A 276,304-nucleotide genomic window follows, 5' to 3' on the forward strand; every position below is an offset into this window, starting at 1 on the left:
CCAGCTTGATATGCTCCGCTGCGATGCCATCTTTGCCAGCTGGTTTGTTGTTCTTGAGCTGCTTGATAGCATTCTTAACATCATTTATTGTAGGTGGCGGTATGTCTCTCTCATCCACTGTGCTGAAAATGTCGTTCCTCCTGCCGTCTTGGCCCACAGGCTCTGTCTTGGGGTGTTCGTTGTAGTGCTGATTCTACCTGTCGATCACCTCACGTTCATCCGTCAAGATTCTCTATTATCTCGACACGTTTCGGCTCGCGACACAAAGCCTGCGAGGGATGCGTTCAGCGCGCACTTTTGAATGTTTATTTTCCATTTCATACTGGCTGACTTGTTTCCTTAAAGGTCGACTATGTATAAATTCAAAACAAGGGCAGCTCAACTATATTTTTTTTTTTTTTTGAACGAAAACACAAAAATCACATTTTGAAGGATTAAAGTTGTTTTATTCTGGGTACATTAAAATAAAAAATGTTTTTGGGTCTATTTTGACTGCGAAATACTATTGAGTTGTGCCTAGAATCCCTTAAAATAAACTGCTTCACAGTACACGTAAGTTACACTAAACTAAATATTGAATTGAATATAAAATTAGCTAATATTTAAGCTAAAGCACTTATTCATTTCGCATTGACTAGCTAACACCTTCTTCCTTCAATTGAGCACCCGCAGAAAATACCACAATGATTCAGTTATCGAAGATGAGATCACATTGACAACATAAATTACACATCATTGATATATACACGCCAATAACTATTACTGAAATAGGCGCATAAAATTCCATTGCCAGAATCATCTGCTGCCTCCACTGTTAGCCGCTTTGCGCAAGAATGACAATCTGTCTGCAGTACAGTTTCCACTATTTTCAGCGAACTTGGCTCGTTGAGCGTTGATTTCGTTCACAATATTAATCACAAACGGATGGATGAATTTTCCCTCAGTGGAATCGAAAAACTCCTGATGCTTTAGAGGACAATTGTCGCGTTTCTCATACTCAAATGCTTGCAGTACCATGTCGAGCCTGTCCAAATCCTTGACGAACTTAGCCTCATCGGTTTTGCCTTCTTCGTATTCCTGTGAGAAAAAAAACTTATTAACAGTTTTCGAAACTATGTGCAACACATTTATCTCATTTATCATATGCTCGACTAGAAGTATCAAACGTTAATAGTTCTAGAAACATTTAAGGCGTTAAGATAAGAAGCAGCTAGTACTAAAAATTTATTCAGCTTTAAAAAAAATATCACGATTCCCAAACTGCCGTGGAGCGTGCCAATGAACAAAAAGGACTCCATGAGAATTCCCAGAGTAATAAATTCACAATGAATGAATTATAGTGTTTGAAAAAACAATTCAGTGGCTGCAAATACCGCGAGGATAGCCCGTAGTACACCACAGAAAATCAAACAGATAGGTCAAATCGAAGCATAATGCGGAAACATTACAAGTGAATGAGAGAAATCGAAAGCGTTCCCAGAAAAGCGTCGTTTTTAGTTTCAGTAACGGAGATCAATGTTCAAGAAATCAGGAAAAAGTTAACCATAGTAGATTCTGCGAATAGTGCGCAAAGTGGTTCATTCTCGCCATCTGGAAAAAGATGGCTACAGAAACATAAACAGGCTTCTTCCGTTCTCTTGATTTTTGCTCAAATTTCTTTTTCTACTTGCCAAACCACTTGGAGAACTAGACTTTCACACACACAGAGTGAGTAATTATCCACATTTAGGCGTAGAGTATTTCAGTCGCAGAGTTCCTTTTCACTCTTAATCATCGCGTGTTAGGGGTAACCATTTGTTTGCTCTCTCAGTTTAAGAGGGAGTAGTTTTCGTTAGCTTCTTCTTTACTAGAAGAGAAGTTGGCCAAATATCAAAACATTTAGGTTCAAATTGAAGCCACATCCTAACCGTTTTCGAATTTATTATTATAGGACGATTCACAACTCACCATGGGTGCGTATTCTCCAGAGAGTTCGATTTTATACTGTTTTTGCCGCACCCCAGAGCTATGAGAACGGTAACGCAATGCTCAGTTGATCGCCGAGCAATTTATTCCACTTTTCTTGCGTGCTGATGAGCAATTTACAAGAGTTTCACTGGGTTTTTGCTCTGTCAAATTAGGAGCGTTTTTTCGTCAGAGAAACTATTACTCTGCGCTCTCTCTACAGCAGATGGTGTGATGCACATTGAATGTAAGCTCACAGTTGTTAAGAGGGAAGAAAACTGTTTTCTTGTTAAGATGAAGATGAGCAAAACAAAGCCTGAACATAAATAGAAAAACGAAAATCATATGAGAAGCACTACAAGAAGAAGGTTAAGTTTCTTGTCGGCGCAGAAAAAGGAAATCTGTTGAAATAAATTAAACAAAGCTTCAAACAGCACAAGCGAAACAAGCAAAGCAAAACAAAACAAAATCTATAAGCAAACGGCATCGAAAATAGCAATCCCTCGCGCAAAGTCAACAGGAAAAACCGGTACTATCGACGGAGAAGGATCAAGAATATCAGGAAGCAGGACCTGAACCAACCATCCAAGAAATTGCTCAGGGTGCCTCAGGTCTTGTTGGTTATGGCTATGCTGACCAATCGCACGGATTTTTCTCAACTACTAATTTTTTTTATCAAGCTCAAATGCACGTCCGTTTTTAATTGGGATCTAACGGCAGAAATTCAAACTTTTGATGAAAATGTTACAGTTTCCATGGGTTCCTTTCTAGTTTAAATGTTGACATTCGTTCAGTGCACGAACACAAAAAAAAACATGCAAGTACTGTCAAAAATGTTAGTCTGTTTTCTTTTTCGCGCACGAAAATCGAAAAAAAATTTAGCAGCTTTATTTCTAAGTCACCACTTGCGTTTTCAGGAGAAAAAACCGTTTTCGACCGTGAGGTGTTTGACATAAGTCCGGGTTTTATTAACTGACTACCCAATGAAGTTGAGTTTTGACAAAATGGTCTTATTTTTTTTATTAAGGAGTTGGTCCGTTTAGTTATGCCTCAGTATGGATCGGTGTTGCTAATAAGCGAATTTATCGAACTAATGGAGAGAGTGTATAGAACAATGGTTCCCAACGGTTTTGGTTTCGGGACCATTTTGGCAAGGCATTTCTAAAAGATCCCAAGAATTCCCAACACGAGGAGTGTCGACGACTATCAGAGATGCCAGATGTTTTTGAAAAATGTCTGCAACTGCTCGAAAAACCGGGAAAAAATTGCTTGAAATCAGAAAAAAAACTATCCGTGATTCGAAAAAATTTCGCTCACGCAGGCAAGTCTGCGAAAATCTGCACACATTTTGAGAAAGTCTACGTAAATATAAGGAGACTAGAAACTATTAAAAATCTGCAAGTATCTGCGAATTAATAAAAAACTGCACACGGACTCTAAAAATCTGCATTTTGCAGACAAATCTGCGCGGAAGCGACACATCGACTGGATCGGTTATTATTTTGAGTTGGTTAACATGCGTTGCATACGTTCAATGCATTTGTCCGTTTCCAACCGCCTTTCACGTCGCTGAATTCTATCCACCGCGTATTATTAACGCTCAATGGATCAATCGAATGTCGATGAAAAAAATGTAGACAAATCCCATTGCATTCAACTTTAATTCACAGAAGATTGTCAGAACTACTAAATCTTAATTGCACGGACGGAAACTGAATCCATGAATCTACTTTCGCTACATCAAAAATATATTATAATATTCAACCGATATGACAATCATCTCAAGTTTGAACATATTTTTGAATAATATCATCATCAAAACAAGAGACAGATGCGTACGCTGACTTGATTGAAACTATTGTGAGATATTTTTTTTGCACAAAAACGAAAACGAAGTAGACGAAAACAAAATTAAACTGTCATTGAGCTGGCGCCTCTCTTTCAGGTTAAAACTATGATTTAAAAACTGTTGATTGTTCGATTGGAACTTTTCAGTGACAGTCTGCCAAACTTTAACGCTAGGGCTTTAGTTAAAAAGACAATCAACGTCAATGGTCCAAACGATCGGGGGGCATATGAATGGAAAACATTAAAGGATTATGCTGCTCCTTGATGGTTTCGCGGTAAACTTTCTAGTTTGGAATCTAATAGCAACATAAACAGTAACAACATGAATAGAACTGTCTGTTTGACGATCAACTTGAAAATTTAAATCTTTTATGAAATTGTCGCGAATCAGTGTTAGCCTGCTCTTCATCGAAATTCCCTTTAACGTTTATTCACGTTTGAATTGAAATCCCAGTTAGCGAGCCGATTTCGATGACTGGGAAGTGCTCTTCGCCCAGTTAGCGAACAGTTACTGTATTAACTTTCATCAACGAATGCCAAATTCCACATAACGTAACATACGAATGTTGAACAACATTTTTACATTGACCGATGGTCTGAAGAGTTATTAGCCACGCATTTATGGTACACGTTCAGATTATAATCATAACACAGACATCAGTAAGGTAGACTAAATAATTGTAAGTGTAGTTCAATTGGCTAGCAATGTCAACCAGCTGGCATCGCATTCAAGTAAAATTCTTAAAACAAAGATGGTGCAGCAGAAAACCAACCGGCATGTTGAGAAGACTGCTTTTTCCATCGTTACTTACATTTAAACAGCCTACTTAGAATCAATTGCAAACAATAATTCTAGCAATTTTCTAATCTTACAAAAATCATGTTCAAAAATATTTTTGACCGTAATGTAAGCGTAAAGAATACAGGCACCAATAATCAGCCAACTATTAAACGTATTTTGAAGCAAAGAAATTGTTACCAAAATAAGCTATGTACTTTCTTGGTCGAATGGAAATAATCTACTCACATTAAACAGTTCAAGTAACTTGTCTTTACACGGCCCAAGTAAATCAGCAATTTCTGACATAGCAGAAAACTCTCGAAGTAATTTTTCTTCCCTTGAAATTCCACAGTACGGCGTTATGTCACCCACAATACTTTCGGCAAGGTCGTGTATCATTGCTGAAAATAAATTGCTTTATTATTGATTAAACAAGTAAAACAAGTCAGTTATGTATACCTAGTTCCATAACACGGATCCTGTCTAAGCCTACACTGCCATCCAGCAAAAATGACATCATCCCCATTCGGTACATATGCCCAGATATGCTTTCACAATCCTTAACATTTCGCAAAACCCATCCAGTTCGTTTGGTATGCTATGAGAATGAAGGAGTTTTTAGAATATTTTAGGTTACTATGAAAATTATCAGCATGATCAGATGACTGAATTACCAAACAGCTGTTCGTAACGTAGCCATATTGTGCATAACATAAAGATCATCCGATAGGTTACATAACAAATTATATTACTTTATATGGACTTCAACAGAACTATTTAAAATATTCTGATTCTATGATTGTACTTACCTTCAAATTACCAACTAGTTCCAAAAATTTTACGTAATCACTATATTTACTAGATTTATCATTTTTTTCAGCACTCATTTCGTTTACGATAGGTGCCACTCCGTTAACGTGCGTTTCACGAGACATCACTAGTTTCGATAATTTTGAGCAGATCTCAAACGACTGTCTTTTTAACTTGGTGGATAACCTATAAATAGAAAGCATTTTTATGCTCCGATTTTGGACACATGAAAATGTTTAGCATCACTCTGGCAACCTGACAACAAAAGCTGTCAAGCTTACCCCGCTCTCCATGCTCACGTGTTGATAAGTAGGTATATACAATAAGAGCTGTATGTATGTAAAACAAACCTTGTTCACTAGCTAACTTCTTATTACCACAATTTCCTTCAAAAACACTCTGCTGTGAACAATTGTGTCCCTTTAGTTTTTTTGCTTTCAAGCTACACTCGAACCACCCTTTCTCAGTATCGTGTAACACGAGAATAGTTTGACAACAAAAAATGACAACTGAGTGTAGGGTAGCTTGGGTAGCTTCATTTGTCTGTTCGTTTTTCAGCTGCAAATGCACCGCTACTCCGCCACACAAGTGCATAGACCTCAATGAGTATAAAAGAAAGGTGAGGAGAAAATTAACTAACACTTGCACGCGCCCCTCTGCTCAAAGATGATGCCAAATAGTGACGTAGCTATTTGTGTTTACCATTGAATTCGTCAAGTTGTTTATAGTTGAAGCATTTACTAATAGTAGAAAAATGCATTCTCCTCTTCACCTCTCTTTTATTCTTATTACATAAACCTTTTACACTGAAAAAAAATCACACGCTCATATACCAAATGCTCTTTACACATGAATACCAGTAAACCAACCCAATCGTTTTAACAGGTCGACCCATATCGATTTTTAATGGAATTCACGGTATTTTGACGTGTTTTGGCATTTGACGTGTTCTACCATTGAAATCTGAGTGTAAAAAGATTGATTTTGGTATGGATGACATGACAAACCGAAGTGTAAGCACAGAGAACAGACTAAACGGTCTGAAAGAAGTGAGTAAAATTTTGCGTGTGTACCATGAATTATCCTCCGAATAAAACCCCCCGTCATGCTGAATGGTAAAGTAAAGTGTGATGTCACTACCGTCGCTAAACAGCCTGTATTTTCATCAGTGTATGTACTTTTCACTCCCGTTGGTACTGACGGTAAAATATATTGGCTATGCCGTTCACTCCACAGCGACGATAGCGACATCACATCTTAGTTTACCACTCAGCATGACGAGAGGTGTAATTCGGAGAGTATATTTTTGCGCAATCTGATTTACACACTATTTATCTTTTGCTTGTTAGTCTGTTCTCTTTTGTGTAAGACACTAGATTTTGTGCTGTGAGGTGAAACGCAAGTGTATTCCACTTAGATATGAATTGTTTTATCTATTAGCACAGAAGTAAGTGGAATCCACTTGGCAGTGACGTGTCAATCTTTTATAGTTTACTTTACACCGTGTAAGTCGGATGAAAAATGAGGCAAATAAAGTATTGTCAAAATGCCTGCATTGATTGTGAAATTTTTATTTTATTTCGCTGACTTGAAAGTTAATTCATTCCCAAGCGGATTGCGTTATGTGTTTACGGATTGTCAAAATGCCTGCATTGATTGTGAAATTTTTATTTTATTTCGCTGACTTGAAAGTTAATTTATTCCTAAGCGGATTGCGTTATTTGTTTACGGATAGCACAGAGACAGATATCCAAACTAGAACAAAAAAATCCAGAAATCGCGTGTAAGATTTCAAATTCTTACTCGTTTGGAATGCTAACGACATCTTTCTGCAACTTGCGACTTTAACCACTTTAGTGATGGCAGCGCTGGATTATAGTCAAAGCTGCCAGACGCATGAAAATTCTCACAAATAGTTGAGTCGCTGTTTTTGCAACGGTATAACACTGTTTTGTGAGGTTTGTGTTTTTTTTTTCATATCAACAAGAAAACAAACAAATTTATTGCAAATATAAACTTAGATTGAATAAAATTGTCGATTATGTACAAATTACGACTGCTCAAAATTTCTACATTAAAAAACGGCAACGCTTCTTGTTGCAATAATATCGATAAGAGTTGGAAAACTATCGATTTTATTGAATAATTGACCACCAAATGTTCTTAGCGCCACCATACTGCGTATTGCGACATGCTAAAAAACCGTTGCGTCTTTTTGCACATGAATTAGCTTGGATGTCTGTTATCTGTGCGGATAGTATCTTAGGGGTCATTGACATACCACGTGCACAGCTTTGAGGAGGGGGGGGGGTTGCCTAATGTCCACGGTCTATAAATTTTTTTAGAATTTATATGGGCAGCTGTTCACGGAGGGGAGGGGGGGGGCGTCAAAATGAGTTAAAAATTTGTCCACGTGGTATGTGGATGGCCCCTTATACCCCGTTCACACTACAGCGCATATCATCTGATATCAGGCGATTTGTGCTATCGAGGCCATATCACAGAGAACAGACTAACAGGCGACGAACAAACGGTCTGAAAAAAGTGTGTAAAACTTTGCATGTGTGCCATGAATTATCCTCCAAATAAAACCTAAATGGTAAAGTAAAGTGTGATGTCGCTTCCGTCGCTAAACAGACTGTATTTTCATCAGTGTATGTACTTTTCACTCCCGTTGGTACTGAACTTAAAATATATTGGCTATGCCGTTCGCTCTACGGCGACGGTAGCGACATCACATCTTAGTTTACCACTCAGCATGACAAGGGGTGTAACTCGGAGAGTATATTTATGCGTGCGCAATCTGTTTTACACACTTTTTATCGTTTGCTTGTTATATCCCGTTCACACTACACCGCATATCACCTGATATCAGGCGATTCGTGCCTTCGAGGCCATATCACCATCCATATTACCTGATATCCCATGCAATCGAGCTGTCAACGGATATCACCTCGGCTACATACTATCGCGGATATCATGTTCGAAAACCAATAATAACCACATTTCAAGCAGTTGGCAACACTGCCAACAGACATTTGATGCAACCCTACAAATTTCGCACTTTTCGTTGCATGCGTGAAAAAAGGAAGGAAATATTTTTGCTATTTTCATCCCGCACATGTTGACAATTGCATATGAGATTTCACGTTGGTGCGAGCCAACTCGCTGACATCTCTATCCTAATCCCATTGCTCTTGTTGTCTTGTTTTAGCTCTGACATGTTTTTGTTTTCTTCTCTTTTCAATCACCAGAGCAAATGTCAAATCATGTCAGCTCACTCTAATGTGAACGCTTGAGGTGATATCCGATATCATCTGGCGATATCAGGTGATATCCGGCGTAGCCTGAACAAGGCATTAGATAGGGCTGCCATCCCCTTGATATTACCTGATATCCCATACAATCGAGCTGTCAACTGATATCACCTCGGCTACATGCTATCGCGGATATCATGTTCGAAAACCAATAATAACCACATTTCCAGCAGTTGGCAACACGGCCGAGCTTTGATCTGTTTTTGTTTTCTTCTCTTTTCAATTACCAAAGCAAATATCAAATCATATCAGCTCACTGAAGTGTGAACGCTCGAGGTGATATCCGATATCATCTGGCGATATCAGGTGATATCCGGCGTAGTCTGAACAAGGCATAAGGCTGTTCGCTCCTACGCAAACCAAAGATGCCAGATGTTTTTGAAAAATGTCTGCAACTGCTCGAAAAACGGGAAAAATCTGCATGAAATCTGAAAAAAAAACTATCCGTAATTCGAAAAAAAATTCGCTCACGCAGGAAAAAGTGATTGTGAGAAAATCTGGGCAAATATAAGAAGACTCCGACAAAAATTTGCAGAAACAATGGAAAATCTGCAAATTAATAACAATCTGCACATCTGGTATCCCTGGGAACGGGGGAGTTACAGATCTTTTGAACAATATTCTGTCAATCGTTGAATCAAATGTGGTAACCTTGCATGCAACTTTAATAGAATGTTGCTGTCAAAATCATCTGTGAAGCGAATCAGTGAAAAATCTGAAAAATACATTGAACCTGTCCGAATAGCAATACTCTCTGATAGTCCGTAAAGTGGCTCGCCATCTCGCCATAAAGGAGGAAGAGAGAGAGAAATACGTTTGTTGTGTTTTTTTTTTTTTTTAAACCATATCAGCTGTATATTAACAAAAACATTTGCTGCGCTTTAAATAGAAAGGTTCAACGGCAAACAGATGCTGAATATTTCAAGAAATTGTATCTGTATGAATATTACAAATATCCAATTAATAAGGTAAGTGAATAAAATAATTGTTTAGAATCCTTAACTAAGGAATTATGCTGTTGCGATATGCTAGATATGCTCATCGTTTAAATCATTATGAAGTGCTAAATTTGAATCCATCTTGCACATCGAAAGAAATTAGAGACGCATTCATCAGACTTTCTAAAGAGGTTGGTAGATTTGAAGCCTTCATCAAAAGGATGTCTTTAAAATATGTTGTTGTTTTTTTTCTAGTTACATCCAGACACTAAAACAAACACCAACAAACGCACGGTTAACGAAAAATCTTTTGTTCAATTACTGGATGCATATAAAGTACTAAGTAAACCAGAAGCAAGAGCCAGTTACGATCATGAGCTATTCTTGCAAGCCCGTGCTGCTGGACATCAGACACAATATCAGTAAGTGAAATGTTTTTTAATACAAAATTCTCCATCCTTCATTTCAATCAAGCGCGAGTTGATCAAAACTGCGATAGTGAGCTCCAATTTCAAATATGTGTTGTAACCTACAACATTTGTTATCAGATAATTTTTGATCTAAATGAAAAATGTAGAATCGAGAAGAATGTCAATCTGATATGCTTATTTACCTTTGAATTCTCAGTTTACGTATCTCATAAAGAATGGGCTCAACTTTGTAACTTCTACCTACATCGTTAAAAAAATTTGTCTTTTGCTAAAAGCCTAGACCCTTTCCGACCGAGCCCATATAATTGCGTAGGCAGAAGGTGACTTAATCAAAACCTCTCTTGCTTTTTGGACATCCTATTCATTGTTTTATTGCTCACAACGCTAGTGTCAACATCGCAGCTGCTACGAAAAATAAAACCGGAGCAAGCAAGAGTTTTTATATAGGACTTGATTCGATTTAGGTTTTGTTATCCATCATTTTCACCTACACAATTGTGTGGGCTCAGTCAAAACGGGTTAACGGAACGTGGCCAATTTTTTATGGCTAGCATGGCAAACACTACTGCCACTTTTGAGTTTGGTCCCCCAAAATTACGTTCCGCCTGGTATGGAGCCAGAAAATCGTAAACTTTACTTTTTTTCAGCGCACGTGCTTCATTAGCACATTATATTATATTCCAGTTGCATTGGCAAAAACCGCCAGAAGTATCCTTTTGTGTTATGTTATTTGTTAGTAGAAAGCTATGAATTTGATTTTTTAATAAACTTCACTTCACTCTAATAGTTGCTACAAACTAGACGTGTTTCTATCAGGTTATGTGCCCAGCAACGCTAGCTCCATAGTGACCTATATCTGCGTAGCAACTGAAGTAACAAGAGCGAAAATTTTTTTTTTTTCTTATTCGCTGTGAGAAGTTGAAGAAACTCAAGATAATTTTCAAAAATGTCGCTGAATGGAATTGAAGATGATGTTGGTAATAACAGAAATGCTAATCGAGGACAGGACAGAGGAAGGTCTGGTTCCAGGTTTTCTGCGGCGGGTGGAATTACGTTACCAGCGACGGAACGTCTTCGTGGACGGGAAAATTACACCTCGTGGGCGTTTGCAACCAAGATGCTCCTGATTCGAGAAGGAACTTGGGACGCTGTTACACGGGATGAAGACAATCCGGCGGATGGTAGTTCCCTTCGAGCACTTGCCACCATCTGCCTCAGCATCGAGCCAGTAAACTACAGTCTGGTTCAAAGTGCAGAAACGGCAAAAGTGGCATGGAAGAATTTGAAAAACGCATTCCAGGATGACGGGATGACCAGACGGATTGGTTTATTGCGAAAACTGACCAGTATCCGGCTGTCTGAATGCAGTTCTGTGGAGGAGTACGTAAGTCAGCTGATGTCGACCAGTCATAAGCTCTCTGAAGTTGGCTTCAAGGTCGACGATACGTGGTTGGCGAGTCTTCTTCTGATGGGCCTACCGGATATGTACGAGCCTATGATTATGGGCCTCGAGGCGTCTGGGATCAAGATTACCGCGGATGCAGTTAAGGCCAAAATCCTCCAGGACGTGAAGATGAGTAGTGTAACAAAGTCCAGTTCCGGTGACGGTGCATTCTACAGTCATCCTAAGACAAAGCAGAAAGAGAAAGCCGCAATAAAGTGCTTCAAATGTAAACGTTTGGGGCATTTTGCGTCGGAGTGTCAGAAGCGAGAGGCCAATGACAAAAAGGAGAAGAAATCATCAGGCAAGCATGCTGCATTCAGTGCCCGTGAAGCGTCGTCTGGCGCGAACGAGGAATGGATTTTTGACTCGGGGGCAACGTCTCACATGTGCCACAACAAGGCCATTTTGAATTGTGCCAAAGAGGTGGTGCAGCATATCAACGTAGCGAACAATGCGGAATCTTTGGTTGTTGTAGCAGATGTGCAAGGTTGTTCGTGCGATTTGATGATGGCTAATGTCCTATGCATTCCAGACTTAGCGCTCAATTTAATGTCGGTGAGCAAAATTTGTAACAGCGGATATCGTGTAGTCTTCATGAAGGGCGCTTGTGAAGTTCGATCGAAATTCAACGAACTAGTCGCTGTTGGCAGGGAGGAAGAAGGCCTCTACAAGTTGTGCTTGGCCAATCAGCAAGTTTCGTGTACGGCAAAGGAAACAGACGACATGGTTCTTTGGCACCGGCGAATGGGTCATCTGCACCAACAGAGCCTAAAGCAGCTACGTGAATTGGCTAGTGGCATTCGATTCCGGGATGCAGTCATTCCCACGTGTACTGTATGTCTACAAGGGAAGCAGAATCGTCAGCCATTTAAGAATAAGGGCACTAGAGCAAGTGAAATCCTTGAATTAGTGCATTCGGATTTATGTGGGCCGATGGAGAACGTATCGATAGGCGGAAGCAGATATTTTTTGACGTTCATCGACGATGCTAGTAGGAAGGTGTTTGTCTACTTCCTCAAGTCAAAGAAGCAGGTGCTGGACTGTTTTAAGGATTTCAAAGCTTATGCTGAGAATCAAACCGAAAAACATATCAAGCGACTACGGACGGACAACGGCTTAGAATACGTGAACCAAGAAATGGAACGGTTTTTGCGAAGTTCAGGAATTCATCACGAAATGACGGTTCCTTACAACCCGGAGCAAAACGGTCTCGCTGAGCGAATGAATCGAACCGTGGTTGAAAAAGCGCGATGCCTGCTATTCGATGCTAAGATGGACAAAGCTTTTTGGGCGGAAGCTGTTGCGACTGCTGTATTTTTGATCAACCGATCTCCGACGAAGGGGTTAACTGTGACTCCAGAAGAAGCATTCGGTGGCAAGCAACCAGATCTTTCTGAGCTGCGAGTATTTGGCGCAAAGGTAATGTGTCATGTGCCTAAAGTCAAAAGGCAGAAATGGGATGTAAAATCCGAATCAGGGATTTTTGTCGGATATGCGGTTCAAGCGAAAGGATTTCGAGTTTATGTTCCAAGGACCAAGAAGGTTATTGTAAGCCGAGATGTCGTTTTCCTGAGTGAGGTAGCAGAAACACCGATTCTGAACGAATCAGCCGAGTTGGTTAAGGATTGGATACAGTTAGAGAGCTGTGGTCCAGTCGATCAAAAAGTGATTAATCCTCCGTCCGATACACCAAACAGTAACAATCACGAAACCGACGATGAGTCGGATCTCGACAGCACGTATGGTGATACCGAATGTGAAACCGACTATGGCAGCGCAAACGATACTGTGGTAACGATGTCTTCTCCAGCACCAGCGCTCCCTCCGCAAAAAGAGGATCCACACAATGTGGTCAGGCGCAGTGGCAGGGAGCGCACACTTCCAGGCAAGTATACCGATTATGAGATGACTTGCAGTATTCTTCCTCAGAACATTCCGTGCCCACAGGAAATCGACGAACCCCAGTCATTCAAAGAGGCAATAGGCTGCGGCGACGGACAGTCGTGGCAGAAAGCGATGGTAGAAGAGTTCGAGTCCTTGAAGAGCAAGAAAACCTGGGAGCTAACTAAACTTCCTCCGGGACGAAAGGCGCTGAAATGCAAATGGGTTTACAAGTTGAAGACAAATGCCGACGGATCGGTGCAGCGCTATAAAGCTCGGCTTGTAATTAAGGGCTTCTCTCAGATAAAGGGTGTCGACTACAATGAGACGTATTCTCCAGTCTTCAGATATGCCAGTATTCGCTATCTGCTGGCCCTAGCTGCACGAATGAACCTTAGCATCTACCAAATGGATGCAGTGACGGCTTTTCTTCAGGGCAACTTGACAGACGAGGAAATTTATATGGAACAACCCGAAGGTTTTGTGGACAAAAAGGATTCCAAAAAGGTTTGTCGTTTACGAAAGGCGCTTTACAGTCTAAAGCAGGCCAGTCGGGTCTGGAATGCCAAGCTTGATGCGAAATTGCAGCGGATTGGCTTGAAACGCTCAAGTTTCGATCCGTGCGTGTATTACAAAGTCGGTGATGATGGCATTATTATTGTTGCTGTTTACGTTGACGATTTTCTGGTGTTCTCCAACCGGCCGAGATGGGTAGAATTCGTGAAAAGATGGCGAAGTTTCACATGAAGGATCTTGGGGAAGCGGAACAAATTTTGGGCATGCGGATCACACGTGCTGAAGATGCAGTAATGCTGGATCAACAGCGTTACATTGATGAACTACTCAAACGTTTTAAAATGATTGACTGCAACCCAGTGGCGACGCCCGTGGACGGCAATCAACGATTGTCGTTCCGTTCCGTGAATTAGTGGATGGCCTGCAGTTCCTGACACAGTGCACTCGTCCCGACATCGCTTATGCTGTAAACTCCGTGAGTAGCTTCAGCAGTAATCCGGGGGAAGCGCACTGGACGGCAGCAAAGAGAATCTTGCGTTATCTGAAAGGAACGAAGCTGATGAAACTGATGTGTGAGCCCCTAAAATTAATAAAATAAAATTAATTCATCTGTGACATACTAGACCGTAGGTTTGTCTAATTTGGAATATAGTTGAGTCTACTCGACTTCTTGAATAGAGCCCTATATCTGAGTCTTACCGGGGGTGTTAGCGTACATCCCAAGAATCGTTGCTTTAGGTGATTCATTTACCCATTCATATTGTAGAGAGTTGTTTCAGTATCCTATAAGCTAGATATGACTATTAAGGGGTTATTTTTTTCCTGTATGGACTTCCTCACTGCGACCAGAATCGTAGATCTATTGTGAGATATGCCCGGGTGTTTGCTGTATCCCGCACTTATATTATTAGCAATACCGCTATTGAGAAATGGCATGCTTATTATTATTGTTTATCAGTGCTTGTGTGTAATGTGATACTCTTCCTTTACACGCTTACTGTTCTACTATACCGATGCTCGTTCCTCTTGCCAAATATCACCAATTATAATTCCCTGGAGAAGTTTCGTCGTGCGTCCTTCTGGCCAGTTTTATTAATAAGAGGGACTTATGTTTTTGTTAAGAGGAAGTCACGCAAAGGTATTGTAGAATTCAGCGTAAAGGAAAGGTAACTGGTGGGGAGCCTGAGAATAAACCCATGTTTAAGTCCTTTCTGACATCGGATGGCCTGGTTCTACTAAGATTCGAACCCTCGACCATCCGCATGACGAAGCGGACTCTGTAACCTTGCGGCTAAGCAGCAGGGGTTATACAATACATATACCTTTTCGCACGAGAAAAATGAGAAATGTTGGTTTTTTATGGTGGTTTTCTTATACACAGAGCCGAATTTACGATTAGGGGGCCCGAGGTCCAGGCTTGAGAGGGGTTCCAAATAATGTATATATTTAGAACCCTTATTTATCTTTGAAAACATTTGTCAACCACAACATGTTTTATGAGGTTTCTTTGCTGAAAACATAGCAATTACAAATAGGGTTGGGACGAGATCGATAATATCGTTTTTATCGCATACATTTTATTGATACGATGTTCGGTATGTACCGCCGCAATAATATCGATTATCGATAATATAGGACGATTTCTCTAACGAAAGTATAAATCATAAACGTTTAAAAATGTCTGAAGTGTGTAGCTACTTCATGAAAACCATGTTAAAACTAGCACAACGTTTGCAGAATATAAAATCTGCCGTACAAACGTTCCTCGCAAAGGTAATATAACGAATTTCAAAGTTCATTTACAAAAATATCCAAACAAGGAAATAGCACTCGAATGTGCTGTACATAAAAATGAAAGTACGCATCTGTCTAGTTCGAGCAACATTAAAACTTAGGATTATATTTTCAAGGAATCTTGGACAGGTTGAACCTGTCGTATTGAAGTACATAGATCGGCGAAGCAGACTCGGCAAAAGTCACGCGTAAAGAGTCTGATCGGGTGTAAGTTTGTACCAGGAATGTAAATCCAAAAATGGTAATGTGGGTGTACACCGCAATAGTAAGGTATCGAATTTCTTACGCTTCGTTAGTATGGTGGCCAAAAACCAAGGAGACCACGGCAACGAGGAAGCTCGATAAACTTCAGTGGCTAGCTTGTATTGCCACTACCGGAGCAATGCGGAGTACACCTTTCAAAGCATCAGAAGCTAGTCTCCATCTACTCCCTTTGAATCTACACGTTCAACTAGAGGCCAAGAAAAGAGCACATAAGCTGATGATTTGATGGAACCTAGATCCAACTGCGACATCCCATACTCAGTGTATGAACCCTCTCGCTGGGGGTCGTAACAGGGGCGGGAGTGTACAGTCCTAGAACAAAAATATCAGTAGCTATGAGAAACTGGCCAACATTCTTCCAGACTGAAATAGCCGCCATTGTAGAATTTGCAAATATCTGCTCGAAAAGGAAGTATAAACACACCAAAATCTGCATTTTCTCGGACAGTCAAGCGGCACTTTCGGCCCTAAAAGCCTACAAGTGCATGCCTAGAATTGTCTGGGACTGCATTTGCCTTTTACAACAGATGAGTCAGTTGAATTCTGTAAATTTTTCCTGGATTCCTGGTCACTGCGGAATAGAGGGCAATGAAGTTGCAGATGAACCTTCATTGGTCCAGAACCGTTTTGTGGTATCTCAGACTGTGTCCTGAAGGCTGAGCCAAAGAAATTGGAACAACGAGAGATTGCAGCCAATTGAAAGGCAGTGAAATCTCAACCAATCAAAAAGATTTATAACACCAATCACAAAAATTTCTCAAAAGTTGCTGAGTCTCAATAAGAACGATCTCAGTATATTCACTAGCCTAATAACTGGTCACTGTCCGAGCAAACGTCATCATATTGGTTTCACCCAAGATGATATTTGTCGCTTCTGCAACAGAGAAAACGAAACCTCGGAACATTTGCTCTTCAATTGCTGAGCACTGATTAGACTCAGACTTCAGTACTTCAATAAGGGCTCCTTAGAACCCAAGGAAATCTGGTCTGCACTGCCAGTCAGGGTAACTAGTTTCATAAAACAAGTAATTCCCGATTGGCACCTATCTCGCTATAACTCACCGTCTATCAATTCCTCAATAAGTGGTAGACAAGCTTGAAGCGCAGTACAGCAAACCGGGGCATACCACAATAATTCAAATAAATGGACGCAGTGGTACGAAATTTGTAACGCAACAGTGAATTTTCGTAGCTTGAAATATCAATGTAAACACGATTCCTGTGGCAACAGTCTTCGCAGACTGTCTGTTCTTAACTATTTTTCTTACCATAATCAATCAAATCACAAATAATCATCAAAATACTGAATAAAGTAAAACTCCACTATAGGAACAATTTAAGTACCGCTGTTCCAGTAATAGTGGTAGTGCTCCAGCTAACATCCAGCTAACCTAACCTCAGGTTTTAACTCAGCAGATATAAACAAAATGTGGTACGCGAACTACTTTCGTGTGTAAATCTAACTCTGGTTCACACAATACAGTCCAGTTACCGTTATTCTTACATTTTGATATTCTAGGTAAGTTTTTATTTCACCTTACACCAGTGGTAGTTACCGCCGAAACGCAAGGATATATAACAGAGAAAAGAGATGAGAGAACAGCTGAAAGTTGATGAGATGCAGAAGGACAAACTTGAGCTTCTTCAAACTTCAAAGCTTTCCAAGCGCTAATGTGATACAGTACAATGATTATTTACTGATGATTTTCTCTGATTTGGACTATTTAAACAATTGTTACATGACCTGTTTGTTTTTTTTTTTATATTTTCATTATAATATTCGTATTTTTTGATTCATACAAGCGCTCGTAAAGTGTCTCTTGATTTGAAGAACAAAATTGAGCAGACACAAAGATCAAAAGTAGAGTGGGGTAAAACTACCGGAAAAGATCCTTCTAGCATTGCGAAGCATCATCTGGAGCAAAAGAACTAGTTTGTTTTTATCTCAAAACTTTTTCACTATTAAATTCAAAACGAATACTTATCACAGCTCATGCTAGACGATTGCCCACGGTGGAAGAAGATGTTTGGAATGCTACCTTAGAGTATAAAAACAACTAAATCGTTATTCATTTGCTGCAGCCTATGAAATAATCAACTTCCACTATTACTGGCACAGTTTCCACTATTATAGGAACATTGCCTCCATAACTGGAACATAAGATTGATAAACAATTATTCATTTTCCATACTTAATTTGTTAAAAACATATACAAACTGTAATTGCACATGACAGTTTATGATATTTTCTATAACACCAAAGAAAAATGGGTTTGATATTTGCGATATAAATATTGATATTTTCGTTTTTAAAAAACACTGGTGCTTAGACCCTCCATTACTGGATCATCTACCATATCTTTACCGATTGAAGGCTAGAAAAAGCAAAAGCCTTTACCAGCCTTCAACATAACCTAACAACTAGTTCAGGATATAGTCACGACTGTATGGGTTATCGTTAAACCATAACGACTATAATCCGTTTATGTTTATTGATTATACTAGTGCTTAGCTTTGCTTTTTATACATCAAAAATTGAAAATTATGCAAAGTGTCGAAAATATCGACTGCTAATATCGAACGTCGTTATATCACGAACCATACTTTCCACTAAAGTGATGCAGTACCATACCACACGAATGCTTTAATTGAAATTAATTTCGGTTCAATGGTTATCCAATTATCTGATGGCAACTGCCGATATCCTAGGAAACAGAGATTTTCCGTTACAGCCGATGCACACATCGACGGTAATTGAATAATGCTGCGCTTACGTTGGTCTATTTTTGTGTTCTTTTAGGTCATGGCAACCGGATACAACAAAATATCATGACGCTGATCCAAAGTCCTACTACGGAATTAAAGGAATCGAGAAAGTCAGTAATTGGAAGATTATGTTGATTTGTTTAATTTTTATGCTGATAGGTGTTTCCATACAAATGATTGCTATTAAGTAAAAGTTTCTGGTATAGTTGATGAATGTTATGATGATCATATTTTCGTTCATGCAGCAAATCCTTCACTTTTAACCGGGACCAATTAGATGAAATATCTCGAAAAAGTGCAGTCATGCATGCAGAAGTCCGTGCCGAAGCTGAAAGTCGCGGTAATGATGCCCAAATTGAGCGAATGAAAGCACAATTGAACAAAGAGACGCTGTGGTGAAAAAAATATATTTAGCTCCACTAGCAGCATGTAAATATGTGTATAATTAGAGAACTTGAAGAGACTTTTCTGTTCAGTAGCGAATGATGGTATTTTAAAATAAATTTCAAATTTATGAATGAAATTAGTTTTTAATGTTAATGTTCTCGTTTCTCGACATACGTCACAATTTCAACACGTTGTGAAATGTAACCCCCACTTAATTCATAATACATTTTTTATTTCCAAACTTATACAGAACACGTGACGGCCTCATTTATTAATATTCTAAATTCATTAGAACAGACTACCGAAGCCGTCATTCATCCTGAAATTTTACTCTACGGGTTTCTAACTTTTCAAGCACGGACATCATACAACTACAGAAGAGTAAATTCAAAAACTGCAAATGTAGGCTTTCTCGAACTGTCATCGTATTATACACCGTCATGTATCATCAAAAAGCAACGTAAGTGCGACTTGCTATAGCCCTTCAATATAAGGCAATTTATTTATTTCACAATTATTGTGCTTCTGATCAAAATGCTTACATAGAAAATATCTGCGACATATTTCGAATTATTTAGTACGTTTCATGACACATTGGTAAAATTATGATGACTTATTTTAAATGTGCTATCACAACAATTTTGACAATACAACGTATAGTTATAGTACTGCTTTTTTGATTTACTTTTTTAGCCTGTCACAAGATAATAATTGACGGTTATGAACTTGAGTGAATAAATGCTTAGCTACGGAATTAAAAAATATTTTTAGGGCATTAAATTTATAAATGCTTTTTGCGACTTCTTCCCACCGGCCTACCTATAGCCTAGTTCGCGCAAACTTCTTTAAGCTACTTGAATCAAGTTGCTGCGAGTTGGTTTGAATAAAATTCGAAAAAAAAAGATCACATGTGCATTACACCAAATTTGTGCTTCAAAAAGTAAAACAAAAAAAAATCATGTTTCTGCAGTTTTGGTGTGACATTCTAATGACAATGTACCAATGATAACAGTTATACATATATGAGTATGCAAAATGGACTAGCATTTTACTCAAACTTTTTCACCAGAATTCTAGCCGCTGTATGCGGTTCTTCTGGATCAAAGACCTGTTCTCCATTAACCAAGTAATCTCGGTACGGTAGCTTATAAACCTCCTGGAAGCCTATTTTCTCCATCACACGAGCTGAGAAATGACTACTACACAGAACATGCACTAATTTGATGTTTCTCTCTTTCACACATTGCATCGTTCGATCAGTAAGCTTGCCAGCAATCCCCAATCCACGATAGCGATTGTCTACTGACATTATTTTGATATCCAACATCCTATCGACGTCTTGGTATAAGTCAAAAATATTGAAATGATCGTCCACGTAGTCCATCAGAGCCATGATCAATCTGAACTTTGGATGCTCGCATCCATCGGCCAGTTTTTGTGGAGGTTCGTCTGTGACTGTCTGAAATAGAAAACACGACTTAAACCATTAGCAGTTTATAACATGTAAATAATGTCGGATTCATTTTTGCGGTGGTACTACATCGTTTCTACAGTTGGAAAACAAACGAAACTACACCCAGCTGTTTTTTTATATGGCATTTGACAACTTTTTAATTTTAATTGGTGCCAAACAACACGCTGAGTCTTCCGTGTGCTGCATAATAAGTATAATGTTGTTGTTGATCGAAACCGCAAAAAACGAATTCGACATAAGATCTTACCGGTCTGTTGACTACACCATTGATGTTTACTCCTACAATTTCGCCACGGGAATTTACCGCTTTGAATGAGCAATGCTCGTGAAGACATTTGATCGAATATTTTTCTAACTCCTTGCACTCTCCTAGGTTCACAAATGTATTGAGCGGTTCATCCTGTAGTGAAATTTTAAAGTTATTTATGAGCAAAAATAAAGATCATTTTATTCATAAGCAAAGATATTCGGTTGAAAAATTTAAATAAACCTATTTTTTATTTGTGAAAAGAAAGTGTTCTTCGTGTAGATTCCGGTTTGCATTTAGGTCTTTAGAGTAGAATATCCTGTCGTAAACAAATACAATGCCGTCGGATTTCACATTGAAGGTGCACACATTTATTGCTCGTTGCTCATTGATAAGGGCACTATGATGAAAATTCTAGGTGGTTGAAAACTTTTCTGGCTGTTTCATTAATAAAGTATTCTGTAGCGGTATCTCATAAGATTTGAAAAAGCTTTTTGTAATAAAAAACCCAAATTATTCACCTAGTGGTGAGACCCAGCCAATCCCATTTAAACTTATTATTTGTTCAAATAGATTTACACAATTTTCAGAAAAATATACACATCCTGATAATATTTCCTGGATTTATTTATCACTCTAAATAATAAATTTTTGGTTGCCAACAGTGAAACTATACCAAAAATTTTAAACATAACATTCAAACACATGTGTACATTAGAGTGCCAATGAGTTGTATGAAAAAAAATTGACCCTCGAATATCGTTTAGCGGTAGGGCTCAAAAGTTTCGTGTTTTCGAAAAAAGTCCCCAAAATTTCAGCTTGATCAAACATCGGGAACACATGCCTCAAAGCGGTCAAAGTTTCACGAGAAATATCGATGAAAAATGAACAGGTAGTAATACATGAAATTGTCGATAACTCGAAATTTTTTTTTCTAAAAAACCAACTTTCTGGGTCTTAGAAAATTGGGGCCAATGCACATACAAAGGCTGTCCAAGCAAAAAAGTGACGATAAATGCGACAATTTTGAGGTGCTGAACACGATTCTGGCATCCATTTTTGTTTTGGGGCCGTTCATAAAGCACGTGACCTAATGTTTAATGATTTTTGGCACTTTTCCCCTCTACTTGTTCATCAACGAACGCCACAAGCCACAGAACGTCCTCTTTACCGAAAAACATTACGTAGTTTTAGCGCGACCCCTCAAATCAACCAAATTTTGCAAAAAAAAATTTTTTCATGAAAATTAAAACAACATAGGTAATACAAACTAATTACAAATCAAAGCAATAATCATCTTCTTCTTCTTCATCATCATCTTCCTGTTTTTTTTTTCTTCTTTATAACTGTGATCAGATTCATTATCAGTATTCCCTGATTCAACAATTGTTTTCTTTAATAGATATATTATTTCATCTGGAATTTTTTTACGGTTACTTTCCACCTTTTCAAAATAAGTGTTAACTATTGGAAACAAGAAGATGATTGAATGTATCATGATTAGTATTTTCTAGACTATTTATGCGAGTAAAATGTTCACGGGCATTTTAATTATTGTTATTAACTTTAATTATTTGATTAAACTTCTCTTGAGCTTCTTCGGCCATTCTTTCTCCAGATAGTACATTTGCTTGATATTGCTGACCTGAAACATAAATTTTTATCTAAACTGATTACCTGGTAGTTTTCTACCATCCATTCAACTAGTACTAGTTCAATGGAAACATCCAATGAACTATAGTTTGACAACCTACATTAAATGTCAAATCCATCCGCCATTACCGCTCGTGGGAAGCTGGATTACTACCTGTGCTTTTTTTTCATCGACATTTTTCGTAAAACTTTGAGGCACATGATCACGATGTCCGCCTGAGCTGAAATGTTGCCTGATCCCTACCGCTAAACGATATTCGAAAAATCGATTTTCATTGGCAATCTAATGTACATATATTAACTTTGCATGTGTTAACATGAAATAAATATGTTTCAAATATATGACGCAATTTTTTTTTATTGTGGTATAATCGAAACGACACTGTACTCAATTTTTTTTCCTTGTAGAAGACCGAATCACTGCGACCCTTTTTTGATCTGTTGTGGTATGCTTCAACTTACTCTAAGTGCGTACGAGCGGGTACATCAGTATTCGACGAGTTGATGTCCTTGCTACATTGCACATTTATTCCAGTTGTGAAACGCACTTCGTATGAAGTTTATTACCTCACCGGGACTTTCCCTCTAAATTTCGGTAGGTTTTATGTGTCTCTTACCGAAGATACGCAAACTGCGTTTTATTAATACTCGACATTCGCGGAGTGAATGTTCTTAAGTTTTCATCATCAAGTTTGCCTATCTTCTTGAGATGAAATTTACTCGGATAGTGCCCTGTAATAAGACCTGTGAATGTCCTCAGGCGTTTCTTATTTAACTTGAGCAGCACGAGGCTCTTCTCGCGATTTGGTTCTTTAAATCTTTTCGATTGTCGTAATCCGCTTATGACATCCCAGTTTGCTTTGATGGTCGCTTTCTCCCATTCACCGAGTTCAGCTTTTAGAGCGCTCGGTGAGACTCCACAGAAAGGTTCTGGGCCAACAAAGTTAGTGGATGACCCTTGTCTGGCTAGTATGCCAGCCTTCTCGTTTCCTTCGATTCCACAATGACCAGGAACCCAGTACAAGTTAACTTGGTTTTTCATAGCTAACTGTCGGAGCCAGCGATGCCAACCTTTTTTCAAGAAAAACTGGAAGAATTCAAAATAAAAAACTGGAGAAAGCTGGATATAAAAGTTTGAAGCTTCTGCTGAAATTTGTTTGATTTTCGGTTCAAAAATGTTGCGTAAATAACAATTATATACATATATTGCACCGTATTCTTTCCTATAAACAAAAAGGGTGAAAGAGACAATGCATTGCTATTTTGATTTTGTACTGATGGAGATTATAGTCACCAGGTATAAAGTCCGGCGTACTCGAAATTTTGAAGATGCGACTGGAATTCGGTTTGAACCAGTAAACTGAAGGGCATGAATGCACGAAATATTGAAAAGACCATACATTTAAGGGGAATGAATTCAATAAATAAGGTGACGAATAGAATGCTGGATAAAACTGAAACTTTATTTTAAAACTGGAGATATTCAACCTTTAGCTGTTTCGCTGGCGTGCCCAAAAAAAACTGGAGATATCCAGGAAAAACTGGAGGGTTGGCAACGCTGGTCGGAGCGACAGGATGCATTCCCACACTAGTTTAGAGCTAAGGAGAGACAACTGGGTATAGATTTGCATCCACTTTGGGAACCACTCGCTGATTGGCTGAAATTGAAAACTCCGAGTGCGTCCAAATTTACCATCAGGCTTGTTGTTTTGATTTTGGCAATGTTGCTGGGTGGCATTTTCTTTTTGTTTTGTTTCATGGTGTGGTATTTACGGTTTCGCTCCTTATTGAATATTTGAAATATTCAAGTGAACATTCGAAATGAAGTGCAAAGCGTACAATTGCGGACGTAGTAAGAGGTCTCATCCGGATTATCACTTCTACCGGTTTCCAAAAGATCCAGATGTACGCAAGAATTGGATACGGCTTTGCGTGAAGCACGAAGGCGACATACCGTTGTTTAATGTGACTGCCGGAAGTAGATTGTGCAGTGTAAACTAAATTCTACTATTGATTCCGTTATGGATTAAATTTTGAAAATACCTACTTGCAGGCACATTTTCCATGCGGGAAGTATAATTTGGATGGGTCAATAAATGAACCATCATCATCGATGGATGACACATTCGATTGTGGGAATATTGAGAACAGAACCGACACAGATTCTACGGTAAAGCTGAGACGGAAAATCCTCTACCTGCGTGAGGAATGGTACAGGATGAAAAGGTAAATACTTAAGTAGGGATCCGTGCTTTATATTTCAAAAGTTCAAGATGTATGAAATTTAACTCTGTCGTAAATTCCTTAGTATTTTTTTCTATTTAATCGAAAAAAATATAGTATGCAGACGACACACTTTATATTTTATAACCGAGTACGCATTAAAACTTTAATTAATAACGGTATTCCCTTCGATCCGATACTTTAATCTGATCATCCGATAGTCTAGATGACTTTTCTACAAATATGGTGTACTTTTTTAGAAATATTAATCGTTGGAGAACAAAATATTTCAAACTGAAATCTGAGAAAGTAATGAAGCAACCAAAACAAAAACTTTTTCTAAGTGATCAAATAAAATTGCTCAATGGAGAAGTCAAAAATGTAAAGCAGTGGTCGAATGAAACGATTGTAGAGGGACTTAAGGTTCGCTTCGCTTGTGGAGGTGGCTACGAGAAGCTAATAGAAAAAGGTTTTCCTTATCCTTCCAGTAGGACACTTATGCGACATGTTGAGGGGATTCATTATGATACCGGTAAACTAACTTGTTCTTTGTGTTATTAGATCATTTAGGTAATCAAATTCAACAATTGTGATTTTCATAGGAATCCTGGAAGACATTTTTATATTGCTACAGAGCAAAGTAGCAACTATGACCGAGGATGATAGGGACTGCGGGATTGTGCTCGATGAAATGAGTACGGAGGAAGCACGCGTATACTGCCCAAGCAAGGATCAGGTAAACGGAACAACTACTCTTCCCCCGTCCGATTCGTTGGCTACCAAAGCAATAGTCTTCATGTTAGTAGGCATTGGTTCTTGGTGGAAACAAATAGTTGGTTACGACTTTACTGGTAATTCAATACCAGGTAGCGCATTGAAAGAACGTGTTATGGGTATAGTGGTTAAAGCAGAGGAAATTAATCTTAAGGTCCACTTCATAACTTCCGATTCTGGTGCAGAGAACCAGCGAATGTGGAAGGATTTCGGTATTGATTTTTCTCGCGGCAATGTAATGAACGACTTGTCCCTCGTGCATCCGTTGGATAGCTCACGTCGATGGGAGATTATCCCTGATGCAGTGCACGTTTTTATAAACTTAGTCCACGGATGGTTGAACAACGTTTACCTGACCTTACCGGAGTGGTATGTTGAGCTAAAGAAACCGGGACCACTCGAAGGAGCTTGTCAGTTATGAGCATGGCAACCAGTTGAAGATGGCATATACGCTAAAGGAAGCAGATGTTAATTTCGAAACAAAAATGTTATCTGTTGATAAGATGAAAGTATCAAACTCCACTAAATTTTGCAATTTAGATAACGCGAGTGCTCTTCGGTTTGCAGCCTTAGAGAAAAATAATCCTTCGCTACTAGCCACTGCAGCTTATCTGGAAGATATTACCCTTTGGTATGCAATAATGACCAACCGCTCTGAAGACTTATCGCTAAGATTGGATAACCCTGATTACTACAAAAATGTGTGTGATCATTTAAACCAAACTTCCCAGTTGATACATGACGTAAGAGTTGGGGCACTAGGTCATTGGAAACCGTGGAAATCAGCACTTACAATGTGCACACAAACTGTGCTAAGGCTAAGCGACCGTCTTTTGAAGAAAGGGCACAAAATAGTCTTAACAGCTAAGTTCATACAGGATTGCCTTGAAAGTGTGTTTTCGGTGGTCCGTTTCAAACAGCGTCGTCCGACATCATTACAATTTTCACAAATTCTGAAGATCATCACATTAACGCAGTATATGACAAAGGTCCCATCTTCCTATTACATGGACGATCAAGAGCATTTAGTTGGTTTGATGGATTTAATGAAGGTGCGTAGGAAGGAATTGCTGAAAGATAAATATACTAAGTCCAGTGAGATTCTACAACCACAGGAAGAAGACAACACCAGGTAAGATAAATTTAAAAAGGCTGAAAAATATGTTAGTTTTTCACTTTTTCAACAACAGGGTGCAATCGAAAACAAATTCTGAGGAGTAATATGTTACTATTTAGATTACGAATCTTTGATCGAAGAATCTGAAGAACTGTTGGATGCGCTCGAGCAAAACACGCTTTATCATGTTGCTGGTCACATATGTCGGAAAATGGCCACGCGTCCGCTTACATGCCAAAAATGTCTGAACCAACTGCTCCAGCCTCAATACCCCGAAAAGAATTCGTCTAATTTTGCTCGTCTTCGCGGGAGAAATTATAAAGGGTACTACACTATCTCAGAACGAATATTTGAATTTTTCAGAGTGATGGAGGTATTATTTCGAAGCTTCAAAGCTTCCTTTTCGAGTCAGGAAGATCAGGTACAGCAAAAAATTCTGAAGGAGATGGATCTTCTTCCAAGTCATTTATTTCACTGCGCGGAATTCAAAGATTTACTGGTGAAAAAATTTGTGCAATTCCGTTTGAAAACTGGCGAAGCGAAAAAAAAACGCAAGAAAAAATTTGACAGCAGAAGCATGCTGTACTGATTTTACTTGTTCGACATTCTTATGTTTTTAAATAATTTGTAAGTTACGCCAATTGTTTTTTTTTTCTTAAATATATATATATATATATATATATATATATATATATATATATATATATATATATATATTTATATATATATATATATATATATATATATATATATATATATATATATATATATATATATATATATATATATATATATATATATATATATATATATATATATATATATTTTTTTTTAAATTGTTATGCCTAAATTGAGAAAAAAAAACCTTTTTACCAACAGCAGGGCTGAAAGTGGTCAAACTGGTCAGAAAAAGTGACTTTAGTGACCAAAATTCCGAAAAAAGTGACTTCAAAGCTCGAAAAAAGTGACCAAAAAGTGACTAAAAAACTTGAAAAAAGTGACCAGGCTTTTTCCGATTGTCTTGCATGAATCGTTCAAAAGGGAACAGTTTTTTCCAAAACATAATGTGAGATTTTTCAAAAAAATAAAATAAATATTTGCATAACAGAACATTACGCTAAAATATGAAAAATGTTGATAAACCGATAAAGCAAAGAGCGGTGATGACAATTCAACAATTCAGGAGGCCTCTCAGTATAAAAAAGCAGAGATAAAAGACACTATAGAGCATTTCCAATTTAAAACAAAGAGAATCGAATCCAACTTGAAGCATAGAGGAAGAACCTGTTTTTGCTTTCCCAATTGAAAATTCAAAAAATATCGCATACTGTTTTATACTATTTCCGATGAGTTACTTATTGTTTTATTAGGAAAAATATTTTTTCCTTACCAATGAACACCTTCCAGATTTTCTAATGTTTTCTAAAGACCCTAACCCTGTAAAACATTGAATAGGGAAATTACAAAGCTAACACTTGCATAAACTTGCACATACAATCAATACTGTTTTTTTTCATCGGTCAAAAAATAAACCTTTGATCACTACCCAATCCAATTGAGCTGAAATTTTGCATCCAAAGGTGAGAACATGAAACTTTAAGCCCTACCGCTAAACGAAACTCAAAGGACTATATTTTTTCAGACATTCCATTGGCCCCAACTAAAAAATTCCCAGAAAGTCAATTTTTTAAAAAAACCTAATTTAATCCACCTAGTGGTGCAGAAACCTTTGTTCTACTAACTATAATTGTATACTTATTAAGGCCAGTAAATCACAAATCGTATAGCAACGTAAATCCAATTTCAATTATGAATAAAATGAATTCAAAAGATAATTTTCAGAAGGTGAACCAAAGACGATCTTTGAACTATAGCTTGACGTGGTTTTCGCAAATATTATGGATGTTATCACTGGAGTATATGAGTCTTATTTTTTCAATCGAGAACCAATTTTAAATGCTGGATAGAAGCAACATATTTTTTTTAAATAAACAGAAACAGTAAACAGTAAATAGTAATAGATAACAAAGATGCTGATTTCATTCTAGAACAGCAAATATGTATGTTAGTTCGAGGCAGTTCGAATTTTTTAATTCCCCATAATCCAGGTTTGAATACCACATTCGCATTATTTTCAGAAATCGCAGGACCTAGAATTATTAATCAGCATCAAGTCTTTTTCACGAATTGAAGCAAACTTCTACTAACCTCAGATCAGCATTACAAAGAAAAAAATAGAACCATTGACGAAAGTTGTCAATTCAATTCTATCTCAAATGCATAACCTGAAAATGAAGGTTTTCGCGACATTTGAGAGATTTGGATTTTCGGAGTGTAGACGAGAACATTATTCTTTTCGAAGGCCTAGGCTGTACGATAAAATCCGAAATAAAGACTTTATAAAACTTCCTGCGATAACGAGAAATGGAATAACATATTTGCACTTTGTCTTAAATTAGAAACCAATATTTATATCTTATATGAGCGTAGTGTATCATATCATAGGAATAAGTGACTTTCCACCTGCGCACACTAGTAAAAGTGTATAGCCATGTAAAGTTGCTTCAGTTTCATCCAAACTACAAATGATCGCATCTCGATGTTCACAATTTTTTAAATTCTTGGTCACGAGTTAAAAGTATATTTAGAACCTAATATTAAACATCAAATAAAAGTTCAACTGAAAAATTTTCCAGCTGTTCAATACGTAGCATTGCAAACAAAACAGCGATTTTTTTATGTTTTCTTCTTCTTCTTTTTATTTTTCGCAAATCTGGGTTCTACGTACAATTGATTATATATTTTAAAGAAAGTGTGGACGGAAGCTTCGCAAGCAAGAAAAGAAGCTAAGTAAGCATTGCAATTTGCTCTAAAATTAATTTATTTACACCAGTTAAAACGCACTACGAAAAGTGTAAAAATTATGCAAAGTTGTCGATGATTGTTGCTTTCCTTTGAGAAATAAATAGCGATACGAAAAAAGATGGATAGAGAAGAAGGAAAAGCATGGAGAGAGAGATAAATTATCCAGAAAGTAAAATATCCCATGTTTAAAATATACTTTGGTCAAAACTTTACAGTTCAAGCAACCAATAAAAAATCGCACCCAGTATGATTTTCAAAGAGCTCCGGGGCTTTCATTTGAGCATGCGAACATCAGAATCGGAATATGCGTACTGTAAAAAGGGTGATCTTTTTGTTATTTTTTTTTCGATTTTGATATACTACACATATAAACAACATATTTACACATGGCACACATTCACATACATACAGAAATTGTTCAGTTCGTCGATCTGAGTCGATTGGTATACAACACATGGCCCTCCGTGCCATTCATTTTGCCTTAAAAGTTAAATGTCTCATATAAAAAATACTCTTTGATCAATATTTTAAAATCTAAGCCACTAATCAAAAATCCACTCGGTAGCATTCTGGGGGAGAACAGTAGCTTTCGTTTGCGTATAAGATCATCAAAATCGGATATTGCGTTCTGTAAGAAAGGTGCGTTAGTTTTTTGCGGCACATACATACAGACAACATACATACACACACACACATACACACACACATACACACGAACAGACATTGCTCAGTTCGTCGAGCTGAGTCGAATGGTATATACGGTTCGGCCCTCCGGATCTTGGATCTATTTTGCGTTTTTGGACCGATTTTATATCCTTTGTTTAGTATAACAAAGGTAAAAAGGTAAAACGTGTGAAACATCGATTTAGTTTTAACAAACATGATGCATTTTAGAATAAAGAACGAGTCAATCTAAATAGTTAATCGAATCAGCTATTTGCAACTTGTACTTCCACCTTAAACTGTAGGTATTCTTCTGTCTTTATTTTGTAGATTTTTTGCCGACAAAAATGTAGTTATGATCATTGTTTATTATCCCGATCATAAAAGCTTAACGTTAAAAAAACAATATCTTGCTGATCGAACTCTGCAACTTGTCTATCAGAATTCAAAATCTGGTAGATTTCCTGTCAGAGCAGGTGTCAAGGTTCAGTCTGAGGTCCAGTCCTGTACAACATTTTTGCTACGATAAGCTCTCTTTATAGCCAATAAGTTAGCAATTAAGTTAACTGTAAGTTTACTTCCCTTTTTTGACAAGTAGGTTTAAATCCCTACGAATGATGAGTCCTAATTGCGAAAGCAAACAAATCCTAACAATCAAAATTACAAATTTTCTAACAGTGTTAGAAAGTTTTTAGTTTTAATTTTCAGTACAGATCATGTCGTGTCAACTAAATTTGTTCTCTGTTCGAGTATGGAGCGTGATTCTGTGACATTGACTTTGCTGCATTTCAGAGGCGTGGTTAAGGAAAGCGATCGCAAACTTTATTTATTTTCGAACTGCTGAATCGATCACCACTGAATCTTGTACATTAGAGCACTATAGTAGCTTGTGCTGAATGATCTTAATTTTCATCCATCTCATTAGAGTGCGCAAGGATCATTGACTCTGTTCTTTTTAAACATCCAGTTAGGATCACCGTGCCGATTCGTATACAAGGATACTCATACAAGAGGTGTATTTCTGTGATATTGATATTGCTGTTGAGCAACTACTAGCAACATAGGAAAATTTTAATATTTTTTCAATTGTCATTTTTGATTTGGTTGGAACTTTGCTCAGATGTTCCTAAAGGCTAAACATATCATTCTGTGGTATTATTTTTTTTTTAGTCACGACTAACTTTTGAAAAGGGCTTTTGTAAAATTGGTAAATGGTAATGGATGATTAAAAATATTTTGATAGCCAGAACGGTTTTGGCTAAGTTGTAGATAATATTTATTTCTTCAAAAAATTAAAAAAAAAAATACTGCAAATACGCCTCAATTAAAGTCGTGTCGCATTCCAAATGTAATTTTAAAGCTGTACGGAAAATGTTGACTGTTTACACTTGCTTAAAACATATTTTTGTAATTTTCAACCTAAAGGACCACCTCGGAGGAAAATGAGGGAATCGTTTCAAACAAATATCACACATTAATAACGTCTTACGACGATATAAGAAATGATTCTATGCTATTGACTTTAATATTTCAATTGAATTAAATAATGGTTCATTATGTACAATAAGTTAGCCATCACGATAAAATTTTAAATTTCTACAATTTTTTCCCCTTTTTCGACTAAAATTTGCCTTGCCCCCAATACGTTCTCAATTTTTGAAAAAAGAAGGTCAATTGCGTGAAATCAATGAGAATGTTTTTCATGAGTGTCATCTTCATAGCTGCCATCAGGGAGAATACTTAAACTGGTAAACACAGGTTTTGCTTAAAATAGAGATGAGATTCTAGCTTTTCAACCATTCCTTTGAATTTCGATGCTCCTAGCAAAGATAACTTTTTCAGAGATTTAAATAAGTTTTCCCGTAAGCAACGAACGTAGAAGCGACGAACCCAGCGAGAAATTACTCTGCGGCGTTTTGATGCACTTGTACATTTACTAGGGGCCTCAAAACTCTTAGGAACGACCAGAGGAGTGCCTAGAACAAAAAACTGGCCAAAATAAGAAAAAAGTTTTTTAAGCTTTTTGGTGCCGCTATATTTTTTCTGCAGCTTGAATAAATGCTTTACGAAATGCAATCATTTGATTCAGTTTTAACTATATTTACACATGCTGAGAGTGCTGTAAACATTGACAAATTCTCAAGTTTCTTTTCTGGAAATCGAATCATTAACAACTTGTGCCAGGCGTCAAAAAATGACATTTGATCAATATTTTGCAGTAAATGAATTCTCTATGTTCAATTCCAGTGAACCGGTTGATAGAAATTCCGGAACTAAAAATTATAACTACTCTTAGGAACTTTTCGGAATTAGTGATTTTTATGTACTTTCAAGCGTTTTCAATATGGAAAAAGATATCAAATTCCGTAGAATCCTATCATATAAACTTCGGGGGAATGAAAGTTCATATCATCACGAACATATTCTTGTTAATATCTAATCCGGCAACGTCCGGATTGACATTTGCGACCCGTTTGAAAAATGCTATTTTTAACAAATTTTGACGTTAAGAGCTTACGCGTACATGGGAAACAGAAAAAAATAAAATACCTGGGTATCTGCCTCATGCTCCAAACAGAGCTGAAAAACAATGATTAAATGAAATCAAATTTATTTTCGCTTCACAATCAAATGTTACCCAACATATTGCTAAATAGGAGCGAAAATAAGTTTGGCCAGGTTTTCACTCGAGTTACTTCTCTGTGGAACGGTTAAAAGTTATAATTTTTCATTTTTCCGGTTAAAGTTTAGAGAATTTTTTTTCGCTTCTGTCGACTAGTGTTATCAGTTACCAATTGTTAATTGAAAACGACCGTGCTTACTCTATTGATTTTGATGATGTTAATAAACAATTTGCTGTTGCTATGCCAAAACGTGTTAAAATCTGCTAAAACCATGAATTGGTATTAAACTAAATAAATGCTGTTATTCCCTTCCAGCTGGTCTTGAGATACGATGCTGGCCTAACAAGCCAGTCGTAGTAGATTCGAGTCCCGGTTCGGGTGAGAATGTTAGTTTCAGCAGGATCGTTTCGCTAGCCCTGAAATGGTCCTGTACACTAAAACAGCTGGCTGCGATGTCTATGTAAAATAAACAGAAGGTCGAGTTCCAATACGGAATGTAGCGCCAAGGCTTTGCTTTGCTTCAAATGCTGTTATTATTTCATTTGAAAACAATTACTGGCTACAAGATAATTGTACTGCAACCTTGCAGTTGACTTGAAAATTTTCCGCCCGGGTGTTACCCAGCGTTTTGCCACTGATTGACATGAATATCTCAGTAATTGCAATCAAATCCTCCATTTAAAATAAATTCACTCTCCAAGCTCGATAATTTTCTAAGTACAAAGTCGATTTATTTCAAAACCAAACATTACAGACGAAAACCGACTTTCCGAAGTAAAACAAATTCATGAGAGTGTCGGAATAGATTTTTTTATGCTAAATGCCTTGCATTAAAATAATAAAATCAATAAAATGTCTGAGTTTTACCTTTGTTATACTAAACAAAGGTTATAAAATCGGTCGAAAAACGCAAAATAGATCCAAGGTCTGGAGGGACGAATCGTATATACTATTCGACTCAGCTCGACGAACTGAGCAATGTCTGTTCGTGTGTGTGTGTGTGTGTGTGTGTGTGTGTGTGTGTGTGTGTGTGTGTGTATGTATGTATGTTGTCTGTATGTATGTGCCGCAAAAAACTAACGCATCTTTCTTACAGAACGCAATATCCGATTTTGATGATCTTATACGCAAACGAAAGCTACTGTTCTTCCCCAGAATGCTACCGAGTGAATTTTTGATTAGTGGCTTAGATTTTGAATTATTGATCAAAGAGTATTTTTTATTTTAGATATTTAACTTTCAAGTCAAAATGAATGGCATGGAGGGCCATGTATACCAATCGACTCAGATCGACGATTTGAACAATTTCTGTATGTATGTGGATGTGTGCCTGTATGTATAGATGTGTAAATATGTTGTTCATACGTGTGGTATATCAAAATCGAACAAAATAAAAAATAACAAAAAAAACACCCTTTTTACAGTACGCATCTTCCGATTTTGATGTTCGCATGCTCAAAAGAAAGCCCCGGAGCTCTTTGAAACTCAAACTGAATGCGATTTTTTATTGGTTGCTTGAACTGTAGAACTTTGACCAAAGTATATTTTAGACATGGGATATTTTACTTTCTGGATAATTATCTCTCTCTCTCCATGCTTTTCCTTCTTCTCTATCCCTCTTTTTTCGTATCGCTATTTATTTCTCAAAGGAAAGCAACAATCATCGACAACTTTGCATAATTTTTACACTTTTCGTAGTGCGTTTTAACTGGTGTAAATAAATTAATTTTAGAACAAATTGCAATGCTTACTTAGCTTCTTTTCTTGCTTGCGAAGCTTCCGTCCACACTTTCTTTAAAATATATAATCAATTGTACGTTGAACCCAGATTTGCGAAAAATAGGAAGCTTTTACAGCTTTCGGGGAGCATTGAAGCAAAACCTGATCCCACAGTGTGCAAATGTAACACAATTAGCGATGCAGATATTGCAGATGCAGAAAACATAAAAAAATCGCTGTTTTGTTTACAATGCTACGTTTTGTACAGCTGGAAAATTTTTCAGTTGAACTTTTATTTGATGTTTAATATTAGGTTCTAAATATACTTTTAACTCGTGACCAAGAATTTAAAAAATTGTGAACATCGAGATGCGATCATTTGAAGTTTGGATGAAACTGAAGCAACTTTACATGATAATCTTAAAACTTTACATGGCTATACACTTTTACTAGTGTGCGCAGGTAGAAAGTCACTTATTCCTATGATATGATACACTACGCTCATATAAGATATAAATATTGGTTTCTAATTTAAGACAAAGTGCAAATATGTTATTCCATTCCTCGTTATCGCAGGAAGTTTCATAAAGGTTTTATTTCTGATTTTATCGTACAGCCTAGGCCTTCGGAAAGAATAATGTTCTCGTCTACACTCCGAAAATCCACATCTCTCAAATGTCGCGAAAACCTTCATTTTCAGATTATGCATTTGAGATAGAATTGAATTGACAACTTTCGTCAATGGTTCTATTTTTTTCTTTGTAATGCTGATCTGAGGTTAGTAGAAGTTTGCTTCAATTCGTAAAAAAGACTTGATGCTGATTAATAATTCTAGGTCCTGCGATTTCTGAAAATAATGCGAATGTGGTATTCAAACCTGGATTATGGGAAATTAAAAAATAAGAACTGCCTCGAACTAACATACACATTACATATATTATAAAAGCGTATTATTCACTTCAATAATGATACTGCCAATAATATGAAGAGCGGAGTACAGAAAACACCTGGGCAATATCACAATAGATCAAAAGGTCTCTGGTCGCAGTGATGAGTCCACACAGAGGAAGAAAAAAAAATAAACATACATATTTGCTGTTCTAGTATGAAATCAGCATCTTTGTTATCTATTACTATTTACTGTTTACTGTTTCTGTTTATTTAAAAAAAATATGTTCGAGTGTGTTACATATACTCCAGTGATAACATCCATAATGTTTGCAAAAACCACGTCAAGCTATAGTTCAAAGATCGTCTTTGGTTCACCTTCTGAAAATTATCTTTTGAATTCGTTTTATTCATAACTGAAATTGGATTTACGTTGCTATACGATTTGTGATTTACTGGCCTACTGCCTATTATCGCATACCAGTCCCACGTGCATTCTTGTCGTTCTTATAAAAAGGTATGGTAAATATCTATCTCATTATATCATGTCGAAAATATGGGAATAAACCACGCTCAACAGTTGAAATAACTTAAGCACGAAAAATACCTTTACGTGCTGTTTTCTCAACTTGATGAAAATGAAGATGGGACTGATATGCGATTATAGGCAGCCTAATAAGTATACAATTATAGTTAGTATAACAAAGGTTTCTGCACCACTGGGTGAATTAATTTAGGTTTTATTCCATAAAAATGCACTGATTATGGTAATCGCACCCTTTTTTAATTTGTTTCAAAGCGAATTATTGTTTGTTTTTTTTTTTTCATTTCAGGCTAATTATAAATCGCTTAATAAATAAATCACGAAACTATTGAATCAAAATATACGACATTGCGATTCATTTGCAAAGCAAAATTAATGAAAAGACAAAATTCAGTAGTTTAGAAACAACGTGTCATTTTTATTTTGATGAAAAAAAAACACTTAAATTAGTATTATATGAAAAACTTATGTTTCTGATAACGACTTGGATATTTTAAAAATTAGTATTGTACGTGACGCATGGAGAAGCCTCAACGGTTTTGATTTCAGAGATATCATAGCATATAGTACGTTTTCACGCGAAACAGGTCGCTGACAAAACATTAGCATGAAAAACAAATTTTTGTACATTTCTGAAATTCATATTTGTTTATGCGAAATACTCTTAGTGAACACATTCTTAAACAGACTTGTTATTCTTCTCAATATGTGAAAAGAGCGAAGTTAAAATACAGCGCGCGCTTCTTTTCGAACATGAGTGCTGCATGTAGCAATTTTTTGTACTACACTTCTTTCTTCTACTTTGTGTTGTGCTTCTGCCACTCGTAGAAAGACACTAAAAATACTGCAGTGAGCTCTGTAGTGTAGCTATAGTGCGTAATGTTCTTTCATGTGAGAAATCTAATCTTAGTTTATTATCTCTCAGGAGAGAAAATTCAGATTATATCACGATGTTTTTGTAAGCTCCTCAGTTACACACGATTCGCTTCTCTCTTCAGGCAAGTGCGTGCGATTTGCTCACTAGTATGAGAGCAGTTGTTTTCACAGTGAAAGATATTCTCTTACACGCCAGTGATTCTCTCAGGAGAAACGACAAGCATGTCCTTGAGTGTAGCCGTTTAAAGATTTTCATGAAAACATTTCCTCTACTATATTTTTTTGTTGTCAGAGATCAAATTCTGTTATTCAAACTTTTGAAATCCTTCAGGTACAACAAGAAAACCTTGTAGAATGTAGTATGTAAAATGAAAAGCAGTTAATCAATTGTTTTCTCAAAACGACTACACTTAGGAATGAGAATTTCTGAATTAAATTACATCAATAATCGTTATTTTCAATCAAAACGTTCAAACATTGAACTTTAAAGAATTAATAAGATGTAAAAATTTGTTTTTCAAAATATTCCAAAATAGTTTTTCAAACCCGAAACTTGTACCCGTCGGGTTCGGGTTTGAAAATTTTCGAAAGTGTCGGGTTCGGGTCGGGCTCGGGTTTGAAAATTTTTGAAGGTGTCGGGTACGGGTCGGGTTCGGGTCTGGTTCGGGTTTGATGGAAAAAAAATTTTCGGGTTCGGGTCTGGTTCGGGTTTGATGGAAAAAAATTTTCGGGTTCGGGTTTGCAAATGTCGGGTTTAGGTCTGAAAACCCGAAACCCGGCTATATCAAGTGAGCATTTTTATAAGATAATGATGTCTAATTTCATGCAACTGTAAAAATCACCAACATTTCAATACCATTCGAGGCTCAAAGCTTCAGAGCAACCTCAAATTGGTACAAAAAATGGACCCAAAAAAATAATCTCGGTTCGGGTCGGGTTCGGGTTTCACAAAAATAAAATTTTTTGGTTCGGGTGTGATCGAAAAAAATTGTCGGGTTCGGGTTTGATCGAAAAAAAAATCTCGGGTTCGGGTCGGGTACGGGTTTGAAAAAAGCCAAACCCGACCATCTCTACTATTTAGTCCTTAATTTGTTTAATCGAAAAATACTTCAAATTAAAAATAGTTATAAATAGTAAAATAAATAGTGAAAATTGTTGATTCAAAAATCAAACAGTTTCTAACATGCATATATGAGTTCATGATTGATTTTTCACTAGAATAACGTTTATTGAAATCATTGGCAATATTCGTTCCCAAATTACAGATCGTACCGGGCTTGGAGCCGAACCGGAACGAAACCAAACGAACTACACCCTAAACGGACCGGAACAGAACAATAAACAATATCGTACGCTAGCCTGGAGGGCTAACGCGGTCTCGATCAACTAGATTATTAGTTGAGAAAATTCGTTATCGATATTGTTTTTGGCACATTTTGCCTGTTGTAGGATAAGTACAACGATACACCGTGCTCCAGTACTGAGTCGAGAAAATTTCCAGCTCGAAAAGATCCTCGACCTTATAGGGAATCGAACCCGACATCAAAACCATGTGGGAGAGCTAGCCGACCGACATCGCTAACCACAGAACCACGAGGACCAGGCTCGTTCCGATTTTCAATCAGACCGGACAAGACCAAGTTCCAGACCTAACTTTTCGTTCCAATATCGAGCACTTTAACACTATTATCATGAATTTCTCAGGAATTGCATTCAAATCCTCTTTTCTTTAGTGCCGGAAAGTCGGTTATTCCCAAAAAAAAAAATTTTTTTTTGAAAGAGAACAGATCTCGACGTATCATGCATATCTAAGATATTTGGCATCAAAAATTTCATTCAGAAAGCAGGGCTGATGAGGGCTGGTCAAGTTGGTAAAAAAGTGACTCTAGTGACTATTTTTCGGAAAAAAGTAACTTTAGTGACTTTTTGATGAAAAAAGTGACTTTTGAGTGACCAGCTTAAAAAAAGTGACCAAGTCACTAAAAAGTGACCAACTTGCAGCCCTGCAACAGTCGTCTGCATTCGTTTCGTTCTGATAGATATTTACACACTTATAATCAGCTTCTACGAAACCTTTAAGGTTCTTAGAGTTCATTTTTATTTCATGTTATTTGTTCACCGAACATAACAATATTTTGAAAATTTGCATTAAAAGCATTTAATTATATTCCGTGCGAATGGCATCACTGCGTAGCGTAACACGCTATCCAGAAAAAAGAACAACAGGGCTCAGGGATGTTCGAGAAGAAGAAAAGTAAGAAGCCAGTTGTCGCTCCTTAGAGTGGCAGAAAGGATAACTCAGGGCTTTAAGTGCTGCCTGACTATCACAGAAAATGCAAATATTTGCGTGTCGATATGTAGTCATATTTAGGTTGGACTCGATTATATATTATTCGATTAAATATCATTTTAGATTCTATTATTTATAACAGGTTTTTTTTTCTATTTCTATTATGACTTCCTTTTCACATCTTTTGAACCACGTGTTCAATCATGATAATCCATCAGTAAATTCTTAACTAGCCCGTTCATGTGATTTCGATATTGTTCAAATCAGTTGTGATACATTACAGACGAAGTTATTGTCCGATTACAGTTCGGTTACGTCCGATTACAGGTGTTATGAGGCAACTAGACCTTTCATTTGACACTGATTTTGTTGAAATCGGTTCAGCCATCTCTGAGAAAAGTGAGTGAGTTTAAGTAGTCTTTGGAATATGTTTCTTTTCATAGCACTACTTCGCATTTTCAAACATAACAGGCAAAGTAAAAGTCCGATTGCAAAAAAAATCAGTTTGGTCTTATGGGGTAACTAGACCTTCCATATGACACTGATTTTATAAAAATCTGTTCAGCCATCTCTGACAAACATGAGTGAGATTAAATAGTCTCCAGAACACGTTTCTTTCCATAAATTTTGAATCACATGTCCAATCTTTATAAAATTCAAAAGTTAAGGGTTTCTAGGTAACCCGTTTATTTAAAACCAATTTTGTTAAAATCGGGTGCGTAGTTTCTGAGATAATAAACTTTCGTGTTTTTCACATTTTGATAAATAACATACAAACCAAAAATTCGATTTCAATACATTTTATTAGGGTTTTATGGGGCAACTAGACCTTTCATTTGAGAATAATTTTATGAAAATCGGTGCAGCCATTTCTGAGAACATCGAGTGAGATAGAAAAGTTGCACATACACACATACAGAAAATGCTCAGCTCGTCGAACTGAGTCGAGTGATATATGCCATTCGGCCCTTTGGAGCACTTTTATACCTTCGGTTTTGCCAGCGATTGCTATACCTTTCTAGGAGAAAGGCAAAAGGAAACTCATAGAAATGCTAATTTTTACAAGGATTTGAATCTGGAAAACTAGAAATGTTGGATTAAATTAGATCGAGGTTGCATTAGACATAGATGGCATCAGGAAGTATATTTTATTTACATATAAACTAATTGAGCAAACTAAAAAAATTCACGTTAATTTTCAATATAAGAATGCGATTTGCACTATGGAAAAAAAAAATCTTGTACGAGTCATTACTGGGACAGTTTTGCACAGTTTTTCTTTAATTTACATTATTCGGTCAAGAAATGATCGAAAGCATAGATAGAATCAACATTTAATATTTTAAATGTTCAAGCTTCGCCAGGTTTTAATTAGCTAATGTTGAATGCGGTGAGCAGGTGTCTATTCATCCGTCTGCAAACCACTATATATTCCCATAGCGCACTCCTGGTCGGAATCTGTTTTCCCACCGAGATTTTCCATCAAAGCGTTAAATTTATTCCTGAGTTAATCTCTTCAGCATGCATAATTTGATGTATGTTCATGAATTATTCATTAAGCATCTCGTTTTCCATATCGTCTGGGAAAATCGTATAGATTTGACTCGAGCTATCTACACTACACACAGGTCGGTATATTATGTATATATTTGTGTAGGTATGTACATAGTTACAATTCTCTTTCTCCGATTCACACCACGTTCACATATCTAGCAAAGTCAGCAGCGTATTTACAAAACGGATAACGTGCACCACAGACCACAAGCCTGACAATCTAGGGCGGGAATTTCCTATTCCGAAGTTTGAAGTGAGGTAAAAACGATCTGAAGCATGAATTTCATACAGACTGGCTTCTATCTTACCTTGAAGAAAAACTTTTTGAGCAGTTTCAGCACATCTTCAGCATCGTCTTCTGTAATTAACTCAATCGAGATGTTCGTGTCAATCTCACTGGAATCGTCGCTAGGGATGGATTTGATTTTCTCCTCTACACTGCTATTGGGCGACGTCATTTTGGTTGTAATGCGGCCCAAAGGCGGTAATAGCTCCGACAGCTAAAGGGGAAAGAGATAAATCATGAGTTATACAGCTGTATCAATTTTCGAACCCATTGATTCACATTTCGCGTTATAAAAAATTCTGATATCGTAACAGTGCATGCAAATCCAAAGCTATACGATGAAATTATTCACTAAACACTTACAACATTTGAACATTTGAACAAGATAAACTAAGCGATCAATTCTAATGAAACCATATAAATAATTTATTACATGTTTTTCAAGCAGAAATATGTATGTCTCCTAAGAAAAAAAAAACAGAATTGATTCACCCAGTGGTGCAACCTACCTTAGTTATACCATCATATCAACCCATTTATCAGGTGACACTAGAAACGTATGCGCTACTATTGCGAAACAGAATGAATTACAGAATTTTTTATATAAAAAATGGTGCGAACGTGTTAAAAATGCCAAACATTTATGGCTTGTTCTCTTTTTGATATTTTTCTCGAACTCATAATACATAATCTATTTTAATTTAATATAAAAAATTTACCACTTTTAATCGTCAGTAGATACATACTATGGCCATTACTTCTAAACATCATCAGTCCTTATATGGACTACAGTAGAATTCAATAGAAACCTTGCCAATTCTCCATATTTAATTAAGTTCTACTAAGACGTTCAGTAAGAAGTCTATTTATAATTTATAGTTAGTATGAACTTCTGTATTCAGAGATCAAACTCAACATACACTAAAATCGAATTAATTTATTCTGAAATTTATTTCGAACAAAAGGCTTTATGCCAGGCAATTGGTATACAACACTTCGATTGGTATACAACACTTGGCCCTTAGAGCCATTAATTTTGCGTTAAATGTTAAATATCTCATATAAAAGAATACTCTTTGATCAATATCTTGAAATCTAAGTCGCTATTCAAAAATCCACTCGGTAGGAATCTGGGGGAGCGCAGCAGCCTTCATTTGAGCCCAAGAACATCAAAATCGGATATTGCGTTCTGTAAGTGGAGTGCGTTAGTATTTAACAACGATAAAACTAAATTTGCCTTTCGAAACTGTTGTTTTATAGAAACTAGTAATTCAATCGAAAATAAACCAATTTGTATTATAAAGTTCAATCAAAATACTCTGCCAATATAGAGAATATGCGCAATTGCAAATATTTTTATAAAAAAAATGTGGGTAATACAGACCAAATTTTTGGCGTTGGACTAACGTCTATCTGGAAGGTAGACGCCTGAATATGAAAATCCAATAAATCAACCATGGAAAAAGTGGTTTGAGCGCTTATATATCAGTCATTGCTTATCAGATCACCGAGGTTTTGGTATCAACCGAACAAAAATTTAAGGTTGAGTTTTTATAACAAAAACAACCAATTGATTGAGATAAACTATTGAAAAAATCGTAAATAACATGGATTGTCTAAATCATACCGAGCAACCAATTACTACCTTTCTACCCAGCACAGACGACACTAAAATATTAACCAATCTGACTTTGTAAACAATTTGTTGTTGGGGGGAAGGGGGGGGGGAGCCTGAGAAAAGTTTTCGTTTGAGGGAGCCTGGGAGTAAACTCATGCTCAAGTCCTTCTGATATCGAATGGCCTGATTCTACTAAGATTCGAACCTATGAACCACGCTTGTCAAAGCGGACTTTGTAACCTTGTGGTTACGAAGCTCCCCTGAAACTGGAAACTGGCTCGTACCGCAGCCAGTAGAGCGGTAGCTGGGCAGGCGACTGCTCAGCTGGTGCTCTACTAATTGTTATCGACTTATCGTCATTTAATGATAAACGAACTTAAAATTGATGAGAGCATTTGAAACCTTGGCTCACGATTTTTCTACCTGAAGGTCTACCACATTATCTTTGAATGGTAGCATGGTTTTGTGAAAAAAAAAACCGTCGCTTACGTTGCTTCGCTGATGCAATGCGCTAAGCTTTGGATAAGCGAAAACAAGTCGATGCAGTTTACGTCGACTTTGCTAAAGCGTTGGATAAGGTGCCTCACCTTTTGCTACTACAGAGAGTGGGATTCCAGGATTGGCTCACGCAGAGGATGTCGTCGTACCTTAACGAGCGCGATACATGAATAAAATAAATAGATATGATCAACTTACGATAAAAAATGGTTTATTTTACCTGCGTTCTTACTTCAAGTTCGCCTTACGCATCGTATACGTATTATCAAGGAAATTTATATCCCTGATAAAAACCATTCAATCTAAAATAACGGCTAGTAACACAATCATAGCCAGATTTAGGGTGGTCCAGGGGTGCCATCACTTCTCATGACTCAAGATTAGAGAATTTGTTATACCTAACATAACAGAAATTGAAATAAAACTAACACAATCTGTAACCTTCCTTTAATTTATATTCTTGTGTGACATATTCCTTTTTTGAAATTTTACAAGGTACCTGGCCTGCGGGCCTGCACAATCCTTAATCCGGCCATGAACACAATGCCAAATCAATGACGATTTTCTCGTGAAGGAAAAAAATGTAAGCAAGAATGTTAATTTCATACACATACTAAACGGTAATTTTTTGTATAATTTAATTTCCATTCCGTATTTTGAGCTTTGGCTACAGGAAACTGCGTTGTTATGACAAATAACTTTCGAACTCCTAACCTAATAAACTTGAAACGGAAACGGTTCAAAACGGATAATGAGGATTTGAGCTGCGAGAGCGTAGTAGACTGGACAACGCGGATGATGGTGATGCTTGCAGAAAATAGTACCATTGAGTGTGTGCTAGTAAGTCTTCCGGTGTGAGGAAGATATCGAGAAAATATGCATGTGCATTCCTTTATTGCTGGTAATAGTACCAAAAAAAAATTAAGACCAAAAAAACTTTATCGAAACTGGATTGCAATATGAAACTGATTAATAACGCTACTTGTGGCCTTGATGGAGAAATTTCGAATAAGAAGTAAGTTGCCCCGAACGAAAAGTAGACACTGTTAGCACAAGTGTTAACGGGTAACAACTAAAACTTGGATTTTGTTTTTCGAAGTTCTCAGACTCAACAATAAGCACGCTCAGAGAGAAATTGGAATTTGTAAATATATTTAAGTTTTTTTCCCTGAACAACCACCCGAACCCATTTGTGGCCGAAATACACAATACAACGTCAATCATAGGTGTATTTGAAAATATCCACGTATTTGATAATGCCACGTGTACGGGATATTTTTACCAAAAAAAAATGGAAATATGCCAGAAATTGGATTTGGAGTCATTGTCAGCTATATTTTAGATGAATTTGGAATCAATTGATTCGTGGCCTCTTGTTGAGAACCCTTTTTTGTTTTCTCTCGTTACTACTTTTAGTTTTTTTCAGGATAATTTGAAATCATTTATCATAAATTTTACTGTAACTTTTTGAAGCATCAGTATCATTCATGAATGAACCATTTTGAGCTAATTTTGGAATAAATTTTTGCTTTGCGCTTTTAGGCTGAATTTGAATAATTTTTTTTTTTTTATTTCTTCCTTCCCGATCAGAAAGACAAAACAAAAATGTAACAAAGGCTGTTAGTTTGTAATGTGAAAAACCTTTCAGCTTGTGTTTAAATTTTGATCTCGTCAGGTTTTAAAAAAACAGAAATCATAACAAAAAATATTCTACTAATATCAAACCCATATCAAACTTCGTTACTAACATATCAGCTTTCTAACAAAATTAGATAGCACATAGAACAGAATGATAACAACCATTGTTATAAACAACAGGTTTTGATAGAGACGAAAGAATTCTTAGATTTGTTTCAGAACAACTTCATTTCAGGATTTGGTATTATATCTCAATCAGATTCAATTTTGTTATCAAAAGCAAATGGGAAAATACAAAATCGTATCAAAATATGTTATTTGTATCTCCCGTTGAAAGAATTTTGTAATTCTTTAGTTATGCTCTTCTGATTAATTAATTTGAACCAAATTCAAGATCATTTTCTTAATTTTTTTTCTGGATTCTATTTTATTTTTTCAAGCCTTTCGAAGTATTTTCGGATGTTTTGAGCTACATTTATGACAGTTTTCATGCATTCTAAATTATTTTAATATACAGGTCGGACTCGATTAACCGGAGGCACGATCATCCGAACTCGATTATCAGTGGCTCGATTATGCGGAGAAAATGGCTCGATTTTCCGGAGTCATCTTACACAGTAAAAAAAATTTGCATTACTTTAAATGCAAATAAATAGAGCATTGGAAACCATGTAATATTCCGTGTGGCATTATATTCACATGCAATGTAATTGAATATATTGTGAATTTGCATGCATATTTATATTCGAAGTTTTAAGTTTATATCATTAACGTACAAATTTACATGATGTAAAACGATTCTGTATTGTGCATTATTAACGGTGTGAAATTGTATATGTTTTTCACTTTATGTACTAGAAACCGTTATGTGCTTTCATTTGTATTAATTGTAAATTAAATTTTTTGGTACTGTGTATTTTCGTCAATTTCATATTTTGTTTACATTTATGATGCTTGTATTTTATCGATTCTATCTACAAATGCCAAATTTGATGCAATATTTCTCGCTATATACTGCGTAGTTAATTCGATGCATAAAAAAAGGTGACACGGTTGATTCATCTCATTATGATCAAGTTTTTCACATTTGACAAACATCGACCTACAGTCGCTAGATAATTTGTATATTTTTTATTGGCATATAGAGTAATACCCCCGGGTATTTTGGCCAAGTTTTTTACTTAACCAAGGTTTTTACTTAAGTTTTTACTTAAGTTTTTACTTAAGTTTTTTACGTAAGTTTTTACTTAACAAGTGGCAAAAAGTTAGAGTAGTAGTTTAGGACATGACCAAAATATGTTTATCTCTGTTTAAATCGAACATATTTTGGCCATGCCAAGTTTTGACAGCTCTTTGTTTACAATCCGGCCGTTCGCATTGAACGGAGAAATAAGTGGACGGAACGAACGGAGAAGTAAGCAGTTTACAAGTAATTGTTTCTTAATTTATAGTCATCCTAGTATTATGGGCCAGTCTACATTTTGTATTGGTTTCTAACATATTTCAATAACTTTTGATAGTCAAATTTAGGTTGAGTGAACGTGAACAACGGTCTTCAAGCTTAAATGAGACTATTACAAGTTATTGACATACGTTAGAAACCAATACAAAGTGTATTGGCCCATAATACTGGTTGGCCTATAATACTGGGATGACTGTATTACATTTAATGATTTGAAACTGGCACTGCCTGCAAAACTGCTACAAACTCGATTTTTTTCATTTTCTGATGCCTAATATTGCGAAAGCCACTATTTCTACTCTAAAAAGAACGATGATGATCTAAAATATTATAAGTCTAAAATATTTCAACACACCGTTCTAAAAATAACTGTTCTCGATGAGTAAAGGAAAAAAATTAAATGAAAAATCTGCTCGATTATCCGAAGATCTCGGTTATCCGGGGTGAAACATTTTTCAAAACTTCGGATAATTGAGTCCGACCTGTAGTTTTTTCTTGAATTTGGTATTTTTTCTGGTTTCCATCCGTCCGTCCCACTGTTGACACGAGGTCTTCAAAAAACGATATTTTCGTGTCTAAATGATTTGAAAGTAGTGAAAATGAGAAAACCACTTTGGTTAGTCCATATTGGTGGACCCCTCGGGCATCAAGGTGTGAAACGGTTTTTAGAAAAATTGTATTTTCAGCAATTCTTGATCTTTTCAGGTCTATTTCTCTTAAATTCATCATTGAACAACTAGTCGTTGTAAAGAATAATGATAGTGTTTCCATTAGAAGTAGGAAAAAATTGGCCGCTATTTGGGATTTTATCAATTAAACATAATTTTGAGTAAGTTCGTAACCACCACTTTCAAATCTGTCATCACCATTGGAAAGCTGAGAAAAAAGGCTTTAAGATACATAAAAAATGGCTGAGCACCGAATTTACCTTACCATTTAGATCTCTTTTCGAAGTCGAGCTTCGAACCGTTCAACGCAAAACGCGCGGCTAATATCAAATAAAAGCAATATGCTGAGCCTGTGGTGTGTCTCTGTGAAACGTAATAATTGTTTAATTGTTCAATGGTTGCCACTGCCTGTATGCGTGAGTGAGGACTTTTACTATGGGTCTGTTCACAAATTACGTAAAGTAAAAAAGCGTATATTTGACCCCTTTTCACATCGTTCACATAGTTTATTTCTACACCAAAATAGAACAGCTTCACACACCTTCTCTCCCCCTTGAGAGCTACGTAATTTGTGAGCAACCTCTTCGACGACTTTTTGCTTAACAAAGTTAAGTTCCCTGTACGGAGTATAGTTTTCGCACGTTTAGGAATTGTACAAATTATTGTCAGGTGTTTTTATTGCTATTATTACACACTGTTGAAAATCATGAAATTCAATAAACTACAAACAACAAATGTAGGAAATGTATACCAAGGTATAGTATGAACCAAGTATATCCTGAGAAATATGAAGAGAATTTGCTTACTATTACTAGCCAACTTATAAAAGGCCATTCAAAAATAACGGTACGTGAGTGCATTTACTTCCCGTAGACTATCAAGCTTTTTACACATCATAATGGCGGCCGCTATAATGCGTGTTCGTAATACAAGAACATCTCTGCCTACGTCAGATTTGGGATTTCTGAAAAATTGGCAACACAAATGTTGAAAGATATATTTTTCTTTTGATAGAATATATGAAGACTCCAAACTGACGTAGGCAGAGTTGCCAAACGGTGGGTAATTTATTACGAACTTTGCATTATAGCGAACGTCATTATTGCGCGTAAAAAGCTTGATAGACTGTCTAGACTTTATGTTTTGAATGGGACAGTACCTTTTTTGACTATTGTTTTTTTTACCATTTTTTGGAAACTCCTCTAAAAATTTTCAAAATGAAATTTTGCATTAAAAATTTTCTTAATTGGAAGGCTAGTTTCTAAGCTGCCAGAAATTTCTCAATATTAATCAGTAAATTTTATGCCTTCCTGGTAGTACCGCGCCACTGGAAAGGACCTTCTCAAATACGAACGGTATGTGGCCTACTACGTGAAATTTCGTCAAATGCTAAGTATTGTACGGAATGAGACAGGTTTATCAAAGCAATAATTAATTGTTTGTATGCTTCGGCTAATATTTTTTTTTAAATAATAACATTCCCATGTGTCCCGTTTTCGAACCCATTTGTCCCGTTTCTCCATTTGAAATCTCATTTATCTTCAAAACAACGTGCTGGTTGTAAGGAGTTCACTGATAAAATTAGGAGAAATAGATCATCAAAAAGATCAAGAATTGTTCAAAATACAACTTTTCTATAAACCGTTTGACCCCTTAGTGCCCGACTGTTCCATCAATATGATATAACCAAAGGGTTGTCCTTTTTTTTCATTCCTTTTAGTCATTTAAACACAAAAAGAACTTTTTTGAAAGACCTCATGGAGACCTCATACTAATTTGAGGTCAATTTTTTAGATATTTTTTTGCCTTTCTCTTAGAAAGGTATAGCAATTACTGGCAAAACCGAAGATATAAAAGTGCTCCAAAGGGTCGAATGTCTTATATCACTAGACTCGGTTCGACGAGCTGATCATTTTCTGTATGTGTGTGTACAACTTTTCAATCTCACTCGATTTTCTCAGAGATGGCTGAACCGATGTTCGTGATATTTTTCTCAAATGAAAAGTCTATCGGATTTTTAGTTTGTATGTGCTATCGGATTTTTAGTTTGTATGTTATTTATTAAAATGAGAAAATCATAAAAATTCATTATCACAGAAACTACACAACCGATTTTGACGTAGGACTACGTCTATCTGGAAGTAAGGTACCTGAATTTGAAAATCTAGTAAACCAACCAGGGAAAACTAGGAAAAATTGGTCAGGTTTTGAGCGCTTATATTTCAGTCATTTATAATCAGGTTATCGAGGTTCTGGCATCAATCGATCAGAAATTCTTTTACGGTTAAAGTTATGTAACAAAAACAATTTATTGTTTGAAATACACTATTGAAAAATTGGTAAATAACATCGATTATCTGAATCATACCGAGCAGCCAATCATTACCTTTCTTCCCAAGCACAGCCGACACTAACGGATACAACCGATCTGACTTTGTAAACGATTTGTATTTGTTGTTGTTGTTTTACTCGAGGTCACTTTATGTTTCCGATGCTTTTTTACTTTCCTTGCCAGTCCCTATTTTTCTTAACTCCTCCCTCTTTCCAACTACTTGACGAAACCTTAATACATGAGGTACCATTTGAAAATTTCACCCCATCATTTACATTCCAAAACCGTACCAGTGACATACGGACGCTAGGTGCTAGCCGTTGAAAGGAGGAAGGGCAAAATAGTACTGGTCATCTCGCGCCAGGTTTCACCCGTGATGCTGGTGGCTGTTAGTAGTACATGATTACTGCAAAACTACTAAAATGGCTGGGATTCTGGCCGAAATAACCAGAGAACAAGAATCATCGGCAACTGGCACCTTTTGGTGCCTCAAAGGGTTATAATTAAAGTGGCTAGTTGAATTTTCTCTTTTACAAAAGGGGGAAAGCCTTGTAAATAAGCATTTTTTTAGTGTTCATTTTTCGACAGCGGCCGGTGCAGTGAATCGTTCTGGTCTCAAATACCGAATAGGTTCGTATTTGCTGTTTACTGAGAAAGGGAGAACCTACCGAATTCGCTAATTCAAATGTTTGGCCTGCCATTACAAGCTACGAAGGAATGCTTGAAATTCGAATATCTGCGAAGTGGAGATGCCAATGAAAATAGGGTTTCATTCATATATTTTATTTATATTAGTTATTGTTCAAGGCGTTCTAATGTCTCAGCAAATAAAAATTCACTGTTAGATAAAACATATAGAAAAATACCGTATTCCTACGTCATGCGGTTGTGTCTTTGATAACACCCAGAATATGTTTTAAATGAACAGTCTACCCAAAAAACCCCGAACTTTTGACTTTTATAAAGATTGGACTTGTGGTTCGAAAGTTATGGAAAGAAACGTGTTTTGAAGACTATTTAATCTTACTCATGTTTCTCAGAGATGGCTGGACCGATTTTCATAAAATCAGTGTCATATAAAAGGGCTACCCCATTAAACCCTATTGATTTTTTTTGCAATTGGACTGTTACTTTTCCTGTTATGTTTAAAAAGGTGAAATCCAGCTATGAAAAGAAACATATTCCGAAGACTACTTAAACTCACTCACTTTTCTCAGAGATGGCTGAACCGATTTCTCCAAAATTAGTGTCAAATGAAAGGTATAGCTGCCTCATAACACTCTATAGAATTTTACTGTAATCGGACTGTAACTTCGTCTGTAATGTATCAATATGTGAAAACAACGAAACTTCATTATCTCAGAAACTACACAACCGATTTGAACAATATTGATATCAAAGGAACGGTAGTTAGGGGTTAACTGATGAATTTTATAACGATTGAACACGTGGTTCAGAAGTTGTGAAAGACAGTCATGTTTGAAATAGAAAAAAAACTCCTATAAATAATCGAATCTATAATAATATTTAGTCGAATGATATGTCATAGAGAAAATAATAAATACACTAACATCTAAAGAATAAAACCTACTTATGGATCGACGTACAGGCAATGCTAGTCCAGCTTCTACTCGTGAAAACCTGGTGGCAAACATACCACGAAGATTGAATGTGGTTTTACGAAACAAAGGACAAGCCACGAAATATTGAAAGTGACTTTTGCAACGTGAAAGGTCACTTTGCTAACGATATGTAGAGAAATAAAGCTAATTTGGATTGTTTTTTATATATATTTCAATAGTGTATTTATTTTTTTTTTTCACCACTTTAAAAACACTAACTCACTTTCGGACTAAACTTAGATCTTTCGGTGCAAGTCGGAACGTTTTAAGGAAATTTTATAATTCCTTTTAAGTTTCAATTTTTTCTTACCTCCGATACGTTTTTAGATTTTCTTCCCTCAACATGTTCTTGGTCACTTAAAGTTATATTCCAGATTACTTTTTTTTGGCTTTTTCTGGTTTTTTGGGATGTTTTTCATCATAAACTTGTGTACGCTTTATTTCTATCTTCAAGAAACTCCAGTGTTTGAGGGTAATTTAGGATAAATTTTTGATAGTAGCTTCCGGCCTTTTCCTGACACTCAATTCACAAAAATCTCAAAAGTCTCTTCCAACTTCGGAACCAATTGCAGCAGAATTTGGAACCATTTTCTGCTTTGCCCTTTTATGGAATTTTGGTGTATTTCTCAGCCCTTCAAGGTTGAGTTTTGATGGGATTCTTTTCATTTATGACTTGTCTTGTCTGGGTGGTTTTGGGCTGAATTTCACTAAATACCTATTCTCGAGAGAATAAATCGGGTAAAATCTAAATTTTCAATGGTTACCTCCCGGGCAGGAGAAAATATCATTATAATATCACAACCAGATATTGGAAATACACCTCATTTTGATCTTAATAAGGTTTATATAGTTGGTAAAATAACAAAAAATAATACCAAAATATTGTTCCTCCAAGACTATATGAATAACAAAGCTTGATATTTCAATAACAAACCAAGAATTTGCATTAAAAATCACGAAAATGACCGATATAGATATTTTCATTTATTGAACACGGAATGCATAACTGATATATCATAAATAATCAATAACGAATAATTTTCACCTAAAAACTTACTTTTAATGAGATATTTTAAATCAACCCAAATATCTCATTAAAGGCATAGCGAGATATGATATCAAAATTTTATGATACTTTCATACGCATGTTTGAAACGTGAATATCTTTCGAATAACACGATAAGTCCTCATAGCTAAATATGTTATTGAAGAGGTATGATTTTGTTATGCTCTCCTGCCCGGGCTAAACTGGCGAACCAAACGTTTTTAAATTTTTCTTTGTAAGAAAATGTGCACGTTATCAGAAAGAGGGAAGAGGAGCTGGTTTTGTCGGGGGGGTTGAAATAGCAATTTTTCTGTCAACGTGTGGACGGCCCCTTACTATAGATTTTCTAATTATATTAATTATTTTTGTTTGAGCTGTTGATAGAATCACAATAAACATGAATTTGCACTTTTGAAACAAAAGTGTAAATTATATTCGTCGCAGCACTAATGACTTAAGTAAATTATTGTTTTAAGTTTTTAAACGCATTAGAGAACTTTGCTAGTTTGGCAACAATCGCTACAACCCGGAAAGTAAACGAATTGTATACTTTTACCAATGTATTCTAGCTACAATGTATACTATCTGATTAGTAGTTAAAACGAAGCCAATATTGCGAAGCAACCGACACCGCACTTTCCAAAATATTTCAAATATTGAATACTTGCCATCGTACACGCTTCATCCAGTAGACAATCATTCTCGTCTGCGCTAACTGAAAACTTGCCAAGATGTGCGATGTGATTTTGAATTTCGAACTCCATCGTAGTGCGCCTATTGACGATAGTGACTATGTTTTGATAGGTTATACACACAACGTGAATATAGTTGTTAAAGCTTGAAAATAACACTCGAATGATGACAATAACAAACTGACAAATGAGTGAAAAGGTGCTGACTTGAACACAGATGACGATCTTTACAGCTCGAACACAGATAGCCAAATGCATGCAATTAATTCAGTAGCTTATAATTTTCCGAACGTCTCGTTTTACCTGTAACGAAAGAAAGAGGGAAAAGATTAAACGTGAAATCTGCATGTCCACTTTTATAAACATCATAGGCAAGCATAATCACGAGGAATAGAAAGATGATCAATGTACATAAAAGGGAGAAATCGACAAACACGATTGGAAATGTTTATTGCAATTGCATAGATGATTAGCAAAAAGCGAGTTATATGTATTCACTAAGTTCATTTATATTTTAACGAATGAAATAAATATACTGCACATAAGCTCAGCATCAATCCAAGATTATCAAAATGTGGATTGTGTTGTGTTCTTTCGTCTAAATATCTCATACGTTTAGGAAGCCCTTTATGTAATTACTTTTCTCAGCATCGTAGAGGCGCGTTGTATGGAGCGGTGTCGTATGGTTGTATGTTTCGTTTAACGACGTGGTACTGCTGCATTCATACGCCCTTGTACAGCAAAAGGTGTACAGAGATAACAAGCGAAAACGATTTGCGAAAACAACAATCAAAAGAAATTATGTAAGTTATCTTGCCAACATTAATTTTGTATCAGCATAATCACTTCCTGTCACCATTTACAAATCACATCGTTTCAGCGAGGCCTTAAAACCGACCAGGCACCTGCTAAGCGTTGATTGTTTTCTGCCTCACTACCTGTGAATTTGATTGGGTCGTTGGACTCGCAACGCAACAGCTTGTTAAGAGCCAATTCTGTAGTACTCTACAATTCGTATTTCTTATTAAATCAGAATCTATATCCCAAACTCTTTCCAAATTTGGTTTGTTTTTACTCAAAGGGAAATGAAATGACCTTCACATTTCAAAATTTACAATGACCCTGAGTTTTAATATAAATATACGAATCATTGATACATTCTATCCCCATCCTACAATAAACAGAAATGGATATTGTTTAATAGCGCTGTGAGGATTTCAGTCATAGATCAGCATATTCCAGTGAATGGTCTGTATACGACCTATAACTAGTTTTATCTCCTCGTTGCAGAACAAACGAAAATAATTACTTTCGACAGCTTTTTACATTATGTGGATCAAGATTCACAAAAGCACTGCCCCTTGAAGGCATCTATGGCGTGTCGAAACATTAATTTCGATTATCTAAAGCTAGTTTTACTAAATGCTCTGCTGCTACGATAATTGTACTTGTCTTGTAAGAAAAGGAACTCTAAACAACACTAAGAAGATTGAACTTTGTTTGAATGAAACAGACGTTCTAAAAGTCCCCTCGCAGATCATTTAAAGATATCGTTCGAAGTATTTTATGCGCGCCATCAGTGATTCACAGTTTTTTTTTTTTCATGCTCTTACTAATTTAGCGAATTAGTGGTTGGTGTTTTGAATGTCAAGACTTGAGTGACGGTAACAGTTCCAAAAATTAGCTGATTTGTGAAACCGCTAACTGAAAATTGGCGTCGGTTGTTGACGATTGAGCGAAATGGTGTTCACCTCTGATCTCAACAAATACAGGTCAGACTCGATTACCCGGCGAAAATGGGTCGATTACCTGGGGTCATTTCTCCCCCCTTTAATTTCAGATTCTGACCTCTACCTGTTAATCGATTCTATCTAGAAATGCCAGCTTTGATCCAGCATTTTATTTTACTTGTAGCGTAGTTTATTCAATGATGCATAAAGAGAGGTGGCACGATTGATTCATCCCTTTATTTTTGAATTTTCTATATTTTGACGTTTACCGTACTGTCGCGCTGCCGGGTTGCTTCTGATTAGATCTAGGTCACTTCCTCTCATTCATAACTTATTCAGTGTGCTTAAGTTGAGCCGCAACTCTAAGAATTTAAAGGTAGCGCTATACCTGTCGAATAAAAGCTGTTGCGTGTAAATTCGTTCAGACATCTCCGAAATGAATAACCGGTTGTTCAATTTATTACCATATATAACAAACATCCATATATAGTAGCAAAATAATTTTTAAATTTCTATATCGGCACATTTACTGAGTACAACATTTTTTTGTTTGGCCAACTAAAAAAAATCTTACTCAGCAAAAGCTAGTAACTTTTTTGGTGTTTGTTTATATATCTTTTTTTTTTTTAAATTGATAATAATCTAATTCAATCAGTGTATTAATATTAGTAGTTTTAATAAAACAGTCACAGGAATATAGTTGAAACCTCTCCAGGGAATTATAATTGGTGATACTTGGCAGAAGAAGCGAGGCCCGGTATAGTAGAACAGTATTCTAAAAAGAAAGCATTAACAGTTTGGTGGAGAATTATGACCCTTTCAAAAGATGAATCGAAATCGAATCGAAATAAATATCACATTACTGATTTTAATGTAATACGTAGGTGTTTAAGTTGAGAGCTCATTAAATAATCTGTTTTTTCAATTGATTATGGTAATTGTAGTGCATATTTTACATACACTACAATGTTATACATTATATGTATAATTATATATTTCATTCACTTTTTTCACTCTCGTTTTTTGCTACTATTTTATTTAGGTTGTTCGATCTAGTGTTGCTATTCACTTTAGTGTATTCTCATTAAGCTGGCAAAGTTTTCTTACTAGTAATTTGGGGTTCATTCTTCAAACATTTAAATGCCCATTTTTTCAAATAGAATTATGTCCTACTCGAAAACCCAAAGACCAAAGTGCTTCTCAAATGTTACAAAGTTACTCAGGTGTTTCGATAATTTTATTTTCCTGTATGTTGAAGGAGGGAAATGTCTAATTTTCACTCGTTAATGTTTGGGTCGTTTCATACAAAATGTCCATGCCACTTCGACACGACCATCACCGATTTGGCTCAAAGTTGGGGAAATCATTCATCTAGGTTAACTTTGAATGGAATCCCAATTTTACTATCGATTGGAATAACTCTCGTCCTGTTGGACCCCCCTCCAGCGTTACAAAGCGAGCGAGAAGCAAAACCTTTCTCGTTTTTTTCTGCTTGTGAACAAGACATATGCTACGCTTCGCAAGTCTTTTGCACACACGTTCCCGAGATACCCTTTATTCTTCATGCATTCCCCTGAGCAGTAGTAAGCGCGCGCCGACACGCAGAAACTCTTTTGTATTGCTACTCAGTGACTGTAAAAGAGTAGACGAGTTCCTGCTTGCGAGTAGGAGAAAATGTTTTCTTCATCTACCCAGTTTTGCTTCAAGCACAGACAGCCGACAGTGGAGCGAAGAATATGTGAAGTATCGCAGCGTTTTTACATCAGTCTAATACAAAACCAGCCGAAGCAGTCCGATACCCTATTATTTTTTTGTTCTTCTGCAACCATCGCAAAGCATCTTGAAACAATTGTCTTCGGCTGGTCGTTCTCGCGAGTAGGGGAGTAGGTTCACACGAGTAGGAGAGTAGCCGGGAGTGTGTGCATATGATATCGGGAGCGAATGCGAGCAAGAAAGAAAGCAAAAAAGAACGAGAAATAGCTTGAATGGAGAGCTCTCCAGTGTGATAGCGGTAGCAATGAGAACCGCACATGAGGTGTTACATGCTGCTTACGAGCGAGACTAACAATACGGCCGGCCCCTCTTTGTTGCATTTTTGTTCAAAATCTCTTTATCCTTTTTCTTACAATTCATAGATGTAAAATGTCCAAAAAATACTAATTGATAAATTTAAAAATAATCAAACAAACAAAACCCGAAAAAACATAGTTTTTAACCGGAATTGTAGCCAGATGGATTATTTTAGTAGAAACTAAATTCACATGTTTCGATAAATGCAGCCATTTCTTTTTTGAATTTGATAATTTCATCGTGTTCCTTGGACGATTTCACGTAAGAAACATCTATCGCATGAGGTAATAACGTATGCGGTAAAAAATTACTTTTTTATGGTGGTAAAAAAATAACCAAGACAGATAATTGAGTTTAATTTAATGTAGAGCAGTGCTGATAAATATCATTTTCTCCAGCAAAATTCTTTGAAAACACAGCCAATCATTTTCAATTTTCACTTCCAATAATCGCAGCACTTCTTCAGATACACTAGATTTTCGTCCTAGTAACGTGCTGTTATACTCAGATGAAATAGATCGCGCGTATCGTTCACGGTTACGGAATAAAATTTGAAGACAAATCCAACCAAATGATCTTCATTCCAAAGCGAAAAAGAAAAACAAACGGTCCACTCAACCAAAATGAACCTCACCGAAACACTTTTTCACTGACACTGACCGATGCCTTGATAATCTTCGTTAACTGACGTTAACTGAGATATAGGGTATAACTGCCTTTAATGGACCACTTAGTAGCGTAGCTGCAAATTTTGCAAGAAAAAGTGTAAATATCTAAACTGAATGAAGTGTTTCATTATGTATAAACATGAAGTAACATGTTTATCATCTTTTCTGCATGAAAAACAACAAGATAATACCTCTATTTTCTTATAATAAAAGAAATAAATCATCGCTTCAGTTTCCTTTAATGGGCCACCGTTTCCTTATTTGGACCACAACAATTTTCTAATGTGGGCCAGGTCTAAATAATATACCTCTTCAACTGTAGCTGCCGGTGATGAAACTAACTCTGGCTTACGCACTGAGAGTTCTGGATGGCGGTTCATAAATTCACAGTACCATTTATAATCTAACATAGACAATATTGCAATAGCATTGAATAACATAAAAGTTTACTATTGTATCAACGTACCGGCTTTCATCTTGCAGTCCGAATGACGAGGGTTTTCTGAAATGAATCTTGCAACTGTAGACTGCAGCCGTTCTTTCGTAATAGGGAATCCTTTATGTGATATCCGAGTTATCCAGCCAACAATTGAATCCTAATTCCGCGACAGTCAATGCAGTTGGTTTACCTCTTCGTGGTTTTCCTGACCAGTTGCTGCTTGTACGGAACATCATGGTGGATCGTGGAAAATTGTAGCGCCTAGCTTCTTTAGTCGAAACACCACTTTTTTTACTTGAAGACACTCAGTAACATTGCTTCAGTAAATTTTTTACCAATTTTCGGCGTTTTTCGCCTTTTAGCAGCAATTTTGTACAATAACACGATCATAACAAATTTATGGTTACTATGGTAACTATGATTCTCGGCGTTATTCCAATAATAGCTCTCGTTCTAAACGAAGCATGTCGGAATAAGGAAAACAATATTATTTCCACCCTTATTTGGGCCACTATTTTTTGTTAATATTTTAAGTGTTTTTCTAGTAAAATTTATTGCTTATCTTATTAAGACACTATTATCCTACGTTTATGGATGCTTTTTTTCACTTTCACTCAAAAGTGTCAACAAATATCAACCCTGAATTGTAAAGTATCCTTATACTGTTTCATCAATGATCTGATTCCAGTAAATTATTCAAACATAAAATTCGCGGAACAGTGAATGACAAATGTAATATTTGCAAACAAATTGATGATAAACATGACAGAATTAAATCCTGTGATAACACAAAAGAGATTTGGAACTATGTGAATGAGCTAGTCGTGAAAAGGTTGAAGGTAGCTGTTGTAGATCCCTTACAACTCTTAAGCCTGTAGTACACTCTTTGTCTAATGGTCAAATATTTGACCTTCTGACATAATGGTCAAATTTATTTGACATCATGGTTGTTGTTTGCCCCATGTTAAAATTGGAGAGTGACAAATTATTATCTTTGACCAAATTTTTATCTGTCAAAAAGTGACAAATATTTGACGCTCGGTCAAAGAGTGTACTACAGGCTTTACTGGCAGTTATAGGAAAAAAGAACGAAAAATTTAGTCTTTGGGTCTTGAGTTTTGCGGTAGATTATAATTTACGATTAAACACTACAAAAACTGTTGAAGAATTTCATGACTTGGTAAAGGTAAATCTCAGGTCCAACATGTTTTTAAACAAAGAATTTGATATGTTTAAAGGTTGCTTATAATAATAGATTGTGAACCAGAAGTGATTCCTTAAAATTATTGTATAAATAATGTAAATCAGTGGAGTGAATGAAATGAACGAATGATTGTCATGGATGCATGATTAATGAGTATGAATGGGTATTGACCCCGAGACACCGCGGGTAAACGGTTTTCTCTATTACTTTAGAATGTAAGTTAGATTAAGTTAGGGAAGATAAAAGAAGAACATCGAAGAGAACAAAAAATTACAAGAAAAAAATGTATATGAATTTATTGTAATCAGGATTATTTCAAGTCAATAAACGTAAAAAAAAATTTCATGGAAGGTAATTATGTTAGCTTACTCGCAAGAAAAAACTCTACGCCCTTGCGTGCGATCTTCGGCAGTTAACCAGAACATGCACCATGGCGGCGACAAAATTGTTGGGCTATGTCTTACGCTCCAGGCTTACCCAGAAATCCTCGATGGGACGCAACTTTGAGACGTTGGGCAGGTTCGCCAACTTGGGTACCACATCGATATTCAGCCGCTCCATCTCCTCAAACGATCGCCGACGCCAGATCCGGCCAAAACACCGCGTCTTCGGCCTTGAGGTATTTTTTGATGAACGACGCAACTTCCGGCAGGCACTTCGTACTATAAATTTCCCCGTTCACGGCCAGTTCTGAGCGAAAGAAGAGCAGCTTTGACATCCCCTTCTCGCTGATTGTCAGCCACAGCAGCACCATTTTTGGGAACTTGATGTGTGAAATAAACTTCGTGAGGGAAGTAAAATACAAAGTGTCCTACCAGTCGTTGCCATCCAGCGTGAGACAGGTCTCGTCGTCCAGCACCTTGACCATCTTATTCAGGCGCTGCCGCTGCGTCATTGCTTGCGGCTCTGAGACTAGTTGACGGGACTGCTGCTTCCTGAAATGTATACCTAAGTTCGCCAGTTACTTTTTCACTGTTTGGCCAGTTGCACCGACCTCCCGGTCAAGCGCACGCTGCGATGTAGCCACTTTTCCCTCGGTCTTCCTCTTCAGCATCCTCTGGAGCTTCTTTTCGCTCAGGGTTGTCGGTCGTCCGGAAGCGGGCTTTCATACCTTTCATGCCAAAATGTTGTAGTTGCCGGAACTGCCACAAGAACCGTCAGTGCCGTCCTTTTTGGACGCGACGGGGTACCATTCTTTGAAGGCACACACTTCCGAACGGAGTAGCTTAACTGTTTTCGCCATCACGGTTAGAGTTCGACTGATAGAGCTGTCAATTTTTTTGCTGATTTATGAGTTTATATGATTGATGCTGCATGCATAGTTTTGTCAGTGCGTGTGAAGGTCAACCCATGAAAGATCGGTAATTTTTGTCCATTTTTTTACCGCAAACGTTATAAGCCAATCTCAAAATATGCCATTTTTACGAAACCAGTTTTGATTTCCTCCATATCATGTTTAATCATGAATATTGGAAAATGTCTGAACAACAAAACAAATAATTTTTATTTTTTCTGTTTTCAGGGAATCCAAAAATATCTTTTTTTCGCAGCAGTGTGGCCAAATTTTCCCCCCGTTCAATTAATTCAATAAATGATTTTCAAGCCTAACTAGCCTAATATTAAAAACACGCAGAACTGAATAAAAAAAGCAAATTATTGTCACGTATATATTTTGTGATTTCCTTTTCATATCTGTTTATACCATTAATTAAATAAAATTATTTTCAATTTGATAATACCGTATACGCGTAGAATAAAACAATATAAAAGGAAATACCGACGAATGTGCAATGAAGGGTGAAAAAGAAACAAGGAAGAGAAATAAACTCAAAACTTTAATTGAAAAATTCAGTTGTTGAGAAATAGTTGAGAAATTAAACGGCAACACTGCTGCAAAAGAAGGAAAAATATATTTGAGTTCCTTATTAGGCAAAAAGATCGTAAAAATCATTTGTTAGGTTGTTCTTTTGGTTAGAAAATTAACAGACATTTTCCAATAAATAATATTGTTTGATATAAAATGGAAATTCATAAAAATGATCTATCTCGGATTTATCTATGATATTTCGGGGTGCTAGTTGTTTCTTACGTGGATCCAAAATAAAAAATTATATTTTTTTGGATTCCTCAGTTTATTTTATTAAAAAATCACCTATTAGCAGGGTTCGTTAATGGACAAGTGTTCTGGACTCAAAGTGTGTCGATACACAATTCACACATACACTCTTAACTATGATGTGTTAGCTTTGACGGAGTGCGGCAAATGCAAAACATTTCATAGCGAAAGTATTTTTTTGCTGCAGATGCAATTTGCTTTGCTTCTTTTTCCTCGATAGTACTCTAGTAAAACGTAGTATATTGCATCTAATATACCTTTAAAGCTGAAACAAACAGTGTGTCTGGACTGATCCTGCGACTGCGACGAAATATTCATAGGCTAAAGTATGATACTAGCATTTCAGATGAAAAGAATGAACATGGATTTTTGTTATTGTCCAGTAGGTAAATTTATGAGATAATGTTTCCGTATATCTTGACATATAGAAAGTTGGAGAAGCTTTTAATAGATTCTGTCTCTAATTAAATTTTTAAAAATGTGTATGGGCGAAAATCCATGAAGATAGGACAGGTCAAGTCTGTGTGGTCATGTACACATACATTTCAGCACTGCTCAGAACTAAACAAAACTTCATCGAATTCTTCAAATCAATAGTGTACACGCGACTTTTGTAAAATTAACCCGAATTAGTGACGGTTTCTGGGTGATTTAGATTATGTCTACTCATATAGGCACTCTAAATAACCCAAGGTTTTGATGAAAGAGTAGCTCTAGCTAGAATTCCTTTACGCTGTAATGAACAAATATGTACAATAAACAGAAAAAGAATAAAAATAAACCAATTTAGTCAAATTTTCTATACAACTTCATGCAACTTGCAAAGCTAACACGTCACAGCCTTGCTACTACTGCGATGCACTGGTCAGTCCAGAATACGTTGCTTTAACGTACCCTGATCTATTAATACTGTTTCCGCATCTCATGTCTATGAATTGTAAGGAAAAAAAGAAAGTGGGTCCGAACAAAAAATGCGTTATTTTGTAACAAACAGGGGGGTCCCACAGAGCGGGGGAATACCCACCGACACCAAAATTGGGATTTTATCAAAGTGAACATAGAAGAATAACTCCCCAACTTTGAATCTAATCCGTGATGGTCAATGCCAAGTTTGTGATATTTCGTGGTCACTTCGTATAGAATGACCAAACCATTCTCAAATTATTGCATGTGCGAAAACTGAAGGTTTATGTATAGTTAGCAACATCACCTCAATGTTTTAAGTTTTGTGGTAAGCGCTATAGTTCGATTAGTGTTTTTGAATATGCAATTATTATTATTTTTTTAAATAAAACATTAACTTTTCAATTAATGTAAAGCATTCGAATAAATTTATAGTAACATACTGAAACATTAATAACGACAATTTTCATCAAGCATATTTGTATAAAAAATCTCATTGTGCTCTTAATAATGAAATCCCCATATAAATTATTTAAAAAAAAATAAAATGCTATCCAATATCAATTACCATACCAATCATATATAAACATGTACTTTGTAAACAAATGCGGGAAGCAGAAAGGGTTTGTATGTGCCGGCATGCAAGTAGATCGAAGTTCAATTTATAATGAAATAACGTTGCACCATCTACTCATCAACTAATTTGAACGAAATTTGTTATCATTTCTCACTTTAGGATTATATTACTCACAAGGATTTTATGATTCAGTTGAGTAGAAATAAACTTTAATGGGCTTTCTTTTAAGGCTAATGTCTGCCAAAAAGTAGTAGAGCCTTTCTAAATTCTGCCACTTCTTTTATCTAGAACTAGAACCAAGGTGGCCTGTGCTTTCCGTTTATTCTACACAGAATTTGCAGTACTTTGCCTGTATGTGTTCACATACAGGACAACTGCGTGGCTCTTAGTGCTACAATTCTACTGGCACTGCTGACTGAGATACGAACATATGACGACTGACAGGTTAGACCAGTATCATTCCTCTGGAGAAGGAGGCTGCTGAACTCAATTATAAAGCATAATGCTAAAAGATGCTACAGTTTTTACGCACAGTCGAAGTTTAGTCGCGAGTGCCTCCAATGAACTTTTCTCCACCTAGAATACCATTTAACGTGAATTTTTTTTAACGTTTATTTAACGTTGTTGATCTAATCGAACAAATAAATGAATAAATGTGTTGTTATCATGTCACATTGATTAAACATCTGAAACAGATCCTCTTTCCTGTTTCATCAGGTAGAGAACGTTGCTTTGAGTAGAGTTGCCTACAACATGTGAACTGAATATCTTCCTGTAATATTTTTCAACATCAAAGTTAAATTTTTGTAAAATAATCATTACAACAAATGTTGTAAAAATTTATGCTGTAACTTTTGCATTGTCCACGGTTAGTTATCTCAAACAAAACTAAATCACACCAAGTATTTATATTATTCAGCTAAATTTTGTTTCCAATTAGCGATTTAATTTTTTTGAATAAGCTTAAAGAAAAAAAATTACAAACAATTTCCAATATCAATTTAAGATCTTATAAACCCAGTATGAGAAGAGACAGATCGCATTAGGTGCAATAATTCATATTTTTAAAAACAAATTATAAGAAAACTGACCAATTTAAGTTAGAATTATGACATTGAGTGCAGAATTTATTTTGCATAAGGTTATTTTCGTTATTACCATTTCGATTTTCCTATCATACATTGCACTAAAATTGTGAATACTGATGAAAACAAAGCAAAGCAAAGCCTTGGTGCTACATTCCGATTCGGAACACGGCCTTCTGTTTTTTATACACAGACTCCGCAGCCATTGTTTGTGTACAGGACAATTGCTGGGATAGCGCTACGATCCTACTGCCAATAACAGTCTCTCCCGAGCCAAGACTCGAACCTACGACGACTGGCTTGTTAGGCCAGCATCGTACCCCGAGACCATCTGGGACGAAACCGACGAAAACATTTTTGTCAATAAAACCAATTTATGTCAGAATTATGACATTGAGTGCAAAATTTATTTTGCATAAGGTTATTTGCGTTATTACCATTTTGATTTTCCCATCACACATGCACTAAAATTGTAAATACCGACGAAAACATTTTTGTCAACATCACACTGGTCAACACAAGTTTTGCCACTGAGCTCAAACCGGAAAATATGAAAGATCAACCATTCCTGTGAATCTTAGTGCTAGTTCTTATAAAAGTGCGTCAAAAGGCCGCAGAGTAAAATAACACAAATTTGAAATTATTGCAATAAGTTTTCATGAAATAAACTGCTACTAAACTAATAAAAATGGCTAAGTCACTGGACAAATAGCCTGATTCTGTCAAGATTTAAAGCTACGCCTTCGCGCTACTAAACGTCGACATTGTAACCTTGTAGCTGAAAAAAAATACTAAAAAGCACTTTAATTACATCGTTTAGTTTTACGGCAGCATCCCATACAACCTCTAGGGCAGCACACCTTATAATATTTTATTCAGAGTTAAGATTTTGTTCGTAACCATGTAACTCTGGATTCTTCTTGCCAAATAAACACATAATTTCATTACCGTAAAACATGTTCTTCATCAGTGAAAAACAGCTTTTGAAATTCAAAGGGATACCAATCGAACCAACGGAAACCATTGAAATATTGTTGACAAGATACAACCACTTTCTTTACGGCTTGACTATGTCGCCAAGTTACGCTTAGATTGACAACGATATAAAATCATCTACAGCGGCGATCAACACTTTATGTGTACACAATGATACTTTGGATTGCCATTAGCTGTAACTATTTGCCTACGTGGTGCATCTTCCAATCATCTAATTGCTCTCATTTTCTCACGCTTTACTGACTAAAGCGTTATTTTCTTATGCGGGCTCACGTAAGCTCGACAAATGTTCCGTTTAAGACGCACATTGCACAAACACGTGTAATTAGTTGATTTTTTTTATCAGAACCGCTCAAAACAGGCAAACTGCTGGTTTTTTATTTGAATATTTTATAAACACTTACACATTAATGTTATTCACAGCCAGGACTTTCGGTCGTAAGTTAAAAAACCACAATCTTGCTATCACTAAATCGCGGAAAATTAGGGTAATATTGTACGCTAGAAATGAGTTCAGAAAGCTTGAGTGCGAACTACACAACAGCACTGCACGCGTGTGGAAATGCGCGAACTGCGGAAATTCACAACGAGGGAAGACTTGCAATAAGCTTTCCGTAGAAAATTCGCTTATATTTATATTAAACCGGAGCTGTTCTCGTGCTCGGCCGCAAATCACTTTGAGCTATAATCGATCGAGCTCGGTTCGGCTAGAGTCGACGATATCGGCTATTGCCCGTTCTGCTGCACATAGTACTCTCCTGTCGATTGATGATAAATAAGCTTCGATATAGCTCACACACCTTGGAAACAAAGCTCGACTCATGACGACAGGCGGTAATATTAACTTGGGCGAGTTCTAATTAATGTGTTTGGAAATATTAACTAGATCATTTCGGAAATGCACTGAAAAGTGTGTTACTGTCTCGTTTTTTTTTTTGAACCGGTACATTGTACAGTAAACTGGTGGTTGATTCTTTTTGGTTTTATTACAAACGATGAACCAATTCTAGCGAAACCAATAATCAACGGAGTTTAGACGCCATTTGTAATTAACAAAAGTCTTTAATCAATATTTTCAAAAATGAAACAGACTACCAAACGCTATCAAAGTAATGTATCCTTTGCTGCTTACATAAAAATGTAAGACGAAACTTCCACCCCAATTTTGACAATGTGCAATAAAAAATACAGAAACTGTATAGATAAATGGTTTCCAACCGTGGGCAATGAAGCTCATCTAATAGGCCACAAAGACATTGGTAAATATGACAGACGATTCGAATTTCCTTCTATATACCACTGTAAGAGCGGATTTTTAATCCTTCGCAAATTAACACTAAGATATAAAACACATTGGACGTACAGAACGATCGGAAACTAACATACACAGCTTCGTATTACAAAACTTTAATCCGGAGTTATTCAAGGGGGCCTCGAACCCAAACCGAAGGTTGGAAACCACTGGTTTAACAAATTCAATTTAAAGATCGTAGTTCACCCTTTGTAACGAAATTTTAAAAAGACAAAACACTTCAGATTAAAAAATCTGTGAAATAGCATTGTATCTAGTCATGAACTTTTCAATCAGTACAGGTTTCTGAACTACTTTGCTTTGGAAAAAGTCTATATAGGATGTCGAACGTCTTCGTCAGTGGTTTTCTTCGGCAGGTTTCCTGCAGCAAGCTTATGCATAAACCTGCCGACGAAACCACCTGAATTGCTTGAATGTTCAAAAATAAATATAAAATCGGAAAATTTTCAACTACGAATGTTTAACTTCCTATTTCTGTGTTCTGATGTATGCTTTCGATCGACAAATAGTTTCACTGCAGCTGATGTGTGTAAATCGGTTGAGAAAAAAAATATTAGGCGGCATCCATAAATTACGTAACGCTTATAGGGGGGAGGGGGAGTATCCTTGAACGTTACGATTTGTAACATAGTGGAGGGGGGAGGTAAGATCAACGTTACGTAACAAAAAATCTCTGAAGAGACTATCCGAAAACGAGCATTTTTATTAGGCAAATTCTTCTACAGCGTTACGTAATTTTTATTGGGTGGTTGGTGTTGGCGTTACGTTTCGTTACATATGAGGGGGTGGAGTCCGAAAATTGTTTTTTTTTGCGTTACGTAATTTATGATTAACGCCTTACTTGCATGGCCAAAGACACAACTATGTGTCACTTTTCACATTCAAGATCATTTAAAACTTGATAATTTGTTATTTTATTCAGTCTTGATGCATCATGCAAAAGCAACAAAAATAGCCAAAATATGGACTGACCCACAATTGTAAATATAATGTAACATTACTACAATTATTATTATAAGGGACATTTTCACCTTCAAATCATTTCATTTGTGTGAAATTTTCAACTTCAAATCATTTGTGGAGGCTCTGTGTATGCCGATTATGATTGATTTAAATTTTTCGTATTATCTGTTAAAAACGTTCTTTGTCGTATTCTGTGCACAACAAAAATGAAGGGAGTTTAATCAGGTTCGCTTATTCGTTATTCTGCGTGAATGGATCAATGCGCGCTCACCATACCTAGAGGGCAATTAAAAAATCCGGTATGGCGTGTTCTCCGGATGCTAGAGGAATTTAGTTGCATACATTACTGTGAGCAGAATATATTCCAACTTTAAAGATGATTTTGAAAACGCCAATCGTCAAAATATAAACAATTAGGTAATTCATCGTTTACTTTCTGTTGAAATTTTCAAACCAGTAGAATAATAATTCGACCAGTGTCTACCTCATAGATATTCCGTAAAGTACCTTTCTTTCGTAAATATTTGATTAGCTAATACGTGCTTATCCTTATGTTTTATTCTTGAATATTAATCAGTTTGCGCGCACTTACCCAACGGTAATACACCCACATTATAATTTACGTAATTGGCAAACAATTAAGTTTTAACTACCTTCGTATTACACAGGTGTTGGGATAAAACGAGACCACGTTTTTTACCAGCTGGGTGCTCAGTTTGCCCAGCAAGGCAGATTTATCGAACAGCAATAACGGCTTGGATTGTATTCAACCTGACATTGTTATTATCTTTACCGCCTATCAACCAGACGGGTTAGTTGTATTATACCTATAATAGCACAACAAAATTGGCATGTTTTCGTACATGTACGAACCCATGACTATCCCATGAGTAGTCATGCATTTAGAAACAGGAACTGAACAAAGCCAGTGAATCACATAAAAAACCTGCAATGTTTGGGAATACCCACAAGAATATCTCATTTTTCAAGGTCGTAACCAACTAAGAAAGAACTGGTCCGCTGGTTTCTCCTTATTTTATTTTTAACCCTTTTCATGAAACCGTCATGTCTGTCATAAACATATCCCAGTAGAAAATTGAAGTTAAGTTAAACCGCTTATACGCTTGGATCAGAAACATTTTGACGTTTTTGCTAGGTTGCAAATAAGCTCTTGCATGTGCTTAAATATGCCGCGGCATTTTTCCCTGTTCGTTGTATCTGTTTAAATTAATAAGGCACAATTAATTACACTCGTCCTTTGTATTCGTTTACAATCAACCGAAACATTAATGTCATTTCCTGCTACTCCTACAGGAGATAATTATTTCTACCACCAAACGGGTTAGCACTATTGGATTTAAAATAGCACAACAAAATTGGCATTTTTTCGTATCTTTACAAAGCCCCATGGGTAGTCATGCATTTGGAACAGGAACTGTCAAAGGTCATCGAGTCACATACAAACCTGACATTCCCTGCTACTTTTATATTGTAGCATGCTGCTTATATATATATATATATATATATATATATATATATATATATATATATATATATATATATATATATATATATATATATATATATATATATATATATATATATATATATATATATATATATATATATATATATATATATATATATATGTATATATATATATATATATATATATATATATATATATATATATATATATATATATATATATATATATATATATATATATATATATATATATATATATATATATATATATATATATATTGCACCAAAAAGTTACTTCATTATAATATGGAGACGGGAGTTCAAATGAACCGGGAAAAAAATTGAATAATGAATAAATGCAATACCACATTTCAAGCCAAAAGATCGCAATTTGTCTTTTGTAGAAGGATTTAATCGATCACAGCCAATAATTACATTAAGCAAGGTTTAGGTGCAACCGAGATTCAAAATAGGGAGAGAGGGAGCAAGCTTCTCTGAACTGTAGAAGCCAAATTAAAGTTGAACTTTAACAACAACACATATCTCATTCCGAATCTATTATATGTTGAAATAGATTAACACATAGGAACCTAAATTCTCAGAAGAACATAACATAGTCTGGTAATCCTTTAAATTAAATTTTTGACAACAAACATTTGTACTATATTTCCAATTTCGTAATACATTTCGTAACAAAATTGATCTTGTTGATTTGTTCCTTTCGTTTCTAAAGTGGCCAAATAAGAGTATTTTTCAAATCGGTATGATGCCTAGATACCAAAACATAACCTGTTATTTCTAGAGAAACATTTCAAAATGTCCTATCTGCTTTGATCGATTTTTTGATCGATCACTTTCATTCAATCACCACAACTTATTGAACACTTTTTATGACACGTTATTTGCATCAGTTGATAGCGGAGGGATCCCTCTAACCTTCTGAACGAAAACCACACTTGGGATAATTACTAAAGTTCAATCATTACCAAAATGAAAGGACGCTCCGGAAAAACGAGGAAAGCATCTGACCTTTTGAAATGTTTATCTAGATTTTGAAATCCACGATGGCAACTCCTGGATTCTAGAATACAGCCTAAAATGGTCAACAACCCAATAGGGGGAAGGAGTACCAGTTATGACAATACCTAAAAAATGTATCAGTTATGGCCTTTGGAGTTTAAATGGAGTATTGCCATTGTACTATTGCGCATATGCGATATAACCATAACTGGTGCACTTGCAATAACTGGCTCACCTACCCTGGACATTTTAGAAACCAGGATGCTGTTCAAAGGCCAGAAATTAACTCTACACGCAAAAGTTGAATGATGCGAAACCACATCAATAATGGGCGGAATTAGCACGACTAATCGGTACCTTCTGAACTTTGTACGTGTGTAATCCTTCACATTTTTCGCATTTTGAACGAAAGTCTTACTCAAATACAAATTTTTAGTCACATCTATAACTGAACTGTTCAAATTCCTCTTAAAAGTGTGAACTACCCACTTGTGATCCTTTACACTAAAGGGATTCATTTTGGCCACTTTTTTCTTTCCGGTCGATGGTCAAACTCTCGTTGAACCGATTTAAAACTCCATTTACCGTAGTTTGAACAATTTCCAGCTTCCTGTTGATTGCACGATGAGAAAGATTCGGATTTTTGTGGTGTGTTTCTTTACGCCTCTTCTGTTCTTCCGACTCCATCTTCACAAAGATTGCACTAGCAGCAGAGTGCCAATGAGGTATACAAAGGTGAGGAAGAAGACATTTGTCTGCATTAGTAACGAAGAAAGGTAAACAGAAGCACGTGTTGGGGTTGTGACGTAGATCTCCAACAACAAGTAAATGCCATTTGGAATTGTGTTCCGCGTAGTTTAACGACGCAGGTAGGCATTTTCAGCCGTAAAATGTCATAACCTGTAAAAAATTTTTGAAAAAAATGTACCGAACATTGATTTTTGGGCATTGTTTTTTGACTTCTACGTCATCACTGTTACCAACAAAAAGAAGCCCTTTAAACTCGAGACTCAAAACATCTCCGTACCTTTCTTTATTCCATTGGCAGAGTGCAACTTACGCAGTGCCAAAATACACATTGAACAAATTTCCCACAAATGTTCAATAGAAAATATTCAATTAGTAAAAAGTTACAGCCATTTGCAAATTATGCAATTTGATTCCGTACACCCTTTATTTAAAGGAATAATTGAAAGATAATTAGATTATAATCTGTATTTTGTATGGCCACATATTTTGTTCAAAACAGTTGGTTTTAAACAGTTTTTGGTTTACGTTTTTCATAACTTTATACACATACCGTTCGTATGACACTAGTTTTGTTCAAATGAGTTAGGTATCTAATCTTCGAGATAATAGATTTTCGTTATTTTTACAATTTGATACATAGGGGTTAAGGTAAAAGCCCGATTATAGTGAAATACTCAAGATTTTATCGGCCAACTACAAATTTAATTTGAACGGTAAAATCGGCCCAGTGATCTATTAGAAAAACAAGTGAAATAGAACACTCTTCGGAGCACTTTCTTTTCATAACTTTTTAACCATATATTGAATCACCATAAATTTCATTAGTTGAGGGCTTTGAAAACAGCCCGTTAATTTGATACCAACTTTGTTCTAGTCGGTTGTGCAGTTGTTAGAAGAAAAAGCCGAAAAAAAATTAAAATCATAGAATAATTTTCATAGTTTAAAATGGACGATAGGTCAAAACCCAGGAAGAGGTGAACTGATGATGATTGTGGTGGGGTGGAGTGATCACCTTACAACCAACCCAACTGGTATAGTTTCAATTCTAGCCAACAACTTCTGATTTTTTGGGGTGTAAAATCTTTGGGAAGCACACCTTCCATCGCATGAGGGAGCAAAGATGTTAGCGCCATTCGAGCTGCATTTTATCGTGACGTATCCTAAGCAGCCTTAGGAACCGCCTGTGTATTGAGACGAAGTACTCAAAATGTGTTGGGTGAAATTCAAACAGAAGTATATCAACCTGTTCTCTATCTTTTCTCAGTTAGAACTTGTTTTCAAATTGTAAAACTAAGTTAGCAAACTTTAACAATAATCAATTAAAGTTACCAATCGAGGAGCACTATTCCAATAACTCCGAACCTATTTTAAGCAGTTTCCATATGTTTTGCAGGCGTTTTTTTTTCAGCACTCGAAGTGGCTCCTGAATGGCTGCAATGTAGATCGATTTGTGTCAATTGATGATTGTTCACAGATTTCTTTGTGATTAGCGGTATTTATTATATTCATAAGACAGCTAGACAATCAAAGTTTTCGTTTCCATCATTGAGATTGTCGATATTGATTAAAATTCAAGAATTTGAGGCCTGTTTTCTTCGACTGATTAAAATAGGCGCTACTGCTTAAGCCGTTCCTTACCCTACATAAAGTTGTGTGAAAGTGTCTGATTTTACGCCAACTAATCGTTATTTGCGGGAAGTGTATTTTTTCTCATTTCATTTAATGAAAATGGTGGCTGGTGTGCATAGAGAGTTAAAAAAATTTTACGGAAACGCTACTCTAAGTAAAACAACATGCCGTGATTGGATCCGTTCACGTTTAAAGACAGTAATTTCGATGTTGATGGCTTGAATTGATCGATGAGGATTTACGCCAAACGCAGGAACACCTTACTTTGGTATAAAGAGTTGCCCCCCAACATGTTTCTAAGCGATTGCATGCTTTTTGAAGAGCTGCATTTTTTGTTTAACAAAACAGAGACTGCACTCCTACAACGGTATGTCAGAAAAAAAAAAAATACTTTAGAATTTGAATAGGGTAGCGAAAAAAGTTTAAGTTTTAAGATTCCAGCTTTCCAGCTCTAATCTAATCTAAGCTCTCCTTAGACAGTTGAGCATTCTGATGTTTGAAAATCATTGTTGCATAACATGTGCTGCATACCTTCCAGCTTATTTGAATGATTCAGTTTCTATCTCTCTAACTCAATCTCAACTCCGTACGTTAACTCTAGTGTCGTACTGCCAGCAAGCAACTTGGAGTGTATAGAGAATTGTCATCGTTGCTGTATACGTTTGTAGATTGGTGTCATTGTACCAATCTGATTACCAGTATTTCAAAATGTTCCATGGTGACGTTTCATGATGGATTGCAGCTTAAAATATTGATTTATCATACTCGTGGGGTTATGGTCAATGTAAAAAGACAAATGATGACAGATGACTTGATTGTTGTAGCTGTCAAATAAATCATTTCACTCTCATAGAGAAGGGTAACCATCAGTTGGAGTTCATAACTAGAACAACCAAAGGTTTCCATGACCTAGAATATTAGAGAACTTAATATTTCTAACTTGAAATGGCCTAGCGTTTTCGTGCCGTAGAATCACGTTTTCGTGCCGTAGAATCACGTTTTCATGTTTTTGCACTACTGGTGGGAGTAGTTGTTCGTAGGCGAGCAAACGACGCACAATCTTCCAATTTCAAATGCAATCTCACCTTACGTTTGGTATAGATCCTCATTGGGCAACGTTTTCAATTTAACATCTTCGTGTGTTTTAGACCGGCACCACAGAGTGCTCGGTTAAAAAAATCGTGACAGCTGTCACATTTTTTCGTAAATCTCGGTTCACCTAACTGAACTTTTGGCACAAAATATCCCGTTAAACAATTTTGACAGATGATAATATACGTATCAACTAAATCGGGTGTTTGTCCCTCAGACATACTGATCAATTTCGTCAAACCACGCTGGTATGTTGACTATTTTTGTCACTTGACTTCTTGGATAATTCAATCGGTTCTCGTAATATGTGAACTTACTATTATAAAACCGCTTTATTAGATAGAGTAAAATCGGAAGATATTTTCTTATGTTGAGTAATTAGCAAACGAAATAGGATTTCGTAGTGTTTTTCAAAATGGTTCCGGGAACAGGAGCAGCATAAAAGTTATCGTCGTATAATTTTATGTATCCCAAGTAAGTAATATCGCATTCTAAAGCATTTTACAACTACTCACAGTTGCATGAATCATTAATGTAGCTTTCGTAATCATTATCATTAACAGATAAGAACAACTGTTTTTTAACTTTCAGAAAAAAAATCCTGTTGCACTTCTACATTTTGTAAAATAATTATTTTGTCTTTCATATCAAGTAAGAGATTTTATACTGTTATATAATGATAATCGGGTTCGGTTTCATATCCGATTGAATACTTTTTTTCGCTGGGATTATAGAGTTGCGTTAAGGGGTAATATCCACCAAAATTTTTTTTTCTTTTCAATTTTTTTTTATTTGCTTAAATCATGCTGAAACTATCCTAGAATCAAAATATACATCGCCCAAGTACTGATCTAAACTTAAAATTCGTTTAAATCAATTTTTACCGAACAACTTTTATGCTCCAAAATAACATTTTTCGTTTATTTTGGGGATGCTCGTTTTTCTTTTTATTTCGAGGCTTTATAAACTAACAGAAGTTACCTATGTTCGTTATAGTGATTCAAATTTAAAGTATAAAGGTCGATGCATCAAGTTTCGATCGTTATAGCGTCTCTACAATATTTTTTTTTCTTTTCTCCAAGAGTTGCTTAATCCAATGATATATTATTTATATACCTATGTAATCATCAAATGTCCTTTAAAAAAAAACATGAAAAAAGCCTTGTTTATTTGAGCATTTGGTGGATATTACCACTTAATCTACATTGCACTTTTTTGCGCCGAATGCTGAAAAATATCAGTAAATAATGTTATAATTTGGGGAATATCAGGGAAAATCAGGGAATTTGGTTTCGAAAACTTTTTTGTCATTCTGATAAACTACCGGATCTTTCCATGACGTTCATCGACAGGGCACTGAAGTTACCGAAAGGGAAGATTACCCAGTCCAGAGGTACTACTGAAGGTGCGGATCGGCTGCAATATAAGTTTAAATATAAGTTCTAATAAAACCTTATCTTCCAAATAACTTGTTTTTGCCTTTCTCCTAGAAAGGTATAGCAATCACTTGCAAAACCGAAAGTATAAAAGTGCTCCAAAAGGCCGAATGGCATATATCACTCGACTCAGCTCGACGAGCTGAGCATTTTCTGTATGTATGTGTGTGTGTTTGTGTGTGTGTGTGTGTATGTGTGTGTGTATGTGCAGATTTTTATTCTCACTGACTTTTCTCAGAGATGGCTGGACCGATTTTCATGAAATTAATTGCAAATGAAAGGTCTTGTTGTCCCATAAGACCCTATTGAATTTTATTGTAATCGGATTTTTAGTTTAGAGGTTATGTATCAAAATGTAAAAATCATGAAACATCATTATCTCGAAAACTACACAACCGATTTGAACAAAATTAATTTCGAATGAACTGGTCACTTTAAAAACCCTTAACTTTTGAATTTTATAAAGATTGAACTTCGGGTTCAGAAGTTATGAAAAGAAACGTGTTCTGAAGACTGTTTAATCTCACTCATGTTTCTCAGAGATGGCTGGACCGATTTTCATAAAATTAGTGTCAAATGGAAGGTCTAGTTGCCCCATAAAACCCTATTGATTTGTTTTGCAATTGGACTGTTACTTTGCCTGTTATGTTTAAAAATGTAAAATCCAGCTATGAAAAGTAACATATTCCGAAGACTACTTGGACTCACTCACTTTTCTCAGAGATGGCTGACCCGTTTTCCTCAAAACTAGTGTCAATTAATAAGTGTAGCTACCTCATAACACCCTATTGAATTTTACTGTAATCGAACTGTAACTTCGTCTGTAATGTACCGAAATGTAAAAATCACGAAACTTCATAATCTCAGAAACTACACAACCAATTTGATCAATATTATTATCCGATGAGTGGGCTAGTTAAGGGTTAACTGATGAATTATGATTAAACACGTGGTTTCAGAGTTTGCCTGCCCTATACGTTCCCATTTCATTTGATTATAATCGAACTTAAGCAACCGTTATGTATTAAATTGTTAATAAAACAACGAAAGTCTATTATCTCAAAGATAACATGACTTATTTGAACATAACTAGTGTCATACGAACGAGTCATCTCTCAAACTTACAAATAATAAACTTCATAACAATTTGATATGTGGCTCAAAAGTTATGGAAAGAAAAGAAATTCAAAGACTATTTAAAACTATACTTGCTTTGATCGATATATGTGGCCTTAACATAATTTAAATGTGGTATCGTACTATTTGAACATTCCAAATTCATTGATTCCTTGCGATGTGTTTAAAGTCTGCAAATGCACGACGAATCGGCCATAGGATATGATCAAAGTCCAATAGCAAATCGTTTAAAATGATTGGTTCTATCGAAATGACAACATCCTCGACTTTTGGCTTCTGTACATCGCTTTAATTCTGAATATATTTATATTGGGTGGTATTCGGCCATTTTCAGCAGATTTTCTGGCATCAATCTCGGAAATACCCATATTGGGAGTTATTTAGTTATTTTGGATGTTTTCCAGAAACTAAAAGTGGTCGTCTTTAAATTCAAAATGGTGTCCAGGGTCAATGTTTGGTTTCTATGCATCATCTCGATTACGGAGATATCCATATTGAGTATTATTCGGTCATTTTCGACTGTTTCCTAGAAGTTGCCATTTAGCAATTCAAAATGGTGCCTGAGGTAAATTGTTAGCTCATTGCATCATTCTGGTTCCAGCGATACACAGATTGAATGGTATTTGGCTATTTTTGGCTGTTTTTCACAAACCGGAAGTCGCCATCTTGGATTTCAAAATGGTATGTAAGATAATTTCTAGCCTCTGAGCGTCATTCTGGTTGAAGAAACACCCATATTGGATGTTTTTCGATCATTTTCGGCTGTTTCCCAGGAACCGAAAGTCGCCAAATCAAATTCCAAAATTGGGTCTGTGGTCGATTACAGCTGCTGTGTATTATTCTAGATCCGGAGATACTCATGTTAGACGGAAATCGGCAATTTTTGGCTGTTGTTTAAAAACCGGAAGTCGCCATTTTGGATTTCATAATGGCATTTAGAGACAATTTCTGGATTTTGAACGTCAAAAACTCATATTGGGTGGTATTTGGTCATTTTCAGCTGTTTTCAGAAACCGGAAGTCGTCATCTTAGAATTCAAAATGCTATCGAGTTTAGCTCCTGTGTATCATTCTAGATCCGGATATTATTATATTGAGTGGAAATCGGCCATTTTAGGCTGTTTTCCAGAAACCGGAAGTTGCCATGAAAAAAACCATTATGGACATATTTGTTACCTCTAAAAACATTCACATACCAAATTTGGTTGTATTTTCTTGATTGGTTCATGAGCTGTGCAAAATTTGTGTTTCATTTGTATGGGACCCCTCCCTTTCAAAAGAGAGAGAGGTGTTAAAACATTATGGACATATTTTTTACCACTAAAAACATTACCCTGCCAAATTTGGTTCCATTTGTATGGAACCCCTCCCTTTCAGAAAAGGGAGGGGCGTCCAACTATTAGGGACATGTTAGTTACCCCTTAGAACATCCACATACCAAATTCGGTTTCATTTGCTTGGCTTGTACTTGCGTTGTGCAAAAATTTATGTTTCATTTGTATGGGGCCCCTCCCTTCCAGAAGAGGGAGGGGACTCAAACTATCATACGAACCTTTAACGACACCAAAAACCCCTACATACAAATTTTCACGTCGATCGGTTCGGTAGTTTTCGAGCCTATATGGATCAGACAGACAGACAGACAGACCGGACTGCATTTTTATATGTATAGATTACAACATCAATGTTCTAGAACCTAAAGAGTGAATATACATTTATTGGATTGAAGCATTCATGTAAATCTATTTTTACAAATAAAAGAGTGAATGAGAAAGGCTGGGTCTGACCGCTAGGTGGATTAATTTAGGTTTTTTTAACTCTATTCATAAATTAATCAGCCTATTTAGTATGCGTGGACAAAAATAATCTCTCTACTAATCTGCATATTTAATCTGATCCAATGGATGTAGAATATGGATCACCGGTTTCTTAACCTATTTCGCATTGTTCAGGCAATTTCATCATCAGACCAATCTATACCTATTTCGTATTCGTTTTTGCGTTCAACGAAATCACTCGATTTGGTTGGTTTTCGTCGACCGATTTCGTGTACTGATAAATCGGTTAACCCTCTGTTTAACTCCCATAAGAGTTGTTGCATCGGACCATTGTGCTTACGAGGAACTACCAAATATGGGGAAAAATAGGAGGTCTTTTTATCGGGATTCGTAATCTCGGTAGTGTTAGCTCGGTAATATTTTATGCCGAAATTTCAGTTAGGTTGAACCGAGATTTACGAGAAAATGTGACAGCTGTCATTATTTTTTTAACCGTGCACTCAGTGACAGGGATGCCAGGTCTTTTTTTCAAATGTCTTCACATTCCAACAAAAAATGTCTTCACATGTCTTCCAACCCGAGATGGCCCGTTAGGAGCGACCGAAGACTGATAAAGTTGCCGGCAAATCAACAACTGTCGAGCAAAAAAAAGTTCACCTCTGCAAAATGCGGGTCATATCATATATTTTCTAATGTCTTCACATATTTTCGAATGTCTTCCATTTGTCTTCACTAACAAAGATGTCTTCACCGCTGGGTATTTAGAATTTAAAAAAATAATGTACTTGGCTCAGTTAAACATAAATTGTATCGTGCCGTGTCAAATAAACTATTTTAAAACTAAAAAACTAAACCGCAGGGTAAATGTCTTCCATTTGAAGACATGTCTTCCAATCTGGCATCGCTGCTCAGTGGTGCCGGTCTCGGCAAAAATTACCGAGACACGGCATAAAATTTTAAATGTGAACGAATATTTTAGTGTAGTATCATTAATGTGCGGAATGCAAAGGATAATTAATAAGTTTTGGTGTTTTTTATTCTAATCTTTATTTTATTTTTTTATTCTTCTTTTTTCATTTCGTCAAACAAAAGTAGACTACATATATTTATAACTAACTTACATGCTATATGTTATTTATACTAGTTAAAAAAAAATTATGAATGCTGTAATAAAATAACCCCAGAACGAATATTTTTAACCCAAAGATACTACACTACACAAACAAAATCGACAACAATTGTGTAGTTAATACCAAACTGTCATTTGCGTTCGAAATTTCTTCTCTCTTTTTATGCAATAAATTGATTTGATGATATATTTTGTATACCGAAATAAGATATTATGAAGAGTTTGCGATTTTTTTAAATTCTTCATAACTATGAAATGTTTACTTTAATTAAATCCTCAACTGTACAAAATGAAATGAACACGTACCAGTCGTTACTTTTGCAAACAAAGATCAGTGTACGTGACTGGTAATCTTTTACCTTATCTTTAAATTAACTGGAAAGTTAAGCGAAGAAACGATTGTTTCAAATCCGATCAAGTTTTTTAACGACAAGAAGTAAATATGACATTTTACCTGAGAATATGATTAAAAAAATTCTATAAATTAAACGTTAGCCTTCAGGCATCCTGCGATTTCGAAAATAATTTTCAGATTAGGACGCATTTATAAGAAAAAGATATTGATTTTCCCAAACTGATCCTCCACGAAAAGATAAATTGTTCTTAGTGTGCTTAGAACATTTTTTAGATAATAGGGATTATATGGCAGTATTAATGGGAAAACAATGTATTAACATTCGCAATGTGTATAAAAATAACCTGCTGTAAATTTCTACCAGCAATTCTAACTGGATGCAAGAAAATCAAGTTAATAGAATCAATCAATATCAATATCAATAGAATCAATCTGGGCACACTAACCAAAACTGGGTAGCGCTAATTGTGCGACTCGTATAACAAACATACATCTACCTGAGTATCAAAGGCTTAAGCTCAATCCATAAGAACAAAAAAGGAGTTCGGTGGCGCGTGCCATCACATCTAACTTCCGCAAGACGTCTGCTGATTATTTATTATGCATGTCGATAATAGCATGTCACTAAAAACTACCGGTCTGAAACGGAAATCGTTGGCGATATACTATTTGGTTACAAACCGCAATAAACACACGTGAAATGGCCGAAAAATTCCTATGTAAGAGCAACTCCATTGATGATTTATAATGTCTCTGACATCAATTTATGTAATTATTAAAGATTATTGCACTTCAAGCAGCACTTTCGGTTAGATTTAATACGCACAGAGTGAACTGAGATGAATATGCGAAACTGTAGCGAAATGGAACTAGATGGTCGACATGACACACGAACGCAAACATTGACTGAACTGTTTTATACTTGATCGTGTTTGATGTGATCAACAGCTGGTCTACACCTGCCGTTCAAGCAACTCACACACTTGATTTATTAGTTAAATATATTTCATTAGGATCGATTGTATTCGGTTTCTAATTGTGGGTGCACTCTATCGCTGTTCTACGAATAACTGTCCTAGTATCTCTGGATTGAACACGGGACAACTTTCGATAGAACGACAGTGTACCAATTATCATCTGTCTATTCTATTTTGCATGTGACATATTCCGCGCCAAATCATTGTTACCGTAAAAACAATTATTTTAAATCATTTATCTGAACTTTCAAACTCTTAATAGTGCATTCTGCATTACTCCAACAATTAACTCTCTTGTAGTTTAATAGCTGTTATTTGCATATATAAGTAACTGCATTGCTACATGAGACGTAAAAACGCTAAATTTATCACAAATCACGTTTTTCGTGTAACAGGCAGATAGGCATTATCTAGAAATCCTAATCCCAGCTGACTCAACTTGGTCACGCTTCTCAAGTAAATGTACACTGTTACCAATCGGAACTATTCGCTCCCGCTAAGCATGTAAAGTGATATTGTTCAACAAACCCGACTGTATTTACCTTCCCTGTCGGGCTAAGGTTGAACAGTCTCACAATGCATGATCGGGGTCTCGAATGAATGTACCGTTTTGGTTAAAATTCCGACAGCTAGAATAGTCTAAATATGCTAAAGGCTCAGTAACCTAGCGTGATTTTTATTTCAAGTGGCGATTTTCAAAAAATATATATTCAGCATTTTCAAGGTATTATCGATTTCGAAAAAATACCTCGCCGCTAGTTGCTATGGCTTTTAATATATCAATTTCTGATGTTCTTGAGCTAGTCAAAAATAGTGCCAAAACAGTGCATTAGTCGTTGCTATAGGTTATAATGGATCATCTATCATTCACAAAAAATTAGTTCTGCCGAAAAAATAATTTAGATATAGTTGTTCCAACACCTGATAACTTTTATATGTTTATTACGTTTTTTGCACCCCAACAACATCTCAGCTCTTCAATCTCTTCCGACACGGTATTATTTTTCAGGCAAAAAAATGTTTAAAGATGTAAAGCCGGTGCCGTTGGTCAATTAGTTAAGATCTGGTGACTGCACATAAGAGGTGAAACAGATACCAACGAAAAACAACAATAGAAAATTGGTAATAATAAAAACTGGAGGATAATTGTATAATGGGATTTCCATTATGCCAATATATAATGGTAAGCAACAATGGTTTACTTCGCTATCACAGGCACTGCTGATCCTATGATACCACAGAATGTCGAATGTTAACGTCTTAATGAATCAGCATCCTGCTAGAGTGTAAAAGCTTGAACATAAAACCGCTGCTTGTTTAGCAATTGATATGCTTGAAACAATAAATTACTTCAGATCATGTAATGAGTTCGCCATTAGAATCAGAATCAATGTTCGCAACAACGAACAACATTAGTCACAGCACCTTCACATGTCAACCCGGCGCCATAATTTGCACTGCAGCAAAAAAACTGCCCTACAATTGAACTTTATTCACCAACTTCCTATACTTTTCAAGCTAGTCATATGTTTGTATGCTTTGGAAACGACTTACTGTTTGTTATACTTTAAGAATGTTGAAAAAACTTTGTTGTCCTAAATTTAGGTCAAAATAAAATCAGGTGAAATTGAATAAGATTAAATTATATTGAATAATTTCCGTACGAATCAGTTCGATCATATAGATCATAGATCAGATTAGCCTACCTTTATGGATTTTTTTACGATCAAGATACCCATAACCGAGTGTTTTACATCAATTGACTCAGTTTCCAAATTAAGCAACATAACTATGTTAGCATGTGTATGTAATTTGTCTGTAATTATGTTATGATATATCTTTTTACTTCTATTATGCTAAACCGCAGACAGCCTTGTGTAAAGATTTTTAAAGTAGCAATCCGTAACCAGATAGCGCTACCAGTGACGCCAGACTCATACACCAGCGTAAAAAAATGTATTGCTGCGATAAGGTCACCAGGCGGCACTAGTATACAAGTGATTTATAACGCAATTCTCTTTGAAAATTTACACAGAATTTTCGATCAATTTTGTTTTTGCTTGGACGTCTGTCTGTGGCTAAACCAAAGGCTCTAAAATCAAACGATAGACGCAAAATGCATCCGGAGAGCCAAGTGTTATACATGAATTGACTCAGCTCGATGAATTGAGCAAGTTTTGTTTGTGTGTATGTTGTCTGCATGTATGTTACGCTTTAATCTTACGCCATTCTACCACACCAAAAATACGTCATCAAAGCAGTCAATGCCAGTTAGTTTGTATTACAATCCTACACTTCTGAGCTAAATTTGAATATCAAAATAATTTTGCTTCAGGTTGAAAACTTACAATTTTGCCAAAACACACCCCTCCCGCCCTGACACAAAGGCAGGGATCGGGTGCTACTCATTTTTTTGCGTGCAAAGCACACGCCGTTGGGAGACTGCACATAAATTTCTAAAGAGACGAGTAAGAGCAGTTCGGATTGCACTGTATATTCGTTTCCAAAGAGACAAGTAAGTGCAGGTAGCATGTCACAACTCACTTTATCCGTCTCTTTCCGGAGATGTCTCTTACTCAGGGATCGGGTGCTACTCATTTTTTTTACGAGTAGAATGCACGATGTTGGGAGACTGCACATCAATTTCCAAAGAGACGAGTAAAAGCAGTTCGGATCCCTTTCGTGTTGTTCAGGAGACCTCACAGAATTTACCCCAGTATAGTGCAGAAAGACGTACCGTGACTGCGGGTAATTCTGCGCAGCACATTTTCCCGCGCACTAGCTTATAAAACTGTTTGCTACAGTAAATTTTACTAAAACAGCCCTAATCTCTGTACTATTATAGCAGACTATGCTATGCACATGGTAAAGCACACAAATCAACTGTGTTTTAGTAAAATTTACTGTTGAAAAATAGTTTTTTAAGATGAGTGCGCGAGTTAACGACCCGACCCAGAAAGCAGCAACGTAACATTGTTTACTTTGCTGCCATGGATAAAGTGCACCGACGTTGGTGACAACATCGGTGACATCGAGCGACGTCGTTTCTGCTGAGGTACGCAACCACCGCGGGACCGCGATACTGCTATTCAACTTTCATTTTTTTGGCAATAAAATTAGTCTTAGTTAAGCAGTGTTCAAAACAAGTCTTTTCTTCCGTATAAAAAAGAAACTCCGTTTATAACTGGCGCCCGAATAGGGACCCTGCCAGAGGTGAAATAGTATAAGTGCCGTGTTAAAAATCGTAAAAAAAAATTGGTGAAAAACTGCCAACAAAAAAAGCCAACATCATTCGGTTCAACGAGCCGATAACACACGACAGAAGCAGGAATCAGGACTCCGCAGCCAACCGGCTCAATCGCTATTAGGGACCGTAGAAGCAAGAAGCAAAAAGGACACCCCGACATAGCTGCTTGGTTTCTCTCACCCGGCAGAAGACTTAACCCAAGAAGTCCAACCATGTTGGCACTATTGTAAGTAGACACTTTTGAACATTTGAGGACTCATTAATTGCAAACTGTGCTTATAAGTTGTAACAGTGAATTTTAATCTAGAGGTTTTACAAATTTTTATTTCGATAAATTTAGTGTAAATTTTCGGTTCAGTGAACTCTAATTTAGTGAACGACATGGCAACTCCTCAAGTTCCAGCTCAGGTAGAGCCCATGACAACTCAACAATTTATTGATTTGGGTAAAATTCCCGACTTTGTAAGGGATGTCAAGCCTTTCAATGGCGATCCCACGAGACTCGTCGATTGGGTATGTGATGTGGAATCTATTCTCCGCACGTATCGGGAGAACGGTGCAACGATGGCTCAGATGAATATAATAGAGAGAACAATTCGAAGGAAAGTTGAGGGTGAGGCTGCCGATATACTCAACTCGAATAACATAGTTTCGAATTGGGCTGAAATCAAGAATGCTCTAATCGTTTATTACAAAGATCAAAGAGACGTCAAAACACTAGATACCCAGCTAACGACAAAAAAAAATTGGCCAATAAAGGTTTAAACTCGTATTACAGTCGAGTAAACGAGTTGCTTTCTCTCATAATTGCTCAGGTGAAAACTGACGACACGCTGAGGTTGAATGCAGCCGCACATACTAATTACTTTCGGGAGAAGGCGTTGGATGCGTTTATAAGAGGATTGGAAAAGCCTCTGAACATACTTTTGAAAAGCTCAAACCCAGCAACGCTTAGTCAAGCATACAACTTTTGCATTGATTACCATAATTTAGACATTCGCTCTGCACCATTCAGAAACGAACTTGGTGTTCAGCCGATTCCAAAACCTCGTGACCTACCAAACATAGCATCTAGAATGCAAATTCAGCCAAATTTTTTTTTACCACCTCCTCTTCCTCCGAGGCGACAGCCAATAAACCCGTTCCAACACAATGCACTGAATAATCAGTTTATGCAACATCATCAATTTCAAAATAATCCATTTATGCAACCTCAATTTCAAAATAACCCACCGAATAATCCATTTAGACAACGTCAAGTTCAGAATAACCCACCAAATAATCCATTTAGGCAACATCAGTTTCAAAATAACCTGCCAAATAATCCGTTCAGGCAATATGCATTCCAAAAACCAGAACTGATGGATGTCGACACCAGTCAACGAACCCGAGCAATAAATTACGGTAATAGACCGATAATGAACTTAAAACGTCCCCATTCTCCTTCTCAACAGCAACATCATTTTAAAAGACAAGCACATCCTCTTGAAAGTGCATATCCGTACCCCGATTACAATAACGAATATTACGACTACAATTATGAAAGTCAGTACTGGGACAGCGGGCTGTACAGCAGCTCATAGCACGAAGTTGAACAACCAACGTATGAAATAGGAGAGCCTTCTCATTCTGGTAAAGCGACCGACTATCAACACGAACCAACTACTCTCGAACAGCAAGAAGCAAATTTTTTAGAGTGGCGCCCACGTTGGTAACGCCAACTATGCCATTTATCAATTTAAAGACAAGTATCGGTGAATTTCCGTTTTTGATTGACACTGGTGCTAATATAAAGCTGATACACCCAATGTTAGCATGCAATTATTCACTTTCAAAGCCATACCGCTTCAATGCAAATAACTTAGGAAGTGCAAATGGAAAGTTCAATGCTGATGCAGCAATTGACATAAATTTTTTCCAGCCAAAAATCAACTATATAGCTCAATTTCTTTTACACGATTTCCACCCATATTTTTATGGAATCATTGGAACTGCAATTTTAAACGCATTAAATGCAATAATTGATTTTTCAAATAATACGCTACAATTAAGTAGAGAAAATGAAACCATGAGTATCCCGCTCTTGCAATACTCAGCTGGACAAACAGCACCAACAAAAAATTCAAACACCGTTTCACAACAAGCGACACCCCATGCAGTTGAATTAATAACTTAGCCGAACGTCACGGAGCATATGTTTCGTACTTCTCATCTTTCGTCTAGCGAGAAAGATAAGCTTCTGGAAGTGCTGCAACGACATGAAACAGCTTTTTATAAACCAGACGAAAGTTTAACGTGTAGTACTGTTGTAGAGTGTGCTATCAATACCACTGATGATGTTTCAGTTCATCAGAAAGTGTATCTTTACCCCGTAGCCTATGTTGATGAGGTGAATATGCAAATTGACAAACTTTTGAATGACGGAATTATACGTCCCTCTCGATCTGCTCGGACGTCACCCGTTTGGATAGTTCCAAAAAAGACGGATGTGTCAGGAGTGAAAAAATTTCGTATGGTCATTGAATATAGAAAAATCAATGAGAAAACTATTTCGGACCGCTATCCTATGCCGGAAATTAATTACGTTTTGGACCAATTGGAAGGTCAAACATTTTTCACTACCCTTGATTTAGCATCTGGTTTCCACCAGATCAGAATGAAGGAAAGCGATATTAAAAAGCGTTTTCCATCAACAATGGCAAGTATGAATTCACGAGAATGCCGTTTGGATTGAAAAATGCTCCGGCTATTTTTCAAAGAGCAATTGATGACGTACTTCGTCAGTATATTGGAAAAATCTGCTATGTTTACATTGATGACGTAATCGTTTTCGGAAAAACCTTCGAGGAAACTTTAAAAAATTTGGAAACCATAATTAAAGCATTGAATGATGCAAATCTCAAAATTCAATTGGACAAATCTGAATTTCTGCATAGAGAAACTGAATTTTTGGGCTATGTGATTGGTTCGGAAGGCATAAAACCAAATCCTGAAAAAATTGCAGTGATTCAGAAATATCCACCTCCTAAAACTATTAAAGAATTAAGATCATTCCTCGGAATGATAAGTTATTATAGAAGATTCGTCAAAGATTTAGCAAAACTTGCTAAACCTCTTACGAACCTTCTTAGGGGGGAGAAGAACATAAGTTCATCTAGGAAAATCAATCTCAATGAAACCGAAACAAACTGCTTTGAGAGAAATGAAATCGTTACTGTCTTCAACTGATGTATTAGCATATCCTGATCATACAAAACCATATATATTGACGACGGATGCCTCAGACTTCGCGATAGGTGCTGTGCTTTCACAAGGTGAGATAGGAAGGGACAGACCAATTCACTTCGCATCTCGATCATTAACTAGAGCAGAAGAGAAACATTCTGTGCCTGAGAAAGAAATGCTTGCAATATACTGGGCATTAAATTTCCTCAGTTGAATAGCAAACTCCGTGAATTCACGAAGAACTGTCAAATGTGCCACGAGAACAAATATGATAGAAATCCAATCCACCATCCCCTTCAAAAGACACCCATTCCAAATGCACCATTCCAGATTGCCCATATCGACATAAAGTTCCTAGAAAAATTAATATTTCTTACGTGTATCGATAAATTCTCCAAATTTGCCCAAGTTCGTCCAATAGAATCAAGAGCAGCTGTAGGCCTTGTACCTGCTGTTAAAGAGGTTTTAACAAAATATAAACTGCCGGAGACCGTCGTTATGGACAACGAAAAGTCTTTTATGACAGGCGATTTGGTAAATTTCTTTAACGAAAATAAAATTGCTCCATACGTAGTAGCTACGGGCCGAAGTGAGATGAACGGAGTGGTTGAAAGATTTCACTCCACTTTGCAAGAGATTTATCGCGTCACTAAAGCTGAAAACCCAAGTAAAAAGCCGGAACAACTTGTCGAAATGTCGGTTATTAAATATAACTCCTCTATCCATTCCTGCACACAGTATACACCTTTCGAGGTAATCATCCCAAGTCCCCAAAGCTCAAATATTATTAAAGCCGTTTACCAAAACCTACAGAAAAAACAGAATCGAGACCTTAAGTACCATAACAGAAAACTATCTTCACGACACATAAATCCAAATCAAGAAGCATTTGAAAAAACGCGAAGACGAGTGAAAACCGTACCTAGATATAAAAAAATTAAAATTCAAAACGTTCACAAAAGCACAATAACTACATCAGATAATAGACGTGTTCACAAAAATGATTTAAAAATTCGACAGAACTGATACTGTTCTGGCAGCACGGTGAAACCTGCGCTGTCATACGAACTCAATTGATCGTTAAAGAGCTATCAGAATACCGTCATTTAATTGGATAGACACTAGAGTAGATAAAACGTGTTCCTTTTTCCTAGTATTAATATTCGATGATGGCTTTGCAAATGGTTATTATTTTCCTTAATTTCTAGTTAAACTTTCACACAGTGGGTACATATATAATAAAATTATGTTTTGCCTTATTAAATAATTAAACTCACAAATAGATTTTTATAACGTGCTGATTTTACAAGGCTAGGTTAGCAACGATTTTCTCGCGAAAGAAAGACAAATGTAAGTGAGAATTACTAATTGATACTTATACTCGATACAACATAATTTGCAATTATAAAAATTCCTTTCAGCTTTAAGCTGTCGCTATATTAAACCGCGCTGCTGTAGAGATTCTTCCTTCCGAAAACCTAACCCAACAAACTTAAAGATTTAGGTTCGACATGAATAGCGAGGATTTCAACTGCGAGGCCTGTGATAGACCGGACGATGCGGATGATGGAATGGTATCTTGTGATCAGCGTTGCCAGGTATCCAGATTTAGCTGGATTATCCAGATTTTTGAACATGTATCCAGGTAGACAGATTTGATGTCTAATAATCCAGATTTTTCATGAATGATCCAGATTTTATCCAGATTTTATTTTCTCTGTTACGCAAAAAGGTCATCACTTCAAATTTGGCGCGAAATTTTGCAATTTTGTCACCACAAATTTTACGTACCCCAAGACTTTTATCCAAAGAATTTACCTTTCACCCCACGAAATTACTTCCAGATTTTTTCCAGATATTTTTTGACTTTTTCCAGATTTTTAAAAAATGACCTGGCAACGCTGCTTGTGATGCTTGTAGCAAGTGGTACCATTATACGTGTGCTAGTGAATCTCCCGGTGTAGAGAAGAGACCATGGAAATGTGTGAAATGTGTCTCATTGCTACGCGCCTTTGCCCATATTACCAGTACAAAGAAATCAAAGGCCAAAAAGACTTCATTGAAAGTAGATGGCAATGTGAAGCCCATGAAAAATGCTGCTAGTGACACGGGCGCGGAAATGTCGAATAAAAAAACCGATCGACTATCGGATCCAGGTGTATCCAGAGATTTATACAGACCCACAGGAAAAGATGATCGTAGCCTGATGAGCGCTGATATAAAATCGACGAAATCGAAAACGTTTAGTGCGCAAATGCGAACAAATTTAGCGCTGCAGCGGCTAAAGGACGAACATCGGCTTGAAGAAGAGAAGTTAGCGGAAGAACAGCTACGGTTGGATGAAGAAAAAGCATTACAGGAGAAAGCACGAGCTCTCAGAGCAAAGCAGCTTGCAGCTAAAGAAAAATACCTCCAAGAGAAGCGTGCTCTAGAGGAAAATCTCAGCTCTGCCTGCGACGATAGCAAGTCTCAAATAAGCGGAATGTGCTCAGCAGATCATACCAAAAATTGGCTGAGAGGGTTACAGAACGCGAACAAGGACAAAATCGAAACTGTGTCGAACGTCTCCTCTGCTTTTTTGGACTCTGGGTCAAACCTGCAGTCCCATGTCAACAATACACACAATGTTGGGCCAAATGCGCATCAGATTGCAGCAAGACAAATATGGCCCAAAAAGTTGCCGATATTCGCTGGTGAGCCGACAGAATGGCCAATATTCCTGAACAGTTACGAAGAGGGGAATGAAGTGTGTGGCTTCACAAACGCAGAAAATCTTATTCGGTTACGCGAGTGCTTGCGAGGACCCGCTAGGGAAGCAGTTGTCTCCAAGTTGATGTTCCCGCACAGCGTGCCGTCTATCATAAATACTTTGCGACGTTTGTATGGTCGACCCGAAGCAGCAGTAAAGATATTGCTAGCGAAAGTCCGTGAAACTAAAGCCGCGGATCCACAACGTCTTGACACACTGATAAAGTTTGGACTAAAAGTGCAACAGCTATGCGATCATCTAGTAGCCGCTAAGCTGCATGCTCATTTATCGAATCCGTCACTGTTGGAAGAACTAGTAGATAAGCTGCCAGTATCTCAGAAGCTCGACTGGGTGCGATATAAGCGAGAATTCAGATCACCTTCGCTTAAGCATTTTGGAGAATTTATGGAAGCGTTGATGATTGACGCTAGTGAAGTCACTTGTATAGATACACCAAAAATCGATTGTTCTAAAAACGAAAGAGTGAAGCTAAAAGACAGAGCATATGTACACACGCACAATGGCAAGGAGGAAATATCAGATAAAGTTGAAGTAAAATATCCCTGTCCGATATGTGGACAAGATCACAGAACGAGAAACTGTGATCGTTTCAGACAAATGAACTTGACAGAACGCCTTTTAGCTGTAGAAAAACACAAATTATGTGAAGTATGTCTGTACAATCATGGCACATGGCGCTGCAGGTCGAGATACCGATGTAATGTGGGAGGTTGCCAGGTACGCCACCACCCGCTGCTCCATCGTATGGACTCACATCGCGGAAATATGAACACCAATATGAACGAGTGCCACACTCATGGCCAGACCGAGAAATCAGTGCTATTTCGAATTGTACCTATTACACTTTACAATGCCGATCGTAGATTGGACACCTTTGGCTTTCTGGATGAGGGTTCATCTTTGTCGATGGTAGAAGAAAACGTACTGCAACATCTGGGGATAGTTGGTACCCCTGAACCGCTGCGATTGATTTGGACATCCAATATAATTAGAAACGAGAAAACATCTAGACGTGCAAACATAGAGGTCAGCGGTAGAGGCGAACAAACACGTTATAATTTGATATCGGTTCGCTCAGTAAATCAACTAAACTTACCTAAACAAAGTCTGTCAATAAATGAACTATCTATGCGATTTGACCATCTCAAAGGACTTCCTATATCCTCATATTCGGACGCAATACCCAGAGTGTTGATTGGCCTTGATAATTTGAGTTTGTTCTCACCACTAGAAAGTCGTGTTGGCAAACAGGGCGACCCTGTCGCTGTAAGGTCTCTTCTTGGTTGGACAATTTACGGACCAAAGGGTGCAAATACGCCAACAAACAGCTACCATCACCATCACGTACATATTTGTGACGCCGATGAAAAATTTAACGAGATGATTAGACAGCGATTCGTATTGGAGGACACAGGTGTGTCACTGGTACCTGTACCAGAGCCAGCTGAGGTGAAAAGAGCCCGCGACATATTATCGAAAACCACACTCCGGGTGGGTGACAGATTCGAAACCGGGCTCTTGTGGAAGACTGATGACGTACACTTTCCAGACAGCATGCCTATGGCAATGCAAAGATTAAAAGGTTTAGAAAAAAAAATTAGGAAAGGATCCACAATTGCGAGACAATGTGCATCGACAAATTCGTGAGTACGTTCGCAAACAGTATGCGCATAAAGTAACTAAGTCTGAGTTGGCAAGCGCTGATCCATCCCGTGTGTGGTATTTACCACTGAATGTGGTAACACACCCGAAAAAAACACAAAAGAAGAGACTGGTCTGGGACGCCGCTGCACAGGTTGACGGTGTCTCTTTAAATTCGCACCCTTTAAGGGTCCCGATCTATTGACGTCACTTCCCTCTGTCATCTGCAAGTTTAGAGAAAAACACGTCGGGTTCGGAGGGGACATATGCGAAATGTTCCATCAGATACGCATCAAACCTGAGGACCGTCACTCGCAGAGGTTCATTTTCCGATTCGACCCAAAAGATACTCCTGACGTGTATCTGATGAGTGTGGCGATATTCGGTGCTTGCTGCTCTCCCTGTTCAGCTCAACATGTCATGCATCGAAACGCCGACGAATGGGCCAATGATTTTCCCGAAGCAGCAGCGGCTATAAAAGCCAAAACCTACATGGACGACTATTATGACAGCGCTGATTCTCCAGAAGAAGCTGCGGAACGAGCGATGCAAGTTAGAGCACTGCACGCTAAAGCCGGATTTAACATGCAAAAGTGGGTAAGCAATAGCCGTGAAGTATTGATAGAACTTGGCGAGGTTCCAAGCCAAGATCAACCCCCTTTAGCATTAGGACAGGACCAAGAAGTGGAACGTGTCCTAGGCGTTATGTGGGATTCGAAAGAAGACATGCTTTTATTTTCTGCTGATGTCCGGAGTGAGTTTTCTACATATATCGATGGCACCAGCCGACCATCGAAGAGAATGGCTTTGAGGTGTATAATGAGCCTTTTCGACCCGCTTGGATTGTTGTCGCCGTTTCTCATACACGGAAAAATTATTATCCAGGACCTTTGGAGAACTGGTATGCAATGGGACGATAAGATGCGCGATCTTGAATTCGAGAAATGGCTCCGTTGGACAGAGTTACTGCCGAAAATAAATAAACTAAGAATTCCACGTTACTATTTTTTTGGGTGGAACGCAGAAAGCTCAAATTCATTAGAGTTACACATATTAACGGACGCTGGGGAGTCGGCATATGGCTGCGCGGCATACATCAGGATCGCAAGTGCCAATGATGTAAAATGCGCGCTGGTGATGGCAAAGTGCAAAGTAGCACCTCTAAAGAATCAGTCCGTCCCACGGCTTGAATTACAAGCCGCCGTTATAGGGGCCAGACTGAAAACATACGTATGCGAAAACCACACATTTACGATCCGAGACTGTTATATGTGGACAGATTCAAGCGTAGTCCTTTCCTGGATTCATTCAGACCATCGAAAATATAAGCAGTATGTGGCTCATCGAGTAGGTGAAATACTTTCACTAACGCAGCCTGAGGGATGGCGATGGGTGCCATCAAAGGAGAACGTGGCTTAACCAAGTGGGGAAAAGACACTGAACCTGATTCAGATAGTAGATGGTTCAAGGGACCACCATTTTTGTATCTCCCCAAGCACCGCTGGCCGCAACAAAATTCGGCGAGTTTCGAAACGAATGAAGAACTTAGAACAGCGTTTCTATTCCACCATCTAATACTTCCAGTCCAATTGATAAACGTGAGGAGGATCTCAAAATGGAACATCCTTGTACGTACAGTAGCATTTGTACACAGATTTGTGGATAATTGTCGACGTCGAAAAGCTGGAGAGCCGATTTTAACAGTAGAGGCCACAGAATTACAACGTAAATTGCTGCTCCGCAGGATGCCAGCAGTGAAAACAGTTATACAACAGAGTGAGTATCAAAAGGCAGAACAAATGCTATGGCGAATCGTTCAAGGAGAATGCTATCCGGATGAAGTTAAAGTTCTTCTTAAAAACAGTACTGAACCAACCGAAAAATGGCTTCAAATAGAGAAATCCAGCAGTTTATACAAATTATCCCCCTTTATAGATGAGTATGGCGTACTTAGAATGGAAGGACGAAACGCCAATGCGAACTATGCTACCTTTGATGCACGATTTCCGATCATACTGAAAAGAGATCATCCGATCACAATCAGACTCTAAGAACATTACCACAATCAACTCGGCCATTTTAATAAGGAAACGGTAGTTAATGAAGTGAGACAAAGATTTGAAATTACACACCTTCGAGTAGCAGTCGATAAAGTGTTTAGAGATTGCCAATGGTGTAAAATGCTTAAATGTAAACCTAAACCACCCCGAATGGCGCCACTGCCAATTCAACGTCTAACACCACACCTCAAACCTTTTAGTTATGTTGGCATCGTGGAAGGAAGAAGTAAATAGGTACGTGTTCTTGTCGGCGCTAGTGCGCTAGTGCACTACATTTAGCGCGATGGATATAGATCCCTCGCCTCCCGTGCCACCATCCCCGAGCCCCCCTGACCCTGACCCTTCTGTTACCCCCTCCCCTGTTCATTCTCCAGTCCCCCCTCGCCCCAGGCTTTACCCGGACGGATCTCAACAGGGCAGCTACACTGTTTATTTTCGTCCAAAGGCAGGAGTGAATTCAAAGCGATTAAACATACTGCAAATTTCTAAAGACCTGACGAAGGGGTACAAGGCCGTGACCGAAATTTCCAAGGTCCGACCTAACAAGCTCCGTGTCGTGGTCAGTGATCTGACACAGGCCAATGCTATCGCTTGCTCTGAGCTCTTCACACGCGAGTATCGCGTTTACATACCCGCACGAGACGTGGAGATCGACGGTGTCATAACCGATTCGAGTCTGTCTGTCGAGTGTATCCTAAAAAACGCAACCGGTTGCTTCAAAAATACCGAAACACAGGCGAAGATTTTGGATTGTAAGCAATTACGGTCCATGTCTCTCGTCGGCGGTAAAAAAGTTTACACTCCGTCAGACTCGTTTCGCGTTACGTTTGCCGGATCTGCACTCCCTAGCCACGTCTCGATCGACCGGGTTCGTCTGCCTGTGCGATTGTATGTACCCCGTGTTATGAATTGCACCAATTGCAAGCAGTTAGGCCACACAGCCGCCTACTGCTGCAATAAGGCACGATGTAGAAAGTGTGGGGAGACTCATGCGGAAGATTCTTGCAGTGTTAATGCTGAAAAATGTATTCACTGTTGGGAAAACCAGCATGAGCTCTCCACATGCCTGGTGTACATGCAGCGCAGAGATAAAATCAAGCGGTCACTTAAGGAGCGTTCAAAGCGTTCTTATGCTGAGATGCTGAAGAAGACCGTGACCACTTCTACCATAACATCGAACCCCTTTGATCTGTTGTCCTCTGATGAAACCGATTCTGACGATTCATCAGCGGGAACATCTTATGCCAATCCTGGGGAGTCTAGGAAGAGGAAAAATGTTTCTTCTCCTAAACTTCCCCGTAGAGGTCCTAAGATTTCCCAAAGTGTAATGAAAAGTACGAACAAACCAAACAGTGCTGCGGAAAAACCGAAGCAAACTCCTCCTGGGCTTGCAAATTTAAAGTCCCAGAAGGAGTTCCCAGCACTGCCCGGAACATCTAAAACCCCAGCTGTTCCTTTTGCACATCCAGTTGATGAAACAAACTCCGGATTAGTGAAATTTTCTGACATTGTGGACTGGATTTTTGAAAATTTCAATGTACCCGATCCAATTAAAATTTTTCTTACAGCATTCCTCCCAACAGTTAGATCATTTTTGAAGCAGTTGACTGCCCAACGGCCCCTCCTTGCAGCGATTGTATCCTTCGATGCCTAATTCAACTGCGTATATGAAGGATTCTATCTCTGTCTTACAGTGGAATTGTAGAAGTTTTTTACCAAAAATTGATTCGTTTAAAGTTTTGATAAATAAAAACAAATGCGATGCATTTTCCCTTTGTGAAACTTGGCTTACTTCAAATATTGATCTCAACTTCCATGATTTTAATATTATTCGCCTTGATCGAGACACCCCATATGGAGGAGTACTTTTAGGGATTAAAAAGTGCTATTCTTTCTATCGTATTAACCTCCCCTCGATTCCAGGCATCGAAGTTGTCGCATGTCAAATGACAATACAAGGTAAAGAGCTTTGTATTGCCTCAATATATATTCCTCCCAGAGCACAGGTTGGGCAACGGCTGCTCTTCGATTTAATAGAACTTCTTCCCTCGCCACGTTTGATTTTGGGAGACTTCAACTCTCATGGTGTGGCTTGGGGTTCCCCTTACAATGGTAACCGCTCCTCATTAATCTATAACCTTTGCGATGACTTCGACATGACTATTTTAAACAACGGTGAAATGACACGTATCCCGAAGCCTCCAGCATGCCCAAGCGCTTTGGATCTATCCTTATGTTCGACGTCGCTCGTCGGTTGGATTGCACATGGAAGGTAATCCTCGATCCTCACGGTAGCGACCACCTGCCTATTCTTATTTCAATTACAAACGGGTCAACTCGCATGCGACCAATTGACATTCCGTATGACCTCACACGGAATGTCGATTGGAAGTTATACGAGGAAATGATTTCAAAAGCGGTCGAGTCGATTCAACATCATCCACCACTTGAAGAATACAACCTCCTCGCGGGCTTGATTCTCGACGCCGCGTTGCAAGCCCAAACGAAGAAATATCCCGGCGTAACGATCAAAGAACGGCCTCCCACTCCGTCTTGGTCCCACCAAGAGTGCTCCGATGTCTACACGCAAAGATCCGACGCGTTTTTGGCCTTCCAGAAGGGAGGTATACCCGACGACTACATACGGTATTCGGAGCTTATTACCAAGCTTAAAAGCCTGGCTAAAGCAAAGAAACGCGGATATTGGCGTCGGTTCGTGAACGAGACGTCGAGGGAGACATCGACGAGCACTCTTTGGAACACAGCCCGAAGAATGCGGAATCGCGTAACGGTCAACGAAAGCGAGGAGTCTTCAAGTCGGTGGATATTTGATTTTGCCAGGAAAGTATGTCCGGACTCTGTTCCTGCGCAAAACTTTGTTCGCGATACGTCTCCGGGTCACTTCGCGATAGAATCATCTTTTACGATGGCAGAATTTTCAGTTGCCCTCCTGTCCTGTAACAATAACGCGCCTGTGTTAGATAGAATCAAATTCAACTTGTTGAAGAATCTACCCGGCAATGCCAAGAGGCGCTTGTTGAACTTGTTCAATAAGTTCCTGGAGCAAAACATTGTACCGCAGGATTGGAGGCAAGTGAAGGTGATCGCCATCCAAAAACCAGGGAAACCAGCTTCTGATCACAACTCTTAAAGGCCGATTGCAATGCTATCCTGTATCCGGAAATTGATGGAAAAAATGATACTCCGTCGTTTAGACCATTGGGTCGAATCAAATGGTTTACTATCAGATACTCAATTTGGCTTCCGCCGCGCCAAAGGGACGAATGATTGTCTTGCGTTGCTTTCAACAGATATTCAGCTGGCGTATGCTCGCAAAGAACAAATGGCGTCTGCGTTCTTGGACATTAAGGGGGCTTTTGATTCCGTTTCTATTGACATTCTTTCGGGTAAACTTCACCGACAAGGATTTTCTCCAATTTTGAACAATTTTTTGCACAATTTGTTGTCCGAAAAGCACATGCATTTTACGCACGGCGATTTGGCAACTTTTCGCATTAGCTACATGGGTCTTCCCCAGGGCTCATGTTTGAGCCCCCTTCTTTACAACTTTTATGTAAATGACATCGACGAATGTCTGGCAAATTCATGCACGATAAGACAACTTGCAGACGACAGTGTAATCTCTGTTACAGGAGCCAAAGCTGCCGATTTGCAAGGACCATTGCAAGATACCTTGGACAATTTGTCTGCTTGGGCTTTACAGCTAGGTATCGAATTCTCTCCGGAGAAGACTGAGTTAGTAGTTTTTTCTAGGAAGCATGAACCTGCTCAGCTTCAAACACAATTGATGGGTAAAACGATTTCTCAGGTTTTGGTACACAAATATCTTGGTGTCTGGTTCGACTCTAAAGGCACCTGGGGTTGTCACGTGAGGTATCTGATGAAAAAATGTCAACAAAGAGTGAATTTTTTTCGTACAATAACCGGACAATGGTGGGGAGCCCACCCAGGAGACCTTATAAGGCTTTACCAAACAACGATACTGTCTGTTATTGAGTACGGGTGTTTCTGCTTCCGCTCCGCAGCAAACACACATTTGATCAAACTGGAGCGAATACAATATCGTTGTTTGCGTATCGCCTTGGGTTGCATGCAATCGACCCATACGATGAGTTTGGAGATCTTAGTTGGAGTACTACCATTGAAAAACCGCTTCTGGAGCCTGTCTTCTCGTATTCTAATCAAATGTGAGGTCTTGAACCGTCCCGTGATTGAAAATTTTGAAAGGTTAATCGAACTTTATTCTCAAACCCGTTTTATGACATTGTATTTCAATCACATGTCCCAAAATATTAACCCTTCTTCGAATATTCCAAATCGTGTCGACTTATCAAATACTTCTGATTCTACTGTGTTTTTCGATACATCTATGATAGAAGAAACTCGTGGAATCCCGGATCATTTACGCGTGCAGCAGATCCCTAAAAATTTTTCCAATAAATATCGAAACATCAACTGCGACAATATGTACTACACTGACGGATCACTTCTTGATGGGTCCACTGGCTTCGGTATCTTCAATAACAATTTAACCGTCTCCCATAAGCTCGATAATCCTGCTTCTGTTTACGTCGCAGAATTAGCTGCAATTCAGTACACCCTAGGGATTATCGAAAAAATGCCCACGGACCATTATTTCATCTTTACGGACAGTCTCAGTTCCATTGAGGCTCTCCGATTGATGAAAGATGTTAAGCACTCTCCGTATTTCCTGGGGAAAATACGTGAACATCTGAGTGCTTTATCCAAAAAATCTACTCAGATTACCTTAGCGTGGGTCCCTTCTCACTGCTCGATACCGGGTAATGAGAAAGCGGACTCTTTGGCTAAGGTGGGCGCAACAAACGGTGATATTTATGAAAGACCAATTGCCTTTAATGAATTTTTCGCATTTGTACGTCAGAATACGATCATCAGTTGGCAAAATTCTTGGACCAAGGGGGAACTGGGAAGGTGGTTACATTCCATAATCCCCAAGGTATCGACGAACCCGTGGTTCAAGGGGTTGGATGTAGGTCGGAATTTCATTCGCGTGATGTCCCGGCTTATGTCCAATCACTATAGATTTGACGCGCATCTCCGTCGTGTTGGGCTCGGGGAGAGTGGTATCTGTGCCTGTGGTGAAGGTTATCACGACATAGAGCACGTTGTTTGGTCATGCCCTGTACACCGTGACGCCAGGTCTAGGTTAATAGCTTCCCTGCAGGCCGAAGGTAGGCAGTCGGCTGTTCCTGTTCGTGATGTCTTGGCGAGCCGTGACCTATCCTACATGTCCCTTATATACGTTTTCCTGAAATCCATCCACGCCCCAGTTTAGTCCTATCCCCTTCCGCCTACATCCAACCAAACGACAAGAACACGTTAAGACCCCGGATCCGGAAACAGCAATCAGACCCGCACGATACTCTCAAGGCCCGATGGAATCAACCCAATATGCCAGTCCGTAATATCTTGGCCCAGCAGCGGAACAAATTTAATATGCTGCTTACCTATGGCAATGAAAACCATCAAACAGCAAACCTGTGCTTTTAATGCAAAATATTCTAGCTTTAAGTTAGATTTAGTTTCAGCTCGTAGTCGGCAGCGAGGATAAAAAATTTGCTTTTAGTTATTAAGATACTTTAGAAAGTAAGCTACCAGATATAATTGGCGCCGTTAAACATTGAATTGTATTTGTGCCGTGTCAAATAAACTATAGATGAAAAAAAAAATAAAACAGATATATTTTAAAAACATCTGACAACAAGAAGTTTGTGGATTGGTTCTTACACTATTGGATTGAAATCCTGTTTACACACATTGTTAAAAATAAATATGTTTCACTAAAAAGATATAATTTTGCTTAAAATCAGGTATACTTAATTATGTTCCTAGAAAGTTCCAATTCAGGAAAATGGTAATAGGCAAAATTGTTAGAAACTTGACGGAACGTTCTGACACTAAGTTTATTATTTTAGCCGGGAATAACTAAAGCATTCAATCAAGCAATAATCAAGCAACTTGTGCAATCGGATCCAGATGCCAAACGTAAACAAATTTGCTTATCAGATAATTTAATTAAAAATAACTTGAGAAGTGTTGTTTTATTAGTAAAAAGGGGGTCCATTCATTTCGAGAACGATCTCAATCCTTTTCTGATGGACTACGGCAGTAGCTCAAGTCCTTATGAAGAATATTGTGTTGTGAACTGTTGACATGTTGTTTGAAAAGACATTATTTTTTTTTTTTTTTGAGGGTAATTTTCAAAAGATTTAGTAACAAAAATGTTAGGGTCTATATTTCGGAATTGGTATAATCAATAGTATCAACCGACGGTATAAAACTGAGAGCAAAAAATCACACTGAGACCTTTCACATGCATTCATGATAAATAAACATCGGCTGTTTGTTGAATCTCTATACAATCCTAGTCCTGAAAACAAATTTTCCTCATCGAAAACAAATTTTCTATGGCTAAGTCACTTTCTGGTCAATTTTTTGCATCCTCGTAAAAGTACATACGTTGCTCGCCTAACTAGACTTGGATTGTATATTGACACATTGCCCGCTTTACTAAACTTAAAATGTAGTCATAAGACAAAAAATGGATTAAGTTCGTGAAGTAATCCTAATCTTTCACAAGCAGCAAAATTAGGTAATAGAAAATAATGTATGAATTTCTCTGAGAAATCTGAATGTTTAGATTATTGCAATCAAAACAAGCTGAGAACAATTTGACGACTCTATATCCTCTGCATAACACAACCGAATTAAAAAAGAAAGTGTTCAAATCTACAAGGAACACACCTAACCTTCCTTTTTTTCTTTTTACAAAGATGTGAAGGAAACCTAGAATTTCAATCTCGCTGCACCATCATCAAACCTGTGAGACAACGGAAAACAGATGTCACGCTTTATACATGAGACAAGGCAAATATTATATGTAAAAAAAATTTCCTTACTCAAAAATCCCTTTGTGGGAATTTCACGGCAATTCGTTCAATACTTTTTAAGTCTATTGGAAACTTATACGCCGAGAGACAGACAATCACTAATCAAAGCTAGGGTTGCCATCTGACATAGATATCTTCCCCGGAGTTGTTCAAGATTGAAAGGGGGGAGGTGTTTGCATTGGCTTACTTGTTGCAAAAGATAAAAAAAATATAGTTTCAAAGATTCTTTCTCTACAGAAAGAAAACCTTATTTGCACAAAATTGTTCTACTTTTTTTTGGTTCATATTATCCCATGTGGTCCCTCTGACCACACGTACAGGATTTGTGCTGCGGTTATTTTATCGTAAAATTTATCACAAGTCCTGGTAGAGTCCTACGAAGGACTCTACACTTTATCATATGTAACAATTTTGTAGAATTAAGTCTAAAATATTGCTATTGAGCTCTAGATCCAAATTTCCCCTTATATTCGGTTTCTGGACCATTATTATGCACTGGCTGAAGGCACCAAATTTCACAGTAATGGTTAAAAAGCTATAATTTTTCTTGGGCTACTATTTTGAGCTTTGGAGCAGCATTCTTTCGCTTTGTCGTCCAATGTTACTCAACGGTTTAAATATTATAAAGATTAATATTTTTACAAATCTTTTAGAGTTCACGTCAACCTGCATTTCTCACATGGAACATAAGGCGCAAGTCGATGTTGTATACACTGATTTCAAGGCTTCATTTGACCGTATTGACCACAAGATTCTCTTACGAAAACTTGCACGGCTTGGCGCTTCTCGAAAACTAACGAAATGGCTCAGATCTTATTTGTGCGACAGAGTCCTTCGTATGCAGATCGAGTCCTGCTTCTCGTCACAGTTCACCAACGTTCCCGGTGTTCCTCAAGGCTGCAATTTGGGACCTCTGCTGTTCATATTATTCTTTAACGACATCATCTTGCTGCCTGGAGTCGACTGCAAATTGGTGTATGCTAATGCCCTAAAATTATATGTAGCAAGTCAATCTGTTGATGATTGCTTACGTTTGCAAGCGTCGTACACAAATTACGCAACGCATAAAGGGAGAAAGGGGGGTTGAGTCTGCGTAATTTATTGTTACGTAGGGGGGGTGGGGGGTGGGGGGTAGAAGAAACAGTTACGTAACTGTGATGTTTGCTTGAAATTGAAAATTTCGGAGCGGGGTCTGGCTGATCAGCGTTACGTAATTTAAGGGGGAGGGGAGTCATGTCGAACGTTACCTATCGTTTCATAGGGGGAGAGGGGGTCTGAAAACAAGGTTTTTAGCGTTACGTAATTTGTGTACGACGCCTTACGTTACGTTTGTGTACGACACGTTTGTTGAATGGTGTCGACGAAATCGGCTTGTCCTTTGTGTTCCCAAAGTCAAGTCATGACGTTTCACCGAAAAAGTAGTCCAATACTTTTCAACTACCAAATTGATGGGAATTCCCTCAAGAAAGTGGACCAAGTTAACGACCTTGGTATTCTACTTGATGCTAAGCTCACTTTTATTCTACATCGCTCTGCTGTTATCTCGAAAGCTATACGTCAGCTAGGATTTATTACAAAAATTGCTCGAGACTTCAAAGATCCCCACTGCTTGAAAACGCTTCATTGCTCGTTGGTAAGGCCTCTAATTGAGAATTTCTCTCTAATTTGGTGCGCTCATCAGCTAGTGTAGAGTTTACGTATCAAACGTGTTGCAGAAAAGGTTTCTGCGATTTGCATTGAGGGACCTACCTTGGCGAGATCCTGTAAATCTTCCACCGACCTTCCTGACCGTTGTCATCTACTCGGCCTTGACACACTGGAACAACGAAGAAAAATTTAACAGGCTGTATTTATTGCTAAGTTAATGAACAACGAAACTGACTCCCCGAAAATGCTATCCATGTTAAATTTCCGGGCTTCACAGCGAACCCTTCGCTCAACCGGATCGCTGCAACGAAACTATCATCGTACTGTATTTGGATGCAACGAACCAACGACTGCCTGTATTCGTGCCTTCTCTGTTGTAGAAAACTTGTTCGAATTTGGAGAACCAACATTAATATTCAAAAGAAGACTCAATAATACCTCACTTTTACAATTTTGACCGCACAACATTTAATGAGACATGTCAGTTAAATTATAATAAATAAATAAATAAATAACTTTAACTCTCCCTCTTTTTAGTAAAGATAAAAAAATCAATGTCACAGAAACATACTTCGTATTTAAGGTGAAACAGTGTTGAAGCCTCAAAACTTCAAGGTTCAAAGCTGGCCATTTGTGGCTTCAACACTGTTTCGCCTTAAATAAACCATGTATACGAAATTGCCCGGTGATCAGGTTTGTTGTTTGAGAGTTCAAAATAAATAAAAATTCACTGTTGGTACATCCACACCCCCCACCTCATCCACAATCATGAGATAGATACGATCCGCTATTTTATACCTTCACGTACCGAATAAAATGGTGAACGGATAGCAAAATCTTAGATGATACAGTAATGTCGTGAAACCCTGCCTCATACCGCCAACGCTAATGAAATAAAGCTGTTATTTTTTAAAATCTGTCCATCAATCGAAAACGTCTGTAAACAAATTTTCTTAATCAACTTGTCAATGATTTACAAAAATTTAAGTGTATTATATCACCGCCTCCTGGCTACGTTACTAATATACAAGAAATCAATGACATAAAACCATATTTGATACAAATTGGAAATGTAATCAAGTTTAGGAGGTTAGTCGTCGGTCTCCGTTGTTCTATTTCCGCCACTGTTGTTGTGCCAATCACCGATGCCCGGGAAGGCGACACCATGCAGGACCCTAGCTCACGACCCGTTGATTAACGAAGCGACGCCAACGACTTTACTTCCTCATGCGATGGAAGGCGTGATCCCAGAGATTTTTCCCCTCAAAAATTCTCCCGGTGTCGGCTAGGATTGAATCTAGACCAGTTGGGTTGATTGGCCACCCCACAACCATCGACACCTATGTCGGCGTTGGGATTCGAATCCAGGTGTCGAGCGTGGTTGGCGGAGACATTACCAACCACGCTGGGTCCCGCCTTTAGATAAATGGATAAAATTTAAACGGATAAAATACCCTAAAGCTCAAAAACGTTGCCCTAACAAGATTATGCTTTTTTAACATTTCTGTAAAAATTGGTGCCTATAGTGAATGCAGAAGTCGTCAAAAGGCCGCAGAGTATTTGCTCGCCGAGCTCGTCGTTTCTACGTTGGCATACGGGAAAACTCATTTATGTCTCTAAAATAGTTAGTTAGTTTACTGGAGGCACCAAATTCACAGGAAAGGTTAAAAAGTTATTATCTTTGTTTTATTTCCAGTTTGAGCTCTGGGACAAAATTTGTGCTAACCAGTGTTGTTATCCGAAGCGAAAAATAAATACTGCAGAGATAATTGGACTACCACGTTTTTTCAGAAAATTGGGCTTATCTAACTTAACAAAATATCAAGCTTTTATGAGAAAGGCCAGATCACATCGCTAGGGACCTCAAGTTTTCAATAACAATCACAATAAAAATTTATTTACAAAATACGTTTTGCATCCTATAATAATAATAAGAACTATAAACAGTTATATAAATTCAAAAGAAACTAAAAGTACAGATTTCAACGTAAATTATCATTGAGAAATAATCACTGAATGCAGAATTTCTCATTATTTATGGATTATGAATATATTTTATATTGCAGATTTACATCAAATGTTAAGAGTATTGCTGCAAGCTAAAGCGATAACAAAGGTACGTTTTACCGCGAGGTGGATTAAATCTGGTTTTCTTTTCGACGTTTCGAATCACTAACATACTTATTACCAACGAACTAAAGGTCGATTAATACAGCAAATTTCTTGCCCGTTGTACTATTTAACAGCTCCTAAAATATGAAATCAGAAGCATTAAAATGTTCAAGCTCTCTTTACCGAGAATCAATACAAGCTCCGGAATATGAAGAGATAATCCGATTACACGATAGTCAGGATTGTTTGCGGGGTTGCGTGTTCTAAATTGGGAGTGGGAACGAGTGTCAACACGAGTATTAGCGTTGATAGCGTCGTTGCGCTTGGGGTATGATTTTCTCAAAGTCAGACAAGTATTGCGAACTAGCTATGGGAGTGGTAAGCCACTTCGTTTCATTTCTATTCAACGATTGACGATGTCGCGCTGCACTTGATGCCACCCTATATCTAGAGTTTAGCTGATGACTATGTGTCCAGCCACTACCGGAAAACTCCGAGCGTTTTATGTGGAACAAAACATTAAATCAAATTATATCTGAATCGAGTTAACTTCGTTAGAGGGTTATTGTTAGTTCGTTTGAATGTGCACGGGATCCGATGAGCCAATTGTGTGCATTTTTCGACTCAAGGAACTGTCAACCACGAATTTTGCGTTTATGAAAGTTGTCACGAATTTTGTGTATACCGACGAATATACAAACGTACATATATCGGAAAATAAAAATTTTATTGATGTAGATCTTATACGATACGTTCTCTGGAAGAAACCGCTGTAAATCGACGTAGGGCTACGTCTAACAGCAAGGGTACAATTTGTATCGCATCTCATGAAACGTTTCATATGTAGGAATTTAATCATCTATAGATAAGAAAATTTGGACCACATTTCTGACATGATAAAATAGTTATTATCCTGTTAAAAGAACAACAAATTCTTTTTTTTTCAAGCTACAAAGGTAGGGTATAAAATTATTTTTAACATCAGAGTTGCCAATGTTACAATTGAAACTGGATTCTCCCAAACGACCAACCGATGTAAGATAGAAAAAAGCGAAAACTGATTGCTTCGTTCATTTTTTATTATAAACAATTCTGGCAACCAAAAAGTATTGATTTAATTATTGGAAAATGCAATATAATTTTATACCGGTAAAGGAATATGATACTCCCTTATGAGCCAGATAGTCGCAATATTCTGATTTTTAATGAATCTTTGAGCTTATTTACCTTGCTCACTTGCATCCATGACTTTTGTCTATAACATCGTCTATAAGCAGGCCGAAAGCTGGTTATTCTGTGAAAAAGTCATCTATGAGTTCTCGCAAATAAAAAAGAACCTATGACAATTAAATGTGGAAACAAGTCTTGGTTTTTTTTTCAAATGAATAAAAAAATGGATATATCGTTTTAAGTGTAATGGAACCGCTATGATCAATAATATTGTCGATAAAGCACTCAGCTAATAAACAAAGCCTACGATATGACTATCGTTCACACTGGGCGGCTCATATCAAAAAAATATCTGCTCGAATGGGCAACAGTTTAATTCATACCATTAGCAGCTCTCCTGCACATTCTCATGTTGCATGCATGGGGAACGCTGTCTGTTCTAGCTGGAATTGAATTGAATTGCATTGTGATATTATGACTATACCGCTTGTGTACAGTCGTGGGACAAGCCAATATTTCAACGAGTCGTGTCGCCGTGCATTGAGATTGTTTAGTTCCTCTTTGGTTTAGTTGCCTTCGGGTTTGAACCCGTCCCCGGATCTATGTTCATGTATACCTACTTTTGCAAAGGCCAAATGTTTTAAGGGACGCTGGGGCAATGTAAATTAACAATTTATATGAAAATTTGACTTAATTTAATTATATTAGCCTCTACACGTAGTACTTTTACCGAAAACAGCTAAATATTTATTCGTCACAGTCGTAAATTCAGCCTATTAAACATAAACTCCAAAAATAATAAAGCAGCCGCACGGCAAGTAGTTACAGTAGTTTCGTATTGTTTTAGCAGTTTTTGTCTCTTTCTTTTTGAAGATTTTTTCGCAATTTTTTGTTTCGTTTGAAAATAGGGTCATTCCACGTCAAGTGTCCGAGGATTACCGAATGGAAATTGACTCCGGAATGCGCTGCAAGTACTCAGTAATTCTGCAAAGGGTCTTAGGAAGGTCGGTAGAGCTAACACCTTCTAGATTCCGAAAACAAGACAGCTGCAGAAACAAGAATCAACAGCATTGTCTTTTTTCACATTATCACTGCCAGACAGTGGAATCTAGAAATAGGTCATACATACATACATACATACATACACATTCCATGTCAAGTGTCCGAGGAAATGCATCGACCATCTCCGATTTTGACCAAAATTTGTGAGTCGATGTATTTTAAGCAGGAACTTATAAGTACAAAGTGTTGTACCGATTGGTGGACCCCTCGGCCAATGGGACTGCCTCCACTTTCTGCGACAATTTCCTCAAAATACACCCCCCCCCCCCTTCGATTTTAATTATGACCACACCAATGTGTTTAGCAGACGATTTTACATAGAGATCACTTATCAGCAAAAAACAAAATGTAGTGTTCCAGAGATACAGCATTTTCAAAATTTGCAAGATTTTGGATTTTATCTACGCACGAAAGCGCTTCTACATAAATTGCTGCAATCCTAATGGTATTCTAGCAGGCGTTTGTGTAATCGAAGAGTTGTTCCTTAGAGGAGCATCCGTTAATGATGTATCGCAAAAAATCCCGTTCTAGAATCATTTTCACGAATAGTTACAGGAGAGTTTTGGTTACACTTTTCACATGAATCATGAATCATGAAATCATCCTCTCTCAATTTAAAACCGTTTCCTAACAGGCAAAAGGTCATGTTTCCTGATTTAAGGTTTGCTATTATTTCAAAATTATAAACAATGTGTCTCATCACGGGTGCATTCATTTCATTCTTGAAGATGGTGTGTTTAATTGGATATTTAAAACAAATTTGTGTCTCTGGAAAACGGTATTAGTTATCACAGCAGCTTGCGCGATAAGATTTACTAGCTACTGAGGGAGCATGTATGAAAAACGTACCTTTTTTTAGTTTTTTTTATCCCCTTCCCCCTCTCCCACCGTAGCATTTCGACACAAAGTCAGACCCCTAAAGATAATTAAGTAGTATTATAACAAACTCCACCACCCCACACCCCCCCCCCCTCACCCTCACCCCACCCCAATGACTTTTTTTTGCAAATTTTATTACTAAAAACTTACATTGTATCATAAATGAATAAGACAAGACAAAGAAAACAAACAAAGTCGTGAAAAAAAAAACAATTAGAATAAATCCAAATTTTTTTATTTCATATTTGCTACGTAGCTTGGCTTTACCCCCTAGCCTTCCCCTCGTCAAATTCCGTCACAAAACTGGTAGTCGTTGCATGTTCGAGTCCCGGCTCGGGAGAAGACTGTTATTTTCAGTAGGAATCATTGTCTGCGAAGCCTGTGTCAAATAAACAGAACAGAAAAAGCCACCTCCGCTCTAATCCTGGGTAAGAAGAAGAAGAATATAGGCAGATGAATGTTATGATAGGCTTACTTGCTCTATGACGTGCTATGATATGGGCAAATTAAGATATTCAGTTATGATAACATATTTTGGATGCGTTCGGAGATTTGTTTTAACATGTGGTCTTGAATGTAAACATGCAAAATTATGAAATGAAATCTGAAATCAGCATTTTTTCACGTTATTATCAATGTCACAAGTTGGTTTCAAAATTCGAATCATGGACAAAAGTGTACATTTAACAAAAAACAGTTTGAATTTAAATACGAAAAGTGTAGCCAAACTTCTCCTGTAACCTTTCGTGGAAATGATTCTAGAGCGGGATTTTTTGCGTTACATCATTAACGGATGCTCCTCTAAGGTACATCTCTTCGATTACACAAACGCCTGCTAGGATACCATTAGGAATGCAGCAATTTATGTAGAAGCGCTTTCGTGCGTAGACAAAATCCAAAATCTTGCAATTTTGAAAATGTTGTATCTCTGGAACACTACATTATGTTTTTTGCTGATAAGTGATTCCTATGTAAAATCGTCTGCTAAACACATTGGCGTGGTCAAAATCAAAATCGAAGGGGGGGTATTTTGAGGAAATTGCAAATTAAGTTTTGAATCGAAAAAAATGCAATGTTGGCGACACTGCAGAAAAAAAAATTGATCACGCAGCTCGATTCTACATTTAAAACCCTTCAAAATGATATGTCAATATCACTTGTAGCTCTTCAGAGTCCCGAGATATTCACAAAATAAAAAAGGTGTTTTGCTAAATTCGCAAAAAGTGAAGGCAGACCCGTTGGCCGAGGGGTCCACCAATCGGTACAACACTTTGTACTTATAAATTCCGGCCCAAAATACATCGACTCACAAATTTTGGTCGGAATCGGAGATGGTCGATGCATTTTCTCGGTCACTTGACATGGAATGACCCAATATCTTTTTTGATATTTCCCATTGCTCTAGGAGAACGTTTAGATATATCTTCCCCAGCACTGATATATGCTGAATTGTCTGCGATATTCGACAAGATTAACTATACAATCCCCTTATCTAAAACAGAAAAAAAGAAGATTGTGGTGATTCGCTTTAAAGGTACACACTTAATTTATCTTGGCAAACCTTACAACAGCTAATCGTACTTGGCAATTATTTTTGTAAATGTCAGCAAAATATTTTCGATGAATATTCAGCAAATGTATCGATCTACCGTAAACCAGCAAATATTGAAATTTCGTTTGCTGATGTCCTTGAAAATTCTGCCGGAAACTTGTAAAAAATTTCGCTGAGTTTATCAACTGTTAAGTTCCCGGCAATTTAGGTCTTATTTAATAAATCATCAAATCAGCGTGAACATTTTGTCTGATATACGGCCAGTTCAGGTACACCTAAGAGCAGTCACTCAGGAGCTCTGATCGTTATGCCCTATTTTAACCGAGATTATCGTTCGCTGATGACTTGAGGATTTCCCAACTATTTTTAGACTTTTAAAATAATGTTTAGTTTTTTCAAACTTGTTTCACATTAAGTTTGTGCCATTTGAGGCATGTTTTTTTATACATAAGGAAATAAACTATAGTACAATCACCACAATGCAAGCAATGTTCAAGCGACGAAATATCATCATTCTTACATGTGAAAACAATCCTTTGAAATTTTAATTTCAGAGGGAACATAGTATCAACAGTTCTCATTTTTTCAGGTCAAAAATATTCTTAGTTTGTCTCTGATAGTAAATAACTGTCTTATATTATTTTTGCAGATATGAAAGATTGCATTATTTAAGTATAAAAGAGTTTCTAATCTGTGTTCATTTCTCTGCGTGTTTTTGTGTTTACGCCTAGGAATGTTCTACTTCCTAAAATCGAATTAAATCGTAGATTATAAGATTGTATGTAGGGGTTTTCGGGGCCGGGAAAGGTTTTTATGATAGTTTTATACCCTTCCCTCCTCTGGAAGAGAGGACTGCAGTACAAATGAAACACGGAACTCTGCATAACTCGAGAACTAATCAAGTAAATGGAACCTAATTCACATATGGCTGTTTTGGGGACAGAATATGTTTTTTATGATGATATCCCGATCAGAAGAGCATAACTAAAAAATTACAAAATTCTATCAACGCGAGATACAAATAATATATTGATGGTCTATTGATGGTCTATACATGTTTCTACGTAACTTAAGAACTAATCAAGCAAATGGAACCAAATTTGGTATGCAGCGGTTTTGGAAGACGACCTACGGACTCTACGCAGACTGCAGAGCTGACGAACTGCAGCAATGGACCGATAGAATGGAGACGACTCTTACGTACAGCAAAGGCCACTCCACGGTTTGGTAAGGTGAGGAGGGCGAAAATGTTTTATGGTGGGCACTCCTCCTTATTCTCCCACGCTGAAAAGAAAGGGGGGGGAGGGGGTTGCTATACAAATATCTGCACAACTCGATTAATCGAGTAAATGAAACCAAATTTGACATGTGAAAGTTTCTGGAAAACAGTCCAGAATTGCCGAATACCATTCAGTATCTGCTTTTCCGGAATTAGAATGATACATTGAGGCCCAAGATAGCGACATCCGCTCTCTGGGAAACAGCTCGAAACAGCCAATACCACCAAATACTGGGATGATGCACCCAAATAACGACTTCCAGTTTATGGAAAACAGCTTAAAATTACCGAATATCACGTAATATGAGTATTTTCGTAATCGGAATGATGCATAGAAACCAAAAATTAATCCCAGGCCAGGCCACCATATTGTGTTCGTAGTGTTATTTTGAAAGTTATTCACATAAACATAAGTTACAAAATAGTCTAACATAGGAGTTATCGAAAAAAGAAGTTTGTTTCGAACTTATGATTTAAAATCGCTCTACAATTTGAAAATGCGTTTGATGTAACAAACAGTCTTATGTAGCTCTACGCCAACCTCGCGGTCATGGGTTTGTACACAACCTTTTCTGACCATACGATTTAGACTTATAAACAACAAGAATTGTTTGTTTTTGAAATAGAGAAACAACCAGAGATTTTTAGATAGTCTTCAAAGGGGGATCCCCTTTGAAAAAATAATTCAATTGTCAGGGATATGTGATTATTTGAGCTATTTGATTTCGCTTTTTCTTTTGATTTTGAACGTGTTCAATATTCGATTCATCATACATTTACAGACTATGAAAAAATCGTCAATCTTTGGAAAAATGTTTAGAATATTTAAATAAAGAATATTTTAGAATATTTTAGAATATTTAAATAAAGAAGAAAATGGGGGGGACGAAGTTTACCGCGTGCTTGTAACAAATAAAATAATTTTAAATAATCGCGAAATGTTTCAAATGAAAAAATCATTGAGGAATTTTATGGACAAATAAGTACCCCGGACTCCTCTATGACATAGCAGCAGATTAACACAATTGTCGTTACTCAGCAAATGTGGTAACACAACATTTACTAATGAAGTTGAATTAATTGAATTTAATGGAAATTCAAAGGGGTGACCTATTTTAGTCGCCCTTACCAGGCCCTTGGTTAAATCTCGAGCTTGGTTTGAAATGCGGAGGCTGTTTAAGTATTGTAAATTCATATAAGAACCAGTTACAAGGTCTGTCCCAGCATAACCTTAACGGAATGCCAAATACAACGATAACACCTTACCGTTCTGTGCGCTTTTATCCATGGGCGCAACTACGGGGGGGCTAGGGGGGGCTTCAGCCCCCTCTAGAAAGTGTTTAGCCCCCCCTAAAATTTTCCAGAGAATGATTGTATTCAATATAAATACATTCCATACTACTTATCAGAGCATCAAAATCAACACAAATTGAGATGTCGTCATTCATTGGCTAAGAACTAGTTCTGCACCCAGGATCGTTTCTCAAGCCTAGCTCTCTTACTCATCTTACCAGTCAGACAAGAGCTGTAGTAACTCGTGCTGTAATCAAGAAGTTGTCGCCATTTTACTCTGGGGGGTTTTGGGCTGTGTTTCACCAGTTCCTGCGCCCCTTACTTTCTGGTGCCGGTAGGGTTTGCTGAAGAGAAGTGATTTCACAGGGTTGTCGTCCGGCATCCTTACGACGTGACTGGCCCACCGCAACCTATTGTCTTTCGCTAGGTGCGCAATTGAGTTCTCTCCAAGCAGCGCTTGTAGCTAATGGTTCATGCGCTGTCGCCGTTATCCGTCGTCCGTTTGTACTCCACCGTAGATAGTCCACAGCACCTTCCGTTCAAAAACACCAAGAGGACTTCCGTAGAGGACTAGCGGTTATATCCGGGTTATGTAGTTTTTTGTATTGAAGTAGTCATGTCCGATCAGCACTGTGATTGGTGCGTACGTATGTAATGTCTGTGAAGAACGGGCCGTCGATGAGAACGTGGTCAATTGTTTTGCTGTACGTTGGTCGAGGAAAGAAGGGACTTTGGACTGCCAGCCCGTGGAAAGCTGCGAAGTTGGTGTATAGCTGGCCGTTGTCGTTCGTCACGGTTTACAGGCTGTGCGGGCCGATCACCGGCTTATATAAGTCTTTCCTTCCGTTCATGTCCCCACGGACGATCTTGATGTCTCTACGCGAGCAGCTATCGTAAAGTTTCTCCAGCTGTGCGTAGAACGTTTCTTTTTCTGCATCAGGTCTTCGTTCGTGAGGGCAGTGCACATTGGGCATAGTGTAGTTGTAGAATCAGCCTTTTATTCTCAACAAACACAACCTGTCGCTGATTGCCTGCCATTTCATCACATGACTCTGCATCCTGCACAGCACTATAAAACCGCTACCAAGCTCATTGGTAGTGCCACCGCTTTGGTGGTACTGTGCCTTGCGGTCACAAATCCACCGTACCTTCTCTCCTTTCAGGCAAAGCTCCTGGAGCGCAACGATGTCGAAGTGGCGGGATTCTAGCTGATCCAGCGGAATCCAGTCGACATCCGGGGCGTTGAGCATCTACTGTTACATGTACCGAGCTTCTAATCGTCGTCCTTATTTCGTCGGCTGGGTCATTGCCTATTGTTCAGGTTCGTTTTGAATTCTTGATTCTTCGTAGTATGTTTATTTTAGTATGCTGCCTTACTAGGGCTGCGATGCCTAGTCTCGCGACGGGGCTGCCGCCATAGGTGTAGCTGGCGAGACACCGCATTTCAAAGTTCAGTCGTTCGGTCCGGATCAGTCGCTGTTTGAGCCGCCCCTGGCCTGTGGGGTTCAGACAAGCTGCTCTCTAAGGAGAACAACTATCCTTTCCTGTCAGCATACGACCAAGTTCCCACCGGTTCACCGGTTTTCCCTTGGTTGCTCGTATCACAGTCGGTAACACGTGGAGGTAGGAATATGGCATTATGCCTTGAACCACACTGGGGTCTATTTTATTCCAGCTAGTACGGGTGTGCTGGTATATAGCACTGTTCAGCCATTTACCAAACCTGGCTCTCCTCAATATCGAATCAGTGTTGCTGAAAGAGGTTGGCGTTGACGCTGTGTTCAAGATATTCAGTACATCTTCGAAGATTCTATCCCGAAGTGATTTTTTCTGCTGTTCCGACACTATTTTAAGCGTTATTAAATAAGCATATTAAAACTCCTTTTTCTGTATTTTTTAAATTACATACATGAAAACTAGCCCCCCCTAGAAATTTTCCTTAGTTGCGCCCATGCTTTTATCATACTTTCGTGAAACTTTTTTGTATTTTCAGTAAACGGTTATGAAATCTTACGGCACAAATTTTTGTTTTTTTGATATTTTAGTTTCGTTTTGAGAAATGTGTGATATATGTATATGCAAACGCTTTTACCACGCTTGGATATGAAATTAAAAATAAAATTTAAAAGTACACTTTGTCTGTATGTACAATGTAAAAACATGTAAAAATGCCAATATCTCAGCCCCCCGATAAGATATCAAGGATCTTTTTTCATGTAAATTTTCGTCAATTAAAATTTCAGTTAAAAATTTCAGTTAAAATTTCAGTTCTTGATCAAACAATTCTTTTATATGTGTTTTGAAAAGTTTTATCTAAAAATTATGAGAAAAAATCACTATTTCATGATGTTCAATGGATTCTGTGAGTCAAATAATTGAATGCGATGCTGAACCAAACCATGCAAAACATTCTATAACAACCACACAAAAATAAAAATAAAAAATATGGAAAAATGCAGGAATCGAACAGATTTGAAAAAAGTGCAAAGGGGTGGTTTTGTAGCTTGAAAAAGTTATTTTTTCATAAATCACGTTTGGGCAACCTGAAAACGATTATCTGGAAAGTCGAAATGTTCTACAAAAATGCTAGAAATGACATTATCTTTCAATTTAGTGCTGAGCACCTTGACTTTTTCAACATTGATTTTTTTTGGGACACCCTAATGTACATATATCCTTAACCAAAGAGGTCAAATAACGTATGTTTTATGTACTGATACAAATTTTTGTTTTTACTTTTCGATAGAATTTCTGGAATAGTAACATCTTGTAATAGTAGTTTTTTATATTGTATACTTATCACAAGATTTATATTCAACACACCTACATTCAACCTACAACATCTAGTCATTATCGCACAGTGTGATTTCAATTCAATGACTATGATAAGAAACTAAATGTAATAAAAAATGTTTACTACAAACAGACGGTACATTTAGGTGTTCGAAGGCCGCTAGTACTATAGAATGTGAGATACAGAAAACATTGATTTATCTAAAACACCACGAGCGAAACCATAGTGAGGAAATGTGTGACTACAAAGCAAACTCCATCCATCTTGAAAAAGCGTAGTACCTATATGCAAACATAATATTGATACCAAACCACAAACTGGCGCCTGATTGTACGGTTGAGGTCCTGTTGACAAAATGATCTAGACGGTGCTCAAAACAACCACAGATTCTACTCGAGTGAAGCTATCAAAATGCCATTAAATGACATCATCATAAAATGTTTCCCGGAGAAGGCACTTCAAAAGGCACTTTTAAGCGTGACTGGTAGAGAAGCCTCGTTTGAGTTTACCAACATACCTACAGCAAATGAAACATAAATCTGAACTGCGGAAACATCAAAATTAAGCACATGTGTGTGAGCCAATGTGCTGCATAACTCCATCAACAGTAGAATCTCGCAACATGGTTATCCTGTCGTGTATGTTATTGTACACGTTTAGGTATTTTCCTGGATGACATAGCGATACTACATATAAGTAAATAACTCATAGCATTAACGGAATTGAAACTTTCATAGCTGAAGTGTATGATGATTCCATGGCAGTTTTAGGCTGTGAGCGAAGCGGTAAATCGGCACATTTTATTTTACGCATCCAGTTTTATTCAAGAGGTCAGTCTTGGCATACTCATCGTGTGTAACAAAGAGGCTCATATAATTTGCACAGAACACTGAAGCATGTTGAAAAAAACGGATGAGTTGATTATTTTTTTCGCGCGCTAAAAGCAAATGCACACTGTGTGAAGAAAGCAAAATACGCAACATCAGAAAGCTTGTATTGTAAAGAGTAAGCGCATAAAGCTCTCGCAGAGAGACTTACTCGATTGCAACTGATAAAATGTAGATAGCGCACATTGCTTACTCATTGATAGGGGCACTATGATGAAAATTTTAGGTGGGAAAACTTTCCTGACTGTTTCCTTAATAACCTGTTCTATAGCGCTTACGTAGGGCTCTGCGCTATGCTCACTGTGTTATGCTCACTGAGTTTTTTTACTATCACGGTGCAGGTCTATGATAAATTTAGCCCAGACACAGTAAATTTACTCAACAGCACGCAGCTCTGGCTCGCCTACTCATGTGTTTAGTTATATTCCACACTCCCTACGCGCAAAGGCATCGCTCAATAAGGTTGTGTTTTTTTTCTTGCTCATCAAAATTCCTACTTAAAAACTGATGTGATGCAATTTATGTGTTTATAAATACACAAAGATGAGTAGGGTAGGGAACGGCTTAAGCAGTAGCGCCTTTTTTAATCAGTCGAAGAAAACAGGCCTCAAACTCCTGCATTTTGATCAATATCGACAATTTCAATGATCGAAACGAAAACTTTGATTGTCTAGCTGTCTTACGAATATAAGAAATACCGTCAATCACAAAGAAATCTGTGAACAATTGCAATTGAAACAAATCGACCTATATTGCAGCCATTCAGGAGCCACTTCGGGTGCTGAAAAAAAACGCCTGCAAAACAGATGGAAACTGCTTAAAATAGGTTCGGGGTGATTGGAATAGTGTCCCTCGATTGGTAACTTTGATTGATGATTATTAAAGTTTGCTAACTTAGTTTTACAATCTGAAAATAAGTTCTGACAGAGAAAACGATAGAGAACAGATTGATATACTACTGTTTCAGTTTTACCCAACACATTCCGAGTATTTCGTCTGAATACACAGGCGGTTCCTAATGCTGCTTAGAATATGTTCCCTACCCTAAATGGACAAGACTGCAAGAGGTTATTCAAATCAACAAAGTCGGTGCTATTTATCATTCACATGTTCCAAACGGAATATTTTACTACATTAGCAATTATAACGTTATTGCCTTTGATATTTTGAATATATTTGGAGTAATTTTTCTCATGTTTTGGGTTTGCTTGTAACTCGAGTATTTGAAAATAAATTATAAGTTAATTGTTTTATGAGATTAATCACCAAAAGTAACTTGAAACATAAGATGTGAATTGGGATTTAGAACCTCAACTAAAGTTTTAGAATTTTTTCAAGGCTCTCTCAGAGGAAATTGAAAGTATGTATATGTTAGCTCTCTCCCTGTTCTTTATGTCAGTAATTTTTGTTTTGTTTATGCATTCTCAGTTCTATTCAAAATGACGTCGATACAAGGAGCCCTGTAATTGTACAATTGAACAATTCTAACAAAACTGCAAAAAAAATTAAGCAAAAAGCTCTCAGTAAACCATTGTAAAAGAAGGTAGTGAAAGACCGGCCATAGTAATGGACAAAAAACTTCGTTCTTCTTGTCTAAATTATGGTTCAAGTCCAGTAATTTAATTACCCTGATTGGCTAAATGAAAAAAAGTACATTCCAAAAGCTCATACCGGGAAAAATGAGAGATTATAGCTATTTAACCATTCCTATAAATTTCGGTGCCCCTAGCCATTACCAACACGCATCAACTTACGTGAGAGTGTCGTATAGAAATTGCTCGCTGGGTTCGTCGCTTTAACGTTTTGTTTACAAGGAACTCATTTAAGTCTCTGCAAAAAACGGTAATGGCTAGGGACACCAAATTCACAGGTATGGTTGAATAGCTATAATCTTTCATTTTTCCAGTGTCCAGTGTAACCAGTGTTATGAATCAAGATGTGTACCAGAAAGATTGTTTGAAGAAAATTTTGATTCTTCACAAACACCATGCCGATGTATGTGTTTTGGCCAGATAAAGCATCATCACATTACGGCAATAAATACAAACGTTCCTAAAACTTATTCTCAAAGAGCACATTGAGAGTATATAAGCCAATTGCATCAAATATACGAGATGTTTATATCCTCTCATTAATAGAAATTACAAACTTTGTTTAATGAATAAACTTTTGATTTACAAACAAATTTTTAGACCAGCAATGCTTTATGCTGTACCGATCTGGTCAAGTTGTTGTTTAACAAGGAAGAAAACGCTTCAAAGGATTCAGAATAATATTCTGAAAATGTCCTCCTTGGTTTGGTACACTCGAAATACATAGACTTACTGGTGTTGAAACATTGGAAGCTATGTCAAATAAATTTTTATAGCCAATAAGTTAACAATTAAGTTAGTTGTAAGTTTACTCTCCTTTTTTGACAAGTAGGTTTTAATCGCTAGGAATGATAAGTCCTAATTGCGAAAGTAAACAAATCCTAACAATTGAAATTACAATTTTTCTAACAGTGTTGAGAATTCACCATTTGTGATTGGACACACATACTCATTATTTACTAATATTTATCATAAATACTTAAACTACTAACAACCCCCCCTTATTTAAAAAAAAACTTAATTTAATCCACCTAGCGGTCAGACTCAGCCTTTCTCATTAAAACTTATTATTTGTAAAAATAGATTTACATGAATGCATAAATCCAATAAAGGTATATTCACTCTTTGAGTTCTAAAATTTTGATGTTGTAATTAAAGTATAAAATAAGAAATTTGACGTAATGTTAGTGCTTAAGAAATAGCGAAATAAAAGAAATGACTCTCAATTTCGAACAATTTAATCACGAGCGATACCGGGAACGTTCAAATAGTACGATGCCACATTTAAATTATGTTGATGCCATATATATTGATCAAAGCAGGTATAGTATTGAAGAGTCTTTGAATTTCTTTTCTTTCCAAAACTTTTGAACAGCGATTCAAATTGTTATGAAGTTTGTTATTTGTAAGTTTGAGAGATGACTCGTTTGTATGACACTAGTTATGTTCAAATAAGTCGTGTAATACATGAGATTATAGACTTTCGTTGTTTTACAAATTGAAACATAACGGTTGCTTAAATTTGATTACAATCAAATGAAAAGGTAACGTATAGGATAGCCAAACTTTGAAACCACGTGTTCAATCATAATTCATCAGTTAACCCTTATCAAGTCCGTTCATCAGGAGCGGGGGCCTAGTGTGGTTGGTAACGTCTCCGTCAACCGCGTTCGACGCCTGGGTTCGAATCCCACCGCCGACATAGGTGTCGATGGTTGTGAGGTGGCGTGATCCACTCGCAACCAACCCAACTGGTCTAGATTCAATCCTAGCCGACACCGGGAGATTTTCTGAGGCGAAAAATCTCTGGGATCACGCCTTCCATCGCATGAGGAAGTAAAGCCGTTGGCGCCGGTCCGTTAATAAACGGGTCGTGAGTTAGGGTCCTGGGTGTGGAGTCGCCTCCCTGAGCGTCGGTGATTGGCCACAACAGTGGCGGAACTAGACCGACGGAAAATAAGCGAGAATAAAAAAAAAAAAGCCCGTTCATCTGATATCAATATTGTTCAAATCGGTTGTGTAGTTTCTAAGATAATGAAGTTTCGTAATTTCCACATTTCGATACATTACAGACGAAGTTACAGTCCGATTACAGCAAAATTCAATAGGGTGTTATGAGGTTATGAGCTAGACCTTTCATTTGATACTAATTCTGTGGAAATCGGGTCAACCATCTGAGTCTTCGGAATATATTTGTTTTCATAGCTGGATTTCACATTTTTAAACATAACAATGATCCCTTTGCAAAAAAAAATCATTAGGGTCTTATGGGGCAACAAGACCTTCCATATGACACTTTTATGAGAATCGGTCCAGCCATCTCTGAGAAACATGAGTGAGATTAAATAGTCTCAAGAACACGTTTCTTTCCATAACTTCTGAACCAATGTTCAATGTTCAATCTTCATTTTTTTTTCACTTTTGAACCATATGTTCAATCATAACGAAATTTAAAAGTTAAGGGTTCTGGAGACAACCCGATCATTTGAAACCAGTTTTATTGAAATCGGTTGTGTGGTTTCTGAGATATTGATGTTTCGTGGTTTTTACATTTTGATACATAACCTCTAAACTAAAAATCCGATTACGATGAAATTCAATAGCAACCTATGGCGCAACTAGACCTTTCATTTGCAAATAATTTTATGAAAATCGGTCCTGCCATCTCTGAGAAAAGTGAGTGAGAAAAAAAAGTTGCACATACACACACATACACACATACACACATACATACATACATACAGAAAATGCTCAGTTCGTCGAAAGGGGTCGAGTGGTATATGACATTCGGCCATTGGGACCACTTTTATACCTTTGGTTTTTCCAGTGATTGCTATACCTTTCTAGGAGAAAGGCAAAAACAAACAAACTTTCCTGAACAACCATTCGACCCCATTTGTATCCAATATACACAACCCACCGGATCTGTCTCAGTTTCGTCCAATCGAAAATTTCCTGGCGATTTTATGTTCTTTGGTGTACAAAAATAACTGGATGGAGAGTAATGAACTGCAAACAATTGATTGGTACAATCAAGAAATGCATTCGAAAAGTCAACGAGAAGGCCGTACATCGCTTTAGTTGCGGCATCATTAAAAAGCTTCATCGGAAAGCCGGTTACGGACCTTTCTCAAATGTTCATTAATTTTCGATGGTTATGAATGTATTTCCATGAGAAATAAATCGGATGTTCATTAACTGCCCTCAAACGTAAAGAATCACACTGCCAAAAACGTACAACTGAGTAAAACGCAGTACCTAGACGCAGCTAGACCACTGCATTTTTTGCATTTTTTTCCTTCTCATTGATTCAATCAAAAAACAAAAATTTAAAACATACATCCATTCGAGGTAAATATAGAATAAATAAATAGTTAAATAAATTAAGTCGAAAAGACACGCATTTTACTGAGTCAAACACGTGAGCAAGGTTTCATTCAAATTAAAAATGGTAGATTAACCTCAATATCGTTTTTCATAGTTTGTCACAGTTTTGTGAATGCGCGAAAACATTGAATAAGGTAAACTTTATTTTACTGGGTACAATTGCAGTTATACAAAATAGAATTATACAAATTGTCAATTGGAACCACAACCACAGTATAATTCGCACGTATTCCCACGGCAAATCCCGGGCAACCAGAAAAGGGCGCAGGATAGGCAAATGCAGTGGCATAATAAAATAAGCTAGCAGGATGTTACTTCCGTTCGCCGCTATCATCGTTTTGTCAAGCTTGTTAGGGATAGGTCATGAAAGACGTCCGAAAGTTGGAGAAAAAGAATAAATTACTTGGGTTTCAACATTGAACTTTGGATTTTTCGATAACTCCTAATTTGTAACTTTCCTGAAAACGAGTCGTCTTTTTCGAACAGCTCCTAACAAGTAAATGTGACTTCGTAGCGACGATAGACGCACGACAAACTGAATACTGGAAAGGAATATCACTTTATATTTTCGCCATGTCTGTGTTGTTAGCAAACGACAACCGCTGCCAGCAGTCGTAATGAGGCAAAGACTTGAAAAGATTAGAAAAAAGAAAAACATTCGTGATCCAGCTCACGACTATATATTTTTGCAGCGATTTTTCCCTAATGATGGTAATGCTTCAAAGTATAATTTTGAAATCCTCGCATGGCATTAGGATGGAGGTAGTGAATGTTGTGTTTATATAACATTTACATTAACTTAATGGAGGTACACTGTGTTTTGTAAAGATCGGATTTCAGTTTTTATGCTACATGATCTATGAAAAAACCGTCGAAACATTTTCAGAATAAAAATTAACGTGCATAGTCTATTATTTTACATCCAAAGTTAATAAAACAACCTTACAAAAAAACAACTTTCTATTCGCGATGGTTAAATTGTTCATTATATTTGTGCATTTGTATTTTATTTATTATGGTCAATGATGCGCCAGTAAGAATATGTTGTCTTCAAATTCTACGAAAATTGGAAAACTATGACATTGTATTGCCTAGCCGTTCTCAAAACAATTTACTAATAATATTTTTTATAATTTATGAAATATGATAGTTTTACATTTTTGTTGTCCAATCAATATTTTTCATTCGGGAATAAGTAGTTACCGATGAAACATGTCTATTTTCATGTGTTTCCTTATTTTTATAAAAGTAGTACTGAATTTTTGATCAACTCTAGTATGGTATATGTGCATCAACACAAGCAAAATCCTTTCTAACAGAAACAGCATATAAACTGTATCGCGATTTCCCAGTTTGTATTTGCTTCTGCAAGGAAAATCTTCCGCTTGAAAACAACTAGGGCAATGAAACTGTTCGGTGTAGCTTGCTGATACGAGGTTTAGCAGCATGACATGAATATACATGAATGCAATCTGTATAGTCGTTCTCCTAAAATCAGTTATACTAGTTTAAAATAGCTCATATCGAAACTCCCGCTTGATACTGTTTCAAGTGCTTGTTGAAATAACAGAGATTTCGTCTTGAAGTTTCTCTGAACTTAGCCGTCACTATTTTAAATATAAACTGACGCATAAAATTAGCTAATGAAATTATATGTCCGAAATTCTCATCCAAGAAAGGAGAAATCGTTAAAAATAAGTATTAATCTAAACATATAAAAACGCAGTCCTGTCTGTCTGTCTGATCTATATAGGGTCGGAAACTATTGCACCGATCGGCGTGAAATTTTGTAAAAAGGGGTTTTAAAGACCGAGAATGGTTACTCAGATAGTTCGAGACCCCTCCCTCTTCCGTAAGGGAGTAAAGGGGTAAAATGCTGCACATCTTCAGAACTAATCAAGTAAATGGAAACAAATTTTGCATGTTTTGAAAGCCAAAATATTCTTCCATGAAAAAAAAAACATATCTAGGAATTAAATCTAAATAATAAGTTTTGTAGTGCTTAAGCTTTTATTTGATATATTTAAAAAATGCGCCGTAATTAGGATTGTGAGAAGATTCAATTTTTCTATAATATGTTTTTCTATCATTCCGAACCCATTGTGCGAGAAAAGAAGCTCCGTTTTGAGTCGATGTTCTTCCATTGGGCTGTAGTTTTTAGGTTCTGTTTGTTTATGCAATAATGCAATAGTTTGCAGAATTTGAGGTTTTTGGAAACAAAAATCTTGTATTCAGACACTGCTCAAATTGTAAAATAATTACTCTCGGATTGCTCTTGAAGTTACACGATGGAATGAGAGGTTATTTTTGAAGCCAACAAGAGAGTGAATGAATGTCAACAAACCCACGTGATACTTTATGTTCAACTTTTTTTAAAGGTGTCCTTTAAAAGAGTTAAATTACCAAGGAGTCGAATGTAGTTTGAAACCAAATAAATATTATATTTCATCATTAATTTTTTCTGAATTTTACTGGAGAAAGCAGCAGCTACCCAAAAAACTCTTAACTTTTGAATTTCATGAAGATTAGACATGTGGTTCAGAAGTTATTCACAGAAACGTGTTCTGGAGAGTGTTTAAACTCACTCATGCTTCTCAGAGATGGCTGGACCGATTTCCACAAAATTAGTGTCAAATGAAAGATCTAGCTGCCTCATAACACCCTATTGAATTTCACTGTAATCGGTTTGTAACTTTGTCTGTAATGTATCAAAATGTGAAAATCACGAAACTTTATTATCTTAGAAACTACACAACCGATTTGAACAATATTGGTATCAAATGAACGGGCTAGTTAAAGGATAACTGATGAAATATGATGGTTGAACACGAGGCTTAAAAGTTGTGAAAAGAATGTCATATTTGAAATAGAAAAAAAATCCTATTATAAATAATCGAATCTAAAATGATATTTAATCGAATGATATATAATCGAGTCCAACTTAAATATGAGTACAGTTACGTTTCGATCAAAAACAAATTTCGCGTCATATATTTGAAACATATTTATTTCATGTTATTTGTATGTGTTAATATGTGTTTGAATGTTATGTTTTAAATGTTAGGTATGGTTTAACTGTTGGCCACCAAAAATTCGTTATTTAGGATGAAAAATAAATCCAGCAAATGTTATCAAGGTGCTTTTTTTTCTGAAAATTGCAGTGTTCGTGTGAATCTATTTTAGCAAATAAAAAGTTTGAATGAGAAAGGCTGGTTCTCACCGATAGGGGGAATAATTTGAGTTTTTTTTTTTGTTTATACCAGAGCAACAACATAAAACGCATTCTTGGGAAATTACATTGAGTGAAACTACTAATAAGCTCGATGATTGGTTAGATGATGATAATTCAGAATTAAAATTTAGATGATGAAACATAGAGTTTTTTTGGTAGGATACCTCAGGGCCCGAAATACAACTCTAAGTCCCAATTCGTTATATCCTCGCTCAGCGAAACTTGCCATACATGCTACATGTTGATAGCTATTTGGTAAGCATCAAGGTGCCCATTTAACAGCGAAGCGAATCTCTGATAAAAAAAACATGTTAGTTTTAGTTATAGATTTAGTTTCAGCTTGTAGTCGGCAGCGAGGAAAAAAAATTTCCATTAGCTTATAAGATATTTTAGACCATAAAGCATTAGATATAATTGACTCCGTAAAACATTAAATTTTATTGTGCCGTGTCAAATGAATGTTGTGAACAAAAAAAATCCAGTTGTGTAAACATAAACAGTAATGCATGCATAAAAAAAACTGATGGACTGGAGCAAAAGTTCTCAGTTTTTTTGGTCGACCGAGCACTTTTTCAAGCCAAAATATAGGGCGGAGCACCTGCTTTATTTTGCAATCAATGAGTCAATTGGGGAATTTTCTCTCATTGGTTCAAAAATACAGATACTTCGACAAATATTTTAGTTTAAAAAAGTATTCCGCCGAGTTAAAAATCTGGAAAGCTGACAGAAAAAAAAGTGGGTTGCAAAAGTGTCCGCCTCCTCGTGGCGCAACCTGGGTAACGCTTAAAGGACTCAACAAAATTCGCTTGCTTGATGCGAATCCTATCTAAACCCCCAAGCTCCTCCAATTCCGTAGTACCTACGGCAGTGGCAATAAGTTGGCGACCTCTTATTAAATAAGTACCACATCATCACCAATATCCTTTCAAATATCCCCAAGCTACAGTAAAGATGGCTGATGACAACTGTCGGGCCCACTACAGCTATATTTCATGTAAATTGAAGTGCATAATTCATACAAATGTTGAGACTAACGTGAGTTGCTTTGAAATAGAACTGATTACTCTTGTACGATTCGTCAAACTAATAGGGTAACCGCTCCTATATTCATCTCAGTACCTATATTCATCTCATCACGCCTTTTGGATCAATTTATCGTCAAATTTTACTATATTTTCAACGTACAACTTTCAACCACTTGACAAAATCGAGAAGCAAATAGATTTACTTTCAAACATTTGTAGAAATTTGACGATAAATTGGACAAATGAGAGAAATAAGATGAATATAGGTGCAGCTGGCTGTTGAGATGAATAATGGAGCAGTTCCCCTATGTTTTCTCTAGAAATAGTTTTTGCGAGATAATGCCAAAGCTATGCAAATACTTAAATTATAAGGAAATAAACATGTTATTTTCAAAAACCTTGCCAAACGAGAATAAAATACAGCTGTACACACTACGTAGGATGTATAACATTTATCAGATAGTGAACATCATCAAAAATTAACGCCAACGTCATTGTTATGAGAGCTCCATTATCTTTTCGTTTCCAGTTTGTGCAATAACCAAATAATACGTTGCTTTTATTCAATTGTTTGCACACGCATGCAGTAGTTATTAGTAGATTCTTCAATCTTCGCTGCAAGGTATTGTAAATTAGCTTACACTACCTAGCCATCCCTTGAACCTTACATAATTAACTCTACCTAGAGTTATTACCTTTTATTTTTAAAGAAAACATTTAAAAGATGTTTTTACAATCCAAATGCAGGTTCTGCACTGGTTTACATGAACAATTTTGGTTGCTTCGATTCACTAAAAACAAAATCTGTTGTCGTTTTATTTATTCATAATGTATAGTGAGACCACCAATCTAATATTGAAAATGTTCTAATAAAAAAATAAGCGGCCTCGAGGTTTAACAACTAAATCGTCGTATGCTTAGTAGGATCGTAGGAATCACATTGATGCAACATCCAAAAATGCTAGAAACTCACATAGTCACTTTAAGCCAACTATCATTTTACTACTCGAAGACTAATAAGTTCGAAAATATATAAATATAGTATATTGAATTTACAATGATACGGTGCACGAATTTTGACACAATTTGATAAAAATTCATCGACCTTTACAGTATCGCGTGCACTGTTTCCAATTATTCAAGTAGAACAATACAGCCAGGCCATTCATAGTATTTATTGCATAACATATATATTCGAGTGTTTCGAAACAGTAATGTAACAACTGATAAGATTACTTCCATTCACAAGAGGCGGAGATTATATTGTACGAGCTTATAGCGCTTGTAGATCTTTCTTGCTGTCGCCTAACCACAAATGAAAAAATAAATTGCGGTTACTCATGGTTGAGAAATAAATGTGCAACTATTTTAAATCGATTATAAGTTTAACGGGCTACGGCTGATATTAAAACTGATGGAAAAAGCCATGTATGCACTTAAATACAAAACAGATGTTTTAAGTACGACTTAATTGATGACCTACCGTTTACTTTTTAGTGTCGTTTGTTAATCCGCTGTTGACTGAATAATCTCACAAACCAACCATTCAAAACACCAGGCGCCTCCACTTGAGAAAACACAATATGAAATCACCGCTAGTCTTCATCAAATGCGCAGATAATTGGATTGCAAAATACTTTTAAATTCTATTCACATCTCACATTGCTATATCGTTCATCATCTTGCTTGTAAAAATGTATCTAATTCCCCGTGCGAAGTAGATACGATGTTTTCCTTAGCACTATCCTTTAAACGAAATACGCTACACACATCCTTTAGTCGAAAACTTGGACGAGTCAAATCTATGAGTAGCACGTTTACATCGGAACACAGTCAACAATCTACTGGCAACGTATTCCTCGTCAGCCGGGAAAGTAAGTCCGACAAGTAATGTAGCTTCTTTCGTTGCCAACGAAAAAACTGCGCGAGAAAATTCTGCTATCTTCCTTATCACTTATCACTTTGTATACAGTGTTATTTCTTGTCTCACACCTGTGCAACCACCTACAACAAGACAGAATCTCGGCACGAGTGCCATAGGTAAAGGCACCGACAGATTGACTATTTTTCCATAATTCGTACACACCGAAAATGGATAAACCCATATATAAAAAACTCGTGGCTACCACAGCAAACACGCCGATAAACAACCGCCACTCTTGCAAGTAAGAACCGAACCCCAATTTTGTTTTTCTACCTTTACTTTTACTTAACCAGAAAAGAAGAAACAGGAAAAATCGAATATACGATGGTAGCACGCGACTGTATGTTCTAAATGTAGCTCTGCAGGGAGAGCGAAAATTGTCACCATGCTATTCGTTAGCCCCGGGTAGACACGATGAGTTCGCTAGAGAGATGAAAGAAAACTAGCGAAAATCACGTTGATGGTTTCCCACAAAAACGCGCGCGCTTTTGCTTCTTCACTTTGGTTTAGCTGTGTTCGGTTTTTCGCGACGAAGGTAACGAATGCCAACAATATAGCCCTGCTCTGCAGTGATTGGGAGTGAAATAGCATAGCAGTATGGGAAATGCGGTCTTTCCGCGCCGGCTGTGGATAGCAAACTATCAAAGTGGGCCAAAAATAACGCCGTAGTGAAGATCCCTCTCTGAATGACAAAGCTCAGCTTGTCCGACCACCCTCCCTATTATTTTGTTCACCACCTTTCTGGTCATTCAGCAGAATTTGTTAGTAATCCGACCCACTTGCATTTAAACGCCAACCATCCATCCCTCAGTACTGCCTTTAATCGCAATCTACGCTGCTGGGCACAGTTGCTCTATCGCGACCCGAGTACTGTACAATACAGTATGGTAAACGGGTGCTATTTTGTATCGGTACTAGCTATAGCAATGAAAATATATGAACTTGCACTTTGATTCAATCCCAGGCAGAGCCGGATTTACGATTCTAGGAGCCTGGGGCCGGGTCTTTTGTGAAGGCCCAAAATAAAATGAAACTGTTTTTTTTGTTCACACGCTAATATTCAAAATAAAAATAAAACAAAAAGGAAAATTTTTAGAACAACTTATTACAAGGTTTCTATGCTAAAAACTTATCATTTATATAAACAACACTCAATTCCTTTAGTACATCATTCACGTGAGTCAACAAAGTTTGGCATAATTGACAGAATCAGATGGCACGCAATGCAAATTGTTCAAAATCAAATTGTACAAATGCAATTTATATGAAATATTCTCTATATACTGAAACTGAGCAGTTCAAAAAAAAATGTCCCAGTTTTAATACATTTTTTTAATTGTCATTTTTGATTTGGCTGAAACTTTGCACAGTTTCTTTGGGCAAAAAATGCCATTTTGTGCTATTGGTTTAATTTTTTGGAACACGACTCATTTTTGAAAAGCTATTGAAAAATGTTATTTTGGGAAGGTATTGATGATTACAAATATTTTCAGAGCCAAAACTGTATGTTTGATCGGTGTGAAGTCTTCGGCCAAGTTGTAGATAATAATTTTGTCTTTCCGAAACAAATATACACTCTAAAATAATATATATTTAATTTTTTAAAAAATAAGTTTAGAAAATAATTAGAAATTAATTATCTAAAAAAGCTCGTTTTCTGAAAATCTTATTTTTTATAAAGACTCCAAAATAATTTCTAAACAATGGAGACTGCCCGATCATAGAGCCCGATTTTTTTACTTCACTTGTATGATACAGTGACGTAATCTGAAATTATTTCTGAGGCGAAAAGGGAAAAAATCTTGAGAAGCAAAAAAAATAAATTAAACATTGATTATTTTCACTTAGTTCGAACATGTCACAAACATGCCAGAAGTGGCATAAATGGTAACAAATATTCCAGGAGGGATGGTAAAGGTAAGATTCGAAATAAACATTAAAAATTAACACCAAAAAAATAAAATTCCGGATAGTCGAGTCCGACCTGTACTTAGCTACGAAAAATAATTATATTTACTCATTGAATAGTTTATAGAGTGCATTTACCAAAATCAGTGCCCTTTGTAGAAATGAAAACTTGCAAAAATTGTTGTAAGTTTGCCAAACATGTTCCTTTTTAGAATAAACAAACAAAAAAAGCGAAGCCTTGATGCTACATTCCGATTCGGAACTTGACCTTCTGTTTGTTATACACAGACTTCGCAGCCAACTCTTTAGTGTACAGGACAATTGCGGGGCTAGCGCTACGATCCTACTGACACTTATAGTCTCTCCCGAGCCGGGACTCGAACATACGACGACTGGCTTGTTAGGAGGCCTCGAGACCAGCTAGGAGGCTTTTAGAATAAACACCACGTCAATAATTTATTGAATCTGCTATTTTTTACTCTCACGTAGTTGACGAGGAGTCATGATTTTTAAAATGGATGATCTCCTGATCATTAGAGCTGCTTTCGTCAAGTTTCTTTGTGTCAACTAAATTTGTTCTTAATTCAACTATTTCATATTTTTGTCATTATTTTTTAACTGCTGAACTTATTTAGAGAGTAGCGAGTGTGCGAAGATTTTAAATATAAGTTTCACACAGCACTTGGGGAAAACGCCAACTGTCAACAGGCCATTCTAAGTTCTAGTGATGTTCAAAATTGATTACAGTTAAAATCATGTTGGTATGAGCGTATCGGCGTCTTAGGAAATTTCCAAAATTTTAAACGGTTGTGGTTTGTCATTATTAGATTTCTGTTTTGCTTGCTTATTGACACTTCGTTTTTTAAATACATTACATGTTTTATCTTTCCATCCACAACATAACTGGAAAAATTAAAAAGATTTATTTACGCTTTTATAAATTATTAAGATATTATGATAAATTATATAAATTAAAGGACAAAAGATATGTTTAATAAAGTTTAATTGACTAGCTTACTAAACTATAGCGAAGCTTAAAAATGTAATAAATTTGAAAACATAAAAAATTACTTTCTAGCACACTATACTCCTATTGGTTACATTTTTATTTTGGTTAGCTACAAACAACTCTAATGAGAAACAAGTTTAAGATACCTAATGAACATTAAAATAACGTTTGAAACGAGTTTCGTAAATGACCAGTTTTAGAATATTTCATATTGAGCCCTCTGTTGCCCAAAAAAGTCCCAGAAGGTCGTTTTTGACCAAAATATTTTTTTCGAAATAACACTAGATCTCAACGTTTTAAGTATTTTCAAGACATTTGGCATCGAAAAAAAAGTTTCGATTTTTACAATACTCTTCCTCTCTTGGTAGATTTTCGAGGGTCGAAAAATCACAACTTTGAGCGCTTTGAGGCACTCCTAAATCAGGTCCGATTAAGCTGAAATTTTGCATAGAAGGTTTTTGGGTCAATAAACAAAATATAGGGTAGAAAACATATTCTAAGCAGCTTCAGGAACCGCCTGTGTATTGAGACGAAATACACGAAGTGTGTTGGGTGAAATTCAAGCAGAAGAATATTAATCTGTTCTCTATCCTTTTCTCTGTCAGATCTCGTTTTCAGAATGTAAAACTAAGTTCGCAAATTTTAACAATAATCACTATTCCAATCATCCCGAACCTATTTTAAGCAGTTTCCATCTGTTTTGCAGGCGTTTTTTTTTCAGCATTCGAAGTGGCTCCTGAATGGCTGCAATATAGGTCGATTTGTTTCGATTATTGTTTGTACACAGATTTTTTTGTGATTAATGGTATTTCTTATATTCGTAAGACAGCAAGGCAATCAAAGTTTTCGTTCCAATCAATGAAATTGTCGATATTGATCAAAATTCAGGAGTTTAAGGTCTGTTTTCCTCGACTGATTAAAACAGGCGCCACTGCCGTTCCTTACCCTACATACGGTTTTTAAAATTCGATGATGATTTTTTTCCATACAGTCTTTGCCACCCTAACTATTTGCTTTAAAATATGTTACCTGGATTGAAATTACACACATTCATAGAAATGCAAATGCAGAAACCTGTAAAGCAGGTATTAGACAAAGCAAATATTTGCTGTTTTTCAATACAAATTTTATTTTGTGCAAATAAAAATTGTACCAAAAATAGCAAATATTTGCGTCGTTTAATACCTGCTTAAGTCTGCTGTTTGTGATTCAAATACCGTTGAATTTGATTTTTAACCGGACTTTTCCGGATTCCGGAAACATTACCCGGTCCAGATCGCTCCGGTCTGGTCCGGTCCGGAAATCGGACATTGAAGCCGGAAAAACTTCGGACCGGACTCTCTGGAACATAACCATTGATATACAGTCAGGTTTTTTACGCGGTTTTTTTTTAACGGATTTTTTACGAGGTTTTTTAAGCGGATTTTTAAATTAACGCGGTTTTTTTACACGGATTTTTCAATAAATGCGTTTTTTACGCGGTTTTTTACGTCGTAAGGCACTAATTTAAAAAAAATCACAGGTTTTCGAGTTAACGCGGGTCGGGAATCAAAAACTTTTGAGTATTTATTGAGTAAAAGACTTAGTCAATCGCGAATTAACGCGGATTTTTGAAATAAAGCATTTTTTCTACGCGCATTTTCGACCTAACGCCGATATTTACACGATTTTTCAAAGAGGTATGTATCCCACGCGTAAAAAAAAAACCTGACAGTAAACGAAAAAATGAAAAGGGGCGCCAAAATAAAATAAGTTTTCGCCTGCAGCTCGAATCAGTCTTGACTTGACCCTTGGAATGTTGGAATGTTGTTGAAATTTGGAAGTAGCCGCCATATGAGAGGGAGGCCGAAAGTTGGAGAAGGTAAATTCCGGGCGGTGGACCCGACCGCGGGCATTTCTTTTAAGTAGCGCATCCACTAGCGCGACAAAGCGTAACTGGGCGTCGGTTTCATGCTTCTAAGGGGGCCAAATAAAGCGTGTCATTAGGTGGAGGCCCATTACTGACTGTCTGCGTATTAAGGATAATGTGCAGATTCTTCAAACACTGCCTTGTCAACGTGTAACACGACAAACGATAAAACCAACGAAGTAAAGGAGGAGTTCAACGAGCTCCTCTAGAAAGATCGTCATAGAAAATATGAACGCGCAAATCGCTATTTTGCACGTCAAACGACGATTATCTCGTGGTAGGCGAAATTCGGGCCGGGCTGTCCGAGATCTCGAGATCGAAAAGACAGATACGTCTCTACAGCCAGAGGCTATCAGCGGAAGTAGAGTGCCTGTAAATAACTATAGTGGCGCCGCGTCATCCAAAGTAACGCTTGGAAGCTACGTATCCGCAAGGTTACAGAGTCTGCTTCGATAAGCGGGTGGTCGTGGGTTCGAATCTTAGTAGAATCAGGCCATTTGGTTGTCAAAGCATAGGTTTATTCTCAAACCCAGGCTCCCCACCACATACCCTTCCTTCAATCTGAATTCTATAATACCTCTGTTGACTCTCTTCCTGACAAAAATAGGTCCCGATTATAATAAAACTGGTCTGAGAAACGTATGAAAGTTCTCTCCAGGGAATTGTAATTAGGCGATATTGTTAGGATGGCCAGATGTTCGGTGTAGTAGAGCAGTAAACTTGAAACGGAAAGGTAAAACTTACACACAAGCACGGATATGAATGATAAGCTTTTCACCTACTTCAATAGTGATACTGCCTATAATATGAAGTGAGGAGTACAGAAAAAACCCGGGCCCACAATAGATCTGATGTCTGGTCGCAGTGATGAGTCAGCACAGAAATAATAACGCTGGTAAAACTGAACATCCTGTTTCTTTTCCCCGCACGAGTTTAATAGGTTGTTTGTCAATTGGAATAACACTGACACATAAATTTCATCCAATTTGTGGAATAACACTGACAGATAATTTTAATCCAATTTGAAATGGCGCGAGTGGGTGGATTGACACTGAGTGTCTACAAAGATGACTAGAACAAGATACCTGACTCTTGCAGAATTCATCGGACATGATTGTCGCTGCGAGTGAGCAAAAGTCGAACTAATTTTTACACTGTTAATATGATGTATACTTAACGTCAAAATCAACTGGCGACAAGGCCAAGACATGGCCAAGAAAGGTGAAACAATTTTTTCAGTATCCATGTGGACTGTACGGTGCTGCCATCCGAAAATGATAATAATGTGTACGAATTTTTAGTTCTCAAACATGAAACTTTCCAGAAGAATCAAGAATAATCGGCGCATCATTTAAAATTGAGCGTACCATCAGAAATTCCTGATAACAGTTATGAGCACGCTCTACAGCCAAGTTTTCCACTCTTGCCGAAGTTAATAAAGCAAAAATCGGGTGCCCCGGTGAACCTGACCATATGCACAATGGTGCTGAAACCTGGCTTGCGACATATCAAACTTTAAGTTTTGGTAGAATGGGACCTGAAAATAAATATAACCCCTCAATATAAACACACTTTTCTTTCGTACTTTGAATGTGCAAAAATAATGGCAATAGTATTAAGTGCAAAAAATGACAATATCATTAATCTGCATGTTATCTTAAGCGTCGAGCTGACCAAACTGCTACACCTTTTTCATATACAATCTTGAACAGCACAACGATCGATGACGGACTATGCACGATAAATCGGTTTTGCTCATAGTGACAATTTTATGAGAATTTAAGTCATCAGATGGCAGCGCTAACCGTCGGAATTCGGTCGTATTCAAAATGTAGGAAAAATATGGGAGTTAGGTATTTTGTTCTAGTTATCTTTGGTGTCTAGAAGTGACGTAGGAAGAGACCCGGGCCTTACGCTAACTTATTAGAAGCAGTAAACCGTGTGACGCGTCAGATGCGAGAGAGAGACAGCGGGAAGCAAGAGCTGCCGAAAAGACGTCGAAAAGCCATAAGAAACGTCGTCTTCGAGGGAAACAGGAGAAAAATTGGAAGGAAGCACGAGCTATACCGGTCGAACTTTTCAAAGTCGGGAATGGCCGTATAATACAATTCACCATATTATCTTGAGGACATGATCTGAGAAGAAAATACCTACGGACTGGTTAGGAGGATTCATATGCTCGTTCTACAAGAAAAGACAAATACTCGTGTGTAAAAACTATCGATTCCGCATATAAAATTCTCTGCCGTTGCCTGTTTCATAAACTGAGGCCGTTGAACGTATTTGCAAAGCATTTGTTGAAGGCAGTTGTTGGTGTATATTAGTGTGGCTTTCAAGCGGGATGATCTACAACGGACCCAATGTTCTCCTTGACAAAGATCCTCGACAAGTTTTGAGAACACAACATGAAGTTATATCATCTGTTTATAGATTTCACAGCGCCAGGACAACGGGTGTAATTTCGGACTCGTATGTGTCATTGGATTGTCTGAAGCAAGAGGACGGGCTCTCTAACTTATTGTTTAACATGAAAGGTGTGCAGAGAAGCGACACCATCATCACGACGCCCATTATGCTTTTAGGTTTCGCGGACTACATCGGCATTATCGGTGTCAATTGTTAAACTGTGCAGGAGGCCTTTACGGCTCTCTAAAGGGAAACTGCGAGAATTGGGCTCACCATTAGCAACTGCCATGGTGGTCCTCGTGGTTCTGTGGTTAGCGATGTCGGTCGGCTAGCTCTCCCACACGGTTGTGATATCGGGTTCGATTCCCGATCGAGTCGAGGATCTTTTCGAGCTGGAAATTTTCTTGACTCAGCACTGGGGCACGGTGTATCGTTGTACTTATCCTACACATGCAAAATGTGCCAAAAACAATATCGATAACGAATTCTCTCAACTAATCTAGTTGATCGAGACCGCTATTAGCCCCTAGGCTAAGCGTGCGATATTGTTTTTTTATTAGCAACTGCCAAAACAAAGAACATTGCGGCTGGCTAAGAGCACAGCAGTCCTACGGGTATTGGTGCTGTGGTGCTGATGTATAGGGATACTTTTGAACTGGTATTATACCACTTTTTGATGAAAAAAGCCTGTTCAGAGCTGCCATTGTAATTTTGAATCAACCATACTAGATACAAGTTTGGTGAAAAATTTTGAATTAATAATTCTAATCACAAGAGTAGCAGTAGATTTATCGATTAAGTAAAGAAAATAGTATTTATTTATTTCGTCTAACTAATGTAGACTACATTCTATTACAAATAGGTTATTACAATGTTTTACTGATGTGCAATATTCCTAATAGTTAGTGCGTTTTTATTTGATTTCTAGATATTGTTGTGTCGATCAGTTTGCTGTAAAAAATTAGATGTAGAAAACTATCGCGAAGTTACTATAATATTACGCAGCTTTTTACGTGCCATAATGGCTGACGCTATAATGAAAATAATATGTTACATACCCTTTTGATAACTCTGCTAACGTCAGTTTGACTCTTCATGTATTTCGCAAGGAAAACAATAAATCTGAGAACATTAGTGTTGCCAATACTCCAGAAATCATTAAACTGCCGTAAACAGAGTGGTTCGCCAATTACGAGCACCCATTATAGCACTTTCTTTTCTATTGAAGAGTTATTTCCCTAACACGAACATCAGAAAGGAAGAGCAAATGGTTGCGAATATAATTTCTCTGGTATAAATACGACATCGATTGAGCTCTTGAATTCATTCCGGTTTCGAACGTGGGGAAGGCCAGTTGATGGCAACAAGGAGCCCCAGCCAGTGGCAACAAGGAGCTCTTCCAGCAATACGAATAGGTGGCATCTAGAAGTCCTCGGTAACATGGAGCATCCACAAATCGTCACGCCCGTCGATCGCAACAAGGAGCGATCGATGGAATCAAAAATAAGGAGACAGAAAAAGATTACCCCATGCACGTAGGCCAGTAACGGCCTGTCAGTATCTACAATATAAAAAACGTAACATCAAAGCATAAGCAAATCACGACATGCGTGAGTGATGGTTATCCAAGTTGTACTGAACGGGTGAGTCACTCACAGAGGAATCCCGCGCTGCTGATACACACCGGTATACTTGGCTGAGAATAGTATCAGCCATCGTCAATCGCCTTGTTTGTCGGTGAATGGATCAGTTAACCACCTCTGTTATCGATCGTCGTTCTACTGTTCAGATTCCCGAAGATGTCCTGCCTGAAGTGAATACGTACCAAAAACCGCACATAAAACGCAAACTACATTCTACAGAAAATACATATGGCTACTTGCTGCTGTAAAGCGCAGTAAGGGCGTTACGGATTTCCCGGCAAGTAAGTGTAGGTTCGGTAGCGACTCTCCAGGCTGCAAATTAGGAGTTCACTGAAGGCTGCGAAATTACACAAACCTTCAAAGTGCATCATTCAACAATTCAATGGCATTTGACCGTTACAGTGCACAGTGGTCCAGATCGTCGATTTAGCGGTATTTAATTTTTTGTGCAAAATTAGCTGTTGTTAGGTTAACAGTATATCTGAAAGATATTTTGTGTTTGAAAAGGCGCTTCTTTTTCGAAAATAAAAATTATGGTGGCTCTATTTTTAGCAAAAATAGCAAAACTAACTTTTTTGCTGATGAAGATACGGTTCTTTTTAGTTCAGAGGAGTTGTAGATCCATTTACTCTAAACAACTTTGCCGAAAAAAGCTAGTCTCTATCTTGCATACTTTTCGCGGTATGATGAATTTAACATAGCAAGTTAGGGTGTCGCTGAAAAATCTAGTTTTTCCGATGTAACTTTTTGGCCTTCAAACAGTTTTCAGGTCTTTTTGAGGTGCATATTTTCTCTGAATACTTGAAAGCGCTATCTCATTCACAAGAAAAGTTATTAGGTTTTTCCCTTTCAAAATACGCCTTTTTCAAATGTTTGTGTTCAGTTAAATAGCAAACACAAACTAAAACTATTGATTGCGTTTGAAAGGTCGTACTTTTCTGTATATAATATCCAAAATCTGGAGGGTGGATATTTTTCTATCTCAAATAAATCCAATTTGAACTTTGCGATTTTGTTTGGATTTCTCGATACATGTCACATGCATGCTACTATTTTTTTATTTTATTGTATTTGATCGGTCTATATCACTAAACCCATGTATCTGGCTCAGTTAAACATATAACGTATATGCCTTGTCAAATATACTATTTTTAAATAAAAAAAATAAAATCACTAAACCCAAACGTAAGATCATAATAATAAGGTGTTTTTCAATAGTTTTATGACCCATGAGAGCCGTTTTTATAGAAGTTTGCAACAATGAACAATATATTTTTATGTTCTGTTTGTGTTGTGTTTTCAGCATGGTGTGCATTACTTCAGCACTAAATGCAATATATTTTCTGATTTCTTCTGGCGTGAACGGTTTGAATTTGAATTTGTTTCGTGCTTCCTGTGCCTCGTCGTTGCACAGTTCAATTTATAGAAGCGTAAAACAAAGCAAAGCCTTGGTGCTACATTCCGATTCGGAACTTGACCTTCTGTTTATTTATACACAGACTTCGTTAAAAAACCTTTTTTAGTAAACGTAGCAGAGTTAAAACTTGCATATAATGCAATACTTTTAGTGCTGAAGTAATGAACTTTATGCTAAAACACATGTATAATATAAAAATATACTGTTGACTGTTTTATTTTATGAAAAAGGCTTTCACGAATAATCAAAGTGTTTGAAAAAACCTATTTTTTATGATCTTACGTTTGGGTTTAGTGATATAGACCGATCAAATACAAAAAAAAATAAAAAAATAGTAGCATGCATGTGACATGTATCGAGGAATCCAAACAAAACCGCAAAGTTAAAATTGGATTTATTTGAGATAGAAAAATATCCACCCTCCAGATTTTGGATATTATATACAGAAAAGTACGACCTTTCAAACGCAATCAATAGTTTTAGTTTGTGTTTGCTATTTAACTAGATACAAACATTTGAAAAGGGCGTATTTTGAAAGGCAAAAACCTAATAACTTTTCTTTTGAATGAGATAGCGCTTTCAAGTATTCAGAGAAAATATGCACCTCAAAAAGACCTGAAAACTGTTTGAAGACCAAGTTTTGATAGAATCAAAAATAAAAAAGTTACACCGGAAAAACTAGATTTTTCAGCGACACCCTAACTTGCTATATTAAATTCATCATACCGCGAAAAGTATACTAGATAGAGACTAGCTTTTTTCGGAAAAGTTGTTTAGAATAAATGGATCTACAACTCCTCTGAACTAAAAAGAACCGGATCTTTATCAGCAAAAAAGTTAAATTTGCTATTTTTGCTAAAAATGAAACCAAATAATCGAAAAAACAACGGTTTCCGCCGAATATTTTTGCTATTCTTGAAAGTTAAATGACAAGGAAACGGTAGATCGATCATTTTAATTAGTCAATATTTCGTAGATCCGATCAACCGTTATATGCTCGACAAAAAAAACCCTTTTCATCCGATTTCAATAGTTTTAGCACTAAACGATTCAACGCAACTTACCTACTTTGAAATTAGTGTCAGCGGTGCCCCGAAGGAATTTTTTCCGGAAATCCGGTTATCCGGGGGTATGTTTCGAAACTGAGAAATTTCATGAATATTTGACAATATTATTGGTACAATTACAATTGATACCTCATATGAGTAATTCGGAATCGGGATGATGTCCAGAGATTTGAAAAGGACCCTAGTGGCCATTTTGGGCCGAATACTACCCAATATGGGTATTTCGAAAATCAACTACAGACGCCATTTTGAATTTCAAGATGGTAACTTCCGGTTTCTGGAAATCAGCCAAAATTGACCAATTACTACCTTATATGAATACTTTCAGAATCGGGATGTCTAAAAACTTGAAAACGACCCTAACGGCCGTTTTGAATATCAAAATGGTAACTTCCGATTTCAGAAAGAGATTTAAAAAGGGCCAATGTTAATGTCCGGTTTCTGGGCATTATTTATATTATTTTGGTTCTTTTCCCGAAACGAAAAGTCGCCGTTTAGGAATTGAAAAAGGCCTCTATGGTCGTGTTCAGGTCTCTGGACATCGTCCCGATTTCGAAAATTCTCATATGGTGTTTGGTCAATTTTGGCTGTTTTCCGGAAACCGGAAGTCATCATCTTAAATTTCAAAATGGCATCTAGAGTTGATGTCCGGTCTCTGGACGCTATCCCGATTCCGAAAATACCCATATTCGATGGTATTAGGTCAATTTTGATTCTTTTCCAGACACCGGAAGTCACCATTTTGATATTTAAAATGACCGTTAAGGCCATTTTCAGCTCTCTGGATCGAATACCACCTCTTATAAGAACTTTCGGAATTGGGATAATGTCCGTGACCTGAGAACAACTCTAGCTGCCATTTCGAATATCAAAATAGCGACTTCTGATTTCTGGAAGAGATTCAAAAATGGCCAAATATCACCCAATATAGTTATTTCCGGAATCGGGATAATGCCTAGAGACCGGAAATCAATTTCACAAACCATTTTGAAATTCAAGGTGGTGACTTCCGGTTCGGCTGGTGTCGTTCCGAGGTCTCTGGGCAGCATCCCGGAATGAAACCGGAAGTCACCATCTTTAATTTCTAAATGGCATCTGGAGTTGATGTCTGGATTCTGTGCATTATCCCTATTCCGGAAAAACCCATATTTGATGGTATTCGGCCAATTTTGGCTCTTTTCCTGAAACCTAAACTCACCGTTTGGACGTTTTGGAAACCGGAAGTCAACATCCTAAATTTCAAATGGCATCTGGAGTTGATCTCCGGTCTCTGGGTATCATCCCGATTTCGAAAATACCCAAATTCGGTGGTATTCGGCCAATGTTGGTTCTCTTCCAGATACCGTAGTATAGTAGCAGTAGCAATTTGGAATCCAAAATGGTGGCTGGGGTCGTTTTACGGTCTCTAGATATCTTTCCGGTTCAGAAAATACCCGTATTGGATGGTATATGACTGAGTGACAACCCTGATGGCCACTAAAAGCCCCTGTGGTATCAATCTGTTCCGGAAGGAACGTTTTGGGAGCACATCAGCATAAAAAACGGATTTCCGGCAGTAAGAAAATTCTTCCAGAGCACCGTTGACGCTGACTTCCAAGAAGAGAAGTTACTGAAACTTTTGGTGCTAAAACTAAAACTATCAAAAATATTCAAGGCACATTTAGGCATGTAAGGGGTAAAAAATTCAAGTCCGTAAAATCCGCACCGGTCTCAATAATGGCTCGGGAATAATAGGTACAACACCGCAAAGTTAAAGTATCTTAACGCTAGACAACCTACTACTCTCAGGGATTTGCCGAAATGTCTCATACGGAAATGGATTTGAGTGTATATAGAATCAAGCATCAATAAATTAATATTTTTTATTAGTTATGTATGAGTACAGTTTTGAATTTTGTTTAGTGGAAGTGTAAAGAGTGATCTATTTCTACATAAAATTACAAATAAATAAAAAACTAAACTTTTTTGTTACGATAATTACATCAGTACGCAACCAGAACTTTGTTCGGATTCTTCCCTTATGGTTGTCGGAGTGGTCAGTCCATCCACTGCATTCTTTCCTGACGTCATTTTGCGAATATTGTCTACCTCTAGATCCGAGACAGATCTTACGAAACTTACAGGATGCCTAGGAATGTTGATAGCTGAGCTACCGATGATGCAAGTAGAACTTCCACTAGTTCCAACCCCAGATAACCTATCTCGTTTATTATAACTGATTTCTAGCACGGTATTGCTTTTTTTCTCGAGCAGATGACGATTTCGGCCTTCCGATTTTTCTCGTGCCAAGCTAGAAGTCCGAACACAAGAACTACTGTCTGTATTGGCGGAATGTACAGATGCAGAACCAACCTCTGAGATTGCACCTAACTCCGTAAGGTTTGTTGCCACCGGGAGCTTATATTGCACACTGGTATTAATTGTAGTGCTGTTAATGGAGGGAATTGATTCTTGTTGAATTACAAATTTATCTAGTATAGCTAGTTGAGGTTGCAGAGCTATCATAAAAGGTCGATATCCTAAGCATTCGTTAAAACTCCACCTCGTCAAATCCTTAAGACCGTTTCGTAGTTGACGACACACAACCAAAGACTTTGACCGTATAGCGGCATTTGTTATTCGACCAACAGAAGCAACATCTAGTAGTAAAACAGATATTAACAATGAAAACTCGTAGCAATTCGCTTCGGTAAAAATTTGCAACAAATAACGCATTTTTATTTCTAATTTATGTTGCTCGTGCTCAGTAATAGTATTACTTTTGGAAATGTTTTCCATGGCCCGATTGAAACTGTGTTCGATTTCTAGGTTTAGTGAGTTACACCCATCGTCTGTCCAATTAGCTATATGATCCGATTGTATACTGATGTTATCATTCATTGGTGATAAATTTGCTTCCTTGGTATCAATTAATGAAAGCTCTTTTTCATCTTTCATCACACCTTCTAAATTTTCAATCGTCAAAGCAAGTAAGGGATCAATTAACGTTTTGGAACTACCCTGAACGCCAATGGTCATTCTATCTGGTATCCTGTTCACGGATAAACTATTATAGCCGGAATCTTCGGTTCGTTGTCCAACATCTAAGGTCGACTTATTCGATACGTTTGAAGCTGGTGATTCTGGTTGATTATGATTCGAACTATTACGAATAAGATTTAACCCCAGGCAAGGCCTGGGCCAGTCTAACTCGTCATGCAAAGTCTTCAGGGCTAACACGAAGTCTTCTATCCGCGCAGCCCGATCTTTTTCTCGCGTAAGCCAACCAACAAGATGGAAATCTAGAGTGGCGCTCATTCGACCTAAATCCTCTAGCTTTTTCTGCTGTAGAAAACGCCTTGCATGCCGCTGCAAAATCACGTCAATAAAAAAATCTTCGGCACTTGATGAGTCGCTGCAATAAAGTAAGCACAGATTTATATTAGATTCAATATGTAAAATATAACCATAGACAAACAGACGAATCACGAAATTTCTTCGAGGATCAAAATAACAATCAATTCAGTGAGTTTCAGTTACGCGGGATATAAACACCCGCAATGGTGGTGGCGCTGATGCGCTTGACAGTTGACGAGTGCCGCGCTGCCAAAAACAGTAAATAAAGGGAATGGTTCCCGGTTGCCGTAAACGTAGCGTAAGTAAACTTTTGCGAAATATGTCTAGTAGCGGCCACACCAGTTAATGGGAACTACATTATTTTGGAATTTTGTATGAAATGGTAGGTCTGTTTATCTGTGATATACTTATGATTACTTTTGAAATTTTATTATACTTATTAGAAAGATTACTGACCCGATTCGTGTTTTGGAGTACAGAAGTGTTTTGAAGTACAAGCATCAAAATTTGACTTGTTTGACGTTTTGAGAAAGCATGTTTAAAATTTGAACTGTTTGCCGCCATCAAAGTTTAAAAGAAGTATCAGAAATGCGTCATTTTTTCATGTTTTAAGGACAATTCAATAACAACTTAACCCTAGACAACTGGTCTTCTTTGATTTTTGTTTACTTGGAGAAGTTGACAGATCGCGATGTTTCAATAAGCTTCGGTTTGCAAACCAACAGTTTTGGTTCGTTTAAACGATCGTAGTTCATTTTTCGAAACGGTCCATATAAATGACGACCGCGCATCCCTAATATTCACTGACAAGGCGTCACTACGTTCATCTGACCAGTAAAACTATACAAGTAACTCGTTTAATCAAGAAAAAATTGCTGAAATATCGAATTCGAGGTGAATCATACAATAAACTCATCTTTCAGTACCAAGACCCCAAAATAGGGTGGCGAAAAATAACATCAATTTTCCTGATATTTTTCAGCATTCAGCACAGAAAATGCAACATAGATGAACGCAACTCGGAAATCCCAGTAAAAGTGTTCGATCGGCCTTTTACCTTACGCTGAAAAAATCCGTTTTGGCGCTGAAAAGCCGTTTGAAAAAGAATCGCGTCTCGGTTGAAATTTTTTTTTTTCTGATTGTTTTTCAGCTTTCCCTGATATTCCCAGGTTTCCCTGACCGAAAAACGAATTTATTGATATTCCAGGTTTTCGACACCCTTAAAAGCTGAATCTCAAAGAACTCAAACCCACGACTACCAGCTTGTGGGACCCTCTAGTATTGTTTTGTTGTCACTTAACCCCCGTGCTACAACTACAACATTATTCTCTAAACTGCAACGTATAATTTAATACTTACTTCTCCTTTGGAGTATTTGGCACACTTTTCTTTCTTTTTTGTACTAACGTGGTATCTACGTTGGCGCTGGTTGAGCTGTTGAAGATTATGTTTTTCTCCTTGTTAACTATAGTTGCATTATTTACCGTTTCACTGGATTTAGGTGTGACGGTAGTGGAGAAACTTCTGCCTCGAGTCATACTACTGCCAAGGATAAGGCTCAGATCTTCCACATTCGGAGCAACGGATGGTCCTGATGTGTTCATACCGAATTTACTGCCGAATACGTAGGAGGATCGCGGCGACTCAACATCATTTGGATCAATCGCGCGAAGAAAACGAACGAGATCCTTCGCCAAAGGCCAATTTTTTTGTTCTAAAGCCGTGTCTAATAATAATGTAGCGTACTGGCGACTTACTGCTGACGGTTCAAGATTCTGAAGGATAATCAAATAGCTGGCGGCTGTTTGAAGTTGTTTCGAGTTCATACACTGTTGAAATAACTCTTTTGGTTTTCCCGCGCTTGAAAACAGATAAGGCCATAGAGCGATTTCAGTTTTCCTAGCACACTGAACCACGGTTTCAAGATACACCGGAAATTCTTGAATAAACTCTAATACACTCGGTAGAAGTGCGTCTGGGATAGGATCTTTACTTGTTGCTTCTTCCTCTAGCACTTCGTGTAGTAGAAGTTCCAACGAATGTGGAAAATATGGAAGGTGTGTACAGCATCGTGCTATTTCCCACGCATTATATCCTAAATTTCGTCGAATCAATTGTCGGAGAATTTGATGAAGGTAAACCTGACTCTGTAAAAAAAAATATTAGTCTGGCGTTAAAAATAATCAATATTCACCTTTACCGTTCTCTTCAAGGAGCAATAAGGCAAAGAAAAGTACACGTTTGAGTCACTCGTGTACAGAATCGTGTCATTTTCAGCACCGAGAATAATTGCATCTTCGAACAGGATCACAAGAGGATAGATTTTCAACGTAAATGACAACATAATTCGTTTACTCATGAAAGTATGCCTATGACTCCGTGTTCCGCTTTCTCCATTCCGAGGAAACACCGGCAACCATACACGCATTCCATGACCTCCGCAGTATAACCAAAGAGATTCTTTGATATGGGTTTTATTCGAATCTGACACCCAAATACATTCCACCGAAGATGCTAAGCATGTAGATGCGAGTTGCGAAGTTGCATTACCCATGTAATCTGTCTGTACCATAAGGACACGACCAGAAACGTTTAGAATCAATGTTTCGGACAAACTACTTTCGTAGCTAGTTTTCGTGCCCAATTCGTTTCGCAAATTCGTCATTAGCACAGATATGACACACGCCGGATGAATACACACATTCTTAATATCGTAAATATGCATTTTTTCTAACTCTGCTTGATGTTCATCGGCTTCTACCAACAAAAATATAGTGACATGACCGTCAGCTGTAAACACAATCTGAAAAATAACAAATTACTCAATACGAATGAGTTTCACAAAAATATTTAATAAGTAGTCATGTACTTACCAACTGATCTTTGAACAAATTAATCAACATAACCGGTGCGTTCATTTTGGTTATACTAGCGAAACGATTGTCTAGTTTATTCTCCTTCGAATAAATACGTAACTCATCGTGAAATCCTATTAGCGAGTAGCATCCTAGTGTAGAAAGTAAAATAAGCAAAACTGAGGTTCAATCGGTTATATGATTTTTTGTACCCATTATAACAAACTCGTTCCACCATAGCAAACCCCCGGTCACAACAAAATCTTTTTCCTGTGTTTCATTGCCAAACAACTTCCACTTCCGAGTATTGAACGAATATAATGCCACACCTGTTCTACCGGCGACTGCCACGTTAGTTCCCAAAAAATCAATAGCACTGTACTGAAATCGAGAAATATGTTCGAGCAACCATACACCATAAATAAAATTGGAATGACAACTTACCCTAACTGGCCAATTTGAAGCGGTATACGCTGTTGGGAGATTCAAAACTACCCAATGTTTGCTCTCCGATAAGATGCTATTTATCTGTACATAACTGTTGTCGTCTTCATTTCTTATTAACTCTAAGTCTACAATATATGAAAAATAACATAACTACTTCATTCAAACAATAATTTTTAGCATATATTTCACCATGCTTAGATAATCTAGTAAATGGCATGTCTTCGGAACTGCAGGAATCTTTATTGCCTTCTGTTTTGTATATATTGCAGCTATGGTAAATATTTTGCAGCACATCCCCGTGGTTGATGTATAACTTATCATCTCCTTGCAGCAAAAGATAAGAATTGTAACTCTAAAATTAATCAACAACATCACTATTTAGCTGGGAATAATAAACTTTTTTAACTCACCATACACGGATTGATTGTCAAAATACTTTTAGCAAAATCCAACTGAATGAGCAATGTTTTCGTACTTAAACTGCTACTTCGTTTCAGGTTTGGCTTATGTACAGACTCATTAACTTCTTTTGCGGTGACCCCTGATGTATTGGGACTTACAGAACCCAGCGAAGAGGAAGATCCAGATTTATTCAAACTAGTGTTAGCTTCGGTATGAATAATTGATTCATTTAATTGACGTACCATGAAAAGTTGGTATCCTTCTGTCGACCAGTCCTTGAAAAATTATATTAAAATTAAATAAAATCAAAGCAGAAAAATTTTATTTATATACATACCATACTTATAATGTTGAAAGGGTTGTTTTTTGAAAGGTCAATATGTAATCCGTAATCCCAGCCCAACGAACACATTAGTAGAGAACCAAAGGTACTCCACAGAGATATACCACCTCCACTCCAGGACACCATTATAGCGCAACCATCGGGCGTCCATTTCAACTCTCTAACGTAACCAGGTGAACCAGGAAAATCTTTAGCGCTTAGAACCAACTTATGGGATAATTCCAGTCCTCCCGTCAAATCGTCTATAACGTACATATTAGTTTGCGAATTGCGCCTGCCGAATGCAATTAAGCGATACTTGTGGTTAATCACACAGCATGTCGCATCTTCCACGTTTTGACACCAGATGCCTTGCACTTGCTGTTCAGAAAAGCAAAACAAAATAATCAATGTGATGTTATTGATTCACTTGTTACCGCCATCGGCATTATATTTTGTAGTGAACAATGATAGGTCCCAATTTGAATGCTTCACCCAGAATATAAAAATGAATCTAATCAAACAGTGCGCATACTTCTTTTTATAACATAAGGATGAATCTTATGAGACAATTAAAAATTTAAAACAAAACTATGCACGCTCATAGACTTTTAGTGTTCGCATTCCGTTTCACGCAAACGAAGTGAATTATTTATGCAGTAAATTTAAATTATCACACTCACATTAGGATCGAACTTGGTGTTTCCAGCGGTCAGAAAAGCCGCTCTTCCATCATTCAATGTAATTGCGAAACCACACAACAAGGGCGAATAGTCAATAGAGTCAACATACGTATTATCTTCCAATATTGGAACAGCTGAAACAACCACGAACAGGGTTACACTATAAAGTTGAATTAGCTTTTGCTCTACGTACCATAGCTAACTTGTTGATTGATACTGAACGGAATCCTCTTCAAATCCAAAGCGTAATCCCGTTCCTCAACACCATTCCAGTTTAGTCTAATCACGCGTCCATTTTTAGTAGCTACCATTATTTGAGAGACATTTATGCAAGAGATGCAAGAAATTGGCACATATAAAGATAACTGGTGTGTCTGAAAAGCGAGAAATAATTATTTTGTGATTTTTTTTGTAACTCTCACAAATTTACCAGTGTTAGACGCAACGAAGGAATCACCTCTTTAAGAAATAATTCAGCGCTGTCTCGTCGAAGGTTGGAGAACGGAGAATCGTTTTGATTGTAAACCCCTTTCGGCACATCGCTTACAATCAGTGTGTACATAAACAATGTACCGCTGGCTGTGACCACCAGCAGCATACTCGAGTCTGGTTTCCATTCTACAGTTGTGTTATGACCATACTTTTCTAAACAGCTCGCACTGCGTACTTTAGCCGAAATTGGAACACAGGGCTAAAGATATGAAAGAAGAAAATACCATTGGTTGTTCAACTCAATGTGTCATAAATAGCTGAGATACCTTTGTATACCAAATTGCTAAGATATCATCAGTAAGAATAGTTAACAGTATTTTTACTCTATCGCAGGCAATTTTACGAATATTCTTATAGTCACAATTAATAACTCTTGGCCATCCTACGGAAAAGTACATTCTCGCTCTTCTACTCTTATAACGCTGCAATCACTCAACAATTTTTGGAAACAATTAGGTTGTTTTGTACGAACACATATTTTGACATACTCTCACAAAGTCCTTTATGGTACGACTATTAGTCTTGAAATAATATTGTTGTTTACAACTATCGTTCTCACAAAATATAGCTTTAACTATCAAAAAATAAAAGGAGCAATATTTTAACACCCATTTTCCCTTCGATTCTGCTGAGTTGACATCATTGAACTGTTGATTGATGATGACAGTCACCTTCAGGCACGCCAGATATGTGGACATTTGTACAGCATAGAATGTATTTTGGAGGTTTTGGACTCCTCTGTTCACCTGGCAACAATACATATTCAAGTATAATTTTAAAGAGATAAGAAACATTTTTAATGTATTCTAAACTACTGTAAGAAGATTTATAGAAACTTCAATAAATAGGACGAGATAATAAGAGGCTTGATGTTCGTGCATTTACATACAAATGCGTAGATCTGGCATGCCGGGTCAATCCAGAGATGCCAGATGCTTTTAAAAAATGTCTCAACTGCTCGAAAAAACCGGCAAAATCTGCATGAAATCTCGCCAAACATGTGAAAAGGGCCCATGTGCCATATGTAAACAAGCCAAATTTTCTCGTTTTTTGATCAATACAAGCGAAATCTGCTCTTACCAATAAGATTTATTGATAAAAGAATTTACTCTTAATCAAACAATCTTATTTGTACGAGTAGATTAAGTTTGTATTCATTGAAAAACGTGAAATTGTGGCTTGTTTACATATGGCACTTGGGCCCTTTTCACATGTTCAGCGAGAAATCTGAAAAAAATCTAACCGTGCAGGCAGAAGTCTGTGAAAACTTCATGCATTTTGAGAAAGTCTGCGCAAATCTGAAGAGTTTCTAACAAAAATCTGCAGAAATTTGTAATAACTCTGGCGTTTTGCAGACAAATCTGCACATCTTGTATCCTTGGATCAACCTGAAGAAATACACTCGCAAAAATTGACACGTTCTCCAGGCGCGTTTGTATTAGTGCGATGTGTTCCATTTTTCTTTGTTAGCTGTAAGAATTTTTTGTCACCTGTGAGAACTGTTATCTAAAAGAGAGAATAAAAAACTATCGAGTTTGATTCACACTCTCACAAATTTCAATATACAGTGTAAACCGAGCCGTGTCGTAGTGTTCATGTGTTTTCGCTTGGAGAACTCTATAGATTTGACTTATAGAAAGACCAAATAAAAAGTGAGAGGGTGGTATCCAAGACACGACCGCATAGTTAACGTACACACTCAATCAGATAATAAAAGTTCGGTAATTATTATTACAATTTCGATCGGTAAGTTTGAGAAAATACAGAGTAGTTTGTAAAATTGATATAACTTCACAAATTCTCTGTATTCAACAAATAATTTTACTGAATACTGCTATACTTTCTGCTGAATTGTTCGGTGAATTAAACTTTTACCGAATATTGGTAAAAAACTACCGGACCAACTATAGCGCTGTCAAATTTTCTCTATTCGTTGTTCTCCTTCTGGTTGTCAAGTCACATTCTAGGTTCGTTTGAACATTGAAGTTCTTGCGAAAGAAAAAAAAATGGAGGACGTTTTCCAACAACTTCAGCAAGAAGATGATCGCATAGAACAAATTTTTCGTAAGTATATGATGATAAAATTTGTTGATATTTTAGGCATCAAACCATCACATTATTTGCTTCTACTTCCGAGCATCTGTTGCATTCTACGTAAATAGTTTACACCGCCATGTTAATGGACACATCCGGAAGATCCTCGGCTTTGAAACTATGAGCAGAACTGGCATTAAGTTCATGCACAGTCCATAGCAGTAAAAAACGTTTAATTGATTTTCACTCATGCACATTCGGTGCGGCGAAAGTCGATTTTTGATTTTTTTTTAGTTTTCAATAGTTAAAATTTTTAATAACTTTTGATTAAAAAAATTAATATAAATTTACGTCCTATTTCTGGTTTTCTTAAATAATTGAAGGTGAACAAGAAATAAACGTCACAGATCTTTCGGTACTGTCTTACACAACTTACAGATTTGATCGGTGGTTTTGGCAACTAATTGCATTCGCCGTTTTCACAAGTCGGACTTCCGACTTCCGAACTTTCTTCCGACTTAACAAACACATAGAACAACTGCGTGTTCACACAACATGAACTGCGGGAATGATTTCAATGTATTTGTTTTTGTAAGCCAGACTGTCAGCGCAGTGGCGGCTGAGTTGGTTGCATTGTTGCCAGAACAACAAAAATAAATATCGGAAGTGAGCCTGACTGCCAGTTCATCAGCGACGTTTTGATAATTATTATTTAAATGCACAATATATCATTATAAAACTGATCATCACCCTTTGCTTGCACAGTTCAAACAAATAAGGGCAACACGAAACAGTTAAAATGATTGTTATTAACTATGGGAAAGTTTATGGATGAGCACATCGAAAATGAAACGGTGTAAAACTGAACCGGGAACAGTTCATGTTTGTATATGATTTCCATAACCCATTCCCGGCGGAGAGTAATCAGATTTTACCTCGAAAAATGACCTTCAAACTCTTATTACTCAGCAACTGCGCGTACAATTAACACAAACTGGGTTGCGTATTGTAGATTGATCTGTTCTCAAACCGTATTTAATAGTTTAATCGTTCAAAATATCAGATTTAATTGTTAAGTTGTAATCCAAGTTCAGATGTCAGGTGGTGCCATACTGTTGAGATTATCATTTCACTACAGTCACTATGAAATGTAAATAAAAGCAATTTGCCATTCACCGGGCGCTTTATTTATATCAGTTAGTATGTAGATTGAGAATGTATCTTGATAAGCCAGCATGTATGCAATATTGCGCTTAAAGCTTTAGGTGTGAAGCTTAAAGCTGTACAACACGTGCGCGGCAGCTTAGGTGTGTGTGCTACAAGCAATAGTAGGTAGACAAGTCTAAGAAAGTGACGCACTAAAAAAATCGACCGAACTACGCAGTATCGACCAGTTTGGAGAACGTTGATTCCAATGATGATGAAGACTATCAACCTCTGCCGTCAACCGGAGCTGTGCGAAAACGGCCAAGTGCCTCTTCTCCTAAACTCCCTAGAAAGGAGCAGAAGAAGACGCATAATGATACCCCACGTGGTCCCGCCCTTGAGCAAAATGCTGAAGCGCCACCACCAGGTTTTAAGGTTGATTGCGACAAAGAATTTCCCAAACTCCCAGGGAAACGAGCTGCTCCCACAGCTAAGTTGTCTTCGGAACCAGAAATACCGTCTTCTGATGGACGTATTTCATTTAAAATGATTGTTGAATGGATATTCACCACTTTTGGTCTATCCGATGCTCTTAAAAGTATGATTTCGGCTTGGCTTCCAAAATTTGCATGTTGGGTAAGCAACTAAGCATCAAATGGCCCCTCCTCGCGTTCGTATCCTTCGATGTCTAAACCGGACAACAGAAGTGACGAATCGACAACAAGGATCATTCAATGGAACTGTCAAAGCTTGATTCCCAAACTAGATAAATTTAAACTCCTGCTTCACGATAGCAAATGATATATTTTCGCGCTATCGGAAACATGGTTATCAACTTATACACGGAAACTCTTATGGCGCAGTGCTCCTTGGTATCAAAAAATGCTACCCATTCTTCCGAATTGCTCTTCCAGCAATTGATGGTATAGGAATTGTTGCTTGCCATATAACAATTGCTGATGAGAGCCTCACTGTCGCATCAATCTACATTCCACCCAGAGCTACTATTAATCGGCTGCAGCTAACACAAATAACGGAACTGATTCCGACACCACGCCTTCTTTTGGGAGACTTCAATTCTCACGGTATGGCGTGGGGAGCGCCTGGAGATGATAGCCGGGCTATTCTTATTGAAAGCTTACTAGACGACTTCGATATGACCCTATTGAATATACCTGGGCTAGCTACAAGAATAGCAAGGCCTCCAGTACGAGAGAGCACTTAAGACTTATCTATGTGTTCCTCCTCAATAGCTTTGGATTGTAAATGGGAGATTATTCAAGATTCCCATGGTAGCGACCATTTGCCAATAAGTATTTCGATTATGAGCAGGCTCCAGTCTGCTACCACAGTCGAAGTAGAGTATGATCTCACCCGGAATATTGATTGGGAAAAATTCTCGAACATAATATCCCAGGGGCTCGAAACAAAAGATGAGCTTTTCTCATCCGACGAATACAACTTCCTTGCAACATTAGTTTTAGATAGCGCGTTGCAATCTCAGACGAGGCCCGCCCCTGAGAACAAGTTGAAAATTCGTCCTAACAAACAATGGTGGGACAAAGAATGCACCGAGATGAAAAAAAATTTAAAAGCAGCATACATAGCATTCAGGAAAGATCATTCCATTCAACTTTTTGATCAGTTTAGAGAGCTGGAACTGAAACAGTCTAAACTACACAAGCTGAAAATAAGATCGTACTGGCAAAATTTCATAAGCACGTTACCCAGAGATGCTTCTATGAGCTACCTCTGGAATACGGCTCGTAAAATGCGTAATAGGTCCGACAACAATGAGGCTAATGAATACTCTGAACGTTGGATATATGATTTCGCGAAAAAGGTATGCCCAGATGCTGTCCCATCACAGCAAAAATTCAGCGACACAACAGCGATTGAAGAACCATAATTTTCAATGCTGGAATTTTCAATTGCCCTCGCGTCTTGCAGGAACAAGGCTCCAGGACCGGACAGGATCAAATTTAATTTGATGAAAAACCTGCCGGATTCGGCCAAGATACGATTTCTTAAACTGTTCAATACACTTATCAGGAACAATATGGTCCCGAAAGCTTGGAGACAGGTTAAGATTATCGCTATCAAAAAGCCAGACAAACCTGCCGCAGATCATCGCTCGTACAGGCCAATTGCAATGCTCTCATGCATACGCAAATTGCTGGAAAAAATGATCCTGCGTAGGCTCGACAACTGGGCAGAATCAACTAACCAACTGTCAGAGACCCAGTTCGGCTTTCGTAGGGGCAAGGGCCCTAACGATTGCCTGGCATTGCTAGCCACAAAAGCGGAAATGGCTCTTGGCAGCAAACAACAAATGACTTCGGTTTTCTTGGATATAACAGGCGCATTTGATTTAGCTTCAATCGAAATTCTTTCCGAGAAACTGCATCAAAGAGGATTCTCCCCTATATTGACAAACTTTTTGATCAACCTGCTGTCTGAAAAGCATTTACTTTTCAACCAGGGTTCTTCAACAATTAATTTTCTTAGGATGGTAACAGGAACCACATGGGGAGCTCATCCAGAAGACTTGATACGACTCTACCAAACCACGATTCTGCCCGTAATAGAATACGGCAGCATATGCTTCAGAGGTGTCGCAGCTTCACACATGTTGAAGCTAGAGAAGATACAATACCGTTGTTTGCGTATCGCACTAGGTTGCATGCAATCGACACATACCATGTCTCTAGAGGTCATTGCGGGAGTACTACCACTCAAAGAGAGGCTTTCCGAGTTGGCTCTCCGTTTTCTCATCAGATCGGAGATAGAGAATCCAATGCTTATCGAGAACTATGAGAAATGTTTGGAAATTGTTCAAAAACCCTGTATGTCAGTATACCAGCGGTTCATGTCTATGGAGATAAACCCTTCGGCTGTTGCTCCATACCGTGAGATTTCACCATCGCTTAACAATTCTTCTGTTGTATTTGATTTGACGATGAAACATGAAATCCATGGAATCCCCGAACAACTCAGACCAACAGTTGTGCCATCAATATTTTCGGCAAAATTTGGTCACCTTCCAGAAGATAGTTCCTTCTTCACGGACGGATCTGTAATGGATGGACATTCCGGATATGGCGTTTTCAACACGGATCATCGCATATCCCGCAAATTGGCACAACCTTGCTCCATATACGTAGTTGAATTGGCTGCCATACACAATTCGCTGCGAATTATCGAGCTCAAGACACCAGGCAATTATTTCATCTTTTCGGACAGCCTCAGTTCTATCGAAGCTCTCCGGTCGATTAAACTGGTCAAGCACCCGTCCTATTTCCTCCCAGAAATTAGACGGATATTAGAAGTGCTGGTTGATCGGTCTTTCATTATCTGCTTTGTGTGGGTTCCCTCTCATTGCTCAATCCCAGGCAATGAAGAAGCTGATTTATTAGCGAAAAGGGGTGCCATAGAAGGAGATATATTTGATAGACCGATCACCTATACCGAGTATCTTCACCTGCCTCGACAAATGGCCCTGGCAAACTGGCAGGAAAGGTGGGATGAAGACGACCTTGGGCGATGGATGCACTTGATCTCGCCCAAAGTGTCTACAAAAGCTTGGTTCAAAGGGTTAGATTTAACTCGGGATTTCATTCGAGTTATTTCGCGCCTAATGTCCAATCACTATGTTGCAAACGCACACCTCTATCGAATAAACTTGGTCGATAGTAATCTGTGCGAATGTGGAGGATACGAAGACATCGACCACATAGTTTTCGTATGCCCAAAGTATCATAGAGCAAGGACCAAGCTTAAAGATTCTCTCAAAAAACAGAAAGTGACGTCTACAATTTAGGTACGGGATGTGCTTGCTAGCCGCAACCCCGCGCTTGTAATACCTATTCATGACTTTTTAAAGATATCAAATATCAAATTTGATTATCTCCTTGCTTTTTCTCCTTATTTCTCCCAACGCAACTACCCTCAAAAAGTTTCACACTAATTCTGTTCCTTTTTTCTTCTTTCTTGTGTTATTCTTTTTAGAGAAACGTGAATCATTGCTTCTTTCTGCGAGACATGATCCACCAAACTTAGGTATAAGTTTTGATTTAGAAGAGATAAGGAACCATCACACCTCAACGAATAGTATTAAGAATTGATATTTAACATAGAGAAAAAATTTAATGTTATTGTTAGTCGTAGGTTTAAATGACATGTATTTTAAAAAAAGAAAAGATGAGGGTTTTTATGCCTGTTCGAGGAGGAGCAGTCGGGATACAGGCTCTACTCAAGCTGGCTTTTCCCTACTCCAAAAGACATTCGGCCCCGTTATGCTTCGCGGTTGGGCTTCAATAAATATTAGAGTTATAAGAAAAAAGTCTAAGAAAGAGAAACACAAAATAAATGTAACAAACGCTAGACCAACACGGTCGCTTGTAATGACCTGACTAGATGATTTCGAATAAAGATAACCTTTTTAACCTGGAATTAAAACCGAGTAGTTTAATTTAGCTTTACATTCCAACACATACGGCATCACCCACCGGGAATGGGTTGATGGGGCTGATATGGATGATTTTCTTCCTTATATGCGCTTGAATTCATGTTGTAAATTATTGACAACTATCACTGAAAATATAAATGCAAAATTTTTCATTGATGATATTTTTTTTTACAAGTGTGCATAGCGAATCATATTATTTAATGTGAATTATTAGTGCATCGAGTATTTCATATGACTTTTTTAATTTCACCCGTCTGATACTTCTGAATAATAAATTCTCTAATAAGGACTCGACGATTCCGTTCAGTGTAACGACGTTTGACGTTACGTTCCCAAGCAGATCAACTCAATACATTACCTGTAGAAATCCAGCGATGCCAGCGACATTTCTTATCTAGGGACTGAATAATCTTATATTTTATCTGTACAACAATATCGCACGCTAGCCTGGGGGCTAATGCGGTCTCGATCAACTAGATTAGTTGAGAGAATTCGTTATCGATATTGTTTTCGGCACATTTTGCATGTTGTAGGATAAGTACAACGATACACCGTGCCCCAGTGCTGAGTCGAGAAAATTTCCAGCTCGAAAAGTTCCTCGACCTGATCGGGGATCGAACCCGATATCACAACCGTGTTGGAGAGCTAGCCGACTGACATCGCTAACCACAGAACCACGGGGACCACACATTTTATCTGTACATTGCATTGAATTTATATACCCCGCTGTCTGCCTCTACCGACACGTACAGAATTTTGTTGTCCCCGGTGGCGCAGCGTATTTTGCGCATCATATTGAATACTGATATATTACATACATAAGACATACGTAACACTCAGGAAGAAATCTTCCAACAAATTTGGTACAAAATGAACTACTCGAATGGTACCACACTCTGAATAAAAAAAAAACGCCAGTGTTACGTATGTCTTATGTATGTAGATATATGCTACAATGCTACTATATGAAATAAGAAGAAGAAGATAATTGAAACGGCAATTCGAGTGTGTTGCAGATCGCAAAACGACACCTACGCGTTAACCCAACACGCCTCACTGTGGGTCGACAGCAGCAATGTCGTCTTTTTGCTTGGCTGCACACAAATGAATATCGAGTTTTTCTGCACTGACAGATGACGAGTGACCAGCGGTCTATTCATACATTGCTCGATGTAATACTGTTGCCTGTGCCAGCATGTTTTTCTTCAAGACATCAGTTTTAATAACATCCCGACAGCAGAACGTAAAACTGTCTGATAGTGAAGGTGGTTACGAACTTTCCGAAAAAGCTTCACCTTCAAGACATCAAAATAGTCTAGGCTCATAGAAGCAAACGTTAGTTGACCTATTGGAACGGGGAGATTCTGTCATTTTTTGCCACTGCTATACAGTATATCACAGCAGGCAGTTGGTGTCTACTCATGCAGTCTGTGCCAGGCGTGCTTGCATGTGATAGGTACATTGTTCGTGAAAATTCGACCTTAAATATTTTATGAAATTTTCACTGTTTAACAATGAAGTGATAACGATAACTGAAGAATCATAGAATTTTCCATCATTTTATCAATCCAAAGACATATTGATTACTATGATCCATTCTGTGGTTACATCAGTAACATACATAAGACATACGTAACACTCAGGAAAAAATCTTCCAAAAAAGTTGGTACAAAATGAACTAATCAAATGGTACCACCACATACATGAGACATACGTAACACTCAGGAAGAAATCTTCCAAAAAAAAAATCTGGTACAAAATGAACTACTTGAATGGTACCACACTTTGAATAAAATTACTGTTTGAGTTGTTTTTGAAGGCAGTATACCTGCGCAGCCCTGCATTTGTCTCGTTCCTGCTCGAGAAATGCTGCATTGATTTTGAAAATAACTTTTTGACAGTTCCTTATGGGATTTTCTTTGGGGCTTGATAAAGCCGAGAAAAAGAAAATTCATTTTGTTCATTATTTGTCGAGCAGTTGGACAGTTCGAGGTACAGAGTACTATGGGGCAACGGGTACCAGAAAAAAACGCCAGTGTTACGTATGTCTTATGTATGTGGTACCACGCTCTGTATAAAATTACTGTTTGAGTTGTTTTTGAAGGCAGTGTACCTGCGCAGCCTTACATTTGTCTCGTTCCTACTCGAAAAATGTTGCATTGATTTTGTAAATAACTTTTTGACAGTTCTTTAAAGGATTTTCTTTGAAGCTCGATAAAGCCGAGAAAAAGAAAATTCATTTTGTTCATTATTTGTCGAGCAGTTGGACAGGACGAGGTACGGAGTACTATGGGGCAACGTGTACCAGAAAAACGCCAATGTTACGTATGTATACCATATACCAGCTGTCATTGTAGCGACCACGTGGTTTAGGAACGGCCCCTTATTGATACGGCCCAATAGATCTAGATCAAAGATTACAAATATTTAGGTAGTATTTACATTGCTGTTTAGGTAAATTTATAAGCGTGCACTCTTGACAGGATTCCGTTTTCATTATCCATGTGTTGTCCACTTTTCTATGCGTATGCGAGTTGTTTACTTTTTGATTTATTTGCTCTTATATGTTTTCACAGTGGAAGAAGGTAAACATTGTTTGAAAGTATTTGTATTGTTGCCACTTTAGCTGAAGAGCAGTGTATACACTGCTCTCTCTACAGCAGAGCCATCTCACTATTAGCTATCTACAGTTTACTCGTTCAGCAGGTTTCGGTCGCCTTCGTCGTCATTCGTGAGTGAGTGTTTGATTGAGTCGGGTCGTTGTGTTATACTTTCTTCTTAATAGATAATATTGTAATGTCTAATTGATTGAACATGCAATATAATTTTTTCAAGGAAAAATCTAACTAAACTAAATCCCAACTATGGTGCATTCAGTCAGAAATTCTGTGTGGGTATACCAATTTATAGAGATATATACCGTTTTATGCGTCTGCCATTAAAGAAGGCTCACCTTGATGGTGCGTATGGTTATGTTTAAAGGTGGTGAACAAACGAAAATAGTGTTAGTGGAAAGCCAGAAAAGCGGCTGATGACTGTCATTTCATGTACGCTAGTGTGTGGTGCTACTCGACACCGCCTGCTACATTACTTAGCAGCATACGAGACAGATGGCTATTATATGAGTGAAAAAATCAATCATATATATCTTCGTTAATTACGTGCTTGCGTTTCTTTTCCCTATCACTGGACCTGCTTTATACCAAGTTCAAAGTTAGTTCTTTGTAAAATGAAGTCAACTATATAAATATATTGCGTTGCAATTTCTTAACAAAAAACTGTTTTAAGTTTACTGATTAGAAAATAAAATGTGAAAGTCATTTTTGATAGCACTAGAACAGACTTAATGAATCCAGTTAAATCATAAAAAATGTTGGTAAGTACATATCTACATATCAAATAAGTAAATACGTTTAATTGAATTAATCACATATTTAATTTTGCTATGGGCAAATTAGAGAGAAAAATAAAACAATCTCACTAAAAAAAATCATTTAAAAGAACGAAAACAGAAGAATACATATCAGAGTGGGGCGTCGTCTATCGATATGGATAAAATGAAACTTTATAGCATAAAGCCAGACCCAAGTTTTCCCTGATTTTAGCGGAAGTCAATTGGTTTTCTCCCCGCTTGGGTTATTTTATTTCAAATTTATTAGAAAATTTTTGAGGGAAAAAGTACTTTTTTGCATTTTCTATTCTAGGAGCTCAAAATGGCTTAAATCATACATGTCATGGCTTCAAAAGGGAGGTTTTTTTAGGCTGAACAACTTTGTCAAAGACACCAACAAACTAGAATGTCTTTCAGAAATGCTATAGGGTTGTTCAAAATTGAGTATTCGACATGCTTTTCATGCAAATCCTGCTGACTCCGATGAACTGATAGTGCTGGCAGAATACATACTCAACTTTAAACAGCTTTAACTTTTTCAGGAACATCCTAACTCTTCAATGTCTTCGGCAAAGTTTTTGAGCATCGGCTTTAACGTAATGTGGTGCATTAATAAAGCATTACTAAGCTTTTTAGTATGAAATACTAAAGAATGTAATAAAGCAGATTTTCCCATACAAATTTGAAATGCAATGCGCTAAGCGGATACAAAACCAACCGACTTTCGGTAAGTATAGTTGGACCCCAAAAAAGGGTTCTGGAAAATCGATTGCTTTGTTCTACCCTAATATACATTGAACATTGCTTGTCTAGAGATGATCTTTTGTAACTAGACAAACCTCTGCGACCATTTCTTGATCTTATGCATACTTTTGTCTAGATTTTCCTTACATTTATCTATCTCAGTATTTGTTATTTTTTGTATTTTTAGACGTATTGCCCTATTTTCAATTGTTTGTGTTATGGTATACTTTGCAGCAGAAAATATTATATCTATTATATAAAAATTAGGAGTTCAGGTTACACAGTACCAGCACATACATAAGACATACACTCGAGAAGAAATCTTCCTAAAAAGTTGGTACAATATGAACTACTCGATTGGTACCACTCCACATACATAGGACATACGTAACACTGGCGTTTTTTTAGTACCCGTTACCCCATAGTACTCCGTACCTCGAACTGTCCGACTGCTCGATAAATACTGAACAAAATGAATTTTACCGAAGCAAGTTGAAAATTATCTAGATTAAATTCTTGGCACGCCAAAAACATCTGTAAATCGCAATGCGCTTGAAATTATGGCGACTCCGGTTCTACTTTTTCGATACAGATAATAATTAAGCTTTTTTAAAAAAAATTCTAAAAGTATTTGTTCAACATACAATAAAATCCTCAAGTATGAACACCGTTTTTTGATTTTTAAACCTCTTATTGTAAGTAGTACTCAAAAGAAATCATTTTTTGTTTGTTTTTATGAGCAATAAATTTAGCCATATGACAATCTACATATTAATAAGTTAGCGATTAGCGATGAGCTAAAGTTAATATGGGTTTGGCGTTCAGCGTTTAGTGATTATCGAGCTAAATTTTCCAACTAGCGGATTAGCGATTAGCATCGCTAAATTTTCAGTAAGTGGTGCCCACCACTGGTTTCGTGAATCTAAAGCGTGTCGAAAGGATGCGAATCTGCCTTGGAACAGGTGCATTTCCACGTAACTGATTTAGGGCATCCTTAACAGTGCGCGTCTATACCCCGTTTGGCAGCGCTCTATCATCACTTCATACCGTACCGGTCGCTGCTAAACGCGCTACAGAAATAGTAGCCGGGCCTCCGGGAAGCATCGCGCTCTCAAATTTGGCAGCCCGGTAACAGCGCTGCTAAAGGTTTATGCTGAATGAAACGTCAAACAGAGACGATAGCAACGACTGGTGTGAAAACGGGTGAGTGCGTAAAATAGCCGCGCTGTACACAGTCGCCATAACAACTTAAATAGTAGCGCACTGTTAAGGATGCCCTTAGAACTGCCATTTTACTTTCAACAACTTTGCTGAAGCCACCAAAACAAATGCACAATTTTATTTTCGTTACCATTTTTATTAGCTCCTTTTCGGATAAATGCCTTACTTTTACGGCGTCAGGTCGTTAACGACCCATAACAGAATCCTGAATACGTCTCCACGTCACTCGGTCTTGGGCTAGTCTTCTCCAATCACCCCTAACATTCGCCAATCGGGCGTCCTCATCCACACCACACATTCAATGAGTACGGGGTCTTCCACCTTTGTCGATCTCTCTGTTGAATATTGTCTCCGCTGGTCGCTCCTCCGGCAGTCGTGCCTTGTGGCCAGCCCACTGTGGTCTGCCGTATTTTATCAGCTTGATGATATCCGCATGTTGATATGCTTGGTACACCTCGTGGTTCATATTAGGGATGTTACGGATATCCACATCCGCATCCGCAAATGCGGAACATCCGCATGAAAATTGACATCCGCATTCGCATCCGCATCTGGATCATACCATGCGGATATTGAGAAAAAATATCGCTTAATAAAATTTTGTAGAAAAATTTTCCTTGGTGTATTTGCTGCCCGCTTCAATAACTTTTGCACTGAAGAGGGACAATGGGCAAGCGAAATAAGCAAAATGAAACACAAGGGATGCTACGAATATCCGTATCCGCACCCGTAGATGCGGAACATCCGCATGTAAATTGACATTCGCATCTACATCTGCATCCGTAATCACATATCCGCATCCGCATCTGCAGATGTCTGAAAATCACATCCGTAACATCCCTGGTTCATATGCCTGCGCCACACTCCATTCATCAGTTTTCTGCCAAGTATTGAACACGGGATTTTGCGCTCAAAGACTCCAAGTACTCGCCGGTCGGCCTCCATCAATCGGCCAACACTCATAACCGTAGAGTACAACCAAAATACAACAGAGGGGAAATAATTGTAATATTTAATGCTGAACTTATATAATAATGTCTCAGAGCTTAACAACTGTGCAAAGTATAACCAAACTTAGAAATGACAAACTAGAAAATAAATCAAATTAAAGGTGTTAAACCAAAATTTGAACATTCTAACCTAAATGGTTAGATGGTTTTTTAAAAATTGTTCGATAAAGTAAATCACAACTCGATTGTTGCGAATATTTTTCCTAGTGAGAGTATCACTATAAAACGATTGTAAAACCTGTTTGTACAATGCAGGTCAGCTTAACAACACATACATAAGACATACGTAACACTCAGGAAGAAATCTTCCGAAAAAGTTGGTACAAAATGAACTACTCGAATGGTACCACACTCTGGATAAAATCACTGTTTGAGTTGTTTTAGAAGGCAGTGTACCTGCGCAGCCCGTGGTCCCCGTGGTTCTGTGGTTAGCGATGTCGGTCGGCTAGCTCTCCCACACGGTTGTGATATCGGGTTCGATTCCCGATCGAGTCGAGGATCTTTTCGAGCTAGAAATTTTCTCGACTCAGCACTGGGGCACGGTGTATCGTTGTACTTATCCTACACATGCAAAAATGTGCCAAAAACAATATCGATAACGATTTCTCTCAACTAATCTAGTTTATCGAGACCGCTATTAGCCCCAAGGCTAAGCGTGCGATATTGTTGTACCTGCGCAGCCCTGCATATGTCTCGTTCCTACTCGAAAAATGATGCATTGATTTTGTAAATAACTTTTTGACAGTTCCTTATGGGGTTTTCTTTGGGGCTCGATAAAGCCGAGAAAAAGAAAATTCATTTTGTTCATTAATTATCGAGCAGTTTGACAGGACGAGGTACGGAGTACTATGGGGCAACGTGTACGAGAAAAAAAAACGCCAGTGTTCCGAGCACTGCCGTTTTCTGCATTAATTGACCAAGATTCGGCAGTAAATCCTAAGTGTGTTGATAGCAAAACCATATTATTTTTTTTTAATAAAGGGGGGGGGGGGGGTGTTGTTAGTAGTTTAAATGTTTATGATAAATATTAGTAAATAATGAGTATGTGTGTCCAATCACAAATGGCGACTTTTCAACACTGTTAGAAAAATTGTAATTTCAATTGTTAGGATTTGTTTGCTTCCGCAATTAGGACTTATCATTCGTGGGGATTTAAACCTACTTGTCAAGAAAGGGAAGTAAACTTACAACTAACTTATTTGCCAACTCATTGGCTGTAAAGAGAGCTTATCGTAGCAATTGAGGATTGCAACGATTTTTGTCGAAAATTGTTAATAGATTTATTTGACATAGCTTCTAATGTTTCAACACCAGTAAGTCTATGTAATTCGAGTGTACCAAACCAAGGAGGACGCTTCAAAACCATTTTCAGAATTTCATTCTGAATCCTTTGAAGCGTTTTCTTCCTTGTTAAACAACAACTTGACCAGATCGGTACAGCATAAAGCATTGCTGGTCTAAAAAATTGTTTGTAAATCAAAAGTTTATTCTTTAAACAAAGTTTGGAATTTTAATTAATGAGAGGATATAAACATCTCGTATATTTAATACACTTTGCTTGTATACTTTCAATGTGCTCTTTGAAAATAGGTTTTTGCAAAACCATGTTAATTGTATCGTTACGGGGTCTGTAACAAAAATTTGTCTAATCGTTTCTAACCAATAAAAAAATGTGCGCTCATTTACTTTTTCTCAAAGATCTATATTGGGTACGGTACAGAATCTGTACCAAAAAAACCTAGAAAATCTGTACGTTTCTAGATGAATCTGTACAGTTGGTAACAGCGATGGAAGATCGTGTTCTTATGCGCAGAAATAGCAGCTGTAGCTGATATATATATATAGCCTGCGTGAGAGTAGACATTGCGTAAAATCAGTACTATGCAATATTCTCTTCATCTGTTTCTCCAGCAAGAAGAGTCATAATTAGTGATATCAACATAATTTTAATGCCTGAGTCCAAACTTTGAATACAAAAACAAAATCCACATTTTCTTGGATTTCTGCTTAGAAATGATTTCCGGCATGATTTTGCTATATGTTCTCAAATTGTTATTCGAATCTAACTAAAACTTCTTCCTATACACGCGACTTTTAACCTTCTGAGAATTAAAATCAAATTATATGATTGAACTGCAATCGTAGCTTCGCATTTCAGAACTTATGCAAATACAATCATCACACTGAACAATTTTTCAGTAAGTTACTATGTTTTAACTGGTCGCCAAATAAAGAAAAAGTTCACTCCAAAAGCTCAAACCGGAAAAAATGAAAGATTATTGCCATTCAACCATTCCTATGAATTTTGGTGCCCCTAGCCATTACAAAAACGCGTCAACTTACGCGAGAGTGTCGTACAGAAGGTGCTCGCCGAGCTCGCCGCTTTAACGTTATGTTTACGAGGAAACTCATTTAAGTCTCTGAAAGAACGGTAATGGCTAGGGACACCAAAATTCACAGGAATGGTTGAACAGCTATGATCTTTCTTTTTTCCCCGTTTGAGCGTTTGGAGTGCACCTGTGTTGACCAAATAACAAAATTAAAATAATGTTCTATATCCTTGGCCTTTGTTTAAGAGGCCGTGGAGCTCTTCGTGCTTCGCAAAAGGAATCATGACGCCAAAGAGGTTAGGAACCCCTAATGTATCGTATATAGTTTCAAAAGCAGTATGGTACTAGTTAAATAAGCTGTCGGGTTTTCTAGGTCTGATCGTGTTTTTTTTTATTTAGTTCTCTAACGCATCGAACCTTAACCTGACCATTATTGCGCAATGACCCGTTGACTTTTTGTGTTAAATCTTCATATATATTATTTTTAAGTATTTTTGAATAGGTTTTTTAATCGGGATATCGATAAATTGTAAAAAAAACTCAACACTGTAAATTATGAATAATCTTAGGTACTGTTACGAAACCAGTGAACATTCATCGGTTCTCCACAGCTGCCAAATGTCTTTTCTCGAACGTTTCAGAGTGTGAAATACGAAGCCGCCAGTGTGTAATATCCATTTGCTTGCCAATATGAACAGGGTTACGTACGTTCGTTCGTTTTTGGTAGTGCGTTTCAGGAACTGCGCAAACTCCGCAATTTTCTATGGTAGGCAGCAGGATTTGACAGATATTAATTGCAAAAAAGAGAGCTCCTAATGGTGACTAAATTGAATTATGCCAGTAAAAATTGAATATTTTTTGGTCGCTGTGACGCCAGAGAACACAGTAATTATTTTATTCATAAAAAATCTAAATTGATAGTTTGAACAGATCTTAAAAGGTTGTGTTTGTTACGTTCTTCATATTTATATGTACGTTAATTTTTAATTGTTCTCGTATTGCTTTGTATTTTTGTATCAAAAAAGTTGCTTGAACACAGTTTATTTTACAACTGCCACGAAAGCACTATCATTAATCCCTTGGAGAGCTGAAATCAATGAATTCAATTAAAATTAACGATTTCCTATAACATTTTACGCATACATTTCCATTCTGCTCCTCAAAAGCGCAGTACATTGTCCAACGACAATGTTGATGCGTCGTCGGTAGCTCAGTTATATAGGTATAAACAGACAGAACCTAACCACCTGCGTCTGCTCGTTCAGTCGAGCTTCGCACAACTGTATGAAAGTTTCACAACTTCTTGTTGTAGAATCAACGTGTGTTATTCAATGTTTTGATTGAAAAGCAAATTTAGGCATGTACTTTTGGGCAACTAAAAGCTTGCAGAATAAGCTGATGTTTCTATTATAATCATTAGTATGCTTCATACCGTACATGGTTTGATCTTTTACTTTTTTATTCTATCTAAAGTAGCAATAAAAATTTATATTTCTTCGGAAATTTAAATATTGACAGAAGCTGTTTCATTCTTCCACTAAAACAAGATCTTAGTGAGCTTTCATCAGTGAATAAGAAATGTCAGACAATGAACCAAAATAAGGTTCTAAATCCGTGTTATACAACACTGCAGTGTCAAAGTTACCTAACTGCTGAATGCTACGGAATGACTGTTAGTATCACTGACATAAAGTGCTTCTAAAACACCACACACACCTCGTCAGCTCCGGTCCAGGAAAAGCTTTTTCAAAATGTTTTTCTACCATTTTCGTTCCCATCGAAAGAGATGTGATGTACATACTGTGTTGTATCACCGAACGTCGTCACGAGCCAGAATGCTTCCAAATTGGAAATTTAATGCGAGCCAAGAGGTATAACGAGTAGAATAAATTTACCACCACATCGAAAAGCAAATTGGATTCAGGAATGGCTCTTGTGATCCATCGACAAGGTTCTCTGGCCATTATGAAGGGAAAATATAAGAGAGAGAATCACACTCACCATGAGGCAGCAATGTATGCGTGAGTAAGAAACGAGAAATCTTTATTACCGAAATACGAGTATAAAAAGTGCATGGCATCGCAAACGGGTCCGAAGGATGGGGGAAAGCCTGGAGAACATCGAGACCTGGGAGGTGCAAGATCATAAAACATGTGTTTAATGCGACGGCTTAAAACCGAAGAAGCACATGCAACATGAGCCAAACAGGGTTTACAGAGAAACGCGCCCGGTCAGACGTGAGATAAAGGAGGAAGGTATACACAGCACACAAAAAAGGCTCGTTTGTTATTATATGCGGATTCCGCAATAACGGTGGGTTTCGTGTATGTGCGAGCTCTATAGAAATGGCAATGTTGTATGACAAATACGGATAGATTAAAACATCTGATTAAATTTCAAATTAGTTTTGCTTACGATACTTACGAGCTAACATGTTGCAAAAATACGATAGGCAACAATTAAAATAAACCCAAATGTAGAAATTTGGTAAATTTGGTTTTGTTTCGATAGTTTCATAAAAATAAATACAGGTGTTGTAAATATTAGGACAAATGTTGATTCTTGCAATAATTGTTCGAAAGGCGGTAACCTTTGTCGACAAAAGGTAATTACATAGTTGCAAAGTCAGATATGCACAACAACAGCGGCGGAATCAGTTGAAGATATCATACTGCGAATTTTTCGAATATAATGAAAGACTTATTTTGGATGATTATTTTATTTACTGAGTTATGATTTATTTTTACCAAAATAATATCACAAACGCAATTATTATGGTGCAAAATAAAAATATCTTTAAACATGGTGGATAAATTTTGGAAACATCCCTAAGCTTTATTGTTTAGAACTTAACACTCAATAACTGAAATAAAAGTTAACGGTTTTCTTGATTCTTTAGGTTTATTGATGAAAAAAGGTAGCGAATCGATACACTAAGTTTATTATGAAATTAATGAGAGGTTGATTTCATTTCTTTTAACTTACCACCTGATAATAAGTTGATGTCTAGCAAATAAAAACTAAAGAGTATTTTAATATGAAATAAAACGCTTATAACAGCAACGCGAATTATAAAAAAAAGATAGTCAACCTTTTTTTAGTCTTTTATCTTATGGTTATAGTAAAATTATAAACAATTCAATTGAGAACAAGTGTCAGTAAGCTTGAAAACATGTATGGTTCAAAGATTACACAACATATTGATGGGTCATGTAGATCTGAGTGTCATTTTGAGTCCGAATGTGGTACAAAATGGTTCGAATGAATACGGGTTCGTAATCCGGATAACTCACGGCTCGGTAAAATGTAGTTATCTAACCAAATAGTCCTTATACGTGGTGTGGTAAAAATCGCCTATACTTCATTCGATCCATGGCTGCAGTACGCGTAGGATCCGCAGATTGTTTTACACCTGATTGACCAACCTTGCCTAAAGTCCTTTGACAACCAAATGGCCTGATTCTACTAAGATTGGAACCCACGACCACCCACCACATGTAGTTTTACTACATGTCCACCGCAACCTGCTAATTTTAATGATGTGGACGATAGATGGCTCCCCAAGTAGCTCCTGCAACTCCTCGTTTACTCGCCTTCTCTACGTTCCAACGCCTTCTCACCGTTGACCACATAGACGCTTTGATTCTCTACGAGAATAGTCCAGGTCTCATAGCCATAAAGGACAACCGGGTTGATTAGTGTCCTGTAAGTAGTGTGATTTCTTGCTATAATATGGTTATTTCGTTGCTGACACCGTCGTAGACGATTATCAGTGAGCACAGGTATACGAACACTTCGACCATCTCGATTCTACGCCATGAAACTAAACTCGGCGTGGTTTCTTTTGACTGTCTTTCTCTCATGTACCTTGTCTTCGATGCATTTATGACCAGTCCAATCCATTTGGTTTCGGCCTGTAATCTTCCCACAGACTCAAATCAGAATGTCTAATACGAACATTTGAAATATCGTGCTATTCGTGTCAATCCCTTTGCGATCATTCCAGAGCAGCAGTAAACAGCAGGCAAAAATGCTCGTAAAACGCACATTGATCGATCCGTCAGTTAGTTTGACCGGGAATCCGTAGTCGTACATAATCTCGATTGTGTCAATCGAATCGAGTGTTTGGGAGAGTAAGTTGAAGGATGGATATATTGGGCCAGCCACATGTCATGTCGACAATGGGGTTGGCGAATGTCCACGGTAAATACAAAGTTTCTAAGAAATATATAGTCTAACAAGGTTATAAGTTTTGTTTCTCGTAGTTTATTCGCCTAAATAAATAAATTTTTCACTTGAACAACATGTTTCTTCCTGAAAGTTCACCACTTCATCAACAACAACAATTGTTTGCGAGATAACTTTCCAGCCTCTAAACATGTTTGAAATTTGTGTGCTCAACACGCACTTATTGGGAAATCAAAAAGAAGTTCGACTTCATATTCTAAGACTAAATCACACAACTTTTTGATTTTTTGAATTTTTTACATACACAGTGCCAAAATTTATGTCGAATCGCACGTAAAGAATTACCTCATTCGCCTATGATAGAAAATTCTATAATATTCCACGCCAATTCAAATGACATTGAACATAATTTTCAAACAAATTCGTGGTTCACGCCAGAAGGAACTGAAATTTAAATGAAAAATTAATGTAAAGAATGAGTAATATTCAGAACTGTTTACTGTGTAGTAAACTAACGAAATCCTTCTTTATTTTGTGTAACGCTGTCAAGTTCACCTAGAATGCAGAAAACGTATTTTTAAATATTTATTTTTCAATGTTTCTCATGCTACTGTATTTGGTTTCGAATGCATACCCGCATGCATCTGAACTTGATAGAAATAACAAAGCCTGTAATATTCTTGATATGCCAGAATGATAAAAAGTGCAGAATTATATCAAATTCTGTTATCACACACTTGAATGTTCAAAAGTGTGTTTTTTCAAAGCATTTAAACAAAATTTGTTATTCAATCAACAAAATACTGTACATTCTAGCTAATTCTGATCTTTTTCTGCCAAAAATTTTACGAATCTTGCTATAAACTGTTATAATCAGTAAGTAATTTTGATAGGAATTTTGATATTTTAACTATTAACGAGACCAAGTTTAGAACACAAGTTGATACAAAAAGTTCGTAACGATATATTTAGATTTGTTATAATCCTGATATTTTTGACTGATCGGGTATTGTATATATAATGCAACTTTTTATTGTACACTTTATTCATAAAAGCTGTAGCGCAAATTACTAATGAAATATTTTTTTCACTTTGATGTGAAGGTAAATGTAAGATATTCGTTGATTTTCATCTGCGAGTCATAAAACATTCATTCAGTAGTGAGGTAAAAAGCACATCCAATGTTTAAAAATTTTAACCGCGTAGGCAGTTTATAGATGTTGAATATACTATACCGGACGGAAAAAGAATAATATACAAACACCATGTTTATATTTGTTTAGAATCGTTTTCGATTTAGGTTTGATTTTAGTTAGGTAGATTCTCAAGTGTTTTGTGTTTTCGTTATCATCGGAGTCCTGAATTCCGCTAAAGCGCTCAATTGAGATCTAAACTGTATTAAAAATGAAATATGATAGGCTATTGTTGCCGTAATTTGTGTTAGCCTCGTAGAACGTTTGCATATGTTGAACACTGTGCCAGTAGTCGATTTAAAAATATTTTTGCTTATTTGGTGTTATACGGAATTATTGTGCTTGTAAATTTGCTTTGGACAGGTGTTTCTGAGTTCAATGGTCTTTCGGCGAGTTTCTCAAGTAACGTATTTATTCGTGCCGTCAACGATCTTTACTTATACGACTATTCTCGGGTATATGAATGTACTTTTGTTTCAAAAAGTCTTTGATTTCATTACGAGTGCAAAAATAAAAACCTTACAAAATAACTTGAATGTAAGTCTAATCAAACTAATACGGCTGTTTTGTGATGTATTAGTCACACAGGCAGTTTAGCAGTTTTTCACTGCTGGAGCCGAACGCATCGTCAAATTGCAGTTAAATACTCTAGTAAAGGAAGCGAAAAACTTTTTATGATACACTGTCACACAATGTATACATTTCGCGCTAGAGAGCTAAACATTATTTTGAGCTATTATAGTGAAAAACACGTTTCTCAATTTTATTTGGTTAACACAGCTATTGCTATGAATGTTTACAACCAGGTTGGTTAGTGGGCTGCACGATTTGAATATGGAGCTATAACATTGTTCAATGAAAAATACTGATCATGGTTGACTCATAAACTGCCGTGAGATGACAAAGTGACGTAAAAGCCATTTTTCCGAATATGGGGTTTTCATGCCACTATGTTCATTATTCGAAGACCTATTTTTGCTATTTTCATTCGTTTTTGGGCCGTACTGAAAAACTGATCACTTGGATCTACGTCGCAATGTCATATCACGGCAGTAAAGGTCCAAATCTATTATATTCTAAGGTATAATGTGTTGAATCGTTAGTATGGGCAGTGCTCTTCCAATATTAGGCAAATGTTGAGTGCAGATGTTCAATTAGCCCTCGCAGTTTCACTAATTCGATGTATACCGGAATCTTTTAGTGATTAGGTGTTGGTACTAGATTTAAACATTATGTTAGTGAAACTCCTTATAAGAACTATCCATTTGCTTCCGATTCTCTTTTTACTGCCTATCCAACAGTTTTTTTCCTGTGGGCACAGTGTCACAGCCAGCACTAAACAAATCCATATCGCTTCTCTAATCTCCTTTAGACACTACCAATATCATGTAGTAACTTGAGTCACCTTCACATTAAATCCATTATGGTGGATGTGTGTTTTGCTGGCACGCTTGAAGGACCGCGTGCACGACGCAGAATGATCTGAACTTGCAGTGTGCTCTAGATTTTTAAAAACAATTCACTTACAGAAAACTTTGATAAATTTTTAAACATAATACTGTTAATTAACAAACTTTTACGTGTCGTTATGGGGTTTGTTATTTGCCGCAGCTTATCTTCTCGAAATAAGTTGAGCGGGACTCGAATATTTAGCAGGAAATTAGAAATATAACCAGCACCAACTCAAATTTCTACCACATTCAACGTTCAACCAATATCATGTACAATCAGCCAAATATAATCGGTGGCAGCGGTTTTTATAGCCTTTATCTTTCATGAGAACGTCGCTCTCACAATGATCCCCGCATCGTTTACCACGTTCTTTCACATTCAGCACTAAGGAGCCGGGTATGCCTGGTGCTGTGTTGGTTAGATTGCAAATGTTTGTTTTCAAAATTTCCTTTTCTAATGAATTGTAAACACAGACTGCGCCGTCGCAGTGCAGTTTTTCGTTTTTATTGTCCGAATTTTCTCTCCCTCGTTGCAATTCGTCGTAAGCAGAATCAGAGAAACCAACCAGTCAACATGTAGCTGAACAGTTGTGATCGAAATCTGTTCAAATGACGAAGAGGACTGCCACGGACCAAAAAAGATTCTACGGCAGTGTATGGTGCACATGTACAAGTCATGGTAAGTACCAAAACGGTGCACAGAAGGATGGAAACTGGCTCTATAAGAAGTTCAATTCAAGTACATTTTTGAAGGGGTTCGCTCGCACTGTGTACTCCCGCCAGGCAGACCCACTTGGTGGCTGTATTTTATTATTATTAAAAAGTAATAGTATTATAGTAGAGGAGCACCGTATCGGATCGAAACCTAGTCCAAGCGCAGATGGAATAGCGCATCCCTGGCCGCAAAAAGTGTACATAGTCAAAATGCCATTTTTTGTAAATTTTCGTCGTAACGCCTATTATTAATTCTGTGGATATTATGATAAAAAAATATTTTATATTTTCTAGTCACGGTGATATTATTAAGAATTTAGTTTTACTACATACTCAAAAACATGAAATTCAATAGTTGGTTTACATTCTTTTTATCAAAGCAGAAATGTGCATTTTATCAAACAGTTATGATTCATTCTACATGTATGCCTCGAGTTATAAATGATAAAAGAGTACTGCATACCGAAAACTTGTCCATTCATACGTGAATATTCAGCAGCAGAGACGGAAAACTGCACAATACCGAGTAAATTTAGATTCGTTAATTATGGATATACAAGATTTATTTATTTATGCACGAAATACATTTGCTGGGGCTCTGCCTCTGCAGGCAAACACGCAGGACTAATGCCTGGAAAGAATTTTGTTCGCCACATTTTCAATGGCCAATCGAGTGAGTACGTGCGCAGCTTCGGCACGTACACTCATATATGCTGGGTCGTGTGTAGAGAAGGAAAAGTTTGCTTCATAGGGCTTTTAATATATCATAACATTCTACTTTCATGGTGGGTAATTCAATTGGAGTTATTTCTCATTGCACCCAAATTGGCAGTGTTTTACATTTTTGCAGTTTACAATATGTTGTCATATTTAAATAAAAATGTGTAAATCATCATGTGTAACTTCTTCAGTTCTGCAGTTCTGCAAATTTCAAAAACACAAATTAATTAAAAGTTTCGCATAATCTGATTTGAGTTTGCTGTAGTTGGAATAAAAAGTTCGCTTTTTTTTGGAGCAGCTAGAAGCTCAAACTTTGCAACCAACTGTATTTTATAACAACACAAAAATAGGTAAATCAAGAAAAATTTGTGCTTCAAGTCGATTTTAAAAATGTTTTCTGAAGAATATTCAAAAATACTAGATTCTCAGCCAGCTTTCTCCTTCTAACCGTTCACATCATCGGCACATAAAATGACTCCGACGTTCTCTGTTGACTTGGCTGTTTTCAACAGTCTATAGCAACGTCATCTTTTCTGTTTTTATCAAATAATAAATTTTCATAAAACATAACATCCATATTATTCAAATGGCCTCACTCTCTTATGTGTTTGCACGCTTTCCGTTTTTATGTCAGGCTGGCCTTATATGCCTTTATCTACTTTATATTTTAATTCACGTGCGGTGATAAATTGATTTTGTTTATGTTTCTCGTTGTTCTTTATTATTGCTTGCATCCCTCTCTAGCAAACACAGCCGTACACTAGTCGGTTTCATTTTTGCTATATGTCTCAGCTCAGCGCTCTCTCAAATTACCGGTTTATTCATATTTTTTGTTGGTATGCGCGAAGCCCATTTTTTCCGTAAATTTATACATTTATTATACAGGCTGTTTCTAATTTTTATCTCTTCTCTTCGTCCTCTCTTGCAGACTCGCAGTTGCGGTGATCAACAAACAGGTTACACTAAAAATACAAATTCATTGTAATTGAATCATCGCATACACTGTTGAACGCACACGGTGCTCATCCGCACTAAAACGAGGGGGTCTGCAAGCAACCGAGACCAACACGATCATCGAGCAGAACACGACCTGCAAGCAAACTGTTTCTCTTTCACTAGGGTTTGGAATGAGAGTAAACCTGTCTGACTACGAGAGAGTGAGTACCACCCAGTCAGCTATTAGGCAGTTCATCTATCCATCCGGTATTAAGGGTGGTAAATGCAATAGCCAGACGATTGATGGGACGAGTATGGAAAAGCATACAAACCGAACCCCCTGTAAAGAAGAAATTTAAAACCTCTCTCAGTTAAACGAGAACAAACGAAATATCATACTGATGGTGTCAAGATAGAACATCAAAAAATCCACCAAAGGAAACAGTTCCCTGAGAGCGACCGCTGGAAGTAGAGTACGTCTGTTCCCGAACGCACGCTGTTTACACGGTACGGATTGTGTTTCGACATTCTCATAAACGACCCCAGACTGTGCTATTCTATTCACTCTTGTACTGCCACTACTTCCCCCCTAACGGGGTCGTTCGTATAATGTAATGATAGGATATTACAGCCGTTACGATACGAGTATATTTGAACTTCATCGAGTATTCCGGTTTCAGGATTCCGAAAAGATTTGAATTTTAAATTTAATCGAAACAGTTTGTGTGAGGTGAAATTCGTTTCCTGCTACATAGTTTTCTATACGCAAAAAATGCAGTGTTGTGATAAAGTGGGCAGTGTCGGAGTAAATTGTGATCGTAGTGGCAATGGAAACCTATCGAAAGTATACACAGGACCACTTCGGCAACCGGACAGTCTACTTGACATCACGGCTCGGATGGTTGCGCAAAACGAACCCTTCCAGAAAATCGAGGAACGCTATGATCGAATCCCTGAACCGGTGCAGAGGAGGATCATCTATTGGTCTTTCCCCCGCAATGAAAAGGATATTTGCATGTACAGTTCACTATCCAGGTGCGTAAAAAAATTGAATAATTGTTGTTTTTATTAGATTCATGAAAAACCTCAAGTTAATCTACTATATAAAAATGGAATTCCGTAACGCTTGATCCTATTGATATTATTACCTCCGTCTCTGTGGTATACAGTAATAAGTATCATTTAAAATCGTTCTAAATCAGAAAAATAAGCGATGACATAGAGGGTTTTTAACCGGAAAATGTTCGCTGATGTTCAGGAAAGACATTTGGAGAAAAATAATTAGTATCTGATTACTACAATTTAAGATATTATTCACAAAACTACGAAAAACATGCAAAATTATGACTTTTCAAGCTGAATTTGCCTCTAAATCAAAATTCACAGCGATGACATGTGATTCTTTTTTCATTAAAATGTTTGTTACGTTCAGGAAAAACATTCGAGGAAAAAAAATTAGTATCTGATTACTGAAACTTGAGATATTATTCACGAAACTACGTAAAACATGGAAAATTGTGACTGTTTTATACTGAATTAACCTCTAAATCAAAATTCAAAGCGATGATATGAGATTCTTTTTTCATTAAAATGTTTGTTACGTTAAGGAAAGACATTTGAGGAAAAATAATAAGTATCTGATTACTAAAACTTGAGATATTATTCACAAAACTACGTAAAACATGGAAAAATGTGACTTTTTATACTGAATTTACCTCTAAATCAAAATTCAAAGCGATGACATGTGATTCTTTTTTCAATAAAATGTTTGTTACGTTCAGGAAAAACATTCAAGGAAGAATAATTAATAGCTAATTACTAAAACTTGAAATATTATTCACAAAACTACGTAAGACATGCAAAATTATGACTTTTTATACTCAATTCGTCTCCAAATCAAAACTCAAAGAGATGACATGTGATTTTTCTTTTCATTAAAAAGTTCGTTGATGTTCAAGAAAGACATTTGAGTAAAAATAACAGGTATTTGATCACAAAAACTCGAGATAATATTCACAAAACCACGTGAAACATGCGAAATCATGACTTTTCATACTGAATTTGCCTCTTAATCAAAATTCGAATCTATGATCTGTGTTTTTTTTTTTAAATGAAATTAAGGGAAAATGATAAGTACCTGATCATTTGAAATTTAAATAATTTTAATAAAACTACGTGAAAAATGCAAAACCAAGATTTTTAGGCTTAATTTGTCTCTAAATCATAATTCAAAGCGATGACATGTGATTTTTTTTTTCAATGGAATGTTCGTTCGTGTTCAGGAATGACATTTGAGAAGAAATGATAGGTATCATATTCATAAAACTAAGTAAAAAGTGCAAAATCATGAATATTTAGGCTCAATTTGTCTGCAAATCAAAATCAAAGCTATGATATGTGATTGTTTTCTAATAAAATGTTAGTTTATGTTCAGGAAAGACATTTGAGAAAAAATAACACGAATCTTATTGCTGAAAGTTGACATATTACTGAAAAAACTACGTATGTTTGAAGCATTTTTGGAGTTGATTTTCTGCATACAAAGAAACACCTTAAAATACTTTCTTTGATTTTGAAAAACATATAATACATGCAAAACTTCGACTTTTTAAGCATTGAAAGTCGTTTTTTATTTTCTACATAGTTTTGTGGATTACAGCACAATTGTTAGTTATCAGAAAACCTTCACTTCTTCTCAGACGTGTTCCTTGGACACCAACAAACATTTTCGTTTTGAAAAAAATCACAAGCATCTCTTTAGATTTCATTATAGAGGAGAATTAAGCATAAATGGTCATGCTCAATTCTTCTTACATAGTTTAATTTCCTAAAAAGAGGTTTTACTGTAAACGATTGTCAAATAGCCCGAATATCACCCAGTATAGGTATATTCGAAACTGGGAAGACTCCACACAACATTTTCCAAAACGGCGGCTTCCGGCCTCAGAAAAATAACCTTAAGTGGTATTTGGCCAACCGTTTCAATAATTCCGAAAGTGGAACTCCATACGTCGTTTGGAAATCCGATGGCGACTTCCAGTTTATGTGTGTTCTGTTCTCAAAATATTTAAGTATTTAAAGTGATGATGAACGTATAAGATGTGAAATATTTTTTAAGTGAGTTGTGCTAAAGCAGTAATGAATTATAAAAAAATGATTCTTAAATTTAAAACCTTTGATCCCGAGCATCGCCGGGAACGTTCAACTAGTTCTGAATATTTCTGTTTGTTACCCTCTAAAGAATATTTGTTGTTTTTCAAATTGCATCTGTCAAATACAGTAAAACCTCCTGGAGTCGATATTGAAGGGATCATCGACTCAAAAAAAAAAATATCGACTTAAAGAACGAATTTTCAACGACGGAAATTTTTTATACAGTATATTGCATAGAGTTATGTAAACTATTTTAGCCAGAATTAAAAATCATTATAAGAAAAATTTACGAAAAATTTGAGTATTAATTTTTTTTTTGTTATAAACGTTGGTTTTTTACACTATAAATCTAATTTGTTAATGGTGAAATTCGATATGAAAGATTTTGTGAGCATCTTATCATATCACGATTTCCAGAGAACATTTATTTGGTGTACATCTTTCACTGTAAAGGTCGGACTCGATTATCCGGAATATCAGAAAAAAACCCTTCCGGGTAATCGAGTTTTGCGGATAATCAAATCACAAAAAATTATTGAAATTTGCGATTAATGAACATAAAAAATATTTCCTTTTCTTTTTTTTATTGTACGATCCAGTGGCGTAACCAGGAATTATTTCTGAGGTGAAAAGGAGGTAAATCTTGAGAAGCAAAAAAATGATTTGGACATTGATTATTTTCACTTAATTCCAACATGTCCTAAACATGCCAGAAGAGACATAAATGGAAAATATGGTAAAGTCGTGTAATGAATTAGTCATTAGATTCTTCTATTTTTAAATAATTACTTTTATTTTTAAGAATTAACAAGTAGAATGATTTGGGTTTATTTTTATCAAATTGTTATTTCAAGAATCTGCCACGAGTCGCCCCTGCATTCTAATTCGCTACCGTACAAATTGTTGTCAATCGCTTGGTTTGTTTTTTTTTTTTTTTTTTTGATGTCTGTGTTAAAAAATCGCATAATCATGTGGAAATTTTCAACATTGATAGTTATTGTAAATTATCTCTACAAGACAAATAATAATTATATCATATATCCACATTAGTTTTGGAGCGTTCAATCACATCAATGAAGCTCTCTTACTGGGTATACTACAAAATCGAACACAATGTACATGCAAACAACAGCTTAGCAAAACAAAGGTCGGCTCAGAAGTCTATTGGTCTCGAAGAATTTCCAGGTTTAAACAAGCAAAAATGGTCGTACTCTCTGCTAAGTAATCTAAAACAAAAATTACGAAAACTTTTCACTTTTTCCGTTTTTCCATTTCCATTTAGCTCACTGTACGGTGTTATATTTTTTTTTTACTTTATTAAGGTGGCTTTCAGTCACAGGCTGGTTCGCCACCAACGGTGTTATACACTCTACTGTACCAAAATCTAAAAAAATGGCTAGCTCAAAAGATCCAATTTGGTTTACCAGGGAAAATGAAAATTTAAAAAATAGGAAACAAAAAGCTCACAAAACTTACAAAAAACTTAAGGACCAAGAAAATTTAGACAAATATTTGAACATATGTAATGAACTGAATACTAAAATATCTAAAGCGTATAGAATTACAACACAAGGGTGGAAAATAACATTTAATGAAATCAGACCCAGAACAGTTTTTTAAATTTGCAAACGATAAAATGAAGTCTAATAACTTCCAATCTCGCATGCAATATGAAGACTTTGCCAGTATTGACTCAAACAAATCTGCAACAAGTTTGCAAGTTTTCTTCAAATCGTATACACTAAAGTCGTTTTTTATGCGGGTTTTTTTACGCGGATTCCAGAATTTACGCGGATTCCGGAATTTACGCGGTTTTTTTTACGCGGATTTCGGAATTTACGCGGTATTTTTTTGCGCGGATTTCGGTTTCTCTTCACTCGGATTGCAGAATTAACGCAGATTTTTTTTTACGCGGATTCCGGAATTTACGTGGTTTTTTACGCGGATTCCGGAGTTTACGCGGTTTTTTACGCGGCACGTATCCCCCACGTAAAAAGCGACTTTAGTGTATAAAAATAGCGACGAAATCAAACACTTTGAGTATTTTTCGCACTTGCATGAACAAATAATAACGTATCTGTTAAACAAATAACTGTTCAAGAAATCCTCGCTACACTAAAAGAACTGGACGCTTCAGAAGGTCCTGGTCCAGATGGAATTCCACCCTCACTTATGAAAAATCTTGCTCCTGCTTTCGTAGAACTCTTGTTTTGGCTTTTCAACTTATCCCTTGCGTCCGGACAATTTCCATTAGTCTGGAAAAAAATCTTTTCTTATACCGATTTTTAAATCAGGTAAGAGATCTTATATCAAAAACTACCGATATCCTGTATCCCCAAGCTTTTTGAAGTAATCGTAAACCAAAAAATATTTTATTAGGTAAAGAACCGCATAACGTGCAACGAACATGGTTTTTACAAAGGAAGGTCTACAGCTACCAATTTTCTCGAGTCTGTTGTTTTCTCTCTTGCGACTATGGACAGAGGCAACTTCGTGGAAACTCTATACACGGATTTCAGTAAAGCTTTTGACAGAGTAGATATTCCCATGCTTATGTTCAAATAAATTTGGATTTGAGTCAGGCCTACTTAGATGGATTGAATCTTATTTGACGAATAGAACATAAACGGTTAGGTTAAACGGACACCTCTCTGTACCAGTTAAAGTGACATCTAGAGTTCCACAAGGCTCCCATTTAGGCCCTTTGCTTTTCATTTTATTTGTTAATGACGTTACTCTTGTAGTATTGATGACATGAAATTGTACATGGAAATAAGAACCAAATCAGACATCCAACAATCCCAAAAAGAGGTTGACATTTTCTACAGTTGGTGTAAAAAACTCTTCTTGATCTCAACGTAAAAAAATGCAATATCATATCCTACACAAGAAAAAGAAATCCTGAACATTTCAGTTGCACTTTTGGACGGCAAACTGTAGAAAGGTGTTATCAAATTAGAGATTTAGGAGTTATTATGGATTCTAAGTTAACATTCATTGATCATTACAAAACGATCATCAATAAAGCCAACAGTATGCCAAGTTTTAGAAAATGGTTCAGCTACCATTTCGTAGACCTCTACAATATAAAAGCTCTCTTTGTTACATATGTTAGATCTATTTTAAAATACTGTAGTGTTGTTTGGTAGCCTTATCAAGACGTCCATTCCAATAGAATCGAATCCGTACAAAAACAGTTTTTGTTATATGCACTAAGGAAACTAGGTTGGAATTCATTTACTCTCCCTTGTTATAAATCGCGTTGCATGCTTATTAATAGGGACAGTGGTAAATCGCGATTTCGCGGAAGTCGCGAATTCCGCGAAATCCAGCATCGGCCGCGAAATTACCAAAAATCCGCGAAATGCCGCGAAAACCAGCAACACGGACAAATCTAAAGATTAAAGTTCACCTCGATGGCAACGGGAGGCCTTTTACTACACAACCAGTAAGATGTAATAGTAATACTGCTCTCTTACAACGAGATTTTGTCAGCCTGTGTTGAATTGTTTTCGGATTTTTCGGTTACTAGATCCTCTTCGAGCAAAGATTTTAGTAATTGGAGACCTGCATGATAGAGTTCCAGAGTATGCAAAATCGAAGTTGAAAGATTTACCTACCTACTTAGTTCAAGTAGCAAACATTTTTGCATATTGAAAATACGTAACAGTGAGATTGATATTATAATTTTGGTAAGTATTCGAAACGTGGACGGGTTCCGGTTGGCAAATATATATCTATAGATTCCTGGAAAGTCGGTAGATGCGGAATGCAGCGTGAATCAGAATAATATGAATAATACGTGCCTGCCGACCCCAAAATATGATTGAAAACAGTTTGACAGCAGTCCGTTCTGCAAAAAAATCATGAACCGTACGGTTAAAATACCGTATATTGTATTGACTAAAACAGTTTTTTTTATTGTTTTTACCCAAAAAAGCACTTCATTTGGCGTTTTCTAGAGAAAAGGTTGCCGCGAAATTACCGCGAAATCTGAATATTTTCTATTTTACCACCCGCGAATTTTCAACTTTTTTGCCGCGAATTACCACTGTCTCTACTTATTAATATAGAAACGCTGGAAAAAAGAAGAGAAATTGCTTCGGTAATTCTTGTTAACGATTTAGTTTCACAACGCATATTTTCAGAAAATTTACTAGAAAAACTCAACTTCTATGCTCCTACACGGTCAATAAGAACGCGAAAAAATTTTGTATAAAATTCTTGTAGAACAGAATATGCCATGGCCAGGCCAGTTAATAGTATGATGAGCCTTTTAATAAATATTGTGAAAGTATTGATTCAACGATGTCACGAAATGCTCTTAGAAAAAAATTGAACACTAGAATGACATAACTATATTTGTGATGTTAGCAATAGTTTTCAAGATGTATTCTACTATGATTGACGCAAATAAACATACACCCAACGCAAACGGGGAATATTTTATTACTTTTGGGCAATTTTGTATTACTTTTTGTGTCTTATGACTGCGCATTATACACAAAAAGTAACAAACAAAAAGTAATAAAAATTATGACGGCCACACGCTTGTATGTGTTTCTGCAGGAGAACATACAACCAAGCACCGAAATGCATGTGTTGGCAAGACTTCACTCGCTGCATTTGTATTGATGCAACGATCTGGTTCATTTTTGTCTCCCTTCATTCACACACAATCAGAATCTCAACCGTCAACCTCAAATGTCCAATTAGAAACACTTTCGTTTCGTCCCCCAGTGTTTACTTGAAATGGAAATATGTAATACTGTCTGACCAGAGTTGCCGAAGTTGCGAATATTGTTCTGGATGGGCACGAGTTTTGTATATTCAAACAGGTCCAAATGAGTTTTCATGAACCAATGATTATGTGCTGTAAATAGCTTGCAAGAAAGCGAATGTTTTTATTTTTCTCCAACGCAGTTTACAGATCGTGATGTCATTTTAGGCGCATTTCAAGTCTTTGAAATCATCAACGTTTGCATACTCTATGACGAGGAAAATGTTGCTTGGCAGCTCTTGTCATATTTTTTCGCTGCTCCGTATGCATACAACGAGCGAACTAATACACGCCCACCGGATGAATTGGAGATTGAAAAAACTTGTAACATGTGCAATTTATGCGACGGTGTGTGATTTTTTTTGACTTGAGGTGGAGAGGGGGCATTTTTCGACAGAAAAAACGTTGCATGTGGTTGAAACGACCATTATTAGATAGCCGTACTCTCATAACACGTGCTAAATATATGACAGTATGTGTTGTTACTTGACTGGGGAAGAATTTTATTGCTTTTTAAGTAATGGATTTGTTACCTAAAAGGTAATTTTGCGCTATTGCTTCTAAAGTAATAAGGAAAAGTTTTGCGTGTATTAGTGCAATGAAAAATCTTAAAAAATGAGAATAGATCAATGAATATATGAAAAGCTTCGCGGCCCACTTTGCACAGAGAGCTTCGCGGCTCCATATCGTCCTGTAAGTCTAATTTATTTAACGTCTTAGTCCTAATACGCAGAAGGGTTGAAAATCCGCTTCCACCGGAATATTTAGAAAGAAATTTAATTTATTTGTTAAATTTACCAAGAGCTTCACGACTATTTGTTTAACATAGGACGCGGTATGACTTATCTAAAGCAAAAATGTCACAAGGAAACGACCAGAAAATACGTGACGCTTGGGAGGGACCCTAATACAAATATTCCAACGCTATGGTTGATAGTAATTGATTTTTTTCGAGTTTTCTATTTTTTTTATAAAGTTGTAGTCAATGCGACAAAAAATTCAGATTAATTAAAAACATAAAAAAAGAAATGTTTTTTCCGACTTTAAGGGGGCTAGTCAAAAACTAGTTACATATACCGTAGAATGGGGTGAAATTGATCAATGGGACAAGTACTGGGTGTTTGGAAGCTCACTTGAAATTCTTTAAGGGGAGACATTTCCTTCTACGCATATGGCCAAAATTTACCTCTGTAAAGTTATTCGCTTTTTTCAGTTTTTCTGGTTCCAACACTAAATGAAGGCGCAGTTTATTGCTTTTAAAGTGAAATAGCAGCTGAACTGAAAGAGTTAGATGCTTTGTGTCAAAGAACAGCTTGTAGAGCAGACTCTAATGTTTAATTTAATCCATGTTTATCACACATTTCAGAGAGAAAATTGCAGCTTAGTTTTCAAAAAACATTTGATTCCACATGTGTTCCTTTCTTAGTGCTTCCTATTCTCTAGTTTTTAAGACACTATTGATTACGAAATTTCCTCAGCCTTCCAACAAAACCAACAGAATTGAGCTAGCTATCATACATCTTGTACTAGACCTCGGTAAAGGCAAACATAACCGATAAAAGTGTATTACACTAAAGTCGCTTTTTACGCGGAGGATACGTGCCGCGTCAAAAAACCGCGTAAATACCGGAATCCGCGTTAAAAACCGCGTAATTTCCGGAATCCGCGTAAAAAAAACCGCGTAAACTCCGGAATCCGCGTAAAAAAAACCTGCATTAATTCTGCAATCCGAGTGAAGAGAAACCGAAATCCGCGCAAAAAAAATACCGCGTAAATTCCGGAATCCGCGTAAATTCCAGAATCCACGTAAAAAAAACGAGTAAATTCCGGAATCCGCGTGAAAAAAACCCGCGTAAAAAGCGACCTTAGTGTACTCTCTAGTAGTTGAATTTTGGCCATATGCGTAGAAGGATTTTTTTTTCACCAAATAGGGTCCTCTATCTTTGTATATACAATACCACATAGTGTTCATGTTTCCTCAAAGACAAAATTCACGAGATTCACTTTCATTTTTGTAAAGTTTCTCTAATTTCGTCAAAACTCAATCATATTTGATCGAATAGGTTGTAAAATGCTTAAAATGTATTGAATTTACTTGAAGTGTAGTATTTAACCGGGTTATTACGCTGAACATGAATCGGCCTATAGTTAAACAAAACAAGAATTTATCTACCGCCTCTAGATTTAACTTAAACCTGTCATGTGTATTTCTGGTTGATAAAATCATTATTCTGTACAATAATATGTTGTTTACATCACTTCTTTGTATGGCAAGGTCCGTTTTCTCTTGCTTTGCCTCGTAGTTTGTACACTAGGGCGGCAATGAGCTGTATGAAGAAAAATAGACCTTCGAATATCGCATAGAAGTAGCGCTCAATAGTTTCATCTTCTCGAAAAAAGCTTCCATGCAAAGTTTCTGCTGAGTCGGACTTTGGAAACATGCGCCTCAAAGCGGTCCATGTTTCACGAAAAATATCGATGGGTATTTCGGCCGGCTTTAGAAATTGATGGTACAATTTATTTAAAAATAAAAACCCGTTTTTTTGAACATAACTAAATACCTGCTCTATCATACCATTGTTAAGAGCTAAGTGTTTATTTTGACAAACAACATTCTACAATGCAATTTGTTGAAAAATACCCAAGAAATATCAAAATTAATACGAAGTTCTAATAAAATATTTTGGCCCACCTGTGTATTTGGAGCCGTGTGTGGAAATATTTCGGAATGATTTATATATTTGAAAGTCATAGATCTTTTGGCAGCAAAAATAGTGGATTTGAGGAAGACATCTTTCTGTCGTGATTATAGGCATTTGAAAATAAAAAAATCGGGCTTATAGCGGTTTTACAGGCATTCTCAGCCAATTTAAAATCGTAAAATGTAATAAATTAAAAAATATTTACCTGTAAATTGCTACAAACAGCTTCTTCATTCAGCACGCAACAGTCGAATGGTTAACAAAGAGCTGTCAAAACTTGGCATGGCCAAAATATGTTCGCTTTAATCAGAGACAAACATATTTCGGCCATGCCATGTTAGAGTATAAAAGCTGTTTCTATGGTATTTTATTGATGTTACTATACCAATAAATAGTTTAAAATGCATAAATGTTTGTCACAATAGCTTTCAGAAGATGAGTTGATATTATAAGAATAATGCTACCAAGAGTCAATGTTTCGCATCCATAGTTTTCTAATATTTATTGAATTTATCGAATAAAACACGTAGAATGATCCAGGGTGGGCCAAAATACCCCCGTTACCCTAGTTCATGAAATTGTCGATATCGAAATTTTTTTATTGCCAAATGTCTTAAAAATGCATGAAACGTCGAGATTTGGTGTTATCTCGGAAAAATATTAGGCTTTCTGGGACTTTGAAATTTTTGAGCTAGAAATCTTCTTCATTTCCGTAAACTAACAGATCAGTGTAGACTAGCTTCGTACATAGAGAGTAACTGGGAAGCCACGAAATGTGTCACGATTTTTTGGGAAGGAAAAATATGTATTTTTTTCGTTTCAATCATTTAATGTGTTTGGTATAAGATTTATGACGAAGGTCTAAAATTACAACAAGCTCATTAAGTAGATCAATTTTCAACTAGTTTTTTGCACGATTATTAAAAAAGTTCACAATCCTGCGAATAAATTTTTTAATACAATAACACGGATACAGGATTTCAGTATGATAAAAATAGAAGTAACTGTCACTGATATATTTTTTTCTATATTTCTTTTCAAAAATAGACACGTCAATAAAAATAATTCAAAGTTTTGGGACTGTTGCAGGTGCAGGTGCTCGGGAAACGAAGATAAAAAATTGCATTTTTTTCGAAAAACAAAATTATTTTCATCATAATAACAGAATAAATTATAATGACATCATCTTACATATCCTAAACATACAAAAATTCAGTCCTGTCTGTCTGTCTGTTTGATCCATATAGGCTCGGAAACTATTGATCGGCGTGAAATTTTGTATGTAGGGGTTTTAGAGGCCGGGAAAGGCTACTAAGATAGTTGGAGGCTCCTTCCTATTCTAAAAGGGGTCCCATACAAATGAAAATCAAATTTCGCACAGCTCTTGAGCCAATCAAGCAAATACAACCAAGTTTGACATGCGAATGTTTTTTAGGGGTAACAAATATGTCCGAAGTGGTTCGACACCCCTCCCTCTTCCATAAGGGAGAGGTCCCATACAAATGAAACACAAAATCCTGTACATCTCGAGAACTAATCAAGTAAATGGAACCATATTTGGCATGTGAAAGTTTTCAAAACCAAAAAAATATTTCTATGGTGGTTCACACCCTTCCTTCTCTGGAAGATAGGGGTCCAGAGTGGGGCGACTTCATACAAAGTCTGGTCACGCAAAAAAGTGTCGATAAATGCGACCAAAACATGGTATTTACATAATTTTGGAGTGCTAAACACGAATCCGGCATCCTTTTTTATTTGGGGCCGTCCATAAAACACGTGATCCAATTTTTATATTTTTTTAAATTATTTTTTGGCACTTTTCCCCTTACTGTTTCATTAAATAGAATTATATGATCTTTGACCACAAGCAACGCCATCAGCTTTTCCTGATTCTGCAATTGTTTTCTACATTAGAAATATTACTTCATCTAGAAGTTTTTTACAATAATTTTTCACCGTTTCAAAATAAGTGCGGGATATTTGAGTGTTATTTATTGGATCTGTAGAAATAAGAAGATGATTGAATTTATCATGATTGGAATTTTCTCAAGGGGCCATCCACATACCACGTGGACAACTTGGGAGGGGGGGGGGGGTGGTGGTAGTTTTGTAATGTCCACGGTTCTTACCTAAACAAAAGAATTTATTTGGCCATTTGTCCATGGGGGGTAGGGGTCAAAATCGTTGAAAATCGGTCCACGTGGTATGTGGATGGCCCTCAACTATTTTTGCAAGTGAAATATTACACAGTGCAACAAAAATTGACTGTTTTTTCGGCCTTGGCTCTATATATAATTTTTTTGTGTATTTTTGTGCAAAACTAAATTTCCCCAAGTTTGAACATATTTCAACTTAAGGGGCAACAATGGCGCCATTTTGAATTTTTGAAAAACTGGTAATTTTTGTGGTTTTTTCGACGCCATTTTGTTTTGAGCCTAAATATCAAAATTCTAAGAGTTTGTCCACATATTAGCATCTTTTTACCCATCTTTTGAAAAAAACAGATCTTAAATCGGACAAAAACTGAGCTCAAAACGGTGATTCTACGAAACCGGTTTTAGCATAGTTTTAGTATATTTCACAAAAGCAAAATAATAACGATTATTTCTGAGTATTAATGGTAATTCGCTAATATCTTAAGGTGGTAGTCATATTATATCTTATTTTGAGTGAAAGAGTCTCAGAAATCGAATGGTAGGTGTCTGATCAACGTAAAATGTCAGCAGATAAACCTATTTTAGTATTGTAGGGTAATTGGGGCAAAATCGACATTTTGCTGACATTTTACGTTGATCAGACACCTACCATTCGATTTCTGAGACTTTTTCACTCAAAATAAGATATAATTTGACTACCTTTTTAAGATATTAGCGAATTACCATTAATACTCAGAAATAAGCGATATTATTTTGCTTTGTGAAATATACTGAAACTATGCCAAAACCGGTTTCGTAGAATCACCGTTTTGAGCTCAGTTTTTGTTCGATTTAAGATCGGTTTTTTTTTTTAAAGATGGGTAAAAAGATGCTAATATGTGGACAAACTCTTAGAATTTTGATATTTGGTCTTAAAACAAAATGGCATCGAAAAAACCTCAAAAATTTTCAGTTTCTCAAAAATTCAAAATGGCGCCATTGTTGCCCCTTAAGTTGAAATATGTTCAAACTCCGGGAAATTTATTTTCGCATTAAACTTCATCAAAAAATCATACATAGAAGCCAAGGCAAAAAATTTGTTGCACTGTGTTATCAAGCATATTTAATTAATCTTCTCTTGAGCCTCTTCAGTCATCCTTCCTATAGATAGTATTGCGGTTTAATTGATATTGCTGCCCTGAAACATCGATTTGATCTTACCTGAATGTTTTTCTTGGTGGCTTAATACTGTATTTTAAACTCAGATTTTCGCGAGCGCTTGAATCCCAGCTGATATGAAAGCATCCATTAAAAACAACGAATCCCACCATGAAGCGAAGATATTCCGTAACTCTAATAATCTTCATTCACGTTTAATCACAGACAAACAGACGTACCACTCCGTACAAAATTCTAAGAAAATGAGCATTTCTACTAGCTTGTGCGACATCTGCCAGACATATTCCGCAAAAGATAAATGTTCAGCCTTTCTGCTGTTTAGGCAGCATGGCGCGCGACAACTGTAAACTGAGTTCGAAGGGAAAAAGCACATCAGCGCCACCACCGCTGCATCGGGAATATTCCATGAGGCTGAAACTTATTTGAATTGACCGTTATTTTGATCAACGAAAATAAATTTCGTGGTACGTGTGTGATTTTGGCCCAAAATTATATTTTATCCATTACGGATTAATGTCGATATCGAAAGTTTTCATCATAATACTGGTTTCGATTAAATTAAATCGTAGATAAAATTTCAAGCTGAAAAAATATAATGAAAAAATCGGTATCGCATATCTCACTAAAGAGACAATTTGCGCAGTTTTGCGGACAATAAGCATTTGAAAGCTTACTTTTTACCTAAATTTTGGATGTAGTCACAACCGTGTCAAACTACGCGACAAAATTTTTAAGCTGCTTTGCTACAAAAAAAAAACCATCTTTTTATTATTTTTTTTGTGTCGTGCCTATTATGACCAAATTTTACAATATCTAATAAAACAGATTTGTTTTGCACAACTTTTTCATTACCGTCAAAAAGATCCAAGCTATTATTGGAGCTGCAGAGCGTTTCATATTTATGTACTTTTTTTCAAAAATATGTCAAAAAACGTCAGTATGCCAAGCTTCGAAAAGTCATGAAAAATCAGATTTTATGATATTGCGCTCAAATTTTGGATTTAAACATTTGGATATTATAGCAAGAAAGGAAAAATATTTGGAAACAGCTAACGCAAAAAAATTTAGGCTGATGGCCAGCGATTCCCCAATGTGGGGTCCCATACAAATCAAACACTAACTTCGCACAACTCGAGAACCAATCAAGCAAATACAACCGAATACGGCTTGTTAAGGTTTTTGGGAGCAAGGAAAATGTTCTTGATAGTTCGACACCCCTCCCCCCTCTGGAAAAGAGGGCTGCCATACAGATGAAACACAATTTTTTTCACATGTCTAAAACTAATCAAGTAAATGCAGTGGCGTCGGGTCCACCTGTGCAACATGTGCACTGGTACTCTGATCCTTAATATCCAAACATATGCAATTATCTAAATAAAATAAAATGTAAAAAACAAGTAAGCATGTTAGCGAGGCTTTTCAATTCAAAGCTTGAAACACTTTGGTTTGATTTTCTTCTCTAATTCAAGGAAAAAGAACCTAAGTGAATGACAGTGCACATGTAAAGAAATGAGCCACGCAACCCCTCTGAGTAAATGGAACCAAATTTGGTATGTAAAAGTTCTTAAAGCCAAAAAATATTTTCATGGTGGTTCGAGACCCCTCCTTCTTCTGGAATGGAGGGGACCTATGCAAATGAAACACAAATTTCGCACAACTCGAGTACCAATCAAGCAAAATAAAACAAATTTGGCATGTTAAGATTTCTGGGAGCAAAAAAAAATTTTCATGGTATTTCTACACCCCTCCCTCTTCTGGAAGAGAGAGCTGCCATACAAATGAAACACATCTTTCTTCAGATCTCAAGAACTAATCAAGTAAATGGAACCAAATTTGGCATGTCTAGATTTTAAGGAGCAAAAAAATGTTTTCGTAATAATTCGACATCCCTCCCTCTTCTCAAAGGAAGGGTTCTTAAACAAATCGAAAATAAATTTCTATGGTGGTTTTTGGCACTTCTCCGTACTCTGACCGATATCCACCCAATATCCGACACCAAAATGATGAACAGAAAAAAAAAGCGAGCACAGACACCATTTCGATTTCTAAGATGGCGACTTCCGGTGTCTGGAAAACAACCGAAAATGACCAAACAACCGCGAAACCATCAAGGAACAGCATCATCCTTAAATGTTCTCCATTCGCATACCCCCCGATCGTTTTGATCATTGTCGTTGGTTGTCTTTCAACTAGGAATCGTTCCAGTCAGCGAGCGCCCAGTTAAAAAGAAACCCAGTTCATGCGTGTCCAGTTAGCGAACAGTAACTGTAGTTAGCATTCTAAAACTCCTGAATTCAATCTTGTTGCATTTCCGCTCTGTGCCTTCCACGAATATTGATGTTTTTCGATCAGGGAAAACTGGAAAATAATCATGGAAATTTTTTTAACCGATACGCGGTTATTTTTTAAGCGGCTCTTTAGAGCAAAAACTGACGTTCAGTTTTATATCTAATCGAATTTCTTTTCCACTGAAATTTTAGAGTTGCGTTCATCTACGTTGCACTTTTTTGTGCCGAATACTGAAAAATATCAGGAAAATTCATGTTATATATCAGGGAATATCAGAGAAAATCGGGGAATTTGGTTTTGAAAATTTTTTCGCTACCCTGATACATGACTGACTATTTAAATAGACAAATAAATGAATTCGGGTTTAATTTTTTAGGTTGGTGTCTAATATCTGCAACTTTGAACAAAATTGTAAATTATTGTTTGGAACACCTTGACCGATATTCACCAAACATCATATAAATGTTTGGTGGTAAAAAGCGTATTGGAAATAGGAGGGCAGCTTGTTTCGATTATTACAAGTAGAAAAAATGCCACAAGTGTTGGAAATTAATCCGCATTGACAATCGAGTGGTCATGGGGTTGAATCTTAGTAGAATCAACCCATTCGATGTCATCGGACTTTTCAAATGAGGGTATATTCTCAGGTTCCACACTTCCTTGACGCGGGTACCAATAAACTCGAAATGAGTTCTAATTTATTAGCAACATGTAAATATATCAAATGTCAGAAAAAGATAGGTACATTTTAACACTTAGTTCTAGTTGTAGGTAATTCTAATAAGCTAGGAAACTTTTCCAGTAAAAGGAAACCTGTTGCGTTCAAATTTATTCAGTTTTTGTAAAGATATGGTCATTTTGAAATTGACGATTTCACTAAACTTTTACAAATAATGAAACCCAAGAGTTTAATTCGAAGTATGATAGAGAATAATTTACCACTCTTTAGTAATTAAACGTAATAATTAATGCATGTCAATATTTTACAGGGTTTCTTCACTGAACTCCGTGGAACCTCAGAGCCTCAGTTTCTGCGCTGGCCTCAAGCTAGTCGAGTCTGGATGCGTGGAGGATGTACTTCAAGTTGGGTTCCATCTAAGCGGAATTGTGTGGACATACCCACCCAATCACGCGCAACGTCAGTCTTCGTCCTCATCGCTAGGTTCATCCGGTGTTCGTAATGACCTTACCTACCAATACCCCAACGTTGGTAACAGTCACCAGCATAATAACTACATCGGGCACAATAACCACCATCATAATCCGCACAACCATCGTCCGCTCACGCCTCCACCCCTACATCAAGCACCGTTGCCCCCCGGGCCACCCATTCCACCGGGTGTGATGGGAGTTGGTGGTCCCGTGGTAATTCCTCAACCACCCGGAATTGCCCAGCCCGTTCCACCACAGTACAACAATAATCCAAATATTGATCGTGATGGATTCAACAATATTTCAACCCCGTCATCTTCAGGTGCAGGCAATATGGAGGAGAACAAAAAGTTCAAAGTGTCAGTCAGTTTCGATAGGTAAGTGTTAGTAATTCTTTCTCCAGAAATGACTAGGCAACACACGTAGAGTGAGAATGAGTGATTGAGAGGATGGTCACAGAATGATTGGGTAAGCGAATCGAAGCATAAGGAAAAAGGTTCAAATGGAAAATGACTCATTTTATCATCGGATGTTGGTTTGGTAGTCTGCCGCGCACCACCGGTGACTGGGCATTCAGCGTATCGAAAGAACGAGCCGAACTGGGATGAAAAATTGTGTTGATTGATGGTTGCTTTGCAAGCAATGGGAAAATATATCCTCTCTCTGCAGAGAAAAAAAAAAGTTAAATAGCGAAAGCTTTGCTCGGTGACAGGTTCCATCGATCTAGACCGACTATTCATTTTAATGGTGAACGAACAAAGTTAGCCACATGTATAAGCAGCCCTTGCACATTACGGTTTTGAGAGGAATTCTTTTTGAATTTTATTGAGAAAATAGGACATTTTCCATCATGGGAATATTACAATCATTTTACAATTGTTTCATAATTTACACATAGTTCTAATGCGATTTACTTCTTTGAATAATTGACGCTTACTCGAGATAAATACTAACGATTGTGCTCATGTTTGTTATATATTACCCCTGCTAACAATTTGGTTCACATAACTCGGGTTCCATTCTTGGTAAAAAATAACCATATAAAATGCATGAAATGCGAAAATATATACAAATCTGGAGGCCATATACGTACATTGGAACAAAAATTTGATTACGATTTTTCATAACTTCTGGACTGTCTTATATAGCTTACTTGAAACTAAGTTGCATTGTATACGACTTAGAAAAATGACGCATTTTACGATTTTTATGACACGTTAAATTGCATCATGCATAACTTAAGACTTCGTTTTATGAAATTTAAATCCCAAACGATATAAACAAATTTAATGTTGCATTTTAAGTAATTTCATTTTGATACACATTTGAGCGACTTAGAATAAACATCCTTATACGACTTCTGGTTTGCTGGGGCACGTCTAGTATAGTTTGTGAATGGCATATTTAGAACAAATGGAAATTCATAACATATAACATTTCATACTTTTTTTATTTGCAGATGTAAAATTACATCGGTGACCTGTAGTTGTGACACAAAAGATATTTTCTGGTGCCATCATGTCGTTGCATTAGCTCTGTATAGAATACGAAATGCCGAAACAGTAAAACTAAGAGTTCCTATTTCAGGTAATTTATTTTTATGTTTACACTTTTTTGTATTAAACAATTTTCTTACTTCAGAAACACTACTTCAAATGAATCGACAACAATTGCAAAAATTTATACAGTACTTGATCTCAGAACATCACACTGAAGTGTTACCGACAGCCCAGCGACTGGCAGATGAAATTTTACAGCAACGTTCGGAAATCAACTCAATTTGTGGAGCTCCTGATCCTACAGCTGGTGCATCAAAGGATGATGATCATTCATGGCACTTGGATGAAACTCAGGTCTGTGAAGCTGTAAAGACTTACCTCGGCCAAGGTAGTTACTATTATAGCAGTAAACATCTAAATTCACTGTTTGGTAAGGTTCGCGAAATGCTACGTGCACAAGATTCAAATGGAGCTCGTATGTTAACATTAATCACTGAACAATTTCTCAATGATCCCCGATTGGTATTATGGAAGAATCATGGAACACCAATGACAGAAAAGTGTCGCCAGTTATGGGACCAGTTGGGGGCACTATGGGTTTGTATAGTCTTAAACCCGAAATCCACTCATGTGGAAAGACTACACTGGAAGGCACTTCTAGAAAAATGGTCCAAAAGTGAAGTATGTCCTCAGGAAGATCCGGATTTAAGAACATCTACACGAGAAAGTATTCGTGAGAGATCCAACCGTGAAAGAGAACGAGACCGAAACAGATTTTTTCGGGAAAACAATTTAAGAAATATGATGTATTATAATCAGAACAACATTAATCCAAATCGTCGACGAAATTACAATGAGATGAACCTGATCGGGCCAGCTCTTGACAGGCCAAACAACGGTGCAAATGAAAATTATGATAGCTCAGAGTCCGATTCCGATTCCGACGAGGATATAGAAGAGAGTAATGAAGTTGAAAATAATGATAATCATAATAACGAGAATCAAAATGCTCATCATGAGCCGAATCGTGATAACTTGGAAGAAGATGTGGATCAGGTGCACAATATTCTTCAAGATATTAATTTCGGAGTGAATGGAAAAGCTGATAAACCAGAGGACAATGGATACATAAATATGAATCTATTAAATGAAAACAGCGATCTAAATCCAATTCTGCCAGAAAATGATGACAGTTCAAGGGAATCGATGGACGCTGATAACGATAATCCTTTACCAGGGCCAAGTGGTGTCGTCAGTGGAAAATCAATCGAATCAGAGAGTTTTTTCAATAGTAATCCTTGCATCTGCGGCGAAGAGAAATGTGAATGTAATCGTCCGGTATTTTTTGATGAAATCAAACCGAGTAAATTTTTCGACTGCGATGCATCAAGCTTTTTAGTCACTGAAGACGCCAACCAAGGCTGTGAGCCAATAAAAGAGCATGAAATGGACACTGGCGATGACAAGCTGGATAAACACTGTGATATATTAGGAAAACAAAACATTTTGAGTAACTTCGAAGATCTCGCTGTTCCAGGTCCATCTGGGTTAGGAAGATTGCCGTTGACTTCTGCCTCTATAGCTAAATCGATTACTCAACACGCAATTGATGATTGTAAATGTCATAAAGATAATGAAAACTTAAGCGATGTATGTTCTTCTGCAATCAGTCATAATAACATGGATGCTTGTGTTAGCAGTGAAGAGAAACCCGAGAAAATTGACGAATGTAATCCAACCAGGGATGCGAGTAACGAAAAACCATCTTCCGCGCCTAAAGATGATGAAATCAACAAACCAAACCAAATTGAGCCGGAAGTCGATGAACCTCAACCAGGACCGTCAAGGTTAGTAGAATGCCCCAGTAAGCGGCCACAACAAAATGAACGAAATAATGATAACAACGCCAGACCATGCAAACGTTTAAAACTTAATAATGGAAACTGGGTTGGCAAGAGTTCCAACAAAACTCCAAGAACGATTTTCCACAAAGCATTAGATGCAGTAAATATGACTTGGGATAATGATCACCTCAAGTTTATTCTCGAGTCGGATAATTATTCTCTATCAAGTCGTAATTCGGTACAAATAGCTGGTTCTAGTAAAATGATATCTAATAGTCCTAGTTCGAAGTCGAATTTCAATGCCCTTGGTCAACCATTATGGCATGAACAGATATCGATGACTGCCGCTCGTGTTGATTCATTACGTTCACATGGTCATATAGAAGCTGCGTTGAGGTTATCTGTAAGTGTTGTTCGTACAATGAGAGAAATTCAACGCGACGCTCAAGCTCTATGGCATCGTCACAAACCAAAGATTGCAGACAATAAACCAGCGGAAGTTGTATGTAGTTGCCAGAATAGCAAACCAGCTGAATCTAATCCGACCCCTCAATCTTCTTCGCGAAAAAAGGATGCCTTTTCGCAAATGCCTCCTCCTCCGCCACCAGTTGTAGGTCCATCACAGCCGGCAAACAGTAATAAGATAAATTGTCAATGTCCAACACACATTCATCAAATTCAGCCTCTGCCACCTCCACAACAACAACAATTCCAGCATCATCAAATGAAAAAAGACTGCTCAAAATGCTTGCAAATCAAGTGCTATTATGAATCAGTTGGTTCTTCTTCCAAATATAATTATTACAACAACATGATCCGAAACAGTCGCAACGGGATGGTGTGCCATTCGTCAAAGTGTAATCCATTTTTTCCGCCATCGGCAGAAATGTTTCGCAATCCTCAGCCACACTGTAATCGTGATTATCGGTATATGAAATTTAATATGCAACCACCACAGCATCCACCACATATGCACCATCATCACCATCAACAGGGCGTGCCCCCATTGATGGGGCCTCCCCAAGGTCACCACGGAGCAGGACCTTCTCACCATTTACATTCGCAAAACCATGTGATTCCTTCGCCTGCTGTAATGCCTCCCTCACATGGCTCAACTGATCAATCCGCGGGTAAAGCACCAAAGTGCAATTGCCCTGTACATAAGGACGACCGACAAGAAATTGCTCAGCCACAACCGCCACCGCCACCTGGTGTTTCTGGTATGGGACCGCCTGTACCGGGGCCATCTACATCGTCAGCTGTACTACAAACTGCACCGCCACCACCGCCGCCACCACCACTGGCTCCATATCATCCCCAAGATGTATTACCGAAATCGCAAATTCCGTGCACCCAACATGACAAATCTCAATGTTGTATTAAAAATATGTGCTGCAAAATGGTAGCCCAAGCAAAAGCGCTTGAAAAACAATTCAATGTCCAGACTGCTGGACCATCAGCATCTTCTCAATTTCTACCACCAGCAACACCATGCAATTGTGGAATGCACTCTAATTCTATCGGTATGTATAAGGCCTTATATAACGGTCCAACGTCGCATGTAATGGGCCCATCATCTATGCCAGGACCGAGCACATCGCGTAGTATGCCAAAGCCTTATGAACGACCACCGGTACCATATCATGAATGTGAAATGGCCGGACCTAGTTGTTCAACAAAATCTGCTTCCAAAATGCCTCCACTTCCTGCGACACTATGTAACCGAGATTTTTCAGCTAATTCTTCCTCTTCTGTGTCTGCTACGAATCCATCAAATACTTCCACTGTCACTGCAGTTAAAATCCATGAACCCGATTGTGCTCTGTACAAAAAATGTGCTGAGTCTTCAAATTCCGGGGCCAGCGCTTCTAAATCAAAACATAACTCTGTTAACTACGGAACCTCATCCTCGAAGGTTACGTCAGTTTTTGATCCAGTAAAAATAAACCGAAAAACCAACTGTTTATCAAAATGTATTGACTGTAGTATTGGTTGTGAAGTAGAATTTCCTCTTGATGCGATAGCTTGTATCTTCGACTGCTTAACTGAGACCTGTATTATGCCAGAAGCAATGGTGAATGAAATAAGCCGGATGGCATATGAAATTGGGGTCAGCGGGAATGGCCAAGGCACCAACACGGCCCCAGAAGACGTCAATATAATTCCGCCCAAATATCGACACATTCCGGTACCAGGAACTAACGACAGGTACGAAACGTACTTAACGTTAGCATTCGAGGCAGCAATTTTAGCACTGAGTAAACAGAGAATTATGCCTCACGGTCTCTATGCACAGCACGTAATATGCAAACAACAGGATCAGTTGATATCCCGTCTGCGTAATATTGACCTTGATCAGATGTTGATTGATGTTCTTAAGCGACTTAGCATTCAGTTACTAGATGGTGGCTCAACTAGCGGACTTGGTGAAATGGTTCATCCGGAATCGGTTCCGATGCACACACTTGCCCGCTTTTTATTTGCATCTCTCCTCAATCAATATCCTGATCTGGCTTTCAACATTGGGCTTCGTGCCATGCGGTTTCCAATACTGGAAAATATCAGCGAAGGTTCTGTAAATGGAATTGAAATGCAGCACAACAACTTTATGCACTCGCCGTACCCTCGGTGGTGGACTTTAGGACACCTGGAAACGCAACAATGCTCACTAAGCTCTACTATGCTTAGTGCCGCTAAAGGAGATACGAAACGCTTGTCAGCTGTACTTGAGAATGCTCGTCGAAACATTCACAGTTCTTCACATTTATTCAAAGTGAGTGAAAGCTTTAAACAAAAAATGAAAAATAAAAATTGAACATGTTTTAATTTTTACTTGCGTTTTTTTTTAGCTCGCACAAGACGCTTTTCGTTTCGCTACACCGGAAAACGGTCCTCGAAGTCAAACATTGTTGGGTGTTGCTTTTGAACTTGGGTTGCAGGTTATGCGTATGACATTGACATGCTTGAACTGGCGTCGACGAGAAATGGTTCGATGGTTGGTTACTTGCGCTTCCCATGTTGGACTGGATGCACTGATGTCCATCATGCAGAATTGGTAAGGGTAACTTTATGCTAAGTGAAATTAGTGTTGATAAACATGAAACTCACACTTGAACCGAAACAGTAACTTTTTCTAAACATTCACTAGAAGAAACGGAAATTATATTATTATGTACAAATCTATGATGACTACATTCTGTTTTTCTTTTCAGGTATCATCTTTTTACGCCAACAGAAGCTACAGGACCAGTGGCAACAACAATAATGTCACATTCCACTATAATGCGTTTAAACTTGAGCTTTAGACAGCAAGATGAGCTTTCCAATTGTGCACGAACATTGGCCTTGCAGTGCGCTACGAAAGATCCTCCAAACTGTGCACTTAATGCCTTGACTTTATGCGAGAATGATGCAATGGCATTCGAAACAGCTTACCACATTGTCATTGATGCTGCAACTCACATAATGACCTCAAGTCAGCTGTTTACTATTGCAAGGTACATAGCATCTATAGATTCTCGATTAGAATTTTTTTTCATGAGAACCAACTAATTTCAGATACATGGAACATCGAGGCTATCCATCGCGAGCCTATAATTTGGCGATGCTGGCAATGAAAAATGTTCAATTAGCCTACAACCAGGACACTCACCCTGCAATAAATGATATTCATTGGGCTTGTGCTTTATCTCATTCACTTGGAAAAGCTGAATTATCAAAGATGATTCCGCTTGTGATCAAAAATGTACAATGTGCTACCGTATTATCAGACATTTTACGTCGCTGTAGCGTCCCTACACCGGGAATGCATAATTTTAACGCACATGGTAGAGGTGAGCAAAACAATTTTACCGAAAAAATAATGTTAGTACAACAATTTCCTATTTGCAGGTAACAACATGCGACAGTGTATTAAGTTGAGTTACGATCGAGAACCATTGAATCAGCTTCTTGAAGCTGCGGTATCTGCCTACGTCAATACTACTCATTCCAGGTAAACAAATAAACTTATTTTTGTGTGATTTATATAATTCATGTTCTTCCTCGTTTCAACAGGCTATCGCATATATCTCCGAGACATTACAGTGATTTCATAGATTTTCTTAGTAAGGCAAGAGATACATTTATGCTTGCAAGGGATGGGCCAGCCCACTTCTCTCGGCTCATTGAAAACATAACTATCGCCTATAAGGGTAAGAAAAAATTAGTACGACAGGTGAGACAACGCTTTCAGTTTGTATAGAAATATTACACTAAATATTGTATACATAACACAAAGAGAAAAGAAAACAAACTTATAAGACATTTTTACATTAACCTCTATACAAGTATAGATAGAATAAAAAAATTGACAATTATCGACTCTCAGTCCATAAATATTGAACATTTCCGTTGCGTTTCGTTTTTGCGGATTTCAATTATACATATAAATAAAAAAACAGTATTATTCCCATTGAAAAAGTTCTTCCATCTTGGTTTAGATATGCTTGTGTTATGGTTATTTGTTTTAACAGAGGCTTATTTTGCGTCAAACATCATTTTGTTCGTTTGGATACTCGTTTGTTATTTTAATTATTGTTTGCATTGTCTGCAAAAGATGTTAGGGAATACTCGGTAATGTATCAAAGTCGAGTTCGTAAAACATAATTGACACACAAATTATTACTCGTTAGTATATAACAAATACTAAAGATGTGTAGCATACATAGATAAGTAAGCTTAGAACATGACTTCCATTATAAAATTAAACTAGCCAAGTTGGATAGAGTGGCATCATATAAAATAAACTACCGCAATGCAAGTTGTGAATAATACTAAAATTACAATTTCAAAAAACTTGAACTCTGCACAAGATACAAGCTAAAATAGTAGTACGAAACAACTAATTGCGATTGAAATAATTAAAGTTAGTCACGATTGAAAATAATTACTCGTGCTGGAAAACATGTGACTCTAATTGCGATTGAAATAATTAAAGTTAGTCACGATTGAAAATAATTACTCGTGCTGGAAAACATGTGACTCTAATTAAGCCACACACATTGTACAAATAAAATAGAGATAACACAGCTCATTTCAGTGAGTGTAGTTATAATAAAAAAGTAGTACTGATGAATAATCCTAGTAGATAGAATGCATAACCGCCTATGAATAGTAAATTATCACCAAAATAATTAATCTCGGTAGTTTTGTGTGTAGCGACTGGTAGTAGATAAAATAAACTATATTCGAGAAAATTTGTTTTGAAAATTTCACTGAACTTTGTGCCACCATATCTGTGCCGAACAATTGACTTAGATTTCAGTTTGTAAAAAAAGACAGCGTAATCTTTAGTCTGGTTTCAATAATTTAGTTGAAATACCTCACTATTTAAATTGATTGTTAGATAAATTTACAAATTAATAATTTCTTTCTACTCGCACCTTTGTTTATACCAGACAAGTTTTGTACACTATTGAATAGTCCGTGAGTGGGAACATATATCAATATCAACAAAAGAGGAGAAAATAACTTAAATGCCTGTGCGCAGGGCTCCCATCCTATATACTAGAATAATATAATGAAACAAAAATATAACTACAAACGGAAACAGCAAACATCCAGTATATCGCATTATAAACCAACATTAAATAGAAAATATTTACTGCCAAAAGCTAATCAAAGAGAATCGATAGTTGGTTATGGTAAACGCAAAATAAATACCATGCGTTATATCAGAAATGCTCGTAAGGCAAAGGAACTGAATATAACCACAGTTTTGAATCAACTATTATTACATCGATTATTTTAATGTTCCACTGTTTTGAATTGCATGTAATCAGTCCAAATTTGATTTATATTAATATGGACCATATTCAATATGGACCATATTCTCTCCTCTACAACTAGGTATTCTATATTGATTATTCGTACAGCAGAGCTTTAATTCTCGTTTTATGTTCATTCGTACTAAAGGTCACCATAAATTGGTTTTGAAGTCTTAAATGCCATCTGAGAAAACTCCAGATTTCAGTACAGTGTTATCATAAGCGAGCACCAAGTTATGTCTCTTATGTTTCGATGTAAGTTTAACTCAGGTATAGTAAAGTTTTATTAAAAAAAACATAAGAAAACGTCAATGAATAATTTACATGATACTGCAAAAATAGAACTATCAATAAAACAAAATAAATAATTAAACCTTATTATTATTCCTCATTCTCATTTAGTTATCAGCAACTGTTGGATGACAGTAGTTACAAATCTATCAATTATCTATGTTACATTTTTTGTGCTGAATGCTGAAAAATATCAGGGAAATTACTGTTATATTTCAGGGAAAATCAGGGATTTATATTTCGAAAATTTTTTCGCCGCCCTGAATTGGTTTTGAGTAAACACTTTACTTCAGTGAAAGGATGTTTTTAACGACTTATTGCTGAATGCAGAGTTCTGCTCACAAGTGCAGGCAATGTGAAGATCCTACGTTTTTGTTGGGTGATCAATCGCATCACATCTGTCATTTCGATCATTCGGTTCGCAGAAAAACTACATATGTATATATACATATGTAATTCCAATTCTCAACTGAAGTTTGCTGGGCCCTCTATTGCAGCTGGGGGTAAATTAAATCTACAGTAAACATATTCTCGCCCGCGAATCTTGTTCTCGCGAGAGCAGTACCGGTTCACTTTGCTCCATCTCTATTTCCAAGACTGCCAGCTTTGACATTGATCGTAGTTTCAAGCCTCTGCAAGTCCTCACAGATGCAGAACAGGGAGTTCTACAGATGCAGAACAGGGGGGTTACGGAGTCTGCTTTGACAAGCGAATGGTCGTGAGTTCGAATTGTAAAATACCGTTCGATATATAAACCCATAAGGGGTTTATTCTCAGGCTCTCTCAATTCAAAACAAAGTCATAGTTACCGATACTTTGCAGGGTAACTAATGAGGCTCGGTGAAGAAGAGCAGTAGAGAGGCTATAAATAGGCGTGTAAAAGGAAAGGTAGAAGTATAAAAAAATCCCTGACCACGGTGACAAAAAAGCCCCTCTATTTCCCGTTATAGTCATTGGAGATGCAGAGGCACTGGCGTAGTGTGTGGGGGGGGGGGGGGTTCGGTCCGCCCCGGGTGTCACCCGCTAGGGGGTGACACCCGTGAGGAAAATTTTCATACGTATCGCCCTCAGAAATAAAGTAGGAGGGTGGTATTCAAGACACGACCGCATGACGTTGGACTACGGTATTCTTATATTCCATTAAAACAAATAATAGAGAGAATTGCAACTCTAGTATTTGCTGCAATTTTATCTAACAGTGCATTTCTGAATGCTGAGACGTTAAAACGTTATAAATAATAATATATACTAAAAGAATGGATATCTTTTATTTAATCGCTGTCATTTCATACATGTTCGAATCAACCCTTTGTTTGCTGCACTACCAAGACAATCATTTAATTGAGCGAATTGGTAAAATTTTCCTATCTAAGCAAAAAGCAAACTTTACGAAACTATCTGAAATCGGAGCCCAGAACGATTCAAACGAAAATTTTAAATTTGGAAATTGTTTGACATTTAATCGATAAAACTCATGCTAGGTTAGTTCCAGCCCAGCATATAACTTCATGTATTTGAAAAACAAAAACGTTTGGTTCAATAACTCAATATAGCAAGAGCTCAATCACACGTTTTTCGGTTGTTGTTATCAAGGTTTGGGCGAGTGACAGGATAATATCTTAACTTCTTCAGTTGTGATTTAGAGCATTTCTAATTGTTTTGTTATTTTTCACGATAGCGACAAGTTTGTTTCTTTCTCTGTGTGCGAGAAACAAAATCAAAACCGCGCACCGAGAAACAAAAACGAAAATTTAATGAATGCTCATTGAGAAAACTTGCAACTCTTTTTACCAATAATTTATGATACTCAAAAGAACCCGTTCTGATCTAAATCAAATTTCTAGTAAATAAGTGTTGATCATTCATAGGTAGTAATTTTTCCTCGATGAATTAAGACTGGCTGAAGAAGTTAAAACGCTGCTGTAAAATCAAATTCACAACTGTGTTCGTTAAGACATTTTAATATTTTCAATGACAATAATAATCTTCGATAAACACCCGCTATAGTTATTCACACACATGCTATAACTATCTAAACACGCGTTAAAACTATTCATACACACGCTGTAGCTATAGTTTTTTATACACACATGTCGAAGCTATCCATACACACGCTATTCCTTTCCATACATCCGATACAACTATCTATACACACGCATAAGCTATCCAACCATGTGCTATTACTATCCATACATACGCTATAACTAATCATTACACACGCAGCAGCTATCCACACACAAGCTATAACTATCCGTAAACACGCTGAAGATATACACGCAATAGCCATAATATGCTACACATGCTAGTGTCTTACACACGCTATAGCTAGCCATACACACGCAACAGCGCCATCCCTATCATCGCAAATGTCATAGCAATACAGATGCACATACGCTATATGTGCACACTGCACACACACTAAATGGCGGTAGCTTTCCTAGTGGCGGTGCTGGCTCGTGCAGTTTCTGGCTGTTTTCACCCAACTCAGATCGAAGGAGAACCGAACTGAATGAAGAAATGCAGCTGCCCACTACCTCCGCCGCTGCTGCCTGATACTACCGCTCTGGTTCTGCTGCAGCTCAGTTTGGCCGCTGGAATCAGCCACCGCTGCTGATTATACAAGACCGGCCTGGTGGCCTTCCACTTGTTAACTGATGAGGCCTTCCACTTGCTATGAGACGACACAGGCTATTATATAGCCCAAAGCAAAAATCCATCCGCGAGCAAACAAGAAGCGAGCTTGTGATTGGTTGAATGTGCACGACTTTTAACACAACTTTTAACTAGTTTAGTATCGAAAACATATTTAAATTATTATATGACAATCTTGCGCAATATTTCCCCTATCAATCAAGCCATTGGTGTTTAGAATCTGTTCAGTGGTAATGATAAAAGAAGCATTTTAAAACGGTGTTGAAACAACTGTTGCAGCTACCGAAAGCGAGCTCGTTATTGGTTGAAAGCTGCGAGACTGTTTACAAAGTCAGATCGGTTGTATCCGTTAGTGTCGTCTGTGCTTGTGAAGAGAGGTGGTGATTGGTTGCTCGGTATGATTTAGACAATCGATGTGATTTATCAATTTTTCAATAGTGTATCTCGAACAATAGGTTATTTTTGTTACATAAATTCAACCGTAAAAGAATTTCTAATCGGTTGATGCCAAAACCTCGAAATTCTGAAAAGAAATGACTGATATATAAGCGCTCAAAACCTGACCACTTTTCCCTGGTTTTCCCCGGTTGAATTACTAGATTTTTAAATTCAGGTGCCTAACTTCGATATAGACGTTAGTCCAACGTCAAAAAAGATTAGAGTTGATTTGCTTATCTTTCAAATCGGGTAAATAAAATCCGCGCTATTGCAAAAAAATCCCGTTTGGAAATACGTGGGGTGACACCCAGGGGGAGAAGGGGTGACACCCAAATTTCCCGCCCCGGGTGTCACCCGGTCACACTACGCCACTGTGCAGAGGTAAACTTTCGGACTCCGGCAACAACCTTTGTAAGTTGTAAACACTTCCTTCTTTCCTTCCCTAATCGACCGTAAGGACATAGCCGGCGCCATAATCGATCTATACGAAACGGAAGCTACTGAATTGTATATACATTGAAGATGGTAAATACATTCCAAATAGCCATCTATATGTGGTTCTTTGTGCAACTTCACCAGCTCAGATTCCACCACGGAGGTGCAACTACGAAATGTGCGGTCGTTCAAGATCCAAGATCCAGCAAACACCACCATTGTTACTCCCAGGTATTTACGCCTCTTTTCATCAGCAAAAAGAAACACTCGACTTCCACGTTTCCCTAATCTACCAAACACTACGACTGTCTATTCAAAGTTGTCAGGTACTCCTGCTGCCAATGCTTCCAAAAACCATCTGCTAACTGTTGTGCTTTGCTGTAATTTCTCCTCAGCGCCTCGCAGCTAAGTTTTTCGGGCTCCTCGATGGCGAACAATCTGCCAATGAACGGCCTCGCAAGAAGTGATTCGGTGTCAATGCCTCTTTGTCTTCCTTCACGTTAGTCGACACATGAGCGACGATTTAACTAAATTTTCAGCTCATTTAGAACCGTCAGTTTTTGACCGTCAACAAAATCACCTATCGCCTCTTCAACTGAGTGTACCATTCTCTCCCACCCGTCTCCCATGTGTGGGACCGAAAAAGCTTTGAATGACCATCAGTCTTCACTCCATTGTATGTATCGGCGCATGCAGTACTGGAGAGCTACATAATCGCAAGATTACAGAGTCTGCATTGACATGAGAAAAGTCGTAAGTTCGATTATAAGCTTATTATAATATGTGCTATTGGTGATATTGTGCAGAAACAAACCCTAGGTAGAAGATCACTCGACTCGTGGATCGATGAAAACCGTAGCTAAATGCGCGTCAGAATGTGATCTGCAGGACACATGAACACCGAAAAGTTAAACGCATATTGTACACCGAACAACCAGTACGATGTACACATTTTGGAGTGCCTATATTCATTGATTCAACTATATGCGTGCGTCACTACGCATTCGGTGGTCGGTAAAGTGTTTAGGATCAGGTCAAAGCTTGTTGTTGTACATACAGCAAGCTGCCGACACGTACAACGCGCACCACACACATTTTGTGCCTCTGGGTTGCGATAGCAACCAGCCTGAACCGGGTCTCGCATAAGGGATGGATATTGAGATGACACTCACCCAAGCAAGCGGCATGCACGCACGATAACAGAAAGCGAAAGAGAAAACACATTTACACGATGGTAAGACGTGATCGCACGCCGCGCATTGGGCCCTCGTTCTCGAGTCCAGTCATGTCATCGTAATACATCATTATGTGTATATGTATATCATGATCCTTCCGCAGGTGAACCGGAAACTACGGAAACTTTGTTACGATTTTTACTTCCTCTAAATCATCAAGTGCGGTCAACTTCAGCGAGTCAAATGTAATCCGCGAGGGACCAGCAAATGTTCACTTCTAAAGACCTCAATCAATAATCCATCGATAGTGGTGACGGGCGGTATGTACAAAGGGTAGGGACGTAACACATCTGTTCAACTGAAGAACCAAAAACGAGGTAAAATCTCTTTATTTTAAGTATCGACATCTAGCGGTGGAGAGCATGCATTTTACACTCGAAATTTCATTACGCTTATATTCCATTCATTCAACAAAAGGACTGTATGAGCTCTCGCCGCTTTTTTATCGAGAGAATCCTTTGTTCTCCCCGGTACTGGTATAGCGAGGGTGCCTTTTTATGATAAACGTACAGTACCACCCGCATACGTGCAACGGTTTTTATGTAGATATATTTTTAATGAATTTCATTGTTGCCCAAGTTGAAAACTGAATATTTTGACTAACGACAATCAATTTTTACATTGTACCCAATGAAGTAAGCAGTGCTTGTACAGCGCGTCTGATATGCATTTCTAGCAATGTTAAGTATAAAAAACGGTACGAGAAATAAATATTGTCGTTGATCGAGAAATTCGGTTTCCAAGTCCAACGAAAATATTCAACTAACAGGTTGAAATAGTTTTAGCAGTCGTGAGGTGTACGATCCAAGAAAGTTTGTTAGACAATGTTTCAACGGTCAACTAACAGGTTGAAATAGTTTTAGCAGTCCTGAGGTGTACGATCCAAGAAAATTTGTTAGACAATGTTTCAACGGTCAACTAACAGGTTGAAATAGTTTTAGCAGTCGTGAGGTGTACGATCCAAGAAAATTTGTTAGACAATGTTTGAATGGTTGAAAGATTTTTAGTTTAATTTGTTTCATTGACGTTGATTGTGAATTGTTACTGAATTTCCACTTTAAAGATCTCTTGAATGCGATCCTGTCTTAACTTGATTTTGATAGGTTCAACTATTCAAGATCACCTTTTTGTCTGGTCATTAAAGCAAAAAAAATAGTTTTTTGGTACATGTTCAAACTATTGGAGCGAACTGTTCGAACGATGCACTATATAATCAATGTAGGATGGAACAGCAAAAAATGAATGCGAAAGCTTGGGCACCGATTTGCTGCAGAGTTTTGTTCGAAGTTGCATATCTGTTCTGTGATAGTAAGCAAGACAGTATTACAATCTCTCGATTAAGGGGAAAACAAAGCTTGGAAAATATTTATAATGACGACGTAATTAACGAAACAAAGTGAAAGAGGAGAGAATCTCTCATTGTTACTTAGGTCCTTTTGAAAAATTACGCGAGAAATAATGAACAAAATGAATTTTCTTTTTCCCGGCTTTATCGAGCCCCAGAGAAAATCCCATAAGGAACTGTCAAAAAGTTATTTACAAAATCAAGGCAGCATTTTTCGAGTAGGAACGAAACAAATGCAGGGCTGCGCCCATATATAGATGACAGTTCTAAAAGGTATGCTATTCACGTCGATGCATTAGTATTAGCACAGATAACAGACATCCAAGCTAATTTTGCTTCATGTGTAAAAAGATGAAACGGTTTTTTAGCATGTCGCAATACGCAGCATGGTGGCGCTAAGAACACTTAGTGGTCAATGATTCGATAAAATCGATAGTTTTCCAGCTCTTATCGATATTATTGCAATAAGAAGCGTTGCCGTTTTTTAATGTAGAAATTTTGAGCAGTCGTAATTTGTACATAATCGACAATTTTGTTCAATCCCAGTTTATGTTTGCGATAAATTTGTTTGTTTTAGTGTTGCTATGAAAAAAATACACAAACCTTGTAGCCGGCCCTGGTCGATCCCTAGCTTGCGGGCAGCTTAAGCGCCACTCCGAAACGGAGACTGCCCACCTAGATTAGTTTTGCCCGGTTGAGACTCCCCTAAAGGGTCGTTCCAAAGAATATACCAAAAAAAAAGGAATCAGGATCGGACCAGATGGCTACACAAAGTTCGGTCACCAAAAACGGGTCGACACCCTTTTATCCCCCAGCAGAAATCTTCAACACCATCTATTCTCTCAGAGAGTTTGCGGTGAGAAACCACCCGCACTATAATTTCTCATCACGGGTAATGCCGCTATTTACCACCAGAGATCGTACGCAATCTGGAAGAAAAGCTTTGCCGACCATTCGAATCTCGCCACGCGGAAGACGAAACTATCACAAACGGAAAACGAACCAAAATGACGTGAAACACTACAACCGGACCTAAACCTTGCGGGAGCATTACATAAACAAAACTACAACACTATCTGCATGAAACAAACTCCATATATTATTATTGAAGAACAGGTTTGTATTTAAATCTAGCAAGCATGCTTTTATATTATAAATTTCATTGTATGTGTGTAACTTATCGTCTAGACTAAGCTCCTATTGTGTGCGTTTTTTCTCTCCCTATCTCTAGTGCTCATTGACCCATGTGCTTTTCAAGTTTCGATCAGCTGCTCCAGAATGGATATTTGCAGTGACGTCCTGCGGTGCGAGCAGATGGCTAGCTACCCGGGATTTAGATTTGTTGAGTGGGGCGATCAAAAATTCTGAAACGCGTGCACGCTATTTCGGCCTCCACTCAACTGCAAAAATCATGAGCGCGGTTCCGATACCGGCCAGTGCGACTAATAGCCGATTATTGGGGAATCACAATTAAATTGTGGGGTCCTTCATGGACGCGCCCACCGCTCTCGAGAGTAAATTGGAACGACTCACCAATAGATCGCTGTGTGCTGCTGCTGATGCTGATGTTGGTCGTTGGCGTGTTAAACTGCTGCTGCTGGCGATCACATTAGGATCAGGTCAAAGCTTGTTGTTGTACATACAGCAAGCTGCCGACACGTACAACGCGCACCACACACATTTTGTGCCTCTGGGTTGCGATAGCAACCAGCCTGAACCGGGTCTCGCATAAGGGATGGATATTGAGATGACACTCACCCAAGCAAGCGGCATGCACGCACGATAACAGAAAGCGAAAGAGAAAACACATTTACACGATGGTAGGACGTGATCGCACGCCGCGCATTGGGCCCTCGTTCTCGAGTCCAGTCATGTCATCGTAATACATCATTATGTGTATATGTATATCATGATCCTTCCGCAGGTGAACCGGAAACTACGGAAACTTTGTTACGATTTTTACTTCCTCTAAATCATCAAGTGCGGTCAACTTCAGCGAGTCAAATGTAATCCGCGAGGGACCAGCAAATGTTCACTTCTAAAGACCTCAATCAATAATCCATCGATAGTGGTGACGGGCGGTATGTACAAAGGGTAGGGACGTAACACATCTGTTCAACTGAAGAACCAAAAACGAGGTAAAATCTCTTTATTTTAAGTATCGACATCTAGCGGTGGAGAGCATGCATTTTACACTCGAAATTTCATTACGCTTATATTCCATTCATTCAACAAAAGGACTGTATGAGCTCTCGCCGCTTTTTTATCGAGAGAATCCTTTGTTCTCCCCGGTACTGGTATAGCGAGGGTGCCTTTTCATGATAAACGTACAGTACCACCCGCATACGTGCAACGGTTTTTATGTAGATATATTTTTAATGAATTTCATTGTTGCCCAAGTTGAAAACTGAATATTTTGACTAACGACAATCAATTTTTACATTGTACCCAATGAAGTAAGCAGTGCTTGTACAGCGCGTCTGATATGCATTTCTAGCAATGTTAAGTATAAAAAACGGTACGAGAAATAAATATTGTCGTTGATCGAGAAATTCGGTTTCCAAGTCCAACGAAAATATTCAACTAACAGGTTGAAATAGTTTTAGCAGTCGTGAGGTGTACGATCCAAGAAAATTTGTTAGACAATGTTTCAACGGTCAACTAACAGGTTGAAATAGTTTTAGCAGTCGTGAGGTGTACGATCCAAGAAAATTTGTTAGACAATGTTTCAACGGTCAACTAACAGGTTGAAATAGTTTTAGCAGTCGTGAGGTGTACGATCCAAGAAAATTTGTTAGACAATGTTTCAACGGTAAACTAACAGGTTGAAATAGTTTTAGCAGTCGTGAGGTGTACGATCCAAGAAAATTTGTTAGACAATGTTTGAATGGTTGAAAGATTTTTAGTTTAATTTGTTTCATTGACGTTGATTGTGAATTGTTACTGAATTGTTACTGTTTCCACTTTAAAGATCTCTTGAATACGATCCTGTCTTAACTTGATTTTGATAGATTCAACTATTCAAGATCACCTTTTTGTCTGGTCATTAAAGCAAAAAAAAAATAGTTTTTTGGTACATGTTCAAACTATTGGAGCGAACTGTTCGAACGATGCACTGTATAATCAATGTAGGATGGAACAGCAAAAAATGAATGCGAAAGCTGAGGCACCGATTTGCTGCAGAGTTTTGTTCGAAGTTGCATATCTGTTCTGTGATAGCAAGCAAGACAGTATTACAATCTCTCGATTAAGGGGAAGAAAGCTTGGAAAATATTTATAATGACGACGTAATTAACGAAACAAAGTGAAAGAGGAGAGAATCTCTCATTGTTACTTAGGTCCTTTTGAAAAATTACGCGAGAAATAATGAACAAAATGAATTTTCTTTTTCCCGGCTTTATCGAGCCCCAGAGAAACTCCCATAAGAAACTGTCAAAAAGTTATTTACAAAATCAAGGCAGCATTTTTCGAGTAGGAACGAGACAAATGCAGGGCTGCGCCCATATATAGATGACAGTTCTAAAAGGTATGCTATTCACGTCGATGCATTAGTATTAGCACAGATAACAGACATCCAAGCTAATTTTGCTTCATGTGTAAAAAGATGAAACGGTTTTTTAGCATGTCGCAATACGCAGCATGGTGGCGCTAAGAACACTTAGTGGTCAATGATTCGATAAAATCGATAGTTTTCCAGCTCTTATCGATATTATTGCAATAAGAAGCGTTGCCGTTTTTTAATGTAGAAATTTTGAGCAGTCGTAATTTGTACATAATCGACAATTTTGTTCAATCCCAGTTTATGTTTGCGATAAATTTGTTTGTTTTAGTGTTGCTATGAAAAAAATACACAAACCTTGTAGCCGGCCCTGGTCGATCCCTAGCTTGCGGGCAGCTTAAGCGCCACTCCGAAACGGAGACTGCCCACCTAGATTAGTTTTGCCCGGTTGAGACTCCCCTAAAGGGTCGTTCCAAAGAATATACCAAAAAAAAAGGAATCAGGATCGGACCAGATGGCTACACAAAGTTCGGTCACCAAAAACGGGTCGACACCCTTTTATCCCCCAGCAGAAATCTTCAACACCATCTATTCTCTCAGAGAGTTTGCGGTGAGAAACCACCCGCACTATAATTTCTCATCACGGGTAATGCCGCTATTTACCACCAGAGATCGTACGCAATCTGGAAGAAAAGCTTTGCCGACCATTCGAATCTCGCCACGCGGAAGACGAAACTATCACAAACGGAAAACGAACCAAAATGACGTGAAACACTACAACCGGACCTAAACCTTGCGGGAGCATTACATAAACAAAACTACAACACTATCTGCATGAAACAAACTCCATATATTATTATTGAAGAACAGGTTTGTATTTAAATCTAGCAAGCATGCTTTTATATTATAAATTTCATTGTATGTGTGTAACTTATCGTCTAGACTAAGCTCCTATTGTGTGCGTTTTTTCTCTCCCTATCTCTAGTGCTCATTGACCCATGTGCTTTTCAAGTTTCGATCAGCTGCTCCAGAATGGATATTTGCAGTGACGTCCTGCGGTGCGAGCAGATGGCTAGCTACCCGGGATTTAGATTTGTTGAGTGGGGCGATCAAAAATTCTGAAACGCGTGCACGCTATTTCGGCCTCCACTCAACTGCAAAAATCATGAGCGCGGTTCCGATACCGGCCAGTGCGCCTAATAGCCGATTATTGGGGAATCCCAATTAAATTGTGGGGTCCTTCATGGACGCGCCCACCGCTCTCGAGAGTAAATTGGAACGACTCACCAATAGATTGCTGTGTGCTGCTGCTGATGCTGATGTTGGTCGTTGGCGTGTTAAACTGCTGCTGCTGGCGATCACATTAGGCCAACGCGGTCGATCGGCACACGCCGATTTGGATGATGAAAATAATTCACTGCATAGTGCCGCTTTCCGGGATCCCTCGACCGGAAACGGCCACTAGCCTCACCGGAGGACTTTTGTCTTTCCGATGCTGGTCACGTGGGCAGATGAAGTGCGATCTGCGAATGTCCCGCGCGATGAAACGGCTGCCGGGAAAAATTTCGTCCTGGGGAAAAACGGTACGCGTTGCGTCTTTCGCTGTCCTGTTCTCGCTCGTTCGGCTGTGGGTGAGAGTGCGCAGCCTTGTGGCTGTACAAACGGGGTCATTAGCATATGGTCGGGGTCAATGGCTTTGAACTTTGAGCACATTTACCTTTTTACTTTGCACACAATTTCAAAACGCACTATTCGCGCTGAATAAATTTCAATTAGACTTCACTTTGTAACGAGCCTATTGTACACTAAAGGACAAGGAATTAAGACAAGTTACTAATAAATCACGTCACTAAACTTACTTAACAAAAATTAATTAGAAAATGCGGACAACAGACTTTCAACGCGACACTTCCAAATTGCTTGACGATCTAGGACGAAATGAACGATCATTATTAGTCCTCAGATAAGGGAAGGTGATTTCGTACGAATTAACAGGAAGTACGTAATTTCCCGCAAATCTCGTCGTGAATATTCGGAAATCTACAATTCTGCTGGTTGTTTCATTTTGGTTGCCGTCATTGGGCCCTATCTGTCCCTCTCCAATCATTTTTTGGCAATTCTATATGGGAACTACTTCGGGTTTTCTCAACCGCCTAATCTAGAGATGCACATTCTCGGAGAGACGCGTGCGCTAGGGTGTTGCGACAGATACGACAAACCACGATTGTCTACATCTTGGCGCCACACAATTGTGTTGATCGATTATAAATTAATTCTAAACAAATTCTTGAAATACTATGACCGCTACAACCTCACAAAAACAGTGTTGTATCGTTGCAAAACAGCGACTCTACTATTTGTGAGAACTTTCATACGTCTGGCAGCTTTGACTATAATCCAGCGTTGCCATCACTAGAGTGGTTCAAGTCGCAAGTTGCAGAAAGATGTCGTTAGCATTCCAAACGAGTAAGAATTTGAAATCTTACACACGATTTCTGGAGTTTTTGTTCTAGCTTGGATATCTGTTATCTGTGGTATTAGTGATCGTTATGAACTTTTTTCAATTTTGTATGAAATTTGAAATGATTTTGCATTTTAAACTAAACTTATAAAACATACTTCCCTGAAAAGTTATAGAAATGATGTTGAAACATGTTTTATTTGTGGGGAATACATAAACATGCTGCGGTTTAGGTAAAATATGCTGTTTTTCATCAATTTGCCGGTAACCTTTTTGCACTTTTCGTTTTTTTATTGTAGTCTAATAGCGCTTCTAAATAGAGTCGCTTATGTTTCATACAGTAACAAAAGTCATGAGCTATGACAATGACTAAGATTATGCTCCAACTATTAGAAATATAGCATTTTCATATATTTTATTTCGACATATTGTCACACTAAATCTAAATTGATATCAATTTCTAGTGTGTTTCAACTGGAGATTCACTCTCCAACCAAAACAATCAGATATAAAACAACATAAAACGAGAAATTTCCAAAAATGTTCTGAATTCCATACAAAACGCGAAATTTTTCATAACGAGGTTTGTTTGTGTGCGTGGATAGACTAAAATGTAGCATACCTTGTAGAACTGTCATCATACTTGGGCTTTTCACATGTTCAACGAGAAATCACACACTTATTTCCGCCTTGATTGTTCGGTAATTTTTATTACGGTCGCGTTCAGTAAACTTGAAATTTTACTGATCATTCTGTAATTTCCTGAAAAATTACTGATGTCGGTTAACTTTTTTGCCGAAATACTGTTCAATAAAACTCACTTGACAGGTTCAGCAAAAACATTGCTGACCTCTTCAGTAAACTAGAATATTTTTTGCACTTTTTTATAGTTCAGTATATATTTAACGATCTATCAGCACTTATTCAGATGTTGCTGAGTAATCTCTAATTGTTTTACTGAACTTTTGTTTATTTTACTATACTGTTCGGTAATTTTTCTGCATCTGTCATAACAGAATCGCACATCAGAAGTTTGCCATTTTGAGATTTTCAGAAAAGTTTCGGGGCTGTGTTATTCAAAGTGTTCTACGAGCCATTTGGACAAAAAACTCTAAAAGCGGTATCGTGCTTTCAAATTTACCACCACAGTAGATTAATTTACATGAAGTCTTTAATAAAAAGTTTATATTCGCCATGATATAAAACGTATCTAGTTTTAGTAGAATGTGCATGAAACATCAGTATAATGGTCTGAACAATCCGAAATACCTGTATGAAGTTAGTCATCGGTTGCAATAGCAGCTATAGGAATAGTTACATTCATATTTATCTATATTATTATAACCGGGAAAAAGCTTACATTGCATTTTGCGGAACACTTGTAAATTTGTGACGAATCATCAGCTTTGTATATGCCGACTCATGCAGCAACTTTTGATGGACGCTTTGTACATTTTTGCTGAGCCCCTGGGTTTGGTGGTTAGCCTATAGGGCGCGTACTCCCGGGTGGCGGATGGGAGTGGGAGATGAAGAGAGTTGGCCATCTGTTACTTTTCCTTTTTCCTATTATGACTTCTCTTGGCTATCTCCTATGTGGGAGAATTCTTCTATATATTAAAATATGCTTTTATTTTACAAAAGGCTAGTTTTGAAGAATGGATCTCACACGTGGACCAAACCACCGTTTTGTTGTTTTTGTTTTTCGCTTTTTTTCTTTTTCTTCTCTTTTTTTCTTTCTATATTGTCTTTCTTTTTTTTCTACTTTTCCTTAGAAATAAATCCTCGGTTAGATTCGGTGTTGGCGCGGCTTAAAATTATGCAGTTTTGAGTTTTCAATGGCAAACGATGCTAAATACGATTAAATTTTATCTCACAAAGACCCGTTTCAAAATTCACAAAAAATCCAGAGTTTTAAGGAGATGCGCCTTTATAGCTCAAATTTAAAATATTCTAAAAAGACCACGAAATGAGATTACAACTCGTATAACTTGCCCATTATCGACCTGAACAGGTTCAACTAAAACAGGAAGTCTTGAAATCAGAGAGTCTGGTTGCACTTCTTGAGCTGCGGATCAACTTCCTTTGTGGTCCGTAGTTATTTTGCAATTTCTAAGTTAAATTGACAAAGTTTATCAGTGCTTTTGGTCTCTGTGGAAAATTACAAGAGCACAGTGTTCCGAAATAGTGCGCGATAATCAAGCAGTGCTTTAAAAGCTAATAATTTAAATGGTTTTCTCTTGTGACAAGTGTTCCATTAGGGTAAACAAACGAACAGCTTATAACTGTTGAGTGGCAGAAACTGCATGCTACTATACTAATCTTGCGTGAGATTATAAAGCTATAAACTTTCAGCTTGCAAAAAACTTGTATGCAACTGAAAAAAGCTTCTTGTGCGCAGCTTACAAGCGCTTACGCAAGGATACAAGAGCTTTACTGGTGAAACTTGCGCAATTGTGACTTGTGTGCGCACTAACACACAGTGGGCCAATTTACTAAAAACGATGAAAAAAAAATATTTTTAATTATATAAATAAATTAATTAAAACATAATTTAAATTTAAAATTGAATTTAAGAAATAAATTGGTCTCACAATAAAACGGAAATTATTGAAATCAATCTTAAATAAGGTTGATAAAATGTCACTGGAAAAATCTCTCGGTAATCAAACCGAACGAGATATATTTTCCAAAAATGCAATCTGCTAAGTTCCTACAAGTGAATCTCCACCACGCTAAAGGCGCATCGGCAGTCCTTAGTAGGAAATTCAAAAAGGAGGAGCTAGACATGGTTCTTATTCAAGAACCATGGTGCAATAAAGGTAAAATATTAGGGATTCAAATGAATTCTGGCAAACTATGTTACGACGATTCACAGAGTTCGCCAAGAGCTGCAGTTCTAGTGAACAAAGCAGTAAAATGCTATCCTGTGACAGAATTTGTAAAACGAGATATTGTAGCGGTCATGGTTCAGGTGCCAACCACCAGGGGGAATACTGAGGTAATTGTTGCTTCGTCTTATTTTCCAGGTGAAATAAATGAGGCGCCTCCTCCTGAGATTGCTTCGTTTGTCAAATTTTGCAGAGACAATAATAGGGCATGCATCATAGGCTGTGATGCCAACGCTCATCATACAGTTTGGGGGAGCAAGGGCGTTAATGGTCGTGGTGAGTGCCTATTGGAGTTTCTCTCGTCAAATAATATAGATATATGCAAAAAAGGTAACAAACCAACATTTACAAACGCTATCAGAGGTGAAGTTTTGGATCTGACGCTATGCAGTCCAGCAATTTCTGAAAAAATAGCTAACTGGCATGTATCGGATGAAACCTCACTATCTGATCACAAGCACATTTTTTTTGAATGGATTGGTGGGAAACCATCATCTGTTACTTACAGAGATCCTAAAAAACAGACTGGGATCAATATGCACAATATTTGCGAAAAGATTCACCTTTAAATTGTAGCAGAATTGAAACAGTTTCAGAATTGGAATCTATGACAATTCAGCTAAATGAAATGGTGATAAATGCATACAATAAAAGTTGTTCCGCCAAACAATCGTCCTCAAGTAGGGACGTGCCATGGTGGAACAAGAAGCTTGAAAGTCTTCGAAAAAATAGTCGGAAACTTTTTAATAAAGCAAAACGTACTTCAGACTGGGCTCAATATAGAAGAGCCTTAACTGAATATAGCAATGAAATCCGGAAATCTAAAAGAAGGTCTTGGGTTCAAATGTGTGAATCTATAGAAAAAACTCCAGTTGTTTCTAGATTACAAAAGACTCTTGCCAAAGATCATACCGTTGAGCTTGGCAATCTAAAGCGTCACGACGGAATCTATACTAGTGGTCCTAGTGATACCTTAAATCTAATGATGGAAACGCATTTTCCCGGTTCTATTGAAAAGACGGATTTAGCCATCTCTGATTTAGTTGAAATTCGTTCTACGCAGACTAGCTCTTGGTCTGCTAGAACGGAAAATACTGTATCAGATGTGGCGGATGAAATTTTTACGAGAACCAGGGTGGAAAGTGCTATGAGATCCTTTGAGCCTTTTAAGTATGCAAGTGTAGATGGAATATTTCCAGCATTGCTTCAAAAAGGTGAAGCAATACTAATTCCTTCTCTCATTGAGATTTTCAAGGCCAGTTTAAGGTTGAATCATATTCCATCAAAATGACGGGTAGTAAGAGTAATCTTTATACCTAAAACTGAGAAGCGTGATAAGACGCATCCTAAATCATTCAGACCCATTAGTCTTTCTTCGGTTTTGTTGAAGACAATGGAAAAAGTGCTGAATGATTTCATTCATACATCTTACATGCAAACAAAACCGCTTTCAAAGTTTCAGTTTGCCTATCAAACTGGAAAATCCACTATAACAGCGCTTCATACGCTGGTCATGAAAATTGAAAAGTCACTTTCAGCTAAAGAAATTGCTCTGTGCTCTTTCTTGGATATTGAAGGTGCTTTTGATAATGCGTCCTTGATGCCAAGCTAAACTGGAATGCACATCTTGACTATGCAATCAACAGGGCGGTCAGTGCATTATGGTTGTGCTCCAAAACCGTTGGGAGAAAGTGGGGCTTGAGACCGAAAATGGTGATGTGGATATTCACATCTATTAAACGTCCAAAACTGACCTACGCTGCGTTAGTGTGGTGGCCAAAAACCAAAGAGTCCACCGCCAGAACAAAGCTAGATAAAGTTCAACGACTTGCGTGCATTGCTATAACAGGAGCGATGAAAAGCACCCCGTCAAAAGCTCTTGATGCAATTCTTCATCTGCTGCCGTTGTACGAATACGTGCAACTAGAAGCAGAAAAGAGTGCCTTGAAGCTAAAAAGAACAAAAACTATATTGTCAGGTGATCTTGTGGGTCACCTGACAATACTGGACTTTTTCAAAAGAGGGCCAGTGATGAGTATGAATGGAGACTGGATGGCACCTCAGGATAACCATGATATTCCCTACAAGGTATGCGAAACGTCGCGTGCAGACTGGGAAGTCGGAGTTCCTGATGTCCGTCCCGGTTCAACGATATTTTTCACAGATGGCTCAAAAATAGGTACCAAAACTGGTGCAGGAATCTTCGGCCCTGGAATTAATATTTCAGTGGCAATGGGACACTGGCCAACAGTGTTTCAAGCAGAGATCTTTGCAATCCTTGAATGTGCGAATGTATGTCTGACTAGGAAATACATACATGCAAATATTTGTATTTTCTCTGACAGTCAAGCAGCACTGAAAGCACTTGATGCTTATAAATGTACATCCAAGATTGTCTGGGAATGTATTCTCACATTGCGACAGCTATGTCAAACAAACTCAGTAAATTTGTATTGGGTTCCAGGACATTGTGGCATTGGTGGGAATGAAAAGGCAGACGAACTTGCAAAATAAGGATCTAACTCACAGTTTATCGGCCCAGAACCTTTCTGCGGTATATCAAACTGTGTAGTGAAAATGGAGCTTAAACGCTGGGAGGAACAAAAGGTGATAACCAATTGGTTTGATGTCAAAAGTGTTCCCAATCTAAAAGATTTATCACACCAAACGAGAATCATTCGAAAAAGCTCCTAGAGCTCAACAAAAGAGCTCTTTGTACATACGTCGGCCTAGTAACGGGGCACTGTCCGAGTAGATATCATTTAAAGAACATTGGCCGGGTTCAGGATGATATCTGTCGCTTTTGTAATATGGAAAACGAGACATCGGAACATCTGCTGTGCAGTTGTGGTGCATTATTTAAACGCAGATCAAGGTTTCTTGGCAGTGGCTGTTTACAGCCCAAAGAGATTTGGTCTTTGATTCCTGGGAAGGTGATTGGCTTCATAAACCATATTTCACCTGACTGGGAGCGTGTCGATGCAGGTACCTGATCACTCAACAATAGTGGTCATTGTATTTTGCAAGGGGACACGTATAGCAATTGACTGGGATATATATTACAAAAGTTCACATCAATGGACAACGTAATTCTAATTCCCTAACAAAAAAAAAAGTCTTGAAATTTAAAGTTTTCACGGAAATGAAAAAAAGTTTTTAAAAACGGTTTACTCGAAACTGTGAGTTTTGAGTGGCTGAGTCCATAAAGATATACAAAATATATTTTGTTGATTTCATACTGACATTATTGAAGTCTTTCTATATGCAGGGAATACCGCGTAAAAACACATAAATTCCGAAATCCGCGTAAAAAAGCGTAGAAAAACGGCGTAAGGGGAGACATTAGGCCTCTGTCATGCTGGATGCTGACCCGGGTGGTCGGTCGGGATTCTTGCCGCGGGTAAATAAACAGCCATAGGTAGAGCTGTTCATTGGCCTACGGCAGGAGTTTCGCCCGATCGCTCGCGTTGGCGTTCGGCCTGGCAGAGGCCTTAGTGTACCATTATTTATTATATCCTTTTTTCTCTTTTCTCTTCTTCTATACAATAATGAGTCAGACATTATTATTATTATTATTATTGTTATTTTAATATCATTATTATTTTTATCAAATTTTTTAAATGCATTACAAGTGCATCCCAACCAATGTCTTATTATGTATGGCTAGTGATTTACTCGAAATGAGATAGTGGAAGTGCTTGAGGGTTGCACCACATACATAAGACATACGTAACACTCAGGAAGAAATCTTCCAAAAAAGTTGGTACAAAATGAACTACTCGAAAGTACCAACCTCTGTGAAAAAAACCTCTGTTTGAGTTGTTTTTGATGGCAGTGTACCTGCGCAGCCCTGCATTTTTCTCGTTCCTACTCGAAAAATGCTGCATTGATTTTGTAAATAACTTTTTGACAGTTCCTTATGGGATTTTCTTTGGGGCTCGATAAGGCCGAGAAAAAGAAAATTCATTTTGTTCATTATTTATCGAGCAGTTTGACAGGGCGAGGTACGGAGTACTATGGGGCAACGTGTACCAGAAAAAAACGCCAGTGTTACGTATGTCTTATGTATGTGGTTGCACGATATCATGCTCAATTACAATGATTCGTGCAAAAATCTAGTATTGCCGTTCTGTCTCAAATCAGTAGGTTGGACAATACTATTTTGATCCGCCTGATCGCTTTATTGTTCCATCTCCACTATTCTACTAGTATAGCATGGACGGTGTATACACTGGAAACCTGGCCCTAGGCCCCCTTCTATACTACACAATTGCAATTACAATTACAATTACAATTCATATTCCTTTCAGAGAGCGAGTAATGGCGCTATAACCATAAGCAAAAACGCTAGGACTAGAGTTAGTACTCAAGTTCCAACCGTAATAGTTGAAGCGAGTAAAGGCGCTATATCCTTGGTTTTAAAACCCGAACATAAGGAGGAAATACCTATGTTCCATCCCAGGAGATTGGTCAACAAAGGAGTGTACTTTCTTAGCTTTATCACTCCCAACGAATTAGGTATATTACTTCTTACATACGGATCGGTTGGTACGGATTGTCCCCGATCTTAGATTATATTGTATTATATTGCGCTACACAGTAGGCCTGGCCGTTGACAAGAAAAATGTATGGAAATCATTTTTTTAAATGATGGATATCATTTTCCAGGATCCTTTCAAGTACTGGCTGTGTTAGTGTAGACTAGACTAGAGACTAGACGCTTTGTAAATTTTTGCTGAGCTATCTTCTTTATTTGACGTTTCAGCCACGATGAAAAAATACCGAACGCTCGTCAAGCAAATGAATTACCGAACAGATTACTGATGGCTCACACACTCAATTTATCTCGGCAAATTTCCCAACAGCTGATCGAGCTCGGCGAAGTTTTTAACAAATGTCAGTAATATATTTCGACGAACATTCAGCAAATATATCGATTTACCGTAAACCAGCAGGTATTGACAATTCATTTGCCGAAGTTCTTGAGAATTCTGCCGAAAATTTGCAGAACATTTCACTGAATTTATCAGCTGTTGAGTTCTCGGCAATAAAATCTAAGTGTGCAGCTGTTGAAAACTCAGTAAAAAGTTTGCTGAGTTCGGTAAATAAAAGAAACTAAACATTTAGAAAGTATCGATGCCGGTACTCATCTCTATAGTCACTGTATACTTTACTAGTCTGGCGGACTGGATTTCGGGAACCAGTGTGAACTGTCAAAATGGGAACCAGTCGATAGTGCGTCGATTTTCGCATTTGAAGTATTGTAATCGTGCCGTAAAAAGATACAGAATAAATTAGACTCAATAATTGGACTTTTCGTGACAATTGCTATTTTTTTGAAACTAGTTATCGTAATGAATTAATGATATCACAATAATGTTAAATTTATACATGTGAGAAAATCACAAGGAATATTTTCTTTCGTCGCATCAATAACGTGCTCTTTTTATAATTAATTGTTTATTGATAACTTTATACTGCCATAGATTTGCTGTCCTGTCGCTTTTCACGCTGTACTATTGTACGGGAAATGCTCAATCGAAACAAAATGATTTTTTTTTATAATTTTCTCTTTCAACGAATAAATGCATTATCAGGTAACTCGCAAAATTTTAGCCATTTTCCTCTAATCTCCGCATTCTTGAGAAACCGGAGTAAACTTGTTTGTTTCTTTGTCCTTCGCGAATTGCTGTTACATTAGTTATAAACGCACTTCATTTTCACATCAAATGTTTACTTTCAAAGAAGTCATATGCAACATGAATTATATCCAGTGGTGTCAGGATTTTAATGTGAAAAAGTGGGTTGCCAGTTGCATGGTTCCCCCTCCGCCAGACTAGTAAAATACAGAGTCTATGTGTATATAAAGTCGCGCGAAGAGAAAATTTATCGTTTCGGCAACACAGTTTCTGTGCCGTTTGTTGCCAAGAACTATACAGTTCTGTTTTTCACCATGCATAAGCGAATGTCATTTTTTGAAATTCTTCACAAGGTACACAGTTTTGAAAGATTACACCGGTAATGTTTTGTTAAATTTGAGTGAACCAGTGTACAGGTTTAATGTTGGATTGAAATGTGTAAGTGAAACTTCGGAAAACACATATTCTTTATTACGCTCAATTACAATACTTTTCATCCACTCCTAACATTATCACCTTGTTTATTTACATTGCTCTATTGGTACCCTCGTTTGACACTGATTTTGTTCCTTTGGTTTCATCTTTGCGGGACTCTTATTATAAACATAGACTCTGGTAAAATACAGTGACTATACTCATCTCTCGCGGTGAGTATCGATGCCAAAATACTCGATACCGCGACCCCTAGTATCGATACCGCTGGTATCGATGCTAGGGATGGGAAATATCGACTAAAATGGCTATCGATAATTATCGATAAATTCCCTAATACCATCGATAACTATCGATAATTATCGATAGTTTGACAACTAGAACCAGATGAAGAAAAAGTAGGAGGGTGGTATTCAAGACACGACCGCATGACGTTGACTACCGTATTCTTAAAAAAAAAAAAATATTCCATTGAAGCAAATGGTAGAGGGAATTGTAACGCTTCTTTTACAAAACTTCTGTAACAAAATTTCGAGGCTCCAAAAGGTACCAGTTTCCGATTATTCTCGTCCAGAATTCCAGCCATTTTAGTATTTTGCAGTAGCCATTTATTACTAACAGCCACCAGCATAACGGGTGAAACCGGCACGAGATGACCGGTACTATTTTGTCTTTCCTCCTTTCAGCTGCTAACACCTAGCGCTGTCGTGAAATTAACATCAACATAAACATGCATTTTTGCAAGGTTTTTTTCCGCTAGCAACAGCAATTGTAAAACATAAAATTTAACTAACCGCTTCTATTATAAAACTGCGAGGCACCAAAAGGTGCCAGTTGCCGATTTCTTGTTTACTGGTTTCCGTCCAGAATTCCAGCCATTTTAGTATTTTGCAGTAGCCACCAGCATCACGGGTCAAACCGGCACGAGATGATCGGTACTATTTTGTTTTTCCTCCTTTTAGCTGCTAACACCGAGCGTCCGTTTGTATCCGGTACGGTTTAATAATAAAACTGATGGGGTGAAATGTTCGAACGATATTTTTTATACCAAGGCTTCGTCAGATAATTAGAAAGAAGGAGGGGCTACATAGATGATGGAATGGTAGAGACAGATGTTTCTTGAAAGCTGCGCCGGCCGCTGTCATAATATTAACACCAACACAAACATGCATTTTTGCAAGGTTTTTTCCAGGGGGGAATTACTGCTGTCAAAATTCATATATGTGTGCGTTATCGCAGAACAACTCTGGTCCATGAAGTTTGTTGGTCCATGACGTTTAAAAGATTTCCTGTGTGGCGAGGAAAGTTCATGATTTTCAGCTAATTGCAGGCTGCTGCCACCAAATTTCACTACGCAACGCAGTATGAATAAAAGTTTTCCGCGATTTCTAGAGTTTTGGTAAAAAAGAGCGTTACAATTCTACTGAATTTTACTCCAATCAAAACGACAAAAACCAAAACAACCGGACGCCTTGTTGCCAAATATGCTGGTCACGGTTACACGATATTTGACAGATAGATTCCCCCTGTTTTTTTCCGCTAGCAGCAGCATTTGGTAAAACAGAAAATACAATTTGCCGCTTCTGTAACAAAATTTCGAGGCACCAAAAGGTGCCAGTTGCCGATTACATTGTTGTTTTCTGGTTAATCTACTAAAAGCCACCAGCATAACGGGTGAAACCGGCACGAGATGACCGGTACTATTTTGTCTTTCCTCCTTTCAGCTGCTAACACCTAGCGCTGTCGTGAAATTAACATCAACATAAACATGCATTTTTGCAAGGTTTTTTTTCCGCTAGCAACAGCAATTGTAAAACATAAAATTCAACTAACCGCTTCTATTATAAAACTGCGAGGCACCAAAAGGTGCCAGTTGCCGATTTCTTGTTTACTGGTTTTCGTCCAGAATTCCAGCCATTTTAGTATTTTGCAGTAGCCACCAGCATCACGGGTCAAACCGGCACGAGATGACCGGTACTATTTTGTTTTTCCTCCTTTTAGCTGCTAACACCGAGCGTCCGTATGTATCCGGTACGGTTTAATAATGAAACTGATGGGGTGAAATGTTCGAACGATACGTTTTATACCAATGCTTCGTCAGATAATTAGAAAGAAGGAGGGGCTACATAGATGATGGAATGGTAGAGACAGATGTTTCTTGAAAGCTGCGCCGGCCGCTGTCGTAATATTAACACCAACACAAACATGCATTTTTGCAAGGTTTTTTCCGCTAGCAGCAGCATTTGGTAAAACAGAAAATTCAATAAGCCGTTTCTGTACCAAAATTTCGAGGCACCAAAGGGTGCCAGTTGCCGATTATAGTTTCCTGGTTAGTCCGTCCAGAATTCCAGCCATTTAAGTGTTTTGCAGTAGCCATTTACTACTAAAGCCACCAGCATTACGGGTGAAACCGGCACGAGATGACCGGTACTATTTTGTATTTCCTCCTTTCAGCTGCTATCACCTAGCGTCCGCATGTCACTGGTGCGGTTTTGGAATCAGAATGATTGGGCGCCGGCCGCTGTCGTAAAATCAACACCAACAAAAAGATGCATATTTGCAAGGTTTTTTTCCGCTAGCAGCAGCATAAACATCGGAAACAGAAAGTGACAACAACAATAACAACAAAGTCAGATCGATTGTATCCGTTAGTGTCGACTGTGCTTGGGAAGAGAGGTAGTGATTTGCTGCGCGGTATGATTTAGACAATCGATATTAATTACCAATTTTTCAATAGTGTATCTCAAACAATAGTTTGTTTTTGTTACATAAATTTAACCGTAAAAGAATTTCTGATCGATTGATGCCAAAACCTCGAAAACCTGATTATAGATGACTGCAAAATAAGCGCTCAAAACCTGACCACTTTTCTCTGGTTTTCCCTGGTTGAATTACTAGATTTTCAAATTCAGGGGCCTAACTTCGATATAGACGTTAGTCAACGTCAAAACAACAAAATGTTGCTCCCGTTGTGGACAGGAACAATATTTAAAAAATTATTCGCACTTAGGCGAAATCTTGTCGTTGTCCGTATAAGGTAGAGTGAGCGAAAATGAGTATCCCTCAATTTTCTAACAATTTTAAAGAGGATTTCATGTGAAAGCAAACAATCATCGAAATCTCTTTAAACAAAGTCTAGGCCAATATATTTCTTCAGTTCTGGCATCATTGTGGAGTATAAATGCCAATGCGAGGAAAATATCAATAACTATCGATAACGCGGAAAGCTTAACGATTCTATTGATAGCCGGCAACTATCGATACTATCGATAATTATCGATAGGTTTCTCATCCCTAATCGATGCTAGTATCGCCCATCCCCAGTAAATCAACACTCACAACGTCTAGTGATAGTAGACTTTAAAACGTTCTGTTAGTAAAGAGTTTGTAAATTATCGCATCACTGTTTATTTTTAAGGCGAAACTATACTCAACATATGCCGAAATGGATGATGATGCTGAAACCTATAAACTATGGCGTATTCGCAAAACCGTGATGCAGTTAAGCCATGATAGAGGTTATCTTGTAACGCAGGATGAATTGGATCAGACTCTGGAACAGTTTAAGGAACAATTTGGAGATAAACCGAGGTAAAGAATGGCGTCAATCCCTTTTAATTGCCTTCAAAACATTATTTTTGTTCAACGCAGTGAAAAACGGCCCGCTCGTTCGGACTTGATTGTATTAGTGGCTCACAATGATGACCCTACGGATCAAATGTTTGTTTTCTTTCCGGATGAACCGAAAATCGGCATTAAAACTATCAAAACGTATTGTACCAGAATGCAAGAAGAAAATATCCACCGCGCCATCGTTGTGGTACAGGCAGGAATGACTCCATCAGCAAAACAATCATTAGTGGACATGGCTCCAAAATATATTCTAGAACAGTTTCTTGAGTCTGAGCTGCTTATCAATATTACAGAGCATGAGTTGGTTCCTGAGCATGTAGTCATGACTCCGGAAGAAAAGCAAGAATTGCTAGCTCGTTACAAGCTGAAGGAAAATATGCTAATGCGAATTCAGGCTGGTGATCCTGTTGCTCGATATTTCGGATTGAAACGTGGTCAGGTGGTAAAAATAATAAGACCCTCGGAAACTGCTGGACGTTACATCTCTTATCGATTAGTTTGTTGAGGCGAAAAATTTTAGACATAAATCGTAAAATAAGTAAAATACTTGAAATGATTTATTTGCTGATGACAATTCAATATAACAACTGTATTAAATAAGATCATTTTGTCTTGGTACTTTTTTGGGGCAAATAAATTATTTTTTAAAACGAACTAGTTACCAAAAACTGCCATGATTTCAACACCAGTTCAAACATTTTCAGGGACTGCAACATGTAGTGATCGTTGTTCTAAGCTTGCCTTTTTTTTCATCGAACGTTGTTTACTAGATAAGGCAACTTTTTGTAATTGTTTAAATTCTAGATTTTTTACATTTTTGTCCGCCTAATTCCGCCACTACTGTGTCAATCATCGACGCCCGGGCACACACAAACTAATGTTGACCAAGAAACCGGTTCTAATGTGTTTTCCTTCTCATTAGATGGGAAACGTGGTCCCGAAGATTTTGAATGGACCACGCTAGCCCACAATCATCGACACCTGTCTTGGCGTTTGGTTTCAAATCCAGGTTACTAGAGTGATTTGCAGAAACCTTACCAAATGCACGCAATTTTCAGGATTCTTTAATAAATTAACAAACAACTGTAGGAACAAAGTAGGTAAATATATCGAGTTATTTTTGAGTAGAGAAGAGAATTTACTCATTAAATACATTTAAGTTTCGTAGGTATAAAAAGCAGGGATGTTACGGATGTGATTTTTCAGACATCTGCAGATGCGTATGCGGATATGTGATTACGGATGCAGATGTTGATGCGGATGTAAATTTTCATGCGGATGCGGATGTTCAGCATTTGCGGATGCAGATGCGGATATCCGTAGCATCCCTTGTGTTATATTTTGCTTTTTTCACATAACCATGCCCCTCCCCAGTGCAAAAGTTATTTGGGCGAGCAGTAAATACACCAAGGAAAATTTTTCTGCAATATTTTATGAAGCGATATTTATTTTCAATATCCGCATGGTAAGATGCGGATGCGGATATGTGATTACGGATGCAGATGTTGATGCGGATGTCAATTTTCATGCTGATGTTCCGCATTTGCGGATGCGGATATCCGTTACATCCCTAATAAAAAGGAATAACCTAAGTTAAACTTGTTTTTTTTTCTATCAAACATGTTTTTGGAGTGATTCTGCTTAAAAAAAGTGGCAAATCAATTACATATTTTTATTGGATCGTTTTTCGTACATTCGCGTGACAAAAGATCTAATCAGCAGGACACTCAACCGCTCCACTGTTAATGTCGTCGATAACGTCATGTGGTGCGCGACCGTCAATCGTACAGCCAACACTGTGTGCAGTTCCAAGGACTTCCTTACAAGTGCCTGAGAGTTCGCGAGCCATTGAACGTGGTCGCATTACTCGTGCGATACTGATTACTTCATCAAACGTAATGTTTCCGTTATGTTTGATATTTTTGACTTTTTTCCTGTCGCGAGGTGGTTCTTTCAGTGCCTTAACGATCAACGAAGCAGCAGAGGGAACAACGGAGATTTGTGCTTGTCGATTTTGGATGGTCAGGCATACAGTAATCTTTAATCCTTTCCAGTCTCCTGTTGCCTTTGCAATATCATCACCAATCTTTTTTGGGGACTGTAATATAAAAAAAGTTATTTTTGAAAACTAACGATCTGGAACATTTTTATCTAAATCTAGTATATTTGATCTGCGTTACTTTATTAATGCTCATTATTCATTAGAACTTTTTGCACCCGTAAGACAGTAATCAAAACAAAACCTAAAAGCGTTTGCTTCACTCATTCCATGTTGAGTTCAATGTTGAATATTTTCCAAACATCGCTTATTCTTTTATATGATAACTGGCTGGGTGCGCATAAATGATGTTTGTATAATTTATCCTAAAACTTTACAGTTTCAACTTTTTAACACAAGAGCTAGTTTTTTCCTTTAGTTTTAACTACATCCTATAGTCGAAGGAATGTTATATTCAAGTGGATTTTTTTCTCGTGAATAGATGTCTGCACCCTTTTTTTAAAAAAAATAAACAGACTTCATAGCATACTCACCAATCCCAAAGGACCAATCTTAGGAGCCAGAGACGAGGTTGCACCAACTTCTCCACCGACACATCTTAAATAAACTGAAACACAGGAAAATAACAGGATTATTACAACTTACTGAAGGGTAAACATTGTTATTCTCCAATCGATTAGATTACAAATTATTTGACGGAACACGAATACAATTAAACTTAAATTACAACTTAAAGTATACATACCGTGTTTGATTTCGTTGGGGTCAAACTTTGGCGGCATTGTTGAAGTTTTAGCAACAAATAGTGATAAAAACTTCAACTGAAACAATAAAAGTGTGTTCACACGATGGCCTGAAGCCGGAAAGAGAGAAAACAGAATTAGCTTATTTGACAGTAAGTTATATGACAGCAGTATTTCCGGTTATAAACGTCAAACTCAATGTAGCCAACGTAGCTAACGCATGACCATTTATACAGAAAAATAAAAACACCCAAATATGCGTATTTTTGACGCAAATCAGCCCTTCTGTGCGGGAAGGTACTTTTAGATAAAAGTGATTTACATACTTTTGAGTACCTGTGCGGAAGTCATGATTTAGGTAAAATCGGATACCTTGTATCAACAATATCAATATCAAAAACTCCATACAAATTTTTACCCAAAATTAAGTATTCGCATTTTATTGAGCTGTTGCGTTGTTTTCACCAATTTTTATGCGTATAATTTACCTAAACCAGTGAAAACATTCAGGTTTATGTAAATTCACGTTGTTTTTACGTGTTCACTTGGTAATATTTTCTTTATGTGTAGGATATCAGAGTCTAGATAAAAGTGATTTACATACTTTTGAGTACCTGTGCGGAAGTCATGATTTAGGTAAAATCGGATACCTTGTATCAACAATATCAATATCAAAAACTCCATACAAATTTTTACCCAAAATTAAGTATTCGCATTTTATTGAGCTGTTGCGTTGTTTTCACCAATTTTTATGCGTATAATTTACCTAAACCAGTGAAAACATTCAGGTTTATGTAAATTCACGTTGTTTTTACGTGTTCACTTGGTAATATTTTCTTTATGTGTAGGATATCAGAGTCTATGGTATATAGAGTCGCGCGAAGAGAAAATCTATCGTTTCGGCAACACAGTTTTTGTGCCGTTTGTTGCCAAGAACTATACAGTTCTGTTTTTCACCATGCATAAGCGAATATCATTTTTTGAAATTCTTCACAAGGTACACAGTTTTGAAAGATTACACCGGTGATGTTTTGTTAAATTTAAGTGAACCAGTGTACAGGTTTAATGTTGGATTAAAATGTGTAAGTAAAACTTCGGAAAAACACATATTCTTTATTACGCTCAATTACAACACTTTTCATCCACTCCTAACATTATCACCTTGTTTATTTACATTGCTCGATTGGTACCCTCGTTTGACACTGATTTGGTTCCTTTGGTTTCATCTTTGCGGGACTCTTAAACATAGACTCTGTAGGATACAACGTGTCAACGAAAACCATAAACCAGTTTTAGTAAAGTATTAGCAATGGGCGATCTTTGAACAAAAATCGATTCTCCTGCATCGATTAATCAAGATCAATAAAATCGATTCATAGGAAAATCGAGCCTGAAAAATCGATTTAACAAAAAATCGATTTTTGTTCGGTATAAGCTTTTTACGACTTTTTTGGCTATATTTATGGAGATTTTGTTTTGTTTGCGTTTTCTGGTTTATTAATCATGTTCGTCGAGTTTTCGTACACAACATCTTCTAACGATACGGCTTTTTTAGTTTATTGCCATCTTCTTTAACCGCGTGTACTCTTAGCGTTTTTTTTCTACTAAAAGTTTTCGTTGTCGCTCATCCCATAGACCATTTCACGAGACGTTTGGGAACTTGATTCATGAACGAAATTTAGACAGAAAGCTTGGAACCGCTGACATAATGCACGTGAAAGCATCAAGAACATCAGCAGGATCCGTGACACCTGTCAGTTCGTGAAATGGTCTATTGTTTCGGATGCACTAAGAGCAATCCAAACCTGTATACAGTCACATTTTTTTCACCTCGTAAAAAAACGCATAAAAACCGCGGTAATTCGAAAATCCGCGTAAAAAAAACGCGCTCATTCAAAAATCCGCGTAAAAACAAGCCTCGCTAATTTAAAAATCCGCGTAAAAAAAAACACGTTTTTTTTTAATGCGCGTAAAGTAGTCCAGCAAGAAGGACTTTAGAAAAAACCCGAGACGCTCTAGAACCAGTATTTAAAATTGTCCACGGTCATTCCGGATCTTTCGGTGGGCGGAGGGTATTTTTTGGACTTAGTCTTTTACTAGATAAACACTTAAACGTTTCTGGTTCCAAACCCACGTTAATTCGGAAATTCGCGAAAATTGTTTTGAATTAGCGCGGTGACGCGTAAAAAAACGCGTTAATTCAAAAATCCGCGTAAAAAAACCGCGTAATTCAAAAATCCGCGTAACTCGTAAAAAAATCCGCGTATAAAAAAACCGCTTAAAAAACCTGACTTTAATTGGGTTGTTTAGTTATTCACGGATTTCCGATTTTTATATATCATCCAAAAGAGTGTAATTTTTTTAAGCAAAACGTGATTTTTTAAAACTTTATATCATTTTCCTTCGGTTTTTCAATTAAAAATAAAAATTCGCTTTAAATCGTTACAATGACAATTGGTAGATGGGCGAACTGTCATTGTAGCGTTTTCGAGCAGATTTCAAGAAGTTTTAAATTGTAATTTAAAAAGCGAAGGACAATGATAGAATTTTTTTTTAAATCACGTTTTACTTGGAAAATTCAGATCATTCAGATGATATGAAAAACTGATATAGCTGAACAACCCAATTCATAAAAAAATCGGAACATCCGCAGAACAAACTCAAATAAACAAAATGGCGAGCGCGACACCATGCATAACAGAATACAGCTCGGCATATACACGACCATTCAATTCAACTTTTGCAATATTTGAGTTAACAAGTACCCCGCTACTCATAGTTGAAAAATAAGCGCATATGCCTTTTCTACCTAAATCAAAAAATTGGTGCTTGATAGTAAACACTCACAACGATAGTAAACAACGTTCCTACACACTTAAAATTTATTGTCGGGTCTCGGTAAATTATTGCCGAGAACGGCACCACTGAGTACTCGGTTAAAAAAATAATGACAGCTGTCACATTTTTCCGTAAACCTCGGTTCACCGAACTGAAATTTCGGCGCACAATATCCGAAATCCAAGATTTCAGTTAGGTTGAACCGAGATTTACGAAAAAATGTGACAGCTGTCATTTTTTTCTAAACCGAGTACTCAGTGGTGCCGTTCTCGGCAATAAATTACCGAGACCCGGCAAATATTTTTAAGTGTGTACGGAAGCCAATTTTCAAAAAGTGCACTTGCAGAGGTAGCAAATATGAAATAATGTTGGCTAATATCCAAAATAGTAAATTCAATATCCAATGCAATGCAAAATTCCAGCTAAATCGGAATTCAGGAGTATTTGGTCTAAATTTCACTTTCTCGACTAATGAAGAAAATCACAGTTTGTAATAGTTTTTTTGTGCCAAATGTCTTATGCCTTGTTCACACTATAGCAGATATCACGTGATATCGCGTATCTTGAAACATACATACATCTAGTTTTCACGGAAAATTTGGAGTATGGGATTTGAAATCAAGATGGGCGATATTACATCATGTGAACTGGTTATTATAAATGTATAAAACGTCGAGGTCGGGTGTTATCCAAAAAATCGAAATTTTGCTAACTGTTCGTGAAGGCGAAATTTTGAACACTACTTCTAAATAAAACTGTCAAAGTCAATTTCCATTGCCACCCCAATGTATACCAATCAGATAGTAATGATTGTATACAATATATGTCGAACTTTCGAGACGGTCTTGTGGTCTGGTAATTTATATTCAGTTCGAGGTGCAAACTAGAGATGGTCGGGTATGGGAAACTTTTTACTCGTACCCGACCCGTACCCGACCCGAACCCGAAGTCTGGTTTGTTTAAAATACCCGTACCCGACCCGAACCCGAAAAATATCTATTCTAACTAGCCGTACCCGACCCGTACCCGATAGAAAAAAACGCCGAAATTGCCGGTACCCGACCCGTACCCGACCCGTCCTGGTTTTTTTTTTAATTTTTTTTTGTTCAACATGCCTGGGTACCTCGTACATTTTATGCACTGATTGTCATATGTGGTTTCTCGAGATGATGGCCGGAGCCAGGCTAGAACCGAGTGTGCGTGTGAACGAATGATAATGAACCCAGAGTTTCAGGCGGGTGGTCCACTATAAGGAATCGGTCCACTATGAAAAGTGCATGTCTGGTAAAGTTTAAAATAAACGACGAGTTTTATAAACACATTAAAGGGTCAAACGAATTTTAAAAGGTCAAAATTAATATAGTTTATAACTTGAGAAAAATTTGATAATTCACTTTATTTGCCAAAAACCTGTAATTTTGAGTATAGATTCAGTGTCATTGATAAATTCTAAAAATCAGTAAAAAACAGATATTAAATAAATAAATAAATAAATAAATATTCAAGTGCTTAAGTCCAATATATGGGTGCAATATCATAAAATTTGATTTTTTTATAACTTTTCAAAACTCGGCATATTGACGTTTTTTGACATATTTAAAAAAAATATATCATTACTTTGAAACGCTCTGCAGCTTCAATGATAGCTTGATTTTTTTTGGCCTCGAAGAAAAAGTTGATTTGTAGTTAGTTTTTATTACCTATTATAATATATAATATTGTTTTAATTTTTATAAAAACAATTTTTTTTTGCGAAATTTGGTTGATTTGAGGAGTTGTGCAAAAACTACGTAAGCTGTTTTTGTAAAGAGGACGCCCTGTGGCGTTGCTTGTGGTTGAAGATCATATAATTCTGTTTAATAAAAAGTTAGGGGAGAAGTGCTAAAAAATCATTAAAAATTAAGTCACGTGCTTTATGAACGTCTCCAAAAAAGTGGAATGGAGATTCGTGTTCAGCACCCCAAAATTAAGTATATACCATATTTTTGTCGTATTTATCGACACTTTATTTTTACTTGGCAAGCATTTGTATTAAGTCGCCCCACTGTGCAATGCTCCGCGGTTTTCCTGACAGATATGAAAAAAGCCCGACAAAAACTCCATTTAAATCAAAACCGTTGCAGGAAGAACTATTCAATCTAACATTAGAAAGCGATAGCATGATGTCATTCCCTTGGTGCATAGACTGCCGACAACTGTCAGAATAGGTATTGGGCGATCTCTCGTTGAGGGATGATGGGCGATTTTCTCTCCGATCTTACCGATTATCGACATTAAGAAAACACCCAGGCTTGAAATGATAAAAATTGAGTTCTCACAATTCACGAAAATTGAATTACCCGTACCCGACCCGTACCCGACCAATTGAGAATTTTTCAAACCCGTACCCGACCCGAACCCGAAGCCTTGGTTTTTTAATTACCCGTACCCGACCCGAACCCGTAGAATATTTTTTGGCGTTACCCGAAACCCGACCCGAACCCGTCGGGTACGGGTCGGGTACGGGTTTCGGGTAAAAATACCCGTACCCGACCATCTCTAGTGCAAACTTGTCTCGTCGTTCTTTTCATCCTCGCTAGAGATGGGCGAACGGCTCACGAGCCGTTCATATGAACCGGTCCTTAGGAAAGAGCGAAAGAACGAACGGCTCACGAAAAAGAACCACGGTTCTTTGGGCGCACCAGAACTGTTTGGTTCGCGCGAACCCGAAGTTTACTGAGACAACACGAACTGTCAACGCTCGTGAATCATTCACACTTAATAAAAAAAATCGTTCGGTAATATTTTTTACAACAATCCATCGGTAAAGTGTAATAATACCGGTATTCCGGTAAAAAAGCATTAGATTAACGAGTGTTCTGTAATATCTGCAAGTTTTACCATAATTTCGTTAATTTTTACCGAAATATTTGCATAATTTTATGTCGAATCTTAAATGTGGAGGCCATTTTTCTCATACGTGCAAGACGCGAATGTATCAATAGAAAATATTATATTAGTTAATTTGGTTTTAATTGCTGTCGAGTGTGAACATAATATGGAAAGTGCTTACCTCAGGTAAAAAGTTATACCATAGGTTAAAAGAGCACGGGAGAAACTTCATATAAAACTTTTTTAATTTTCTGTTCATTAAAGTTTCGAGGATTAAACTCCCAAGAATTGCCTTACGCTCTATTTTAAAGAATATAATATAATGGGGCTTATTACGGGAGTCACTTCACGGTGAAATGACAACCGTAATGGGCACGGTGAAAGTGATTCCCATTTGATTTGCACGGGTCGTTTTTCACCGTTTTTTCACTTCGTTCTCACCGTGAGGTGACATCCGTTATAAGCCCCAATATAACTGTGTAACTCTGTTTACCAACTGAATATCCGAAATCCGTTGTTTCTTCGAATCAATGAAATAAATTTTTTATCAATTCGAAGAAAAAAAAAACATTTTACATCAATCCGGTATTTTTTTACAGGTGCGGTCGGTTTTTTTTTCTTTTTTTCTTGAACATTTTTACAGGTTCTTCCGTCAAAATTAACAGGCTGTTCGCCTTGAAACATAAGCAAAAAAAACTGTGAAAATTACCGACTTGGCGGTAGGTAGTTTCACAAGCTGTTCAGTAATTTTCGGAAACACCGAGAATTTCACCGAACGTTCAGCTGTTGAGATTCCGGTAAAATTTTACCGAATCCGGTGTTTTTTTTTTAACTGTGTTGTGAACCATGAGTCGGTTTAGAGCCGCTCTTGCAAAAAGCCGTTTCACCCACCCCTAATCCTTGATGTATTTTACAACGCATGCGTATTAGCCAAATTTCATACGGGTTTGTCTATTGATGTCGCGTTTACAAAGGCAAAAAATGGTTACTGCGTTAAAAATACTGGAGGGACTTAATTTGGCTGCGGATTGTTCTTTTTTACTCGACGACAAGGTTATCCAGCTTCCCTGACCTACAGAAAACGTCAAAATGGGCTGCGTGCACTATACGCCATTACCGTTCGTGAAAAGCTGGATATGGGGGTGGTGACATACTCATGAAAAAAGTTATGGACGTAGACAATTGTTTGAACCAACAAAAACATTTGAAATGCGTTTTTCTCAGTTTCATGTCAATTGAATTTTAGCCCATTCTTCAACTATGGACATCCCGGTAAAAAATTGACACATTTTTCAGATCAGTGTCCGAATTCCGAGCACACACTTCTTCGGAGAGAAGAAAAAAATTTCGTATACTATCAATAAAGCAATTTTCTTCTCTTCAAAGAAAAGTGTTCTCGGAATTCGGCCGCAGATTACGTTAGCAACAATAAATGCAATCACTATTGTTTTCATTCCGTTTTGCACACATTTATTTTTCAGGCGGAAAAAAACGATCTTGCAATCCAAAGGATCGATTCAGCAGAAGATCGCGCGCAGAGAAATCGATTCAAAAAAAATCACAGGAGGGTTGTGTGCAAAGCCACGACCGCAAGGTTGAAGTAGAATACTTTATTTAACCCCTAACCGTATTGCGGCTTGTAACATCAAGCGATTTCGTTTGCTCGCTGCTGCGTGTTGCATCATGTTGCAACTTAGCAGCTGGGAGACGACGAAATTTTGTTCATGCTGATTGATTGAATCGACTTCACATTAGCTCTGCATAGTCGAACTAACTGCTTTTGTGAGGGTGTTCTAATAGGGCAGTTTGTTATTCAAAATCGCTTATGCTGATCACAGCCTTTGCGCTGCCCTTACAGTGGGGGGTTACCTCAATAAAGTTAAAATTATACAACTGCAACAGAATTTGATTGCATCCCGCACAAAATGTCTGCTTGTGTTGATACCAGAAAATTATTAACCTTCAATTACTTGTTTATTTGTCTTCAAAAAGGCATTTTGCGGTTCAAAATCGGTTGCTGATCGCAGCCTTTGAGCTGCCCTAACAATGGGGGAATTAAGATACACGGACAACATGCACTGTGGAAGCTATTTCACATTTAGTGAATTAGACGGGCGCGACAGATTTAAATTGCTAGGATCCAACACAGAACGCTTGCTTGTGTTGTCGTAAATTCAATTCAATGCAATCTTCATGCTGCCCCAACACAGGGGGAATAATGGCAGTCTGGCGACACACGCTGAGAAAAACTGCGCTGCTCCTGAGACGTGGTGACCAACCACAGAGCTAGTGCTGCTGCTAAGGAAGGACGACTGCTGTTGTCGCTGTCTAGAACTATTATGAGCGGCTTCGGCTGAAACTGAGGCTCTTATATAGACCAAATAGCATGTTTTCAATTGCAAGGTATATGATTCTGTCGACCGTGCTTGGGAAGCAATCATATAACTACCAATCAGAGGTCGAATTTTTCGTTTTAACAAGGCTTGACTATTTTCAATAGTACAATAGTGTGAATAATAGAATTACAATTATCTTATATTGGGATGAATCTTAGAAGATTTTCCAATCTATTGCTGCAAGAACGAAGAAAATTCATCGAATACTAACCGATTTATTAGCATTTGATATTGGACATATTTTTCACTTTCTTCGGTTTTAGATTTTCATTTCACATCCCTATGTAGCCGAACTTCCTGAAAGAAGTATTCTACTTCAAAAAGCATTTTGCGGTTCAAAATCGGTTGCTAATTACAACCTTTGAGCTGCCCTAACATTGGGGGAATTAGGATACACGGACAACATGCACTGTGGAAGCTATTTCACATTCAGTAAATTAGACGGGTGCGACAGATTTAAGTTGCTAGGATCCAACACAGAATGCTTGCTTGCGTTGACAAAAATTATTAACTTTCAATGACTTGTTTATTTGCCTTCAAAAAGGCATTTTGATTTCCAAAATTGGATTTCCTGATGGCAATCTCCATGCTGCCCCAACACGGGGTGAATAATGGCTGTCTGGCGACACACCCTGAGAAAAACCGCGCTGCTCCTGAGACGTGGTGACCAACCACAGGGCTAGTGCTGCTGCTAAGGAAGGACGACTGCTGTTGTCGCTGTCTGATGCTACGCTATGCATAGCCATGCCACAGTTGTGGCCGCTATACGCTGGCCTAACTGCTGAGCAACTGCAACACTATCCGTAGCCATGCCACAGTTGTGGCCGCCTTTGGTATCCACTGTAACTGCATCTGCTGGCCCTGCTGCTATCGATGGTGAGATCCGCTGGAACTGCTACGCTTATCCACAGTCATGCCACAGTTGTGGCCGCTTCCGCTATCGATGGTACCCACTGCTCGCTCCCGCTGCTGCTAAGGGAGGACTGCTGTCGTCGCTGTTCAGAACTATTATGAGCGGCTCCGGCTGAAACAGGCTCTTATATAGGGATGAAAATAGGAATGAATAATTTTTTGTACGTGGTGGATCGACATAACTTGAAAAATATGTGTGACTTCATTCCGGCTCAGAGCGATCATTTGATAAGCTCCACCTCTTTTTTCAGTTTCTAAAGTTTTTCCTCAGTTTCGTAGCACGGATGCACAAAAATGATTTCTTGTGAACATTCTGTCGAGCCGGACCGATAGCACTCTCATTGAAGCAACAAAATAACATGTTTTGTGTCGTGTTGCGCAGCTTCGTTGAAGAAAATGTTCCCGTCCCCGTGTCGCATGTAAGCAGATTATTGCGTTCAGTAGACAGTAGATAGTGTATCCAGCGAATAAACACCGATGGTGCTCTCACACACGCAACGGTTTTAACCCGTATCTTATTGCGGTTTGTAACATCAAGCGATTTCGTTTGCTCGCTGTTGCGTGTTGCATCATGTTGCAACTTGGCAGCTGGGGGACGACGAAATTCTGTTTATGCTGATTGATTGAATCGACTTCATATTAGCTCTGCATAGTCGGACTAACTGCTTTTGTGAATGCGTACTAACAGGGCAATTTATTATTCAATGTCGGTTATGCTGATCGCAGCCTTTGCGCTGCCCCTACAGTGGGGGGTTTACTAAATAAAGTGAAAGTAAAAATTAGACAACTACAACAGAATTTGATTGCATCCCGCACAGAATGTCTGCTTGTGTTGATGCCAGAAAATTATTAACCTTCAATTATTTTTTTATTTGCCTTCAAAAAAGCATTCTGCTGTTCAAAATCGGTTGCTAATTACAACCTTTGAGCTGCCCTAACATTGGGGGAATTAGGATACACGGACAACATGCACTGTGGAAGCTATTTCACATTCAGTAAATTAGACGGGTGCGACAGATTTAAGTTGCTAGGATCCAACACAGAATGCTTGCTTGCGTTGACAAAAATTATTAACTTTCAATGACTTGTTTATTTGCCTTCAAAAAGGCATTTTGATTTCCAAAATTGGATTTCCTGATGGCAATCTCCATGCTGCCCCAACACGGGGTGAATAATGGTTGTCTGGCGACACACCCTGAGAAAAACCGCGCTGCTCCTGAGACGTGGTGACCAACCACAGGGCTAGTGCTGCTGCTAAGGAAGGACGACTGCTGTTGTCGCTGTCTGATGCTACGCTATGCATAGCCATGCCACAGTTGTGGCCGCTATACGCTGGCCTAACTGCTGAACAACTGCAACACTATCCGTAGCCATGCCACAGTTGTGGCCGCCATTGGTATCCACTGTAACTGCATCTGCTGGCCCTGCTGCTATCGATGGTGAGATCCGCTGGAACTGCTACGCTTATCCACAGCCATGCCACAGTTGTAGCCGCTTTCCGCTATCGATGGTACCCACTGCTCGCTCCCGCTGCTGCTAAGGGAGGACTGCTGTCGTCGCTGTTCAGAACTATTATGAGCGGCTCCGGCTGAAACAGGCTCTTATATAGGGATGAAAATAGGAATGAATAATTTTTTGTACGTGGTGGATCGACATAACTTGAAAAATATGTGTGACTTCATTCCGGCTCAGAGCGATCATTTGATAAGCTCCACCTCTTTTTTCAGTTTCTAAAGTTTTTCCTCAGTTTCGTAGCACGGATGCACAAAAATGATTTCTTGTGAACATTCTGTCGAGCCGGACCGATAGCACTCTCATTGAAGCAACAAAATAACATGTTTTGTGTCGTGTTGCGCAGCTTCGTTGAAGAAAATGTTCCCGTCCCCGTGTCGCATGTAAGCAGATTATTGCGTTCAGTAGACAGTAGATAGTGTATCCAGCGAATAAACATCGATGGTGCTCTCACACACGCAACGGTTTTAACCCGTATCTTATTGCGGTTTGTAACATCAAGCGATTTCGTTTGCTCGCTGTTGCGTGTTGCATCATGTTGCAACTTGGCAGCTGGGGGACGACGAAATTCTGTTTATGCTGATTGATTGAATCGACTTCATATTAGCTCTGCATAGTCGGACTAACTGCTTTTGTGAATGCGTACTAACAGGGCAATTTATTATTCAATGTCGGTTATGCTGATCGCAGCCTTTGCGCTGCCCCTACAGTGGGGGGTTTACTAAATAAAGTGAAAGTAAAAATTAGACAACTACAACAGAATTTGATTGCATCCCGCATAGAATGTTTGCTTGTGTTGATGCCAGAAAATTATTAACCTTCAATAATTTTTTTTTGCCTTGAAAAAAGCATGTTGCGGTTCAAAATCGGTTGCTGATTACAACCTTTGAGCTGCCCTAACATTGGGGGAATTAAGATACACGGACAACATGCACTGTGGAAGCTATTTCACTTTCAGTAAATTAGACGGGTGCGACAAATTTAAATTGCTAGGATGCAACACAGAATGCTTGCTTGCGTTAATAAAAATTATTAACTTTCAATGACTTGTTTATTTGCCTTCAAAAAGGCATTTTAATTTCCGAAACTGGATTTCCTGATGACAATCATCATGCTGCCCCAAAACGGGGGGAATAATGGCTGTCTGGCGACACACGCTGAGAAAAACCGCGCTGCTCCTGAGACGTGGTGACCAACCACAGGGCTAGTGCTGCTGCTGAGGAAGGACGACTGCCGTTGTCGCTGTCTGATGCTACGCTATGCATAGCCATGCCACAGTTGTGGCCGCTATACGCTGGCCTAACTGCTGAGCAACTGCAACACTATCCGTAGCCATGCCACAGTTGTGGCCGCCATTGGTATCCACTGTAACTGCATCTGCTGGCCCTGCTGCTATCGATGATGAGATCCGCTGGAACTGCTACGCCTATCCACAGCCATGCCACAGTTGTGGCCGCTTTCCGCTATCGATGGTACCCACTGCTCGCTCCCGCTGCTGCTAAGGGAGGACTGCTGTCGTCGCTGTTCAGAACTGTTATGAGCGGCTCCGGCTGAAACAGGCTCTTATATAGGCCAAATAGCATGTTTTCAATTGCAAGGTATATGATTCTGTCGACCGTGCTTGTGAAGCTAGCATATAACGACCAATCAGGGGTCGATATTTTCGTTTTGACAAGGCTTGACTATTTTCAATAGTACAATAGTGTGAATAATAAAATTACAATTATCGCATTTTGGGAAGAATCTTAGAAGATTTTCCAATCTATTGCTGCAAGAACGAAGGAAATCCATCGAATACTAACCGATTTATTAGCATTTGAAATTGGACATATTTTTCACTTTTTTCGGTTTTAGATTTTCATTTCACATCCCTATGTAGCCGAACTTCCTGAGAGAAGTATTCTACTTCAAAAATCGATGAATCGACTAGAAATGATCGATTTTGCAAAAATCGGATCGATCTTGCCCATTGCTAAAAGTAATAGCTCTCTCAGATTGGTCGATTTAACTTAGCGAACTGTTGGATTTCCTTTTTGTTTCCCTTATGTGTTTGAAAACTATGTTCAAACGGTTCAAACATAATTTACAACAGCTCGTTGCGTTTCTCTGTATCGTACGCCGCCTCTGCCCGGTTTTCCCATTTTCACTTCATAATAACCTAGATTTCACGGCAAATGTCACTTCGCGACGTTTTTTCTCACTTACGTGAGTCCCGCAATAGGACTTCATTCCAGGGGGGATTTACCGCTGTCGAATTTCATATATGTGTGCGTTATCGCAGATCAACTTTGGTGCATGAAGTTTGTTGGTCCATGACGTTTGATAAATTACCAATGTGGCGATAAAACATCACCAATTTTCGTTAAAAACTTGTTGCTGTCCCAAAATTTCACTACGGAACGCATTATTAATAAAAGTTTTCCGCGATTTCTCGAGTTTTGTTAAAAGAGAACGTTCCATTTCACTTCGATCAAAACGACAAAAACCAAAACATACAGACGCTTTGTTGCCAAATGTGTTGGTCACGGTTTCACGATATTTGACAGATAGATTCCCCCTGCTTCATTCACTGCACTCTGATTTCACCTTGCTTGCTGCAACGGCCTCATTCGCTGGAACAGGATACGGGAGAGAATTTTAAAGCGGAATTTCGGAGGGGTATGCCTCGATAATTACTATAGTCAAGTCTATGTCCCTTCTTGTAGATAGGGCATATGAGTCCTTTCAACCAGTTCGTAGGCAGTTGTTCCCAGATCGAGATCATATCCTTACGATAATCTGGTGAATTGCACTTAACAGCCGCTCGCTCCCGATTTTGAAATGTTCGGCCGGTGAGTAGTCCTTCCCAGCGGCTTTGTGGTTTTTCAGCTCTTTGCAAGCATTCTCACCTCACCATTCTTCACCTCGTCCAATGTTGGTGGATCCACAGCTTGTCTGTCCTCCCAAATTTCCATCCTGTTCTCCTCGACGACTCTCCTACCTTCCTCATCGTTCAACAATACTTCAAAATGTTGCTTCCAACGCCTGACCACCTGAGATTCATCGGTTATCTGGTTGCCTCCCTGTCATCACATGGCACGTACTGGAACGCTCCGGTTTTTGAATCCGTTAATCGTTCTATAGAAGCTCCTCGTGTCGTCCCTTTCAAAGCAATTCTCCGCCTTCGCGAGGACTCAATCGTAGTGCTTACATTTCTTACGACTGTGAATCCCCTTTTCGTCAGTTTATGTCTCCCGGTATTTCTCTCGCATCTGACGCTTCACAGGATTTGCTGCTACTAACGTGTTGGCGTAGGCCCGGTTCTTCTCTTTCGACACCTCTAGACGCTCACCGTCGAACCACCCACTACGCGTGATTTCCGTTGTGTTGCCTGTCCCCTCTCGCGCTGTTTCGCTGACCGCATGATGGATATGCTTCCAATGCTCGTTCAGGTCCATTCCAGCTGGTTCATCGACCCGTCTATAAACTTCCGATTATACTCTGTAGCAACTCCTTCCGTTGATAACCTTCGGATGTACAGGCGTATCTTATCGTATCTTCTTCGTCGATCTCGATCTAAATACGTTGGACAGCCGAGCACGAATCCTGTCTACCATGAGATAGTGATGCCAAAGTTTGGCCCTCGAAAGGACCGCACATCTATGACGTTTGGAAAGTGTCGGCTGTCGATCAGCATGTGGCCGATCTGGGAGCTGGCCTCTCTATTGGGGTGTCTCCAGATGTGCTTCTTAACGCTCAGACGTGCAAAATGGGTACTAAAGATGGCTATTCTCCGGACCACGGCTAAGTTCACTGAACTGAACCCGTTATCGTTGGTGGTAGAGGGAAGGCTTTCGCTACCAATAACGGAACGAAAGAATTCTTCTCGCCCGACTTGTGCATTCATATCTCTGATAATGATCTTTATATCGTGTTCGCTCTTTATGTGGGCACTCTCAAGGAACTAGTAGAACTCCTCCTTTACGTCGTCATACATGTTGATGAGGCTGTAATTGAAGAATCTGTCCTTGATCCTAAATACGCAGAGACGGTCAATGAGCCTCCACCCAATGACACGCTGGTACTTAAAAGAAGTGCCCGCGGTCAGATCAACCGCCCGGAAAAAAATAATTACCTCTCATAAGAAATTCAAACTCAATTACCTATCTTTCTTATTCTTTTATACAGTGTGTAGCACAGAGCAACAAACGAGAATTATGAGTGCAAAACATAAACCGGTGTAGTACTTCCGCAAAAACGAAAGATTGAGTTAGAAAAGTTATTTTGCAAAGGTTTTTTATACTTTGATTAGTCAAGGGTTAGGTAAATATTTATTTTGGATGTAAATATGGTCGAGATTTTCAAGATACTACATTTATCGCTTATTCAGAAAAATATAAAAATTTAAAAATTTTAAAGCGTGAGTGTGAAAATGTGAGCATTTTGTATTTTATTTCATTTCATAAGCTAGCATATACTTCATATACATCTTGATTTTTTATAACCTAATGCAAAGAATAATAACATTTGTGATGAACTTGACATTCTGACAAATACAGCCAAAGATGATCATTTAAAATTATCAGAATTTGTTTCTAGTGGTATAATTTTGAATAATAAACCTATTTATTAATCAAATATACTCTTTATTGTTGCATAGCTTTTAGTTTTTATTCTCAAAATATTAAGACCTTTCAAACGTAAAAATTCAAAGAATTTAACATCGAGCACTTCGCTTCGTCATCAACTAAAAAGAACAATATTCTTAGTGCTTGAATGCATACTCCAAAATATCTGTGCAGATGCTCTCCCACATTTGATGGATCTGGATGGCGATAATTCATTTATCTGGTGTTTTCAATGATTGGTCAATATTTATTGCAGCCTTGTTCATAGGAATTCTACAACTTTTGGGTGTAAGGCTAAAATCAAGGCGAGAATATATTAAATCTGAAATCAACGAAGAGTTATGCTTTGTTATTACCGCGAATTGAACTGAAAAAATACTATCGTCGACAACCGTCTCTACATAATTTCGTATATTTTTCCTACATAACTGCTACAAAATTATTAAGATGATTGCGAATCTGGTGTGTTTGTTGTGGGAGAATCAAACTGCAATTAAACAACTGTGGCTATTTTTCGGGCTTGTCGTCTCCATAAAATTTGGGCTGTAATGAAAATTTTGCAAAGAAAAACAAGAGTTAACATGAATTGTATATATTTGAAACAAACCGTTAAAAAGCGATAAAATAACTCAAAAACCATGCTTCCAGAAAATGATTCTCAATCTTGAACACTAGAATGGTTTTATGCGCTAATTCACTACATTACTTTATATATGCCCTGACTATTTCAAAAGTCATTGTCTTTTTTTTGTTGAAAGTGATATGTTGTCTACATAGCAATATGCAAATAACAGAAAAAATAACGAATACACAAAAAAAACATACATATGCTTTTGCCTAATTATAACTTACGTATCGAGGCTTATTGTTGATCAATGGGAGGAGAACCCCAATATTACAAGAAAAGGAAATTTAAACTGGTCTCTGTGTTTCGTAGTCCAGTTTATCTTCTTTTTATAGGTTTCAAAAAGTAGTATATGAAACGCAATGTCTCTTGATCACATTGGTGCGGCTTTTTCTAAGCTCAATTCCTGTTATACGCAGATGACCGCGGGGGTGCAGTGACTTCTAAAGCTCTGTGATAAGCGAAATATTGCATGATTTTTGTGAACAATAAAAATAATGCATAAGATAGATGAATAAATCTTTGAAAATCAGTTTAACTGTTCTCTATTATTATTTTTGTTTTATTATTGACAAAGTGATGTTTGATATATCAAGATTTTATAAAGTTCCAATAGGCATATATAAAACTAGTCGCGTTTAAAAAATTACATTTGATATAGATTACGAATTCAAGATATAGCTACTGATTGAAAATTTCAAGATAGATCAGAGTTGTGCAGGGTTGAATTTATATATGATAATCTAAACGACATTCATGTTACTGGTTTCGATTACAAGCCTCCTAGCAGGGTTAATGGTACTGGTCTAACACTGCGATCCGTTTTTCCGTGTTTTGTTCACCGGATGTGGACGTCAAAAACCCAACTCGATAATTTGATAAAAGATTTAATAGATTTGATGAAATGAAAATTCATCAAAAGAAAGAGAACCTATGATCATCGCATGTCTTTCACCTTGTGTGTATACGCAGTTGTAAGCAAAGCAAAGCTTAGGCACTAACATCATGATGATGCGCTTTATTGTGCACAGACTTTGAAGCCAACTATTAATATACAGGTCCATTGTGGGGCAAGCGCTACGATTCTATTAATATTAACTGTCTGTCTCGAGCCGGATTCCGAACATACGACGAATGGCTTGTTAGTCGTACCTCGAGACCAGCTGGGAGGTGTAATGTAACGTAATACCTACGTATAATGTGCTGTAATAAATATCGGCAATCAATTCCCAACACAGATTCTTCACACATTTTACAAATTTGTTTTGATTAAGAACTTTGTGCATTCCAGCAACAAGTTCTTATGCGGAACTAAAACGCAGCTACATTTCACTATATTATAAAATGACAAAAAAGCGCAGAAGGTTGAGCTAATTGCAACATTTTCTCTGTTTCACACAAGTTTCATGAAACAGCAATGTGTATTAATTTACGCATGAAATTTGATAGCAATGGGATATTTATAAAAAATTTAGTAACGTAAATACATTTCAAGAGCAACTTTTGCAAATAGTAATTGCATTCAGTTGTGGTAAACAAAAGATTTTCGTAGTTTTGACAATTATTTAAAACATAGCTTCTATATAAAAGCAGAGCATAGTTTCATCATAACAGTAATATTTCCGCAAAGCAGTTGATTGCCTTGCGACGTAAAGACACGTACATCAGTATGAAGCTGATCAAAAAGATACAACGCTGTGTATAATCTCATCTCACAAATCAAATATGGGGCAAAAAAATCGAGCAAAAGTTGCTGTACATAGCTGACCATCTGAATAGGCTAACTTGGGAAGCGCAGAAGCTGCACGTACATCGATGCATGCAGATATGTCAAATTCTCGAAAATAAATTACTTATCACTTCGAACAACCACACTAGCATTTTTAGATAACTGGCATTGCACATTTTCATCAGGTTATGGTATACAATAGAGATGCACCGAATATTCGGCCGGCCGAATATCAGCAAAAATTGGATTTTGCCGAATAGTATGTTACATTATTTGGCCGAATAGGCCGAATAAGACGAATAGTGGCCAATGATTATCAGAAAACAATATAAAAGCGCAGTGCATAAAGTTTTATGAACGGAGGTAAATGAGATTTGCTGATGTGACTCAGGTTCAGACGTCGGATTTTACTAATGACAACTTGACATGAAAATTTTTAACACATCGATTTGCTCGTTGATTACCAGCAAACATTCATTTACTGTTTTGTGTTCAGCAAATAGTTTTGCTGTATTTTCGTGAATCATTGAATGAACTACTGGTTTTCAGTAAATTAATCAATTCAATACTGGTTTACAGTAAAAATAAAATTGCTGAATTAAATTTAGCAAATTTTGGAACTGAATTACAGCAACATTTTGGAAAGAATGCTGTTAACCAGTGAACTAGCGGTTTGCTGATATGCTTTCAGCAAAGTATTTTGCTGAACCATGAAGATACATTTTGGTGTGACCTCATTCAGACGGAACACGATCCGCAATCTCCACGCAATGGTTCATGTCTTGTCTGGATGAGATATATTTTTTCCAAGCCAAATTCACATCTTCAGTTCTCGTTCATTTTTCGCATTTCATAATCGCATGCTCTAGCATACTTTACAAAAAACATTTATTTTTAATTGACAAGTCAAATAAGAACAAAAGTACGTGCGCCGCGGATCGTTTTCGCACATTAATAGTTAAAAAGCGAAAATAACAATTTAAACTTTAAAAATAACCATTTGGTTATTTTGTTATCATACGATCAACGATGTGTTCAGCCGAATTTTCAGCCGAAAATTCGTCTTACCGAATAATGAAAAAGGGCGAATAGTACTATTTGGTGCATTTCTAGTATACAACCATCAAAATATGCTGATAAAGGTACGCATAGACTTTTATTGAAAATTTCGAATTGAAGACTATGCAAAAAACTTCGAGGAAGATAAAGTTTTACTCCACGAGAAACTGACGAAATAATATTTTTCCGTGGAGATTAAGGGAAGACTAATTTTTGCATTTTTTCAAAAAGAAGAATAGAGCAATTCGAATTCAGTGTTTAAGATTGTTTAACCATTCTACACTAGTCAATGTACTACTAAAAATATTTTAATCAACTGATTGTATCATGCCAATATAGATTTGTTGTACTTAAGAATCGTATTACGTGCAGTTTGGCATTTTGTACTTGAAAATAGATTTAACTACCTGTCCATGTGCCTCCTTAGATTCCTCTTCCTCATCCGAGTCATCGTCGCCCGAGCTTTCGGGGGATGTAACCGCTGGCTTGTTGTTGTTTGAATTTATGCCTTTGTTCTAAGAGGTATCAATAGAAGTTTAAGAAGTAATCGCTATCATTCGTGCTCTTTTTAGAACCTACCTCTTCTCGCTTCATTGAACTTAAGCTATCGTAGCAATCCAGACACACACGTAATGGTTTAGTGCTTTGTCCGGGCAAAAGAAACTTTTTCGACGAACATGGTCCGCATACCACAGCACCGCAATTCCGGCAGTGATGCTACAAATAAATAACACTTTATAACTTACACAATAGTTAAAGTTAGAGAAAAACTCACCCTTCGAATCAACATAGTAAATTGTGTTTTTTTACAATGCATGCAAACATTTGCTTCGCTGTCGGGCACCCAAACAGCAGCATGATTTTCCACCGGTTTCTTACCACCTATTGGAGAATATACAAAAATATATTTATACAAAGCGGTTTGAATTATAGCTGTTGTTTTTAAATTATTATAGACTTACTTTTGCGTAGCAAATCTTCTATGCATTTGTTTATGTGCGCCATCCATTCTTGTTTTTCGGTTTGCGTTGCGGCGTAAACTGCGAAAGATTTCGTTGCTGTTCGTATGAGCCAACCATTTCTGTACTCTGTCGAACAATGTTAAAAAATTGTTTTTATTTTTAGCTACTTTGTTTAAACTAAATATCAAGTGCGAGTCGGAGGATATTGGACATTGTAAAGGACATTGATCTCTCCCAGATAGTCTCGAGGTACAATGCTGGCCTTAACAAGCCAGTCGTCGTAGGTTCGAGTCTCGGTTCGGGAGAGACTGTTAGTGTCAGTAGGATCGTAGCGCCTAGCCGCGCAATTGTGTCCTGTACACTAAACAGTCGGCTGCGAAGTCTGTGTTATAAAAAACAAGAAGGCCAAGTTCCGAATCGGAATGGTAGCACCAAGGCGGCTTTGCTTTTAAAGGATATTGATATCGCCAGTGTGAAGATAAAGTGACAGATGAACGACAAATATCGAAATATGTACACTAAAGTCGCTTTTTACGCGGGGGATACGTGCCACGTAAAAAAAACGCGTAAATTTCGGAATCCGCGTAAAAAAAATGCGTAAGTTCCGGAATCCGCATAAAAAAACCCGCGTAAAAAGCGACCTTAGTATATATCTAATATCATCGTATATTGACGAAGGTCAATTCTGTGTCTAGAGCTAAAAAATTGAACTCGCTAGGCCAAAGTCTGCATACATTTCTAAGAGTTTTGTTTGATATGAATAGACTTTATTTAACATATGCAGCACATAATGTACTAAAACTGAAATTTCTGCATATAGCATATCTCCGAAAGTCCAGGTTCGGGAGACAAATCTTGCACTCTCTTAGTGTACGTAGGAAACGGAATTTCAATGAATTAAAAGCTTCGGAGCTTCGTGGCCGCAAGGTTACAGAGTCCGCTTTAATAAGCGGCTGGTCGTGGGTTCGAATCTTAGTAGAATCAGGCCATTTGGTTGTCAAAGGACTTTAACATGGGTTTATTCTCAGGCCATCCACTACATACCCTTCCTTCAAGCTGAAATTGATAGTACCCCCTGCTGACTCTAATCCTAACAATGGTACCTTTTATAATAAAACTGGTCTGAGTAACGGATAATAGGTTCCCTTCAGGGAACTGTGATTATGGCACGATATTGGCTGGAGGAACGAGGTTTCGACAAGACTCCTTGCTCTTGATAAAAGGTTCTACTTATAGCAAAACTGACCAGAGGTAAAGCACTAAGTGTCTCTTCAGGAAATTGTAATTGTGACGCAGTATTGGTAAAAGGAACGAGGTTTCGATAAGACTCCTTTCTCTTGACAAAATGAGTCCTTCTTATAATAAAACTGATCATAGGAATATTTATCCTCTCTAGGGAATTGTAATTGGCGACATTGGCACGGGGAACGAGGTTTCGAAAGGACTCCTTTCTCTTGACATAATAAGTCCATCTTAGAATAAACCTGGTCAGAGAGGAACGTTAGGTGAAGTCTCACTCCAGGGAATTATAAAAAATAAAATATAAATCTCACACACAAGCACGGATATAAATGAAAAGCGTATCATTTACTTAAATAGTGATACCTGCCAATTGGCCCTGACGACTCTGTTGATATTGATTTGGTTTTTACTTGCGAAAGTGGAGGGAAATATTTTTGCTTTTGTTTTCACACATAAATTGACAATTGCATATGACAATTCACGTAGGTGCGAACAGCCTTTAAAATCTCTTTTACTTGTGTCAGGGCCAATAATATGAAGTGCGGAATACAAATCAAATGTCTCTGGTAGCAGTGATGAGTTCACACAGAGAAAAAAAAATCATCACGTTTATTACAGGTGCTTGAAACACTGTTCTTTCGAGTTTAACAAGAAGATAGCTAGGAGCCGAGTGAATCGTGTTTTGCTTGCATGAGACCACCGATTTTTATTTTTTCAAAAATCCGGAATTCAACCAAAATAGGGATTCGTGGTTGTTCATGTTATTCGACTGTTTCGACCATTCGTTCACGGACTGAACGAAATGTACCATGCATCCAGTGGTTATCGTTATAACTATGATCAACGCACTCTTGTGTGTGTAAGTACTTTAAAAACTCAGTTGAGAGTGCACGCAATCAGAAACGCCACATACACAGACTTAAAACTGGATACAATGGTTATAAAACACCAAGAATACTACTAAAAATAAGTTTGAGGGACTTCTGTCAGTCAACTCCAATTATTATGTGAGCTAAAATTATAAATAACATAAGATTCAGCTATTATAAAAATAATTTAACAATTTGGTTTGTTTAATTATATATAAAGTTATTTTTATCGATTATTTTATTTATATATTTTTGAACTTATAGTTTTATGCAAATACTCTCTCACGGATATAAATGAACAAATTTTTGGAATGAAACAAGAAAAACTGATTTGAAAATGTAACCCAGCACGCAACAATGTTGTGATGTTGTTTCTTGAACGGCGACCGTAATTTACTCGCATAATTATGATGTCAGCCTGAAAAACCACTGCCATAACATAAAATAAAAACCGCGTAATACTAAGTGATGCATTTTATGATATCCGTATTTTTTATATATTTGGTTATCAGTTAACCCAAAGTCCAAAGTTCAAATAAATCAATCTTTCGTTTGTATCTAGTTAGGCAATATCAGAAAATGAATTTATTCTGGCAAAGTCCAGGTGGTACATTCCGTTCTGTTAGTGCACAGGACAATTGCGGGGCTATCTCTTAATCCTACTGAAACTAACAGTCTTTCTTGAGGACGTCAAGAAGGTCAAGTTCCGAATTTCCGGTTTTGCTTTGCTTGTTCTATGTATTTATTTGGCATATAATTCAGTTTTATATTATGGTAGCATCTGATTTAAAAATATTTAATTTTTTGCTAGAAGACTGGTTAAATTAATCGATAGATCCCTACGTGTATATTTCTGGTATACAAAAAGTATCTTTCAATGTTCTCAATGAGTATGAAAATTGAAATTAGTGATTAATAGTATGTAAGCACATCGGGCCAATCTGCAGGTTTCTTAAATCTACGTTAAAAATACTTTAGATATATCTACTCACGCCCATTGTCTTCTAAAGCTTGTAATTGCACCTCCTCCAGCGGTATAAGATGCTGCTTATTGTACTTTTTTTTACCAATCACTATGTTGCCGTATACAAGAATATCATTGAAAAGAAAGAATTGACGCGCTTTTGGACGCTTGCGGCACATTTTTGTGAGAACTCCTTCACCAACCAGAACACGGCCGGGGACATACAAGGGTTGCCCGGAGCTCCCGAAGCAGTTTTCCACCATTTGTATTCGTCGTGCATTAGCTTCGCTGTTCACTGAAAACAAATTTAAATTGATATAGCATATCATTACACTAAATTGAGGAAAAGCATTCGCATAAATGTTGTTCAAAATTATTTCTGTACGATTTTTTGTTTTGTGAACTGTATTAACCCATTGTGCATAATGTCATTTGTAATAACCGTGACAAGTGTATCTGATATGAATGTACATTCAACTCTTATGACTCATCACAAGGTCCTTACATTAGAGCAACACTGAATATATTTACGATATATTTGTTAAATCACTAGAAACAAAGCGAATGAACCATTAGGCTTACCACATACAATCAGATTGTCTTGGGTGTATTGTTAACTAATTTGTTTTTGTACACATAGGTTTCAATTACAAAAAACAATATTAACCAAAGATATCCGCAACAATTAATAATCTTTATATCAACTATCCTGAAAAACCTGCTGAATATCTAATAGTAATATAACAGTAAAAGTTTAACATTATTGATACTGTCAATATCTGTTTGTTTATAGAATTTTTGCATACGCAAAAGCTACGGTTTGAGGAAGGTTGCTTGTCTGAATCATCGGTTTAGGTTGACAATCTATTGAAATTTATAGCTAATTGACCCATAAAACACTTTACTTTGTTAGTTATACATTTTCCTCGACTACAAACGATGCCCGTACGATCGAATTATATGAGAATAGCTTTAATAACACTTAAAAAAGACTCACCCAGTTTATCCACCATTTTTTAGCAGTATTTTAATTTTACACTCTACTTGACTTTCTCTTTAAGCAACAATATACTGCAAACCGAAAGTACGCAACTGGTAGATCGAAAAAGTTAACTTTGACATTTGTCTTTCGAACGGCAGTGAGGGGTTTGGATTAAAATATAACTCATAAACTTTTATATTTATTATGAGTTAACAAAGCAAAGCATTCGGATTCTGCTCTACGTTTAAGATAAACTTGCGAAACTTCGCCAAATTACGTGTTCCTTCAATAAATCGCAAGAACTAAAAATGAAAAAAAAAATCCTAAATTAATCCACCAAGCGGTCAGACCCCCCTAATAAATAGGAACCATGAACGGACGATAATCCATATGGTTTAACGATAACCCAGACAGTTCGGACTATACCCCGAATAGGCTGTTAAGCATGTTGTTTTGGTTATTGATTATGCGGGCCAGCCTTTCTTATTCAAATTTTTATTTGTAAAAATAGATTTACATGAACGCTTCAATCCAATAAATGTATTTTCGCTCTTTAGGTTCTAAAATATTGATGTTGCAATTGAAGTATAAAATATGAAATTTGACGTAATGTTAGTGCTTAACTGCCGGTAACCGCAAGTCAGTCCCATCTGTAATATTGTCAATTTTGAGTTAGCATCGGATTTTGGCCTATCTTTGAGTGTATTTTCAGATGTACCGATTAAAAATAGTGGTTTGTTCAACAAAAGTGGAAATCAATACCAAGTCGAATTGTTCCATTATGAAAAGTAACCGCAAGTCAGTCCCAGAGGAAAAATAACCGAAAGTCAGTCCCAATTAAAGAAAAAACATGCATAGCACAATAAAATGGATGGAGAAGTTGAGAAAAAAAATTTGATATGACCGTTTATAAGAAAATAAGTTATCTACTAACAATTATCAATTATTGGGATTATTTTTTCAGTTTAAATTAGTGGTGAATTTATGTGCAGCAATTTCCTGCTAATACGAAATCAAGTCCAATTTTTTTCTTGGCTGACTTCTTCGTGAATCTATCAGGAAAATCTACAGCATCGAAAAAACTTTCATCGGAATCTAAGGGATAGTTCCAAGATACCTCCAAAGGTGATGCTCGAACCTAACGGATTTTGATCATCTTGGCATTTGTTGTCGGATGAACCAACTGCAGTGCCGGCTTCAATTTCTTCATCCGAATCGTCACCGGATGAGCTTCCATCGGTTCCGTGCATACCGTATATTTTCCAAAGCCGACATTTTTTTAAACTGTTCTCATGGACATATACCCCCGAACTGCGAAGGATTGACGGTTTTTTACGGCAACGAATAACAACACGTCAACACGCACTATAGCATCAACATGTGTGCAATGTGACTGACTTGCGGCTACTTTTCTCTTCGGTGTAGAATGTAACAGCAAGTCAGTCACACTCAAGGTTTTCATCATGAAATAAATAATTTAAGTGGTTTTTATAACGTAATTAGTGCAGGCTAGTATGCAAACTGAAAAAAATTCGCTCGCGCAGGCAAAAGTCTGTAAAAATCTGCACACATTTTATGAAAATCTGCGCAAATATAAGGAGACTCTGACAAAAATCTGCAGAAACCGTAGAAAAACTGCAAATATCTGCAAATCAATGAAAATCTGCACACGGACTCCAAAGATCTGCGTATTGCAGACAAATCTGCACATTTGGTATCCCTGCTGTACAATGCAGTTTTAATGTTCTTCGATTAAATTGACATAGTTTTGCGACTAGAAAACAATCAAAACTGTTAGAAAATATTACAGTCGCATATTTCTGGAAATTCCTAGTCAGACGAGCGACTCGTCGCTTCGATTTTTTCTCTGCATGCACAATATGAACAATTTAATCACGAGCGATACCGGGTACGTTCAAATAGTACGATACCCCATTTAAATTATGCTGAGACCACATATATCGATCAAAGCAGGTATAGTTTTGAATCCAGCTTTTCACGCACCATAATGGCGGGTGCTATAATGCGCGTTCGTAATTTGTGAACCTCTCTGCTTGCGTCAGATTTGTGCGTTTTGCAGTTATGGCAACATTAATGTTGCCAGATTAATTGTTTTTCGTGCGAAATACATGAAGAGTCAAACTGACGTGAGCAGAGTTGTCAAAAGGATAGGTAAAATATTACGAATTTTTCATTATAGCGTCCGCCATTATGGCGCGTAAAAAGCTGGATAGTCTTTGAATTTCTTTTCGTTCCATAACTTTGGAGCCACGTATCAAATTGTTATGAAGTCTGTTATTTGTAAGTTTGAGAGATGACTCGTTCGTATGACACTAGTTATGTTCAAATAAGTCATGTAATCTTTGAGATAATAGACTTTCGTTGTTTTATTAACAATTTAATACATAACGGTTGAATAAAATGGGAACGTATAGGGCAGCCAAACTTTGAAACCACGTATCCAATCATAATTCATCAGTTAACCCTTAACTAACCCGCCCATCTGATTATAATATTGATCAAATCGGTTGTGTAGTTTCTGAGATAATGAAGTTTCGTGATTTTCACATCTCGGTACATTATAGACGAAGTTACAGTTCGATTACAGTAAAATTCAATAGGATGTTATGAGGCAGCTAGACTTTCCATTCGACACTAATTTTCTGGAAATCGGATCAGCCATCTCTGGGCTTCAAATGATGAGTCGAAAACTTGGAAGGAGCGTCAAACTTAGCTCCGGTCCTCACAAGTTCCTATCTCACGCCTCCACGAGTCATATGATACAATAGACTATCAGTTAAAACATGGACACAACTGGTTGGCGTTGCCTGGGCAATGTTGTCATCCGACAATAGCTAAGTGAGAAGATGCGACGCGATCGTTGGCGCGGTAACCATATCTCAGCGGTAGAGGAAATGCTTCGCCAACCCGAGCGTCTGTTCACCAAGATGGTGCGGCTCAAAACAGCGTCTGATCTCCATGTTAGGAGCGGCTGATCAACGTCCTGGTGTCAGCGTTGGACTCTAATCAGAGCTGACACGATGGCCCTCCGGCGAGACAGGGGGTTGGGGAAGGCCCAACAAGCCACCCCGAAAAACACCAAACGTTGCAAATATCGAAGAAGTTAATACGGATCGAAACAATCGGCACATACCTAGGCGACGAAATAAGGACTACGATTGGGAACTTGGTACATAGAACTGCAGATCGTTAGGCTTTCACGGCTGCGACAGGATCATATATGATGAACTAAATCCGCGCAACTTCGAAATCGTAGCACTGCAGGAACTTTGCTGGTCGGGACAGAAGGTATGGAAAAGCGGACATCGATCCTTTTATCAGAGCTGTGGCACTACCAACGAGCTTGGGACGGGCTTTATAGTGGTGGGTAGGATGCGCCAACACGTGATCGGGTGGCAGCCGATCAGTGCGAGGATGTGTAAGTTGAGAATTAAGGGTCGGTTCTTCAACTACAGCATCATCAACATGCACTGCCAACACGAAGGAAGAGCCGACGATGAAAAAGAAGCGTTCTATGCGCAGCTGGAGCAGGTGTATGATAGCTGTCCGCAACGGGACGTTAAGATCGCCATCGGTGATATCAACGCTCAGATAGGACGGGAGGCAATGTACAGACCGGTGATAGGGCCGAATAGCCTGCACGCCGCATCAAATGATAACGGCCAACAATGTGTGAACTTTGCAGCCTCCCCCGGTATGGTAGTCAGAAGTACCTTCTTCCCCCGCAAAGACATCCACAAAGCCACCTGGAGATCACCTGACTTACAAGTGGAGAACCAAATCGACCATGTTCTAATCGATGGTAAATTCTTCTCTGACGTCATCAACGTTCGCACCTACCGCAGTGCGAATATTGATTCGGACCATTACCTTGTTGCAGTATGCATGCGCTCAAAACTTTCGACGATGCAAAACACGCGTCAAATTCGCCCACCGCGACCAAACATCGGGCAACTACGGGACGCCGCGGTTGCACGGGAGTACGCGCAGCAGCTGGAAGCAGCATTAACAACGGAAGAACATCTTGGCGCAGCTACTCTTGAAGATGGCTGGAGGGACATTCGATCAGCCATAGGTAGTACTGCTGTAGTGCCGCTTGGTACTATGGCTCCGAACAGGAGAAACGACTTTGACGACGAGTGCAAACAGTTAGTGGAAGAGAAGAATGCAGCACGAGCGAGAATGCTGCAACGCCAAACGAGGGCGAACGTGGAGCGCTACCGACGCGCACGGAACAGGCAAAACTAGGTCTTACGGAAGAAGAAGCGCCAGGAGAAAGATCGAGATCGGGAGGCGATGGAGGAACAGTACCGTGCGAATGACTCCCGAAAGTTCTACGAGAAGCTGAACTGTTCCCGCAAAGGCTATGCCACAAGCCGACATGTTCAGGGACCAGGGCGGCAACCTTCCCACTAACAAGTGTGAGGTGATTGACAGGTGGAAGCAGTCAGGTGAGGTGCCCACACATCACTTGTTCATCGATTTTAAAACGGCATACGACACAATCGTTCGAGACCAGCTATGGCAGATTATGCACGATTACGGCTTTCCGGATAAACTGACACGGTTGGTCAAGTCGACGATGGATCGGGTGATGTGCGTAGTTCGAGTTTCGGGGACACTCTCGAGTCCCTTCGAATCTCGAAGAGGGTTACGGCAAGGTGATGGATTATCGTGCTTGCTATTCAACATCGCTTTGGAAGGTGTGATACGTAAGGCTGGTATCGACACGAGTGGCACGATTTTTACAAGGTCTGTTCAGCTCTTTGGCTTCGCCGATGACATTGATATTGTAGCACGAACCCTTGAAAAGATGACGGAGACGTACATCAGACTGAAGCCGGACGAATTGGACTGGCCATAAACGATTCGAAGACCAACTACATGAGAGGAAGAGGTTCCAGAGAAGACAGTGTTAACCTCCCGCCACGAATTCATATTAGCGGTGATGAAATCGAGGTGGTAGACGAGTTCGTGTACCTGGGCTCAGTGGTGACTGCTGACAACGACATCAGCAGAGAAATTCGTCGACGCCTTATGGCCGGAAATCGTGCCTACTTTGGACTCCGGAGGACGCACCGCTCGAATAAAATCCGCCGCCGCACGAAGTTAACCATCTACAAAACACTGATCAGACCGGTAGTCCTCTACGGCCACGAAACCTGGACTATGCTCGTGGAGGACCAACGCGCCCTTGGGGTTTTCGAACGAAATGTGTTGTGTACCATCTGTGGTGCAGTGCAGATGGAAGATGGATCATGGCGGAGGCGGATGAACCACGAGTTGCATCAGCTGCTGGGAGAACCACTCATCATTCAAACGGCGAAAATCGGGAGACTACGGTGGGCTGGGCATGTCGTTAGGATGTCGAACGACAACCCGGTGAAAACGGTTCTTGATAACAACCCGACTGGAACAAGGCGACGGGGTGCGCAGCGAGCAAGGTGGCTCGATCAAGTGGAAGTCGACCTGCGGGGCCTCTGCAGACGACATGGTTGGCGAGCTGCAGCCATGGACCGAGTTGAATGGAGACGACTTCTTCGAACAGCAAGGGACACTTCGGCCTGGAGCTGACTGGTAAGGTAACTCCCATTTGACACTGATTTTATGAAAATTGGCCATCTCTGAGAAACATTAGTGAGATTAAACATTCTTTAGAACACGTTTCTTTTCATAACTTTTGAACCACAAGGTCAATCCTAATAACTTTCAAAAGTTAGGGGATTTCAGGTAGCCCGTTCATTTGAAATCAAATTTGTTCAAATCGGTTATGTAGTTTTGGAGATAATGTTGTTTCATGATTTTGATACATACCCTTTAAACCAAAAATCCGATTACAATAAAATTGAATAGGTTCTTATGGGACAACAAGACCTTTCATTTGCAATTAATTTCATGAAAATCGGTCCAGCCATCTCTGAGAAAAGTGAATGAGAATAAAAATCTGCACATACACACACACATACAGAAAATGCTCAGCTCGTCGATCTGAATCGAGAGATATATGCCTTTTGGCCCTTTGGAGCACTTTTATACTTTCGGTTTTGCGAGTGATTGCTATACCTTTCTAGGAGAAAGGCAAAAATATTTTTGGACTGTCCCTGAAAAAATTGGTAAATGAAAATTACACTGGTCAGCAGAAGCGAAAAAAATTGCCATGCAGCCTAAACTGGAAAATATGAAATATCATTTGAACCCGAATCTGCCCAGATCTCCCCGAAAATATTTGATTTTTGAAGTTAGTGATTTGATGATTATGGTTTGTGAACAACTGGGCAGTGCTTACCAGCAGTACACCCGTACTAGTTTTGCGTGTAGCTCTAGTTTGTTTACATCGCCGTGATTTAGCTCCGTTTTTTCGAGTGATTTTTTTACTACTCCGGTGTTTTTTTCTCGATTTATTTCGTACCTAAGTAAAGTGTCCGAGTGCCGACTATTCGCCGTTAGTGCAGTTCACTGTATATTACAAGTCTGCTGTGATATTTTGTGTTTTTGAAACAAGTTGCAGCAGCATAATTGTTTGCCTCTTGCTACAAACCTCAAAAAGGTCTGAGCTACGATCCTTGAGGTCCGCTGCAGAATCCAACTCCTCTTTATTTGATCAACTCCATCGGCTATTCCAGATTGGTTTTAATTTTTTGCAAGTTGTTTTAGTATGTCTACCGCTTGTGATCATTGTGCTAAACCGGTTAAAGGCGATTGGGAATCCATTACGTGCATGGCTCTCTGTGATAGGATGATCCATTTGAAATGCACTAGCACGAAACTGAATAAAGCTTTTCTGAACATTGTTCACGCTAGCCCGAATTTGTTTTGGATCTGCAACGAGTGTGCCAAACTGATGACGTCGCACAAGCTACCAACAGTACACTGGGTTGCACTAACCCACGCACTATGGTTGCCTCTGACCCCCCCGCCGTAGTCGAGCCTCTCCTGCCTGCGTTCACCAGTCGTCCTGGTCCTACGTGCGGTAGCGGGGAACGAGGCTACCAAAATGTTTCGCACGGCAAGTATAATACCGTTTCATCTGCTCCCACCACTACCGCTCAGCACTACACTTCCAGTCCTCGGCAGCCTAACGTCCCGTCGCAAGTATTCATAGAACATGGCCCTTCGGCTGATAAGCACTCTTCTGGACTTCGGATTTACTACCAAAATGTTCGTGGACTTCGGACCAAAATTGACGATCTTTTCTTGACGGCTACCGAATGTGACCACGACATTATTGTGTTAACTGAGACCAGGCTCGACGAACATATTGCATCTGCCCAACTTTTTGGCAATCTATTCGCTGTCTATCGATCGTAAACATCGTAACAGCCGTAAGGTGCATGGTGGTGGTGTGCTAATAGCTGTTTCCAATCGCCTGAGTAGTTGTGTTGACTCTGCTCCAATAAGTGATACGGTAGAACAACTTTGGGTTAGAATCTCTTCGCCAGCTCGCAGTATTAGTTCGGGTGTAGTCTATCTACCTCCTGATCGTAGGTCTGATACTACCGCTATTGAAAGCCACATTAGCTCCATCAGCTCCGTTATCTCTAGTTTAAACCACGATGATCTCTCGTTACTGTTTGGAGATTATAATCAGCCAGGAGTAGTTCGGAAACGTGGAAGCGATGGTTTAATTGATCCGCTTCTATCACGTATAACGATTGCTTGTTCCGCTCTACTTGACGGGTTTAGCTTGCACAACTTTACTCAAGTGAACCACGTCACTAACGACCATGATCGACTACTAGACCTAGTACTTGTGAACGATGCCACCTCATGCGAACTTGAAGAAGCGAGTGAGTCCCTACTAGCGCTGGACATGAATCACCCAGCATTAGACATAACTTTGATTGAAACTTCACCCACGCAATTCGAAAATATAGGTGACGTTCCAGATTTAGATTTTCGCAGAGCTGACTTAAGCGTTGCCTTTTCTCACATCAGTTGGGAATTTTTGGAATCCTCACCACCCGTGAATGATGCCATAGAGTACTTTAACTGTGCTATCAACTCAGCCATCGATCGTATTGTTCCTTCACGGAGACCTATGAGAAAACCCCCTTGGTCTAATCCTTGCCTTCGTCAGCTCAACAGGCAGCGTTCTTGGGCTTTGCGAAATTACTGTCGAGCAAAATGTCTGGTTTCTAAGCAACAATTCAACCGAATCAGTAATCCCTAAAGAAAATATAATCGCGACCTCTACAAACGATTATCCTTCAGGATGCAGGGCAACCTTAGACGGAATAATTTATCCGTGGCAGCAATAACGTGACGACTTGTTATTTCAAACAGATTGAAATCGATAATATCTCTCGGGAGGTCACTAAGAGCAGCATCAACCTGAGCATCGGAAGCAGTATGTTTATGAAAATTGCGTTGGAAACTACAGGCAAATAGAATTCATTTATCAGACAGTGTCCTGCCATGACAATTACCAAGAAACATATACAATAGTAAGCCACCTTCTTTACGCTTGGTGATCTACATCTCCTGGGCTCGTGGTTTCTGAATCGTCAATATTAGAAGATAAAAAAAAGTTTCTGTTGAATTCCAAACGATGTTGAGGAAGAACACATGCACAAAATAAACCATATGTATTACATCTGAATATTTTTTTGCATTCGTTCCAGACACTGAATAATTAAGGTTTTAAATTTTGTTTTTTTAACTCACATGCCAGAATAGAGAAATCTCATGGGTGCCCCAAATCAGTATAGTGATGCATATTAATGGTTGCCACCTGCAGCACTTCATTAGCTTGCTATTTCGCCTTTTTAACATTATATCAGATATATACAAGCATTTAGGTCAGAATAAGTTCTTACCCAGAATTCTGTAATCAAATATAGTATTGTTGTAGGGCAGCGGTTCTCAACCTGGGGTACGCGAAACATTTCACGGGGTACGTGAAAAGAAAATCAGTAATGGCGGACAAAGCAATTTTTTGAAGTAGAATACTTCTCTCAGGAAGTTCGGCTACATAGGGATGTGAAATGAAAATCTAAAACCGAAAAAAGTGAAAAATATGTCCAATTTCAAATGCTAATAAATCGGTTAGTATTCAATGGATTTCCTTCGTTCTTGCAGCAATAGATTGGAAAATCTTCTAAGATTCTTCCCAAAATAAGATAATTGTAATTTTATTATTCACACTATTGTACTATTGAAAATAGTTAAGCCTTGTCAAAACGAAAAATTCGACCTCTGATTGGTCGTTATATGCTTGCTTCCCAAGCACGGTCGACAGGATAATATACCTTGTAATTGAAAACATGCTATTTGGCCTATATAAGAGCCTATTTCAGCCGGAGCCGCTTATAATAGTTCTAGACACCGACAACAGCAGTCGTCCTTCCTTAGCAGCAGCACTAGCCCTGCCCTGTGGTTGGTCACCACGTCTCAGGAGCAGCGCGGTTTTTCTCAGCGTGTGTCGCCAGACAGCCATTATTCTCCCCGTGTTGGGGCAGCATGAAGATTGCCATCAGGAAATCCAATTTCGGAAATCAAAATGCCTTTTTTAAGGCAAATAAACAAGTCATTGGAAGTTAATAATTTTTGTCAACGCAAGCAAGCATTCTGTGTTGCATCCTAGCAATTTAAATTTGTCGCACCCGTCTAATTTACTGAATGTGAAATAGCTTCCACAGTGCATGTTTTCCGTGTATCTTAATTCCCCCAATGTTAGGGCAGCTCAAAAGTTGTAATTAGCAACCGATTTTGAACCGCAAAATGCTTTTTTCAAGGCAAATAAAAAAATTATTGAAGGTTAATAATTTTCTGGCATCAACACAAGCAGACATTCTGTGCGGGATGCAATCAAATTCTGTTGTAGTTGTCCAATTTTTACTTTATTTAGTAATCTCCCCACTGTAGGGGCAGCGCAAAGGCTGCGATCAGCATGACCAACTTTGAATAACAAACGGTTAACGTTTATTCACTAAAAATTCATCCAATTCAAAACAGGTTTTTGTCTGAGTACAATAATTTGCATAAAAAGACATTAAAAATTTTACCGCATTATTAGACGCGTTTCTCCAGTCATGCCTCGTGAACGTGAAGGTTCCCTATCACAGACATAGATTTCGTGCTCCAGCACGTTACAACACGTGGAAATTGTCTTTTTACTAGTCCTGCCCACAATTCAAAAATTGGCTAATATGCCATTTTTACCAAAATCTAGAAAACAGTTTCTCGTGATGGTACACACCCTAAACAAGGTCCCTACGGAAGCCGATTGTCAAAAAATGCATTTGGGAAGGCAGCAAACGTGAAACAATTTCGGCTAATATCCAGAATAATTGAGAATTTGGCTAATATCCAATATCCAATTTGAACCTGTGGCATGTTCACGAACCAGTGTATTATTACCGAACTGTGTTTCTTCTAACTTTCGAAAGTGTGTTGTAGCTTGGTGGTTACTGGCGACAGGTGAGCGATCGTAAGGCCATTGCATCAAATTTGACTTTTTCACGAAGAATATTTGATGCTACAAGAATTTATTTGTTGTACTGCGAAACCCAATGATCAAAACGTGTGACTGTTTCCTTCTGTCATAAACCTTTACATTTAAAAAAATGATATTTAGCTCTTTGATTTGGAGTATTATTAATAAAGATAAGATTCAGATTTCATTTTGGATTTGATGAGAAAACATACGAAAGTGGATTGTGAGATTACCATGAATAATAATATTTTCGTTATATTATTATATTGCCGCACGTAACAATTGTCTCGTCGTCCTTTTCATCCTCACTTGTGCTTCCGTGTTGTTTTATTGAATTTAAAACCATTTGCATCACCAACGAGTACGATATAATTCACATCGTATGGATATTAGCCGAATTGCACACCGTTTTGTCAACTGACCTTTCGTTTATAATTGAAAAAAAAACGGCTACTGTGTTAAAAATACGTGGCGGATGGAATTTTTCTACAGATTTCTCTGTTTCAACTCAACGGCAAGGGTCCAGCATATATGAAGGGTGACATACTCAATAAAAAAGTTGTCATGAGCAGTCAAAATATGTTGTACCGATAAAAAACATCCAAATCCATCCAATCCATTTTTGAATTATGGGCAGTAGTGCAACATTTCTTGGAAGTGTTTTATTATTCTCGGGTAAGAGACTACGAGTGCATTTATTGCATTTATTGAGAAATCCATCGGAAGAGTATTCAGTGCTATGTCTAAATATATGAACGCCAAATACAAGCGTGATGCTCGGAAACGCGCGGAGGACCAGCATGGGGGAAGTGCATCGAAGAAACCAAGTACCAGTACGGAGGTCAATTTAAAAGCAGCCAGAGGTAACACGTGTCCAACCTCTGGTTGGGACGCTGGAGAAGGGCCTTCTACTAGAGGTAGGAGAAATCTGACTGTTGAAACTTGTTTGCGCCGCAAAGAGTTTGTACTTTTCCTGTTTAGTGAGGTCGTATTTATATGTGCAAACTGAAATTGAGTAGTACTTCAACTTCGTTTGCACAGAATTTTCAATACTGCCAATAAGCGGTCAACATTTATTTACTAGGAAAGTGACTGACACGCAAGCAGCCGGGTTATCTTTCTTGTAAAAGCATTCTACTTCAACCTTGCGGTCGTGGCTTTGCACACAACCTTCCTGTGATTTTTATAATACTTTATTTGGTGTTCAACCTTGCTCTTAAAACATGACTTTAGCAATCAGTTGAATTACAGTTCAATTTGAAACCTAAACTAGCCTACCATAACATGATCTACCACTACTCTCTCCCACTCTGTGAGAACATTCCAAGCCAGGGAGTACAATCGATTTGGAAAATTTCGCCAAGGGGTACGCGGACAAAAAAAAGGTTGAGAACCGCTGTTGTAGGGCAATGATTTAGTGCTTACTGGTTACTTGGGTAGTGGATGTTTTCAGCCTATGGTGCTCCAGAAACCTTCTTTCTTTAAGCATTCAGAAATGTAGTGTCATCTCCTTCTGTCGGACAAAAAAGCCAATCTTATTTGACTATACTATGTCGGGTCAGCCTCTGTCTAGAGTGACACGAATTCGAGATCTGAAAGTTATTCTGGATACTATGCTCTCTTTTGAACTGCACTACAACGAAATCGTATCTAAAGCTAATCGACAACTCGGGTTTATGTTCAAGATAGCCAACGAGTTCCGCGATCCGTTTTGTTTTAAATTGCTATACTATTCTTTGGTGCGATCCATCATGGAATTCTGCTCCATTGTATGGTGTCCATTCTACAACTCCTGGATTACTAGAATTTAATCTGCGCAGCGGAAATATGTACGTTACGCCCTGAGATTCCTTCCCTGGCGTGACCCCACACATCTGCCAGCCTACGCTGAACACTGTCGGCTGTTAGGAATGTCAACCCTAGAACAAAGACGTTTTGAGGCTCAAGCTTTATTCACAGGTAAAGTGCTTCTAGGTGAAATCGATGCCCCAGAAATTCTCGATCACCTGGACATATATGCCCCCGAACGATCTCTCAGACCCAGAGCCCTGCTGAGCCTGCCCCAACGTAATGTGCAATATGGTCAGTTTGACCCAATACGCTTTATGTCGGCCAGCTTCAATACGGCTGTAGATTCGTTTGACTTTAATGTTATTGGAACAGACTTCGTGCTCGTAGATAGATTTTGCGAACGTTTATTGACTTTGTGTTAGTATTAAGTTATTCTTTAAGAAAAATACCTTTTCGGATGGAATTTCAATAAATTATACAAATTATACTAGTTTTAACCAGTGTGGTCTAAAGCAGAATACCCAGCAATTTCTATGCTATTTCCACGTTGTACCGTCTAGGATACGAGCAACCAAGGGAAGATCGGTGAACTGGTGGGAGCTGGGTCGTATGCAGACAGGGAATAAGGGAGTTGTTCTCATTAGAGAACAGCTTGCCTGAGCGTCTGGTTAGGGGTGGCTCAAACAGCGACTGATCCAGAGCGAACGGCTGAACTATGAAACGCGGTGTCTCGCCAGCTACATCCAACGTGTAAGCGCCGACAAACAATAAAACCGACGAGCTTCTTGAGAAAACGTATGGAGAGTGCCCACAACACGACATAAAGCTTGTCATCGGTGATATGAACACACAAGTCGGACGAGAAGAGTTCTTTCGTCCCGTTATTGGTAGGAAAAACCTTCACTCTAACACCAACGACAACGGGTTTAGGTTAGTGAACTTCGCCACGACCAAGGGAAAGGCCATTTGTAGTACCCATTTTGGACGTATGAGCCTTCGGAAGCACACCTGGAGACACCCCAACGGAGAGGCCAACTCCCAGATCGACAACATGCTGAACGACGGCTGGCACTTTTCAGACGTCATAGATGTGCGGTCCTTTCGAGGGTCAAGCATCGGCTCGGATCACTACCTTGTGGTAGGTATGATTCGCGCCTGGCTGTCCAACGTATTTAAATCGAGATCGGCGAGGAAGATACGCCTGGACATCCAAAGGTTATCAGCGGAAGAAGTTGCTACAGAGTATAATCGGAAGCTTATAAACGGATCGGTGAACCAGTTGGAGTGGACCTAAACGAGCATTGGAATCACATCCATGATGGGGTCAGCGAAACAGCGTGAGAAATGATAGACATGACAATGGGAACCACGCGTAGTGGTGGTTTGACGCTGAGTGTCTAGAGGTGACGGAAGAGAAAAACCGGGCCTACGTCAACGCGTTAGTAGCAGCTAATCTTGTGACGCGATAGATGCGGGAGAAATACCGGGAGGCAATAGGAGAGGAACAGAATGGGAATTCTGGAGGACAGACAAGCTGTGGATTCACCAACATTGAACGAAGTGAAGAATGCTTGTAAAGAGCTGAAAGCCCACAAAGCCGCTGGGAAGGACGGCTTACCGGCCGATCTTTCCAAAATCGGGAGCGAGTGGCTGTGTAGTGCAATTCATCAGATCAGTAAGGTCTGGGGAACAACTTCCTACGGACTGGTCGGAAGGACTCATATGCTATATCTACATGAAGGGACATAGACTCGACTGTAGTATTTGTCGATAACCCTCCTCAATTCCGCTTATGAAATTCTCTCCCGTATCCTATTCCAGCGACTGGGGCCGTTGCAGGAAGCCTTTGTTGGAGAATACCAATGCGGTTTTCGAGCGGGACGATCTACAACGGACCAGATGTTCACCTTGAGACAGATCCTCGACAAGTTTCGAGAATACAACTTGCAGACAAACCATCTGTTTAAATATTTTAAGGCGGCGTACGATACAGTTAAACGCAACGAGCTGTGGCAAATAATGCTTGAATATGGTTTCCCAGCAAAACTAAGTAAACTATTACTTACGTGCGACGCTTGACGGTTTCACATCAAGCGTCAGGACGGCGGGCGAATTTTCGGACGCGTTTGTAACGTTAGTCTCACACGCTTCTGGGCTTCGCGGACGACATTGACATAATTGGTGTTGACCGTAGCACTGTTGAGAAGGCCTTTATGCTTCTCAGGAATGAAGTTGCGAGAATTGGACTCACCATAAACACTGTCAAAACGAAGTTGTTTATTGTTTATTGTTTATTGTTTATTGTTTATTGTTTATTGTTTATTGTTTATTGTTTATTGTTTATTGTTTATTGTTTATTGTTTATTGTTTATTGTTTATTGTTTATTGTTTATTGTTTATTGTTTATTGTTTATTGTTTATTGTTTATTGTTTATTGTTTATTGTTTATTGTTTATTGTTTATTGTTTATTGTTTATTGTTTATTGTTTATTGTTTATTGTTTATTGTTTATTGTTTATTGTTTATTGTTTATTGTTTATTGTTTATTGTTTATTGTTTATTGTTTATTGTTTATTGTTTATTGTTTATTGTTTATTGTTTATTGTTTATTGTTTATTGTTTATTGTTTATTGTTTATTGTTTATTGTTTATTGTTTATTGTTTATTGTTTATTGTTTATTGTTTATTGTTTATTGTTTATTGTTTATTGTTTATTGTTTATTGTTTATTGTTTATTGTTTATTGTTTATTGTTTATTGTTTATTGTTTATTGTTTATTGTTTATTGTTTATTGTTTATTGTTTATTGTTTATTGTTCATTGTTTATTGTTTATTGTTTATTGTTTATTGTTTATTGTTTATTGTTTATTGTTTATTGATTATTTATTACCTTCTGTTTATTACCTTCTGTTGGAGCGTCTTGATAGAATATTTACACTAGACATAACACTTTTTATCCACTTTCACTATTCAAAGTGGATTAAAAGTGTAATGTGTAGTATTGTTTATTGTTTATTTCCTTCAGGCTCAGCTGACTTCACAGTCTTAATGAGGGGCGTTCGTAATATGCGAATCTCTCTGCTTACGTCAGTTTTGGGATTTCTGAAGAATTGGCTACACAATTGTTGCCAGATATATTTTCCTTTTAACAAAATACTTGAAAACTTCAAAATGGCGTGAGCAGAGTTGTCAAAAGGGTAGGGAATTTATTACGAATTTTGTATTATAGCGTCTGCCATTAAGGCGTGTAAAATGCTGGATAAACCTGGAGTTAACAGACTTACTACCAAACGCATAGAAACCCCTCATCATTTAACACAACTTTTTTTGTTATCTTTTTACTCTCGTGACATGTGACAACAAGATGAACCGCGAGGTGAAAAGACGGATTGCGGCAGCGAATAGCGTTTATTACGGATTGCGTAGCCAGCTTAGGTTCCGTAGCCTACAGATCCGTACGAAATTTGCTCTCTATAGGACTCTGATCCTCCCGGTCGCGCTCTACGGACATAGGGAACCTGTATAATAGAGAAATGACAAGACACTCACCGTTAAGGCAACTGTCAACATCAAAACGGATAACGGCAATGCAAAATTATACAGCTCGCCCGTTTTGATGTTGACAGTTGCCTTAACGGTGAGTGTCTCGACGTCTCTCTGGTGTATAGGCTTACTATACGGACATGAATCATGGACGTGGAAAGAGGCCGATTCGACAGGAATTCCACATGTACAGATTTTGCTGTATTTTACAGGTTTTTGAACTAAAAATATTAGAGAATTCTGTAATTCAGAATATTACCGAAAATACAGATTTTGCGGATTTTTTGGTTTTCCGTCGAGCTAAAATCACGTAGTTTTTTTAGGTTTTTTTTTCACTCGTTCGTGCTTGTCAGAACCCGACTAACCTTTAATAGCCGTGCGGAAGTAAACTATAGATGCTGAAACTTCTATTCCAAAATCGATGTTCTTGCTGACCACTAATTTTGATAAGCCGATTACTTGATCAAAAAAATCATTCCTTTTTCATATTCAGCTATCAGTTTTATTAGAATTCTGTTGAATATTGCAGTCGGCAGACTATCTACAACAAGCTCCCCGATTCACACCAAAGAAAACCAAAGAATTTGCATAAAATAGGTCCTCATATTATAGCTTATAAAAAAAAATATGATTAAGTTTAAAAAAATGTATTTTTATATAGAGTACAATCGATTTCTTAAATTGTCCAGAGTAGCCACCGGTCGGAAGCATCAAACAACTTTTTAATAGCTATATAAACATTTTTTATTTCTCAACCAATTCAAAAGAAATAATTCGTGACTGTTGCATACACATCCGCGTTGAATATAAGTAAAAATCATTCAGTTCCATTAACTATAATTGGAGTTACAATTACCTGAAGTTGGAAAACTTGGAAGAAGTGTCAAAAGAAGCCCCATACGACGGTATTAACATCACGTAGAGAAAAATACTACCGTCTGTAGTTAATACATTTGATTATCGCCTAATTATAAGTTAGGAACCAAGAAAAATGAAGTGGAAGCAAAAAATGATGATTTGTTTGAATATATTCAGCAAGGAAGAATTTTTCCATCCAACATTCTTAGTTTGCTCGATACAGATTTTTTGGCCTGTGATTCAGATACGCAGATATTTTCGGAAAAAAAATATAGAAATAAAAGTGACAACCCTGTTCATGTAATGGATTGGCTCAGAACAACTAATTACTATATTAATTGAGATATATCTTTTATTTCATTGACATGATTTTCATTGAGAAATGACACGGGTGACACTTAATACCAGATTATATCAGTGTCCAAGGCGTACATCTGATATCTGTAGCTGATTCTACCCCTAATCTACCCCCAGCTTCTTTATTAACTCATGCTGGTTTTGATTCTGATCCTCTATCAATAACTTTTTTTTCTTCACATATGGTCCAATAACTTGTGTAAATATCCCATTTTGAATTGCACTGTTTATGTGAGAATTCAACTTTTGCAAGCGAGCAGTTTGGTTTTTCGCCATTGACATTCGACAACTCATCAGTTAATTAGAGCAACCAATTTATTTCGAACTAAGATATATGAAGGCTATTCCACTTCTAGACAACGAAAACGCATTCGACATTGTTTGGCATAAAGGTTTAAAAGCTAAAATGTCAAATTTCAGTATTTCTCTCTACATCACAAAAATGATACAGCTTTACTTGGCTGAACGCACTCTTCAGGTTAACTATTTGAACAGCAAATCTGATCGATTACCCGTTAGAGCTGGTGTATCAAGAAAGTATCTTGAGCCCAATCTTCAATACTACTTATCTTCCTGATTTACCGCGAGGATGCGAGGAATCTCTGTTTTGTAAAGATCAGGACCGGATTTAGGTGCTGGGGGCCCAGGGCAGATTTTCTTGTCGGGCCCTCATTTCTCAAAATATTTAGAAGTAATGCTTCGCTGGTAGGTGACGAGCATAAAAAAGGTCTTCATTCTAGCTTCACGTCTGCCTCAGGACCAGGGGGCATTTGCCCCCCTTAAATCCGGGCTTGGCAACGATACAAGCATTTCTGTAAAAGGAAAAGGCCTGTGTGTCTTATGGAGTTGGCTGCAAAAAAGCTTAAATATATTTTCTCCACATTTGCAGAAATAGATGGTTTCTCCTAATGCAGCAAAAACACAATTAAGTTTAAAGTTTAGTAAAGTGGGCCTAGCGTGGTTGGCGGAGACGTTATCAGCCACGCTCAACGCCTAGGTTTGAATCCCAACACCGACATAGGTGTCGATGGTTGTGGGGTGGCGTGATACACTCACAACCAACCCAACTGGTCTAAATTCAATCCTAGCCGACACCGGGAGATTTTCTGAGGCGAAAACTCTTTGGAATCACACCTTCCATCGCATGAGTAAGTAAAGCCGTTGGCGTTAGGGTCCTGAGTGGAGTCGCCTCTCCGGGCGTCGATAATTGGCACAACAACATTGACGGAACTAGACCGACGAAAAATAAGCGAGAATAAAAAAAAGTAGGCAATGTATGTAATTTTTACGAGGATGCCAAAGATATACAAGGACAGAAGGTGTGACTTAGAAAAACATTTCCTTATCCAGACGGGACTTGAACCCGCCAATTCCGATGTCTCCGGCATGGTGTTTGAAAGTGTTGCGTGATCTCATATCGACGACTCAAAAGACCTATTCTGTACAACTATGTCATCGGTGATCAGATGCTCGTACGGGTTGACGAAGTCAGGAATCTTGGAGTATTGCTGGACTACCAACTCACATTCAAGCTGCATTATTTCGCTATAATCAACAAAGCCAATCATTCCGCGTCGAACACTCGACAGAAACGGACGTGCAAAGTGGTCGTTCTATTACAATCCGGTCCGTGTGTACGAATAGCCAAACAAAAGAGTGTATTATTCGCGCTAAAGGCCAACTAGATTGTGAGTTGTGTCGCTACGTTCTGTACCCGGCTCGCAACTTTGGCTGTTTTGGTGCAAAATACCAGCTGCAGTTTTGATCTGTGCACAGTGAATAGATCTTTCTAATTCAAGGTCATCAGTTTACAGTCGAGTCGTGTCGCTGTATTGGTGCTGCTGTACTGGTGCTGCTGCTGGCTACTTTGGGTGCAGCTTCGAACGATCGGACAACCACTGCTGGAAGGAAGAAGTAAATAGGTACGTGTTCTTGTCGGTGGTAGTGCGCTAGTGCGCTACATTTAGCGCGATGGATATAGATCCCTCGCCTCCCGTGCCACCATCCCCGAGCCCCCCCTGACCCTGACCCTTCTGTTACCCCCTCCCCTGTTCATTCTCCAGTCCCCCCTCGCCCCTGGCTTTACCCGGACGGACCTCAACAGGGCAGCTATACTGTTTATTTTCGTCCAAAGGCAGGAGTGAATTCAAAGCGATTAAACATACTGCAAATTTTTAAAGACCTGACGAAGGGGTACAAGGCCGTGACCGAAATTTCCAAGGTCCGACCTAACAAGCTCCGTGTCGTGGTCAGTGATCTGACACAGGCCAATGCTATCGCTTGCTCTGAGCTCTTCACACGCGAGTATCGCGTTTACATACCCGCACGAGACGTGGAGATCGACGGTGTCATAACCGATTCGAGTCTGTCTGTCGAGTGTATCCTAAAAAGCGCAACCGGTTGCTTCAAAAATACCGAAACACAGGCGAAGATTTTGGATTGTAAGCAATTGCGGTCCATGTCTCTCGTCGGCGGTAAAAAAGTTTACACTCCGTCAGACTCGTTTCGCGTTACGTTTCGCCGGATCTGCACTCCCTAGCCACGTCTCGATCGACCGGGTTCGTCTGCCTGTGCGATTGTATGTACCCCGTGTTATGAATTGCACCAATTGCAAGCAGTTAGGCCACACAGCCGCCTACTGCTGCAATAAGGCACGATGTAGCAAGTGTGGGGAGACTCATGCGGAAGATTCATGCAGTGTTAATGCTGAAAAATGTATTCACTGTGGGGAAAACCAGCATGAGCTCTCCACATGCCCGGTGTACATGCAGCGCAGAGATAAAATCAAGCGGTCACTTAAGGAGCGTTCAAAGCGTTCAAAGCGTTCAAAGCGTTCTTATGCTGAGATGCTGAAGAAGACCGTGACCACTTATACCATAACATCGAACCCCTTTGATCTGTTGTCCTCTGATGAAACCGATTCTGACGATTCATCAGCGGGAACATCTTATGCCAATCCTGGGGAGTCTAGGAAGAGGAAAAATGTTTCTTCTCCTAAACTTCCCCGTAAAGGTCCTAAGATTTCCCAGAGTGTAATGAAAAGTACGAACAAACCAAACAGTGCAGCGGAAAAACCGAAGCAAACTCCTCCTGGGCTTGCAAATTTAAAGTCCCAGAAGGAGTTCCCAGCACTGCCAGGAACATCTAAAACCCCAGTTGTTCCTTTTGCACATCCAGTTGATGAAACAAACTCTGGATTAGTGAAATTTTCTGACATTGTGGACTGGATTTTTGAAAATTTCAATGTACCCGATCTAATTAAAATTTTTCTTACAGCATTCCTCCCAACAGTCAGATCATTTTTGAAGCAGTTGACTGCCCAATGGCCCCTCCTTGCAGCGATTGTATCCTTCGATGCCTAATTCAACTGCGTATATGAAGGATTCTATCTCTGTCTTACAGTGGAATTGTAGAAGTATTTTACCAAAAATTGATTCGTTTAAAGTTTTGATAAATAAAAACAAATGCGATGCATTTTCCCTTTGTGAAACTTGGCTTACTTCAAATATTGATCTCAACTTCCATGATTTTAATATTATTCGCCTTGATCGAGACACCCCATATGGAGGAGTACTTCTAGGGATTAAAAAGTGCTATTCTTTCTATCGTATTACCCTCCCCTCGATTCCAGGCATCGAAGTTGTCGCATGTCAAATGACAATACAAGGTAAAGAGCTTTGTATTGCCTCAATATATATTCCTCCCAGAGCACAGGTTGGGCAACGGCTGCTCTTTGATTTAATAGAACTTCTTCCCCTGCCACGTTTGATTTTGGGAGACTTCAACTCTCATGGTGTGGCTTGGGGTTCCCCTTACAATGATAACCGCTCCTCTTTAATCTATAACCTTTGCGATGACTTCGACATGACTATTATAAACAACGGTGAAATGACACGTATCCCGAAACCTCCAGCGTGCCCAAGCGCTTTGGATCTATCCTTATGTTCGACGTCGCTACGGTTGGATTGCACATGAAAGGTAATCCTCGATCCTCACGGTAGCGACCATTTGCCTATTCTTATTTCAATTACTAACGGGTCAACTCGCATGCGACCAGTTGACATCCCGTATGACCTCACACGGAAGCTCGATTGGAAGTTACACGAGGAAATGATTTCAAAGGCGGTCGAGTCGATTCAACATCATCCACCACTTGAAGAATACAACCTCCTCGTGGGCTTGATTCTCGACGCCGCGTTGCAAGCCCAAACGAAGAAATATCCCGGCGTAACGATCAAAGAACGGCCTCCCACTCCGTGGTGGGACCAAGAGTGCTCCGATGTCTACACGCAAAGATCCGACGCCTTTTTGGCCTTCCAGAAGGGAGGTATACCTGGCGACTATTTACGGTATTCGGAGCTTGATACCAAGCTCAAAAGTTTGGCTAAAGCAAAGAAACGCGGATATTGGCGTCGGTTCGTGAACGAGACGTCGAGGGAGACATCGATGAGCACTCTTTGGAACACAGCCCGAAGAATGCGGAATCGCGTAACGGTCAACGAAAGCGAGGAGTCTTCAAGTCGGTGGATATTTGATTTTGCCAGGAAAGTATGTCCGGACTCTGTTCCTGAGCAAAACATTGTTCGCGATGCGTCTCCGGGCCACGACGCGATAGAAGCACCTTTTACGATGGCAGAATTTTCAGTTGCCCTCCTGTCCTGTAACAATAACGCGCCTGGGTTAGATAGAATCAAATTCAACTTGTTGAAGAATCTACCCGGCAATGCCAAGAGGCGCTTGTTGAACTTGTTCAATAAGTTCCTGGAGCAAAACATTGTACCGCAGGATTGGAGGCAAGTGAAGGTGATCGCCATCCAAAAACCAGGGAAACCAGCTTATGATCACAACTCTTATAGGCCGATTGCAATGCTATCCTGTATCCGGAAATTGATGGAAAAAATGATACTCCGTCGTTTAGACCATTGGGTCGAATCAAATGGTCTACTATCAGATACTCAATTTGGCTTCCGCCGTGCCAAAGGGACGAATGATTGTCTTGCGTTGCTTTCAACAGATATTCAGCTGGCGTATGCTCGCAAAGAACAAATGGCGTCTGCGTTCTTGGACATTAAGGGGGCTTTTGATTCCGTTTCTATTGACATTCTTTCGGGTAAACTTTACCGACAAGGATTTTCTCCAATTTTGAACAATTTTTTGCACAATTTGTTGTCCGAAAAGCACATGCATTTTACGCACGGCGATTTGGCAACTTTTCGCATTAGCCACATGGGTCTTCCCCAGGGCTCATGTTTAAGCCCCCTTCTTTACAACTTTTATGTAAATGACATCGACGAATGTCTGGCAAATTCATGCACGATAAGACAACTTGCAGACGACAGTGTAATCTCTGTTACAGGAGCCAAAGCTGCCGATTTGCAAGGACCATTGCAAGATACCTTGGACAATTTGTCTGCTTGGGCTTTACAGCTAGGTATCGAATTCTCTCCGGAGAAGACTGAGATAGTAGTTTTTTCTAGGAAACATGAACCTGCTCAGCTTCAAACACAATTAATGGGTAAAACGATCTCTCAGGTTTGGGTACACAAATATCTTGGTGTCTGGTTCGACTCTAAAGGCACCTGGGGTTGTCACGTGAGGTATCTGATGAAAAAATGTCAACAAAGAGTGAATTTTCTTCGTACAATAACCGGACAATGGTGGGGAGCCCACCCAGGAGACCTTATAAGGCTTTACCAAACAACGATACTGTCTGTTATTGAGTACGGGTGTTTCTGCTTCCGCTCCGCAGCAAACACACATTTGATCAAACTTGAGCGAATACAATATCGTTGTTTGTGTATCGATGAGTTTGGAGATCTTAGCTGGAGTACTACCATTGAAAAACCGCTTCTGGAGCCTGTCTCCTCGTATTCTAATCAAATGTGACGTCTTGAACCGTCCCGTGATTGAAAATTTTGAAAGGTTAATCGAACTTAATTCTCAAACCCGTTTTATGACATTGTATTTCAATCACATGTCCCGAAATATTAACCCTTCTTCGAATATTCCAAATCGTGTCGACTTATCAAATACTTCTGATTCTACTGTGTTTTTCGATACATCCATGATAGAAGAAACTCGTGGAATCCCGGATCATTTACGCGTGCAGCAGATCCCTAAAATTTTTTCCAATAAATATCGAAACATCAACTGCGACAATATGTTCTACACTGACGGATCACTTCTTGATGGGTCCACTGGCCTCGGTATCTTCAATAACAATTTAACCGTCTCCCATAAGCTCGATAATCCTGCTTCTGTTTACGTCGCAGAATTAGCTGCAATTCAGTACACCCTAGGGATTATCGAAAAAATGCCCACGGACCATTATTTCATCTTTACGGACAGTCTCAGTTCCATTGAGGCTCTCCGATCGATGAAAGATGTTAAGCACTCTCCGTATTTCCTGGAGAAAATACGGGAACATCTGAGTGCTTTATCCGAAAAATCTACTCAGATTACCTTAGCGTGGGTCCCTTCTCACTGCTCGATACCGGGTAATGAGAAAGCGGACTCTTTGGTTAAGGTGGGCGCAACAAACGGTGATATTTATGAAAGACCAATTGCCTTTAATGAATTTTTCGCATTTATACGTCAGAATACGATCATCAGTTGGCAAAATTCTTGGACCAAGGGGGAACTGGGAAGGTGGTTACATTCCATAATCCCCAAGGTATCGACGAACCCGTGGTTCAAGGGGTTGGATGTAGGTCGGGATTTCATTTGCGTGATGTCCCGGCTTATGTCCAATCACTATAGATTTGACGCGCATCTCCGTCGTGTTGGGCTCGGGGAGAGTGGTATCTGTGCCTGTGGTGAAGGTTATCACGACATAGAGCACGTTGTTTGGTCATGCCCTGTACACCGTGACGCCAGGTCTAGAATAATAGCTTCCCTGCAGGCCGAAGGTAGGCAGCCGGCTGTTCCTGTTCGTGATGTCTTGGCGAGCCGTGACCTATCCTACATGTCCCTTATATACGTTTTCCTGAAATCCATCCACGCCCCAGTTTAGTCCTATCCCCTTCCGCCTACATCCAACCAAACGACAAGAACACGTTAAGACCCCGGATCCGGAAATAGCAATCAGACCCGCACGATACTCTCAAGGCCCGATGGAAACAACCCAATATGCCAGTCCGTAATATCTTGGCCCAGCAGCGGAACAAATTTAATATGCTGCTTACCTATGGCAATGAAAACCATCAAACAGCAAACCTGTGCTTTCAATGCAAAATATTCTAGCTTTAAGTTAGATTTAGTTTCAGCTCGTAGTCGGCAGCGAGGATAAAAAATTTGCTTTTAGTTATTAAGATACTTTAGAAAGTAAGCTACCAGATATAATTGGCGCCGTTAAACATTAAATTGTATTTGTGCCGTGTCAAATAAACTATAGATGAAGAGAAAAAAAACAAAGCCAATCGTCAACTGGGTTTTGTCCTGAATATGGTGAACGGCTTCATTGATCCCATCTGTTTACGTGCTCTCTATTGTTCCCTAGTTGGTTCGATACTCGAATACTCATCGGTCGTTTGGTCACTATATGAATCAGTATGGAAACCTAGAATCGAGTCTGTTCAACATAAATTTGTCCGTCGTGCGCCAAGAAGACTTCCATGGCGCAATCCTAACGACCTGCCCCCTTACGAAAATCGATGTGCCCTATTGGATATAGAGCCGCTGGAGTTAAAGGTTAAAGTTTGGCCCCGACTGACTCTCCGTTAATCTGGTAGCCATTTCAGAATTTAAAAAAACTAGCAAAACTGCAAAAAAAATAAACTCAGTACGTGACTTCTCATATTTTCAGTTTTATAGTTTTTTGTTTCAATTTGTTTTGCTATATATAGTTGTGAAAAAATGAAGTACTGTTTACTATTATGTTCAAACCGAACAACAAGACATTTAAAAAACGTGATTTTTTCTCTATTCCCCACCGTTCAAAATCATTGCCGAAAATGGCATGAGTTTTGTGAATCACCAGAGGATTTTCAAATTACAGAAACGACACGCCTTTGTAGCGTAAGTTTGGCGTTTTTAAATTATCAATCCGGAATGTCGGAGTTAATCTTTAATAACATAACATGTAATAATATATTTGAAAACTTATATGCCTTAATGAAACATATTGGTACTGAACACATATTGCCTTGTCAAAATTTGAGCGACAAGATAAAATTATTAGAAGATACATACAACTAAGATTAAAAATCAATCAAAAGCAAGAGATCAGAGAGAGTAGAAAGAGTATGGCGTTATGATTTTTGTACCCTTTTAAAAAATAAAATATCGTTTTTTTTTGGAATCTACTGTTTGGCGCTAAAATAATACGCGGAGAAATCAATAGTTTAAGTTTGCTGGAGCACACGAGAAATATGCCCTAGAACAAGTACTGCGTTCACGACAACATATTCTACCAGAATCGTATACGGTGACAACGATCCAGTCAACACTATACGCAGACATCTTCAAGAAGGTTATCAGGTCTTCGACTTTAATGTTTCTTGTGTCAGTTTTAGACAACGCTTGCGAACTGTATTTTTAATTTTAGACCAGTTTAAAAATTAGACCATTAAGAACACGATGTCAGATGAAATTTGAAATTAAATAAAATATTATATAAAAAGTATTAAAATAAAATGAAATATTTGAGGCAACGAGAGAGTACAAACTATCAAGGCGAATTTCCTTTTCTTCGTGCTAATTTCACAACCACGACACGCACAATATCGAAAAGTGCAAACCTAAAAAAATAGAACCTGATTCAGAACTATGCATTTAAATAGTTGTTTTTAGTGTGGTTTCACTTCAATTCTTCGAGGGACTTCAATTATATATTCGAACATGTTACAAATGAGGCTAAAAGATACACGCTGCATAGTCTTGTGGTTTAGAGCAGGGATGTTACGGATGTGATTTTTCAGACATCTGCAGATTCGGATGCGGATGCGGATATGTGATTACGGATGCAGATGTTGATGCGGATGTAAATTTACATGTTCCGCATTTGCGGATGCGGATTTTGCTTTTTTCGGATGCGGATGCGGATATGTGATTACGGATGCGGATGATGCGGATGTAAATTTTCATGCGGATGCGGATGCGGATGTTCCGCATTTGCGGATGCGGATATCCGTAGCATCCCTTGTGTTATATTTTGCTTTTTTCACATAACCATGCCCCTCCCCAGTGCAAAAGTTATTTGGGCGAGCAGTAAATACACCAAGGAAAATTTTTATGCAATATTTTATGAAGCGATATTTTTTTTTCAATATCCGCATGGTATGATGCGGATGCGGATATGTGATTACGGATGCAGATGTTGAAGCGGATGTCAATTTTCATGCGGATGTTCCGCATTTGCGGATGCGAATGCGGATATCCGTTACATCCCTAGTTTAGAGTATGCGATATGGGGTTTAATCTGGAAGCTTCGTAGCCGCAAGGTTACAGAGTTCGCTTTGATAAGCTAGTGGTCGTGGGTTCGAATCTTAGTAGAATCAGGCCATTCGGTTGTCAAAGGACTTTAACATGGGTTTATGCTCAAGCTCTCCACTGCATACCCTTCCTTCAAGCTGAATTCTACAGTACCTCTGCTAACTTTCATCCTAACAAAAAAGAGTCTCTCTTATAATAAAACTGGTCTGAGTAACGTTTAATAGTTCTCTTCAGAGAATTGTAAATTGGCGCGGTCTTACCTGGAGGAACGAGGTTTCGATAAGACTCCTTCCTCTTGTCAAAATATAAGTCCTATTTATAATAAAACTGACCAGAGGTGAAGGATTGAGTGCCTCTTCAGGGAATTGTGATTTTGGCGAGGTTTTGGTGGGAGGAACGAAGTTTCGATAAGACTACTTTCTCTTGACAAAATAAGTCCTTCTTATGATAAAACTGATCACAGGAACATGTATCCTCTACAGGGAATTGTAATTGGCGATATTGGCACGGGGAACGAGGTTTCGATAGGACTCCTTCCTCTTGACATGTCCCTCTTAGAATAAACCTGGCCTGAGAGGAATGTTAGATGTAGCCTCAGTCCAGGGAATTTTAATTTGGCGATATTGGTAGGATAGAAAGAGGCTCAGTGTAGTAGAGCAGTAAGCTTGAAACGAGAGGGTAAACTCTCACACACAAGCACGGATATAAATGAAAATCGTATCATTCACTTCCATAGTGATACTGCCAATAATATGAAGTGCGGAGTACAGAAAACGCCTGGGCAATATCACAACAGATCAAATGTCTCTGGTCGCAGTGATGAGTCCACACAGAGGAAATGGGGTTTAATCTAGTCGGTCACATATATACTGTTTTTCTTGTATCAATGTAGGAAATTTAGGCATAGATACGCTACTGGCTAAAAATATTTGGGGAAAAAGTGATATTTTCGAAATAAACAAGTTATTGAGTAATCATTAGTACTTTCATCCATATGGGAAAGAATAGTCTCAATTTTAATTTTGAAATAAAAATGTGAACAGCTATAAATCACTTGTAATCTGCGCAATTAGTACTTTATTCTAGAACTTTTCCGTTGATGAAATAGGCCTTACATCATACTAGTTCAAAGCATTAATTGAAAATTTTGCGTTTAATTTCTGTCTCACGTATTTCTTATTATGAGTGAACGGAACGGTGAAAGGTCTTATTGTTTTCCATTAACATGTATATTATGACATACTAAATTTTGTTTATAAAGATGATTTTTAAATATACAATTTTTTTTTCTTACTTCACCTGTTTTGAGATTTATACTTTTAAAATAAAGCATTTACAGTAGGTTTATGGCAAGAGAATTAAACGTTTGAAGAAAAGTATGGGTATAATTGCAACAGTATCAAAGATTGGGCTTACGTTATAGTAAATGCAGAGTATCGTTTTGTCCGCTACCGTAACAATAAATAGTATTCACTTGGATCGGTTTTTCTATATTACAATCGTAAAGCAAGAATACAAGAGAAAGAGAGGAAGTCTCGTGTAATTCGTAG

General features: G+C 37.9%; 8 protein-coding genes across 16 annotated transcripts; 3 read left to right on the plus strand and 5 right to left on the minus strand.

Annotated features, from left to right (window-relative positions):
- Positions 1–419: 419 nt before the first annotated feature.
- On the minus strand, positions 420–6,679 carry LOC129730583 (5'-deoxynucleotidase HDDC2). 3 transcript variants are annotated; one of them, XM_055690029.1, is made up of 5 exons: positions 5,665–6,658; positions 5,383–5,569; positions 5,033–5,171; positions 4,820–4,974; positions 420–1,077 (listed from the first exon to the last, which is right to left on the minus strand). In XM_055690029.1, exons 2-5 carry the CDS (start codon positions 5,506–5,508, stop codon positions 796–798), a joined length of 702 nt encoding a protein of 233 aa, XP_055546004.1. In that variant the 5' UTR covers positions 5,509–5,569; positions 5,665–6,658; the 3' UTR covers positions 420–795. The 3 variants fall into 3 exon arrangements, with proteins under 3 accessions (XP_055546004.1, XP_055546003.1, XP_055546002.1); XM_055690028.1 differs by having other exon boundaries at positions 5,734–6,654; XM_055690027.1 differs by having other exon boundaries at positions 5,383–6,679.
- A 2,705-nt stretch (positions 6,680–9,384) lies between these two features.
- LOC129730584 (dnaJ-like protein 60) lies at positions 9,385–19,257 on the plus strand. Its single transcript, XM_055690030.1, has 5 exons — positions 9,385–9,668; positions 9,733–9,829; positions 9,894–10,060; positions 18,769–18,921; positions 18,980–19,257. The coding sequence occupies exons 1-5, from the start codon at positions 9,610–9,612 to the stop codon at positions 19,131–19,133; spliced, it is 630 nt and encodes a 209-aa protein (XP_055546005.1). The 5' UTR covers positions 9,385–9,609; the 3' UTR covers positions 19,134–19,257.
- Positions 19,258–19,586: 329 nt separating this feature from the next.
- On the minus strand, positions 19,587–125,701 carry LOC129730582 (arylalkylamine N-acetyltransferase 1-like). 4 transcript variants are annotated; one of them, XM_055690023.1, is made up of 5 exons: positions 124,637–125,701; positions 52,470–52,796; positions 40,941–41,132; positions 20,843–20,995; positions 19,587–20,580 (listed from the first exon to the last, which is right to left on the minus strand). In XM_055690023.1, exons 2-5 carry the CDS (start codon positions 52,749–52,751, stop codon positions 20,170–20,172), a joined length of 1,038 nt encoding a protein of 345 aa, XP_055545998.1. In that variant the 5' UTR covers positions 52,752–52,796; positions 124,637–125,701; the 3' UTR covers positions 19,587–20,169. The 4 variants fall into 4 exon arrangements, with proteins under 4 accessions (XP_055545998.1, XP_055545999.1, XP_055545997.1 ...); XM_055690024.1 differs by lacking the exon at positions 52,470–52,796 and adding an exon at positions 100,992–101,058; XM_055690022.1 differs by lacking the exon at positions 124,637–125,701 and adding an exon at positions 64,686–64,887.
- Positions 125,702–138,280: 12,579 nt separating this feature from the next.
- LOC129730578 (guanine nucleotide exchange factor subunit Rich) lies at positions 138,281–145,686 on the minus strand. Its single transcript, XM_055690019.1, has 14 exons — positions 145,462–145,686; positions 145,240–145,395; positions 144,912–145,172; positions 144,675–144,855; positions 144,482–144,615; positions 143,814–144,179; positions 143,485–143,751; positions 143,264–143,426; positions 143,072–143,199; positions 142,840–143,008; positions 142,646–142,779; positions 141,973–142,575; positions 141,132–141,919; positions 138,281–139,830 (listed from the first exon to the last, which is right to left on the minus strand). Exons 1-14 carry the CDS (start codon positions 145,669–145,671, stop codon positions 138,414–138,416), a joined length of 4,977 nt encoding a protein of 1,658 aa, XP_055545994.1. The 5' UTR covers positions 145,672–145,686; the 3' UTR covers positions 138,281–138,413.
- Positions 145,687–155,356: 9,670 nt separating this feature from the next.
- On the plus strand, positions 155,357–197,437 carry LOC129727086 (uncharacterized). 3 transcript variants are annotated; one of them, XM_055684528.1, is made up of 10 exons: positions 155,357–155,997; positions 170,512–171,554; positions 187,747–188,286; positions 189,369–189,496; positions 189,551–194,025; positions 194,102–194,307; positions 194,465–194,749; positions 194,811–195,085; positions 195,144–195,246; positions 195,309–197,437. In XM_055684528.1, the coding sequence occupies exons 2-10, from the start codon at positions 171,292–171,294 to the stop codon at positions 195,493–195,495; spliced, it is 6,462 nt and encodes a 2,153-aa protein (XP_055540503.1). In that variant the 5' UTR covers positions 155,357–155,997; positions 170,512–171,291; the 3' UTR covers positions 195,496–197,437. The 3 variants fall into 3 exon arrangements, with proteins under 3 accessions (XP_055540503.1, XP_055540506.1, XP_055540505.1); XM_055684531.1 differs by lacking the exon at positions 155,357–155,997 and adding an exon at positions 156,597–156,739; XM_055684530.1 differs by lacking the exon at positions 155,357–155,997 and adding an exon at positions 168,681–168,828.
- A 24,248-nt stretch (positions 197,438–221,685) lies between these two features.
- Positions 221,686–222,551, plus strand: LOC129727499 (DNA-directed RNA polymerases I, II, and III subunit RPABC1). Its single transcript, XM_055685375.1, has 2 exons — positions 221,686–221,965; positions 222,026–222,551. The coding sequence occupies exons 1-2, from the start codon at positions 221,820–221,822 to the stop codon at positions 222,510–222,512; spliced, it is 633 nt and encodes a 210-aa protein (XP_055541350.1). The 5' UTR covers positions 221,686–221,819; the 3' UTR covers positions 222,513–222,551.
- Positions 222,552–223,665: 1,114 nt separating this feature from the next.
- Positions 223,666–224,913, minus strand: LOC129727500 (60S ribosomal protein L12). The gene is made up of 3 exons (XM_055685376.1): positions 224,752–224,913; positions 224,540–224,613; positions 223,666–224,105 (listed from the first exon to the last, which is right to left on the minus strand). The coding sequence occupies exons 1-3, from the start codon at positions 224,786–224,788 to the stop codon at positions 223,719–223,721; spliced, it is 498 nt and encodes a 165-aa protein (XP_055541351.1). The 5' UTR covers positions 224,789–224,913; the 3' UTR covers positions 223,666–223,718.
- Positions 224,914–239,684: 14,771 nt separating this feature from the next.
- Positions 239,685–248,455, minus strand: LOC129731154 (pleckstrin homology domain-containing family F member 1 homolog). 2 transcript variants are annotated; one of them, XM_055690941.1, is made up of 9 exons: positions 248,333–248,455; positions 247,364–247,630; positions 244,261–244,386; positions 244,074–244,180; positions 243,878–244,015; positions 243,706–243,813; positions 240,738–240,961; positions 240,242–240,428; positions 239,685–240,179 (listed from the first exon to the last, which is right to left on the minus strand). In XM_055690941.1, the coding sequence occupies exons 1-7, from the start codon at positions 248,346–248,348 to the stop codon at positions 240,920–240,922; spliced, it is 804 nt and encodes a 267-aa protein (XP_055546916.1). In that variant the 5' UTR covers positions 248,349–248,455; the 3' UTR covers positions 239,685–240,179; positions 240,242–240,428; positions 240,738–240,919. The 2 variants fall into 2 exon arrangements, with proteins under 2 accessions (XP_055546916.1, XP_055546917.1); XM_055690942.1 differs by lacking the exon at positions 240,738–240,961.
- Between the last annotated feature and the right edge of the window lie 27,849 nt (positions 248,456–276,304).

This window comes from Wyeomyia smithii, chromosome 3, assembly GCF_029784165.1.
Source record: "Wyeomyia smithii strain HCP4-BCI-WySm-NY-G18 chromosome 3, ASM2978416v1, whole genome shotgun sequence".
NCBI lineage: Eukaryota > Metazoa > Arthropoda > Insecta > Diptera > Culicidae > Wyeomyia > Wyeomyia smithii.

Bases quoted from the DNA above. Each gene is read 5' to 3' on its own strand.
- LOC129731154 (XM_055690941.1), bottom strand. The intron at 244,181-244,260 runs GTAAGTCTATAA...ATTCTCCAATAG, and splicing joins AGAAGATTTGCTACGCAAAA to GTGGTAAGAAACCGGTGGAA. The intron at 244,016-244,073 runs GTGAGTTTTTCT...ATTTATTTGTAG, and splicing joins TTACTATGTTGATTCGAAGG to CATCACTGCCGGAATTGCGG.
- LOC129730578 (XM_055690019.1), bottom strand. From the start codon at position 145,671: ATGTCCACATATCTGGCGTGCCTGAAGGTGACTGTCATCATCAATCAA. The intron at 144,856-144,911 runs GTAAATTTGTGA...CTCGCTTTTCAG, and splicing joins CTTCGTTGCGTCTAACACTG to ACACACCAGTTATCTTTATA. The intron at 139,831-141,131 runs GTAAGTATTAAA...ACTTTATTGCAG, and splicing joins CCAAATACTCCAAAGGAGAA to CGACTCATCAAGTGCCGAAG.
- LOC129730584 (XM_055690030.1), top strand. From the start codon at position 9,610: ATGCTGAATATTTCAAGAAATTGTATCTGTATGAATATTACAAATATC. The intron at 9,830-9,893 runs GTTGGTAGATTT...TTTTTTTTCTAG, and splicing joins TCATCAGACTTTCTAAAGAG to TTACATCCAGACACTAAAAC. The intron at 10,061-18,768 runs GTAAGTGAAATG...GTGTTCTTTTAG, and splicing joins GGACATCAGACACAATATCA to GTCATGGCAACCGGATACAA.
- LOC129727086 (XM_055684528.1), top strand. From the start codon at position 171,292: ATGCAGTGTTGTGATAAAGTGGGCAGTGTCGGAGTAAATTGTGATCGT. The intron at 171,555-187,746 runs GTGCGTAAAAAA...AATATTTTACAG, and splicing joins ATGTACAGTTCACTATCCAG to GGTTTCTTCACTGAACTCCG. The intron at 195,086-195,143 runs GTGAGCAAAACA...TCCTATTTGCAG, and splicing joins TTTTAACGCACATGGTAGAG to GTAACAACATGCGACAGTGT.
- LOC129727500 (XM_055685376.1), bottom strand. From the start codon at position 224,788: ATGCCGCCAAAGTTTGACCCCAACGAAATCAAACACG. The intron at 224,614-224,751 runs GTATGTATACTT...CCTGTGTTTCAG, and splicing joins CCCCAACGAAATCAAACACG to TTTATTTAAGATGTGTCGGT. The intron at 224,106-224,539 runs GTGAGTATGCTA...TTTATATTACAG, and splicing joins AGATTGGTCCTTTGGGATTG to TCCCCAAAAAAGATTGGTGA.
- LOC129730582 (XM_055690023.1), bottom strand. From the start codon at position 52,751: ATGCATTTGGCTATCTGTGTTCGAGCTGTAAAGATCGTCATCTGTGTT. The intron at 41,133-52,469 runs GCAAGTATTCAA...TTTCCCCTTTAG, and splicing joins TGGATGAAGCGTGTACGATG to CTGTCGGAGCTATTACCGCC. The intron at 20,581-20,842 runs GTAAGATCTTAT...TTTCTATTTCAG, and splicing joins ATGGTGTAGTCAACAGACCG to ACAGTCACAGACGAACCTCC.
- LOC129730583 (XM_055690027.1), bottom strand. From the start codon at position 5,586: ATGCTTTCTATTTATAGGTTATCCACCAAGTTAAAAAGACAGTCGTTT. The intron at 5,172-5,382 runs GTAAGTACAATC...TCATTCTCATAG, and splicing joins AACTAGTTGGTAATTTGAAG to CATACCAAACGAACTGGATG. The intron at 4,975-5,032 runs GTATACATAACT...ATTTATTTTCAG, and splicing joins GATCCGTGTTATGGAACTAG to CAATGATACACGACCTTGCC.
- LOC129727499 (XM_055685375.1), top strand. From the start codon at position 221,820: ATGGATGATGATGCTGAAACCTATAAACTATGGCGTATTCGCAAAACC. The intron at 221,966-222,025 runs GTAAAGAATGGC...TGTTCAACGCAG, and splicing joins CAATTTGGAGATAAACCGAG to TGAAAAACGGCCCGCTCGTT.